Genomic DNA, 278,525 nt, shown 5'->3' with positions numbered 1-278,525 from the left:
AAAATTGTTGTTACAATTCAAAACAACCAAGGTCAAATTTGCCTGTCTTCCATTGAACTTTACTGAAACATTTGTTTCACCAACTATTTTTAAGCTGTTCCCGTTTACTACCACTAATTTCTTCTCTGATTGTTTCAGAGGCATCGAAAAGGTTAAATCGTATTGTTGTTTACTCATAACGGTTAGCGATGAACCACAATCAACCTCCATTTGGAGTGTTTTACCCTCCATAAAAACATTGATCAAACAAGGATTATTAATTTTGTTTACATAAGTTACCAACATACATTGCGTTTCTCCTGCATCTGGTTCATCGTCGCTGTCAGCCTCTGTTGACATTCTGGTGAAAAGTTCGTTCAGTGACTTGTCCTTGCTGCCTCCAGGTTTCCCGTAATTATCAACAAATTTTACTGTATCTCTCTTAAGGTTCTTTAGTCTGAAACACTTCTTTTTTATATGCCCCTTAATTCCGCAAAAATCGCATGTTAATCTAGAATAATCTGCCTTCTGTCGTTCGGACCCACGTGGCCAAACAGCCGGTTTGAATATGGGATTAGACGTATCCGTTCGGTTGTATGGATTGTATCCTAGTCTAGACTTGACTTGGCCTCTCGAGGGACCCGGCGTATTTTCGCTGTTATTAGCTTGGGCATTTTCAAGGGCGTTCAAAAGTTTTTTCAAAGCTACTCCCGGTTGGTTATTAATAGGATTTATTGATGCAACCGGTTCAGATTTACTCCCAATACCCATGGATTGCGCATTTGATTTGGCCATCTGCCACGTTATAATAATTTTTTCAGTAGCCTCACAACTTAAATCCTCGTCTTCATTCAAAATTTTTTGTTGCAATGCGGTATCCGCTATTCCCGAAATTATCCTATCCCTCACAGCTTGGTCCTTGAATGTCCCGAAGGAACAAAACTCCGCTTGGAGCTTGACCGCGAGAACATAATCCTCCAGGGATTCATCAGGATGCTGAGTTCTATTAGAAAATCTTAGACGTTGAACTAAACCAGATGGCTTTTTGTCAAGTCGAGTTTTTAATTTTTTTATCATGTCATACGACACCTCGTTTAAATTCCCAGTAGGGTACTGAAGCTTTAACTCGGAATATACAATCGGGCCGCCCAATGTAATAAAATGGGCCTTCTTTAGATTATCGGCCACTTTATTGGCCACGAAACAATATTCCAATCGATCTATCCAATCACTAAAGGGAGTGCCCTTTCTGTAAGGCTCGATAAGTGAAGCCATACTCATTTGAGACATATTTTCTATTTCAATTCGAAAAAAAATGGAATAGAAAATTAAAACCAATTTTGGGAAAAATAATATTACACAAAGAATGAATTGAAAATAAATTAGAGAACAGATTGACTCACCCTACAAATCCAAATAATCAGTCGAAGCTATTTAGCTGACTTATCACGGTCGACCTTTGCCGGCTTTACCCTAATCCTTGTAAGCGCCTTTGCCTGTTCTTGCGGTGTATCTTTCCACGTCACTTCTGACTGGTATCCTTTCACCGTCCTGTCTACCGGATCCGATTTCGGTCTGTTCACTGGAACCAGTCGGTTTTGTAGCTATACCGAATAAAGAAAAAGAACAATTAATTATTTCGGCATAAGACAATGTATTGTTTGAAACTAAATAATGCAAGTAATTCAAGCTAACAATGCCTAAATTACTATTGTTAGTGAAACAAAACAGATTTTGTTACATAAACAAAACTACAACGCCGCACCACAAAAGGGCATCTAGTCTAACAAAAAGAGAAAAAAAAATCCTTTGTCTCTAAATATTCCACCAGTATAACCTTTTTCTTTTTTTTTTTTTTAAACTTTTGTCGTCTATTTTTCTTATATTGGCCACAATTGGTAACTTTACCCTCTTTTAATACACGCACACGCAGTTAGGAAATGAACTGGAAAAGCAAAATGGCGCCTCCTTACGATGTGTCTAGACCACGCCACTCGCAAACTGCCGGGAATCAATTTTACCGTTCTATATAACACATTCACACGGCAATTAAGGCCGTTGCACTTCCCCCAGAGGAAATAAATTCACCATAAAAAATGCAATGTGAATTCGGGCACACTTACGCTTAATGACCGACAACTAGATGAATATGCGAAAAGAAAAGAAAATGCCGTTTGACGGCGTTATTAATTATATGCACTTCACTTTGTCCTCGTCGCCAGTTTTCATATCCAAAAAGAAAACTCCTTTCGGTCCGTCTCTATACGGAAACTATTAATAATCTCCGCGATATCTGGAACTCACCTAAGAACCACCAACGACTCCACCGTGTTCGCCTGGGAGAAATAAAGGAGGAGTTCGGATGAACGGAGCACATTTGCAAAACAAACTTCACTGTTTAACGTGTAACAATCGAATGCAGCAGTAGCTGCTTTTATTAATATTTCTTGCCGTACCCAGCTACAGGGATGCCAGCTGAGCGTAACGTGCGTTACGATATTGGAAAGATGTTACACTAAGGGCGTACACATCAGATTCATCGTTTTTAAAATCGATTTTTTTTCAATGTAGGAGTCAATAAAGAATTTTTTCAATATTTTCATTAAAAAATTTGACTAATTTTGTGAAAATCACTCCTACAACATTTTTTTGTACGATTATAACCATTTGAAAAAAATTGGTTAAAAAAGTTTGGCCCTTTTCAAAAGACAATCTAGATCATTTTTGGAAAAACAAAGTATGCAGAGTGGCTCTTTGTGACAAAGTGTTTATGTACAGAAAGTTTCATTAAAATTGGAGAGGGTGCTGCCAACTCTGAATACGATTTGGTGCGAAATTCGTCATAATCGTTTTAGGCAGAATTATGCCAAACAACGCCCAGCCACGCAGTAGCAAGAGGCGTCTTCTGGCTAGTGTATCATCATCGATACTGAGGTACGGAGGCCAAATCTGGGTGGCGGCGTTAGAGACGCTGCGAAATCAAGCAAAGCTGAGTAGTACGTTCAGTGGGCCCTGCGGGTCACGAGAGTGTTCGGGACTGTGTTATCGCTGGGATGATCCCTATCGGCATCATCCTAGTAGAAGATAACGAATGCTATAAGCGGAAAGGGTATACGGAAAACATTGAGAGCTGACTCGATGGCCAAATGGCAGCTAGATTGGGGCTCGTCGCCAAAGGAAGTGCGGCTCACAGATTCATACCGGTTCGATCGATGTTGTTTCAAACAGTACCTACATCGGTAAAGACCCGTCGAGGAAACACCGGAGCATATGATCTTCGAATGTTCGAGGTTCGAAGCGACATGCAGGGAGATACTTGAAATGGGAGGACCGGACATCAGCCCGGATAATGCCGTCTACAGAATGAAGAGCCAAGCAACGTGAAAAGCGGTCAACAGAGTGGTGACGCGGATCATGACCGGCTTACAGAAAGCAACGCTTTCCGTAGAGCAATCATCGCCGGGGAACTCTGCCGGAGTAGACTAGATGGTGAATCTAGGATCGGGAACTAGTCGAGTAGACCGCGACAGAGCACCGGGTATGGGTCATCGGGACACCAGCAAACCGGACTCCATGCTCCACCCGCAAACGCGACTGTATAGCTCGCAAACAAATCGAGAGTTCAACGAAGAAGTGGTGCTGAATGGCACAAGGGAGCCGAAGAGCTCAGCAAATTACACAATCTGGAATTTTCTGCCCAGATTGTTCCCGTAGGTGAAGAGCACTAATTCTCTACCCAACAGCTAACTTTCCTACTGCCATTCAGAAATCTCTACGTTGTGTAGATGATCGAAAACTTGTAGTGAGTCATTCGGATAATTTACAACAAACTCGCAAGCTTTTTCACAGTAATATACATAATATTTTATCATTTCCGTTTCAATTTAAATATGTTAATAGCAATAATAAGGATTATGATCGTAAACAAAACTAAGCGTTTCTTCCTACTGTAATATTGATAACCTCTTACTGTCGGTTCAAAACATGTAATGCATTTTCTGTGATCTGTGTTGCAATTACAACAATAAAGGATCAGGGGATGAATTGCTTCGCATATAAATCTCCTTGCGTATGGTTATTTTTCAGTACATTAGTAAACCGATACGGGGAATGAAGCCGATAAAAAATAGTTGCTTTTTCTCCATCGTGTCCCGTATAAAAGATACCTAACCTACCTAGCAATCAAGTCAATGCAGTTCGAATTCGAAATAATATTGTCTCTTTCCGTAAATTTCATCCAACTCGAAATTTCAAAACGAAAAACTTAAATAACTAACAAAGGCAGAGTCAACGTAAACTAGAATGTTTAGTTACACAGATATAAAAATATAGATAGGGTTTTTTGCTTTACAAAAAAAAAATGGAATTCTCTATTCTCACATTTGCCGAAAAAGCCACTGTTGTCGTTATACTTTACACTAAATGGGGCGAGGCGGTCCCTCTACCCACTTTTAGGCGGCTACTTTCGAGTTAATCGTTGACCGAAGCAACGCACCAGGGTCCAGTTTTAAACCGGACCTTCGTCGCACCGATCTGTCAAGAGTGTTTGTGTCTCATATGTTCGATAACAGTTTCCGTTCCATTCGAAACGGACAGAACAATTCTCTTCTTTTTGATGTTTGATTCTAACTTGACGCCTGCTATCGCACCTGCACCTAAGCGGCCTCCTGCAGCGAAAGCAGCGACTGGCGCAGGAATTCGTACTGTGACTTTGCGTGCTTCATCTCCAGCTCAGCCAGTTCGATTAAGCTGTTGGGGGTTGGAATGAAGGATTATAGCCTGAGTGTGGAATAATGCTAGTACTGACCTCTTCTTGAAGGCGGCTACTCGGCGCTTTTTGAAACTGATCAGTTCTTCCTTACCGCGGCCGGACATTGATTCGAATTTTTCGCAAGCCTGCGTTTGCGCCGTTTCCGCCTGTGTGAAATGGAAATACGTTCATTAGCACTTATACGGTGACACTTCAACTGAGTATAAACAACTTTTTCTTACGAGACCTCAGAACTGATCTCAAGCAAGAGTTTTTTTGCTTATTCATTAATCATTCCAAACAGACAAGTTGTGTTACCAAAACCCAGGGATTCAAATTTAAGTATGCCGTAGAAATTTCTCACTCTAATCAGGTAGAATTTAAGGTCTTGTCCAAATGGTTCAGAATGATTTACTGACAAACCTGATTGCAAAAAGCACAAATGAACACCAAACACAAGCAAAGAAAATACTTCCAAAAAAGCATGCAAACTGATCCTTTATGACAGGGGAATTTTAGGGGATCACAACATTTGATCAGTACCTCTTGCACCTCCAATGGCTTCAGACATGGACGAACAGATGAGAAATTGAACGATTTTAACGTGGTTGTTGATGAATTGCGGTGAATAATAAAATAGAGTCAAATTGATTTCCACCGGAATACATAGATACTCACCGCATGAACGTCCTTATTTTTGGAACGCGATTTTTCCAGATTCCTGTTAGCAGCCTCGTATGCCGCCAGACACCGCAATCTTCGGACAAGCAGGGCTTTAGCTGCATTACTGTCCCGTTGATAGTACCGCAGTGTATCACCAAGTTTCAGATCCTGATCGCTTGCCACGCGACCCTCCATGTTCTAAAAAATAAACAAAATCGTACGTTACTTCTACCCCTCAAACCCTGATCGTCCACCCACCCTAATCTTTTCGAAAAAATCCGCCGTCTTGGCCAGAAACTTCTCCATACAACCGTGCTCCGCCGTCGAAAGTGCCATCAGCGCCGAAGAGATCCGGATGTGCGAATCGGCCACCTCCTTGTGTTTATTGGTCATTTTCTCCGTTCTCAGCGCCGCCTCCTTCAAATGCGCATGATATTCTCCCAGAAACTGCAGCTCGTGCTCGAAGAAATCGTTCACATCCTTCACCGTTGCTCCCAGATAAATCTCATCCGTCGTCTTTCCCAGACTTCTCATCAACCCTCCAAACACGTCAATTTTCCGTTTCAGCTTTGCACACAGATCCTGATCGAACTCCAGAAACACCTTCAGATGGGCATCATCCCGGAACACGGGATGGGAAGCCAGCCGCGTCAGAAAGACCTCATGCATTGCCACCGTCTTCTTGAAGGTGGCCAAATATTCCGCCTCCAGTTCCTGTTTCATTTTCTTAAATTCCTCCTTGGTCATGTTGCCCTCGCCTTCGCCCAGCCGTTGTAACTTCTCCCGCGATGCGTCAAAATCTGGCCGCGGAGGGCACGGCGGAATGATAAAACCGGCATACTCTTCATTCTCCTCGAACCGATCGTGCAGCCAAACAAACTCCTCGTGCTGCCGAACTACCAGAAAGTCCGATTTCGCAAATCCAGGCAAATTTGTTCGTGTATGGACGGTAAATTTTACACGCTCCTTCTCGCTCAGTGCGTCCGATATATCAACCTAGAAAAAATAACAAAATTGGAGTATGAAACACTTCACGCCTATTCTAATTGGATGACTCACCAGCAACGAGTTGGGGGAGAGTGTCGCACTATCGGCCTTATTGTTATTGCCCTGTTGCTGAGCTGCCATCTGCTGCTGACCACCGTCCATCGAACCATTACCGGAGGTAATCTTCTGCGTCGGAAGCATGTCCTGAGTTGGCTCCAGTGGGCTCCCCGTCATCGGAGTTACATTTCCATTCTCCTCAATCGTACCGTCCTGATGCATGTCGTGAGCGGATAGCAAGAGAAAAGCAACAACAACAACAAAAATACTTCTTATCAGTGGATTTCTTTGTATTCATCAAATTCAACTTACCATCATTTTGCTGGTATACTGTTCCTGCTGTCTTAGCTTTTTTTTCCTCCCGAAGTCTGGCTGTCACTTTCAGGCACCTTTAAAAACCACCCCCAAATTTACGCTCTCTCGGACTCACGTCTGCTATAGACCAGGAACACAATCTATCAAGTTGCGTTGCAGCTAATAGAACAACGAACAAAAAATCGCCTTCGTCATCAAAATTTGTGTTTGATACCAGAAAATATCACCGTTCTCCTCCACTGTGGTGCACTTTTTGATTAGTTGGTTGCTTCTTCTTTTTCAATGTTGGGATGTCATATTTTGGATGATGAATTTGTTGTGGATCACAATTTGCTGTCAAAGCGTTCGGTTGAAAGTGATCTAAATTATAGATGAAATTTTCAAAATGGCATATACTTGATAATAATTGATTTATATAATAATAATTGTATGAATACACTGATAAAATATATTGAATCTTTTGATTTCACACATTATTTATAGCAACACATAAAAATGATCGGTCACATATAAATATCATGTGAAAACTATTGAAATTCATGTGCTGTACATCAAAATTATTTGTATTTTGTATGTTTATTCGCAACGACAATATGTTAGCATAAGCCTAATATCAGGTTAAGGAGATAAAAGTTTGCCACATAGAAATTTATTGCATAGCGGATTTCACATAAAATATATGTGTGTGATTAATACAATTTATATTTTTAGCACATTTTTGTGCATATGTCCGTCATGTGTGTGGGATTCATAAAATGGTCGGTGTTAAGTCTGACTGGACTAAGTCGCAAAACATCAAAAAGGAGATAATGATAGCACTGGATAAAGAATTTCTTCAGCTACATTCGACTTTAGCCAGATTTGAAATGAGTAACAATAAACAAGAATTATGGCAAAAATAAATTTCCAGTTATAACGTAAAGAATGCTGCGATTCAAACTTTAAACTCGTTTTTCTCGAAATCAATATATTGTCACTTAGTTCGGTCTGACTTAACACCGACCAAATATAAGTTTGAATTTTTAGCAGTGTATACAGCAAAAGCGATTTTTTACTAAATACAACCAGCATTCGCAATCAAGTTGTTCAAACGAGCACCAAAAACGGAAATGAAAGTTACGATTCTTACGGCATTTTCGTTTTTGACATTGCACTATGCCGGTGTAGTCGGTGGGGGACTAAGGGTCGATTTCTTCGGGAGCGGGCCATTTGGCATAAAGTCATTTAGCATAACGGTTATTTGGCATAATGGTCAATTGGCATAATTTGGAGAATTGATCACACTGACGTTCATTTGGCACAATGAACATTTGGCATAACAGTTATTTGGCACAGTGGTCATTTGGCATAATTTTGAGAATTGATTATACTGAAGGTCATAATTTTGAGTATACCCCAAACAACTCAAAAGTACCTTACTGCGCGGAAGACCTCGACTGAGTCGAATCTCTCGTTTTGTTTTTGACAACACTAAGAAGTCTCCTGACTTTTAAATACCTTGGAATTTGGTTCGATTCTAAAGGCACATGGGGAGGCCACATTAGGTATCTAATAACGAAATGCCAACAAAGGATAAATTTTCTGAGAACAATAACTAGATCATGGTGGGGTTCTCATCCAAGTGACATGATAAGGTTGTATCAAACAACAATACTTTCAGTAATGGAATATGGGTGCATCTGTTTCCGGTCAGCTGCGAACACTCACATTATTAAGCTGGAACGGATACAGTATCGTTGTTTACGAATTGCCTTAGGTTGCATGCAGTCGACCCATACGATGAGTCTTGAAGTACTAACGGGAGTTCTTCCTTTAAAAGACCGATTCTGGGATCTCTCCTCTCGTTTACTTATTCGATGTGAGGTTATGAACCCACTGGTAATTGAAAATTTTGAAAGACTTGTCGAGCTTCAACCCCAAACCAGATTCATGACAGTGTATTTCAATCACATGTTACAAGAAATAACGCCTGCTAGGTATGTTCCCACATACGTCAATATACTAGATACTCCTGAATCCACTTTATTCTTCGACACGTCCATGCAAGCAGAGATTCGTGGAATTCCGGATCATCTACGCTCGCGGGAGATCCCTAAAATATTCACAAGTAAATATCAACACATAGACTGCCTTAAAATGTTTTACCCTGATGGGTCACGAATCAGTGAGGCCACTGGTTTCGGTATTTTCAACAATAATTTTTCAATTTCTCTCAAACTTGCAGAACCCGCCTCTGTTTATATAGCGGAACTAGCAGCAGTTCACTATAGTTTGCAAATAATTAATACTTTACCCCCGAACCATTAGTCTCAGCACAGTTGCAGCTCTACGCTCAAAGAGGATTGATAATCACGATCCATTCTTTTTGGGGAAGATACGAGAATCTCTGAGTAACCTAACAAGAAAATGTTATAAATTTACCCTAGTGTGGCTCCCCGCCCATTGCTCTATTGCGGGCAATGAGAAAGCTGATAATTTAGCCAAGATTGGTGCACTAGATGGTGAAATATATGAAAGACCCATCGCTTACAATGAATTTTATAGCGCTTCTCGACAGAGGACACTTGCTAGTTGGCAAACATCTTGGGATAATGGAGATATTGGACGATGGCTACACTCAATTATCCCTAAAGTATCAACGAAGGCATGGTTCAAAGGATTGGATGTAAGTCGGGACTTCATCCGTGTGATGTCTAGGCTCATGTCCAATCATTATACTTTAGATGCGCATCTCCGTTGTATTGGGCTCGCTGAGGGTAATCATTGTGCTTGTGGAGAGGGTTACCATGACATTGAGCATGTTGTTTGGTCCTGCACTGAATATCGTGAAGCCAGATCACAATTAGTAGATTCTTTACAAGTCCGAGGAAGACCAATCCATGTTCCTGTTAGAGACATCCTGGCGTATCGCGATCCTCTATACATGGAACTTATCTATCATTTTCTAAAAACAGCGACTGTCAAAATTTAATTAAATTCATCTCCTGATCATCCAAGGCTAATCATTCACCAATTAAAGTGTCCTAGAATATTCAGTTTTTAAATTTAGACAATAACAGAAAAAAAGTAAATAAATACACCCGAAAATACTAGATCATTATGAAATACAACAATGTAAGGAAAAAAGCAAACAATAAAGTGATTTCAGTGTTAGTTTTAGACAAATTACTAGTATAGTTAAAATTAGTCTTAAAGATTTTTGTAACGTGCTATGTAAAAAAAGAAACGCGTAAAAAGCTTTTGCAAATGCCGTGTCAAATAAACGTATGGAAAAAAAACACTAAGAAGTGCGAAAGCGACGCACAACTCAAAAGTACCTAAATTTAAGTTAAAAGAACTTATTCTGTGGGTTGTTTTTATTTTAGCGTGTATACGTTTGGAATTCTGTATACACACAACTATTAAATAACCTACACAATAAGTTCTTTTAACTTAAATTTAGGTACTTTTGAGTAAAGCCGCTGAATCCCTCTGGATAAAGACTCGCCATCTCTATCTTATTCTTATTATTTATCAGTAAGTGTCATTCCAATCGAGCATGAGACCTGTCAAAAGCCATCAATCCGAAGAAAATCGCTTCGAATCCTTCTGGAACGAGGGCCAATGACAGGCCTCGTGCTCGATTGGAATAACACTGACAGATAAATGGTAAACAAACGATTGAAGTGTCGAGTCTTTATCCAGATTGATTCAGGGTCGTTTCTTTTCAGCTGTGCGTCGCTTTCGCACTTATTAGTGTTGTCAAAAACAAAACGAGAGATTCGACTCAGTCGAGGTCTTCCGTGCAGTAAGGTACTTTTGAGTTGTTTTGGATATACTCATAATCTAGGGCGTGACACTTCCAATAAATTATAAAATATTATACAATTATAATGTTTTTGTAGAATTATAGGGCAGATTATAATTTTATAAACTTTATAAGCAAATATGCATTGCAGAATTTTCGAACTTGCTTTCGAAATTATTCTCAGTTGTTACGTATTGGTTTCGTAACGTTCTTATGGTGGTGGTGGGGCCACACTGTACTCACCAGCTATTAGGGTCGTTTCACGGTTGTCTCCGGGAGAAATTCACACTAGGCGGACTTTTCTTCCCACACTATGGTCACTGAGCGAATCGTAAATAATTTTCGGCGGAAACAAGTACCAAAAAGGATTACACTATAAACAAAATGGACGACACAACTTGTATATATGGACCATACACTAGTTTTATTACTACTAATTGGAAGAAAATTATTCATTTAACACTTTTTTGTACATACGCTTTATTTTCTCCTAAACCTTCTTCTTGGTACAACGTTGCGGCCGTGATGACGGTGGTCGACATGCAGCAGACTGAGCAGACTGGATGTGGGGCGGGCTCCGATGGTTATGTAGACACAAAAACGCAGTTGGCGTCGAGCGATGGTGACGAGGGAATCTGGATGCTGCAGCAACTTGGCCTATTTGTATCGGAGGCCTGCGTTTCACTTTTGGACCCGGAGAGTGGTACTGCGCGCACTTTTCACACACGAGTGTCTCACTATCAATCGAGCGGGATTTTTAACGTTTTCGGTCGAGTGGACCCTACCCTACCGGTACTTGGGTAAAGGCGTCCACAATGGCGTTTTTGGCTTGCCAATCACTGACCGTTTTCTGCACTCGCGTCGGACGTCGTTAATACACAAAAACCGGTAGCCACACTTATCCCGCTCGAGCAACCGAACAGAACCAAGCGATCGTGTGGATGTTCTGAACGGTCAACAAGATCCTACGGATCGACACATAAACTTTTCAACTACGGAAACGCGCGGTCACATTGGGTGTATGACTCGCTGCTGCTGGTCGTCACTTCTCCGGGTCAATTTTCTATTAGAGACCGCATTCCTTTTTCGCGGTAGATTTTATCCTTGCCCTGTCCGTTTTCCAAAATATACCCACCGCGCCTCCTCGCATCCCACCCCGCATTTGATGACGGTGATGATGAGATGACAGGACGATGACGGTTGACATTTACAAAAATTTTATCGTTTTGGTTGGTGTCACGAAATATGCTCAAATTTTAGTACAATGTATTGACATGCTAAACGTGCGGTACTTGTTTCCTTGATTTTTTTTATAATGAACAATTATAACGAATATAATAACAAAATGAATAATAAATACACAAGCAAAATAAATAACAAATATAAATAAATAAATAAATAAATAAATAAATAAATAAATAAATAAATAAATAAATAAATAAATAAATAAATAAATAAATAAGCACATAAATATATAAATAAATAAATAAGTAAATATATCTCTGAACAAATAAATAACGAAACCTACATTTGACACCAACCTGGGCTATTAAGCAGAACTTAAACGCGACTCAAACATGCAAGCACGGAGTAGTAACGGTTTGACGTTTAAATTCTACTTAGACATTTACGAACAATAATTTCAAAGTATAAACAAAGAACAGGCGTCGTCAAATACACGCGATAGACCGTACACTGTTATTTATTTATACGACAAAAAAAATAACAATATTTACAAATATATACAAGCTGGGCTCAGTGACCAAAGCGACGATATTGTGACCTAAGAAATCACAGGTCACACAGTGTGCGGTGAATTTATGAGTTGTCATTTTTTATTATTTACATTGGCAAATCTGACTACGTGATAACTGAGGCTGGTTTTGGATCTGACGAGGAATGGAAAAGTTGCCGTGCGTCGGGTAAGATCCCAAATTCCCGCGACGACGGTTCGTGTATTGAAAATGCATGGTGGTGGTCCGCCGGTTATTGGCAGAGCCCCATTGTGCATATCATGGAAAATGTGGAACTGATCGAGAATGGATTACCGAATTAACTTAAGCGAACGGATTGAAGTACAGAGCTCCGGTTGTTGTAACCATCAATATCATTCTACCGACAGTAGAGCGGAGCACGATCTTTTCAAGAAATTTGCAAACTAGCTGGAACTTTTGCAGCCGTTTGTATCGGATCACAGGCGTGGGAGGAGCTACTGAATTACCGCAGGTAATGATAGATGCTTGCTAGCAGAAATCTAATTTCAAACTATTGTACGAGCTGGATCTGACAGTCGAAGAGAAAATGTTCAAGATTGCCAAGGAAATGGTACATTGCTAGAACGATTGAGCTTTTCCGCAGGGTAAAGATAGCCGTCAGATTGCATACTGACAAGGTAACATTAGCAGATTTGATGGAATTTCTTCGTTTACTCAATTTTCTGCTCCAGGGATTTGAAAATTTACCGATGTATATCACCAAAATTGCCATGTCATTAACCAGGAATGCTAGCGCTAAGAATACGACGAAGGAGTTTAAGTTAGTCATCAACGATATCTACCTGTCGACCGGGGCTAAATTTATTCTACCGATATGCGGAGAGATCACCACGAGACATAGACAGCCTACCAGACCTCCGTCCGGAAATCCAAAAAATCGGGGCATCACCGAAAAACTGAAAACTTCCGCATCCAACGTGGCACTGGAGATGAGCCGTTTCAAGTCCACCCGAAATCTAACGATATCTTTGTCAAGCCCAAAATTACTCAAACACTCCATGTGTAACGCCCGCTCGTGAGCTTGCTTCGTCGATTATCATAATAAACGAACGTGACGAGTTTTCGCAACGGTTGCAGAAAAAGGACCAACCGCAACCTTCAACGCTAGGAAAGTTGTGGAATCAACTAGCAGAAATGCTTGTCAAGAGGCAGCCGTATGACTCGAAACGGATGATCGAGACAAGTTACTAGCCGAGTTGAAAGTTTAATCACACCGACAATATTTGGAGAAACGTAATAATGTAAGATTGCAGAACACGAAGAAGACAATATGGATGATAAGTATCTATTTGAGGCAACGGAGAGCACTGAGCGGGAACTGCAGGATCGGGAGTATACAATAAACTTGCTACAGATTTCTAAGGAACATGGGACCGCAAGATAGTTGGAGCGAGTTTAACGATATCATATGCCGCAAGATATCAAAAAGGTGAAAAATAGGAAATTGTAATGGATGAGTGGGAGAAGATGTCCAACTCGAAACAGAAAAAGTGGGAAGCGGAGCAGAACACTTGGCCTCGGCTTTGTATAAATTCGGTTCAAAAAATGCGAAACAACACGAAGAGTAAGAATTACTATTGTGTGATCAGATTGATTTTGTACAAGCCTTACGTCTTGATGGCACCAAGCCCGAAGAGGGAAAATCATACACGCAAAAAAATTAAGCATATTCAAACCAAAAATATATGGTATTGAATCCAATAATTTATTTATTACTTCAACCAATTGGTCTGAAAACATTTTTTTCTTAGAACAATGAACTTTTGCTTTCAATAAAAACAGTTTTAATTTCAATAATTTCGTTCTAATTTCAATAAAATAAATATTGGAAAAGGGATCAAAAAATCTTTCTATTGAAATAATAAATAAATTTTATTGAATTCAATAAATAAATTTATTGTCTCCCGACCAATAATTTTATTTATTAAATTTAATCCATATTTTTATTGAACATACTAATCTTTTTTCTGTGTGAAAGATTGAGGGACTTTTCTAGGTAAAACACTACTTTGTTGGTTACGTAATGCTGCAAACGTCATCAGTTACAGCAAATTACGACAACGGTAAGGACTATTTATTGTTATCTCATTTTCTTGATGCTTTTTTTACTGAGCCCTTAAATGCATACTGTTGTCATTTGGCAACATACCGAATTCTGTGATATTAAGCCTCAACAAGAGGTAAATATCGCATCCATACCGAAAAATGAATACCTATGAAAATGAGTTTCATGCATTTAAAGGTTAATGTGATGTGCATCGAAAATTCCATAGCACATGGAATAGTTATGCGTATAGCGATAGTACAGATCGTGGGACTGACTTACTATTATGTGCCGTCTATCTTCTAACTACTAGGCTTTTTATGCTATGCTAAATATTAACGGGCTGTCGTTGTTTTACAGGGGCTTTGAGTACCACCTTTCGTGTCGGGGTTGCGTGCTGCTTAGGGGGATATAGTTTGCGATATTTTCAGAGCGTGATCTGCAATTCCACCAACATCAACCATTACGCGTCGTCTCCCCGAAGGACTCATTCCTATACGAAAGAAGAAAATGCCAAATCAGTACAGGTTGATTGATATTGAACTAGTTTGCAACATTACCTGGTTCTCGTTCAACTTAATGGTACTGGATTTCCCCGCTAGGGTGCCAGAGAATCGAAGGAAAGCGCTTTTTTCAAAAAACGAGTCATACACACGCACAAATACAGAAATCCCTTCCGCCGAGCACCTTGCTGTTGTGTTTACGGTTGACCGGGTATGTTCCGTTACTGCTGTTGATCGATTTGTGGCCAATTCAATCTGAAAGTGATATGAAATTTTTGAGCACGAGATTTTTTCTCTTAAATAGTAGGATTATTACATTACAATGATCTTTTTGAAATAAAAAAAAATAATAGTCAAAAATAACTCACCTTGTTGCGGCTGCTGCAGTGGTTCCTCCTGATTGTGATGTTTTTGCTGCTTGGGACTGTATTGTATACTGCTGTTGTACCTGAAGGTGCCGTTGCTGTATCTACTACGGAATCTGGGTGATGATAATTCTAGTTTTTGGTTGTTCCTGCGACGAATGGTCATCTGCGTTTGATCCTGATTGGCTTGCATCGTTTGCACCTGTGAATTTGCACTAGTTGCGGCTGTTGAATTGGAGTCAAACCCTTTGGCAGAAGCATCGCTTGATCGTTATTGCTACCGACCAGTCGGATGATCGAAAATCCTAATTTGTGGTGCTCCTGTGAAATGTTGGTGAAAAACGCTGGAATTGTGGCTGTTTGTTTCCGTTGGGATGGCTTAATCACTATCGGTGTTAAGACAGAGCGGTTTTGAGGTAAAGAGGTAAACGTAAAACAAGACTGGGAATGGACCAAACTGCATTTTGGTGCCTGGCTACTATTTCACTTAACCAGGAGAACCACCGCAGGTGAGTCCCAGTACGTCCAGTGAGAAAATGAGCCAATAATTTTCGCTGGTTCTCGTTAGTACCCAGGTTCTAGTTAGGATCGGTTAAGTGTCTGGGGCCGGATACTAACTCAATTCAGCAAGAATTATGCAAAATATTTGGATACTTACCACTTCTTGTTGATGCAACACCATTTTTCCATTGTTTATAATCACTCGCGGTAACTAAGGCTACTATGGTAACGGGTGTTCGAATTTTATTTTCGAACTTTCAACGATTCGAATACAGTTATAACTTTTATAGACAATTATAAATAAATATAGAGAGATATAAAAAATATAAAACCACGTGAAATATTTTTATAAAAGAGTGTCATGCCCTTGCTCATAATTAGGTAAATTTAACTTAAATTTAAGTAAATTGAACTCAAGGTTGAGATTATTTTTGCCGTAGTTAAATGGAAACTACCTTCAACACGGTTTACCTAATTTTACCTTCCTGCACGATACCACGAGATTGAGTGAAAAGTACTCAATTTTTGGGAGTTTTTCGGTGGCGTGTACAATACAAATAAATCTGTTTAACTGGCAGCTCGGCTATCGAAAGTCATCTAATTTTCAACTGTCAAAAACGCCGACAACGGTTGTTCGCAAACCGAACCGAGCCGACATCAAAACAAAAAAAAATCGCACTTTCTGGCCGTTTAGAGGATATTTTGTAAGTTTTTTACTCGCTCTGAACCCTAGAACGACCAAAAATCGCGCAGAAACTCGTATCCGGTAAAGTGTGTAGTGCGTGTACAGTGCGAACATAAAGGTAATGCCCAAACCGCGCGGGTCGTACGAAAGTGAATTCGAAATGCGTACCGACACAGCAGTTGCCGGAAATCGTAACAACACCGGCGGAGGTTCGGTTACTACGGAACATGCAACCGATCCAGCCAGTTTGGTGGACGTTGATACCTACCGGCGGATTATGAAAAGCTTCATGGATATGGTGAAAAACCGGGTTCAATTTGTTTGTTTTCGTTTCGAACTGATTGTTGAAATTTTCTTACAGAGACGGTACCAAACAGCACTGTTTTGGGCGGAAAAAGTAACCGTTCTCAGCAACAATGAACCGAAGGACGTATACTGGCAGGCCCAGTGCATGTTTCTGCTGCGGGAATATCATCGAGCGGCGTACGTTATTCGAAGCCGCGGGTTGGACAAACAGAATCTGCTTTGTCACTATTTGGCGGCAGAATGTCTAGCCGAGGCAAAGGAGTACCAGGAAGCACTAGACGTTTTGAATTCGGTGGACTGTGAGGTACTTGCGAATAGTATCGCTAATGTGAGCCAAAGAGATGATTCAAGCACACGGGACAGTTTGGTGTTTGAGGAACCGAACAAAAGCGATTTACTCGGATCGATTTATTTCCTGAAAGGAAAGATTCTGGAAGCGATGGATAATCGTGTGTTGGCTATGGATTGTTACGTTCAAGCGCTGCACAAATCGGTGTACTGCGCGGAAGCGTTAGATGCATTGATTCAGCACGAGATGCTGATGGCCTGGGAGGAAAAGGAACTCATGCAACATATTCCGCTGGAACAGCAGTGCTCGGAAGCGGAGAGCAAGATTTTGAAGCGGTTGTATGAAAGTAAGCTGAAAAAGTATTACGAATCGATTGCTCCGCAAACCAACCTCGAGCAGACCCCTGTTGGAACGATGAGTACGAATTTACTGCACGAGCTGACGGAAAAAATGAAAAACAGCAAGAACATCGAAAGCAACAAGTCCGCAGCAACGGCATCCGCTTTACCCAAGTGCTTCACAACGCCCGTTCCGAATAAAATCATGTCTCCGGCTAACAAAATTCTGGACGAGTTGAAGAATTCACCATCCTATCTGATACAGTCGTCTCTGTCGAAGGCATCATCCGTTGTTGGTTCCGGTGGAGCTGGTGGCGGTAATGCCAATTCCAAACCCGCAGATACTCCGTATCGAATAAATCGACCGGTCAGTATGCAGAGCCCCTCGGCAATCAACGTCCAGAGTTGTTTCGATCGATTGGAGAGCTGTGTGGATTTGGTCGTGTCTAAGGCGGAGAAGTTTTTCTACAACTGCGACTACAAAAAGTGTATCAAGGTCATCGATGAGTAAGTAAGATTTGATTTTATTTTGATTGTTAAAAGCTTGGTTATAGCTCACGAATCAGAATCCGTGTTTCCTCCAGGCAGATATCCCCCATGTAGAAATGGCCTTCGTAAGGATGAAGCGGGTGATCGCAAAGAGAGGGAATGTTGCTTTGCTTTGTGTTTGCTCTGAAATCAGAAAAAATGTAGGTTGACTTGCGGGCAGCAAAATTAGTTACCGATACTTACGGTGGATCTTTACAATCGCGAAACCACCAACCGCTACGCAGCTGATCGGCACATTCCTTTCCCGTCCCGTCATTGTCCCTATCCGAGGTGGAAAACTTTGCTCCCCGACTGTACTCCATAGTTTGCCCGGCACTTCCGTACGCATAGCTACCCAAATCTAGACGATAGTCTTCGTCCTCTCCTGCGACCGTGACCCACGCGTACCGTGCACCCTCTAGCTTTCCGTTTCTCCGCTTCATAACCACCAGCAGCTCGTGTCGTTCCCGCTTCAACAATTGATGAATCTTTTCCAATCCTAACCAGAACTCTCCACTTGGATCACCAAATCCGTCTCGATAATCCGACCAGCTGCGGTCAAAGCTCAATCGACCGTTTTCCTGTCGGTTTTGAATTGCGATCCACCCGTGGCTACCGATGAAACTTTCCTGATCGCAGTAAACCGGATAGGGATATGGAACCGACGAATCCGAGACAGGTTGCATCAGATATACGCCGCTTGCATCTGGGGGCGCCCTTTTGCAGGACGTGATTAGAGAGACGTGCGAAGCGGTGTTCATCAATGGCGCTCGGATGGTTCCCTTCGACGGGATCATATAGTTTTGCCTGGAGGGAGTATCGGTGGCGTTTAGAAACTTTGTTGAATATTTGAAACATAGCACCTACCAATTTTCCAATGAGTTACATGTTTTGTTCAGATTAGCTATCAGATCGGTTAGGTACTTGATGGCGTGGGTGTTTCCTGTTATCTGTAAACGAGAGGAGGAATTTTATTGAAGCGGCTCAGGATGCGCGACTGTCAGCCCTAAGATATCTCCGAGATCATCGTAAACGCAGCGGAACAATACATGCCCCATCAAGTACCGACGGAGTGTTTCACGCATCCTTAAAAAAAACCGCTTGACCATCCACTCCGGGATGAGAGAATTTTAGGAAACTCCGGAATGCAACTAGGAAAACTACAAGCAATCAAAGAAATCAGCTGGACCAACTTCGTTGATCGTATCCACCCGGACTTCCCAATCACTGACCTGTGGAGAAGCGTCAACGATCTCAGCGCAAACGTAGGCAAAACGGGTACTCATTTGTAGTCAACGACACCACTATTGCGCTCCCGGGCAAATTACAGATAGGATAGGCTCTCCACCAACGACGCCCACCCAGCCGAACTTCCTGGACAACCGACGATTTCAAACCTGCACGGGTGACACACTTTCAGACAAATTCCGGGAACTTAATAGGGTGCCCCAAGCCTCCGTACTGGTAGTTACACTGTAAGGATGAATTAACTATTCTCCGCACTGCCCAAAAGGTATCTTCGTATTTGTCTAGCCGGACATCATCTGGATAGCCTTGGGTAAAACGATCACCCGCGCAAGGATCTCTACGAACCGCCGTCATCGCCGCCGTCAAATGCGCCATCACGCACTGATGGAGCTCTTTCCACCCTGCAAATACCCTATCAATCAGACTTAACGACATCGTAGTCCCGTTCCGGAAGGATCCGGAGGTACTTTGAATAACTCTCGACCTTAAACCTACCTTCGTACTACCCTTCCGGTGGCTCAAAAAGGACTGAAAACAAAAAGCAGCTAGTTCGCTCCAACTGCTGTCGCCACTCCAAAAACAACCTGGAACCTTATTCGACAGCCGAATCGAAGTTTAGAAATGGCCGAATCGAAGAGAAGAAATGGTCTCAAAAACCCATAGACACCAGAACACGGTTTTTAAATGAGATCTTCCGGACCATGGTGATGGTGTTTTTATGGGTTGAACCTGTACAAACACTATTAATACACCATGCAATGGAGGTGAATTTGGACCATGAGCATGGGGGCATTATGGACTTTTCGTTTGCTAGGGTTGGCATGACCCCGGTCCCATTATTGACGACAGCCTAGCCCGAAAGGTCAAAGTCGGCAACTACCCGAGTAGCATCCTCGCGACATACCACCAACTAGTTCATCGTAAATACGCAAAGCACAACTTTTCACGAACGGCTCCAAAGTAGAGGACGATGTGGGAGCAGGGATAATTGGATTAGAGAGCATCCTCCTCTTCCTCGGGCTTCTCGGCAGAGGTAGCGATCCTAGTCATAGTTATAATCAGAAAATTCACCGACCCACCAATGCACAGTGGTCCGAATTCACAATTTAGGAAGACAAAAATGTTTGTGGCTAAACCTTATGTTTTAGAGCTATGATGTCTTCAGGACAAATAATCAGTATTGATTAGGCCATCTCCAGATGTAGATGGTATTAGGGTGGCTCTTATTGTTAGGGTGCTTCAAAAACTATTTTCTGATTGTGATGAGATAGAATATTGCAGTCTTCAGCAACATTGTAGGGGAACTTACACCAAGCAACTTTGCCGAAGACGTTATAGTTGTATCTCCAAAGGTTTTTATTTTATAGCTATTTTAATTGAGCAACTTAGGGTGTTCCTAACAAAAACAGTTTTTTTGCTCTAACTTTTTTATTTTTTATTTTTCATATGTGGTGTCTTCAGACAACTTGTAAAGCTTATCGAGACAAATTTTTTCATAATAGAAGAATTCAGATATTACTTTCAGAACCGAAGTTATGAGTAATATTGAATAAATAATAGGTCCTTTTAAAATATTTATATCTAAAATTGGGGCAAACAAAAATAATTTCTTCTTCTTGCATTTCAAAGAGCATACTTTCAGGCAAGTTCAGAAAAAAAAATTGCGAAGGTGATATTTCGGAAAAAAATTTAAATGGAGTTTGAAAATTGTGATTTTACTACCGAAAATTCCTCATGTAGAGTCAAAATTTGTCGAATGGGCCACCCAAATTGTCACATTTTCGATGGAAGATCCAATTTTTTGGTAGCATGTGGCATTGCAAAACCAAATCAAGATGGGCACCTAAAAAAAATTGTTTTTACCATAATGTCATAGGTTAACAGACATAACACTTTGAGGAAATTCGTTAAAAAAATATCGATTCGCGAATTTTACTAGAACACTAGCTCCACCTTTTATACGCGGTCCCAACCATTAATTTACAAAAGGGTTATCCCTCAGGCTCAGGCGCAATTTTCCAGTAGTGGTCTATCTCCCGTATACTTGCGCATATCGTCGCTGTTGTCCTATCTTATGACAAGAGCCATTTAGCACATTTCGAGAAAAATGATTTTTAATGTTTGAGATTGAATATATTGAAACTTATAAATGGTAAAAACAATTCAAAGAAGACAATTGATGCATCTATCTACTCTGCATTAACATCTCAAATATTACGAAGACCGGTTGACTATGTTGTTTTTACTATAAATGTACATAAAAGTCGCACTCACACGTGTCATAGGTGTGTATTGATGACAAAATTTGTATGGCGTGTCATAATCGTGCATGGAAAATTTTCCATAGAAATAAATCATTAATTTATTAACTTTTATTCATATCTTTGACTATATTTGGTCTATAAACAATCGATGAGGTACATTTTGAAGGAAATGGGCCAGGGAATCTAGAATAAATACTCATTTTTAGTTACAGTGCTACATTTTCGGTTTAAAACTTCAACTGCATTTTTCTCAGAAATTGTGTATTTTTGTTTTAAAAATGATTATGCCATTGTGTTTCTCAGATAGTTTTACACATAAAAATATCTTATGCATCAAAATAACTAGAGCCAATGCACAGAAACAGTCATTTGAAGCAAAAATTTAAAAATTTCTTAGCACGTTTCTCACTATATCTCAGTAACCAAGCAGAATGTTAACATTCTGAAAACGCGATTTTGTAGAGATTTTTTAGACAAGTTATATGGCATATCTAACTAAGTTTACCCCAAAATGGCGTTTGTTATAAGATAGCACAACATCGACGATATATAAGTGGTGCCATAATCTCAAATGCGACCACAGTCCCAACTAAAAATGACCGTTTTTTTTTTTTTTTTTTTTTTTTTTTTAATTGCCCACCACACTCCCCCACACCAAAGAACTCATACAAGAGCCCCCTGGTAGTGGACGCAACTTGTCTCAGCCCATGAACAATGGCAACAAAAACAAACAAAACAAATAAAACAAACTGAGCTGAGACAGACATTTATTGATGTGCAATTAGTTTAAGATAATTAACTAAGGTGGAATCCCAGTGGAAATAGATTTCCTGTTAAGGGATCCACATTATAAATTAAATTAAAGTTAAATACTGCTGACGGATGTTTACATTAAATTACAAAACAATATCATTAATTAAATATTTCGTTAAGCCTATGTTTAAAGTACTGTTTCAATCTAGCCTTGAAGATGGTACGATTGTCGATTCTCTGCATGTCAAGTGGAAGTGCATTAAATTTGGTAGGGCCAATAAAAAGAATGCGCTTTTGGCCAAGGTTTGTGGCTGCTCGAATGCGTTGCAAGTTACTATTTCGACGTGTTGAACGAGAATGTGTTAAAGTTGTAAAATGTATATTATGCTGCGCGATGGAGTTATGTAGATTGTCGTGTATGAATAATAATGTTTGTACGTCACATAAGTGGGCTATGGGTAAAATATTGTGGGCACTTTCAGAGTATAACAACAAAGTCGAATATAAAAGTGGTTTATTAAATATAATTTTCAGGGATCTGTTTTGTAGTGTTTGTAGCTTTTTAAGGTGAGAGCTCGCTGCTCGCCCCCATACCGATACTAAGTAGTTAAGTTGTGAATGAATGTATGCAAAGTAGTAGTTCAATAGTAGCTGGGGAACAAACGCTTTAACTCTCCACAAAATACCACAGGAGGATGCCACACGCTTTTCGATAAATTTTATATGGTGTGTCCAGGATAACGTAGGATCTAAGTGTATACCCAAATATTTGAAACAGTCCACATTTTCAATTGTACAATCTCTAAGTTTGGGATGATGATGTGTTGGTAAAGTTTTCCGTATGGATCGGAAGATCATGTACTTAGTTTTGGAAAGGTTTAGTGATAATAAATTTGCTTTGAAATATTGGTCGAGAACACTTAGATCGTTATCGATCGAGTTAATAATAGTATTGACATCATTGTTGGGGTAAAACAGAGCTGTGTCATCAGCAAACAGTCTAGGAGTTCCAGTAAGCATCAAGTTACCGTTAAAGCGGGCGAAGAATTGTTTTCCAGTTTTATGTGTGTTAGTCTGTGAAAATATTGACATTTGAAGTTTTTAGCCCGCTTATTTTTAAAATGTTACTACGGGCGACCTAATTAAATTTTAACGAACTAATCCGCAAAAAAATTGTCACAGATTGTTCGTAATTTTTTCCAATCCGAATTTTTTGTAGATTTTTTAAACAATTGTCTATAAAAAATGGAATAAATCTTTTTAACAACATGCCGTCGAGAAAAAAGATGGTCCGCCATTTACATTATTCTAAATTAAATGTGGGGACGAGCATAGCGTATTTGGAAATCCTTGTACGCAGCTTAAAAAAAATTATAAAAAAAAATTTTTTCGCGGAACCCATCTGGATTTGGTTTTGCAATGCCATGAGTAAAGCCATGTCAAGTGATCCTCGAATTTTTCGCAAAATCACCGATCTTCATGAGGTATATTTTATTGTATAGGGATTATGGTGAATAGCTTTTGGTATAAATATTTCGTTAAAATTCCTTTTTTTCTTTAAGATATTAACCCTTAAACTTTATTGCATGATAAAATTGAAAATTTTGTATCTCAAAAACTACTGAAGATAATTCAATGAATTTTTGCACACTTATGGTACGATATTTGCGCTATCTTATAAAAATATTTTTAATTTATAATTGCGTGAATAACAGTACTTTGCATCTATTTAAAATTTTCAATTGTATTTTTTCTTGTGTTCTTCACGCTAAAAATTTTCAAAACGTATGTTAAGTTATGCGGCAATCTTTCACCTTCAATAATCTGTATTGATAATTTTTCATTTTTGTTCCTATCGAGAGTTATGGAGGATTTTGTAACAGTGCGCTGTTTCAACGCACGGCCCACTTTGATGCAGCCTGCGAGAACGTTCATATTGGCAACGTCGCACGTCACTACGTCAGAAAGCGCATCTTGTGGGAAGTGCGCATCACATGACTAAAAGATATCTCTCGATTAGCGCAAAAGGGCAAACTTTCCAATACCATTTATCGAAGGTGATTTTTTTCCGGATATTTTGAGATGCGTTAAATTTTTTTGACTGAAGTGCACAACAAAAATTATAGTTGTTTAATATATTTTTTATAGTTATAATTTAACGCTACTAACAATTAACATCTTTAAAACACTTTTGTTAGTCAAAATACATCTACGTTATATCCAAATTCTTTTTTAGTCTACAACATTACTATATGAAAGTGGAAAATCTTATGCCAACAGCATTTTATTTCATGTTTTTATTTTCACCGAGTGAACAACGATGTGTCTTTTGAAAAAAGTTTACATAAAATCTGTTGTTCAATCGCATCGATGTTGGGTTTTTTTATTATTATTGCTTCTGTTAATTCTGTTGATTGGTGGTTCTCCAAATTCTGGTAAGATATTATTTATTTTTGTCGAATTTCAATTAATCATCAACGATTTTTATTTCAAAATCATCGTTACAGTTTTCCATATGTACCTGTTGAGTCATCGAATATTCCAGTTCCATTACTTTGGCAAACACTATAAGAAGAAAAATTAAACGTGTAAATTTTCCTTTATTTTAAACGCATTATAGAGGAACCCATTACTATAAACACGGGACGTAAAATTGAAAATTTGAGGAAAATTGTGTTTTGTTCATGTCCATATTTATTTTCGTTGTATTTTTTGCGCCCATTACGACATATGCTACACAATATAATTTTTAAATTTATCACTCCACATGGATGCAATAAAAACAAGATACGACGAACATATTTATGAATTTTTTTTTAACGGAATACATCATTCATGTGATCGACCCATATTTATAACATAAATCAATCGAATGTTTTTTGAGCAAATATTGTATATCTTGAGATAATATAGCATTTTGTCGAGTTCTCTCTATATGGTAAACACCCAAGTGCGATCGAAACAAAAACAAACGTCAAAACGTTTTCTCACTCGCACTGATGCATATTAAATGAGCGCGTAATTTAACGCACGACCCGATGACGCATGGCTGAAAAGTCGCTATGTGGATTTAAAAAAAGATTCACAATATACCGTGTTACCTCTTAGACAGAACCAACTGAAAATAAAACGTGGTGAAGTATGTCTATTTGCAAAAAATATGCCAACGCAGATTAAAACATGCCCACTGCTCAACTTTGCTCATCCGCTGGCAACAACCGACCGCACTTGTCCGAGGTATTGAGTGACAGAAAATTAAATAACTCTTGAACAATATAATAACGCTAAAGAGCATGCAAATTACTCAGAAAACATCACTTTCAATTATCCATAAAGAAAAGCTTGTATTTTTGCTTTAATCTCAGAGATGCCAATTTTGAACATGAGATACGCTCCTTCAAAGCGATGCGCATTAGGACGTTGCGACGTGCGGCGTTGCCAATATGTACGTTCTCGCGGGTTGCATCAAAGTGGGCCGTGCGTTGAAACAGCACACAGTTACAAAATCCTCTATAACTCTCGATAGGAACAAAAATGAAAAATTATCAATACAGATTATTGAAGGTGAAAGATTTTCACATAATTTGACATAAGTTTTGAAAATTTTTAGCGTGAAGAACACAAGAAAAAATACAATTGAAAATTTTAAATAGATGCAAAGTACCGTTATTTACACAATTATAAAGCAAAAATATTTTTATAAGATAGTGAAAATATCATTCCATAAGTGTGCAAAAATTCATTGAATTATCTTCAGTAGTTTTTGAGATATAAAATTTTCAATTTTATCATGCAATAAAGTTTAAGGGTTAATATCTTAAATAAAAAAAGGAATTGTAACGAAATATTTATACCAAAAGCTAATCACCATAATCCCTATACAATAAATTATACCTCATGAAGATCGGTGATTTTGCGAAAAATTCGAGGATCACTTGACATGGCTTTACGCCATATACTACCAAAAAATGGATCTTCCATCGAAATTGCGATATCACCTAATTTGGGTGACCCATTCGAGAAATTTTGACTATACATGAGGAATTTTTCAGTAGTAAAATCACAATATTCAAACTTCATTTAAATTTTTATCAGAAATATCACCTTCGCAATTTTTTTTCTAAATATGCCTGAAAGTATGTTCTTTCAAATGCAAGAAGAAGCAATTATTTTTGTTTGCCCCAATTTTAGATATAAATATTTTAAAAGGACTTATTTTTTATTCAATATTACTCATAACTTCGGTTCTGAAAGTGATATCTGAATTCTTCTTTTATGAAAAAATGTGCCTCCATAAGCTTTACAAGTTGTCTGAAGACACCGTTTATGAGAAATAAAAAATAAAAAAGTTAGAGCAAAAAAACTGTTTATGTTAGGAACACCCTAAGTTGCTCAATTAAAATAGCTATAAAATAAAAACCTTTGGAGATACAACTATAACGTCTTCGGCAAAGTTGCTTGGTGTAAGTTCCCCTACAATGTTGCTGAAGACTGCAATATTCTATCTCATCACAATCAGAAAATAGTTTTTGAAGCACCCTAACAATAAGAGCCACCCTAATACCATCTACATCTGGAGATGGCCTAATCAATACTGATTATTTGTCCTGAAGACATCATAGCTCTAAAACATAAGGTTTAGCCACAAACATTTTTGTCTTCCTAAATTGTGAATTCGGACCACTGTGCAATGGTTATATTCACCGACTCTCTCTGTCTTAAGGGGCATCGAAACCGAAACTTCCAAACACCCGTTCGTACAAGCCATTGTGACTCACCGCAACTCACTAACCACCATTTGCAGAGTGCCGGACCATTAAAATACCCCACAGCCTTCGACAAATCGACCATGATATCGCAATAGCCAAGCTAGAATAAACTCGATATTCACGGACAACTTCGCTAGTTTCGTTCATATCTCGATGAAAAGCAACTTAGAACTATCTATCTGCACCACTTCTCGCTACATCTGGCAACCCGCAAGGAAGCCATCTCATCCCAGAAAGATTTCTCCTCTATTTGACGTCAATATCAAACTGCATGAATCCCGTATTTCCTTCACCAACGACATGAAGATTTTTCGACAGATGCGGGATTCAACCGAATTCCTTCAATGTGAACTGAACAGATTCGGTACGCTGCGTGATCTTAACCGAATGGTTCTAAACCCAAGTAATTGCGTAATCGTCATGTTTGCGCGGTAATGTTATCCGATACTGTTCAACTACCGTTTGTTCGACTCGAGCATTTCAAGATACTCTCACTTCAAGGATCTTGGATTCGGTACTAACGTTCAAACCACATACTTCAAACAATGTGGACAGCTTTGATGCATCTTCCGATCAGGGAAAAACTTCAGGGACTGTCTTAAATCGCTTTATTGCGGGTTGACTCGCTCAACACTAGAACACTAGAATGTTGTTTAGAATCCATATTATCCGTAACGGCGTTGACAGAATAGAAGCTGTCCAACGCCGGTTCATACGCTTTGCTCTTTGACAAGTCCCATGGCGAGAAAGATTTCAAATGCCGCGCTACGAAAACCGTTACCAGACAATATGCTTCGATACACTCAGCATTCGGAGGGGCTGTACTCGAGCTCCATTCACCTCGGACTTACTGTCTTTATTTTATTTATTTATTTATTTATTTCCTTATCTTCGGTATACACCGTACAGACGCATTTTAAAACTATATATTTCTTATTAATATCTTATATCTATGCTTGGAAATGTTAAAATCATACACTGAAGAAGCTTCGTTAAATCTGCGGCAACATCTTTCCAGTGGATTATTTTGTCCATATGAAGTACGGTGTCTAGGGATCCATAACAGAGTGGGGTTACGGAGAACACGAGGAGGCGCAAACAAATTAACGCCCGAGAGAAGATCTGGACTATCGATATTACCTGACAGCAAGTCGAAAACAAAAACTCTTTGCAGGAAGATACGGCGAGTCGCCAGAGTCTGCAGACCGAGTAGCATACATCTATCGGCATAAGGAGGCAACACAACTGGATCATTCCATGGAAGTTTCCTGAGGGCGAATCGCACAAAACATCTTTGTATACGCTCTAGTCGGTCAATTTGAACGGCATGGTATGGTGCCCACACTTGCACAGCATACTCCAGAACACTTCTGATCAGGGCACAGTAGAGTGCTTTTAGTGCGTAGAAATCATCGAAGTCCGCCGTGTTCCACTTTAAGAAGCTCAGCATTCCGAAAGCCTTAGCAGTTGTCGCGGTGATATGGTCGGAAAAGCTCAACTTCCTATTGAAGAGCACTCCCAAGTCACGGATCGAGTCGACGCTTTCAATTGTTCTACCTTTTAGGCTGTATTCATAACGTCCTGGAGTAAGCAAGCGTCCGAAACTGATTACTTTGCATTTATTAACGTTGACTTCCATTCCGTTAAGCGTGCACCATTCTTGAATAGTACAGATATCTTCTTGAAGCACTACGGCGTCAAGTGCAAAAGCGATAGTTCGGAAGATTTTGAGATCGTCCGCGTACAGCAATTTCCCAGACTTGATCCGACTACAGATATCGTTAATAAACAGAATAAAAATAAGCGGGCCCAGATGACTTCCTTGCGGGACACCTGTGGGTGTTCTGAATGTGCTTGAACGCGTGTTTTTTATACTCACGAATGCCGAGCGATCGGAAAGATACGACTGCAACCAGTTAGTCAACCAGGTGGGAAATCCCAAACGCTTTAATTTCAAGATTGCGATGTTGTGCGGTACTTTGTCAAAAGCTTTTGAGAAATCGACGTAAATTGCGTCCACCTGATGACGCTTCTCGACGGCGGGAAACAACTTAGAAGTGTAGGCTACCAGGTTAGAAGTTGTTGATCGTTTTGTGACAAACCCGTGTTGATACTCCGAGATAATGTGGGATGCAGCTGCATACGTGACGTTGTAGACCAGCTTTTCGAGAACTTTGGAGAGACAGTTTAATAATGAGATACCTCTGTAATTTTCGACGTTGTGAATATTTCCAGCCTTGTGAATGGGAACGATAGCAGCTTCTTTCCAGGCGATAGGAAAAATGCCTTCAGCGAGAGAGCGATTGAAAATGATACACACCGGAAGAGACAGCACGTGGGCGCAGTTTTTTATAAATTGGGGCGAGAGATGATCGGGGCCAGGCCCTTTCGACGAATCAACAGCAGTCAGAGCCTTCAAGACGTCAGCTCGGCTTACAGTGGGACGGGGGAGATTTATGTTGTACGATGATAATGTTTCCAAATACTCTTCCGAAGGGACGGTATAGTCGCTTCTAAACACTCCGCGAAAGAAATCAGCAAACAAATTTACGGTATCAGCTGGAGATTGCGCGCTTGCGTTTCCAAGGAAAACGTCAGTGGGAGTACTACCAGATCGTTTTCTGCTGCTAACGAATTTCCAAAATGTTGCGGGGTTATCGCGAAGGCTATTTTGCACATGATTCAAATACTCACAAAAAGCGGAATGCCGGGCCGTTTCGTATTGCAGCTCTATCCGTCGAAGAGTAACTTTGTTTTCTTCTGACTTATGGCGGAAATACCACTTGCGTTGTTTTCGCAGTGCATTACGCAAACGGCGAATCTCAGCGTTCCACCATGGAAATTTGAAATCCACCCTCCTTTAGGCGGAGTATGTCATATACTTTGCCATAAAACAGCGCGACTGCTTCGTCAAGCTCATTACAACACATTAAATCGGTCCAGTCGACAGTGGCAATCAGTGCGGAGATTTCGTCAAAGTTGCAACGGTTAAAGTTAAAATCAAGCTCGTCAATCGAATGAAATGAATCATCTCCAGTGTTGGTACGTACATCTAGCCGCAGGACAAACGGTTTGTGGTGAGGATCGACTTTGAGAATAGCAGTCGGAGGTTCAAGCAGCTCTACGATATCCGTGTTGTTTACGAATGCAAGATCGAGGATCCTCCCGTTCACATTCATCAATGAGCAGATCTGGTACAGACCGCCTGCAACCATAGACTCCGTTACAGCTATTTCTTGTTCCGAAGTGGCATTAATAGGTAGGTAACATTTAAATCATTATCGAGCGACCACTGAAGGCGTGGAAGATTGTAGTCTCCAAAGACGAGAACAGTGTCGGTGCTGCCAGCATTGTCTAGAATTGTTTGAACGGCATTAGCGTGCGCGTGATACAAATCCGGATCACTATTTGGCCTGAGATAAACACAGCTAATATATACAGATTGATTCGGGAGCGCGATACGCACGGCGATTTGCTCCAGGCGTTCAATTCCAGATAAGCTTAGCTGCGAGCCTACGAGGTTGTTCTTTACCGCTATTAGGACGCCACCGCCTCGACGCAGATGACTGGTTGTTGAGTTGCGGTCGCAGCGATATATTACGTAGTTTGACGAGAGCTCAGCGTTTAATATGTCTTCGCGCAGCCAGGTTTCCGTAAGGATAATGACGTCGTAGTCACTAGAAGAGAGCGCTAGATGGAATTCTTGTGTTTTCGTTCTCATTCCTCGCACGTTCTGGTAGTAAACGGAAATAAACTGCTCGGAATGTGCGGTAACTTCGGGAAAAGGCGATACAGGATGTGAAACAGGCGATGTAACTAGTTGGGAGGAGGGCGAAGAGCAGTGGAAGTAGTCATTGTTGCTGAGTCGGGCGCATTCGGTTTCCAAAAAACCTTTCTGGAATCCGACTTCTCTTCAAACTCACGATAAGCAATGCCAACTGGCCATGTAGATGCCATCATAGCCTTTTCTTTGAGATCCGTGGGCATGCCAACTTTGTAGGAGACAAAATTCAGCGTTCTAGGATCTCTGCCACGAGGGACCAACTTGACGACAGTGATGTTCGAATTTCCGAGTTTATCCGCAGCTAGCTTGGTGACGCTTTCATCAGGGACATCGGGCGAAATTCCTGACAGGTACAACCAAAACTTTTTATCTTCACGATTCACAGCGATAGATGGTGTCAATGAGTCGGCGGCATCAGTACCACGTAGCAGCTTAGAAGGATTGGAGCCTGTATCATCGTTGTCTCTCTTTCTTTTAGCAGAATTAAAGGAAAATTGTCGCGGTCCAGGAATCGGCGTTTTTGGTACAGCGTCTATCAACGTTTTGAAGTTGGTCCGAATTTCTACCTTTAATTCCTCCAGTATGTCGTTGCGAATGGAATTTTTAAGCTCCTCGATCACCATTTGGTTTGCGGACTCAACGGACACTAATGCGTTACGAAAACGTGCTTTGTCCATGATATTTTTGCAGGTGTTACACATCCAAAATAAGTTAGACTTGTTAATAACAGCGGCAAATAATTCATCGTTTAGTCCGCAGCATTTTGCGCAAAATGACGAAGAGCAAAAACCGCCACATTTTACAGCATTACGACCATCGGAAAATTTATCAGTACAACTCTCACAAAATCCAGGCATTTTACGATATGCGGTAGTGTAAGGGTTACTAGTTGAAATGCTCAGTAACAGATGGCGCCACTTACACTCTTTCTCGTTCTGGCACCTGGAGTTCAGGAAGGCGGAGGACAACCGATGAATGTATATGTTCCTTCGGTTGGCAGAAATAAAACACAGCAGCGGCGATGATGTTTATTTCTGCTGGATGATGAACTAGCAAATTGATGGGCGGTATTTGGTCGTGTGTTATGTTGATAATCTGTTCAGATGGTGACACTTTTGTAAACTGCGAGTGGAAGTGATGGTGGTGGAGTGGCGAGACGGCGGAGTGGCGAGGTGACGGAGTGGCGAGGTGGCGGTGCAGCGGTGGTATGGCGGTTGTGGCAAACCAGCAAACTGCTTCAGCTTGTCCAGAATACCTTGATTCTGCGGTCCCACCTTGCGTGTGAGCAAAACACCGTCATTCGGCAAGTGAACACGGAGGCTGGATATCAAGTTTGAACGGTTTTGCAGGATATCGAGGCAACAAATTACAATGATATAAACAAAAATTGAGGAGCGCGGAAAACAAACTAAACTTTCACAAACAGTGTTGCTTCCAGAGTAGATAGCTCTACAATTCTAGAAAGCCATGTGTAGAGCGCGGCATCATTAAACGCAATTAGCTGGATCCCTAGTAGCCCTATTTGTTGCTGGTACGTTGTCTGGAGGTCCGATGCTATCAGAAATTACCACAACTCCGTTCTAGGACCTCGGTACTAAAAATCTCAGGACAGCCGTTTCGTCGAATACGAAATTATTGCGACACATTCAACAGGGCATAACTTTTTTACCATTGGGTAAAAATCAACCAAATTTTGCACACTTTCTCATTGATGTGTATTGTTTACATGCTGTCAAACTCGAAGTCGTGTTTTTCGATTCAACGAAAATGGAGGTGAACCAACGCGAGTCGAGAGAACAAATTCTTTCCAAACACCTGGAATTTCCTGACCTGTCGCACCGGCAGTTGGGAAAAATGTTGAACATTCACCATTCAACCGTCTCCAGAGCGTTGAAGCGGTTCCAGGAGCGGACGACGTTGGACCACGGCAAAGGAGCTGGAAGAAAACCGGGACCGGAGAACAAAAAGACGGAGGGAAAGGTGAAGCGGATGATTAAAGCAAATCAAGCCGTGATTTGGCTAAAAAGATCGGCATGTCGCAGAGCTACGTCCAGAATGCAAAGAAGAGAGCTGGACTACATACATACAAGGTACAGAACTTCCCAAACCGCGATGAGCGGCAACAATCGACGGCTGAAATTCGGGCACGGAAGCTCTACGAGAAGATGCTGACAAAATATGGCTGCTGTGTGATGCACGACGAAACGTATACAGGGTGTCGACTCATTTCTGAAAATGAAATTCCCTGATTTTCCAGGTTTTTCCAGACCTTTTCATATATTTTCCAGAGTGCTCAAACAAACCAATTAAATTCACATTTTTCAATATTTATTGTTTGATTTTTTTCCTTTTTTATTTCGACTATATGTTAAAAAAATTCTTTTTTTACGTTTTAACGACATTCAATTAGCTAGAGATTACTAGGAAGGGAAAGTTTTGAAATTTTAGAGCCATAGTACTCAAGTGAAAGCAAGGATATGCAGTATACAGATCGGAAAACTAGAAGTGGCATGGTCATCAGAACAGGCTTAATACCGTAACTTTTGTCTTCTGTTGATGGGGGTCGAGCTTAGGTAGGATAACTACCAATCACTCAATCATGTTTTCTGGTAAAGACAGACTTGTGCCATGAGAACCGACAAAAGGAAAGCCACGTAAGATCACCACTGAAAACCTGTCGACGATTAGCATCAATAAAATTGCTGCTGTTCATCTCTGTTTGCCTTTCGAATGCCGGGATAGATTTTATTAGGCTATTGCCATTGCGCTTACAGTCGTAGCGGATTTGCTACTTTGTGTAAGGTGGTGGCTGTGTCAACTGCGACAACCTACCGCTGTTTGCGCTTACAAGATGTAGTGCATTTTTAGTTAGTTTTCTAGTTCGAAAGATAATCGACAAGCAAATGAGTGTACGGGATCGTGTATAAAAGGGGGATCGTGTATAAAAGGAGAAGCTCGTGGAAAATCTGCGGATCGTCTGCTTGGAAATATTGTTGAGTCGGGGATCTTCCATTAAGTAGACACTGTTTTAACATACTCTATCTTATTCCAAATGTCCTTGAAGGTTGTCGTAACCCATTCGTATTTCAATTCGCAATGTAAGGCTTGTTTGCGACGAAATCTGGACACATAGATCTATTGAAATATTCAACCAAGAATGAAATATTTCTCATAGATATGTTTGTTTTATCTAAAAATACATGATTTGTTGACACGTTAAGGGGTAACATACCTTTTTGTGCGAAAAATGTGAAGAAAGTTTTAATTCACGTAAAGGCATAAAGCAATGATTTCATTACATCAAACTTATAGTATTTTGGTAGTACATTTTTCAGTGAAATAAACAGGCATAAGTTTATAAAAATATTGATTAGGGTTCGTAGTGTAGGGTTCTTTTTGGTGAGATCCGGTACTGCGGTACTGAAGTCCTCAGTACCGGTAGTACTGGTACCCGAATATTTTTTTCAAAACATTCGAGAAGCACTTCAAAGATAAATTGAATACTTGATTTGTTCTGATTAAAAAAACGTGTTTATTGTTTTAACATGCTTCGGAATGGAATGTCTCATTTCAGCACAAGTTATTTTATGTATACGGCACTTTATTTTATTTCGAGATCTACGTCACCTTGAAATCAGTAACTGTTAAGCGGTGGGACTTTCGTCGACATCAACAGATAGTAAATGTAAGAAAATTTATTATCAACAGTAAATCAAAGCGAGAATGGCAGTGAATCCAAGCAGGTTGCTCGCATTTTCTTTCGGCATTATCGCTTTGCTGTAAATTTATTTCGACCTTTATGCGGTTTGCCTGATATTCTCTTATGCATAGCCAGGTTGCTTACTTTTCTGTAAACTATGGAGTTTTTCTGACTTTTCCGATCACCAAAAATATCAAATCGCTCCATTCGCAGTTCACCAATTTTAAAATTGTTAGCTACTAAATCAATGTTCGTTATTTTATAGATAAAGATTTAAGGGTAAACTGCCCGCGGCATTGTATGGCAACACGTCCAATGTTAAAAGGATATGCAATGTTCGATTGGATTCGTTTTTTGACAGTTAAACGCGAATCCAATCGACCCAAAAAGGCCAACGTCTTATTATGCACCACCCAGGAAATAATGGAAACAAGTCGCTACTAAAAAAAATCAAAACTAACTTATACGTCTCTTACGCTAGATGTGAATATTTGAGATTTAGTACAATATCGTTAAAATTTTATTTCGACCAAATAGTGCAGGAATTTAAACATTCCGTTCAGTACAATGGGAGTTGGAAATGTTTAACTTCTAGAATAATTATGATGAAGGCCCCACTTCATTTCTTCACAAAGGTGTAAGCTCAACGATTTATCTAGAAGATAATTAATATAATTTAAAGCCACCTTTCAGACCGGTATTTTGAAACGGGACTGTCCACAGATTTGTAAGAGCCAACTTCACCGAACTGTCCAGAGCTACGTCCTTCTAATTAAATAAATATTCTCATTCTGGAAAAATTCATGCAAAGTTATTTTGTTAATACAAAATCATCCAACGATTTTTTTCACAACTCTGAAATAGGGTCATAATTCGAAAAAATGAATAAAAGTCGGATAACCATGAGAAAAAATAGATTAGCCTGCTAACAAATTATAGAAACCGGTTTTTGATAAAATTGCTTATGATTTGAAACAGTTTTTTAGCTTCCCATTTGCCTGCTAATCTCCCACTAATTCGTCTTATCAGAGATTATGTACCCTCTAAAAAGGTCACTGGGAATATAATAAATAGGGGAACCCGGGATTAGTTGGCGGTTGGGGTAAGTTGCGAAATACTCTTTTCTCCGTTTTTATTAGACATATCGCGCAGCCTCTCAGTAATGTGCAACACATTATCCAATGTGTTTTTGTTGTAAAACATTTTGTTTTGTAGAAGTTGTGGGCGATATTGTGTTTTCGAGAATACCAAGTAAATTTTCATAATTTTAAACATTTTGCGTAATTTAAGATGATTTTCAATCGATTCAAGGAATGGATATATTTTACGATAGTGCGTAAAGAGAGATTTCAGAATCCGTACAGAGATTACACATACCCACAAACAATGTTTTGGAATCTTTTTTTATAAAGTATTCGTTTGAGGTAAGTTGGCAGTGACGCACACGGGTCAAGTTGGCGTTACTATTTACAGTGCAAAAATGGTCATAACATATTTTTATTTCTGGAATTCACTCCAAAGTCTTACTTTGGATCTGATTGTGCATCTTGTCGATGTAGGGAACATTTACTTCAGTCAATCGTCGAAGAATTTCGAAAATTTGCTTTTCAATATGGAGTACACGTCAAACCTTCCAGCACATTTCATAAGGACATCTGAAGCAATTTTTATTTGATTGCTTATTTTCTGGCATTCCGCAATTTTACCCCATACATACCGCCAACTTACCCCGGGACTGGGGTAAGTTGACGGCTTTTCCAGGTCACATATTTTTGTCTCTAAAAATAGAGTCAATGCAGAAAAATTTTAATAAAATTCAGGGACGTTGCCCACTGTCTGCCCTTTCATGTAATGTGTTCTATTTTGCAAGAACTACCTAAATCAAATCGGTTAAAATTGAAAACTAAAAACACCACCAACTATCCAAGGCCTTTCCTACAAATAAAGTGAATATAAATGCAATCTGCAAATAGCATTCGACAAATAATAGTCGCCACGATCTGACGTGAGTGTTAATACACTATTGATTTTATTTTTGCGATGATTGTCTGTTTGTTGTGAGATGAGTGAAGCTTCGCTGCAAAAGGGAAGCAAACTTCGATTAAATACACTATCTGTTGATTTTAAGTACTGTCGTATTCGTCCATCTGTAGTGGAAGGTGAATTGAAACTGGAGCTTACGGAAGTCATATTCATACAATTTGAAATCCAATATTGATAACGTTCAATTGTTAAGCGGATTTGAGTGCTTAAATGTTAGGTAACTACATGGTACGCGAGTATCTTTCCAGATTTCAATTAAAAAAATTACAATGTATTTTCGTTAGCTAGAACCTGAAATTTGGTGACATCTCAGAACATCATCAGGCTTAAATTTTAGGGAGATAAAATTGGGTAATGGGCCTAAGGGAAACATCTTGGTTGTTTCTACCCCATAACAGACTGACATTACTATGGTATTTTGTAATTGAGCCAAATATTTGTAGATGTTTTGGAATAAGGAAGTTATCTATTTTTTTAAACCTGCTATAGGGAATCGTATGAGATTGTCTTATTTCCGGAAAACCGCATTCCCGGAGGTGTGTCCCATCAGTAGAATACTATTTGTAAATTTCAAATAATCCTAGCAATATGGATGTCAAAATTCTTGGGATTGCCTCATAGTCGTATTAGACTATCTGATAATTTGACTCCGGAACGGTCTTCGCGGAACAGGTTTGCGTAAGAGATCCACAACTTTATTAGGTTTCTTAATGATTTTGTCTGTTTTATACTTAGCCAGTGAGCAGAGCAGACAAATGACTTCATCTGCAGACGAAGATCAGATGCAGGCAAAGTTTCGAAAATTCGCCGAAGCAAATGCGTGATAAGTAGTATGCGTTACCTAATGTCGCTATGAACGAGCATTGAACACGTGTGGCACTGAGTTGAGCTTAAAGTTAACTCGATAGCTGGTACATGAGAAAATTTGAATAAAACAAGTTTGCCTCGTTGAGAAGTAATTGATTACAAACCCCAAAGTTGGTTATATAAGCTGCCGCGAAGCAAGAGATAAGCTACAATGCAATATACTGTTATACGGTCATAAGGATTTATTTCTAGAATCAACAAATTTTTCAAAACATTTATTGTATTTTTTGGCTTTTAAAGTAATATGCTTCTTATTTTTCAATGCATAGCCCAGGTTTAAGATTTTGGCAATGCAACTAGATTATCAACAATATGTTTGATTGGCTCCACCACTCCGTGTATAACATTATGGACCCATCTTCAACATTTTGTAAATATAAACATGCCCACGGCTCGGCCAAGCTAATACATTGACCCGTGTAAAAGTAAACGGCCTGGTCATACCAAGCGTAATCATATTTGCCTTACAGAGTCAGGTGAACCACTACAAGGCCGCCGATAATTCAATTTGGCATCCATATTATAAAATATAAATTAACATTGTTGTGGGAAGTTGTAATTATCAGATAGATCGAATGTTGTTATTCTCCCTAGTATAAAATATGTTGAGAGGAGCACGCGTGTTCAACTGAAAAGTTGAGTAATTATGTTCCTGTCGCATTTTAAAATAATGGGCCGAATTTTTTCCCTGATTTTAATGCAAATTCCCTGAAAATTCCAGGTTTTTCCAGGTCAAATAGAATTCCCTGAAAATCCCTGATTTTCCAGGTTTTTTCCAGGAATCGACACCCTGGTATATAAAAGCCGATTTTAAGCAAATTCCGGGGTTGGAGTTTTTCACCGGCAAGAGCAAGTTCTATGTGGACGACAAATTTAAGAAGAAGAAAATGTCGAAGTTCGCCTCCAAATATATCATTTGGCAGGCCATCTGCTCTTGCGGACTGAGGAGTGAGCCTTTCGTGACAAAGGGCACAGTAAATGGCGAGATACATAAATCTGAGTGCCTCGAGAACCCCCTTTGGCGGTCTTGCAGCAGCACGACGAAGCTCTGCTATTTTGGCCAGATTTGGCATCATGCCACTATTCTAAAAGTGTCCTGGAGTGGTATGAGGCCAATTCTGTCCATTTTGTTCCAAAGGACATGAATCCGTCAAACTGTCCGGAGCTGCGCCCGGTGGAGCAGTACTGGGCAATGATGAAGCGGGAACTTCGGAAGAGCATGAATACAGTCAAAGACGAGAAGGACATGTTAAGAAAATGGAAAAAAAAACTGAGAAACTGGTACCGGATGACACTGTAAAGACTTTGATGGAGGGCATCAAGCGAAAATGCGTTCAATTTTACACTCAAGGCTCCATCGATTAACTTTTCTTTTGATTTTTGAAGTAAATATGTGTATAAAACGACCCTAAAATTTTGGTTTGATTTTAAACATTATAAGAAAATTGGCATGACATTTTCGGTGTCGCAATAATTTCGTGTTCGCCCTTTAGCGAAATAAGAGAAGTAATATGGGATGTTTTCGACTGGTGATTACAAAATCTTAGGTACCTTTCGTCAGTACAGTCAAATTTCGATTGCGTCGATTATGTTAACCCAATCAAAACTGACAGTTACTCGTATACCAAACTTTTTGTGACTGTCGATTTTTGTCGAGTCCTGAAGAAGGCCCAAACTACGGGTCGAAACGTTGGCGACATAATCGACGCAATACAAATTTAACCGTACTGCCGAAACTCGCCTAAGTGGAGTAATGTTAGTTGTATGGAATAAGTGTAAAAATTAGATTGCGTGTCCCATAACCAATTCGCTCTAGTGGTCAAACTGATACGCCAGTTTGGCCTAGACTGGGAGTGAAACGTCGCCGTGAAAATCAAGGCCAGCCTGTACGTGCTACGGTTAACCATGGAACAAATGTGGTTGACCTCAGTGACCTTTCCGTTACGTCTATTACTCCTGAAGCACCACCGCCAAAGTTCTGGTTATACCTGTCTGGTTTTCACCCTATGATCACCGACAGTGACGTCCAGAAAATCCTTCGTTGTTTGAATGTTGAAGGTACCACTGATATCGTGCGTTTAGTGCCAAAGGGTAAAGACACGACAAATTTGTCCTTCGTGTCGTTTAAGATTCGCCTTGATCCAGTACTGAAACAGATAGCACTTACTCCGTCTACTTGGCCCGAGGGCGTGCTGTTTCGAGAATTCATCGACATGTCAATAAAATCCAATCGTGGACCCGGACTAAACCGACTCCAAACTCCAAGCGGATGTAATCATACTGAAAATTTGGAAAGCCCAATGGTGACTAAGTAGCTGATGGGAAATAGTACATGTTGCATCGCCGACTTCCAAATTTCTTTCCTGCACAACTTGCCACCGTTACGTAGAAGCATTGTTCCGCCGTCATCGCCGAGACTGCACAAACGAATTCACGCTGCGCTGCCATCACCGGGACGCCTGTCATGCCGCATTACGGAAGCCCCCGAGCGCTCCGACGCAGTCGTTCTACCAGCCAGCGGCCAGCTTAGACGTCCCGGCCCTGCGTTCGGAGGTCGTGAGGGGGTCTTCCCAACTCCCTTCTCAGGCGAGTATTTCACTTTAAATGACGATCCGCTTCCTGAAAACCTTCTGGTTTGCAGCTTGCCATCGGGTACATCACGTCCTTGCAATTTGTCGGGACGCTTGGCACGTGACGTCGATGGTTTGCGATTGTATTACCAAAACGTCAGCGGGCTAAGGACGAAAATCGAGGACTTGTACTTGGCTGCTCTTGACGGCGACCACGATATCTTCGTTCTAACGGAAACTTGACTTGATGATCGTATTACATCGATGCAGCTCTTCGGGGATTCTTACGCGAAGCATTGAAGCAGTTTGGACAAAGATTACTACGCAAACGAAGAACTACTTTATTGGAGCTGTTTACATTCCTCCAGAAAAATGACTTGATTGTTCTATTATGCAGTTCCACCTAGACTCCATAGAGCGCGCTTCTTCTCAGGCAGATACAAACGATGTGATGATAGTCCTTGGCGATTTCAACCAACCAGGACTCATGTGGGTTTCTTCTGGACGTGGGTGCGCTTACCCTAACCCGTTATCCTCGACAACAAATCCTGCCAGCCGCTTACTTCTGGACGGGATGGCTTTTCACGGACTACGTCAAGTAAGCACGATTTTCAACCATCAATCTCGTTTTCTTGACCTTGTCTTCGTCAATGAGAGTTCCGTGAGTGAAGCTTCCAGTGTGATCGTTCCTTTCGATAACTATCATCCCGCTTTAGAAATATCCATTTCCACCATTAGTTCACCACTATATGAAGAAGCTTTAGCTGTGAATCGTCGTAATTTACGCCGCTCACTGTTGCTGATTGACTGGAGTGTACTACTTGATCAGGTGGATGTAGATGTTGCAGTTGATCTCTATAATCGGTTACTCCTTGACTGTGTAGAAAAATCTGTTCCAAATTATCAACCTCCCAGGAAGCCTCCCTGGTCGAACGCAATGCTTCGGAATCTGAAACGCATCCGTGCCAAAGCTCTACGTGCGTACACAAATCGACGATGCCCTATTCTCAAGCGCTTTTTCGCAATAGCCAGTAATGAGTACCGCTGTTATCATAAATTGCTGTACAAAGGATATGTGAACCGCATCCAACAAAACTTACGACGAAATCCGAAGGGCTTCTGGACTTTTGTTAATACGAAGAGGAAGGAAACGGGTCTTCCGTCTAGGATGGTCTACAATGGCGAAGTAGCGACGGCGACAAAGTGCTCCCTATTTGCCAGTTACTTCTCGAGTGTCTTCACGACTGATGCGCCAACTGTCATCGAGCTCGACAACGCGTTCCGTGATGTTCCACTATTTCAGAACAATCGGTTCACACTGCAATACAAAAAAAAACGAAATCGTCGTATGCTCCAGGACTAAGTGCCTTCAGCTGTTCTGAAAAAATGTTCGGATATTTTAGCGATTCCACTGACGCACCTTTTCAATGTGTCACTTTAGCAGCAAAAATTTCCCGATGATTGGAAGTGTTCAGTCATGTTTCCGGTACACAAGAAAGGTGACAAAAGCAACATCGAGAACTACCGGGGAATCACTTCGCTGAGAGTCGAGTCAAAAAATTTCGAATCGCTTATCAACGAGGTGCTGTTCTCTGCTAGTAAACATTACCTAAGCACTTGTCAGCACGGATTCTTTCCCGGTCGATCGGTGGAAACGAACCTGGTCTCCTTCACATCCTTTTGTACGGAACAAATGTCCAAACAACTGCAGGTGGACACGATCTACACAGATCTTAAGGCTGCTTTCGACACTGTTAACCATGAGATACTGCTAACGAAGCTTGATAAACTTGGATGCACTGCCCGATTCTGCCGTTGGCTTCGATCATACCTTGTTCGCCGTAAAGTCGTTGTTCAAATTGGTGACAATGAATCTGAGTCCTTTTCCAACCATTCCGGAGTTCCTCGAGGTAGTACGCTTGGTCCGCTACTGTTTTCACTGTTCGTGAATGATGTTGTTTTCGTCTTAATGCGTGGAGGGAAACTGTTCTTCGCCGACGACTTGAAAATATTTCTAATTATAAGGAAAGAAGCCGATTGTCGTGAACTACATTATCTCGTTGATACCTTTTATAGTTGGTGTAAAAGAAACATGATGGTTCTTAGTGTTGCTAAATGCTTTGTTATCAGCTTTCATCGAACGAGGAACATGTTTACTTTCAACTACAACATTGCTGGTACTCAGCTGCAACGCGTTGATCATGTAAATGATTTGGGCGTCATCCTTGATGAAAGGCTAGTGTAGTTTTGTCTAATTGGAGGGTCTCATGCTTCGTGTTCGATTCCTGTAGTTTTTCTGATGTACTCAGGGTAGGACTGCTCAGGAAAACAGTCCCCACTTTCGTATCGGAAGCTGGTTTATTATTTGGTAGTTATTAGCGGCTCTGCCAATGATGATAACCAGGAGTTGGTGTTAGTGTTTGGTAGTTTAGTCGCGATCTTTTAATTATTGCTAGGAGTCATTTCACGAAACGTAGTATCCTTCGGCTTTTACAGGTAAACTCTCAACTTCAGTGAAACTAACCGGCCCTAGAGTGTTCCTGATCGGGCAACCTTGAACGTGATAAAAACCTGGTGTCGTAAGATGTGGCGCCTAAAACCGCTGCCTCGGTGATCCGGAAAACGTTATAGCCGATAGATCCGTTGCTACGTCTCGCAGTCTACACTAGTTGACTATAAAACTCAAAACCCGCGGAACTAATATTTAACAAACTAAGCTATGCGAGTACTGTAATCAGACAACCTTGCGCGGAAGATGCTCAGGAGAATGCAGATCAATCAATTGCTAACTCATCAATGGCTAACCAACCAGAAACAGAGTTTTCAATACCAATACTTGAAGCACAAACAGTGGCCAAATTTGTGACAGCCATTTAATGACAACCTAGCATCCAGCATTCCACAATCAACTGTAAGTAACATTGGTGAGGAATGTCAACGGATTTACACTGGTCACCCGCAACCCAACATCTGGTAACACTGTTGTGAATCAGTTTGTTTATTTTCGTTCTCGTATTTTGGATCGTTTTTTTGTGTATATTAAGTGATTTCTCAATTAGAATAGAGTTTGTGCCCTCGCCTAAGCTGCAGTTATTGATCAATTGACTGATAATTTGTGATTCTTGGTCGTGCGGTGACAATTGATAAATATTTTGTTCTCCCAAAGTGTCGTCGGTAGTGATAGAATCCTTGTGGTGAAACCGTGGATGCATATCGGGAAAGCTTACTCGCGAAGTAGCTACTGTTGCCTACCTGTAGGCGATTCGCAATGGATTCGATCTGCCTGCAGTGCTCCGAGCCGGTAACCACTTTGAATCAGCTGAAATGCCAAGGATTTTGCGACAGAATCATGCATCTATCGTGTTCAACGCTCACTCGTCCAAAATTGGACATGATTAACGACTCAGCGAATATATTCTGGCTTTGCGACAGCTGTGTGGACTTGATGAAATCCTCCGCAGTGAATGCAGCTTTTACAGCATTGAGCGAAGCGTTCCGTTTGCTGACCGACACACATAAAACAGCGCTTGAAGCATTAAAGACTGAAATGGAGAAAACCAGAAAATCAGTGGAATCCGCAACGACATTGCCTGCAACTCCCATATCATGGCCCGTTCCAAATAGAGCTGGAGCCAAACGTGCTCGCGAGACGGAGGATGATAAATTTCCCTCTAAATCCGATGTCCCTAGTCTAACGTGTGGCAAGAAAAAGGGTGATGTAGCAAAGGTACCCACAATCACTGTTCAACCCGCTACTAGTAAATGCTGGATTTACTTGTCACGAATTGCTACCACCGTTTCCGCAGCTGAGGTTGGTGCTATGGTTAAGGAGTGCCTCTCAACGGACGATCCGGTCGAAGTGAAGAAGTTAGTGAAAAAAGACGCAAATTTGAGCGGGCTTAATTTCATTTCTTTCAAAATTGGTGTTGACCCTCAACTTCGTGAAATGGCTCTCAATGCCGATACCTGGCCGGATGGGATGTATTTCCGCGAGTTCATCGACTTTCGGCAAGAACGTAATAATGACGGGAAGCTTGGGTTTCGGAAAACACCTCGACTGGGATAAATCCATCGCAAATAGCAGTTATTTTAGACCACGCACCGACAATTCGCCTGTTGATCAACGGCAACCGGGACGCACCGTAGAAAGCAATATGGAATCCCCCAATCCTCCCAGCACAGTCGTGCCCCTTGCAGTCAGCAGTATCTTCAGTCGTCCCGGCCCTGTGTCTGGGAATGGAGAGGGGGACTTCCAAATTGCCCTCTTTGGCAAGTATTTTCAAAATTATGTTGATGAATCAACCGTTTTTCCTGATGGAACTGTTTGTTCTAGCTCGAATGCTTCCGACTGTCAATTAATTAGTCATCGCTGTCAGCCGTCAGCTGGAAACCTCCTGAGGAGCACTCCAACTTCCATCACGAGTGTTACCAATTCATGCAGTTCACCCGCTCCTTCCGCTGTTAGCAGTCATTCCAATCGCCCCGGTGTACATTCCAGACGAATGAATCGAGGAGTGCCGGTCAGCCTTCCGTGCCTAAAATCGTCGCCCATCCACTTATACTATCAAAATGTGGGAGGCATGAATTCCTGTGCAAATACCTATCGTCTAGCTACCTCGGACTGCTGTTACGACATCATCGCATTGACAGAAACATGGCTAAATGAGCAGACTCTATCCAGCCAGGTGATTTTCTCTGACTACGAGGTTCTCAGATGTGATCGTAGCCCTCTCAACAGCAACAAATCCTCCGGTGGCGGTGTTTTGCTCGCTGTGCGTCGTGGATTAAAAGTTCAACATATAACAAATGACGCTTGGAGCAGCATCGAACAAGTATGGGCAGCGATAAAATTGGGAAATCGAACATTATATATATGTGTGGTTTATTTCCCTCCCGATAAAATTCGCGACTCTGCACTAGTTGATTCTCATTCTGAATCATTGACTTCTGTTTCCGCGATGGCGCAACTCACTGACGAAATCATGATTATCGGCGATTTCAACCTTTCTACAATAAAGTGGCGTTCCGTTCATAACGGATTTCTACAACCCGACCCAGACGAATCTGTTTTTCATCCTGGCAGCATCACTCTTCTGGATGGCTATAGCACGGCTACACTTCAGCAGATCAACAGCACCACGAACGAGAACGACCGGATTTTAGATCTATGCTTCGTCAATGCCAGAGATCAATCGCCGTATATTTCCACCGCCCTCACCCCGCTAGTAAAGTATGTTCGCCACCATCCGCCTCTACATCTTACACTCCAGGACGTACCGCCTATGAAGTTTTCGAGCCACGCGCCCACCGTGTGTTACAATTATAAGCGGGCCGACTATAGCAGCATTTTGAATATTTTACAAAGTATTAACTGGGATTCTGTGCTAAGCAAGGATGATGTGAACTCCGCCGCTGAAACGTTCTGCCATATAATGAGCTACCTTATCGACAGTCATGTTCCAAAGTGTAATCAACGAAGTGATCAATCCCCCTGGCAGACAGCCGAGCTACGTCAGCTAAAAACTGCGAAAAGAGCAGCATTACGAAAGTTTACCAAACGCCGTACCTTGTCACTTAGAGCTTATTATGTAAGGCTCAATAACGATTTTAAAAAACTGAACAGTTTTTGTTTTTCAAACTACCAACGAAAAATGCAACGTAAGCTTAAGTCGGATCCTAAATCGTTTTGGAGATACGTCAATGAGCAGCGGAAAGAAACCGGCTTACCTTCTACAATGTTCTTGAATGGTGAAGTTGGGCATGATTCACAAGCCATATGCAAATTGTTCGCCTCTAAATTTGCGAGTGTGTTCGTCAGTGAGACTCGGATATTGTATCAGCAGCATCCAAGCTTAAAGCATCGTCATCTCCTGGGCCAGATGGTGTCCCTGCTGTGTTTTTGAAAAAGTGTATATCTGGTTTGGTGGAACCTCTCTGTCAACTATTCAAAATGTCACTGACAACCGCGATTTTTCCTCAATTGTGGAAAGCAGCTTTCATCTTTCCTGTCCACAAAAAAGGTGATAAGAGAAACATTGACAATTATCGAGGAATATCTGCGCTCTGTGCCATTTCCAAGCTCTTTGAGTTAGTCGTGGTGGAGTCAGTGTTTTTTCACTGTAAGGAATATATTTCTAAAGACCAACACGAATTCATGCCGAATCGATCTACGTCGACGAATCTACTATCTCTAACCTCTTTTGTGTCCGAAGGGTTTGATGCGAATCAACAAACTGATGTTATATATGCTGACTTATCTGCAGCTTTCGACAAAATCAATCACGATATCGCAGTCACTAAATTGGAAAAACTTGGCTTCAGTGGATCACTCCTGCGATGGTTTCAATCCTATCTCGTTGGCCGTCAACTCAGTGTGAACATAGGTGATGCATACTCCAAACTGTTCTCCGCAACGACTGGTATTCCGCAAGGAAGTCATCTCGGACCATTAATATTCACTCTCTATTTCAACGATGTAAACTATCAGCTGAAAGGACCACGGTTGTCGTATGCAGATGATCTAAAAATTTTCAACAGATTTAGGAGCCGATCGGACGCACAATATTTGCAGCAGCAATTCGACACTTTCAGCAGATGGTGTGAAAACAACCGAATGATTCTGAATCCGGCGAAATGTTCTGTGATATCGTTCACCAGAAAAAAAGATCCCATTGAGTTTGAATATAACTTGTCTGGAGCTCTTGTTTCCCGGGTGAGCTGCGTTAAGGATCTTGGAGTGCTGTTAGATTCGAAACTTACATTTAAGAATCACATTTCGTATGTTGTTGGTAAAGCATCGCGAAGCCTGGGCTTCATTTTCCGTACGGCTAAATCCTTTACAGACATTTACTGTCTCAAAAGCCTATACTGCTCTTTAGTGCGCTCTACGCTGATGGAGTATTGTTCGGCGGTCTGGAACCCGAATTACATGAACAGCAGCGATGGAATTGAAGGCGTTCAACGAAAATTTATACGGTATGCTCTTCGACGCCTGCCTTGGTGCGATCCTGTTCGTCTACCAAGCTACGAGAGTCGGTGTCAACTCATCCAGCTCGATACTCTCCAGCGTCGTAGAGAAACTGCAAGAGCCTTATTCATCTCTGATCTTCTGTCAGGACGCATCGATTCTCCAGATTTACTAGAGCGAGTTAACATCCAAGCAAGGTCCAGAACGTTACGCGGAAACGTTCTTCTGAGAGTGCCGTTTCGACGAACTATTCAAACAGCTAATGCCGCTATCACGGGACTACAACGCCTCTTCAATCGTGTGTCGCACTTGTTCGACTTTCATTTGTCTCGAATATCATTGAGAAATCGATTCCTGCAGTTTTTTAGATGTAATTAGTTTAAGTTTCCATCATTGGGGCCGAGTACGGCCTGTTGATGTGCGTGATAAATAAATAAATAAATGCAAGAAGCAGGGAAGAACATTTGATCGCGAGCACCAAGCCAGCGATGATGACTTTGACGAATTAAATGATCCCCCTATCGCAGTAGGCGAGCAAACAAACTTTTCTCTGCCACGAAAGAAGGTGTCCGCGCGCAATGAAAAGCTGCGTGCAAGAGATCCAGCGGATAATCAATATTGGTTCCCAGTATCGCTTTGATGTCCAAAGCGAGATATGATGTGCATTTTGAAAAATCTTTTCTTGCTGGAGCAACGCGAATGCCTTGTGAAAAGGTTTAATTGTTTTTGTTGAAATAAAATTTAAAATATCTTCAAAACACACATCACTTTTGGAAGGTTTTGTTTCCGCACAATGCAAAATTTCGTTTTCAAATAGGTTTGTTTTAACTTTTAACCATGTGGGAAATCTACGCCAAAATCATCGTCATGGCATCGTGCATTTGATTAATATGATTATATGATATCAAATTAAGCCCTAGTTTAATTCTCGTTTCTCTTTGAAACAGCTCAAAATTCATTATTTTTCTGGACAGTCTAGTGACTATATGTCAGTGATTCACTCAATACAGAATGGATATAGGCTATGACGCAAAACCTTAAGGCCAGGTCCGGATTAAGTCTTCGTTACTCCTAGCATGTTGTTAGTCGCCCCTTACGACATGGGAGCAGGTTCCCTGTGATTCTATTCTTGGCTGAAATAGTGAAATAGTATTTTAGCCCGCCGGACACCACACGGCTTGACGTAATTTTTGGTACAGATACTATAGAAAAAGCCATTGAATGCCAAAGGGAAATACAACAAGTGCTGGTACGAGCTGGATTTCCTCTTCACAAATGGAGTTCTAATGCCGCAGAAGTACTGGAATAAATCGCAGAAACCGACCGTGAGCAGCTAGTGCATCGTGACAACACGTCAACGGATGTAATGAAGACAGTGGGTTTGGTGTAGAATCCTGTAAAGGACAAATTCGAGATCAGCATCAACAGACTCGAGCGCGAAGCCAGCTCACCTACGAAACGATCAGTATTATCCGAGACAGGTAGAATATCCGATCCGCTTGGTCTTATATCACCAGTTATCGTCATTGCTAAAGAGATTATGCAGAGGCTTTAGAAGGCCGCCCTTCCAAGTGACACCCCGTTAGAAGAAGAGCTCCTGAACTCCTGAAAACAATTTAGTAAAGTTTTGCTCCTGGTATGCCGAATCAAGATGTACCATATCTTGTGATGCTATTAGTATCGAAGTTCGTGGATTGTTTGACGCATTTGCGGTTGCATACGAGGCTGTCATTTACACTGTATCCTGCCGCGTGGTACGACTAATATGAATATAGCGTGCAGTAAATCCAAAGTGTGTCCACTAGCAGAAATGACTATTCCAGGAAAGGAGTAACTTGATTTTCGACTGCTGTCCAGTGAACTGATTAAAGCGCTAGATCCCTTCCAACTGGACATATTAAATGTTGTTCTGTGGTGTAATAGTCTGGTGCTGCTGACCTGGTTACGAAATCCGTTGTCGTCACTGGAAGTGCTTGTGCGTAACCGCGTGGCAGAAATTTTGAGGAACACAGCTAACTGTACATGGAATTAAGTCAGATTAAAACAAAATCCAGCCAATTTCCGGAATAATATTCAGAGACCAATTTGCACTCGTCCTGAGCACTAATGAGCTTTGATGGAATGGGCCAGGCTTTGTGAGCACCGTCGAGTCGCCTCAGTCGTTAACGAAGACAGATTGAAAATATTTTCCAGTTTTAGCCCGTTCAGAAAGCTCCAGCGGGTAATCGCGTTGGTACAGTGATTCATATGTGACTGTCGACTAAAATCTTTCAGCGAACGAGTTCTACGACGTCATCTTACACTTAAAGAATTGCGCTCGGCTCTGTAACTAACTAATTGGGAAGGCATAATTCAGCATAAGGCTTTGGGTGACGAAATTCATCGAGTGACTTTTAAAAAACTATGCAAAAGAATCGCTCCGCCTAACCAACGCCACCGTTCCGTCAGGATAAGTTAAATACCTTTCTCTTGCGCCCGTTCACACTTGCCGTACGTCAAAACGTTCCGTGCCGTTGATGTTGTGATGTGTGAATGCCTTCATTTAACTGCATGTAACTTATCCTGACGGAACGGTGACTTTCCGTTGACGTTGACGAAAGCTGATGTATCGTCTGAATCGTCCTTTAATTTTAAATTCAACATGTGTGTATCGAAGATGAATAATAATCCAAATAGCTTTCGTGGTTTTCTGCTACCTTTCTTTTCAAGCCTCCTTCGACCATCGCTCGACTACTTGCTGTTCGATGCTTTTTTCGTTACCCTGACGACGAGATGGTTGTTGATTGAAAAGATGTGTCAACCTCCAGAAACAATCTACTTCCTTAGTGCCGCAGGATGCGCTAATAGATATTGTTCCATCATCTATAACGGCCCCTGTGTCGAATGAAATCGATTATGTTTATTGTGGATCAACCTTAACGCGACGTTTTAGATCTTGGCTTTGAAATTATGGCGGCGTAGCAGATACCTGACCGAACCTGAATAAAAATGTGCGTGACAGCTACTGACAACACGTTGGAGACGCACGAAGTCACTGTTTTGATGTGCTATAATCCTATTAGTTCCACTGTTGGTTATACACTAATATCTTAATAACCTTCATAGCTGAACAACGGAACCTACCGTTAATAACAAAAACCAAAATATCACACTTCTAACTGATTGAAAAATCATGTTGGATGCTCGATAGCTGAAAACAGACTAAGCTGTTTTTGTATCGATGCTTCTTTTATGTACAATTTGATTGTTTATATTTTTGAAGAAGACCACATTATACTCAGTTTTTTCAGAAGAAGGGAAACAGTCCAACCTGTCTAACGGTATTACCATCTTCCTAAGTTTCGATGATAGGTTGAATAAAGATTGTGCTCTGTTGTTTTATATAACTTTTCGCTTATTTTACCAAGTTTGAATGCATCTCTGGCGCTGTAAGCATAACTGTCCCATGTGCTATGGGATTCCATATACACATGGGATAATTATGCGTAGAGCGGCAGATCTGGTCGTATACACAGAATCGGTTCGAACCCTGACCTAATTTTCTGCTTTTACTTGTCCATATTTTTTTTAAACCTATTCGATTACCAAAAGACGAGCTTGCTCCGCTGTTTGATTGTTCGAACCATCCTCCAATTCTGCTTTGTCATGCCATCAAAAACCAGCTCTAAATTTCTCGGTACTCAACAATACCGCACCGTCCCCCACAATTTGTAAGTCAATCTGATTTAACACTATCCATTTCTTTCACCCCCACCAGGATCCTCAAGCGCGACCCGTACCACAAGCGCAGCCTCACCGTCCAGATCGGTTGCCTGATGGAGATGAAAGACTTCAACAAGCTGTTCTACGTGGCCCACAAACTGGTGGACTTTTACCCGGACGATGCCATCTCGTGGTATGCGGTGGGCTGCTACTACGATCTGATAGGGAAGAGTGACCCTGCCCGGCGCTATCTGTCGAAGGCGACCAGTCTGGATAGGCTGTACGGGCCGGCCTGGCTTGCCTATGGGCACTCGTTTGCGAAAGAGAATGAACACGACCAGGCGATGGCGGCTTACTTTAAGGCGACTCAGCTGATGAGGGGCTGTCATCTGCCGCTGCTGTACATCGGGGTGGAATGTGGTCTCACCAAGAATCTGGAAATGGCCGAGAAATTCTTCTATCAAGCGATGTCGATCGCACCGTTGGATGTTTACGTGCTTCACGAGCTTGGGGTAGTGAAATTCGAGTACGAGCTGTTTGAAAGCGCAGAAGAAGTGTTCCGAACCACGCTGGATATGGTGCAAAGTATGGCGAAAGCGAACAAGGAACCAATTTCCGTCCGATGGGAACCGCTACTCAACAATTTGGGTCATTGCTGTCGCAAGAATAGAAAGTATGAGGAAGCGTTGGAATTTCACCGGAGAGCCCTGTTTCTGAAACCGTTGAGTGCGGCCACCTACACGGCGATTGGGTTCGTCCAGGCACTGATGGGCAAATTGGACGAAGCGGTTGAATCATTCCACAAAAGTCTATCTCTGAAGCGAGACGACGTTGTTACCACGACTATTTTAAAATACGTGATTGAGGATTTGGCTGAGGAAGCACCGTTACCGTTTTACACCGGCGACGGAGAAAATATCGATCTGAATGCTAAAGAGGAGGACAGTTCCGAGGCAAGAGATGATGAAATGAGCGGTGGGGGTGGCAAGCCAGGACCTGGTGGTGGAACTGGCGGGACGGGATGTGGTGATGGACCGCCTCCACGATTGAAACTAAAATTTGATGAGTACGATTCCAATGCGTCGCCGGTGAGCGATACCAGCGCGGACGAAATGAGCATGGATCTGTAGGGGGCTTCGGGCGGACGACAGGTGAGTGTTTGAGATTCCTTTTGCTTACCGATTGTTTTCTCATTTTGAAATATAATGTTGAACAATTATTTATGTGATCCAACATTTTGGTTACTTTGAAAGAAAGTTCATAGATATCACTAACGCACTAATCAAAGAAACATTTATTATAGCATATTCCTTAAAATTGTCTAATTCTAAACGGCCAGCCCCGACCCATCGTAGGTCTTGAAAATCTTCTCCACCGACCAGATGTACGCGGCTGTACGCAGATCCAAACAGAGTTTGTGTTGATTTGCAACGGCCATGATACCGCGGCCAGCTGTTTCCAGCACATACTTCAACCCGGAGGCCACGACATCGGCTTCGTTGGCATTGTCCAAATAGTGCTTCAGTACATCCGTTGCAGTCACATCCACACAAACTGAGGCCTCTTTAAGTGATTCCTGAACGGATTTCAGAACCTCGCGCAAGTTTTCCGACTCCTGTCGGAAGGATAGCTTTCCAAACGAAATGTGGTTGATGTTTTTCAAATATTCAAAGTACGAAGCCGTGACGCCACCAGCGTTACAGTACAAATCCGGAATGACCAGAATTTTCCGATTCAAAAGGATCTTATCGGCTGCCGGTGTAGTGGGACCATTTGCACCTTCCGCAATTATTTTAGCCTGAATTTTTCCCGCGTTATCAGAATTGATTGATTTTTCTACTGCTGCCGGCACGAGGATGTCACATGGATAAATCAGCAAATCATCTTCCGTTTCTGTTGCGTTCGGAAACCCTTTAATAGTATTGTTAATTTCTTTGTATTTGATCAACCCCTCGACGTCTATGCCATCCTCATTCAAAAGCGACACGTCAATTTCCTGAATCCCAATTACTTTACAACCGGCTTCATGGAAAAATTTTGCACCATACATTCCGACATTCCCGAAACCTTGAAAGATAACAGTTTTTCCTTCTAGGCCCGGTTCTACTCCAATCGCTTTCATCCATTCTTTCTCCCGAACGAAACAGTTGGTAGCAATGAACACTCCCCTTCCAGTCGCCTCTGTTCGGCCACGGATTCCACCCTGATGTAGAGGCTTCCCGGTAACGATCGCCAGCGCATTAATATCTCTATGTCCGATGGTCTTGCTATACTGATCCGCAATCCAAGACATCTCCCGAGAACTGGTACCCATGTCCGGCGCGGGAACATCAATACCCGGACCGATAAAATTTTTCTTCGCTAGCTCGATTGTGTACCTCCGGGTGATGTTCTGTAACTCTTTGGGACTGTACTTACCGGGGTCGATTCGGATACCACCTTTCGCTCCTCCGAACGGAACATGCACACAAGCGCACTTGAACGTCATCAACGAGGACAGGGCTTGTACCTCATCCCGGGTTACATCACTTGAATACCGGATACCACCCTTGACCGGAAGCCGATGCAGTGAGTGATGCGAGCGGTAACCGGTCATAATCTCGTACTGTCCGCTATCACGCATCACTGGAAAACGAATTTCCAGCGTATTGGCCGTACCGCCGGCAATCTGGATGATGGCGCGAACTCGATTCCGACGCTCTTCCTCGCTCATGCGCGGGTATTTTTTGAGATATTCGACCAAACGAGGTTCCAGCTTGACGCAGGCGTTGTGATAGAAGTACTGTACCATTTTGGAAAACTGGGGGTCCTTTTCCTTGGGGATTTTCTCCAGCTCGTTCGGTATGGTATGTTGAAGGCAATGGGCCGGTGGTCGTCGGGTGATAGGTCGCCCGAGAAGGTTAAATTTACCAAGAGATGACCACATGTTGCTGCTGCGAAGAAGCTTGAAGGTTTTTCGCTGCTTGTCAGGAGGACGCGGGTTGCTGTGATCGAAGTAATAAAAGCGATATCTTTTTTCAATTCGTTTATTTGGCACAGGTTGGTGCGTTGGCATAACCCAATACAAAGTAACTACCCAAGGTCGCATAGAAAAGAATCATCGCGTCTTGACCCACCACAAGGGCGAACTAAACAGCGTTCGAAAATTTAGGATGTAAAGGACGATTGTACTCCATTTGGCATAAAGCCATTTGACATAAAAGTTACTTGGCATAAGGTCACTTGGCGAAAAAGTCATTTCGCATAAAAGCCGTGTGGCATAATGGTTATTTTGCATAATCACTGCACTGAAACTGCATTCAAATCTGAATAAATACGTGCTTAAAACACAGAAAAAAACACTGATTAGAACACTATCAACAATATAATTTACCTTTAACGCCAGAAGCTGTTATTACTTTTTTTCCCATACACACCATTAGCACCCTAATATACAGTCTCCGTCGCTTTCAAACACCTAGCATTAACTGATTTTATGAATGTACAGTATCAGATTTGCGGCTGGAATTTAGATTAAATTCCGACAACAGTAATACACGAACGAACTTTGGTTGAATCTCATGGAAATAGAATCGGCTCGATCGCGGACAGAGAGTTCAGCGTTAAAATGTCGAATTCTGGAATCGACGGCATGATAAATACGTCGCAACTGTACAGGGAAAAGTGGAGGAGAAGGGGAAAACGAGTGACGCTTTAAGCACTTATTTCGGCAATACTAAAGAGAGATACACAATTTTCCACGATAAACCGTTATACTCTCATTACTCAGAAATAGTTCAACTTGCGGTAACATCTGAAACAGCTCCTAAAAACTATAGCCAGATGGGATTCTTTGTACAGGCTAATTTTTTTCTCGTCAGGGGACGCCAAATAAAACAGCTCGGGAAAGTGCTGACACCGAAAGCCGAAGCAAACAGCCTCTGGTGTTAGTCATTTGTGATCAAACGTAGCTCAACATTTCAACCAGAGATTCAACTTAGTGCAGGACTGGTTGGGTCTAGGTTGAACACCGGACTCTGTGTTACTGTGGAACTCCTCCCGGCAACGAGGAAACTTCAATTCCTACACTAAGGCTTGGACTGTCTTCTCGATGATAGTCAATCTTGCCTACTCCACGATCTTTGCTAGAGCTACAAGAAGGTGACCTGTTTGGCTGTTCTGAAACGATTATATGAAACGCAGAAAACAAGTGATAAAGGTTGCAATAGTTTCCGTTATAATTTGAAGTCAAACGAGTTGAATTTTAAGTGACGTGCCACTCAAACAAGTTCGTTATCAATTTTCCATCCATTTAACATCTGAGAACAACACCATTTTGTTGTGAATAAATCTGAATTAGTTGGAATTTAATGTTTCGTGTTCCACTCGTCAGTAACTGACACCAACTTGCTGCCAGTTAGACGATATATCCAAACCAACGCCAAATTGGCGCCAGTTAGACACTAAATCCAAACAGTTCACACAACGTGTGTGAACGCCTAAGGCGACTGGCTGGTACCGAGTGATGTCTCGGTTAGTCAAGCAAAGAAGCTTTGGGTAGCTGACGAGTACATATAGGGGAACGAGCTGTCTTTTGGCATGAGAGCCAAATGCCAGCGAATATGAACCTTTTTTTTCCAAGGAAAAATAATTGGATTAACCAATTTGCGCATAGGACGAATTTCGCGCTAAATCATATTCAGAGTTGGCAGCACCCTCTCAGGTTTTAATGGAACTTTCTGTACATGAGAGCTTTGTCACAAAAAGCCCCTTTGCATACTTTTTTTTTTTCATTTCGTTTATTTGATAGGCACAAATGCGTTAGCTTGGCGGTGCCGAATTCTTTTGTTTTTACATTTTGAATATCTTAAAACTAGGAGGTTACAATGTTGAAATATTTTTTTTTATAAAAGAGAAAAAATTTACAGCTATCTTAAGACTAGAAAAAAAATTCTATATATAAGAGAGGGGTAAAAGATTTTTTTTTATGAAAAATTTTAAAACAAGAAATTCAATAGTAATAGTTTTTTAGGAAATATTTACAGTTATCTTAAAACTAACAATATAGTTTGGTACACAAAAGGGGGAACAAATATTTATGAAAAATTTCACAGATGTTTTAAAACTAGGGATACAATTCTATTTACAAGATGAGGGACAATAGTTTTAACAAAGAGTAGAAATTACAACTATCTTAAAACTAGGAATACGGAATACAAATTTGATTTTTTATCGGATACTTATGCTTGGTCATTTCCAAAATCGGTGTAGAAGTAGTTGTATCAAGGACAGGGGAGAGAAGGCGTAGATGGTGACCGGTAGAGAAGAGCAAAACTTGCAACTTTCGGGCAAACGGGAGATCAGCGAAACAAATTTGCGCCTCAGTCTAGTAGGTCGGATTGGCGGATGGTATTCTTCGGACCCGCGGGGAATCCTTCAAAGGGAATCCTTCGGACCTCGAGTCGCTCTCGCTTCAGATTCCGTAGTGATAAGGGCGACGGCGGTTACATAGTGGCAGTCTGAAGTATATCGGTTCCACACGGCAAGAGGAAACTTCTAAAAACGAGAAATAAAAAGAGAGGGGCTAAATTGGGATATTTATCGTTTTTATGAAAGTATAAATAAGGGACATATAGGGGAAATCACGATTTGCCAGCATATCTCGGACTGGGACATTGGGTGGTCTACCTCGGGCCCGAAGGGAATCCTTTAACTGAGACCTGGCGTCCAAATACCCGGCGCATACCCAGACAACGTGCTCGATGTCATGATAGCCCTCGTCACAAGCGCACAGACTACTCTCCGCAAGCCCAATACGCCGCAAATGTGCATCTAAGGTGTAGTGGTTGGACATAAGTCGGGACATTACACGAATAAAATCCCGACCCACATCCATCCCCCTGAACCAAGGTTTCGTTGATACCTTTGGGATAATCGAATGTAGCCATCGTCCAAGTTCACCATTGCTCCACGAGGTTTGCCAACTGTTGAGTGTCCTCTGACGACAAATACTAAAAAATTCGTTGAAGCAGATTGGTCTTTCGTATATGTCACCATTTAATGCGCCCACCTTTGCTAATGAGTCGGCCTTTTCATTGCCCGGGATAGAACAATGAGAGGGGACCCAAACAAAGGTAATCTGATAAGATTTTTCAGATAACGTACACAAGGACTCCTGTATCTTCCCGTTTGCATACTTTGTTTTTCCAAAAATGATCTAGACTGTATTTTGAAAAGGGTAAAACTTTTTTAACCATTTTTTCACATGGCTGAAATCCTACAAAAAACGTTGTAAGAGTGATTTTCACAAAATTAGCTCATGTTTTGAATAAAATATTGAAAAAAATCTTCATCGACTTTAAAACTTTAGAAACCGATTTTAAAAATTTAAACTCGATTTATAAAAAAACCCATCTTTGATTTGGATGAAATTTCCCATCTTTGATTTTGAATCCAATTTCCCAACTGCTAGTTGCTTGATACATGCAAAAAGTATCAGTAACGAATTTGGTATATATTCATAACAAACTTGAATGAGGGCAAAGATAAGCCATTTAACATCATCGATATATGCGAGATTTAACTAAATACCACTTGACCATGTACGAAGAAGTATCTTGTCTATGTACCCGCCCGGGAAGTAGAGATTGATGGTGTAGTCTCCAACAGGGGACTTAATTACGAAGTATGGGGTTCGCTCCTTCAAGGACCACCCTTTGCTTCGGCCAGTGAAAATTCTGGTTCGCAAGCAATTGCGTGCAGGGAAAATCAAGGGTTATATAAAAACAACTTATTTTCCATCACTTTGATCTTTTGGACGTGGCTAGTCTACCCGTTCGCCTTTTTGTGCCGCGAGGCATGAACTGCCGTTGTTGCAAATAATTGGGCCTATAGCGACATATTGTCGAAACAAGGCACGCTGTGGAAAATCCGGAGAAGCATGAAAAGTTTTCCTACTGTGGAGAGACTCCGCATGATCTCTAGACAAAAATCCGCATATAAATTATGTAGTGACAAAATGATACATTCTTTTGAGGAACGCTCCGATAATGCAAAAGAGCGCTACACCACCGACGACTAATTTCTACCTTTCCTTGTACACTAAAGAGCGAGAGTCTGACCATCCTATTGTGGAAATATCTTCTAATGTGTAACCATTTTTATCTCCTAAGCTTCCTCGTAAAGGCCTGAGAGTGTCCCTTGAAGGGTGCTGTTACAAAACCGAAGTAAGTGGTTCCTGGTCTTGGTAATCTTAGAAACTACCAGGACACATGGGACATCAAAAACCCCAAGTGTCCCTATATTTCAGTCCCAACATTTTCCCCCACAATGCATTTGCATTATGATTAAAGGTTAGACGAAAGGAGTACCCGACGCGAACAACCGTGATATTTCGGAATGGGCAGAGATTGCTTAGAATTATACGCGAAAGAGACTTTTGAACGTCGGATCGCTCGAATTTTTCTCAATATACGCGACGCTACAAATGCAAACGAAAAACTTGATGATAGCTGAAAAACGCGACTATTGGCACCGGTCCGTCGACGGATTAACGGGCAGATCATCAGAGAAACAATGCGTCGTCTGGTGGCTAGGGCCTACGTTGTGTATTCGATTCATCCTGTGATTGGAATACACGCGGAACGTTCGTCATATGATGGCAGCTATGCATCTATTTTATGCTAATTATTATGACAGTAGTGGTGAGTGCAATCATAAAAGAGGCTGTACTGCCAACATTCTCCCCACAAAATTGATGGTTTTATATTTTCTTTACCTATCAACAACCATGCCCACATCGTCACAGTTACAAGAGGCTCTTCGTTTGATGGAGCATGAAAAGCACTCTTTGTATTTCCTGGGGAAAACATGGGAGTTTTTGAGTACTTTATCTGAAAAATCATAGCAGATTACCTGAGTTTGAGTTCTTTCGCAGTGCTCCATTCCGGATAATGAGAAAGCGGACACTTGGATTAGAATGATAATGAGAAGGTGTACATTTAGGCATTAGAAGGTTATATTTATGAAAGATCGCGTAGCTTCAACGAGTTTTTAAAATTTCTTCTCAGAGGACGCTCGAAAATTGGCAAATTTTGTGGAAGTTTAGGAATCCCAAAGGTATCAACAAACCTTGGCCCAAGAGAATGGATGAGGGTCATGACTTCATTCGGGCGATATCTCGGGTCATTTAGAAGTAGAGGGCCCATCTCCGGCATATGGAGGTCGTGGAGAGCGTCCTCTGCGCTTGTGGTGGTGGTTATCGCGATATTAAACATGTTATCTGGTCGTGCGCTAAGTATTCTAGTACCAGATCTCCGTTAAACAAATCCCTTCGGCCTCGTTCCAGTCCAGTCCGAGATGCTATACCAAATTCGTTACTGATACTTTTTGCATGTATCAGGTAACTAGCAGTTGGGAAATTGAATTGTGAGATGATTATGACTTTCATTGGTTCAGTTTTTGATAAAAAATACGCTGAAAAAAAATCAGTTTTAACAAGGAAATTTTTTTAAATAACTTTTTTTCTTTGAAAGTGCCCAACTTGAATTTTTGACAGTAAGTAGGAAAAATAATTACGTATCTTGGAAAAAAATCATTCAAATCAAAGATCGGGTTTTTTGTAAATCGACTAAATTTTCAAAATCGATTTTTTTCAGTGTAGAAGTCGATGAAGAATTTTTTCAATATTTTTATTCAAAGATTTGACTAATTTTGCAAAAATCACTCCTATCTGAAATCTGAAAGCAGTGACTACGATCTGCTCCGGTCAGATAACAGCAGTCTAAAACAATTAGAGCAATTTGAAGTTCCTGCTTTTGTTTACACAGGTAAATGCAATGAATATATATGTTCTTCCGAAGTAGGACATACAGATGCTGCCCCCGCTGAAAATACACCCCTATTACAGGCGGACGCCACCACCATCGCCGCTCGTCTTTCTATCGCTCAACCATCAGGACACTATCGGGAGGAACATCTTAGTATCTACTACCAGAACGTGAGAGGTCTACGCACAAAAATTGACGAGTTGTTCGTCGCTGTTTCAGAGGCCGAATATGATGACATTGTTCTAATCGAAACGTGGCTGAATGATCAAATCCATTCGATCCAGTTATTCGACCCAAGGTACACGGTTTACCGTAAAGATCGCGATCCAGACAGTACAGGGAAAAAGCGGTGGTGGTGTGCTGATTGCAGTGTCCAACCGACTCTCGTCCAAACATAATACTGATAGTAACGATCTCAAACAACTATGGGTAGATATTCGCGGGCGCGATACTAATATTTGTGTGGGCGTAGTATACATTCCCCCGATTCCGCAAGTGGTATAGATATTATTCAGAAGCACTTGACATCGTAACTTCCATTCAACCCAACACGGCTCATCTACTGTTTGGTGACTATAATCAGCCAGGACTTCTTTGGAAGAGTACCCCCTACGGTTATGCCTTTCCAGATCCTTCTGAATCTATCTTTTCGAGAGCGCCTTATTGGACGGAATGTCTATATTGAACATGCTGCAAATGTGTACAGTAAATAACAGACGAAATCGAACCGTGGATCTCCTGTTCGTAAATGAAGAAGCTTCTATCAATTGCGCCGTTCCAGAAACCTTTGAGCCATTAATTGCCTGTGACGCACATCATCCTCCTCTTCCAGTAACGCAGATTTGTCCCCAGTTGGTTATTTATGACGAAATGCTGGATGTCAGGGAGTTCAATTTTTCGAAGACTGATTTCTCTAGGCTTCAAAGATCACTGCAGGCAATTGATTTGTTAAATTCCGCGATCGATGTAGATGTTGCCGTAGAAAAACTTTCACTGGTCTTGAAACAGCTTCCCGCACCACGTCCCCGACGAAAACCGGCATGGTCCAATCGTCAGCTACGTAAGCTGATCGACAACTACTAATCTAGCCCAATTCACTTCGCTCTGTATTGAAAATATTGAAGTTGGATCTCAGGTCAATACTACGTATACACGGATCTCAAGGCTGAATTAGATCATGTAGATCACTCTAGTCTACTGGCAAAGAGAAAGCGGCTGGGCGCTTCGTCAAATTTCACAGGGTGGCTTAAATCATATCTCGTAAATCGTTCTCTATCTGTACAATTAGGAAATAACGAGTCATACAGCTTCATCAACTGGTCGGGAGTGCCTCAAGGGAGCAATCTAGGACCGTTGCTTTTTTCGTTGTTCTTCAATGACGTTTGCTATGTTATACCTCCAGGGTGTAAACTTATATACGCTGATGATCTCAAACTATTTCTCATTGTGCGTTCAATAGAAGATTGCGTGGCACTACAGCGACACTTAGATGCTTTTTGTAATTGGTGTAGTCGCAACTTATTGGCTGTAAACGTGGCCAAATGTTCCATTTTATCTTTTACTCGCAGAAAAAATCCAATACTCTGGAGCTACACCATTTCAGGGGAATCGCTAGGGAGAATGACAGTTATCAGAGACCTCGGAGTACTCCTGGACTCACAACTGACATTCAGAAATCATTACTATCATGTTATAGCACAGTCAAATAGAAATCTCGGTTTCAGTATAAGAATCGCCAAAGAATTCACTGATCCATATTGTTTACGGGCACTCTATTTTTCACTAGTTCGATCTGTCCTGGAAGCTTATACAAGCCTTTGGATCAACCGAATAGAAGCAGTGCAGGCAAGATTCCTCCGTTTTGCTCTTAGAACTCTCCCATGGCGTAACCCAGCAGAGCTACCACCGTACATCGATCGCTGTCGTCTGCTCGATATGGAAACCCCAGCGAAAAGGCACATTTAGAGCAGTATTTGTTGGGAAGATATTAACTGATCAAATAGATGCTCCAGATATCTTCTCACAAATAAAAATCAATGTGCTCCCGAGAAATCTCAGATTGCATAACTTCTTAAGACTGTCGCGCACAGAGTACGGCCAGAATAAACCAATTAGGGCGATGTGTAATGTTTTTAATATTTTTATGACCATTTTGACTTTTCCTGTATCTTGTGATGTTTTCAAGAATAGACTAAGAAGGTTGAAGGTTAGATTTTAAGATTCCATTTTTTTAATTTTTGTTCTTGCAGTACTGTGTACTATGTGATTATGTTTAATTGTAGTGTAAAATCATTGTAATCAGGTGTGAAAAATTTGAAAAGATGATTGGTTTTTACGCCCATTTGAGGATTGCTTCTGAAGTATATCCTGGGGCCCTATTCTCACAGTCACGTCACGTAGTGACTAGAACAAAATTTCCTTCCAGTCACTAGGTGACGTAACTGTGAGGCCCCTGAAATGGGCTTTTTCCATTCTAGAAACACTTCATGTAGACCATCACAGGTCAGATGAAAAATAAAAATAAATAAAATAAATTTTAGATGCCTTTGGCGGGGACCAAACCGGTCAACAGCACGCTACGGGCCTGTAAATAGGATGTCCACTCTGAAAAACAACCATCTTTCACTATACATTAAATCGATAAAAGTAACGTAGTGTGTCCCCTGGACTCAACAGCCAAATGATACATAAATTCCACAGATTTAACAACCATTATTACTAAATCTTGGTGAAAAAATAAAACATTTTCCGAAATCCATCCCATAAATACTAGAAACCTGCAGCGGACGGAAAGAAAGGCGAGAAAAACCTGATACAAGCGTACGATCGTAAAATATGAAGATCGCGCGCGTCAGAAGGCAAAAACAAGCAGATCACACAGCAATCTTCTGAGTAGTTTTTTCTTTCCCCCTCCCCTCATCCGTTCCATTCACTCCACCCAGCACGGGAACAGTAGAGCATCACTAATCCTTCTCAATTACATTCAAAATACACCCGACGCGCCTATCGAAACCCATAAATTCTTCGAAATGATATCTTTATTTGATGACCCGGTTCCTATTTTTGTTCCTTTGGAGTATATTACTAAATCTCTACACACAGCAGGCGTTGAAGGGAATTGCGGTGACGTCACATTTCTTCACTTTTGAAAGTAAACAACCAGCCTATTGAATCTGTGAGTCCGGTTTGAAAAGTAAACACATTTGTGCTCATAATCAGTTATTATAATTTATGGACCTCTAGGGAGGCCATGAAAAGCTCATTTCTCCAACGGGATATTTCCGTAAGCCAAGTCATTTTGTCACACCAGACAAGACTAAACAAGATACCGCCTATAACAGATTGCCCTAATGCTTTCACGTCCAGATAAATCGCCGCCATCTGTCACCGGGCCGATCAATCGAAAGTGATGCGAATTGCGCTGGCAGCACACCTGGTGACGCGCCCCGGGTATCACCGTGTCACATGCTCTGTGAGCCGTCAGCTTGTCTGTCCGTCTGATGTTGGCTGCCATTGCCATGGTAATGGCAGCGGAAATGTTTTAATTTCATGAAAATGTAGTTTTCCTTCCAGACCGACCGGAGCGGCGGAAAACCGATCCCAGCGGAAGCGAAGGCATCAGACGAGAGGAGGCAAAACATGTTCACGCATGGAAATAGACCGTGACAGTTGCTCGTCTTTGTGTCTCCGATTGCATTACCCTTGACTCGGCCCAGATGATCCAGAAAAAGGCAGACGACGACGCGATGGGAAGCGGTTGTTGTTCGCGTTCCTGAACGTGCCAAATCTTTGTTTATGTACGACGGGATTATCCTACACGTTTCGGGGCTGGAGAAAGAATGCACGGCTCATTTGTTGCATAAGGTTAGGGTCGAAGGCTGACGAATAGTTCCGAGTCGAACGAAGGCAGGCGCTCATTTATTGTTTTTGTTTCATTTACACAAATTTGTCACGGCTTCAACTAGGCGTACAGAATGGAATGTACTGATTTGGGTGGAAGATGCAGTTGAGCGACTCCTCGTTCCGGGTCCTTGATTATCACCTCGCAGGAACTGGATTTCCTGCAAGCGGAAAGAATCTTATGTCGTTTGAATGTCTAAAAATATACGAAAAACTATTTACTTGTTGTAAAACACCAAAGTAGTCTTCTGATCCGGACGAGTAAAACCTACAACGATCACTCCCGAATCGCTACTGATAGTTTCGAACCGTGTCGAGCCCTCGGTGATGAAGCGGGAAAAGTGTCCTAATCCATAGAAAATCGGCTGCTTGTAAGCCTCCTTACCAGATGTTGCGTTTACAACAACAGCGCTCTCAACATAATTCTTAGCATAGTTTGGGCCACCAATTTCATTCAGCAGTAGATTCCAGTCGATCCATCCGTGAACGCTGTGCTGTAGATCCTGCAAAATGTACGTTATGTATGATTCAGCACGATCCCACGAGCCAAGGATCGGTCCATGAGTTTGGAACGGTTTATCACCAAGCGAAGCTTCCGTGTTGAATACCAACTTATCCGGATATAGGTGAGCTGCCTGGTCTAGCAGCGCCGGAGGCGTAACACCATCCCAGTACCAATGGACAGCTAATCCGTCCAGGTAGTTCGTCGCATTGGGGTGACCTTGGTTCATCTGGGAAAACCACCAAGGAAACGTGTACCGCTGATCGTCTCCCGAGAATAGTTTAACGTTCCGGAAATATGAATTTTTAAGCGTCGGTCCAAGATGTTCGCCTACCCATTTCCCCTGACTGGGAGCCGTCCAGCCAAGACTCATGAACCGTACAAACAAAAACCCGATCACCGCATTCATCGGTTCGTTTCCAGTGGAGATCGCCCAGTAATTCAATCCAGCGTCTTTCGCCAGTTGTAGATACTTGATATGATAATCGGCCCAGGTTTGGTAGTACTCCGCTTTGAGTCGACTGGAACCACTCCAATCATTGTTGGATTTCATCCACCTCGGTGGACTCCATGCCGCACCCATAAACTTGATATCGTGATTATCTGCGACATCCATCAGTTCTTGTATTTGCGCGATCTTACTCGTGTCTCGCTCATCCAGTACCGTGAAGTTCGTCAACATGGGATCGTCCACCGGCAGCTCATTATACGCCCACGGTTTCAAATCAAAATCACAGCCCCCAATAGGAATCCTCATCAAGTTGTACCCGATTCCAACCGTCTTCGAGTAGTACGATCGGTACAAACTCTTTCGCAGCGCTGGCTTCAATTTCCCGAGATTATAGGAAACCGCTCCGGTAAAAGCCCCTCCAAATCCGACTACAGTCTGAAACATCCGCCGACGATTCAACTGAATCGTAACGGGCCTCGTACTACGTGCAAACCGTTGCTTCGGTACAGGCTTCACCTCCGGAATAAAGTCCGCCTCCGACGCATTACCAAACCACCCGCGAGACTGTCCAAATCGTACACCATCCCGGCTGCTTGACACCAGCAAAAACTCGCCAACGGTGATCGGTTCCTCGAACTCCAACGTATCGCAGTAGGTCACATTGCAGACACACACCGAACCGGTTCGGTACTGACGTAACGCACATGGGACCGACTGCGCCACTGAAAACGAAAACACACAAATGATCGTCGCCGGTTACATCACTGTTGCAGGCTCGAAAACAAAAACAATAATAACCTACCCGAACATTTTGCAGCCACGATCAGGTAAAGCAGGGCTACTACGATCAAGTTCATGGCTGCTCCCGCCACGGCTGGTAACATATTTCGACTTGTTGTCTCTTCCTACTGTCAATGCCACAGCGCAGATAAGAGAAGCTTGTTTATAATAAAGAACTACACACAGCACGATACTTATTCACACAAGCACGGTACGGTTCCAACTGCGCGACTTCGGTGCGGTAGTTATGTGGGCTGACCCCCGTATCAATTTGCTGGCAGCAAGTCTGCGGGGAAGCCAATCAGTTGAAAGAGAGTGAGAGTGTGTATGAAAGCTATCTATTATAATTCACTAATGGTCAACGTTCCAAAGCAACGCAACGTGGAGAATGCGGTGGAAAGAAATGGCCTACTGCGCTGGACGATACATCAGCTTTCCGTCAACGTCACCGTTCCGTCGGGATAAGTTTAATACTTTTCTCTTGTATCCGTTCAAACGTGCCGTACGTCAAAACGTTCCGTGCCGTTGATGTTGTGTGAATGCTTTTATTTAACTGCATGTAACTAATCTTGACGTTCCGTAGCGGTCACGGAATCCTGATGTATCGTGTGAATCGTACTTTATGGAGTATTGATAATAACTGATATAGGTACAGCGGAAAAATGGCGAAACATTTTATAATACGACGCTAATATGTTTTTGTCTTTCTCAATAGAAAGGTATTGCAATTACTCTGAAAACCAACATATACCATTCGATTCAGTTATTTTTTTATCTTAAAATACGTTTATTTAGGCCCAAATGCTGTAGCTTAACGAGGCCGATAATTCATTTTTTTTTATATTACATGTCACATGTTAGTGGGGGAAGGGAAAGCCGTATTTAGGGGCGGCTTGCTCCCCTCTTATGTAAGTAAAGGACAAAGGTAGGAAGTGGGATACATATTGTGTAATTGACATCGTCGTTTGCTGATTGATCATTGTGGCGGATATGCACACTTTGTTGTAGTGTTGTAGTTTCCAGCCTGTAATCGCAGGGGCGAGGGGAGGGTCGATATTTCGGATAATTATTGGCACTCTATATCATCTGCATGTGCGGTATGTCATGATGTTCTGGATAGACGGTTATCAAGAAGAGTGTGCACCGAAGACTCGTGAAGCAATGCCATATTGTAGATACAGGGATAGGTTGGTGAAATTCTACTGTGAATGAGAGAGGGTAAAATGTATTAAACTTGGACATCAATGGTTTTCAAAAAGATATAGATAAGAAAAATATAGGGGTGGTCACGGCTTGCCAGGACGTCCCGGACTGGCACATAGGGTGATCTACCTCGGGCCCGAAGGGAATCTATTAGTTGGGACCTGGCAACACAGTACTCTGCGCACAGCCAAACAACATGCTCGATGTCGTGATAGCCGTTCTCACAAACACAATGATTATTTTCAGCAAGCCCTATACGACGGAGATGCGCGTCAAACGAGTAATGGTTGGACATGATCCTTGACATCGTACGAATAAAGTCCCGGTTCACATCCAACCCCTTAAACCAAGCATTCGTTGATACCTTCGGGATAATGGAATGTAGCCACCGTCCCAGATGCCCATTGCTCCATGAGGTTTGCCAACTATCGAGCGTCCTCTGACGAGAGATACTGAAAAATTCGTTGAAGCAAATTGGTCTTTCGTAAGTGTCGCCTTCTAATGCGCCCACCTTGGCTAAAGAGTCCGCCTTCTCATTGCCCGCAATAGAACAATGTGACGGGACCCAAACCAAGGTAATCTGGTAAGATTTTTCAGATAAAGCACTCAGATATTCCCGTATTTTCCCCAGGAAATACGGTGAGTGCTTTCCAGGCTTCGCCGCACGGATGGCCTCAATGGAGCTGAGACTATCCGAAACGATGAAGTAATGGTCTGAGGGCAGGGTGTCAATGATCCCGAGAGTATACTGAATGGCAGCTAATTCTGCGACGTAAATTGAAGCAGGATCATTGAGTTTGAATGAGGCAGCAAGATTTTCGTTGAAGATACCGAAGCCTGTGGACCCGTCGAGAATTGATCCGTCAGTGTAGAACATTTTGGCGCAGTCGACTTGATGGTATTTGTTATAGAAAATATTTGGGACCACTTGTGGGCGAATATGATCCGGAATTCCACAAATCTCTTCCTTCATGGATGTATCGAAAAATACAGTTGGATCAGAAGTATCTAAGAGATGAGCACGGTTGACGTTATATGTAGATGAATTGATGTTCTGTGCCATGTAATCGAAGTACAAGGACATGAATCGGGTCTGAGAATTAAGCTCGACAAGCCTTTCGCAATTTGCAATCACCAATGGGTTCAGAATATCGCATCGAATGAGCAATCGATATGAGAGGTCCCAGAATCGATTTTTCAGCGGAAGAACGCCCGCCAGCACTTCGAGACTCATCGTATGGGTCGAGTGCATGCAACCCAAGGCAATACGCAAGCAACGATACTGGATTCGCTCCAGTTTGATGAAGTGTATGTTCGCAGCGGAGCGAAAGCAGAAACATCCGTACTCCAACACTGATAATATCGTTGTTTGGTACAACCTGATTAGGTCTCCTGGATGGGCACCCCACCATGTTCCAGTTATTGTACGGAAAAAGTTGATCCTTTGTTGGCACTTCTGTTTCAGATACCTAATGTGACATCCCCAGGTACCTTTAGAGTCGAACCATACCCCGAGATATTTGAATGTTGAAGCCTGAGCAATAGTTTGACCCATTAATTGAAGCTGTAGTTGCGCTGGTTCACGCTTTCTAGAAAATACGACTAGCTCAGTTTTCTCCGTGGAGAACTCGATACCCAGCTGGAGAGCCCAAGCAGACAAATTGTCCAAGGTATCTTGCAGTGGTCCTTGCAAGTCGACGGCTTTAGGACCTGTAATAGAGACCACACCGTCATCTGCAAGCTGCCTTAGCGTGCAGGAATTGACAAGACATTCGTCAATGTCATTCACGTAAAAATTGTAGAGGAGAGGGCTTAGACATGAGCCCTGGGGAAGGCCCATGTAGCTAAATCGTGATGTCGATAAATCGCCATGCGAGAAATGCATTTGTTTTTCAGACAACAGGTTTAGCAAAAAGTTATTTAAAATTGGCGAAAGACCATGCTGGTGCAACTTCTCATAAAGAATGTTGATCGAAACTGAATCGAAAGCCCCCTTAATATCCAAGAATACTGATGCCATCTGCTCTTTGTTAGCATATGCCATTTGAATTTCTGTTGAGAGCAACGCAAGGCAATCGTTCGTCCCTTTGCCTTTGCGGAAGCCAAATTGTGTATCTGACAGTAAGCCATTTGTTTCGACCCAATTGTCGAGCCGAAACAGGATCATTTTCTCGAACAACTTCCGGATACAGGACAGCATTGCGATCGGACGATACGAATTGTGGTCGGAGGCTGGTTTTCCTGGTTTTTGGATGGCGATGACCCTCACCTGTCTCCAGTCATGTGGGACAATGTTACCCTCAAGAAACCTATTAAATAAATTCAACAAGCGTCTTTTGGCAGAGTCTGGCAGATTCTTCAATAAGTTGAATTTAATTCTATCTGGCCCCGGGGCTTTATTGTTACATGATAAGAGAGCAAGTGAGAACTCCACCATCGTAAACGGTGTTTCGTTCGCGGTATTGTAAGGCGACGCGGCGCGGTAGATTTTCTGTGCCGGGGCGGAATCCGGACAAACCTTCTTGGCGAAATCGAATATCCAACGGTTTGAATATTCCACGCTCTCGTTAGTACTGTTTCGGTTTCGCATACGTCGGGCCGTGCCCCAAAGAGTGCTCATCGATGTTTCTCTTGTTAACCCGTCGACAAACCGGCGCCAGTAACTGCGTTTCTTAGCTTTCATTAAATTTTTCATTCGCTTTTCTAATATCGCGTACACTCGATAACTAGCAACTAACCCGTCGTTCCGGAAAGTTTTATACGCGGCAGCTTTCTCCGCGTACACGTCTGAGCACTCTTTGTCCCACCACGGGTTGGGAGAACGTTTTTGGGTGTTCACGTCGGGTACTCGTTTCGTCTGAGTTTGAATCGCGCTATCGAGAATCGAGTTGGACAAAAACTTATATTCTTCCTCCGGGGGAAGTATCTGTGTTGAATCGATAGTTTTGGATATCTCAGCAGCGTAGCTCTTCCAATCAATGTTTCGTGTGAGGTCATAGGGAACATTGATTGGTGTCGATGGTCTTGAACCAGTGGTGATTGCAATTACAATTGGTAAGTGGTCACTACCGTGGGGATCAGATATTACCTTCCACTTGCAATCTAACCGTAGTGATGTCGAGCATAAAGATATGTCCAGTGCACTTGCTTGCGCAGGTGGTCTAGGAATTCGTGTCATTTCCCCTGTGTTCAGAATTGTCATATTGAAGTTGTCACAAAGGTCTTGAATTGTCGAAGATCGATTATCGTCGTATAGACAGCCCCACCCCGTACCGTGAGAGTTAAAGTCTCCAAGAAGCAGGCGGGGCGAGGGAAGGTGTTCAATCACGTTGGAGAATCTTCGATATCCCATCATGGCCCTAGGAGGAATGTAAATAGAAGCAATGCAAAGATCTTTGCCTTTGATTGTTGTTTGACAAGCGACAACTTCAATGCCTGGCGTCGAAGGGAGGTTGATTCGATTGAAGGAGTAGCACTTTTTGATCCCTAAAAGTACCCCCCCATATGAGTCTTCTCGATCCAAGCGGATAATGTTAAAATCGTGGAAGTTGAGGTTTATATTAGAAGTTAGCCATGTTTCACATAGGGAAAATGCATCACAATGATTGTAATTTAGCAAGTGTTTTAATGAATCAATTTTGGGGATAATACTTCTGCAGTTCCACTGTAAAACAGTGATCAGATCCCTGATTCCGTCTAATAAGTTAGCCATCGAAGGATACGATCGCTGTAAGGAGGGGCCATTGTTCAGTCAACTGTTTTAAAAATGTTCTTACTGTTGGTAGAATAGCAACCAGCAAGCTTTTCATAGGATCGGTAATGTTGAAAGCTGTGAATATCCAGTCCACAATGTCAGAAAATTTAAGGAATCCCGTTTTAGGTTGAGTTTCTGACTGTAAAATTGGAGCACTTGGGATTTTTGGTGCCCCGGGGAGTGCTGGGAACTCCTGGTTGTATCTCAATTTCCCAAAACCAGGAGGTATTATCTTCGGATTTGTACCAGCCCTTCCAGTTGATGAATTATTTTTATTTTGTACCCTTGTTTGGGACAACCTAGGACCCTTACGAGGAAGTTCAGGTGAGTTTTGATTAGGTCTTTTCCTAGAGTTTCCAAGCGGAGCCAAAGAATGCCCCTCGCAAGGGTCGTTAGAGGCGTTATCGTCAGTTGGCAAGAGAGCGAATGGGTTTTCGGAGATAAGTGGAACAGCTCTTTTAAGCATTTCTGCGTAAGAGCGTCTGGAGCGATCTTTGGCGGATCGCTTCAGTTTATCCGCGCGAAGTTTGTACGTTGGGCATGTCAAAAGTGCATGCGGATTCTCCCCACAGTAAACACACTTCTCAGCAGGGCTACTGCAAGTATCATCCGCATGGCGTTCCCCACATTTACCGCACCGTTGCTTGTTGCTACAGTAGGTGGCCGTGTGACCTAGCTGCTTGCAATTGGAACAATTCATGACCCGCGGTACAAACAGGCGTACAGGTAGACGAGCTCCTCCCACTTCAACGTAGCTCGGAAGTGCAGATCCGGCGAAGGTTACGCGAAACGAGTCTGATGGATAGTAATTACCATCTTCGATGGACTTTGAGTGCAATTGCTTGCACTCCAAAATCTTAACTGATTGAAGGTTAGGGTCCTTAAAGCGGCCAGCCCCATCATTCATCAGATCATCGACAGTTAGTCCCGCATCACTTACCACACCGTCGATCTCCACATCACGAGAAGGGATGTAGACGCGATACTCCAGCGTAAAGAGGCTATTTCTAACGATATCATTGGCCTGTTTCAAGTCAGTAACGACTACGCGCAGTTTGTCTGACTGAACCTTTTTAATCTCGGTTACGGCCGAGTAACGTTTTGTCAGCTCCCGTGCAACAGTTATGCTGTTTAACGGTTTATTTTTGGGCCGAAAGTATACCACCCAAGGACCAGCGGATCCATCCTGGTAAACCTTGACTCGGGGGGGCTGTGAGACATTGGGGGAAAGTGGGGGAAGTGGATCGACCATAACATTATCTGTCTCAGTATCAGATATACGTTCTTCTTCTTCATAATATTCCTCTTCGGAGGGTGATCCTTCTGTTTGTTCCATTTTGTTGCGGGAGCAACACGCTCGACCGCACTGTTTAACTTAAATCAAAATAAAAAATCAAAAGCAATAAAAAGAAAAAAATCGATAAGAAAAGTAAAAAACGAAACACTTCACCAGTTGGTTCCTGACGAGCTGGTAGGTGAATTGATCCTTCGTTTGTTTTATTCGTCACCCGCGTGACCTTCACACATTAGAGCTGATATAGCTCGTCTAAACAAAGCCGTCTTTCAGGCAAGAAAAATGTTTAGTAACGCACTTCACTGCACTACTTTAACTGATATCGCAGGTAACAATTATCACTCGCGGGACTGTTTATTAGTAATGCTTTACTGCAGCCTCTGCCACAGCAAGCACCTTCGTACCACCGAAAAAACTAAACCACACCGGAGAGAACAAAAAGCACTTGTTTCCCGGTACAAAGTTGGGTTACGAATGATTCGATTCAGTTCGTCGAGTGCGGCAAATGCCTGTGTGTTTATGTATCTGTGTGCGTGTGCGTCTGTGTGTATGTATGTAACAAAAAATCTGCGTCTGTGTGTATGTATGTAACAACTCATTTTCTCAGAGATGGCAAAACCAATTTTGACAAACTTAGTCCCAAATGAAAGGTTTATCATCTCCATAGACGTCTGTAAAATTTCGTACGGATCGTTTATATGGTTCCGGAAATATAGACTCAATCGTCCGGTAACATATGAAATCCCCATATAAGCCGGAACTCAAAATTATTCAAATTTAGTATCAGATTCACGGCTCGCGTGATCGTTCAGGATCACAAGCAAATATGTGAACGGTACCACGATGTATACACGCGAAGTCACATACACGCTAGCACACGCGAAAAACACGTTAACATATAAACGCTTGAGCTCCTCGCGACCACTCACGCACACCTACGCCCGCGATCTCGCAAACATTATTGCATCTCGGTGATAGTGAACGTCTTAACACTCATACATTCTCAAACGTGGTCTCAAGCGGGAACCTACAAAAACGGCCTCGCGCACGCGATCACGAATCGGTCACGTCCAGAAAAGCCTAGGTCCATGCCTTCAGCTGGACCAATTAAGAAAATACGCTCAAGCCTAATAGACAGCACGTCTCATGGCAACATCACCGGGAACCCTAGCGATATAGGGAAACCCACTCTCTGTCAGAATCTGAACCGCACACCGAAAATTTAATATCAGACTCATGGCTCGCGTGACCATTCAAGAACAAACGCAAATATGTTACAAAATCACGGCAGCATACAAATGTTTGAGCCCCTCGCGATTATCCAAGCAACCTACGATCTCGCAAACATGATAACACCCCGGTGATAAGGTGAACGTCTCAGCACTCATAAACTTACAAATGCGATCTCAAGCGTCAACGTCGGGCACGTCCGGAAGTAACTCCCATATCCACTAGACAACACGCTCAACGGCGACATGACCGGGTACTCTAGTGATATGGGGTAACGCACTCCCTGTCAGAATGTGATCCCTACACCTATCAACTAACTATCAGAATGACGGTCCGCGTGGCCAAATATGTGAAGGGCCACGGGGTGAATATGTGAATGGCCACGGGGCTATAAAATGGAATTTATACACGCGACAAGCACGTCAACATACTAACGCTTAAGCCCTTCGCGATCATCTACGTACACCTACCGCGATCGCGCAAACTTAATAACACTTCGGTAACAATGTGTATGTTTTTTTAGTTACAAACGTGGTCTCAAACGCGAACCCGCAAACGCGCGCGATCATGAATCGGTCACGTCCGGGAATCCACTAGACAACACATTCCATGGATACATGACTGGGAACTCTAGTGATATGGAAGCACCCACTTTCTTCTAGAATCTGACCCGATTATAAAATAGAATTTATACACGCGAAGTAACATACACGTTAGCACACGCGACATACAAACACACACGCGATCGAACACGTTAACGTACAAATGCACGAGACCTTCGCGATGCTACACGCGATCGCGAAATCTTCGTCCGCACATATCTAAACCGTACAATGAATATCACATTCAGAATCCCGGCCCGCTGCAATTGGCCTTAAGCAGTGTTTTAGTGGACGTCATCGCCTGTCTGGTCTGCATTTGTTGTGTGTGATTCTGACGGGGAGCCCTTCCGAGAACCTAGCTCTACAGCTCCGTTAGGAAAAGTCTCGAAAAAAAGGGTTTAAAATGCATTAAATGTCGAGAATTAATGTCATCTTGGAAAAAAATAGAACTAGAATATTGATTTTGATTCTTGTATATTGTTGTAATGTATCATGTATATGGTTTTTTTTTGTTCATTTGAATTTACCAGAGATATATAGTGAAAACTTCCAAAAAGGCTCCGACTTTTGCTGTTTTGAAGAGTAATCACACAATAATCATCTATTTTGTGTACCTATAGACGAACTTTGCGCTAAATCGTATTCAAAGTTGGCAGCACCCTCTCAGATTTTAATAAAACTTTCTGTACATGAAAACTTTGTCACAAAAAGCCACTTTGCACATTTTGTTTTTCTAAAAATGATCTAGACTATCCTTTGAAATGGGTCAAACTTATTTTACCATTTTTTTTGCAAATGGCTTTAGTCTAAAAATGACAAATCCTACAAAAAAAATGTTGTGGGAGTGATTTTCACAAAATTAGTGAAATTTTTTAATAAAAATATCGAAATAAAAATTCTTCCCGGACTCTACATTTGTTCCAGAGATCAGAATCCAGAGTCGCAAGTCCTTAACCCAAAATACTGAGGCGAGTCTAGAGTCCAGCATCCAGAGTTTTGTGTCGAGAATGCATAGCGCAGCGATCAGAACCTAGATTTCCAAAGATAGACCTCAGAATCCAGAGCTCGGAGTGCAGAGTTCAGAACCCAGAGTTCAGAATACAGATGCCAGAGCCCAGAGTCCAAAACCTAGAGTCCAGAGCCCAGAAATCAGAGTCTAGAGTTCTTATCCCATAATACTGAGCCAAGAGTCCTCAGCACATAATCCCGAGCCCAGAGCCCCCAACTCAAAATAGTGAGACCGGAGTTTGGAGTCCAGATTCCAGAGCTCAAAGCTCAGAATCCAGAGCTCAGATTCGATAATCCAGAGTTTAGATTTCAAAGCCCAGCGACCAGAACCCAACGTCCCGAGGAGAGAGACCAGAGTCCCGAGTGCAGCGTTCATAGTCCAGAGTCCACAGTTCAGGGTTCACAGTCCAGGATCAATACCCAGAGCCCATAGCTCAGAGACCACAGTCTACAGTCCAGAGTCCACAACACAGAATCTCGAGGCGAGAGCTCAGAATCCAGAGTCAAAAGCACAGACAACAGATTCGGGAGTCCTGGGTCCAGAGCCCAGAGTCCTTAACCCAAATTACTGTGACCAGAGTCCAGAGCTCTGAGAACAAGATTCCAGAGCCCGAAGTACTTAACCCAAAATACTGAGGCAAGGGTTCAGACTCCAGAGCCCAGAACCCAGAATCCAGAGTCCGTGACACGGAATGTTGAGGCGAGAATCCAGAGTCCATCACCCAGTGTGAAGAGTGCAGCATCCAGAGTTCAAAGTCCAGAATCTAGAGCTCAGAGTCCAGAGTTCAGAATCCAGAGTCCTCAATCCAACGTAGTAAGTCCAGTGTCCCGAGTTCAGAGCCCAGAGTCCAAAGCACAGAGCCCAGAGATCAGAATCCAGAGTCCCGAGGAGAGAAATTCGAGGCCAGTATCAAGAGTCCATCATTCAGCGATGAGGGTGAAGAGTCCAGAATCTAGAGTTCAGTGTCCGTAGCCCAGAGACCAGAACCCAGTATCCAGAGTCCCGAGGTGAGAGTCAAGAGTCCAGAATCCAGACCCTGAGTGTAGATTTTAGAGTTCAGAGTCCAGACGTAAGTTTTTATAGTCTAGAGTTCGGATTCCAGAGTCCAGAATAAAGACCTCAGAGACCATAGTTCAAAGTCCAGAGTCCATAGCACAGAATATTGAGGCCAGAACCCGGTGGCCAGAATCAAGCGTGAAGAGTGCAGAGTCCAGAGTTCACAGTGTAGAATCTGGACTGACTGGGTATTTTCGGAATGGTCATGACGAGTAGGTGCCAGAAAGTTATGTCTGACGCCATGTTGAAATCCAAGATGGCGACTTCCGGACGTAATTTATTACGATTACACTTCGGATTGTTTATCGTTGCACAGCACTGTTTAACTTTGATTTATACAATTGATCCATAATGATAATTTTACTAACACTGCGTTTCACAGCTGTTGTTACTAGACTGCATTAAGGCCTTAGTTTAAAATGAATATTGATGCAGGTAATGTACAAATAACAAATAACATTTTTGCATGTATCAGGCAAGTAGCAGTTGGAAAATTGGATTCTGAGATGATTATGACTTTCATTGGTTAGTTTTCGGCAAAAATACACTGGAGAAAAAAACCGGTTGGACAAGAAAAAGTTTTTTTTTCACATAGCTTTTTTCCTTGAATTTTTGACGGTAGATAGGGAACATAATGACCTATCTTGGAACAAAATTTCATCCAAATCAAAGATGGTTTTTTTTGTAAATCACCTCTAAATTTTTAAAATCAATTTTTTTCAGTGTAGGAGTCGATGAAGATTTTTTTCAATATTCAAAATTTTGACTAATTTTGAGAAAATCACTCCTACAACATTTTTTTTGTAGGATTTATCATTTTTAGACTTCAGATTTGAAAAAATGGTAAAATAAGTTTGACCCTTTTCAAAAGATAGTCTAGATCATTTTTGGAAAAAAAACAATGTATGCAAAGTGGCTTTTTGTGACAAAGTCTTCATGTACAGAAAGTTTCATTAAAATCTGAGAGGGCGCTGCCAACATTTGTTCGTGTTGGTGCGAAATTCGTCTATAAGAAGTGATTTTCTTCTTATCTGCACATACAATATTTTTTCCACACTGAGGATCGTCAAATTTATCTCGGCCTGAACGGCTGAGCGTCATATACCATTCGACTAAGCCCGATGAGATCGGAAAATGTCTGTGTGTGGCAAAAAAGTCAACTCGGTTTCTCAGAAATGGCTGGACGAAATTGCACATTTAGTCTCAAATGAAAGGTACAACCTTGCCATCGGCTGCTGTTGAATTTTGTTTCGATTAGCATTCCGGTTCCGAAGTTACGGATTAAAGAGTGCGATCATACAGATATTTTTAATATGAACTGGTATGACCAGAAAATTTTATTTAAAAAAGTAAAATAATGTTGGTGCGAAATGCTCTTAAATGCATGAAACTAGGCGAATTAAAACATCATTTGCAGATACTCTACCACAATCAAACCAATATTTCTGCATCCAGCACACGGGAAAGAATCAACAGTGCGGCCAAACTAAAACAATAACTTGAAAATATTTTGTAATGCAATTTCAGGTATAAGTAATCAATTATTTCAAGTTATCCGACTGATTACCTATTGCAATCTTATTTCCATCTTCGCGTAAAATTCGGCTCGTGACAATGCAATGTTGGATGTAAAACTAGTCGTTACCAGTTGTTAGCCTTCGCATGGCTGTTTCCTGCGAGCAAATTTCTGGAAGCTCTTCTTCTAACAGCTGACGAGGTTCATTAATGTGTATGATGTTTATGCTTGTTTTGATCGTGTAAAAAAGCACAATGATTCATTTTGAAAATAATGCAGCGACGTTGCGATTTTTTTCGGTGCAATTGAACATAAGGCATTGCGTTTCAATCGGATTTTAGATGGGGTGAAATTTGACATGCTCAGTGGCAATAATTGGATTGTTGCGATGAGATTACATCCACAAAATAGATAGTTTATTTTTATTTATGCTGAATATAGAGACATTTCTTTTCTGACAAAGGTAATTATCTATAATATTTTTCATTTTTTCAACTTCATTTAAAAGGTGTTCAAAAATAGTGCGGCCCTCTCCATAAAAAACCCAAAATGGACTAATACCTACCTGTAAGGACTGAAATATTATCACGGTTTCCACGGAGAACAGACATCTGTGTTCGAACAAAAGCATATTATACTAAAAATGTAAAAAATTGAATAAAATATATCCGATAAGAAACAAGCGCCGCTCAACTAGAGGTATAACTAAGTTGACCTACTCTTTCGGAAAAATCCGTACCCTATGCAAAGTGTGTATCTGAGTGTGATTAACGAACACGTTTCTTTGCTGAATGGTGTACGGATGGTTTCGTCGGAGTTGGTCAGCTTTACGCCATTTTCAAATCCCTATCCTGTCAAGTCAGTCGAATATCATTAGCGCACCTGGTAGAGATATTCCAATTACCTTTGAACAGACCGTTAATTTTTACACAACTTTAACACTCGAGATGGACGTCTGTTCTCTGTGGTCTTTCTTACAAAAAAGCCATTGCAAATTATGATTTTTCATGCATTTTGAATATTTTCAAGGTCAAAACGCAGGTACTACATAATACTCAGCATTAGTTGGAGAAAAAAAAACTCATCAAGAGCTTTGAATATATTTTCCGGATTTATCAATAAATCTATACTTACATAAACAAATTTATTAGAAGTTTTAGTTCATTTTTCCAATTAAATGTACAAAAGGCTTAATTACATTCCTATACTACAGCTAGCGAATGATTCGCTATCTACACTAAATATCTAACAGTAATCTACTTACTTTCTAGGTCCTAATTTCCCATAAACCACTTTTTGGCATTTTAATGACTTGAAAGAAACTGCTTTCACAATTGTTTCCTAGCGCCCCGGCCTCGACCCAGCCTACTATAACCACCACCGAATCAGGAATCCGGTATCCCTCTCACCTTGCCAACGGACCAACAGAAAAAAAAGCATTGTTTATTTCCTACGTAGCGAATATTTACAATTAATTAGGGAAAACCTTAAAACGCTGATGCCGCTCAGAACTAGGCACTATATTTGAACTATGGCATTTCGTGGCAAGATTTACTAGTGGTTTTGTTGTTGTTGTTGTTTTGTTTTAGTTCACGGTAGCGAAAGTGTCGTTGCCGTCGTCGTCGTTGTCGCCATTCCCGACGTTGGAGATGCTGATGCCGACGACAAAGAGGACGACGACGAGGGAGCTGCTGGTGGTGGCGGTGGCGAGGACAACGAGAAGGAGATTTGATGCAATGCTCCACCACCACCACCACCACCACTCGGAGGAGCTGATACCGCTGCTGCCGCAGCCGCCGCCGTTGTCACGTTGGTTATGCTTTGAACGATCAGATTTAGGCAATCCAAGCTAGAGCCGTTGGCCGCTGCGCTCGCTGGTGTGTGGCCTATGGGAAAGAACGACAAGGAATAACGAACGGAAGGCAAGAAATAAGAATGGATTGGTTGTTGACTACTGATCGCGGATTCCCGCGGGTTGCAGACGTTTCGCGCACCGGTACCTCACTGACTGGCGGATTCGGTTGGCAGTAGTGCAGTTCCGACGGTTGTGTGTTATTGTTCTATATTCCGACCGGCCGAGCATGTTGGAAGGTTAGTGGTTTATTTTTGTCATGCGTAGCAAACCATGCGGTATGACTTTGATGGGGCTCGTAAAGGATGATGAGGATGGACGGATTTATTAATAGGAAACATTAGGGATGAAGGGAAGGGTTTTTATTTTTATTTTGTAGTGGCTTACAGGGCAATTAGAAACATGTTTCTAATGCTAATTTTATTGAAAGGGATCTCCACAAGATCCATCATAAGTTATTCGTAGCATAATAATCAGAACGAGATGGGTTTCTAGAATGTTCAATCTGTAAGTCATAGATTTGCATTTCAACTTCGTCTCATCAGTAACTAGCAGAACGGGCTTGGCCACCACACTAGCCAAGCCAATGAGTTGCACTTTGCTTTAATACTCCTCAATACTACACTTCTTCATCTATAGAGATGCTATCCAGCTTTTTACTTTCCATAATGGTGTCTTACATTGTTCGTAATACGCAAATATGCCTTATTTTGACAATAGTTCTTTATGTCAGCTTGACAGTAATGGTTTTAATTTAATTTAATTTATTTATTGTCGTCAAACAAGAGTAGACCGTTTTGTTACAACGATAAAATATAGTATACACTTAAAACATAAAATACTAATAACTAAACTAAACACTATCTGGTTTACATAGCACTACTTTAGGATGTTCTTTATAAGCGAATAGAATTGAAATATTTTTTTAATTTGCTTTTTGTCATTGTTAAGTCAATAGCTTCGCAGTGCTTGTTGTAAGTTGCCATCATCTGATTTAATGGTCCAAACTTGGCATAATTTGTACGATAATTGTTTGTTATAAATGTATTTCGGATTCGTAACTGCCGGGAAGGTACATAAAAATTAAGTTTAGATAGAAGTTCGACTGAATCAATACGACACGAAATTATATCGTTTAGAAATGAAACCATTGCATATTCTCGGCGCTCTTTTAGTGTTTGGATGTTAATGAGCATACAGCGAGCTTTATAAGATGGGAGAGGAAATCGTGTCCAACCTATTTTGCGAAGTGCAAACAATAAAAATTGCCTTTGTACTGATTCTATTCTTTCTTCATGTGTGATTGAGAAAGGTGACCAAACTATGCTACAATATTCCAGTATTGACCTTACATACGAGATGTATAATGTTTTAATTGTATATGGATCATTAAAATTGTAACTAAAACGCTTTATAAATCCAAGCATGTTATTTGCTCTATTGATGATTGTGTTGTAATGGTCAATGAATGTTAATTTTGAATCTAGAATGACTCCCAAATCTTTAACTCTTTCGCACTTTTGTACCACTTGATTTCCTAGAGTGATTGAAATGTCAGGTGTATTTCGTTTCCTACTAAAAGTTATTGCATTACATTTTTTTACGTTTAGTTGCAGAAGGCTTTTGTTACACCAGAGGTAAAACATATGTATTTCTTTCTGTAATATCTTTATGTCTTGTTCGTTCCTAATTTCTAAAAAGAGCTTCATGTCGTCGGCATAGATAAGAACTTTTATGTTTTTGAGAATGTATGATATGTCGTTTACGAATAAAATGAACAAAAGAGGGCCTAGATGGGAGCCTTGAGGAACTCCTGATGTGACTTGAATGGGATTCGATTTCTTCCCTTTAAATCTAACTATTTGTTGACGGTTAGTTAAATATGATTCGAGCCATTTGAGAAGACCTGATTCAATTCCTAATTTTTTCAGTTTGAATAATAGCAAGGGTATGTCGATACGATCAAATGCCTTGTTAAAGTCCGTGTAAAGAGCTTCAGTGTAGTTTCCATTCTCCATTGCAATCAATGAGTAGTTAACGAATTCTAGTAAATTTGTATTAGTTGAACGTCCTTTGAAGAACCCATGCTGCATGTTAGTAATTCTGTTTTTGATTTGATTGAATAGTTTTTCGTTAACGATTGCTTCAAAGAGTTTAGGCATACATGACATAATGGCAATTCCACGGTAGTTACATATGTCAGATTTTTTGCCACTTTTAAAAATGGGTACCAGGTACGAGCTTTTCCATAAATTGGGGAAAATGCCAGATTCAAGCGACATGTTAAAAAGCCAAAACAGAGGAGCTGTGAGTTCCAACGCTAAGTTCTTCATAAATACGGGTGGGATCCCGTCAGGTCCAGAACCTTTGGAGGCATCTAGTTTGTTTAGAGCCTCCGTAATATCTTGCACACTGATATGATTGACGCCAATGTCTGTGGTGAATTCTGGGAAGAAACCGAAATATTCGCGATCACGATCTTCTTCAGAAAATGTGGTATAGATGTCTTGAAAGAAGGTTGCGAAAAGATTGCAGATTTGTTCCGCGTTGACACCGACATTTTCTTTAAGTTTCATTTTTGAAAGGAAGTTTTCCGATTTTAAATTATTTTTAACATGATTAAAGAAATTTTTTGGGCAAGATTTTATTTGAAGTTCGGTTTTTGAGTTATACTCTTCAAATGCTATTTTAATGGATAGGTTTAGTTGATCGCAAATGTCCAAATAGTTAAATAAGTTCCTTTCATTTCTGATTTTTTTATACTTTTTGTGGGCCTTTTGTTTACGATTTTTTAAATTTTTAATTTGCTCGTTATACCAAACTGGATATTTTGTGTTGCCTTGTCGCCTAATTTTTTTCAGTGGTACTTGTTCAACTATTATATCAAACAATTTTGTGTAAAAGACGTCTACTGAATTTTCGATACTTGTTTCATTTCTAAACAACGTTTGCCAATCTATACTGCTTAGTCTTTGTTTTATGTTGTCAAAATTTGCCAATTGAAATTGAAAGGCCTCTTCGTACTCGCAGTCATCGGGTCTTTTGTTATCATGTACAAATACAGAAAACTCTATTGCTGTATGAAACGCTTCATTTTTCCATAGTGGAGTTAATGATTCGGTGACACAGAAGTCTTCAAGAATGTTTGTGAATAATAAATCTAAATAACAGTTTTGCTGATTTCTAACATGATTAATTTGGTTAAGTCCTAAACTTGCAGTTTTGTCAAATATGGCCTGCAGAGTTTCGTTATCCCCAACGACTGGAAGTAGAATGCTTTCATTTTCAGTGTCTGGAAAGAAGTCAATGCTTCGTTGATTGAAGTCACCATAAATATGAACTTTTACCTCTGGGGGGAGCTTGGTTATAATGTCTTCGGCAATAAGAAAAAACTTTTCAAATGTATCTTTGCGGGCATTATTTGGGGGGAAGTACACAGAGGCAAATATATGTGTTTCACCTGCCAGATGGGTTTTAACCCACACATGCTCAAATTCTTTAAATTTCCTTGTAGTAATGATTTCTGCATTAAATTTTGATGTAATTGCTATTAGAACTCCCCCTCCTGACTTCTTTTCAGACATATGAATGTCTCGGTCAGCTCTAAACACATTGTAGCTGTTCCCGAAAACTTCTTCACTTCTAACACTTTCGTCCCAACTAGTTTCTGTAGCCAAAATAATTGTATAGGAGCTACTTAAAATATTCTTGTGAATTTCATTCATTTTCGATGCACTTTTCATTCTATTAAAATTTTGACAGTAAATTAAAATTTCTACTGACGACTCTACTTGAGGAATCGAGATTACCTCTTTTTGTTGTCGTTCAAATGGCGTCGAATCTTGGCAAACTGCTGTGTCCTCGTCATTTCCTTCTTCTAGGGAATGCGTCAATGTCGTCGAAAACACGAATGTTGAGAATGGCACGCCTTACACAAAACTGTTGACAAGCGCTCCGATGTTGGGTGCATTTGCATCGTCGACCGTGGTAAATCATCCACTGGATAGGGATTCAATGTCGGTCCTCTTTGAAACTGAATTGTTGGCCTATAGTTCGTGGGGGGTCCTGAGAAATGATCTTTTGCAGCCGCAAGAAGCACTCTATCCGGTGGCAGGAAACTATTGTTGTAGTGACTACTCGTATGGTTTTTGTTATAGTGGGTGTTGCCGGCCCTAAATGTGATTCTGCCATTAGTATTATTCGTATGGTTACTATTAACTGGCTGTCGTGAGTGGCGCGCTGCTTGCTCTTGATCAGGTCGAGGAAAATTTGTGGTGCTTTTGTTTTTTTCATTAACGTTATTATTATTATTTCGCCTCGATCTTTTTTTACGTCTTCTAGCCTTTTCGGCCTGTTTTTGCTGGTTCAGGTTTCTTAATTTGCGTGCATCGTAATCGCTCCAGTCTGCTTTCCATACTTTCCTTGTACCCAAAAAGCGCCAACCTGAGTTATCGATATTTTTGTCGTTATTTAATTCGGCTTCCAAACTGGGGCTTGAATCAAGCGATGATGTAGCGTTTTGACTTGCCGTTATGTTTGATGAAAGCGCCTTAAGTTCGTCGAGGATATCAATAGTTAGCGCAGAATTTGTGAAGTTTTGACTGGTGGATATGTTCGCTGACAGAGACTTAAGCTCGTCTAGAATATCAATCCCCAGCGTCGGGTTTGACGTCATAGTAATACTAGCCGCTGTGTCCAGAGACAGTTGATTAAGCTGGTTTATTTCATCATTCATGGTGCGCAGTTCAGCTGATAGCTCTGACGTTACCGTTTTCAGCGTGCTATAGACATTATTTTTCGTTGTCGTCATTGCTGTATCGAATAGCGAGGTAATGTGATTTTTAATGGCAACAACACTTCCAGTCAAACTGCTGTTTTTGTTTATTGCTATCAATTCCTGTTTTATTGTTGTAAGCAAAATTTCTAGGCCATCGATCGCTTCGTGAACTATGTTAGGCTTCTCCAGTTGAAACGCGAGCCGGTGCATTACTTCCGTATTGGCTTGCAGTTGTGATTCCAGAAGTTGTTGTTGTTCAATAAGCCCTTTGAACTCAATCTTGGCCTGCATCAGTTCTTGACATGATTCACAGCACGGTAATAGATACGAGTTGATGTCCACCCTCTTGTCCTTCTTCCGCAGTGATCCCCTCGGAACAGTCACTCCAATGCAAGCGGCGTGGAATTTTCTTGGGCAACCTATACACGTCCACATAACTGTATCGGCGGAAGTGTCGAAAGTGCAAATTTCGCAACTCATTATGATTGATGTACACACACGAAAAGCTGAATTAATAAAAAACTAAATGAAATATCGCGCACGGCACCTGGATCGAACGATAAAAGCGTGCGAACTTGACGACGACTTGTTGTGTGTCGGGCATTAATTGCACAAACGTCCAACACATAATGTAGGTTGGATTTCTCTCACTGAGAGAATGGCGTAAACAACGATTGTCAAAGCGAGAAATATCGACATATTACGAACAGGACGATTTTCGCCACCATTATAGCATGCAGACAGTTGTATAAGTTTTCGAAAACCATCACAAGAAACTTCGCAAAAGTCAATAATCTTTACTCTTTCATATGCTATCGAATTCTCGAGAACTTCATAATCATACCACACTGTCCTGTAATGATCTAAAGTGCAACAAAGTGTACAAACCCATATCGTAAGGAGTACACACTACCCGCGGGGCCTAGCACCAACCAGAGATATAAATCAAAGCACGGATGAATTCATAATTTTCTAATTTGGAACAAAATCAACTCGTCTGACGTTTTTGTTTCTCCTTCGCACTGTCGACAAGGAGGCCACACACCGCCGCCCAGGTTGCTTAGATCGGATCATTTGATTTCACCTATATGGGAGCTAGCTATGTATGTATGTATGTACGTATGTATGTGCCGGGTGGGCAGTCCGAGACGGGTTTTCGTCAGCGCGAAAAGTACGCACTCACCGTCGTCTGTTGGCACATCATTAACCAACGATCCAAAACGATAGGATCAGGAAATGAGCGTTTTTCGCGATTTACCGACAGTTAGTCAGTCGGTAAGACAGGAGGGCATTTAAATGATGCGAAATGTCAAGAATCAGCACGCGTGGCCTACTATAAACTACACACATGCACACACCTATTTATTATATTCTGAAGGTCTAGGGAGAAGATGTTAATGGGTTTGTTAACTGCCGGCAAACACTTATGTAGAACTACCACCTACCTGTGATTGGGGAGTAGCGATCGCTGTCCTTGCTGAGTTGGTGTAACCGTTCGCGCAGGTAACTGTTGGAGCAGCAATTCTGTCAGGAAGCGAAGTAAAATGGGAAATATTTCAGTGATCATTCAACCGTGATTGGTTATGGTTGGAAATGTTACACACACTTGTATTCCTAGCCCTTCTTCATATACACGCATTGTTAACGACTCTGTACGGAAAATAATCGTAACCCCTTTGCAACAAAATACCTATTTTAAAACGCCTTCTCGGGTGAAACCCTTGTGTTCTCGAGCTTGGAAAAGTTTCGGACGGGGGGAAAACCTCTTTTCGAGAATGAGATGCGCGCACCGTCGTTTTTACGGCACTTCTATATATCGTCAATTAAAAAGATGACATTCGGTAATAAAATGAGATGAAGTCGTAACTTTTGAGAATTTTGTTTTTTCTTGGTTTTTTCGCTAGCCAAGATGAAGCGGTGAAGGGAAGGGAACAGGGAGAACAACACACCAGCTATAGGTGCAATGGGTCTATTTTTAGTGAGACGACAAAATGTAATCGTGTATCTATATCTAGACGGACTCTGGCGGGTTGTTGGTGGTACGGCGAGAGGATTAATTTTCCGTGAATGCGACTCGTTTTGGTTTGTTTTAAAATATAGGTTTACTGAGAAGGGATCTACTCACAGATAAATACACGAGAAATGAAAACGAAGAAATTTCGCAGGGGCTACGTCGTATTGATCGGACCCTGATAAAGCCTACTGAGGTTTCTCGTCAAGATGTACATTTAGTCGAAACGCGTATTATTAAGAAAAACAACAAAAATATGCTTTCAAATGATTTTTTTACACAGTTTTTTGCGTGTCTTTTACACGTTTTTCCCAATTAGTACAGTTTTTTGCGCGACTTTAGCAATTAACGCGGTTTTTCTGCACAGATTTCGGAAATATTGGAAAGACAGTCTTGAAGATTCCTTTTACCCCGTATTTCAACCAGGTGGGCCTTTTCGAAACAGGACTAACGAGTAGACACCAAATGTTGATGTCTGACGCCATTTTGAACACCAAGATGACAACTTTCGGTTTAATACTATTCTCTATAACCACATCAAGGTTTGAATTTATGAAGTAGCAATGATGAACATATGCCGGATATTGCAAATTGGACTCAAGCATTGATCTCTATCATGAACTTATCAAACCCACTCTGAAAATATCCACATTGATTGGGTTTTACAGTATTACGCCAAACAGGAAGTCGCCATCTTGAATATGAAAATGGTCTCAGATATCAATATTTCACGTCCACTCGTCAAGCCTGTTCTAAAAACACCCAAATAGAGTGGGTTTTAGAGAATTCCTCCAAACCGGAAGTCGCCATCTTGGTTTTCAAAACGACGTCAGACATCGATGTTTGGCGTCTACTCGTCAAGCCCATTCCAAAGATACCCATACCGATTTGGTTAGATTTCCGCTAAGCCGGAAGTCGTAGACTTGGTTTTCAAAACGGCTTCAGACATCAACATTTGGCGTCTACTCGTTAGGCTTGTTCCGAAAACACCCATATTGGTGAATCACGGGTCAAAAGAAATCTTCACATCTTTCCCACTTTTCCAAAAATCTTCCAAGGACTGGGAATATTTTTCGAAAAATCATGTTAACTGTAACATCTGAAATCATCACTTTTCCTAAGTCTTTTGCTTTAAACGTTATGCGTTTTTTGCACGGTTTTTGGAATTAACACAGATTCTGATATCAACGCGTTTTTTTTGCACGGTGGATATCCCCCTTTTAAAAAAAAACTTTAGTGTATTATGATGTTCATAACATTGATGCATTGATACGTCACTCGTACGAGTTGGTGGATTGGGTATTGTCTCTACTGCCCATTTAGTCTGAGAACACAGAGATTGATTTTCTCACTATCACACCTTTAGCTTCCTAGAAGTCGACAAACTCAGTACGTTGGAAAGGTGGCCCATTATTGCTAAATAAAATCAATGGGAGTCCCTAGTTTAAATAAGCTAAATCGCGCTAAAAATACACATGGCGTTACATTCCAATGTTTGGTTGGGTCACTGTGATTGTTCTCTTGGACATTTTTAGTTTGTTTTTGTCAATAATTTGTTTTGTATTATATCAACTAAAAGACCGGACAGTTAAACGCTGTTCATGCTTTTAGGATCTTAGTCACAATTTTCGTATTTTTGTATTCACGTTGTCGTGATATTTTATTTATGAGTGTGAGTAGTGTGTTTATGATTTCAAGATCTTAGTTACGTTTTCGTAATCCTATTCATGTATGAATAGTGGTCAATGTTCATGATTCCGGGATCTTATTGTCGATTTTCGTAAATTGTATGCACGTTACCGTGATATTCTATCCATGACCTCACTTTCGAATTTGACACGTGGAGAAATGTGACTCATGTTCATGATATCTGCAGTTTTATCATCATACCCGTGATTTGTCTTCGCCTTATCGTGGTATGTAATTTTTTGGTTACTATCGGATTTTTTACTAGGAATAACTTGACAAAATGAACTGGATCATAAAAGTGTAACTGATTCGTGGTAGCTTGTTTTGTGATCTATATCACGAACACCTTTTGTGATATAGATAATGTGTTTTTGGCACTCGGCGTAATTTTTGTTTTCTGTCCGGACATCACACTGTACCTCATCAAATGATTAACGCACACTTAAAAATATTTACATCTCTCAAGATGCACATAAAAGGAGCGTTCAAAATTCACTTGAATTCACGTTCAAGAACATGTAAAAAAGCACTTTGTTCACAATTCTCCATCTCCATTCAACCGAGTTCTACATCAAAAGATACACAATATTTTATTTCACATGTTAAAACATGTAAAATTCCATTATTAGACAGCAAAATACGTCGCAATGTTGTTTACGTCAAATGTAATTTTCATTTTTTCTAAGTGTGGTTAGAGATCCTAATGGATCTGCTGCTCGCACCTATTATTTGTCTATAGCAACTGAACATAACTACAGTGAAGATCCGATTTTATCAGGTTTTTGACCCGATTTTGTCAGCCTCATATGAATATATGTTTGATGGGCAATAATTTGCAACATTTGAAAAAACAATTATTTTTTAAATTTTGCAATGGAAGAACCCCGTAAGGAAAAGTTATATTAAATAATCAGAAAGGGTTATGAGAATAGCTCAAGGGACTAAAGAAATATATTCTAGCAGCTTCAATTTAATGAAAAGATAGAAAAAATATGTCCTGATTTTGTCAAATTTTCCATTTTGTCACCCAAAACCACGATGAGGTGCTCATGAAAACGAGTCTCCACTTGAAAAAAAGTTCCTAACTTTTAAAAAAGTTTACGTGAAACTTTCATGCAGAGTGGCATGAAACTCAAAATGATTAGAGATATGTTCTAAACATCACAAGCACTCAAGATAGATCGCCAATCATGTACCCAGAATCACGAGTCAGTTCACGAATGCATGAATAATATTTTATGATTTTTATAAACTACTTCACGGCACGCATGCCGTAACTATTATTGTAGGAATCATGTGCCAGTTCAGGTTTCCATGAGTAATGAGACTGGTGAGTTGTGACTTATATACTTCTGTATCGATTTTGTTGGCTATTTTTCGGCAAATTTGAGACTAAGAGAAACGAAAGCAATGAAATTGAAAGACGGATAGGTATTCTAGAGCGAATCAGTTATAAACTTAGAACGGAAAACTAGAACTAGGCAGGCTCATATGGGCATGATCGAAAGGAAATGTGAAGAATTCTTTGCCTTATGCAGAGTAGGAGTTGGGCGTTGCACCCCCCGTTGCACTTATATACTTGTAATCATGGATCAGTTCACATGAATAATGCTTTATGATTTTGTGAACTATTACACGAGCACAGCTCAACATATTAGTCACGAATCGTGACTAATATTAGGAATCATGAACTAGTTCACGACGATTGAAAGTATGCATGAGTAATATTCCGAGTTCCGTGAAATAATTGACGAGAAAATATGGTAAGACTTTATGAACTAATTTAAAACCACGAAAAGCAAGATCATGTTTAAGATGTAATGAATCATGAATCAGTTTTTTGCTAAGCAAAAATTCTTCAATATAATCTTTATTGGGTTTGAAATATTAAATGCTCCACTGTGCGGTAGTGCAAATTGTTTGGAAGAAACAATTAAAGGCATTTGACCATACAGAAAGGTGGAATAGCATTGTATAAGGTCTGCAAAATTCTCAGAATTCCTATGTCCACAATTCGATACCGAATGAGCGGTAACTAGCAGTAGTACCCCTGTTCTCTCGTTGCAAACCCCATACTTCAACAAGTCCTCGCGCGTCAGATCCGATTTGACGACTTCATCTATTTCCACTGTCTTTGCAGGTACGTAGACGCCAAATTGCTGCGTGTAACGCTCGCTACAAGCAAGCCTGCTGGATGCCATTCAAGTATTCACGACAACTTTCACTTTGTATGCTCGCCTCTTTCTTACTTGAATCACAGCCGAATAAAGCTTAGTCAAGTTCCGTGCGACGATGAGTATATTCATATTGGATCCGAAAGTAAATCGCCCAAGGCCCGGCAGTGGACTGTAGCGGGTATTGCTTAATGCGAATAATCTTTGGCTTATTCGCATCAGGCTGTTTCATCGCACATCATGCCTGCATGCAAATAACCAATTATGTAAAGCGACTATAATGTTGCTACTGGTTGCCACATTAGGCTCAACGCGACAGTTGTTTATAACGAACAATGGAAATAAATATTGATACATGTTTATGCAGTTGGTTCACCTATTTGTGAACGATATCCGACCGAAATAGAGATCAAAATAACTAGCTGTATCTGAATACTTTGTCCTAAAGGATGTTACGATCAAAAATTGGTCGAACAAGAATGTACTTAAAGCGGCCAAACTTTTTACCAAAAATTCAAATCATATTTCTTTTGCAAGTTCAATTCATACAGAATAAAGAAAAAAATATTCACTATAGCTGCCTTTTTAACGAATACGAATTTCCAGGCCTTTCTTTTGAGTCCTTCCACCAAGTTCTGCACAACCTCCTTGATCACTTTCCTCGTCTCAGAACGCCAATTTGCCTTGAACTGCATCTTGCTGTCAACTGTCTTTCGCGTCTTCTTGAGGTTCCGCTTAAAGATTGTCCAATATTTTTCTAATGAGTGCAGCTCCGGCGTGTTGGAAGGATTCATGTCCTTTGGCACCACCTGGACGTTGTTCGCGCCGTTCCAATCCATGACTCTTTTCCGTAATTGTCAAGATGCCAAATCGGACCAAAACAGAACGGAACAATTGTATTGCTTGGGGAAAAGCTACAGACGGAAACTCCTGCGCATAAATTGCGCGGTTGGTGGTCCCGGTTGCAATATAAATTACGCTCTTCAAGCCACAGGAACAGATGTCCTGCCACACGAGGTATTTTTTGCGAACTTCGACAGCTTAATATGTTTTAAAATCTCTGCCGCCTTTCCTCTTCCAGTGGACGCATAATATTCCGGACTAGACTGCTGCTTAAGGTCTGCCTTGTCATAGGTTTCTTCGCCTTCGTCAACATCTTCATATACAGCTCGCGATCGTCATATGGTCCACTTTTTTGCTTATCGTCACGATTTGAAGCCAACATCTTCCTGTAAGTCGATGCACGGTTGTAGACAACACTCCCTGCTTGCTTGAGACATCTTGGACGGAGAGGTTGGAGTTCCGCTTGAAACAGCTTGCCACTCTTCTCGTCGGTTTTGAAGCGTCCGGCTTTCGATTTTTCCCCAATCCAGTCTTCTTGGCTGCCGACAAACGAACTCCAAATACTTTTTATTTACGTTAGGCAGGATACTATACACATACAACTTTAAAGTGAGGGGTGCGCAGGTTTTTTAATGCGCTATGAAAAAAATGCGTTAAACCAACTTCAAGGACACTTTGATCGTAACAACCTTTAATGGGTCCATACCGAAAATGAAGGCGTAGTCCTACGTCAAAAAAAACAACAGAGACAAAGTTTTGTATAACATTCGAAATGTTGCCACAAAATTCCACGGCATACGCTATCTAAAGGCGGTTCGTAAACCGTATACATTCAGATATCTGACGTTTAAAATACGCACACTGAGATCTCGCATTTTTATACTACCGCCCTGCCCATCAGGCCCAGAAGCGGCCTTTTTGCCTCCCAATTCGCCGTGTAAAAGTTTTGTTTGCCTCCCAATTTAAACGACAAAGCGGCACAATATCAACTCAGTTGGATAATTTCAGATCAGTAATTTCTACCTAATACTACTAGATCAAACGGTCCAAAAGTACACTGCGATATATCGTAGCAGGGAGTGCTGCCAGTGCCACTATCACCGGCTGCACCAGTAATGAAGAGTGACATCTATTCCGTTTTTATTAGCTTGTCTCGTACAGCATTAGTACCGTCTCACATATGGGAAGTCGGCGGTCGTAGTGATTTGTTGCGTTTATTTTTGGAATCCCAAAAGAAAATCATGATTCTACAGAAGTGATCGCTGCAACACTGAATACCACCGAAATTCAGGTTAACACGTTTAACCTCTTGCTTCCGGAAAATATTTGGGAGCCGAAAAAAAATCAGATAATTATGTGTATGGGTCCCGCGAGATGTGTACATCGAAACATCATTTAAAAACATTTTGCATAAATATTTTTGAAAAGGGGCAATAAACATTCTGTCAAAACCCACTTTCCTAATAAACCATTACTCGTCGATTATAGATTACAGCTTGACAAAGGAAAAAACTTGTCTCTTTCATAAAACGTTAATATCCGTTCCCAGTGAGTTACGATTTATCTGGAATTTTCTCTCGAAGTGAATTTTGATAGCATACTTATTGACACTTTTCAAAAAACACGCGGGAATTCATCCCTGAATCCTGATGATAGACAAAATGATTCCTTCATAATCGCAGTAAGCGGTGCAAACAACCGTCGCTAGAAGTGACAAACCAACGCTAGACGCGTTACTTCAAAATAGCATCAGTTCGATAATACGCAGATTCAGTTAAGAAATTATTATGAAGCAGCATTAATTGGCTTATTGACCCTTTTCAAAAAACACGCGTGAAATGTTGCTTCATAATAAGTTCTTAATTGAATCTGCGTATTATCGAACTGATGCTAGTTTACCTGGCCATTTCTGAAGTAAAGTAGTTCCGATTATACTGAAATAGTTCGGCTTTCCCTTGTTTTTTCCTCTTGCTTAATAAAATGTTACAATACTCGGTACAGTTTATTGAGTAATTGTTCAAACACCGCAGGATGAAAATCGCTTGACAATCTCGCATGTTCGGAATGTGCATCCTGTCGCATCGAATTTCCCGTTCGCAGGTTAGTACAAAACACACACACACGAAAGTTCAAAGCATTTAACTGTCCTGTCTGTGGTACGAGTTGATCGGCTAGTGGTGGAATCTCAGAACAGCTCTGTGGTGTCCAATTAGGTGCTCCGAGGCCATGCTCCCGATGCGCACGCAGCTCGGAACGCAGAACTAATAAGTAAGTGCTAATTGCATTAAACACCACGGGACTTGATGTCACAGTGCAGTGGCAAGAGTGGGAGGAGCGGTGTCAGAGTGTAGTACTCATTGCACAATTTCTTCGCAAGTTTTATGATCCTTTCAACACGTCGGTCTCTCCCGAAGGCAGAGTTCATCAACAGAAAGGCAGCACCAGAGAGAGAAAAAGAGGGATTGCGTGGAAGTTCAAAGCAAAAATCTCTGTGAATGGAGGCCGGCGAGTGCACCCGCAGTATAGCGCTACACTGCGTTTGATTAATTAGGAAATTAGAACTACACTGAATGCAATTAATTAGAGGGAAGTTTTTGGTACTCTGCAACTAGTGTGTCGGCGGCGCGGCGTTTTCATGTCTTTGAACTGGGGCGCAACCGTAAACCACCGCGTGGTCGGTCTGTCACTCTCCATCGTCTCCTCATCCGTGACGCCATTGCTGTCGTTGGAAAGCAGAAGGCGTCCAAGTACAGATCTGTTCTGTCCTGTCCTGTCCTGTCCGGAGAAGTTGCTATGCTGTCGAAAATTCGCCGTCTTCATTAGGTGAGTTTCTTTTCGTGAACAGAGTGTAAGCCCTCTTAATCGGTTTTTAATTAAAACGCTTTAGCTTGAAACGAGGAAGCGATGTGCGCGCCTACTGCGTTATGTATGTCCTGTCGTAAATGTTTTGACAGTTATGTATTACACGGAACCGTGCTACAACGCTTATCGCCCAATTTCTCACCCGGGATTGATTGATCCCCTGGGAGGTGAACAACTGCTACAAACAAGCCACTCGTTACTCGAAATCAAACGAGGAGAGATTACAATTTCAGAGCTCGTCTTTTTCAACACGCACATGCAGAACATGTGTGCAATTAGCCAAGTTCTTATGCAATCAAGAATTGAAACGGAGTTTAGATCCGATCTCGCAGTGAATGCCGTAAAACTTCCGTCACCGGATAAACGTTCATTTTCAAATTTTCGGCACACTGTCCCTAAATCCAGTCCCCCAGATGCAGCCGCAGCCGCCGCCAACTGCGGAGAGTAGCTCTTGCAAAATTTATTGAGACATGCAATTAAAATTCATTAAACAGCGTGTACTTGCAAATGTTGTACGACTTTCGGTGCGCGGTCGTCTGTCTCGCCGCCGCCGCTGCCGCTGCTGTCCCCCATGGTGGTAGCTTGATTCCAAAATTAAACCTTTGCCGTTCTGGCCGCTGCCTATCTTCGCAATCACACCGGTGTAATGATGGCATGCGAGAAACGGAGGAATCGGAGCGCGTTTAATTTCGTTGTAATTTTGAGCACATTTTGACATTTTTCTGGACGGCAGTCAATTTTCGGCTCGCCCCCACTCGACTTCGGATTGCGGTTGCGCCACTTTGAAATGGTCAGCTCAATTTTGTAGCGCTTCCGACAGGGTGGTGGTTCGTTCTAGCTATCTTTTACCGGAAGGAAGCCGACGACGAGCGACGGATATCGTCCACACTTTCGTATTGTGATCGGTTGGTTTTCTTATCGCCTAGACTGCCAGAAAGAGGGTTGAGTAGCATTGAGATTCATGATTCTGAAATGCTTATTGGTACTAAGAGCCAACAGCCAAGCACCGTGGCGGCATTAGAGACGCCGTTTGGGCCTAGATAGTATCAGGAATCGAATAGTGGATGCGTGTACGATTTCAAAAACGCTAACTAAGCGACGACAAGTTGGTAGGTTCACTGAAGAATTACAAATACAACCAAGATCGAAACAAGCATTTTTCTAGGAAAATTTCTGATTGATGCAGACGCAGATCTAATTTGGACTGTGAATCATTTGACGATTTTTTTAACTTTTGGCTAAAGTCTGACACTTCGAAAGTTATTTTCAAGATAACCCTGCTCTGGAGCTCGATTGTTCAAATGTTTGCCCATGATGCAGAAATAGGGTTTCACCCGCAGACTCCGGTTTTCGGAGACGATCTCCGAGCCTCCGGGATTTACATCAATTTCTCAGGGTGAGACGACGACACTTTTATGGTACTGAATTTCTTACGAAAACTTCCGGTGTTCTCGCTAGCTGCTCTTGCAGCGTCTGTTTTCCACAGAAGAGAGCTGTCCTTTGTTGGAACTTCCCTAGCGACAGTGGTGACGAATAACTGGATTCTTTGCGCTACGCTAAGAATTCCGGAAGATACCACAGTGTGCTTTCCACAGCGAGAGATGCTGGTGCTTTCGGAATCGTAGCGATTATTCGGGGCAGTTAAATTTTACGCCTATCTGAACCGACAAAATTGATCACAAACAGAGCACTAGTAATAGTAAATATGGTAATTTCTCAACCAGTGCTAAATTGATAACCTGAAGAGTTACAAAGGGATTCAAAGAACTAAATTTGTTTCTGTTCAACTCAGTAGTTAATAAAATCAATTAAAATGCTGTGAAATGTCGAGCTACCGCTTTGATTCAAATTTCTGTCTGGTTTCAGCGCTTACTCATGTTTCTCTTGAAGCGTATCCCATGTCAGTAAAAATCTCCACTCCAGCCTCACCTCAGAATCAACGGATGGGGCCTGGGAGTAGCTATCCATCCTCAATGTGCACGTTTCGAGGGTTCTATACTTTGATATACTATGCTATATTTCACCCCAAAGGAGGAAAATTGGGTAAACACCAAAATTTCTCACTAGGGCGAAATTTGTTTTTGGTAAAACCAGTCTTTGCACTTGAAGGACACAAATCCTTACTTATTACATGGGTGCGTTTCGGCTTCGCCTCATCAGAAACCGACACTAACTTTTTGTCGGAATAGATTAGCGCCGGCTTGACGCAAATTGCTAAAAACTAAAACACACTTTGTGTTTCAATCGAACGACTGATCAAACGTGATGGCCCGTTCGAGCAGAAGTTCTGTTTATGCCGATGAGACACAGTGAAGCCGAAACTTGTCTTGGCTTAGCAGGCCTATGCGAAAGCACTATGCTATATTTCATCCTAAGGAGGAAAATTTGGTAAAAACCAAAATTTTCACTAGGGTGAAAATTTGTTGGTAAAAACCAGTCTTTGTACAGGAGGGCACAAATCCTTATTTCATACTCTGTTGCGTTTCGGCTTCGCCTCATCAGAAACCGACACTAACTTATTGTCGGAATAGACTGTGTCTCATCGGCATAAACAGAACTTCTGCTCGAACGTTTGATCAGTCGTCCGATTGAAACACAAAGTGTTTTAATTTTAAGGGATTTGCGTCAAGCCGGCGCTAATCTATTCCGACAATATGAGTTTCTGATGAGGCGAAGCCGAAACGCAACAGAGTATGAAATAAGGATTTGTGCCCTCCTGTACAAAGCCTGGTTTTTACCAACAAATTTTCACCCTAGTGAGAAATTTTGGTTTTTACCAAATTTTCCTCCTTAGGGTGAAATATAGCATAGTAATATAATTGATTGATGATTTAATGGTCTAAAAGTATACCAATGAATATGACAATAAAACATTTATTATTCGTGTTGATATGACTGCCGAAAATTGGTAACTGGTTTTGGATTCTTGTCGCGAGCTGTCAATTCTTAACCCTCATACATAATTTGAAAGTGATCATTCACTTAGACAAGACCATGCGTATTTCCTAAGTTCATTAAATGTTCAGTGGATTACTTTCCTAATTGGTCAAATAAACACTAAACAAACAAAGAAATTAGCTTGCTCAGTCCAAAAAAATTGGCTCGATTGGCATCAACCGGCGGATACGTGATCCCTTCCAATGCCCTCAAAAACAGAAAACAGTGAAAATTTCATACGACAAAATATGTGCCATTCTGAATATTATCAAGTTTTATTACTTTGAAATAAAATAAGATCTGAAAAAATTAGTTGCATAACCAAGGTGGTTCATTCATAAAAATAGGTGATAAGGGACGCAGGTGAAAATAGGTGATCATCGTACCTTCTACGATTCCTGCCGATTGTAGACAAAGGAGCCTTCTTGAATTCGGCAAGCGCTTTAACTTTGACACTTCCAAAATTCTTCAAATATTTCTTCTGCCTGATATTTTTCCTGAACCCCGTTAATGATATTTTCTGAATATATTAAAAATTCCTCTTAAAAAAATTAAGCATAAGCGTGATTAAAAAATCCCTTGAAAAAATTCTCTCTAAATTCTGCAGACTTTAATTACGAGTTCAAGGATTCTTCCTTGGTCTTTCGAGATCATTCCATTAGATACTTCTTGAATACTACAAGGAAGATGCTTCAAGAAAACTGAACTATGTCAAGAAATCTTTGGAGGAGTCTTTCTGAATAGCTAAAGTAGTTTTATAATTCCTCTATCGTCCGAGGATTTTTTCTGACTCAGATGTGGAATCATCCTAAAATCATCAAAGATTATGTTCCTGATTTCTTCAAGGAAACATTGTGGTTAGTTTTCCTCTCCCTTTCCCCATATTTTGAAGATTTTACCTTAACCGTTGAATAGGATTTTCTGGATAGTTTCTAAATACTTCAAAAATTATACCGGATTCCCTGGAATATATCTGAAACCAGCTTGAAGTCACTTCTGAATTTTCGAAAGACTTGCGAGGAAACGTCGAAGAATTTTGGCAAGTAAGAATCGTTGAAAGATTCAAGAAGATTCTTCAAAGAAGTCATGAGAAACCTTTGAACAGTCAGAAAGAGACTGGAAGGATTTCGACAAAGCCTTTGAAAGATGCAGAACGATTTACCGAATGACTCCGAAAGTATCCTCAAAGGATTCAAAAAAAATTACCGCAGGACTTCGGAAGAATCCTCTAAGACCTTAAGATGCAAGAGCGATTATAGACGAATTCATGAATCATGCTCGAACGACTCAGAAAGAGGCTTCGAATGAGTCAAAAAATACTCTAAGGATTCTGTCAGATAAAGTCCATGGAACATTCAGGAAAAAATTCAAAAGGATTTAAGAATAGGACCATCCGAAAATATTTTACAGCGCATTCAAGAAGATTATCGACTGATTCCGGAGGTGTCTTTGAAAAATTCAATCAGAATCCCCCAAAAATTCCGGTAAAGAATAATTCTTAAAGGATTTAGTAAGAATCTGCAAAAAAATTGGAAGGTGAGGATTCAATCAGAACGAAGCTCCTTCAAAGATTCAGACAGAATCCTCCAAAGATTTAGATAGATGTTTACACAAAAGACTCGTTAGGTAACTTCGAAGGCATGCGATGAGAGAATTCTTGAAGTATTCGTTGGAAGAGTATTCAAAAGACATCCTTGGAAGGTTTTGGTCAGATGGAATCATTGAAGGATTTCGGAAAACTATTCCAAGTACACAGGAAAATCATGCGATTCAGAAAGATTTAGCAATTTATTTCGCGTGCATGATGAATCTTCGAACAACTCTTAGAAGTAATCTTGAAGGATAAAGGTAGGGTTAATAAGAAATTTCTTGAAGATTCTTTAACTTGCGAAAAATGCGGAAATAATTATCGAATAATATAAAGATGAACAAAATTAGGCGTCGAAATTGCAGAATTAAGCTGGGCGAAAATGGTTTCAATGAATTTTATTGAAAACTATTTTAGTTGTGACTACGACCTACCCTTCAATATAGGGATCATTTTCAAACGTTCGGTAGAAACAGAAGGTAGAGATTTTGAACGTTAGAAGCTTTCATTGTACTAAACGAAATAACACAATGTTTTCTTTAATTAATAGGAAAAATGTGCCGACTTCTACGGACAATGCAAAAACTGATATCCAGAAACTTTTTCGAAAGCGAACGGAAATTTTTCAGTATTTTTCAGACAGCGCCGTCAATATGGAGCACCTAAGAGATCTAATCGAATATTGGTAATTTTTGTGCTTCATTCATCCCTCGATAGTCGAATGAGAAGCATGTCGCTGCGCGTTCGGACGGTGCGGTAAGAAGGCAATCTAAATTTTCGTCGCCAATATAAAGTTGCGCGTGGTATATTTGCCTCATTCGACTAGCAAAACGATTAGGAAGCATTTTGCTTCGCGGTCAGATGGTGCGAGATTCAGACACTTTATCGAGTACTTCCTGTTCGGCGTAAAATGGAAGCAAACCGTCGAAGTTATCGAATGGGTTAAACGGCAAACGGTTAGATTTACATTGAGTCAGATGGTGGAGTGCTCATAATTATACCCCAGGCTGCACAAAGTCGTATAAAATTACATTCTCATGAATTAAAGCTTCATATTCTACGAAAATTCAACCATCTATGTGCAAAAATTAAGTGTGAATATATTGTATTGGGGGCGGTCAAAGCGTAGTTGGTAAATCGATTGCCTTGTACGCAGCTCACCTGGGTTCGATTCCCAACCATGCACATAGGGTTAGAGATGTATAGATTCAGAATCTGTGGATTCAGAATGTACGTATAAAAAGAGGAATTCTTGAAATGGGTCATTGGATGCAAAGTAGAGCTATTACCTTCCATCTCTAGAACTAAAGATCATTTTGTACCTGTAATGCTGGTTAGTTGTTATTACTGCATTACCACTCACCAAAATATCGGTGACTAAAACTCTCAAAAGCTTTAACAAAAACAAATAATCTGTTTCCATTAAGCCATCTTGTGTGATAGAGGATGACAATATGGTGATCCCAACTATTAGAGTGGTCTGAAAACCACATTCGAAATAAGAAGAACACTGTTCGACAAAAACACAACTTACGTTTTCTGTTCTCTAGCTGGAAAATTTGTTGTATTATCATGCATTAACAAAGCCCATCCGCAAACTAGGATCGTTCATTGGTAGGTTCAAATCGAATCAAGATTTCTAACAATCAAAGACTAAACAATGTTTTCATTGTGCTACACCCGTTAGTCTGTGGTGCAAAAATCAAGTTTGGAAATCATTCCATGAACCGAAACGCGCCTCTCATACTTCAGCCAACCGTTCCTGTGAGCTATCCCTTCTCAAGTACACTCTGCCGCCAGCTATTAAAGATCACTTAGCTCTAATAGTGGCATTACGTTACACCCCCGGTGTTGATCGGAACCCTCGTACCTACTTGAGGTGCAACCCTCGTTGCCGCATGTGACAACAACACCCTCGGTACTTATATACACCACTTTCATATTTATAAGACATTTGTCCTCACCTCAACGGCAAAGGAAATGAGCGGATAGTGAAGGAGGAGAATCGAGAAAAAAACAGTAGCAGTAACCCAGGGGGAAAAACTCGTAAAATTTGGAAAAGACAAAAGTGGCGAGAATGATCGCAGAAGGCGAAAACAGAAATCCCAAAACACGCACCGGGCCCAGGCAGCCCAGCCTGCTTCGCGCTGGTGTGTCGCCCATAATACGGACCACTTAACGTAAGATTTAAGATGGCATTTAAGATCGCATATTACAGAATCATGTATCCGTTAGACAGGCAGCTATTTGTATCTTCGGAATCTGTTTGGCACTCGAAGGAGCTAGACTTGAAATTTGAGGTGACAACTATATATGCGGCGACTACCGGTGCCGGTTCAAGTGACGAGAGAAAAAAATACCTTTTTGACAGTTACCCATCAAAAAATGATGGTCGGTTGTTACGATGCTACTTGAAATGAATAAAAAAAAGCGCCCGGAATTCATAAACATTCAATGGGGGACGCGACCGGGATGAAATGTCTGAAGCGAAGGAATGGAAATAATTAATCCCGGGGAAATATTAAAACATTAATTTATCGGGAAAACTTACGGTTATGACGATAGGATGTCACGATGGGTGCGCTTTTTCGTTCTTCGCATAAAAATAAGCATCCTCTAAATCTGTCAGTTCCGCTGACAATCAGGGTGGGTAGTAGGCTTTGACTGTGCCGAGCAAAAAACAACAAACTTTCCTCGAGCAACGTGACACCTAAGCCGTTTTATTTGTTTACAAATGTCATCCCCGTCTGTGCGACTCTGTCTGTGACACGATTATGCTATTTTATCGTCGAAAAATTAATTTACGGTATCTGAAGACAGCTCTTGATCCGTGCAGGAATCGTAAAGTAGAGTTCTTTCGCATTGAGTATAGAGCAGCTGCACTGCATGCCGTCGTTCCGTGTCGGAATGAGGTTCTGGATTAATTTTTTCAAACGTGCAAATATGGCCACGGCCTCTCGGCCCTACTGCGAGCTTATAGCTTGTCAAATCTCGAAATTGCTTGGAATCTCATAGCAGGCACTGAATAGGATTTACGTTTGAGCAGTTCTTAATACAGCGCTGTCTGCGGGCGGATCGAGACAGATCGTAAAATGCGTATTGGACGAGTAGGGAGAATTTTTGGTAGATCAACCCCATGACGGCGCTACGCAGGTTGGCTCCGCGACTGAGAAATCAGCTCTATCTTGGAATCGGTTTAGCGAAGGAAAATTAAAAAATCGTGGTAGAAAAAAAAACGTTTTTCTCTGAAATTCGACGGAGCGGTGCAAACATTAGAATTTTCCTTTGTTGATTTGATGAAAATGTATGTATTCTGTTTTGTATTTAATTAGTATCCGTTAGATATGGGGTGACCAAACGATCACAGTATAAAAAATTATAATGGGTTGCTTCCAGGAAAAATGATCTGTTTGAAAGTCCTCAATAAATGCTGCGTCATTTTGCTAGAAAAGGGCTTCCTAACCACATACCAACCAAAAAGACAAGTTTGAAAACAACCTTCAACTTAATAGAACATGTTACTAGAACGATTTAGCATTCCGTACGAGAGAATCAGTATCCTACCTACCACACAGACAGAGATCCCACCGGGAAAAAGTGATTCCATCGCAACCCATTAGCGTGGAATTTTTCACTGCCAGCATGTCGGAAAAAAGATTGAGAAGAAAAAAACTCCGCAATGAATTATATCTCAACATCCAAAGTCTCGCCTCGACGCATTTTTCGCGCTCGAGCTTGTCACGAAGTAGGTTAATATTTTTCCCCCCACGACCCACGGTGGTAATCGGCGGCTATATTCCGCGAGAAGCGATGCGTGCGATGCCAAGAATGTGAGTAATCGCAGTGATGATTTCGCTTGTCCAAACTCACGGGCGAACGATCCCCGGGTGAAAACTGCCAACCTCCCAAGCAGTTGAGTCGTCCGCGACGACAAATGTCGGTCGACCTGAGGTTGCACAACGATTCGTTGTTTGTATTTGGTTATTTTTCTGTTCGGATCCGAAAGAATCACCTCAATTTTAATTCTGTTGATCTTTGGGAGATACACGCAGTCTCGGACACGATATGGATAGTCGAATGTTTTAGCAACACTAATCTCGAAAAATTGACTCGGACATCGAATTAAAAAGTTTCACCACCCAGAACCGGCACACCGTCTAAACAAATTTCCTGCATCATTCGGGTCAGCAGCGTCATTGAACTCGAACGAAAGCCAATTTCTAATTTTCATCTCATGAGCTGCTTTGAACCTCTCCAATCCCTCGTCGGTCTTCCCAGCCGACACACTGTCATCAGCCCTTGGAGATCATGTTGTCCAAGTCCCTCGCCTGGCGGAACCCAAACAACACACGAACAGGCATAATAATATCTTCAACTAGTCAATTGTAACTGTCTCCCTTCTTTCCCGCTCTCGACCCAAACCTTCATTCCACACCTCCTCCACCTATTCGACTACGCTACAGTAGTCACATTACCCAGCCGGAATGACAGCGTGACATATTATGACTAGCGGTGAAATAAATGGTTGGAGATTTTTAACAAGCTCCCTGGACCCTGCACCCGTACCGCCCCGGCCTAGACCACAGCTCGTCGTGATCTTCAACGCGAAAGATTTCGGAAAGGCTCTCACAATCACGGCGGAAAATGACGTCGACAAGATCGCTGCACTGGCACTTCACCCAAACTAATTATGTCCTCAAACAGAGGTGGGTGAGGCTGACAGTGTCACGAACTACATAACGACGACGACGACGAAACCGACCCCGGCCTGTCAACGGATATTCACTTTCACTAATTGAGACTTTCGCCGGAGCAAGTATTCGATTCAAACTTCGCTCGATCGCCATTAATCTTTTCGACGCATTTTTTTCCACCCGACTTGAACAAGGCAGAAGCGTCAAGCTGGAACGGAATTTCTGCGGCACAAAGTATTTAGATTAGCGTTGAGTGTCCGCTCACACCCGCCAAGCGATCATTCCTGAGATCATCATCATCCGCAAACGATTAATGAACACTTGGAGCGCTCCATTCGTCAACACCATCAATCTTGCGCGGATGTGCGAATCGGTTCCGTACTGGATGCGGATCGCAGCAGGCGCGATTTTGATCCTCTTTTGTATTCATTTAAGTGCGGTTTAAACGATACGTCAACTCGACGTGTTCATTCACACGTTGTATGCGTTTTTTTTTTTTTTCAAAAGATTAAAACTAACATTGACGGCCCATGTGAATCATACTTTACGAACGCGGCAGCCATATAGGCGAAGGATAAAGAAAACTGACTATAAAACCTGCGCCCACCACCAAACAGCTGCGCAATTTTCGTTTATGTTCATGACCATAGGCAAAATATCCCGCACCCGACCGACCGTGCGAACTGTCCCCATATGTTTATCAACAAATAATTAAACGACAATATCTCAAACATCCCACCCGTTGCAACGTTACTATGGTATCGGTAGCATATGTGATACCGAAGCGACACAGCCAGAGAGACCGGGGAAAACAAGGTGCGATCGGAATAGGCGCTGAGATTTCTTGACAGCCCAACTCGCGTCCTAATAGATCAAGGTGTGAACTGATATGTACTGAGTGCTGGTTGGTACAGGCGAACTCGGGTGGGACGCTAATTGGTGATGGCGTTAATGTGTACGTGTGAGCGTTTTATGATATGCGTAATTGTTCATCTCACTTACCATGTAGTCCTGGGGTGATGAAAAGCTGGATGCCGAACTACTGTCGGTTAGTATGTCCGGACTCTGTCGAATCGGGGGTGTTTCCTGGTAGGAAAACATAGATTATTAATGACCGGTAGGTTTAGTTGATAAAAAACGATGTACTAACCTCTAGCAGTGCCTGTAGGCTGTCGATGTACTCGATTGCGTTCCGGAGAATTTCCACCTTCGGTAATCGCTGGTTGGGGTTCGTACTGGTGCGCCGTTTCAGGACCTCGAATGCTTCGTTGACCTGTGGACAGGAAAATGTGTTATTTTTATTTTAAACAGTTTCATTATCACGGCTGGATTCGAAAGTCTAACGGAACCACGGTGTATGTTTATATTTAAAATAAATATATAATGAGTAGTAGTTTAAAGCTAGCAGCACGGACTAACAGACATTACACTATGACGAAAATCCTTCTAAAAATATCGATTTTCCCAGAGCACTTGCTCCACCTTCTATATTCGGTCCCAAACACTCATTTACTAGAGTGTTACCTCTCAGGCTTGGGAACAATTTTTTACTAGTCGTCCATCCCCTGTATGCTTGTTCATATATCAGTGGCGCCATCATCGCAAATGCGGCCACAGTCCCTACTACAAATATATTTAAAATGACCGGTAAAGCGGACAAAATCTGTGCTATTAGGTAGTATCCAACCAACCATAAGCATGAAACACTGGCACTAATGCGAATGAAAAGAAAATTAAAACATTTTTTAAGAGAACTCTTTATTTGAGCGTTTTAACAATACAATATTTTTAAAAACTTAACAAAAAATCCAAAAAAAATTCGGAATTTTTGATTTCTGAAAAAGTTTATGAGACAACATTCCATTTTTAGGAAAAACCGATTGAAATGGTGAGTTAAATGGAAAAAAATTTCCCCCCGAGGCAGAATTCGAACTTGCAACCCTTGGGACTCCGGGTCAATGCACAAACCTTTACGCTATTCCTGAGCTATGATGACGTCCCAGGAAGAACACATGATTATCGCATTGGCGACAGTGATCGTACCACTGCCTATAGATCACACACAACCGCCACTGCCACTCAACACATTTGATCTATTTAATTTCCCCGTTAGATAGCAAGGCCGAGTTTTGCCTTTCTCCTATAGAAAGGTTATGTAATCACTCTGAACATCGTCAACTTAATCCCGGCCAATTTTTTTTTGTGACTAATATAGGTTTTCTGTATTTTGACAGGGGCGTAGCCAAGGATATGCGGTGAGAGGTTAAAACATCCCCCCCCCCACATCACATACCACCCTTCCCTAAACCCCCCTTTCCCCATCAAGTCCCCTCCCAGCAAGCCTCACCCATTAAAATTTCCTAGTGCCTCTAGAATAAACTTGAATTTTGAAATGAACACATTACGTTATAGGCAATAACCGCATTTAATTAAAACCAGTGAAAAATTTTATTTGAAATGATTTTGAGTTTAAAACTATTTCAAAATTGAAACTAATTTAAAATTTCTTAGGAAGATGAATATTTTTGGCGGGGTCCGGACCCCTCGAACTCTCCTCCTGGATCCACCACTGGTTTCAAGTGTTTCAGCGTCAACACATAGCATCTCAAGTTCGTGGCTGTCGATCCATTGTATGTATGTGCAAATCGTACTGAATATGTAATATACATTTCCACCATTATGTTGAATATAACCAGCCATGGAATCGTGGTTTGGACAAATGAGAAAGGCACAATTGCACCACTAGGTGGATTAAAACAGTTTTTGTTATTATCGTCTGATGTCTGATTTTAGTTCATTACACATTTAGGTACTTCGGTGGGTGACAGAGCTTGTAGAGACAACCGATTTCTGGTCTCTTACCCAATGATCTCTCTCTAGAGGCTGTGGAACGATCACTGTCGCCAATGCGATAATCATGTGTTCTTCCTGGGACGTCATCATAGCTCAGGAATAGCATAAGGGTTTGTGCATTACGCTGGAGTCTCAAGGGTTGCAGGTTCTAATCCTGCCTCTGGGGGGAATTTTTTCTTCAAATAACGGCTTTCATTTAACTCACCATTACGATTATTTTTTCCTGTTGTGATACCAACAAAAGTGTTCTATTGTTAGTAGTTGTTGTTGATAAAAGTGATTTAAATATAATGATGATACAGAATGCTGAAGTTTTAAGAGAAAATAATATCTATATGTACATATCTTGTATTGTATATACATTTATATGTTTTTACAATACAAGATTTGCTTTGTGGTTTTCATTGGTATAGATTCGAAATGCGTTTAAACATATTGCTTAGCTACTACACTTTCATTCGCAAACATTTTCCGACAAATTCAATCTTACACAGCAACCATTTAATGAACGTCCAGCTAGCGGCTCAGACAGATGCCGCTACTACGACTACTGACGAGCATAATTCGAAACACTAAAAACCTTACTTAATTTTAATGACTTACCTTTATAAATTTATTTATCAAATTTAGCAGATATTCAATTTTATTTGTTTTATTAAATTAATCTATTTTATCAATTTATTCATTTCATTTCATTAAATTCTATAGTTTATTTTATTTACATTTAATTCGTTCAGATTATTCATTTCATTCGTGTTATTATTTTTAAATTTATTTTATGCGGTTGAAAGCCCATTTTGGCAAACGAAAAGAAACAAAGGCAATAACATATTTTTCATCATAACAGTTTTTGCAACCGGCCGAGACGGTTGTGCCTCCAGGTGGAAGGTTTTGTTCTCGAGAGAGTGACGGAGTGCGAGACGCTGTATGCGTTTTTGTGGGAGAGAGAGAGAGAGAGAGAGAGAGACCAGTTTGTTAAGTGTGAGTCGACAGTTGATACGTCGGAGGCGTGGTCAACGGCATCCTCGGTGTTTTGACAGCAAACCGCGGGTAGACGAATTTGCCTACCGCGGTGGCAGAAATCGACAGTGATCGTGCCTGTACACACAGAAAAAATATATTGTATTGGTGTCGTCGGGCAATTCTAATCGACGAGAGGGGAAGCGTCACAGGTAGACCCATTTGCTCTATTCGTCTACCGCAGAAGTGGTACGACGAATAAGGAAAACAAGTGGCACCGAAAAGTGCCGCATCGACAGTGGGATTTTCGCAGCAAGCCACAGGTAGCCACATTTGTTTACCGCGGCGGTGGAAACGGAGAGAGCGCGCTTGTGGTGGTGATACTGACGAGCAGCTTAACCGGAGAGAGTTTTGAAGTGTTGCAGGTAGGCCTATTTCTCTACTGAAGAAGCAACGCGACGAAGAAGGACAGCAAGTGTCACATTGTCAAACAACGGGCACCGAGTTTACAACGTAACACATGAGGTTTGTTCTACAGGTATAACAGGTATATTTTTCATTCCTTTTTGTGATAGTTTTTCTTGCTAGGTAAAATGGATGAAGAGATGGGAGAACGAGTAACAGACCCTCCCCCTAAGCCTTATGCTGAAAATGTAAATCCGACTAGAATTAAAATTTACCCAGAGTCGTCAACGGGACCATGGATTGTATTTATTAGGCGTAAAGTAAAGGCGCTAAATATTATTCAAATTTCTAAAGATTTGACTTCGCGATTCTCGGATGTAAAAGAGATCGTCAAAGTCAATAAAGATAAAATACGCATTGTCGTTGGTAGTCTCAAACAAGCCAATGCAATTGCTTCTTGCGAGCTTTTTACGCGTGAGTATAGAGCGTATATTCCTTCAAAGGAAATTGAAATTGATGGGGTCATCACAGAATCGAGTTTGACTGTTGATGACATAATTAAGCATGCGGTTGGTCGTTTCAAAGACACCATACTTAAAGACGTAAAGATACTTGAATGCAAGCAATTGCATTCAGTATCACACGAAGGAGATAAAAAAGTTTATCGACTGTCTGACTCATTTCGAGTGACTTTCGCTGGGTCTGCGCTGCCCAACTATGTCATTATCGATAAGATTCGTCTCCCTGTTCGCCTTTTTATTCCTCGTGTAATGAATTGCCTTAATTGCAAACAGCTTGGCCACACAGCCACTTACTGTTCCAATAAGGCACGGTGTGGCAAATGTGGGGGTTCTCATCAAGAAGATACATGCAATGAAAATTCAGAAAAATGTTTAATGTGCGGAGAAAACTCACATGAGCTCCCTGCATGCCCCATTTATAAATTGCGTGAGGATAAAATTAAACGATCCTTGAAGGAGAGGTCTAAGCGCTCCTATGCAGAAATGTTGAAAAATGCTACCCCTAAACCCATCTTCTTAGAAAACACTTACACATCTCTATTTTCGGAACAGTCTGACTCTGACGGAGCGTGCGAAGGTACATCATTTGTTTTGCCCGGAAATTCCAGAAAAAGAAAACAGTCTTCTTTTCCCAAGCTGCCAAGAAAGGGCCTTAAAATTTCTCCACCAATAGATAAACTGCGCCCACAACCGAAAAATTCCGATTCAAAACCGAAATCAATTCCGCCCGGTTTTGGGAACGTACAATCCAAACAGAACACCATTACTGGAAATAATAAAATTTCGACTTCCTCTGAGCCTCAGCCGGGGGTAGGATTATTGAAATTTTCTGAAATTGTTGATTGGATTTTTAAAGCATTCAATATTTCTGAACCACTAAAGAGTATACTTTCAGCTTTCCTCCCAACAATTAGAACATTTTTAGAGCAGCTGATTGCTCAATGGCCCATCCTTGCAGCGCTTGTATCTTTCAATGGGTAATTCACCTCCTCCAATGAAAGATTCCATCACTGTTTTACAGTGGAATTGCAGAAGTATCATACCTAAAATTGATTCCTTAAAAATTTTACTGCATAATTTAAAATGCGATGCTTTTGCTCTATGTGAAACATGGCTTACCTCAAACATTAATTTCAACTTAAATGATTTCAACATTATTCGCCTAGACCGAGACACCCCGTATGGAGGAGTGCTTCTAGGAATTAAAAAGTGCTATTCTTTCTATAGAATTAACATCCCCTTGTTTGCGGGCATTGAGGCTGTAGCTGTCCAAACGAATATTAAAGGCAAAGACATGTCTATCGCTTCTATATATATACCTCCCAAAGTTCAAATTGGACAACGTCAAATTTTTGAGGTAGTGGAATCCATGGCTGCTCCGCGTCTGATACTGGGAGACTTCAACTCGCACGGAGTATTGTGGGGTTCCCTCTACAATGATAATCGATCCTCTTTGATATACAATGTTTGTGACGAATTTAATATGACAGTTTTAAATACTGGCGAAACAACACGCATCCCCAGACCTCCTGCACGTCCAAGTGCATTAGATCTATCTCTGTGCCCGACATCACTTCGGTTAGATTGCACGTGGAAGGTTGTACCTGATCCTCACGGTAGCGATCATTTGCCAATCGTTGTTTCAATTAACAGTGAATTAGGCCTTACGAATTCAATCAATGTTCCTTATGACTTAACACGAAATATTGATTGGAAAACATACGAAACATTAATTTCCACTTCTCTTGCTTCGACAGAAGAGCTACCCCCTACCGAAGAATATGAATTCTTAGCGGGTTTAATTATTGAAGCAGCAGAACAAGCCCAAACGAAATGCAATCCTGGAATGACAATAAATAGACGGCCCCCTAATCCTTGGTGGGACAAAGAGTGCTCTGATTCATATGAAGCTAAACAAGTTGCCTACAAAGAAATTATGAAACAGAAAGGGGGTATACGTGAGAACTTTGAAAATTATTTCATTTTGCAAAACAAATTTGACAGTATACGTCGTGCCAAAAAATCTAGTTATTGGAGACACTTCGTTAATGGCTTGTCAAGAGAAACATCAATGAGTACTCTTTGGAACACAGCCAGAAGAATGAGGAATCGAAACGTGACTAATGAAAGCGAAGATTTTTCGAATCGTTGGATATTTAATTTTGCCAAGAAAATTTGTCCCGATTCTGCTCCTGCGCAGAAAATCACTCGCGATGCTCCCACAAGTAACGATTTCATAGATTCGCCTTTGACAATGATGGAATTCTCAATTGCACTCCTCTCATGCAACAATAATGCTCCGGGACTAGACAGAATTAAATTCAACTTGGTGAAGAATCTGCCTGACCTAGCAAAAAGACGCTTGTTGAATTTATTCAATAAGCTTCTTGAGCAGAACATTGTCCCGCACGACTGGAGACAAGTGAGAGTTATCGCTATTCCAAAACCGGGAAAGCCAGCCTCCGATCATAACTCGTATCGACCGATTGCAATGCTATCCTGCATCAGGAAATTGTTGGAAAAAATTATCCTACGACGTCTCGACAATTGGGTCGAGGCGAACGGCTTGCTATCAGATACCCAGTTTGGTTTTCGGAGGGGAAAGGGAACGAATGATTGTCTGGCGCTACTTTCGTCAGAAATCCAACTCGCTTACGCAAAAAAAGAACAAATGGCGTCTGTGTTCTTAGACATAAAAGGAGCATTCGACTCAGTCTCCATTGATGTTCTCTCGGAGAAGCTACATCAATGTGGTCTTTCACCGATATTAAATAATTATTTATACAATTTATTGTCAGAAAAGCACATGCATTTTTCATATGGCGATTTGGCGACACTCAGAATAAGTTACATGGGCCTCCCACAAGGTTCTTGTTTAAGCCCCCTTCTCTATAATTTTTACGTGAATGACATTGATAATTGTATTGTCAGCCCATGCACCTTAAGACAACTTGCAGATGATGGGGTGGTTTCTGCCACAGGACCAAAAGCTATAAATTTACAACAACCATTGCAAGATAGCTTGGATAATTTATCAATTTGGGCTTTAAAGCTGGGCATCGATTTCTCTACGGAGAAAACAGAGTTGGTCGTTTTCTCAAGGAAGCGTGATCCAGCTCAGCTTCGGCTTCAGTTGGTTGGTAGAACGATAGCCCAAGTCCTGACTTTTAAATACCTTGGAATTTGGTTCGATTCTAAAGGCACATGGGGAGGCCACATTAGGTATCTAATAACGAAATGCCAACAAAGGATAAATTTTCTGCGAACAATAACTGGATCATGGTGGGGTTCTCATCCAAGTGACATGATAAGATTGTATCAAACAACAATACTTTCAGTAATGGAATATGGGTGCATCTGTTTCCGTTCAGCTGCGAACACTCACATTATTAAACTGGAACGGATACAGTATCGCTGTTTACGAATTGCCTTAGGTTGCATGCAGTCGACCCATACAATGAGTCTTGAAGTACTAGCGGGAGTTCTTCCTTTAAAAGACCGATTCTGGGATCTCTCTTCTCGTTTACTTATTCGATGTGAGGTTATGAACCCACTGGTAATTGAAAATTTTGAAAGACTTGTCGAGCTTCAACCCCAAACCAGATTCATGACAGTGTATTTCAATCACATGTCACAAGAAATAACGCCTGCTAGGTATGCTCCCACATACGTCAATATACTAGATATTCCAGAATCCACTTTATTCTTCGACACGTCCATGCAAGCAGAGATTCGTGGAATTCCGGATCATCTACGCTCGCGGGAGATCCCTAAAATATTCACAAGTAAATATCAACACATAGACTGCCTTAAAATGTTTTACACTGATGGGTCACGAATCAGTGAGGCCACTGGTTTCGGTATTTTCAACAATAATTTTTCAATTTCTCTCAAACTTGCAGAACCCGCCTCTGTTTATATAGCGGAACTAGCAGCAGTTCACTATAGTTTGCAAATAATTAATACTTTACCCCCGAACCATTAGTCTCAGCACAGTTGCAGCTCTACGCTCAAAGAGGATTGATAATCACGATCCATTCTTTTTGGGGAAGATACGAGAATCTCTGAGTAACCTAACAAGAAAATGTTATAAATTTACCCTAGTGTGGCTCCCCGCCCATTGCTCTATTGCGGGCAATGAGAAAGCTGATAATTTAGCCAAGATTGGTGCACTAGATGGTGAAATATATGAAAGACCCATCGCTTACAATGAATTTTATAGCGCTTCTCGACAGAGGACACTTGCTAGTTGGCAAACATCTTGGGACAATGGAGATATTGGACGATGGCTACACTCAATTATCCCTAAAGTATCAACGAAGGCATGGTTCAAAGGATTGGATGTAAGTCGGGACTTCATCCGTGTGATGTCTAGGCTCATGTCCAATCATTATACTTTAGATGCGCATCTCCGTCGTATTCGGCTCGCTGAGGGTTATCATTGTGCTTGTGGAGAGGGTTACCATGACATTGAGCATGTTGTTTGGTCCTGCACTGAATATCGTGAAGCCAGATCACAATTAGTAGATTCTTTACAAGTCCGAGGAAGACCAATCCATGTTCCTGTTAGAGACATCCTGGCGTATCGCGATTCTCTATACATGGAACTTATCTATCATTTTCTAAAAACAGCGTCTGTCAAAATTTAATTAAATTCATCTCCTCATACTCTCATCCAAGGCTAATCATTCACCAATTAAGGTGTCCTAGAATATTTAGTTTTTAAATTTAGACAATAACAGAAAAAAAGTAAATAAATACACCCGAAAATACTAGATCATTATGAAATACAACAATGTAAGGAAAAAAGCAAACAATAAAGTGATTTCAGTGTTAGTTTTAGACAAAGTACTAGTATAGTTAAAATTAGTCTTAAGGATTTTTGTAACGTGCTATGTAAAAAAAGAAACTGGCGTAAAAAGCTTTTGCAAATGCCGAGTCAAATAAACGTATGGAAAAAAAAACATATTTTTCATAGATCTAATAGAAGCAATTTATTCGTCGTTGCTTCGAAGAAATTTTTGCTCTTTTGCCTAGTATAAGCCGGCACACACCCTAGAGTGTTTTGGCTAGCTGATTAACACTAATTCTTAATCCGACCAACGTGACGCTGGCGACTGCAACCTTAATCTTCATTGTCGCCCATTGATTGGCCATTAGACGAAACTGGGAATAATTTGGTGGATACCGCTCTTTTAGGATGAGCTGTTTTCCATTGTCGTTAAATCATTGTTGCACGTCCCTGCTGCAACTGGCAACTGGCCAGATCTAGCCAAAACGTAACTAGATCATCATGGGACTTAATTAACGGTGTAATCTGTATGGTACCCCAAACGCTGATTTTCTTGCCACAGAAACAGATCCCCTGCCAAACAATATTTTTTGTTCGTGAATACAAAGCAGGAATCCAGTATAGTTTGAGCTCCAGGATTTTGTTTCAGGATGAGCTTTCGTATCTAATTCATCATAGATCACGACAAATCAATTGAATTGCATCAACACCTGGTCGTAGAGCTTGTGGGGTTGGATTTTGACTGCTGTTTGTTGTTTGGGGCTTCTGTTGGATTGTTTTGTTGTGATAACATTTGTAGTATTTTCAGACACGAATAATTCAACAGTACAGCAGCTAGTATTCAGTTTTTTTTATCGAAGATTTTATTTTCCGAATAACCTTGGGTTGTTCGGAAAGTGCAGCGTATAATAAACGATTCCACTGCGACACTTCAATTGCACTTTGCGGGCAGTTCTGGAAGTTTTCTTCTATTTGATGAGATTGAAGAAACGGTGAAGATTCACCTTTTTATTGGAAATACTGTGGAAAAATATGTTCTCAAGCAGGAATCGAACCTGGGATCTCCCAGTCTCTAGTTGGGTGCGTTAACCACTCCGCCATCGAGGAACTGTGAACAAGGAAAAAACAAAAAAACTCACATCAAAACAAGGAATGTATTTATTCCATCAACGACTGGATTTGCCGTTAGCATCTGCCGATAGGCTTTGGGGACAGACTTAAACATGCCCGTCCATAGCTCTACCCACTGCCAAAGTCTGGCGGCGACTGTGTTAGCTAAGGGGGCAAACAGTGCAGTGATAATAAATATCTCAATCCTGAGCGCAGTCCACTGGACCTAAAAATAGATAACGAGAGAGATTTGGCCCGATCGATGAGAGGGAGATGTGACGATCTGCTTATAGGGAGACTTTGGGGGTCGATAGGTTAATTGGTATTGGAGGCTGTGGTGGTGATCACGATACTAGAGACTGGAAGATCGCAGGTTCGATTCCTGCTTTGAGGACATATCTTTCTTCAGTGTTTTCAACAAAAATGTGAATAATTCCACTGGAAAACAGACAGAGAAAGAAATGACCGGAACGGTGAGAATGAAAAAACGGTGAAAATTACGTGCTTGATATAGTAGTCTTGTCCAAAAATTCTCCTTAAAAATTAAACTGTTTTCCTATTTTCGAGATATTTTCATCGTAATATTTTTTAATTGCATTTGTAATCCTCGAAAAATTCTCTAATTGTCCCTTAGCCTTAATAGAATATTGAATTAATTTTCCTTGCATATCGAATATAGTCAGAGGTTTAAAACAATCACAAAATTGTTCACCTTAGTTTTTACAGATGTCTGTTAATCTAATTTTAATTCAGTTGGAAAAAATTAAATGTAAGAAACTGGCAACTTCAAGATTAACTCTTTATTGTTTTTTTGCTCGGACTAGTTATGTGGTCATAATGAAATTATAACTGCATGTTCATCGATTATCAATAACGCGCCACTACACTAATCAATATTAAACCCATGAAGGTTCGAATGTTGTAATGTTATATTTAATAATTTCATAATATTGTAATATTTTGGTGCTCGCATCAGTATGAATATTAGCCACATGCTAAAGCAATGATTTTCCAGCTTCTTATTCAATATCTCGTTAGGATATCTAGTTTCGAATTCCATACGATCTAGAATGTTATTTATAAAACGTTGTAGATCAGTCTACCTTCTCATCTCACCCAGAGCAGAAGCTAAAATTCGTCGCCCTTTACAAATACCACACCCAAAATCCGACGGGTATGTTTCTATTACTTTTGGGTAAGATTCTATTGTCTTTTCGGTAACAGACCACTCAATTGCGCATTGCGGTATTAAACTCATATTACCGCAAAGGTAGTAAATGGTGGAATGACGAATTTCGGTAGCTGTTCATGTATGTGCATCACATAACCAAAACTTTTTCAGTATGTGACATGTTCGTATGTACGATAATTCGGTCGATTCCTATGATAGTATTAGTACCGAGTCAAACCAAACGTAACTCTGGCGGATTTCTGCCAGAATTCAGACCAGAACCTGCCCGAATATTGGCAGAAACCAGCCGAAATTACGGATTTTTACTGGGTTTGGTAGGATAGTGAAATGAAAATTTTAGGCAGTTTCTGGATCCGGCACAGTTCCCAAATCCGGACCTCCCGGATCCGGATCAGTTCCCGGATCCGGACCAGCACCCAGATCTGGACCAGTGCTTTAAAGCTAGCCGAATTTGAGCCGATCTTCAAATACTGAATGTATCGTGTAGAGAAAATTGAAATTCGTTTATCCACATTGTGTTCGCTTCGCTTGATGCGCAATACAAATGACAAGCAAAGTGCTACACACTTCCAGAATACCAGACGCGTTAATATTTATCGTTTAAGAATTGATAAAAAATGAGTGCGATGCAGAGAGGATTTGAATGTGTTGGTATTGCCGTTTGGGGAATTTTTGTTGGGACCGTTTTAGTATTAAACGTTTTGCTATTGGAGCACTTTTTTCTTATTACCGTAAAGGTATTACGGTCGAGTTTTGGCTGTAGTAAAGCAGTTAATTCCACCTGCTGTTGCCCTACCTACTGTGTGAATAGTAATGACTGACGATACACAGCAAAAACCACCCCACTGTGAGCGAATTGTGTTGCTATTGATTTTTCGAAACGCCCCGTAAGACCAGTTATACGGGAACAATAACTCAAAATGCAGATGAAGGTCAATCTGGTAGAAGTCAAAATTCTACAGTTTCAACACATCACACATGGACTGTTGATTATGTTCAAGAGCATTAACGAGTCATTTGTTACGTGTAAAACAATAATGTGCCCAGAAAATGCAGTAGATGCAACAAATAAAGAAGACTCCTGGTTTTGTTATCTTCTAGTCATGCTCAGAAAAAAATATGGTTAACATATAGAGTGCATGTACTACTCCAAAGTTTATGAAAGTGCTTAACACAATTAGAGCAATTAACATTATTGATAGATGATAGCAAACCAGTGAATATGATTGCCGCAAACTGCTTTTCGAATCGTCAATTCCCAACCCTGATACATGGTTCAATAGTCACCATTCCACTCAAACAAGACCGTGCGTATTCTCCACGTACGTTAAATTCACAATGGATTAGTTCCCTAGTTGATCAAATGTAACATTAAACAAACAAGGAGATTAGTTGGCTCAGTCCAAAGAAATGGCAACTCGATTGGCATCGCCAGGTGGATACGTGTTCCTTTACAATGCCAACAAATCATAGAGCACCTAAAATAACATATGACAAAATTTGTGCAATTTTGAATATAATAAAATCACGATTTCATACTTAGTTATTTGAAATAAAATAAGATCGGAAAACATTAGTAACCAAGGTGGTTCATTTTCAAGAATAGTACTGTTGGTGAATCATCTTATAAAAATAGATGGTAAGGGACGCGGACGAAAGTAGCTGACCAACACCTGATTTTTTTTATATAAATAACTTATTTGTCTTAAAATGCCTCTAGCTCAAAAAATATGCTTCATATTTTTAATCTATCAGTTTCAATGGAAATGTGGGAAAAGTCCCTATTGAATGGTGTCCTCATATCTTTCAGTTTATTAGTTATTAGCATCCTTTCAGAGGTGAAGTGGTCAAAGGTTTGTGTTTTTGATGAGTTAAATTAACTAAAAGTTAATTTTCTCAAGATAATGAATCAAGACCGTAACAATAACTATTATCCAAAAGTTGAATTTCAAGACGATCCATAATTTGTTTTCCATGTCCTATTACTATTTCTTCTCGTTTCTTTGTAATTTCATTATTAAACATTTTCTGTAGTCGACTTGTAAGCGCTTAAAAGGCTCTAGTCTAAAATATATCATTTGTATCCATATTCCCAAAATTTTATTGGGAAGCCGAGAAAATTTCCTGCCGAATTATGTACAAATATCATTCAGTTGAGTGAACTAATTGAGTTTTTAGCATAAAATAGTTCAAAATTCGATGTTCGATGAGCTTTGTAAATTATCTTAATTATTAACAAAAATGGTTTGTGGATGTGGCTGCGTTCACCTTTCATCACGTCCGGTACTTTCAACTGACATATCCAGAAGACAGATAATCCGCATCCAATCGCGACTACTGCATTTGTTAAATTCTTATCGAGGACCGAAATAGTTTTGACCTGATTTGCATTGTCACTCGGCCTAAGAAGTCCACCGTTAGTCGTAAATATACGAATAAACTCATAAAATTGTGGGCAAACAAGGAAAAATGAGCTATTTTTCTACTAAGGAGCGAATTGGGTAAAATCCTATTTGCGCTTAACGGGCACAAAACCTCTAACTAGATTATAAAATCTGCATTTCGGCTACGTCCCATAAGAACTCCTATCAACTTAGTCCTGTCACTTTGTTAATGTCGGATTCTAATGAAACGAATTCGAAACGCAAATTCTAATTTAGGCGCAACCCAAATATTTTCAAAAAGACAAAAAAATTGCTCTGATCATCAGAAAGTGACAAACAACGTGTGAAAGTAAAAGCTGGTCAGAAAAACTTAAATTTACCTAATGCAGTTACATTTCAATTGTGAAAACCAATAATTGTAGTCACATCAACGGTGATACACTTCGCAGTAAATTAAAGTCACCGATACCTCCCACGCTAATGAAATCGCTTGGTACCAATAGATTTACCGACCAGATATCCACATACCAAGGACCTTCCAAACTCGCATCACCAAAACTAACCTTCCGCAAACGCCGCCTCTCCCTTAGCGTTGCCGCTTTCCGTCTATCCACCGTTACGGTCTTCTTCTTGCAAGCCTTGCAGGCCCACGTCAAACAGGGCCTATTGGGACTGGCCATACAGCCGGCAACCGGTGCCAGCACGTGCTCCTCCGAACTTTCACTATTATCATCGTAGTCGTCGTTCAACTGCAGCTGCTTCTGCCGGATCTGCAACTGTTGGATGTTCAACTGCAGCTTCTGTTCAGCGGTCAAACCGTTCGGGCCAAAACTACGCAAAAAATCACTCTCACTTCCACTGACGACGGCACCTCTGTGCATCGCCCCAAAACCCATTCCCCCCAGCATACCGATTCCGATTCCGTTATCACCTCGATGTTCCGTTTCGTAACCGTGCTTCAGTTCCTGTTGGCACGAACCCGTAGCTAGTGCAGTCGTCTTCCGACAAAGATTTTTGTTAAACTTGGTCATGGTTTTCTAAACGCCACACTTCACACACCACACGCGATCCGATTCGATCCGATCCACCTTTTCTTACGTCCGGGTCAGACCGTTCACCATCGATGAAATCCACGGGCAGACTGTTTGGTCCGCAATTTTCCCCGGCTCTCCGTTTTGTCACCACAGTCGATGCTTTCCAAATTCTGACAGCCGCAGCAACAGCAGCAGCCGCACCAACCAACACTAAGCACCGCGGTGATCGTGCGTGCGTGATGGGCCAGATGTTGTGACACTACTTTGAACGTGACAAATTTTACTATGTCTTCTGTTTTCATTCCCAAAACATATCATCGTTCTTTGCAATTGCGCTTTTCCTCGTGCGCTTCTCCGATCCTCCGATATCCCGCAGACGAATTTCGCTATGATCGAGGGGGCGGGACTAACGGAAGATCCACCCTCCCGTTCTGATCTGCCACGCGCACCAGTTAGAGAGGATTAGCTGCTGCCGGTTGGAAAATCTAGTTGGAATCTAACGGGACCTAAGGCATGCCCCGGATGCCTACCGACAGGGGGAAAAGTGTAACTTATTCTTGTAGATTTTCCGTGACTTTTCTCAGCTCGGCATTTTATTGTTGCTGAGCTTTGTTGGAAAAAGTGTCAAGCGCGTGATTGTTTTTCAACAGATTCTGCAAACGTCAGACTTTGAGGCTCCGTTAGTAGTGCAGGATTAGATTTGGTTAAGAATGCAATCCACTCAGCACAACTCTATAACAGATGCTGATTTCGGTTTTTGGATTCGCATTGTTCTTTGCTCGCTAAGAGCTGCCCTTTCTTTATAGATTTTGCATCCATAAGTGCGAATCTAGAGCGACTCTAAGCTAAACGCAGAATCAGCAAGAGTCATTCCCATCAGCCAATCAATTTTGTCTGCTCTGCCTCATTTTTATAAAACATCGTCATAAACTTACCGAATTTGCTTGATCGAATCACCTGTGAGATTATACAAAGCCGTTGAGAAGTACGAAACACAGTTAATCCATACATTTAAAGCTATCCACTCTTCAAATGCCAATTTTGATTAGGATCGGTAAAAAACAACCGTCAGTTTTAGCACGTGTCGTCTCACAGCCTTTTCGCATCGTACGCCGCATGCTACGCTCGATGCTGTCAGTTTGAACGAATTCTCATTCTCTCGCAAATTTGCTGTATTCATGCAAGGAATGAGCGAAAAATTGCATGTCGATGCCGAAAGCGTGGTTCATTGTTGCATCAGATTTTCCCGTTCGATACTGGCGGCGAGCGCGTACTTTTGCATGAATGGCTGGCTGCCATGGCTACCGATGAAGACAATGGATTCTCATCTACGGAAGGAAGTAAAGAAAGAGTTTGTTGTGCACGCCGAAAGGAGCGAAGCACGTTTCAATTATAATTACTGTTTGACTCATCGTTATTTGAATGTTCTGTTTCAGGTTAGGATTTTATCCACTTCCGTAAGTTAGACCATCCGCCTTTGTTAATTCTGAAATAAACCGTCGGAAATATAATCGAAAAAATCTTTACGGCTCTTCTCGGTTTTGTGAAATTTGTAAAAGATTTTTCTTGAAAATCTGAACCTTCGCCTGAAAGGAAATCATTATATTGTACCAAATTACTTTAAATTGTCGACCCTCTTTGACAGTAGTTTGGACATCAATTTTTCAATATTTCCAATCTTTCTTACAAATGTGATGAAGCATCACGCTGCTATTTCATATCGTGAGCCTCTGATGGATGCTTTGATCCTGATTGATATTTTATGAGTTTTGTATCAACTATAACTTGAGTTGTTAAGTGAGTTAAGGAAGAACAGTGAGTCTAGTTATGAACGGTATGCAAACTAGGCTCGATGGCGGATCCAAGACATGTTGTCTTGAATTTTATACATTTGGAGCAACATCACATGTTGCTTCAAGCGGTTTTCAACTCCTGTTCAAGAGTTTTCACGACGCCACCCGCGTTGCAGCTGGGAAAGGTCAAACTGGTGTCGAAGGGAGTCAATTGTGATTGTGACTGATTTCTGATGGTCACATCTTTAACATTCCGACTAAAAATTGGCCGACAGCCTCAATTATTAGAATAGAAAATTCATGTGCAATGAAAGTATTAATTTCTTTTAGAATTAGGACATCATTGGGGCCTCGAATTGCCTGCTGGTGAATATAAGACAAATACAAATACCAGTTCAAATTAGTGTTCCAACTATGTGTGTTGCCGACACATATCATCGCGAAACCAGGCACGATCATCGGTATGCAGAACTTGCATTTGCTTGCGTCTAAAGATTCGAGAGTGTAGACAGACTGATCCAGTGGCAACGAAGATTCGATTCGGTTGGTGTACGGAAGTAATTTTGGGAGCGACGAACCGTACGTCTGATTCGATGACGAACTTTTTTGCCGTCGAAAAAGCTGTGATAACTGCTGAACCAATCCGGTCAGGAAAGTATCAGCGAGATCACAATATTTTGGAAGCTACAACAGTACGCCGGAAATCTCGAATTGAGTCAATTCCCGGAGAGTTATACAATGGCGCTGAGCAGGCTCCGAGATTTAGAAAAGCGGCTTTCCAAAGATCCAGAGCTACGATGAATGAGCTCAAACAGCACGTCGGTAAAGTCCGACTAAGATCCTCAGCGGGTATGGTACCTACCTTTGGGAGTAGTGGTTAACACCAAGAAACCCAGCAAAATTATGATGGTCTGGAATGCTAGTCTAGTGAAGTTTGCTTCAACGATTTACTGCTGAAAGGATCAGATCCGCATGTGTCGCTGGTAGAGGTTTTACTGCGGTTCAGCCAAGGCGAGGTCGCAGGTGTGTTCCGGTATACTGGAAACGTTTTTACAAATTCTCAGTCGAGATGAAAATAGATAGGGCACAATGTTTTTTTTGAGTTTACGTGATCAACGTGACGATGTTCGGTGCTACGAGTTCTCTATATACAGCAGTTTGTTAAAAAATGGGGTGCTCTCGATTACACAGGTCGCTATCCACTATCGACTCGGTAAACGAGGCCGTAGAACTTGTTAAGGAAGTGCAAGGTATTAACGCAGCAGCTGAATTTCAGTTCGGCAAAATATTGTTCAACGAGCAAAGGTTACTCGACCAACTCGGAGAATGTGATGTGGATTACGGCGAAAGACCATTTTACATTCGATCGGGCTAGGCTGGAGGAAGTTATCGATCTTGACCAATAAACTCAAACAAAGCGACAAGTGTTGCGTGCTGTAATGCGACCCCTTAAGATTCGTCACGGATTTCGTTGTACATGGAAAAATACTTGCCAAGGAAATTTGGCGTATTGGTACGGAATGGGGCAAGCTGATCGCTGAACAGTTACACAGCCTTTCGATTAGGTGGATTGGACTGTGCGGGAAGATTAGTGAAGTGAAAGTTCTTCGTTGTTTCTTCCGGAATTTCTCGCCGCAGCAAATCAGTGATTCATGTATTCATGGGAGCTAGCGTAGTAGCCTGTGCATGCTTGGGCTACTCAATGATAACAGTTAAGGGGGAAAGCTGGTGTTCATTGATAGTGGCAAAAACTAGACTTCGAATGCAATCAATTCCGCGTTTGGAGCTACAAGCGGCCATGATGGAATCACGGTTATCACATAATATCTGTTTTCTCTTACTATGAACATTCAAAGGCGCTTCCTGTGGACAGATTCGCCAGTAATTGCCTGGCTTCGCTTCGATAGTCCCGTTGCCATCAGTTCGTATCCTTTGGGGCTTACGAGATTCTACACTCGCCAGTGTAGATGAGTGGCGATACGAACTTTCTCGAGAAAACATTGCAGATGATGCCACAAGATGGAGCTCAGGACAATCATTCACCCCAACCTGTTGTTGGTATCATTTCTGCTAGATCTGGAGTCAATAGTCTATTGCAGCGGTAAATGCAGAGAACGAAGAAATTCGAGTGATCGCCGTACATCGAACAGTAACAGAAGTGGTGGCCTAATGGGGGCCCGTACACGAGGCGTTATCAGTACCTCCACAGGTTCGGGCACGCGGAGGTCCCAGTCTGCCCGGACTGCCCAGGTGTAGATGAAACTGCCGAACACATACTGTTCGTATGTCATCGGTTCGACGTCGAAAGAAGAGCAATGCTTGACGTCTGTGGCTGGGACACAACCTCTGATACCCTTATTCAGCGGATGTGTCAATCGGTGGAGAAGTGGAACGCAGTCTCGGCTGCTACCATCCAGATTGCCAGTAGGCTACAGGTAATCTGGCGAACCGAGCAACAGACGACGGGCACGGCTAACTAGTGATTGGTTAGCTGGAGCGAAAAAGGCCAAGCGCAAAATAAGAGAGTGAATGGTCTGTTCATGCCGAGGTAGGTTGGCGCAGCGAATGGCAACCGCGTAAGGGGTAAACCCAGCCACCCCGAAGCAAGACAGAAGAGTGAGTGTATAGGCGTATAAGTGGACTGCCTCATGCCAAGACGGGAGGGTCGTAGCGTAGTATGTTGGAACTCTGCCTCATGGCGTGACAGAGGAGTGAAAGGGTGAGCATCCAAGTCAGTCTCACACTGCATGTTAAGGGTGAGCATAAAAGTCAGCCTCACAGGTTGGTAGAGGCTAGCACAAAAGTCAGCCTAGCAAGGAATGAAAAAGGTGAGCACAAAAGTCAGCCTCGCATGGTATGTCAGAAGTGGGGCCTAAGAAAAATGTCCCACATGGGATGCCAGAGGGAGTGACAAAGGTACAATAGAGTGGCACGATTGAGAGTGAATCAGGTGATAGGGTGAGCACCCAAGTCAGCCTCACATGGTATGGGTAGGGCGAGCACAAAAGTAAGCCTAGCAAGGAATGAGTAAGGTGAGCACACAAGTCAGCCTCGCATGGAACGTAAAAGGTGAGCACAAAAGTCAGCCTCATGTGGGAGTGTTTGAGAGTGAATCAAAGTGCGATTGAGAGAGCACCCAAGTAAGCCTCATACAGGATGTATGAACACGTGAGTGAGAGTGAATGAGTACATTTAGTACAGCCATCCCCCCAGAAGTAATACCGAGAGGTAGTTCCTGGGAGGAATGATGGCGGAGCCCAATGGAGTTTAGTCGGTATTAATGGCTGGTCACCATTCGAGTCCGACACGCCCCCAGTGCACCCCGTGCGGTAGATTGGACCCTACCAATAGCACGTGTACTGGGCTAGGACATAAAGGTCTTCTCCATTGTAAAAAAAAACAAAAAACACGATGCGTTAGTAATGTCACTACTGAGCAGTAATGTCACTTTCAATGAACGTGTAAGGCGAGTAATGATGGAATTCCCATACAATTCCAGTAATTTCAGTAATTACTTAGTAATGACACTTTTATTGCGCGTGTAAGGGCCCCTAATGGAAACACCGACCACCGCGGAAACGCCCCTTATACTTTTGAACGAGTACACAGAGGCAGAATGGATGTTGTGGCCTCATGCACAGGCACATGCATACACGAAGGAACTATCTCTGTGGGCTGATGGACGTAACGTTTCCAAAGGACGTTTACTTCGTATGCTGTCCTCATTCGTGGACGAAAAAAGAGTTTTACGAGTTGGTGGATGTGTTGGAAACGCGCCAGATATTCCCTACGATTCCACGCACCCTGTCGTGTTGCCAAGAAACCATAGAATTACTTACCTCGTCGTGTTTAGTTTCCACCAGCGGTTCATTCATACCAAGAGTGAAACAGCATGCAACGAGTTAAGGCAGCAGTTCTACATTGCGAGGATGCGAACGGTAGTACGGAGTGTATGCAGAAGCTGTCAGTATTACAAGAATAAAAGGGCAACGGCAGTACCACCCTTGATGGGACCACTTCCGAGGGTCCGATTGACGCCATTCATTCGGCGATTTGTTTACATCGGCGCGGTTTATAAGGGTCCATACGAAGTGGAAGTTGGTCGCAGTATCGTGAAGCGGTGGATATGCTTATTCATCTGCCTTACGATACGAGCAGTTCATTTGGAACTGACACACAGTTTGTCTACGAAGTCTTGTGTGATTGCTCTCCGAAGATTTATCAGCTGACATGGGGGTCCGCTTAAAGGGTTCACAGACAACGGTACCAACTTTGTGGTAGCAAGTCGTCAGTTATAAGAGGAGATGAGGAAGATTACAGAGATAAACGAAGCATGTGCATCCACGTTTGCTGACACTCGAACTCAGTGGCATTTAACGTTTCCGCAGCTCCTCACATAGGTGGGCGAATGGTGAGGTCCGTCAATAAAAAAAAACAATGCAAGTGTTCTCCGTAATCTACATCAGCCAAGTGACGAAGTTTTGGAGACGATAATGTTGGAAGCGAAAGGGATCGTCAATTGCCGTCCATTAACCTACGTTCAATTGAGAGCTCCAGATCAAGAATAAAACAGTCAATAGTGGATCAGCCAGATGTCCGATGTGCGCTCCGAGCAAACCAGTGTGATCGCTTGTGTAAGTTGTTTTCATCCGAATGCTTACAGAAAATATATCCACTATAACAGAGCAAAATTAAATCAGGAACACTTTGCTTCTTGTACCAGGCCGCTTCGAGAATCACCAATAGTTTCAGTTGTATTTAACTCGTAAATTCTGAATCCAGAATTGACTCACTGGTGATGATGCCCTTAGCATCCAACATTAATTCAAGAGTGCTGATTCAAATGGTCGTTAGTGACAAATGTAAACAAACTGAGTTATTTGCAGCGCAGCATGTGATTACAACATAGCTAACGAATACCGAAAACCAGGATTCATTATACCCAGTATTTATCAAAATAACAAGCATTATATAAAAAGTCGCAAAGTTTTCATGATCATATTTTGAAATTTTGCACTTGAGACCTTTTAAATTGAAAGGACCTATGCGTGAAACTTTTCAAAACCTCTGCAACTGCTCATAGGCGCCATGGAAAAACGACGCAAGATTCATTTCATTCTATGTTTTTCCCACTTCACATAGGTACCTTGTAAAAACGTCCTAAGCATAAAAATAAAAGAAATTATTTTCTTCTGTTCATGCGACTTATTTTCGAAGTTGAATTTAAAAGGTATAATAAATTAAATGATAATTGGAAAGCTTGGTTATTCTAAAGTAACATGCCATTCGTTGGTTTTAACCACTTCCAGCCAATGGTTTGCTATTATAAACTAAAGTTTCCCGCAATTTTTTTCGGCAAGACTTCTGTTAAATCCACTGCAACTATTTACCATAGTAATGAAGAACATTCGTAATCTGGTGCTCATTTTGTCTAAAACTTTGAAGAAATTCAATATTCGTCGTAAGAGCTACCTTTGCTGAAAAAAGCCTTATGTGCAGCGTCGTATGATTCATAGGGCCGAAAAAAGACCTATGTGAAAGGTCCTATAATTTCAAAAGGACGCATCATTCTAAATCGCTTAAAAACTACATTAGCACTAAACATTTCATATTTTTAGTATTATTTACCCAAAGAGTATAGTCCTTAGACTATATTGGCATAATTGTTCCATCAAAACACATATTTGTTCTCTAATAGGGATTTGTTTTAGGTCCATGAATCTTCAGCCTCGTTTTTCTCAGTTCGAGCTCAATGTCACTTAGGACCTTTTGAATAAGTACTCTTGAATTGTTCAAATTTTTGGAACAAGGTCCATAGGTCTTAGTAGTATTCTACTTCAAAACTGTTTATTCCTTCTATTTAGAGGTTATTAGCTGTAATAATCCAGCAAATCTAAATTTTCAAGATTTATTGCATTATTGTCTTAAAAACATAGCAATCTCACACCTTCGCGCCTTTTTTCCTCGATGCTGTCAGTTTACTTGATTCCCAAATCACGCTCGCGAGAGAATAACCGACCGGTACAAGCGGGCCGCGATGAACAGGACAAACAAAGAGCGTAGTGATGCGAAAAAACACGTGCAACTGACTGACTGTATACCCGTGCGATTCATTCATACTTTTTTTTCCTCCACCGCCGTACGTCGGGTGAAGCTTTTGCATTCGACGTTGATGTGGCAGTGTTCAGTTTTTCTTCGCTCGTTCATTGACCACGTCGTCGTCACCGTCGCCACCATCCTCGCTGGCACTTCTGCGCACTTGCAATCGCCGTGTCGGAAAAAGTCGTAATCATTTTAGTTAAAGTGAAATTTTCGTTACGGAAATTGTAACAAAAGCTGCCAAATTGTGATAGTTTTTTGAACACGGTCTCTGTACGAGTGTGCTGGAAAAGACTGAGGTTTGAGTGAGTGAACGACAGACAGTATAGTGAGCGAAGATAAATCTCGATTGACCTTGAACAGAGGTTCCCCCCGTTCGGAGCGCTAGTGCTCTCCCCCGTTTGCAAGTAAAGTGAAAAATAAACAAATTTTAATCGTGTGTTTTGTTCTGCTAATCGACATGGCTTGCTGTGGTGGTTGCTGTTGATGAGAAGGCGGCAGAGAATACTATTTTGGCAGGCAACAGAACGAAGGATAGGCGGCGTAAGTGTAACCAATGATGGGTGTGAAATGGCCTTGAACGGGTGGGTGGTGTGGTGGTATCAGGGGTGCGATTAACCTAGTTTTGTGCGATTTTTGGGAAACGCACAGGGGCGTTGACATCTATCGATGTTTACGTTGAACGGTCGAATGAGACGCGTGGAAAAACTAGGTCAGTCTGTTCGATTACGGTCTTATCTTTGGAACAAGACACGCGTTCTGATTGCAAGTCTCGAGAGTAAACGATCGCGATGTTTACTAATGTGTCGAGAGCATCCAATTTATTGAGTACAGTCAGCTGCATTTATTTCGATTGGAAATAAACTGATGTGTTTTTCTGCATTACCAGACATCGAATAAGAAAGAGTTGATTGTAATAAATTCCACCCTCGGGAAAAGGCAATTTGTCACTCGATAGGACAAGCACTTGCTGACTACTCAATCATTTTTATTGTACACAAGCTTGCCAAAGATGGAAAGCTCGCAAATTTTCCGACGTGGCAAGTCCAATTATAAACTTTTCAGCCAGTTCTCATTGAACTAGCATGCCAGTCGATGGTGGACTGGTATAGGAGCACGTAGTAAGCCGTGAAAAAATTCGCATCCATCCGATTTGAGTTAGGCCTGGTTTCTTTTTTTTCCTACCAATCAACACAGGTCAATAAACAAGCGCGCGTTTAACGCGCACAAGCGCACAGACACGCGCACGGCTTTGTTCGTGAATCACGACGTACCCGCATGATGAGATAAGACACACAGACGAGCGCACGGGCACAACCTAACACACACCAACATCCCAACGCTGTCGTATTAATTTAGCTATTTTTTTGCAGAATATGAGGCCAGCATCTAGTACCCGACGAGATTCGCAACGTGTAGCAGTACTGAAGACCGCAGCAGGCACTGCTCAACTTCCGGAACAGCACCGTTTCTACGCCCGCACTGCGTCAAAGGTTCCCTCGATCGTCATCGTAGCGAGCAAGACTCACTTTAATCATCAAAGCCGTCATTTTCCGTTTCGTTTGGTACCGCACAAATTCCGAACTACCCTTACGTAGGGATGCCGCTTGGCTCTAGCGTGACAACCCGGACCGGAAGCTGTTGAACAAAGGACCTTCTAGTGTGGTGTCGTGTCAGTAATTTACTATTTATTAGCTTGAAGAAACCATTCCTGTATAAATGTGCTTGAAAAAAGTGTTCAAAATTTGCGCGTTGACCCCATTCTGATGAGTTTGTTATTGTTTTGGGGTTCTGTTTGTATCAAAACAAAATACACTCATACCCAAACACGTGCCCGTGAATAAGAATTGTAGTGTAGTGTTCGGTTGCAAATAGAAACAATAAATCTCGGCGATCAGTTTAACGTTGACATTGCAAGTGGTAAACAATTTTATAAAGGTGTCGCGACTTTTCCGTTTCCAAAGCACTTGTACAAGTGCGGTGCTCGTGTGCTTCAAATCAAAACATCCCAAACAGAATGGCTGCAGCAGCTGATAACGGTGACAGCAACCCGATCACCGGAGAACCTTCGGTGTGGATCTTCGGCTACGGGAGCCTCTGCTGGTATCCGGGTTTTGAGTACGACAAATGCATCACGGGCTACATTCGAGGCTACGTGAGACGCTTCTGGCAGGGTAATACGACCCACCGGGGAACGAAGGAAAAGGTAAGAAGGCTTGAGCGGTCTGGTCTGTCTGGCGGTTAGCCAAAACCAAAGCCGCCAGTAACGGCTTCCCACAAGCTCTCGGATTACATACAAAGTTGCATGCATAATACACAAGCAAACAATCTCTCTCGCTTTTCTATCGTCATCGTCACGACTGGTTGGCAGTTTGCGAATGGATGGATGGCGGGCGGGAAGGAATTACACGATGCTTTGAATGGTCCCGGTCGGTTTTGCGCTGTACACGTGTATGATTTACGAGTGTTTACGGTGAAGAAAAAATTTTGTTTGTAGAACATGTGACATTTGATTAGGTCCCGCATTGGGAATCGATGTCTTGTGTGCTGACGCGGACTATTTTCTGACATTTGCAAATGCGTCAGATCATATTGCAGTAGGCTGTGTTCAAGGATAGAGCTTCTTTTATTTCCGAGGCCGCATTGAGAAGATGAATGTGGCATTCGATATTATAGTGTTATAAGTGACAAATCTTGCATAACAGTAGGTATTGCACATTTCACACCAAATTGGACTATCGCATAAGTGTGTACAATTCTTCGATGTCAAATCGTTCAATTCATCGATGCGGTTAAGTTTTATAAATAAAGAGACGAATGCGCTCAGGCCTCCGAAACGAATCGACTGAAATTAACACCATTATCACACTTTAAAGGAGTGTGCCCACTTGTGTGATAGTCCAATTTGTCCAATGTAATGTGCGATACTAATAGTTAGCAGCAAGCCGTAAGTGTGCCGTCTGTTATAGGACACGTGTGAATATCTATCAAAACACGATTCAGTAGGCAGACGTATAGAAAAAAAAACGAAACCAGTCTTCTATATTACATTCAACTGGTTTGGTCGTTGGAGAATGTCAAACAAATCTATGCAATTTGCATAATTTATTCGCTGCTAAGCGGCTAAATCCAGACAAAGTAGGCAGCATGAAATTATATCTATAGGCAAACTTTATCACTCTTATTTTGGACTATATCTTACTTGTGATATGATATAAAGTCACCCATGTGTTCAACCAAAATTCTTTGGAAGATTTAGTCGTATACTGGCTTACATCTCTCTTAGGTTAAATAACACCTACAAAAAAAATATTTTGGAATAGCCAAAAAATACCAAATGCTTCGGGGTTAAAGTCTTTGATCGAAACCAGTAAAAAAATCTCGAATATTTTTGCAGCATTCTAGACCATCCAAACTGTTCCGGAGTTAAGATCTTGGGATATACAGAAATAACGAAGTCTGGTGTTTCTTTGAACTCAGTCTTCCTGAAAGGCCCAGATCAGCTAACATCGCTGTTGTCAGTGCTGATCCGTTACATCAGCTAGTTGTTTCACCAAGTGCGAATGAGAAACGAAGACCAGCATTGCCAGCGCTTATTCTGGAAAAAACACCAACGAGTCGGAGCCCAGTATCTACGTCGTTCAGGTTGTTTGTTGTTTGCCGAGCACAGCGCAACACGCAAAGAACATCAACGCAAAATGGTTCGAGCAGAACCAACAAGCGGCGGTCGATGCAATAATCTAGCAACACTGCGTTGATAATATGCTCGTGAGCACCGAGACGGAGAAAAATCCAGTGAATCTTCCACAACAAGTCAAAAAGATTCACTAGCAAGCTGGGTTTCAAATTCGAAACTGGATATCAAACTCCGCTACGGTCGTGGCTAAACTGCAACAGGTAACGAAGGAAGAGAAGAACCTAAACATCAGTGACGAAACTGGCACAGAAAAAGTGCACGAAATGTGACGGAATACGACGACAGACCGATTCACTTTCAGAATATCCTCCCGTTACGATGAAAATCTGCTCTCCAACACTCAGCGGCCGACCAAACGCGAAGTGAAAGGCTAGAGGCGAGTATTCTATAGTCGATGGTGGTCAACGAGCATCACAGAATTCACTATTGTTTCAGCATTCCGCCATTCATCCGTCCATAACAACATCTACGTTCAACAAAAATCGGAAAATTGTAGACGGCATATGCACATATGTTACTAAAATGTGAGAGGGCTGCGTACCAAAATATACGAATTATTTCTTGCTGTGAACGAAAGCATACCCTCGGTGAAACTTTTTGGTGAAGAGCACAATATGTACAGAAGTGATCACGATAAGCGAAATAGTCGTATTGTGTCTGGCGGAGGAGTACTTATAGCTGTTCACGGAAATTTGGCATCTGCAGTGGTACGCGTTGATTCAGCTGCAGACTTCGAACTCGTGTTTGCCCGGTTTCAATTGAAAGACTGTTTTATCCCACATATGTGCCGGCTATAACCCTCCAGAGGTTCGACGAACTTGATCGCTTACTAAATGTTTTGCTGAATCTATTAGCAACGGACTCGATAATGTAGGCATCGACGATTTGACCCTTGTCTGTGGCGATTTCAACCAGGCAGACCTCCAGTAGACCGTGAATAAAAACTACGTTATTACAGCTCAACCCGACAGTGTAGGACCAGCAAGTGCCGCTTTGCTAGACGTTATGTCATTTTTTAACTTACAGCGGTTCAGCAATATTCGGAATCATTGGGGACATACACTTGATTTGGTGTTTATGAACAACAGATAATGAGTTGTAACTGAAGCTGCCATATAGCTGGTGAAAGGCTAGTAGGGTACTGTTAAACTGGCTAACTCGTACCGTCGCTAAGCAGCGCAAACCAATCCAATCGCTTTAGAGTAATCGCATACTGAGATTACTGAAAAGTGAAAAGAATTCTTCCCAACGTCACTACCGCATGCTTCGAACGCCAATTACAAAAATCTGCTTTGCAAAAGCAAGTGCTTCGTACAAAAGCTTGAATGCAATGCTCTACAAACAATATATTGCCAGAATGCAAACCCGGCTTCGCAGAAATCCCAAGTTTTTGGAAATTTATCAATTCTAAAAGAAAAGCTTACGAAGGCGTACCTTCTACAGTGTCTTTGAATGGTGTTTCAACAACTTCTGCTATTGAAAAATTGAGATTCCTGTCGATGTCGAAGTTCGAGCTGCAAGTAGCCCTACTCGGTGTTCGATTGGCGGATACGTTCGTCCATCACGGTTAGCAAACGGTACTTCTGGACAGATTTCAAGGACGTGTTATGCTGGCTTAGTTCCGGCAACCAGCTATATGACCAATTCGTTGCGTTTCGCATCAGTAAAATTTTAGAGCGCAGCTTTCGTTTTTCGGTACGGCAAAAACTTGTAGCACTCTACGAAACAAAAACATCGTGTCTTTGAACCGCTGATGCAACAGGAGCTGTCTAAAGTGGAGAACTATCTGTTCCGCCAAGCGCAGTCTAAAGTGTATATCGATGTGATCGCTTTGTTACCCTGCGAGAAATGAGTGGACGAAGATGATGAGCAACAAACCAATGTTCCGTTTCGGCTGCCTAGACGAAAATGGAGTTGCTTGTGTCCGCGGTCGAACAAAAGATGCAATGCTGTTGAACCCGTCATTTTACCTCGTAACCATCGCATCACACAGTTGATCATTGCCGACATTCAAGAACTTTTCAACCACCAAAACCATTCCACAATCATCAACGAAGTTCTACAACGTTTCCTTATTCCTCGTTTGACCATGCGATCCGGAGAGAGTGCCAGCGGTGCAAAAACGATCGAGCAAAACCGCAACCTCCAGCGATGGCTGCTCTTCCACATTCTCGTCTGGCCGCTTTCAGCCGTCTGTTCACCTACATGGGGGTTCTAGTTCTAGTTGGACGACACTCGCGCCATCCTCCTGCACATCACTCACACACTGACTAACAACACTTGCATGATGGAAATTCGAAACGCCATGACTAGGAGGGGATTACCGGTTATCATCTACAGCGATCGCGGAACTAACTTCCAAACAACAAGCCAGACGCTCAAGCCGGCGATCGAGCCGATTTCGGAAAACTGGCTAGCGGATTTACCTTAGGTCGCACCTAGTGGAGCTTAAACCGTCGGGCTCGCCCCACATGGGAGGAGTACAAAGCTGAATTTAGCCAAGCTACACACATGGTCAACTAGCGACCACAGACCGACATTCCCTTGGATAACGACGATTCATCTGTGCTAACGCATTCTAATAATTTCCTCTTACTAAACTGTTCTATTCAGTTGGTTCCCTTCGATGACAGCCTGGTACATAGAAGGAACTGTTGGACTGCAGTCACAGATCATGGCGGACTTGTTCTGGAAACTGGATTCGTAACTATCCACGATCACACAGAACCAAGTGGTTTACTCCAGCAAGACCAATTACCGTCGGCGACGATGTGCTGATCGCCGAACTCAAAGTTTAACCGGAACTGCTGGCCTAAGGGTTGAGTTATTGCTACGCAACAGGCTCCCGACGGGCAGGTACGGTGCGCAACTGTACAGACAGCAACCAGTGGAATCTACGAGCGGTCTGTAGTATCTTTAGCTGTGCTTGACGTAGGCGCTGTAGAAAATACGCTGACGGTTAATCCTTTGCACATTCTGTGTTAAAGTTGAATGAAAAAATAACCCAGCTATAATGAAAGCTATCCGTTGTAGACACGTTATAGCTCGGTTGTACAGTTTCGTCCAACAGCAAGCAATACAGAACGGCTGTAGAAGGAAATTGCTAGCTTGTGTTGTCAAATAACATTTTGAGCAAATTTACATTGAGTTGGTTGAGACTTGAAGAAATATCTGCTTTCTCGCCCTCTATATCTTAGGATTATTCACTAAACGCAAAGTCTTTGTTCTTAGTTTCTTCACAAATGGCGCTGGCTATCGATTTGGAGGTATCGGGCGAAGCTTTTGCCGCTGCCATTATTTCCCCAAAGTTGTCAACCGATTTTGGTTTAGATGATGGTAATACTGCCAACTGGTTCCGTGTTGTATTGGATGGCCGTAGATAAGCTGTTCTTAATGGTTCATTAAGGTTCTCTTGGTTTCTCTTAATGTGCAGGCTGATCACAGAATGGCAGGTATTAACCCATTACTGGGCAGTGTCAAGCAATCAATATCGACTAGGAACAACTTGGGAAATGTTCGAAAAATGAACCGCTTACGTATGATATGAGCTTTTTCTAATCCTGCATTTTTACAAAAATTGCAGCTTCTTTTCTAATCAAAAACACGGGACAATTTAAAACTCAACCATTTTGCTAAATTTTCAAATTTTGGAAAAACCGTGACAGACAGTTGCCAAGAGTATACAAAAATGAATACTTTTCTAATTTTCTATAACAGACTAAATGGCATGACCGGAATCCTACCAACCGTTTGACCTTGCATTCTTGAGATCTTGAAATCTTGTTAAAAGTTTCATAATAAACGATTCTAATCCAAAAAGTCTCATCCCATTCGCATTACCGGTTCTCTTGCAATCCCCCTAACGTTTGGTGCAGCGAGATAACGATTCCGAATATCGTACACTGTGTATCGCTTTCGACTGATGAAGAGGGAGCGGGCTACAAGAAGTTATAGTGCTCCAATTCAGATGAAATTTTGAAGGTATTTTCTAAAATGCACATACACTAAGGTTTTTTTTACACGGTTTTTTTTACACGGCTTTTTTTACACGGCTTTTTTTACACGGTTTTCGCAATTAGCACGGTTTTTTTTTGCACGGTTTTCGCAATTAACACGGTTTTTCGCAAAAAGTCCTTTTAAAGGCAAAAGACTTAGACGATTTCTCAACAATTTTTTTTGCACGGGTTTCGCAAAAATGTTCCAAAAGTCCTTTTGGAGGCAAAAAACTTAGACGATTTTTGATCAATTTTTTTTTTGCGCCGATTTCGCAATTAACACGGTTTTTCGCAAAAATATTCTAAGTCCTTTTAAAGGCAAAAGACTTAGACGATTTCTCAACAATTTTTTTTGCACGGGTTTCGCAAAAATGTTCTAAGTCCTTTTGGAGGCAAAAAACTTAGACGATTTTTGATCAATTTTTTTGCGCGGATTTCGCAATTAACACGGTTTTAGCAAAAATCCTTATGAAGGCAAAAGACTTAGACGGTTTTTGACCAAGTTTTTTTTGCACGGATTTTGAAATTTACACGGTTTCTGCTTTTCCATTTTGAATGCAAAGAATTTCGAAGATTTTTGGAAAAGTGGAAGTGATTGCTTTTGGAACAGCATTAACGAGTAGATGCCAAATGTTCATGTCTGAGGCCATTTAGAAAACCAAGATGGCGACTTCCGGTTCAGTGGAATTCTCTGAAACCCCATCAATATGGCTATTTTTGGAACGGGATTGATGAGTGGACGTCAGATATCGATGTTTAAGGCTATTTGGAAAACCAAGATGGCGATCTCCGGTTCAGTGGAATTCTCTGAAACCCCATCAATATGGGTATTTTTGGAACGGGATTGATGAGTGGCCGTCAGATATCGATGTTTAAGGCCATTTTAAAAACCAAGAAGGCGACTTCCGGTTCAGTGGAATTCTCTATAACCCAATCAGCATGCATATTTTCAGAGCGGGCCTAATATAGCGCATGATAGAGATCAGTGTCAGAGGCCATTTGGAAAACCAAGATGGCGACTTCAGGTTCATTGGAATTCTCTAAAATCGAATCAATATGGGTATTTTTGGAATGGAATTGACGAATAGACGCTAGATATCGATGTCTGGTGCCATATTGAAATTCAAGATGGCGACTTCCGGTTCTGTGGAATTCTCCAAAGCCCAATCAATATGAGTATTTTTGGAACGGGATTGACGAGTAGGTGCCAAATATCAATGTCTGAGACCATTTCGAAAATCAAGATGGCTACTTCGGTTTAGTAAAATTTTCAATTACCACAACAATGTGAGAATTTTTGTAATAGCGTTAATGAATAGATACCGGATGTCAATTTCGGAAGTCATGTTTTCATCTAAGATGGTGACTTCTATTTTAGTGCCAAGACGATGTTTTAAATATAAAGACACGCGGCGAGAAAAACAGTAAATTTGGCTGCACGGTTTTACAAATTATTTGTCTGCTAGTTTTGGCAACCAGGAATATTGTGTAAACAGCGAGTGATTTGTAGTTTTAATGAATGCTTGGCGAATTCCTTTTTTGAAATATTTCCCACAATACTCAATCATGTAACTTGGAAACGCATTGATTTACGTTACTGAGCCTGTCTACATGTTTTTCGTTGCACTAGAAAAAATGTATCGATGATGCAGGATGCAGACATGCATTTCTTTTCATTTCAATCTCGATACTCCCCACGCATTACTTCCTAAATCCGCCATATTTGTTTACATTGCTAGTTTGGAACCGTTGTTTTGGGTTCGATTGGAACTTTTGGCTTCAGTCTTCGCGCATCTCTATAAGCATCATCTCTGCTTTAGTGTACATCTCATTCATCTTTAGGGGGCTTCTGGTGTAGTGGGCAAAAAGTCGACTTCTTTTTTATCCGCTTAATTGTTAGTATTGAGCCTCTAGAATCGTCTCCCGCAATCTCGGTGACCACGCTGAACTTCTTTTGTTTTAAACAGCCATGCATTCCTCGCGCGTATTTGCTGTGACACACGCAGATTTCAATCTATCGGCAACAATTTTCTTAAGACTGACAGCGATAAAAATACAGTGTGAACAATACACTTTAAACTACTTCCACCCAAATTTTTAAGAGAAAATACCAAATGGATTGTTTTCCACGTCATTTTTTCCGTGATGCAATTTGATATGGAGTATCATTTAATACCGTTTTTTCGAAACCGCGTTTTCCAAATTGGTGAACACGATAACTCAAAAACTAATCAAAGAATTGACTTGATTTTTTTTATGAAAATGCACAATATGTGTAGCCTGTCGGTGAACCACAGAAAACGGAATGAAAAAATCGTTCTCTCTATTATTTTGAAGAAAAGTGCACGAATTTTACAGAAAAATATGAGATTTTTCGGTTTACATGAAGCCATTTTCCTAAACTCGAACTTTTTTTTGGGTTCATCGAGTAACTACAAGTCTAAGCTTTACAAATTTTACTTAATTTCCTGTGTCAAACAATTTTATCAAGAGTCATCGTGTTAGCCGCGGCGCTCCTCGACGTGGAAATGGTTGGACGTCTACTCTTGGAACGCTCGTATGTGTGGCTCTGCGTGGCTGCCGACCCTATTCTGCGCGGCGTGTAACGTGAGACGACTAATCTCACCTCACTCTACGTGACTTCACCCAATTCTGAAGAGTCACTTCGGGTGACGTGAGACTCCCATTTAACCGCAATGAGGAATCTCACCTCACCCGAGTCGACTCTCAGAATCGGGTGAGAAAAGTCACGTAAAGTGAGGTGAGTTTCGTCGTCTCACGTCACATGCCGCGCAGAATAAGGCCGTGCAAATATTTTTTTCGTACAGAATAAACGTACAAATTTAAAGCTTAACATTACATAAAAGATGCATTGTTCCCTTGCCTTCAAAATCGTAAAACAAAATAACTTTCGGTTTGAGCACTTTACACCAGACGCCCCCCTTAATAATACAGCGAAGACCTGATTTTATTATTTCCCCCTGATTATGTCAGCTTTTTGATTCGACTTTGACTCTCGCATGAAGATTCGCTCGATGAGCTCTAGCAGACGAACCAACTCAAATTCGTGTAAATCCATTCATGAGCACATTTTTCTTATCTTATAAATGCAAAATATACAAAAATAAATGTATCTTTTTGTTTTACGCTGGATATTTATACTAAATAATCAGAACCATCTTGGGTGTTACAATGACGCCAGACCTCTGGCAACTGCATATTTGTCAATCCAGTTCCAAAACACTCCATGTTGTGAGTTATACAGAATATCGCTAAGCCGATAGTCTCAATGTTGTATTTCAAAATGGCCTCAGACATTGATCTCTATCATGCGCTCATTAGGCCCGCTCGGAAAATATGCATACTGATTGGGTTATTGAAAATTCTGTTAGACCGGAAGTCGTCATCTTGGTATTCCAAATGGCCTCAGGCATCGATATTTGGTGCCTACTCGTTAACACTGTACCGAAAACAACCATATTGTTAAAGTGCGGGACAAAAGGAAACCTCAAGATCCGACGTTTCCACTTTTCCAAAAACCTAAGGAATTGGAAAAAGCAAAAACCGTGCTACTTGCATAATCCGTGCAAAAAAACCTGTTCAAAAATCGTCTAAGTCTTTTGCCTTCAAAAGGACTTACAACATTTTTAATAAAACTCCGAAATCATCCCTTTTCCTAAAATCGTCTAAGTCTTTTGCATTGAATGTAACGCGGTTTTTTTTGCACGGTTTTCTGAATTAACACGGTTTTTTTTACACGGATTTCGCAATTAACGCGGTTTTTTTTACACGGATTTCGCAATTAACGCGGTTTTTTTTGCACGGTTTTTTTACACGGTACGTATCCCCCGTGTAAAAAAAAACCTTAGTGTACTATTAAAATATCTAATAATAATATGTTCGATTTCGTTAAACCCGACAAAAGTTTGTAACCATTTATGGTAAAACTGAATCAAAACAAAACATTGGGGCCGACTTAACAACTTCAGTTGGTGCAGATGTCCAAAATGAGTATATGTATAATATTTAATCAATGATTATTCCTGATTTGCGATATTATTAGAAAAATATTATATATTGTCATTACTTGCTGTATATAAAGGACGTTGAACAGCAACGTGTAAAACGACTAAAATGTTGCTGCTAATTGCAACATTAGGTTCTACGCGACAGTATTGTTTGAGAGCGAACAATGGAATAATATTGATACAAATTTATGTGATTTATTGGCCTATAATGAGCTACCGAAAATAAAAGTCGCAAGGATTGAACATGCTCCTCCGCAAAACCCGCCTCACATATATTAGAATATAAAAATCGGCAATAAACTTCAAGCGTTAAAATCGGTTTGAGATCCTGCAGTGTAAGAATCATTTGAAAAGTTCTCACACGTAAAACTCGGCAAGGTTGAACCTCCAGTATAAAAACCCGTTAAAAATAAATAAATCGTACGCAGGAGCATCCGTATATCGTGATGTTCAAGATTAAAAACCTATTTTAATCCACCTAGCGGTGCAATTGTGCCTTTCTCAATCATGAATCACGAGAATGTGTGCGTTGTTTATATTCATTAAAAACTTTTAAATGCATATATTACATTTTATTATTATACATCACATGACAACTATATACAGGAAAAAAAATCATTATTCGAGTTCTAAAGTTTTGAAAAAGAAAAAACAGCCACGGTAATATTGAACTGAAAAAAGGTGCGAAATCGGCAAAGTCCCAAAAAGTCGATTTTTATAAAAAAAAATTTCGAGATAACATAAAATCTCGACGTTTCATGCATTTTAAAGATGTTTGGCATCAAAAATACGAATTCGATTTCTGAAATTTCATGGGGTCCCCCCTTTGAAAAAAAAAAATTAGAGTTCCGACTTATATGGGAATTTCCGGACGATTTAGTCTATATTTCCGGACCCATATAAGCGATCCGTACGAAATTTTATAGACATCTGTGGGGATATTATAGCTATCATTTGGGACTAAGTTTGTGAAAATCGGCCCAACCATTTCCGGGAAACTGATGTGAGTTCGTAAATTTTGAAAGATGGCCGCTTTTCCCGGGCACTTCCGGAACCGTCTATGGTGGTCAATGTAGTCAACAAAAGTTTGGTTGGCCGTCGGTGACCTAGAACAGCGAATTTAAGTTGTTTGAGAGACATTTTAGCGAAATTTTTATCTTTTTTGCTTTCATCGGAGTATCGGTTTGAATCACAATTTGCTATGTGATCGCACGCCACAACCTGTAACTCCGGAACCGGAAGTCGGATTGAGATGAAATTCAATAGCCATTTACGGGGACGCAATACCTTTCATTTGAGGCCAAGTTTAGTCGAATCGGACTAGCCATATCCGAGAAACCGATGTGACTGTTATTCTGAATTTAGATACTTCCGCCGGGGCTTCCGGAACCGATGATGGTGGCCAATGTGGCCAAATAGACTTTGAATGGATGTTAGTGACCTAACAAATCGAAGCAGTTGTGGTCATATTTTGGAAAAAAATTCACCTTTATACATTCATTGCAGAATTTATTAAAATCGACATTTTCTGCGTGTTCGTACTCATCACCCTGTAATTCCGGAACCGGAAGTCGGATCCATTAGAAATTCAATAGCAGCCTATGGGAACGTTGCACTTTTCATTTGAGACTAAATTTGACAAAATCGGTTCAGCCATCTCTGAGAAAAATGAGTGACATTTTTGGTCACATACACACACATACGCACATACACACACATACATATACACACACAGACATTTGCCGAACTCGACGAACTGAATCGAATGGTATATGTCACTCGGCCCTCCGTTAGAAAGTCGGTTTTCAGAGCAATTGCAATACCTTTCTATTGAGAAAGGCAAAAAGCTACATTGTAAGAATCGTAGGGGAATTATGGTTAAAACCGACACCTTAAGCTTAACGCTTTATCTAAGTTACCACAAAACCAATAAAATTATAATTTTTATGCAGAATTCTTCTTCAGAAAATTCTTAACAAGACTTAATTTTTTCAGCGCTTCAAAAAATTAATTTCATTAAAAATTATTGGTTGTAAAACTTGGAAAACAAAGTGGCTTTTTGTAGGCACTGCGGGTAAAACCGACACCCCATAGAGGTAAGATCGACACCCCCTTTAATTTATTTTTACTCCACTTTATTAAAATCTTTATCTTTATTAAAAATGAGATATATGCGTGATTAATAAAGTGTGAGTATGTATGATGCAAATATGTGCTTTTTATTGCTTCATCATGTAGTGAGGGGAAGAAAGTTCGAAAGCGTAGTACTATAAATAAGAGTATTTTATGCTATAGGATTATTTCTTGATATGAGTATTTCCAAATAATCCTTGCGCACATCATTGCAACCTCCAGTGTCATTTTATTTCGTAAGAGAATATTTGCAAGCGTTCTACGTTCTGCTAATTGGATCCATTCACTTGTAAGTGACACACACACTTCTTAGTAAAACTATCTTTTTTTCAGATTTGATTTTTCGGATTCTGATCATCAACGATCTATTGGGGTATACATAAGATCATTGCCTCATTGTGATAAAGTTCGTCTATGACAAACCAAGAGAACACTAGAAATTCGGTATGATGAGCTTTTTGCAGAAATAGCAAAAGCTTCGATACAATCAGATAAGCAAAAATTCCATTTTTTGATTTTTAAAGAGACTTACAAGAAATAAACACAATAAAAGTATTTCTGTGTATTTCTGCTAATACTATAGTGTTCTAATAGGCTAATTGAAGTGTCACAAAGATCCCCAGTATTTTGAAATGGATCGCAAGTATAAACAACCATCTTAACAGCGTGTCGGTTTTACCCCAACAGCGCGCATTTTTTTATAAAAGCAATTAAAAATATTGAGTTTCTCAAACTCGTCTTCAATGCACCTAGTTGATCATAAGAAAGGCCGATAATAATAGGTGCTGAAAAATGTGGTGATATGAAAAGCTTTTGTTCGGATAAAACCTTAAAATCTACCAACGAAATTTAACATCCAGACGAGTATGAACGCTGCTGTCGTATGTTTTGTTTATTTTTATGACATTCGGCGCACTAACGTAAATCAAATTTTTCTTCAAATGCTCTAAATAAACGTACTAATAATAATGTATCATTATGAAATGAATAAAAATTTGATTTCTAGGAAAAGTTGTGGGGTGTCGGTTTTACCCACAGTGTCGGTTTTTCCCACAATTCCCCTATATGTTTTTCCCGGTTTTTGTAATGAAGATTTTTTTATCCGACTCTTGCAAAGGAGAGTCCCAGTTCGATTTTTATTGAATTATATATTTGAACTTTATATCCGGTTTTTATACTCTAATATATTTGAAGCGGGTTTTTCGAAGCAAGTTCTGTCCTTGCAACTTTTATTTTCCGTCGCTCATTTGTGAATAACATCCGACCGAAAGAGAGGGAAAATATATGCGTACTGCGTACTCTATTCTTGCCAAGTTGAAAGCATCATACGCTCTCGTTTTTAGAAAGTGTTAAATAACCAGTACCAAATATAAACTCAAGATTACTAGGTGCCATACAAACCGTTGGAAAATTATGGATTATGGAACTCAATAATAGTGTGCCTTTGCTATCCCCTCGTCAATAGGTGTCGATTGCGCCGGCAAAATGCCATGGATACACATCAAACAACGTTGCAAAAAACGTTAATGTAAACATTTTGCCAAAATCATCACGTATTTCGTTCGATTTTAATTAAAACTTGTTATACATTTATAGGCAATTCTTAATTCTGGAACAAGAGAAAACTAAAACAAAAGCAGATTGATTGCAATCGGAGAGAGGATTTTCCTCAAAATTTATTTTGCCCCCGTCGTGAAACATAGCAGTAAATACAGTAATTGTTAACACGTGGAATGGAATCTGTTCCTTTTCCTTCTAGCACAAAAATTTCAACGAAGCAAGCTTCGCTTTTTCATCTTTCTTTTCCCAGTTTCTCGCTCACCATTCACGCACACACACAGTCACACAATTCCGTTCGTATTCATACACTAAGGCAAAATGCATAGCGAAATTCATAAGATTCATCTTATGATGACTAGAAAAGTAACAAAACTATGTTTTCATAAGATTAATATGAAAAACATACGACTTGTATGATTATCTTAACATTTTACAAGTTATTGCATATGCCAGTCGTTCGAGTTCCATACGAGCATCTTATGATTCTTATAAGCATAAGAGAAATGTATAATATTTTCTTATGATAATTCAAAGTTGCATTATGTAAAATGAAATCATAGCAAACCGATTTGACCAAATAAATACCGTTTCATAAGATAATCTTATGATTTACATACGTGCTACGTGTGGCTAAAAATTATACGATATTCCTATGAAATTCGCTGTATTTTTTGCCTGAGTGTATCAGCACAACATCATCAACCAATTTCTCGACCTATCTTTATCTCATCTCCCTTTCCTTCCAAATGGCTAGCGTGCGGTCGGTGCCGGTACCGGCAATCGCTAGCACAACCGAGCGCCGGCTGGTCGAGTGCTTCGGCCGACCGACGAGAAAGCATACTTACCTGGCATAGGGGTTACCGTGATCAAAAAGGCGGTTCCCCCAGGGTGAGGCCCTTCCATTGCACTACGGCTGGGTTGACCCCTGCGATTATCCCTCATGTGGATAACTCGTATGCGCAATTTTTGGTAGCCGGGACGTGCGTACGCGCACATCCCGATTCTTTAATTTGAAAAAAAAAAAAAAATGTAGAATGAGCCTATGTTTGCCTTGTTTCTATTATCATCCTGCCTATTAAAAGCCGTTGCTTAGGGCAGCGTCTGCTATCTTTGTTTAACGCATTGGCTCAAACAGTAGAGCGAAAATTTGGGCATACGATATGAGATTTCGTTGCACTCAAACACAAGCATTTAATCCTTTTCTGGTCATTTGTTGTATTTTATTAGTTCTGAAGATCGAAGCAAAGTTACTGATGCCTGTACGTGTGACATATATTATGACGCCAGATCTCAGTTAATACGTTCCCTTCGATCCCAAGGCAAATCCCTGACAGTTGTACTGGCAAACCGTCATTCATCTGTAGCCTAATTATCCACCACTTCTTAAAAACGATCCATTCAAATATCTAAGTTAAGGCTATCTCGCTGCTTGTCTCTGTGTAATCGATGGTTTCAATCTATTTCCAACCACGAAAGAGAACGGTTACGATACGAAGTGTGCTACCTATTTGTGGCCGAGGGAGCGCGAAGCGAACGACAAAAACAGTTGCTTTTGTCTACATAGTCCGAAGAACAAAGGATTCCATGACTTTTGGAGTATTTTCCTTTCGGACATCGCCTTTACTCAGTTCCATCATGTCAGGCATGCAGTGCTAATTCAGTTCAACACATTATTTAAGATTCATTTTGCATAACAACTTAAAACACGCGTAAACCTGCACAATGATCGACATTTTTCGGAACACCGCTCAATCGAATGGTAATTGGCTCCATAAGTTCTAAACAAAATGTAAACATTTTCGGTCGCTTCTGCTTTACTCGCAACAATTTTTAAGCTTGTATGTATTGATGTATGCATGAAATTTCGGTAATGGATACAATACATTAAATAAAAGTTGCCCGTGTCATCTTGATATTCTAACCTGCTTGCCAAAGTGAACTTGACATAAGATTTAGATTTGTTGTCAGCGTTTTTGCTCGGGGGAATCCGAGTCGCTACTTAACAAATGTATGATGGTTCAATGAGAAATTGGCTTGACTGCATTCAAATAGGATTAATCATATTGGATTGAATTCCAATTGTAACGGTGATGAATGAATCGCGATCATTAGCTAGAAGGCTATGAAGAGAACGGAGAAATTTATTAACTGACCGGTGGGATTGCTCTCACACACATACACACTCGGGGTATGTTTCTACTTGTTACCACCTACGGCTGGAAACGGGTGAAAATTGTCATCGATAGCGCACAACGTAGCCCGTTGGCCGGTATAGGCGGTACAGCGCAGAAAGGCACATATTCATGGTATTTACTGCATATGTAAATACACAGTTTTTGGATAGTTCGGTCATATTCGATATTCGTTTGTTGGATTTTGCTCCGGGCTACGCTATTTGATCGTTATCGCTGAAAGAATATTTATTGCAGTTTGTGAGAAATGAGAAACAGCCATTGAGGGGCAGTCTCACCATATTCACAGATTTTTCTGTAACGTCACAAATTTTTTTTACAATTTTTGATCACAGATTCTTTTTCACAGAAGACAGATTTTTAGCATTAAAATTACGCAGATTTGCACAGATTTTTGGAAATATTGTGATTTTTCAGATTTTTTGAAATTTTAGCACCGATTTTTGTTTGGTTGCTTTCTAGCGCACAAAATAAAGTTGAAGACCCTTACAACTCAGAGTTACCAAAGACCAGCGTCATCGTAATATCGTTGCATAAACAAAAAATGACTGACGCAGTTAAGCAAACATTGTACTTGTTGAACGGAACGCTGTAAAACAAGGATTACTTGGATCGGGTTTGCCAGAACAAAGGTTGTGTGTCCTTTTCCAACCAATTTGTGAGAATGCGACACACTTTTTCATTTGACTTTTCGGCTCACAACTTGTGCATTTTTTTTCTAAGCAACATAATAAAAAAATTGTTTGCCAAATGTAGTATTTCGTCGTTGTTGTGCTATCTTATGACAAACGCCATTTTGGGGTAAACTGAGTTAGATATGCGACATTACTTGTCTGAAACATCTCTACAAAGTGGCGTTTTCAAAATTTTGAAATTCTACATGGCTACGTAGATATAGCGAGAAACACGATGAGAAATTATGAGTTTTTTGCCTCAAATCACTGTATCTAGGGATTTTCTCAAGTTATATTGAAGTTTTAGATGTTTTTTTTGTGTAAAAATGTCAGAGGAACACAATGGCATAAAAATTTTCAAAAGAAAAATACACGAGTTGTGAGAAAAACACAATTTAAGTTTTAAACTGGAAATATAGCATATTTGGCAACACTGTAACCAAAAATAACTATTTTTCTAGATTCCCTGACTCATTTCCTTTAAAATGCATCTCCCCAATTGTTTATAGACCAAATGAAACCAAATATATGAATAAAAATTAAAAATTGATGATTTTTTTCTATGGAAAATTTTCCATGCACGATCATGACACGTCATACAAATTTTGTTATCATTACACGTCTATGACACGTGTGAGTGCGACTTTTGTTTACATTCATAATAAAAACTCGCAACATAGTCAACCGATCTTCGTAATATTTGAGAGGTTGATAGAGAATAGATAGAAGCATCAATTGTCTTCTTTGGATTGTGTATACCATTCATAAGTTTTAAGATATTCAATCTCAAACTTTAAAAACTGTTTTTCTCGAAATGTGCAAAATGACGCTTGTCATAAGATAGCACAACAGCGACGATTTGTGATTGAGGAAGGTAAAAATTCGAATCAAGAGGACAACCATTGAATTCATGAACGCTCAAAATTATAACATAATATTTCAGAAACCTCTCAAAAATATCGTAGTAAATCATTGAGGCGAATTTCGATAGATTTAGAAAAATCGATTATGAGCGTTTAAAAGCTAGTCCAGCGCGTTGAACAAATCTAGCAGTTGGAGCTCTAACCAATCTTTATATGAGTACAATGAAGAAGTGGCTAATATTAAGCTAGTCAACTAATTAACCCATGATTTTACACCGTATAGGGCTGCAGCTTATAGCTTAGAGGATCTCGGTCCGTCCCGCGAGACAAAATTTGCAAAATCGGACGAATTAGCAACAGTCTGCCAAGTAAATACCGAATCGAAAACTAAACTAATGAAAGTCATAATCATCTCAGAATCCAATTTCCCAACTGCTAGTTTCCGGATACATGCAAAAAGTATCAGTAACGAATTTGGTATACATATACAGTGAAGACCCATTTTTATCAGCCCCTTGGTGAATTTTAGGCTGATACCCTCATAGCCTTTCCTGATTGTTTAGCTTAAATTTCTCTTATATGGGTCTCACAATGCAAAATAAAAAAATTGCATATTTCGGATCTCCAGGATAAGAAAAATATGCTCAAGAAAGGATTTATTCGAATTCAACTTGATTCGTCTGCTAGAGCCCATCAAACTACCAACTATCAATTTTCATATGAGGCTGATAAAATAGGGGGCTGATAGAATCGGGTCTTCGCAACAAACTTAAACGAGGGTAAAGATAGGCCATTTAATATCATTGATATATGCGAGATTTAACTAAATACCACTTGGCCGTGTACGAAGAAGTATCTTGTCTTGTCCCGTCCGAGAAATTCGTCAATTATAGTGATCACTTGGATATCAATTCAAACTTACGCACTAAACGGAATGACGACAGAACCACCTTTGGTGGTAACAACTCAATTACCTTTGGATGTGTCTTTTACTCAACTTTAACGCTTGAGATGGAAGTTTGTTTTCTGTGCCGAAATTGATGTTGCTTCTCAGTTTTGCACGACCCAGGGAGAACTTGGCCTCAATCCCACTGCTCTGTCATCGATGTTACGTGATATTCGTTATGGAATATTGTTTGTATGGGATCCGTTCATAAACAATGTCTCGCAGAAAAAAAAGGTTTTATTAATTCCGCTTCACTATTAGTATTAATTTTTTAGTTTTTCTCTCGGTAAATAATGGTTTTTCCTGTTAATACTGTTAATACGCAGCATCATTTATGAACGGCCCTTGGTATTATCTTTAAAGCAAACAATCATCAATAGGATTGACAGGATTTTTGTGCGTTTTTAGCACCTTGTGTCACATCTTTAAGTTTGTTATACATACTAAGAATACCAAATCATGTGATGTGATGGGCGGAAGATTAGAGGAGCAACCCACCAATTAGAGATGAACTGATGATATTGAAACTCAATAGATATCCCAAGGAATGTAGATGTTGCATCAAACCAACCAAAAGCAGAGAAACCTGGCAGCGCAGGAGACAAATACATTAACAGGGTCCAACATATGTAGGGGTTAAAATTAGGTTGGTTACCCTCTAAGGGGATGTTAGTAGTTTTAATGCGTCTGATCACATCTCTAACTTTTGTCAGTTTGCTTGTCGAAGTGAATTTGACATGAGACATTCAAATGCTTTTTAATGGGACAATTGACCTGCGTTAAGCCAAAGCGAACTGAGCGCCATAATTTTTTCCTGGCATTTTTATTGAAAAAAAAAAAATTCGATTATTTACCATTATTATAGAAAGTTAAAGGGTACTTATTTGTTATCGATTACTATTTGAGTGCTCAGAAATAAATTGATGTAGGTGTTTATGATTCTACATTAGCTGCGATAGCGATTTTTAGGAAGGTACCTCCAAATGGCGCTTGGTCCTCTTTGGCTTAACACAGGCCAATTATCCAGCAAGCGGAGGTCCCACTAGACAGAGGTCCGGTTAACAAGTGTCCAACCGACGAATCACGACTGCATTTGCAAATTTTCATGGTGCCCTTACACCATCAATATATTTATCAATGTTTAGTTTGTTGTCAAGATTTTTGCTCGTGGGGAGTTCGAGTCAATACTTAACAAATATATGATGGTTCAATGAGAAATTTGATTGACCGTATGCATTAGGATTGATCATATTGGATTGAATTCCAATTGCAACGGTCATGAATGAATCGCGATCATCAGCAGAAGGCTGCGAAGAGAACGGAGAAATTTAGTAACTGACCGGTGGGATCGCTCACACACATACACACTCGGAGTATGTTGCTACTTGTTACCGCCTACAGCTGGAAACGGGTGAAAATTTTCATCGATAGCGCACAACGTAGCCCGTTGGCCGGTATTGGCTTAGGCAGCGCAGAAAGGCACTTTTCATGGTATTTACAATACAAGTAAATACACAGTTTTTGGATAGTTCGGTCATATTCGATATTCGTTTGTTCGATTTTGCTCCGGGCTACGCTATTCGGTCGTTACCGCTGTAAGAATATTCATTACAATTTGTGTAGTTATTCAAGACAATTCTTTATTGGATAAAATGAGAAACGTGCCAGCAGTCAAAAATCAAAATATTTTAACACTTATTTACACTGTTTCATCACCAACGGTAACTTTCGAGTACACAAAATAAAGTTGAAGGCCCTTTCAACTCACGGTTATTAAAGACTAGCGTCATCGCAATATCGTTGCATAAACCAAAAAATTGCTCCCCACATTTAGTTTTATTCATTTGAGGAAACATTCTACTTGTTAAACGGAACTTTGAAAAACAAGGATTACTTGGATCGGGTTTGCCATAGAACGAAGATTGTGTGTCCTTTTCAAACCAATTTCTGAGAATTTCCTCTTTGACTTTTCAGCCCACATTTTGTTTCTAAGCAACATAATAAAGAAATTGTGTAAACAATCGAATCGAGAGGACTTCTTTTTATACAACCATTAAATTAACGTATACAATTTTCACATAATATTCCTCAAGAATATCGTAGTAAAGCAGTGAGACAAATTTCGGTAAATGAAAAAAAATCGATCCTGCGCGTTTAAAGGTTAGGCCGGATTGTTAGAGCTCATATTAAAATGAGTAGAATGAAAAGGCGGCTAGTATTAGCCCATTCAACTAATTAATTCAAGACTACATACTAGTTTGCTCAAAATGGACCTTCATAATACAGAATTACCTGTTTCGATCTTTGCCTCGATACCCTCATTTACTAGTACTACAAAATGCTAGAATTAACACAACTTTTTCTGCTTGTTCCTTTACAGCCTGGCCGAGTAGCAACATTAATTGAAGACAATAATGTGAGTAATAATACAAACATATTTAACTTACAATTCAATAATGACATAGCTTTTAGTTTTCAACCGAACGCCGGCCGGTCTAATAATATACATCTATGTGTGGATTCTGCACGTAAATTCTTAAAATAACATCTCACTAAAATTAACCACCACCTTGAATCGGAGTTCACATGCTTCAAATTTTTCCCGTCTGTCGGTACCCATCCATCCATCCCATTACAATTAGTCATCGCTAGAACTAAAACACCACCATGCTGCGTATATTAGCAGCACAGCACCGATCACCCCGCCGGGGTCTAGCGGTTCTTTCTAGCTCAATTCTCGTGGTCACATACGAGTTTCTCTGATAACTCTCTTACGCACTTTCTCTCTCTCTCATTGAGGAGAAAACAGCACACCATGGGTAAAGTCCCCAGGCCGAGGACAGAAAGTGTCAGAATCTAAACTTTAAGGGGGCAACTCCTTTGGATTCCTATTGCGTGGGCACTGTCGGGATCGTCTTCTCGCGGACGATGTACGAAGGTTCACTGCAAAAATGCCAGATTGGTATAGTAATATGTGAGGTTATGGGACGTTAGGGAGGGGGGAGGTTAACACCATCCCCTCTTCTCTCGCGTCTCACAAGCACAATGGGGCTTACTGAGAGAGAACTGCGTTCGGACCCTTTTTTTGCTGAAAAGACACTGGTAGCAAAATGCAATTTCTATTTTTTTTATTTTTGTGTTAGTTTTTAAAATGCTGAGTGAGTGATGATATCTAAAACTCAGTTCTTGAGCTAATACTCGTAACTGTTAGTGCTCAAATGAAAGGTAATAATCTAGGGTGACCATACGTCCTGGTTTCTCAGGACATGTCCTGGTTTTGCATTGTCTGTCCTGGTGTCCTAGGAAGTCGAGGAAAATGCTTGATTTGTCCTGGTTTTTCTCCTGTAAGCCTAATATATTTCTATCTATTCAGTCTTCGATTTTCACTATGCTCTAGATCGCAGTAACGACTGACCGCAACCATAACTGCAACGTATACTCATCCTCAAAAAAGAAAAATAGCACCTAATCAGTCGCTCTGCTTGTCAACAGTGCAGTGAATCAAACGAATGTTTCTACCTAAAGTCCGCTGTCTATATGTACCGTGCCAGTACTATAAACAAGCAAAGCAATCGAATAATAAATTTCGTCCAAAGCCAGTGTGAACAATAAAGCACCGTTACTTTCATCGATACGATATCGATCATTCATTTCAAGATGTTTGAAACTCAACAGCAAAATTCAACAGCAAATTTGCAAATGCAGTTTAGACTAACGGAAGTCGTCGTTATACAAGCTCACTACACTCATTACTGACAACATTTAAAATTTTGGCTATAACGGAAAGCTACGCAATGGAAGACAACATGCAATACGCCGTTGAGCACGATAATGTTAGGACCAAGATACCCATTTATATTGACAATGATAAGATTGATATGCGTCTGCACGATGAACACCTGGCTACTATTAATAAATTTATTACAACCATCATGTCGGAATACGTAACGGTGGAATCCTTTAAGTTTGAAACCCGGAGAAAATTTAGGTATTTCCAACGGTTTTTGTTTCGTGAGAATGCGAGTGACCTATTCCTTCATATCTGAACTTTCAATTCAAAGCAAAACGCGTGACCAAATCTCAAATCCCGCTGTGCAAGTAGGAAGGACAGACTCCTGCGTGTCCTACGTTGTTATACAAGAAGACACACTACGAGAAACCATGTACACAAACCTCTAACGAAGCAATATAAACTGCAAGCATACCCATCACACAGCCCCTCATCAACATCAACTAAATCACAAACCACCGGAGTTGCAGCTCAGGCACCAACGAATACTGGAACAACAGAACGTACGCACAGCATGGACGATCATTGTGATGTGCCTACTACTTCCCAAACAACTGCCAGCACCACCGATATTAAAGTAAATAACAAAGAACACAGATACGCGATCGTGACCCGTAGGCCCCACAAGCAACTCAAACCAGGTAATCGTGAAAGCCCATACAACATTAACAGCGAGAATAGCGTGAACGAAAAAGAGGGAAACGAACCAAACATTTCTTTCATCGCGACGTGCATGAATTGAATTTTGTTTTCTTTCAAATTCACGCAGGGATGTCAATTTTTTCAAGCTCGGGCTCAAACTGATATTATTTACACCAAGCTATCCGCCAGTTTTCATATAATCGATTAAACGGAGATATTTGTGGTAACAACGGTAGGTTTTGCAGCTCTCAAGTCGAGAGATAATGGCTGTCAATGGAGATTGCCAGGCATAGCGCAGGGACTTGGGATCACTGATGTTTCTGATTTACGTCCATGTCGTGTTTTTAGTACTGGAAACTCCTCGCCGGTACTGCATAGACTATCTCAGCATTAAACGTTTGTTTATGGTGGTGTAGCAAGAACTGCCACTGTGGAATTCCGATGAAAGATTTTCTGGCAGAGCTCTTCCTCCCAGACTCCCATAACTTTTTTACTGTGCAAGCTCTGCCTGCCAGACCCCATAACTTTTTAACTGCCACATGCGGAAAAGGTAATGTCGATTGAGAGGTAACGGGGGGAATCAGTACCCTTTCGACTGTCCTGGTTTTTTACTCGTCTGATATGGTCACCCTAAATAATCACATTTATTAGCCTTGTTTTTTTGTAGGCCAATATTGCCTAAACCAAAAGTTACAGCTGTCTGAAAACGTCGCTGTTTGCATGGGCATACAGCGGTCCATCTTTCAAATCTTCAATTTTTCTTAATTTCAAGATTCTTAAAATTTTAAATTCTTCGATTATAAAATTTAAGGGCCCAGATTCTTGATTTTTAATGTTTCAAATTCTTATATTCTGGAATTTTGAATTCCTAAATTTTATAATACTGGGATTCTTGAGTTTGTTTTCTTTTTTAATTTCATAAATATTTTTAGTTATAGATTAGCTTTATTTTTTTAATTTTTCAATTTTTTGTTTCTTGACACAGTAATGGCCCGTTTTTATCAGCCCCTTGGCGAATTTTAGCTGATAAAACAGATATAAACATTGATAAAATCTGGACATATATTTTTCTGTCTTTTTAAAAAACCGAAGCTCTTAAAATATTCTTCTTTGTTCCTTAGATATAGCCTCGCAACCTTGTCTCATTATTCACTTCAAGTTCCCCTTAAGGGGATCTGACAGAGCAAAATTAAAAAAAAATATTTTTATTTTTGCATTTTTCGAATCTCTAAGATAAGAAATATATGCCCAGAAGAGGATTTATACGAATTCAACTTCGTTCGTCTGCTAGAGCCCATCAAACTACCAACCATCAATTTTCATATAAAGCTGACAAAATCAGGGGTAGATAAGATCGGGGGCTGATAAAATCGGGTCTCCATTGTATTTTTATTTTTATATTAAACTTTCAAATTTTTAAAATTTCTTGTTTTTGCATTTTAAAATTTTTAAGTTTAGCTCGATTTCTCAACGTTTAAATTTTGTTAAGTCTCAGTTTTTGTTGTTTCAATGGTCTTTTTTCCTAATCTTTTAAATTTTTTACTTTATTAATTTCGTAAATTTTAAAATTTTTTGTCTCAATTTTTTTTAATTTTCAGGTTTAAATTTTTTTTATTTCTTAAATATTTATTTTCCTATTTTTTACTTTTAAAATCTCTAGATTATTTTTTTAATCGTTTATTTTTCTAGTTCCTCGAATTTTCAATTTCTTTTGATTTTTTTATTTCTTCGATTTTGAAATTTTTTCGTTCTTAGATTTTTAAATTTTCAGTTCTAAATTTGTAGATCCTTGAATTTTTAAATCCTTAGTTTTTTAAATTCTTAAATCTTAAAATTCTTAAATTTCTGAACATTAAATTTTTAAAATGTTAAGATCTTGATTTTTTTTAATTTTTAGGTTTTTAAATACCTAAATTTTAAAATTCCGAAATTGTTAATCCGTTTGAATTTTTTAATTTTGCTATTAATAACTTTATTTTTTTAAATTTTTGAATCCGTTACTTTTAAAATTTTCAATATTTTTTCTGTATTAAATTTTAAATTTTTTTGAGATTTTAATTTTTTAATTTCAAGTTTCCATTTTTTGGATTTTTTAATTTTAATCTTTTAATTCTATAATTTTTTAGTTTTTTAATTTAATTTTTACATTGCTGAATTTTTTAATCTTCTAATATTTTAATGTTTTAAATTCTACTTTGTGGTTATTTTAATTTATAATTTTTCAAATTCATTAATTTTAAATATAGAAAACACAAAAAATCAACAATTAAGGTATTTTTTTTATCCCTTTATGGGCAGCTAGGGCCGAGGGTGGTGGCTAGCGGGTTTCATACATCCTTGACCTGACGGACAAAGCTATGGTGCCTTGAACACAGGCAACGCAGATCCAAGGCCATCATTGAAATGATAAGTTCTGCGTTTGAGATGTACTTCCCCCGGTTGCCAGACGAATACCTGTAATTATTACTTGTTGCTTTGTATGTATGAATCTAATGTTCAGTCCTGGGTGGTGTATGCGTGGAAGGTGTGGTTTTTAGCGTTCGAGTCCAGGAGTGTATATCTGTCTGAGTTAGCGTGGGCGTTTACTAATTGTGTAATAGTGTGATCGCTAAAGGCTCGAGCATATGAATGCCAGCGTGTCTCCAACTTTGCGTGCATAAATCCGGTTTTAGATCCGTGTTGCCATTCGCACATTCACGTATATTCTCGAACGAACGCGCGCGGACCGTGAATCTAACAATTAATTTTCAGTGTTTGGTAGAGAAACGTGTTGTCTAGTGAATATGAGCATCTTTCCCGATCGGTCCAACTGAAGGCATGAATCTAGGCTGATCGAGAGTAGAGAATTCCGAACGTAGCCGGTCTATGATCGCGCGAGTGGTGGGTGCTTGAGACCGCGGTTGTAAAGTTATAGGTGCTGAAAAGTTCACTTAAGTAAAGGGGTGTTGGCGAAATTGCGAGCGTAGGTGTATGTGGATGATTGAAATTGTAATGTAAGTTCGCGTTTTTGACCAGGTTTGTGTTATCGCGAAAGTAAGGGGCGTTTGCACGTTTTGGATGTGAATGTATATGGGAGAATATGCAATTGACTGTGCTAGTGAATATCAGTATGAACCCAACTCAAGATACAGTAATAAAAGGAAAAATAACATGCCGAATGTTTCTTTTTTTAGATCAATAACCGTGCATTGAAGAATGCTCAAAAACTCTGAACTAGGCCCCGTCGAGTCCAGTCTGTCCGTCTCGTCCTGTCGTGTCTGGGGTTTCCAGGTTACATGCATTCACCAGATGAGACTAGCTTATGTCAGCTTACTTGTGCACTGGTTTCGTAGAATCGAGGCGATCATCGAAATGATAGATCCTACGAGTGAATGCACTTTGCCCAGTCACCTGTCAAGCATTTGTGTATTTGTGTGTGTTGAGATATGTGTAGAGCCTGTAAATAATATTTTAATACGAATATTTTATACTTCAAAACAAGAAATGTGTAATATACTACTTGCAGTTTGTTGATCGTTCCTACTTATCTGATACCATCGAGTATGAGAATACATATCCATTGTTCTAAAACCTGGCGACGTCCGATGGCAGAGAAGAATCATTGTTGGCAGCAATGTTGCTCTTCTTGGATGTATGAGCTCAAAAAGGTCATCACAAGAAAATAACGCATGAGACCGAAAATAAATAAAAAAAAAAAAATAAAGAGAAGAGTTAGTATTGTTATTGAGTATTAATAATATGCCGATTTTTTCGAGAGTTGTCCTACTGGAACTGTAGAGCTAATTGATTTAATTAAGGCATGGACCTAGACTTCTGGAATCGGGGATAGAGACTTCCGGACGCGAACGATTCATGAATGCGCGAGTGCGGGGGACTGTAGGTTCACGCTTGAGACTGCGTTTGAGTGATTACAAGTGCCGAGACGTTCATATTATCGCCGGGATGTTATAATGTCTGGAAGAGCGCGAGTATGGGTTGCGTCGATGGTCGCGAAGGGCTCAAGCATTTTGATATTTTTTTGTCGCGTGTATGTGACTTTGCATTCGATTTTTATGTAGTTTCGCGGGAACACGGGCATTTGGAGGTTCACTCTCGAGACCGGGATTGTTAATTTATTAGTGCTAAACCATTCACTTAGTCACGAGGGTGTTACACTTTTTACGAGATCGTGGGTGTAGTCGTGCGTGGATGATCGAGAAGGACTCGAGCGTTTGTATGTGGACGTATTTGTCGCGTGTGCTAGTATGTAACTTCGCGTGGACACATTATTTTTATAAGCGTGTGGCGCACATGGACGTCTTGTCTAGTTTTTATTTCTATTGGTCCAACTAAAGGCATGAATTTGGGCTGCTATGATCAAGGGCGGAGACTTCCGGACGTGACCGATTCATGATTGCGCGAGCTTAGGTTCTTAGGTTCCAACGTTCACCTAATCAATCGGGGTGTTTGAATATTGGCGAGATCGCGGGCATTCGTATTTGTGACCAGGTTTGTGTTATCGCGTAGACCACGTTTGTACGTTTGGAATGAGGTGCCTGCAGAGAGAATTGGGCCCTAAACCCACATTGTATATTATTTGACCATAGCAGTGGATAATAAAGGTCGCCAAGTTAAGTACTAAAATTGATCACAATGTAGCTTAACTAAAAAGAAAATAATCGTATCCCAAGTTTATGTGATATAATCACTGTAATACTGCTTTGGTGGAAAAGCCCCCGGACCACATCAAGGTACAGTATCATGCCGAGGGACAAAAAATCAACAATTAAGGTATTAAACCTTAATTGTTGAACATTTTTTGTTTTCCTCACGAAATATTTCGGCACCGTTTCTTTTTTAACGGGAGTAGAAAGGTCAATTGGTCGGTGTTCATTCAGACCGGATTAAGTCGCAAAACATCAAAAAAATGAGATAATATTAGCACTGGATAAAGAATATCGTCAGTTACATTCGACCATTGACAGATTTGAAATAAGTAACAATAAACAAGAATTATGGCAAAAATTAATTTCCAATCATAATGTAAAGGATGCTACGATTCGAACTTTAAACTCGTTTTTCTCGAAATCAATATTTTGTCGCTTAGTCCGGTCTGACTTAACACCGACCAATTCTCGACAAACATATGATTACGGCCTAAAAGCCAACTGTCAAAATCCACTTTGAATGGAAATTCCAGACAAACCGTTACTAGTCGAACACAGTTCACAACAGTTTATGATAGAGAAAATTTTTCTCTTTCGTTTACTACCAACATCTGTGATTAGCGTGTAACGGTTTGTCCGGAATTTCCATTCAAAATGGATTTTGACAGTTGGCTTTTAGGCCGCAATCATATGTTTGTCGAGAATTGACCTTTCTACTCCCGTTAAAAAAGAAACGGTGCCGAATTATTTCGTGAGGAAAACAAAAAAGATGGGTGGGTAATGTCTGCGACATAACCGGAGAGACGTAGAATACATAAGGAACACGTTCTTCAAATATGTTGATACTCATTAGGATTTTCGGACAAAAGGTGATTTGGGCGAGGAATATTTCAAATTATTCTTTACAAAAATGATGGTGGTCCTGAAAAGGACCGGTTTTGTTGGCGTTGTTGGCCTTGGTGAGGGAGATGGCTAACGATGAAATTAATTGTTAGCATGAGGAAGTCGCGTAGTACTGGCCAATGGAAGAACAGATAATAATTGATTCCTGAAAATCAATTTTTCTTTATTCATGTAAATTATACATACATATAAATATACATACAAATCTAACAGAAGATTCCTGATCATATTTCTGATTCATTAGTGCGAACATTGTGTAATTTGGTTAAGTACAATGAAAGTTACAAACTTTCCAAACTCGACCTTCTGTTCCTTCAGAAATATTGAAATGGGGTGTCTATATTAAACCGTTAGTCGTGGTCACAATAAAAAAAGATGGGTGGGTAATGTCTGTCACATAACCGGAGCGTCGTGATTTCAATTCGAGACGTTAATTTAAATCTAATAATATTCAACAGAATCACGTTTGAATGGGAAATTTTCAAATAATTCTCTATGGTAATAATGGTGGTTCTGAAAAGAACCTTTGGTATCGGCGTTGGTGTTGATGGTGATGCGCTGGATCGTTGGATATTTTTGGCATGATAGTTACGTGCCTGGCGAACTGTTTTGTAGCCTCGAACAAAACGACAAGACTGGCTTCTTCGGGTACCATTACGGCTGAACTTTATAAGCTTAGCTCGACTTTGAAATCCTGCACAATCTCACGAATCAGACACTGGTAGGGCCATTTTGTTTGCTACTAGCACGGAGCTGCACAAAAAAATCATTTAATGCAGTTAGTTCACGGGGGCTGCCAAAAAGCTTAAATAGAAGCATGCGACTTCAACGTTTCTCTTAAACACATGCAACAACACATTCGTTTTGGTAATACTGATAATAACAGTAGAAAGGAATGGAAAAGCAGTGGAAACGAGCGAGAGGATAATTTAAATTTTTGTTCCGTGTGCAAGCTACTTCTTTCCACCCAACGTATTATCAAATACAAATTTGTATTTGGTATTATGTTGCTTGTTGAAAATTTGCTACACACCTTAAAATGAAAGTTTCAGTTTAACTCTCACTAGAACACAATTGATTGGTCCTGAAAAGAACCGTTGCTTTTATTGTAATTTACGCCCACTCCCACAAACCGACCAAGTAGGCATCACTGGCTTCATTACGGCTGAGTTTTGTAAGCGTAACTCGACTTTGAAGTAATACACAACCTTACGAACCAGACGCTGGAATGTTAGCCAGCGGATTAGTTGCTCCGTTGCCCTTTAGTTGGGGCGAAATACTAGCATGGCGACAGTTCCTGATCGGTAGTTGGTTGCGATGGGCCACCAGTAGCTGGGCACTTTTGCGGACCGTCATCATCGCCAACTGCTTTCCTCCGGTGGACTGGCTGCTTACTAGTGCTTGAACGAATACGAATGATGAGAAAAACCGACCGACCAATATTCATATATGAAAACACGAGAAAGCACTACTATCGCTCTCCCGCTCGTTTTCGTGCCATTCCTGTGCCTTTCCTTTCCGTTCGGCTACCAATACTAGCATAACCAAAACGAATATTCTGTCTTTCCATCGCCTTCAATCTAGTGGCCAGTGCTAGCAAACTTGCATGTTCAGTTTTTCAATAACAACATTCCAACAATATTTTCAAAGAATGTTGCAGATTTGAAAAGAAGGAAGAAGATTTTCACAAATTTAAATTCTTTTGTTTTATTTGTTAGCGCTGATAAAGGCTATTTAGTTTGCTACTAGCAAGGAGCTGCACAAACAAATCGATTTATGCAGTTAATCAACGGAGGCTGCCAAAAAGTTCGAATAAAAGCATGCGACTAGTGTACTTTGTATGTTCTATATTTTATCAATACTAGAGAGGATCAATAAAATAATTCAAATTGTTATAGCGACATGCAATTGTGGCAACACTGGCCATGAGATGGTGGGGGAAAACGCACATTCGTTTTAGTTATGATGGTAGTAGCAGCAGAAAGGAATGGAAAAGCAGTGCACGAAAACGAGCGAGAGAGGATAATTTAAATTCTCTTTCTTTCTTTCCACACATCGTATTTCTTATATTGCTTTCTGAAAATTATTTGTTATACACCATAAAATGTAAATTTCAGTTTAACTCTTATTAGAACACAATTAATTGGTCCTGTAAAGAACCGTTTATTGTTTTATTGCGGGAGCATAATTCAGACGCACTTCCCGCGGACACGGTGAGCTAGAAAGCACTATTTTGCATTCTCGAACAAACCGACCAAGTAGGCATCGTTGGCTTCTCGGGGCATCATTGCGACTGAGCTTTGTAAGCGTAGCTCGACTTTGCAGTCCTGCACAATCTCACGACCCAGACGCTGGAACGATAGCCTACTCTGTTGCCCTTTAGTTGGGGCGAAATTCTTGCAGGGCGACAGTTCCTGATCGGGTTGCGATGAGTCACCAGTAGCTGGGGCACTTTTTCCGCCGTCGTCATCGCCAACTGCTTTTCTTCGGTGGACTGGCTGCTTGCTAGTGCTTGAACGAATACGAATGATGAGAAAAACCGACCGACAGATATTTATATAATCGCGCTAATATGCACTACTATCGCTTTCTCGCTCGTTCTCGTGCCGTGCATGAGCCTTTCCTTTCCGTCCGGCTTCTAATGGCCTAACCAAAGGAATATGCCGTCTTTCCCCCACCAAGTGCTCTCGTCAAGCAACCCAATGCGAATAACCATACGAACAAACATGTAGTGGACCTATATATAAACTTTTCATTATTTTATTGTTCGGTTGGTCTACCATAACGACGGCTCTGTGCGGGATGGGCTGAAAATTTTCACTTTTCCGAGTCGTTTTCGAAAGATTTTTCAAAACACATTTTTTTGTTATTAGTGCATGTTATACATACTTCAAATTTTAATACAGCATAGAGGAACATATTTGCAACAAATTGGCCTAAAAATCAAATCATTCTGTTAAGTATGATAAAAGTTATTAACGTTCAAAATCTGACGCGGCGCCGCAGCCGATATTTTGAAACGGGACCCCTATATTGAAACCTTAAATGTATTCTACATTAAAAATGCACTGCAAAAACCGGTTGAGGTTAGGCAAACAAACCAAACTCCTTGGGGTTGACTTTGCATCTGTGGTTGTAAATGAACTGTCAGAAATCTCAATAGTGGCGGGGTCGCCTGTTTTATTCAGACATTATTTTGTTTACACATTTGTAACTTTTGAAGCTAACATTTACAGAATCGGATGAATCATAGAAATTATATTCAACTCACTTGTTCGAGAGTACACTTTCTGAACTCCTGGTTTCCGTTGTATTTAGTTTACAAATTGAAACAATCACTGCAACAGTGAATTTGAACACTGAGCGAACATATTTCCAATAATGCAGACGTCAATAAATTTGGTTGGCTCCATCGAAAGCACAATGGGAAACGTATTCTCTGCGTTGACGTTGGCTACGAAAACCACAGCTTAGAGAAATGCTACCACGAACCCACACCGAATTCCACTTCCTTGGCCTAAAATGCAATTTTCTAACACTCAAAAGCAGACACAAATAAATATAACACAATTTTTCACATTCCGAAACTAGCGAAAAAAAAATTTCGTGTGCATAGAAAGCAAAGCACAAACTGAGAATGAATTTGACTGACGAGCGAGCAGCTTATTGATCGCACACCGGCACACCGACTGAATGGGAAGGGAAGACACAATCCGTCGTTTGTTGTGTGCGTGCGTGGCGGTTCCGGCGAAAAGAGAATGGAGAGGAGAGTGAGTTGAATGAATTTCGGAAAGCATTTGTTCGAATGAACACAGCACTGTTAGGCCTGTAAGCATCTAGCGTGATAATATACACAGTGATGGTGATTGATGAAAATATTGTTGATCTAAAATGATGCATATCAACGTTGAATGTTGTATACTGAACCAATTGTCCTTGCCTATCAGGCCATCCTATTTATAGTAGGCGATCAAATCCAAATACATAACGCACCAAATAGAACTTTTCATTCATCAATAAATGCTGTACTACGTGTTGTCAGAGGCAACTCAGCATTGAGTGAAGATCGGGCCAATATGAATACTTTCTCATCGCAATCGATAACTTTCGATACTTGATGAATGAATCAAATAGCATTCGTTGCAATTTTTTTGGGCATGAAAATGAGGATGTTTTGGCATCAATAGTACTATCCGAGGCTCTAGTACCATAAAGGCCCGTAACTATAGGTTTCAAATGCCCTTCTTATGCATTAGAGCACCAAAACTGTCTCAATCACTTCGATTGAATTCGAAGAATATTATGCATCTCGTGCCTCACTTCTGAATGAATAAGAATCGAACATATTGAAGCATACTCAGATTAAAAAATGATCACGCGGAATGAATGAATGGAGGGAATGCAAACAAGCGAACTTGGTTACGCATTTCATCGATACTGATTTGTTTACAATTTGAAAATAGGTTACCATGGAAGGTTTCCGTCCGTATACATATTCGTGCATCGAAACCATGGATTACTATCAGTTTTGATTTGGTGATGAGTGTTAATTTTGATGAAAATTGGCTTCACTGAATATACAAAATATCACGATTGACAATTCTTTTATTGTTAAAACAAATTTGTCACATTTCGGACCTTTCCACAATAATTTAGATAAAACGTTACAAAGAAACCTTTTCAAACACGTAACATGCATAATCCCAAATCAGACAAACTAAAAAACATAAAAAATATTACAATTGTATATTTAACAGCAATTTTGTCACATTGGTCCACCGTTTCCTCTTGGCTATCGTTCAAATATGAAACGTTTTCGGTGATGTTTTTTTTTAACAGTGGATTCTGTTTAATTGCAAACAATTAGAGATAGACTAATGATGTTGAAACTTAATGGACAACCCAAGGAATGTACTTGTTGCATCAAACGAAACAAATGCAGAGAAACCTGGCAGTACAGGAGGCAAATACATTAGCAGAGTCCAAAATATGTAGAAGTCCAAATCAGGTAGGTTACGTTTCAGACGAGACTTCTTTTTCGTTCTCGTGAATTTCCCCAAAAGTGTTGAATCAAGGATAATGCTTTTTTTTTAAACACAGAGATTTCAAAGTCGCTAGTACCTACAGGGCAACTGGTGGACCGAAAAGGGAGAAAATGGTGAGAGGCGGGCAGGTAGGTGACCTGCTGATTAAGATGCTTTATGTGTTTCGCAATGGAAAATCACAAGTTATAACTAGTAGGAAAAATTGACTAATTCTTCAACGAAAGAAAAAAAATCAGCCAGCAATTTTAGACAATTACAGGGACATTACTGATAGTTTAACGGTTGGAGGAGGCCCCGGTGATATTTTTCTATTACTCATTATGTAATTTGTCATTCGATAATCGGGCTAAGCGTTCTAGTACAGGGTAGACGAGCCTTTATTCATCTCATTAGTCATGATGTCACACTACCCTAGTAACAATTGAGGTTTTATGGTAGTTTTTAGCCATTGCACAGTGGTCCAGGAAGCGAAATTAGCGGGAAACAATTGTTAACGCATTCATCTTTAGGTTTAGAGATTTGGTGTCTTAGAAACATTTATTGTGCGTGACAAACAGCATCTTTTGGCTGAAACGGTTTTAGGGTGGCCCTTAAAATGTCAAAGTTATAGACATTATTTCAAATTGTAGTTCAAAGAGAATGATACTTTCTTCTGCAATATTCTAGAACAATTAATTCTGAGCAACTTTGTTGAAGATACTAACTTTGTATCTCAAACCGTTTTCATTTTATAGTGCGTTCCATATCATAACTTAGGGTGTCTCTCAAAAAAGCAGTTTTCTCCGTACAGTTTTTTAATATGATTTTTCTCACAAAAGTACCTTTCAGTGTACTTTTAGAGGATGATTAGAGGCAACTTTTGCTGAAGAAAGAAAAATTTTATCTTGTTTGGTTCAAAAGTTATACTTAATTTTCACTTAAAAATACGCCCTTTTCAAATGTCGATATCTCAAAAGGGGGCAAACGAAAATTGATAATTTTGATTGCATTTGAAAGGCTGTACTTTTGCCTACAATATATTGAAAAATTGGAGAACGCTTTTTTGTCTTTCTCAAATAAATCAAATTTAAGTAAAAGCATTTTGCGTATAATCCTACAGGGCTCATATTAAAAAAAATATTTGTCTTACGCGGATTCTGTGAATTCTTGTCAAGACTTTTCAAGGATCACATACATTTGCAGGCTTTTCATATTGAAAATAGGGTGATGACCCTATTTTGGGCTCATTCGTTAGGGTGGCACACTCTATCATTAATTTCTAGACCTATGTACAATCGTTGAAATGCATATAAATTATGATCAATGCGTTAGGGTCAATATATTTGCTTCATTCCTGAAAACCAGTATATTAAATAACTTGTATACGAGTGCAATAGAAACTATAATCGCTTTCCCCTTACTTCCACCCTACCATACCACCAACAAACATAATGGAGCTATCGAAAATGCAAATATACACTGAAGTCTTTTAGGCGGTTTTTTATGCGCGCATCCCCTACATAAAGAAGCCTAAGTGTACAGTATGTAAAATAATTAAAGACACCCTCGTTATTTTCTATTTAATCCCATTACCACTACTGGACTGTCACACTTTATTACGACGAGTAACTTATTTAGTTTTTTATTTGTTGGCTGTGAAACGGTATATCAAAATTTTTAAAAGAATGCTCATCGTACAATACAACAAACCTTTCCTATGACCAAAACTACTGAAACGATAAAGGGGTGTCTTTAATTTTTTTACATACTGTATATAGGAATTGTTTCATTCGCGCAATTCTCTGTTTTCATCTTCGTCGATGAAGCTTTGATCATACCCATTAATTTTTGTAGTAGAAGATTAGTTTGATGATTTAAAAACCACAATAAGCGCGTCTTTTAAAGATTACTGCTAGTGTGTGTAATACTGGAAATCGTTACATCTTAGCTGCAACGAGTCGAACTCTCATCAGTTCCCCATTTGATAATCGAAATCATGCTTAGTTTCTGGGTTTCAGTATTGCACTTGATGCACTCAATTAAGCTCTTTGCAGAGTGGTCTACCATACCTACGACAGTCGTTTTAAAGTACTTGAATGATTCTCTTATTTCATTTAAAAATATTAAAAACTATGTTGAATAATTTGATGCATTTACATAACAGAAGGATATCAGATTTTTTTTACTTCAACAATACTGTTATATGAAGGTCAATTTTGTTTTTTGGTTTGAGGTTAGTAGATTGCAGATCTTGATACTGCTACCTGCTGAAACCGTTCCCGCAAATGAACCAAATCGCTTGTAAATTTGTGTAGATTTTGGGAAATCTTGGCAATAATTGAAAGTAAATTATAGGTCAAGTCATTGGTGATTGGTGGTCTTTACCCTATCTGCATTATGAAAAACCTCCAAATGTATGTGATCCTTGAAAAGTCTTTATAAGAATTCACAAAATCAGCGTAAAACAAATATTTTTTAATATGAGCGCTGTAGGATTATACGCAAAAATGCTTTTACTTAAATTTGATTTATTTGAGAAAGACAAAAAAGCGTTCTCCAATTTTTCAATATATTGTAGGCAAAAGTACAGCCTTTCAAATGCGATCAAAATTATCAATTTTCGTTTGCCCCCTTTTGAGATATCGACATTTGAAAAGGGCGTATTTTTAAGTGAAAATTAAGTATAACTTTTGAACCCAACAAGATAAAATTTTTCTTTCTTCAGCAAAAGTTGCCTCTAATCATCCTCTAAAAGTACACTGAAAGGTACTTTTGTGAGAAAAATCATATTAAAAAACTGTACGGAGAAAACTACTTTTTTGAGAGACACCCTAAGTTATGATATGGAACTCACTATAAAATGAAAACGGTTTGAGATACAAAGTTAGTATATTCAACAAAGTTGCTCAGAATTAATTGTTCTAGAATATTGCAGAAAAAAGTATCATTCTCTTTGAACTACAATTTGAAATAATGTCTACAACTTTGACATTTTAAGGGCCACCCTAAAACCGTTTCAGCCAAAAGATGCTGTTTGTCACGCACAATAAATGTTTCTAAGACACCAAATCTCTAAACCTAAAGATGAATGCGTCAACAATTGTTTCCCGCTAATTTCGCTTCCTGGACCACTGTGCATTGATAAAGCATAGATTGCGCTTGTAACGTACTATAAAACTTCGTTAAAAACTCGGCCAAGAAGCATCAGTATGTACCGCTGGGAAAAATTCCATCTTCCCGGGTTTTTATTTTTGGGTTTTAACCGGGTTTTTCCCAAATCATTTTAACCCGGACGAAATATGGGTTTTTTTCGTTTTATCGAATGTATTATGTTCATTTAATGTTTTTTAAAGAATCTGCATTTGAAAGACCGCAAATAAAATTCGCAAAGATAAAACATACTTTGTAGAACGTACTCCAGATATCTTAGTATGTAAAAATCGAATATAAACATCAAGCGTAAAAATCGGACAGAGATTCTTGAGCATGATAATCGTTTAGAATATTTTCACCCGAAAAAGTCGGCAAGGATGAACCTCCAGTATAATTCGCTCACAGGAAATTCCGTACAACGTTACAATCAAGATTAAAAGTCAGATAAAGAAAAGTCCTTTGTAACAACCGAATATAATTTTTTACGGTTTTTATGCTGTAGCACTTAATCGAAAAGCTCCTATCCGATTTTGAAACATGAAGTTTAAATGCAATTTTCACATTTTATAACGGATTTTACAAAGTATTTTCTGTTCCTGTGACTTTAATTTCGGTCCATTCCATATTCCAACTTGTTTCGTATAATACTGGGAACAATAGTAATTGTTACTCTGACTAGTGAAAATTAGAATAATAGTGTGATGCCCAAACTACTTTTATTCTGCTTGTTACTCATTTTAGGGGTTGCTATACTTTTAGCGAAATGAGGTAGGTATTCACACAAAATTTAGAAAATACTTATTTAGTTCGGTGAAAAGTAAAAGTGAGTAATGTGCAGAAAGCGAGTGGCCTTGACATTCGTCATTAGTATGAACCTTAATCAGAACTCTCACAAATCACAATCCGAATTCTTTTGGCATCAACTACATCAGCAACAGTAGAAAAAAATGTTTAGTACGTTTAGGTGGATTCACAGTAAGAAACGCAATCGACTTTGATCAAAACGTGTTGAAAGGTTTTATCACTTATTTAACCACAATATTTGTAAAGAAATGTTGGATCACCGCCATAACAATGCTTAAAACGAGGAAAACCATTCAGAATGTTCACATACATGCACAACTTTATGACAATAATGCTCATAAATAAAATAAAAATATTTGGATAACAATACATTAATGTTCAATTACTAAAATATCAAACAATTGCGAAAAACCCAATCTTCCCGCGAAAAAGCCGTTTTAACCGGGAAAAAACCTTGGGTTTTTCCTCAAAATTATAAAAACCCGATTTGGTACATCACTGGAAGCAATACAATGAAAAATCTGGTCTGGAAAATGCAACACCCTCATAAAAGTGAGATATCTGTTTAGAACTAATTCTCGACAAACATATGATTACGGCCTAAAAGCCAAATGTCAAAATCCACTTTGAATGGAAATTCCGGACAAACCGTTGCTAGTCAAACACAGTTCACAAGAGTTTATGAAAGAGAAAACTTTTCTCTTTCGTTTACTACCAACATCTGTGATTGGCGTGTAACTGTTTGTCCAGAATTTCCATTCAAAGTGGATTTTGACAGTTGGCTTTTAGGCCGTAATCATATGTTTGTCGAGAATTGTAAAACTAGCTAAAGAATGATCATTAAAATATAAAAAAAAATGCTCTAGACCCCCCGAGAGAACATTTCAAAGTTATGCTCAGCTGAAAAAGGAGGTTAGATGCTCCGATTAGCGAGTACTTTAGCGATACTGATTTTTTGGTGATTATATTTTCTACCAGACGCACGGGGTTGTTTTTTTTTTATACCACCGATAAGGGACAATTTATTTGCCGAAGGAAATGTGGCGAGATTTTTGTTCCAATTGGCCCCGGTAACAAGCACGGAGCTGCGCGAACTAATTATTGCAGTCAGTCTACGAAGGCGGCCGAATCCTAATAATCGCCTTCCCTGTAGGTGTTGATAGGTAGTCTCCGGACCTTCGACAAGGTTGACTAGCGGTAACCGATTTAAATCACATTTTTTTCTGTTCAAGATTTGCGGCTCGGTGCATGATATTAGCGGAAACCAAACACGAACGAGCTTCGGATGGGTGTTTTATAATCCGGTTTTTCGTTACAAATGAAAATAATGGCCCCTACAAGTAGCACGTTACTATACACAATCTGCTTCGTCCGCCAGCCTTTTACAGCTCACGAATATTTCCTTCTCGGTATTGTACAGCGCTTTAAAGAGATTCGCCGTTCGCTCTAAACAGTTCAATTCGAATGACAATAGAAACAAATCTTTAGTGGACCAATATTTAAAACCTTTTAGCATTGACATCGACGGCTCGAACTGAGATGAGCTGAAAATTTTCACCCTTTCCGAGTAATTTTCGAAAGATTTTTGAAAAACAGTATTCTTTTGGTAATGCATGTCATACACATTCCACAATTTAATACAATATTGTTATAGGGGAAACTGCACCAATTCGGACCTAGTAAGGGTTTATGAACTATAGAACTGGAAGGTGTCAACCGATTCACAAAAAAAAAATTTTTTTTCATGAAAGTCTGATCAATTGCGCACATCTTTTTCTAAGGCGACTTTTTCCTATCTTTTACCGTATTGTGTATAAACGGTTTTGCGCAAAAATACATGAAACGTCCGAATTACCCCAATCCTGCTCCAATTTGGACAACCCATTTCTTATGAATTTTTTGCAATAGAAATCACTTCCTATTTCGGCCTAAGTTATTCCTATTTGATTTTTACTAAATTTCGAATTGTGACATGAAAAGTTCTGCTTGATATATAAAACTCTGTAGTAAATTTACAATAAAAAGTAAGATCTGGGCCAAATAATAGGTTTATAAGCTATAACGTCGAAATCATTCAACCGATTTGCGAAAACTTATGTTTTCCTGAAAGCTCGACCGACTGCGCACACTTTCTTCTCAAACGGTTTTTTTTTGCGATCACGTATCAGATCGTATATACGGCAAAAAGTCCGAATTGAACAGTTGATAGTCTCGCCCAAAACACGATGTTAAATAAAATATTTTATCCATCAGATCCAAAACCCACGATAATGCACTTGATTTAAATAATTGTTGTTGCCATCAAAAATCTTCTTTTTCGGTTCACACATTTTTCAAAAAAGCGCTCTGAAAAAAACATTCGCCCTTAGCTCAATTTGTGAGATAGAACAGAGCTACACGACAGCCATGAAAATGATATATACGCTTTTCATAATATTACCATAGCTGAGAAACAACTGGGGGTCCGAATCAGACCACTTCCCCCTACTGTAAGCTTCAGAGACACATGGCTTGGAAAAAAACGTCTATTTCATTATTTATTGACAGCGGAAGATATTGATCATATACAGTAATATCAGAATAATTGATTTTGATGGTTCACTTTCGCAAATAGCAAATATATCTCGATACACTGAATATATGGAGTGTTCATGTCTTCAGCCACGTTATTTGTAATGAAATTCTCGAAAACTTTACTGAAGGCACCAGGTTATTCGAGACTAAATTAGTTTGAAGAATTAATGTATCCATCTGGGGGCATTAAGCATAAGCATAAGAGATCGCCCGTAGTTGCTACTCCGTTATTGACCAGAACCAAATTAGGTTGCAAAATGTTCATTAGAACAACATGCTTGGGAATAACATGATGAGCCACATTGTACAATCTATTCTGATCCCTGCATGCTGATCAATACCGACGCCGGCCACGTCCGAATGCAGATCTTCTGGGAAAGGAAGGAATGTTAGTCCGATACATGTTGCTACTAGAGACCGAGGAATCCTCTGCATCTCCACATCTATCACGGGATGGGGAGAGTTGTTAGTAAGTGTGCCAATAGCGTTATCATGTAACAATTGTTCTGGGCAGCCGGCTGCCGAGAATTTGGGAAATTTATCATTTGTTGTATTAATACGATTAGCAAAATAAGCACCTTGAACTCCGGATAGCCGGCTATAAGGAGCACTGCTTATAATTTTTAATATTATTCAATCACACAACGAATTTATTCGTGGTTTCTATCGTGTCGGTGCTGATTTTACCCAGCGATCGTTTGAATAAAATGAGGAATCTTATACAGAAGGTTCATCAGAATCTTCCACAGGTATAGCGGAGTTGGCGGTTTGTAAGGGAATAGGGTCCAGGATTCGCTCCAAGCAAGCGATGCGACCTGTATAGCATAGTTTATCAGGTAGTAGTTCAGTTAGTCTTCGAGAACACGATCGCTCGAAAAATAAGATCTGCCGAGAGTATCCTATGTTTTCTAAAAAAAAGCAATTTCACATCCACACAGCCGATCGTGGGAGTATTGCCCAGAAAAGCCAATCCCATCTGTGCAATGGGCCGGATCACTATTTATGCGACATTATTTAGACTAACTTCGCTATTCCTTCTCTACGATATATTTTTTGGGTTGCAAACTACCGAGTGATAAAACGTTATACAGACAGAGAGTTATGATAGCTCTAGATGTTATAAATCAACGAAAGTATTTCCTATTTCTAATATCGGATTGTTTGTGAAATACACGTATACGAACGATTATATCGAACATTGAAGGGAAATACAGAGGATCGTTAACCTGATGCACGAGCTTGTTACCAATAACGGAACTTGAAATTAGATTCATTAAAACAGACGCGGCGAATTTTCAGTACGTATTGACCCACGATCATCGATACTAGTCAAATTAAAGTCTTATTGGCGCTGATTTCCGAACAACTTTTACGGTATTGTTTTCTCGGCTATATCGCATACTCTCATTCTGCTACTACCGGCAGAAGGCTGATAGCTCCCAGTCGTCGCCGGTCTAAGAACCAAATGTCATCAATAGACTCGCGTGGAGGCATGCGGTAGAATAGAAAACTAAGCAATGAAAATGGCAGCAAAACACTTATTCTTCGCGCTGACAGTACTGAAGGTAATTGCCAACCGGTCCCCGATCCCTCTCGCGAATTGTCAATGCTCAAACCTTATACATGATTGAAGTCATCAATCCACTCAAATAAGGCCATGCGTTCTCCCAAAGCACATTGAATGCTCTGTGAATCAGTTCCCCCGTTGGTAAAACAAACCCTAAAGAAACATAAAAATTAGTTTGCTCAGTCCAAAGTAAAGTTTGCCGACCGGCAGATACGTGTTCCCTTACAGCGCCATCCAGCCCCCTGCTAGGCAGCCATTTTGTCCTAGCCAACATGCCTTTGTTAAAATCAAAACAACCCAATGCTATTGCACGGGCGACGTGGGCCTAGATGCAGCTAGGCCCATCATATGTTGACTACTGTCAAAGTCCGTATATCTCCATAGCGAATGACAGGAGTGACACCCTCCTGGCGCCATCACATCAACGAACACCCAAAATTTACATGCGACAAAATATCTGCAATCCCGAATATAAAAGACTCAAAACCTCTAATCATTTGCAATAAAATAATACAGTAAAAAAACAATGAATATGCAAGGCGGCTCATTTTTAAAGATAGCACCGCCGATGAAACACTCAATAAAAATAGGTGACAAGGGACGCGGACGAAATTAGCTGAGCACTGACCGGCTGGTTTGCCACCTATTTTTCGGGCGAATTTTGGGCGACACCTAGTAGTCGCTAGTCGCTGGTGAAACGCCAATTAATTGAATGTCAATTTTTCTTATTGCCATATTTTTTCACTTTTCGGATCGAATTTTTTTCTCTGAAAAACCTTTTTTCACTATTTTTACAATGTACACTGTGTTTCTAGATGTTTTCTGTACACTTTTATTGTCCTTGCATCGGGAATCGACGGCCCGTAATACGAGGAAAAGATATTTTTTCATTTGCGGAATTCAATTTTCACAAACTGTCACCACTCGCGTCTGTCGAAAATATGCCGAAAAATGCTTTTATAAACCACTTCACTTCGTATAATTGTTAAATTGCACCGTTATTAACACTTTTGATAACCGGGAGACAGTAAACAGTGCCAAAAATGATGAAAATTAACCGACTCGAAGGGAGCTCTACGAGAGTCAACCGCTCGCGACGAAGATACACACTCGAATCCTTAATGTATCCATCTGGGGGCATTACTCTCCAAAATTATTTTACCAGATGTTTTACGTTGCAAAATTCTTCGAAAATAAAGCTGACTGTTTCGAAGCTATATGACATTGACCGTAAAAACTGTTTTCGAGCATTTATTTTACTTTTTTTCGCTATTACAGTTCATAACATAAGAACGAGTTATACGAAAATTTTATTACGCCATTTAATTCAGTACTCAAATGTACATCATAAAGTCACTAACTTAATTTTTTTTTAATTTCCTTCGTTTCCAATCCTACTTAGTGGCTAATCAAATAATTGATACCTAGTACAAAAGAAAATCAAATACTCATAAAATCCTGGCCTACTAGAGCTCAACGGAAAATCCCTTTTTGCACCAGTTTCTATGTGGATGTTTTTATGCAGATATTTTATTTGATATAGACATGATTTGTCAATTATAAGATACTCACTAAGAAATCAGTTAAAAATCCCATTCCCACAATTTATAAAAAGTCTCAATAGTGTTTAAAACATCATGTTCTTAATGTAATGATCAGATAAAAAACTATTATTATTTTAACATTCAATATTAATTTTTTTTAATTAAACTGATATATAAATATTTTTTTTCAATTCGATTAGTGGCTACGCCACTGTTCCAAATAGAAGTTTCCCCCATGAATGTACCCTTCTTGAATTAATGCTACGGAAGCTTTACCTTACTGCATAAGCCAGCAAAAAATCATTGCTGTTACTCTAGTCATTATTGGTTAGAGAACTACACACAGGCTTGCTGGAGCATCACTCATGATGCCAAAATGAGGTGAGGTATCAACATTCTGAGGAGGACTTCACACACCTCTTCAATAGCAGAAAAAAACTCTTCTCCCACTCAACAAGCAAACTCATCATCAGAGGTGATGACTTTGTTCAATGATTAGAGGATGTTATGTGCACCACACAGGGAAGGCGAGAGCGCAAAACTGATTGAAGATGGGTTGGAATCCCTCTGCCAAAATGCTCAGAGTGTGGAGCGCGAGAGTGATTGTTTCCCTCTTTTGTTTTAATGGAATTTTGTCTGCTGCGTAGGATGGGGATATAAGTATAATTTTCATGGTGTAGATCAGTGCTTCGTGGAATACGGATATCATCATGTGGTGGGAATGCAAGAGGCTGGAGAACCCAGACTTGACTCTACTGTGGCAAACGGCGTTGAGCACTTCTTGTACACAGGTTTCAATTGAACGAGGATTCAGTGGCCTTGGGAAAATATTAACTAACAATCAGACAAAACTAAGCTCGGAAAATTTAAAATCAATCCTATTCGTCAAACTCAATAACACCATAATAGAAGATATAGATTTTGATTTTGAAATCTAATACAACATGAAATCGCTTCCAAGTGAAATGGTAAAATGGGTGAATAATATTCTATTCTATTCTAGCGTTCTTTCTCAATAAAATTAAAAAAAAGTTTTTATTAAATAGTATCGTTTTTATCTCTATTATAGATTGTTTTGGATGGTTAGTTTACAAGATATGGATAATGAAGTTTTTAAAAAAATAGTTGTTTGTGTTTACTTGTTACTAAATGTCAAAGTAGAAGGTTTATGCGGATAAATTTCCAATTGGCAATACATTTTTAAAATGAGATAAATAATCGACAGCAATATTTAAAATTAAAATTATACATAGTCGAAAATTTTATACTATCCTGATTATCTACTTTCAACGCTAGGGTAATGAGCCTATTTTCGTTCCGTTTTCTATTATCACCCTACTAATTTGTAGCCGCTGGTAAGAGAAGCTTTTCCCATCTTTGTTCAACGCATTGGTTTCAAAGGTAAGGCAATAATTGGAACACTCGATTCGAGTTTTCGTTGCGCTTAAATACGAACATTTTACAGCTTTCATACCAATTCAATCAGATGCACAAATTTTGTTTTCGAACTCGAAACGCATCTCCATAAATAGTTTAGTTATAGGTTTTGTGCCCTTTACGCACAAAGGTGGTTTCAAACCACCTTCTCTCGTTAGTGGAGTAAAATAGTTTTTAATTAAAATTTTTCTCCACTACGGATAAATATAGCATAATGCCAATTGTGTTATTATATTGGTTCTTAAGAGTAAAGTAAAGCTACTGATGCCAATTTATACGCATTGCCTCAATTGTAGGCCTAGAAATTAGTGATACACCCACCATAATAGGGTTTATTTTATGTAAGAGGTTTACCTCTTTACCCTATATTCGGAGCAGAAGACGAAGCTTCTTATTTTGATACTGATTTCACTAAATAATCCCCTACAAGTGAAATAATGTTTTAAACAGATTGTTTAGCAAATATAATGAAATGATGAGTTCATGAAATATGTAGGATATACGTTATCCTTCGCCTATTCAACCAATTCCATTACAAGAATCCAACATTTGTACAATATTTTCTTAAATTTTTATTGCAAAGTATTAAAAAAAATCGAAAAAATGCGGTGTACACACTAACTTAAAACCTCCTATATTAATCGTTTAGAAATTTCGCAGAGTTCTTTCTCACATCATTGCCCAGGTACCTACGGGAGTGCTTTACAACATCATTATTATTTTTAAAATAACATGTTTACCGATTTTTTAACGAATGTATTGCCTTCAAAGTGCTATGAAAAATTCGAAAAAATAAAGGCTGCTCTCATTACTCCTTATCATCTTCACTTACAGAAAAAAACATTTTCTGGGACCTTTGGCACCAAAACCTTAATTACGTTGTCCAGTCTTAGCCGATTTCTAGAAAGTTCTAGAGAGAACAACTACACCTTTTCAAAGGTATGCTGTATTATTCTGTTATGAAAGAAATATTGTGCTAAATTACGACAAACAGTTCAACATTCTTCCAAAGGCACGTCATGGTTCTAATAATAATTCAGAAGAGTATTTAATTCTGTTATAAATTAATTTGGGGGCATGCAACATTCTTCAAAACTTTTTGTGTTGCACTATAACCTATGCTAGTTCACTTGAAAAGTTAAAAAATCACTATAGCACCGTGAAATGATGAAGTTCTGGTAACAAATTCTTAATCCATCTGGACAGTGCGTAACGAACAAACGGTTTGCTTCAATAGAAACATGTGTGTCACGTTTTAGCTTAGCTATGGGTGCCATGCGTCAAAAAACGTAGCAATTTTTGATTCCTAACTACTTCTTCCTAAATGAGTATTATATTTTAATAATAGATCGCTTGGCAAATTTTGGCCCCTTAAGGAGGGTACTGTACTATTTTATCACTTACGAGGCCTACAATCGATGAAATTTCTATAAATTGGCACCAACACGTTTGCTTCGTTCCTAAGAACCACTAGTAAAATAATAAATGGCTCGAGAATGGTGGAATACTTCTGTTTGAGTGCAACGAAAACTCTAATCGGGTGCCCGAAATATCGCACTACCATTTAAGTCAAAAGATAGTACAAATATATGGCAGGCACTACTATAACTAATGGTTTCAAATGGGTTAAGAGCTAATTGTAATAGGGCGAAAAGAGGCTCACGACCCTATACATATTTGAGAACTATGTATATATTTAAACAGTTGAATTGCTTCATACAACGCTTAACTTTACATTAATTTCAAAAACATATGCATCAGAAATAAGCTTTGCACACGCATCAAACCCATATAACAAAACCTCATAGCAACTAATCATTGCCTCCTCACAAAGCGTGTGAGGACATCACAAACTCCTCTTGAATCATCATGAGGTGTAGCCCACTCTCCTCCACGGAGCAAATATCCAATGCGTAATAAAATATTTTTCCCCATCATTTCGTTGAGCAAGAGAGGAACTCTCTCATTTTTCGGGTCCTCACACACAACGGTAGAGATGCTCCCGTTGCATCATTCTTTTCTACCTCATCCTGAGGGAGGGATATTAGCCCTCATTGTGTGTTGAAGTGTTTATAACAAGTCTGACTACACATTACAAATTACATTACAAAACAACTAGAACACACAAATAATTGAAGCTAATATCACTTTCGAGTTGTATTGAACCGAACAAAAAATCAAGAATTACAGTTTTTGCTCAACCCATCTCTATCTTCAAAAAAAAAAAAAAAAACAGTCAAACATTTTCCTAATTGAATTTATTTTCCCCTTTCCACAGGGCATCACCTGGGGCTGCGCCTTCCGAGTGACTGGCAGCCTGGCCCTGGACTACCTGAGACAGCGCGAGTGCACCCTCGGAGGCTACGCAACCGACTACATCAAGTTCTACCCGCGCGTAGCCAGCGAACATTCCGGTCTCAGTGGGGAAGCTTTCCTAGCACTGGTCTACGTTGCGACACCGGAAAACGACCACTGGATCGGCGAAGAGCCGATGGTAGAAACAGCTCGTCAAATCGCCGAATGCACCGGACCGAGCGGACACAACGTAGAGTATCTGATCCGGTTGGCACTGTTCATGCGAGAGGAGCTCCCGGGTGCACCCGATGAATACCTCTTCGAACTGGAAGGTCTGGTACGGAGATTTGTAGCCGAGACGAATACGGCCATCTGTAGTCTGCTGGGAAGTGCACCGCGTCGAATTCGAAGGGATTCCCACGAGGAAATACGGCGGCATGTTTCGTTCGAGTACACATCCCGGGTACCGGAGAAGAAGCTACGCTGTTTGAACATTTGAATATATACGATCGATTGATCGAGGGACGCACAAACTCATTCTATGGTGATTTTCGTCGACGGCACTGTATTGCGCATTTCACGCGGAATTGGAGTGTCTCGCTGGTGTTTGCAGTCTTGGGAAGTGTGATGTAAGCTCTGATTCCCGCCGTAGTATTATCTATTGACCATAAAAACAGACCAATTTGAACGTTTACGCAGATTTTGAAATAAATTTTGTTCTAGATCAATTTGTATTATAACTCAAGAAACAAATGCACTGAAGGGCACAAAGTATTTCGACGCGATCGTGAACTTTTATCACAAATTTTACACTCGTGAGACAGTTTATTTTGCGTGAAATGCGCTACCATAAGTCTTGTATGTATATGTGAAGCTTTTATCTGCGTTTTCAAGCTTTTAGATTTTTAAGTTACGACTATCTCTTTAGAGCGCATTATATAATTGTATCAAGCTAGCAGTAAGTAAACGACATAAACTATACAGGAACCAACCAAAAACAACAATCGACAGCTAAAGTATAGACTATCAGCTTTTCATTCAATAAAACTTCCAATTTTTAACCTAAAACGTACGTTTTATTTTATTGAGACAAAGAAAAATGAAAATCAGTTCGTCAAAATCTCACTCGCCCGGCTTTCGATCAGCTGTTCCATGGTGGTAATCGACGCCATCCAGTTGTCCAGCGTGCCGGCCATAGCCGCAACCTGCTTCCGATCGAGTACTCTCGGCTGAACCCAGGTCATGTTGACCACTCCAGCTACCTCATCGATCGCTCCCTTCACCAGTCCCTGAGCCAGTGCCTTCATGATTAGGATTTCCACCTCCTTGATCGGCAGTTTCGCCTCCTTGGCAATCTCGTCGAAGCTGATGGTGCGCTTATTGGCCGGCCGCTTGAATGTCATCTCCATCAGACACAGCAGCGAGATTTTCTGGCGCAGTTTCACTTCCTGGGCGGCCAAATCGGCAATGGTACTCCACTTGGGTTTCATCTGTTCGAACTTGACGATATCGCCGAAGTTGAAGGCACGCAGCAGCTCTACGAGCCACTGGTTTTCGGTTCCGTTTAGCGATTCCAGGATTGGGTGTGCGAGCTGGTTGAAACAAGAAGGGTATGATTTATAGGGTTAGGATGGCAATTTATAAAAGATAATTTACCAGTTCGCCAATGTTGTAAATACCCTCGCCCAGCAAAGCAGCCAGGCCGAGGAAGAACGCTTGCTGCGGCCATTGATCCTTCGGATAGGTGTCCATCGAGCAGCCCAGGAACTGCAAACCACAGCGGTAGTAGTCGCTGTGCTGACCGACCAGACTGCAAATTGGAATTTGAAAAATTGTATTAATTATAGATTTAAAAAATGTACATTGCATATGTCCCTCAAAGCTCACCATCATTGATGAACGCAGCGTGAACACCATCAATGAGAGTGAGAGCGCAGACGAACGGCGTCGCGAATTTGCGATCGCGTCACAAAATGGTCGTCTCGAAGCGAAAGATCAGTCGATCGGCGCGCGCGCGGTACGACAGTGTTCAGAGCGTGGAGTTTCCAGAAGAAAAGTTAATTTTCTTTGCGAAACTGTTCACATTACGATCGAAGGTGGCTGCGGTTGATTTTCGGTTATTCCATTCATAATTTCGTCGCGTTTACGAATACGTGTGTGCTTCAATATTGCGAGTAATGAAAAGTTGAATCGCGCCGCGTTAGCATTATGAAATGGCATTTTCAAAAAGCGAAATGTTGACGAAAATGTAGAGAATAGTAGCGTGCAACGGTGTTCGGACCTATTATAATTGCTTAAAAAAGGTGCCCAAAGCGCGGAAGTGTAAAATAAGTTAAATTTTTTTTCTTTCAAAAATGTCCGTCTTACCATCGAAGATGGCTGCGGCAAGCTTTTCGATCGATACATGATGCTTACGCTGCTTCTGCAAGCGGATGTATGAGTGAAGGAAGCTTTTGGATCTAGTCTGAAAAAACTTCACCACCATTGATGAATGCAGCGTGAACACCGTCAATGAGAGTGAGAAAGCAGAAATGAGCGGCGTCGCAAATTTGCGATCGCATCACAAAATGGCCGTCTCTAAAATGAAAATATTCGTGTAAGCTCTATCGATCGGTGAGCACGCGGTGCAAGTGTTTAGAGCGTGCAGATTCAAAGGAAAAATTAATTTTTCTATTTTCAAAAAAGTGCATATTATGATCGAAGGTGGCCGTGGTCGTTTTTTAGTCATTCGATTCATAACTTTGTCGCGTTATGTGTGCTTGGAAGATTGCGAGCAATGGAAAGTGGAATCAGGTTGCGACCGCATAGCGAAATGGCCATCTCGGAAGCAATATATTCACGTCATTTTCGTGAAAAGTCGCGCGAAAGTGTTCAGAGTATACGGCTCATTATTATTAATTCATTATTAAAAAGTGTGGTGTGAAAAGTTTAAATTTTCCCTTCGAAAATGTCCGCCTTACCATCGAAAGTGGCTACGGCAAGCTTTTCAATTCATGGTTACGGCACTTTTACAAGAAGGGATGGGTGTGTGTAAAGGAGCATTTGGTTCTAGTTCTAGAAAATTTGATCGTCATTGATCAAAAATAAGTCATTTATTGCTAAAAAAGGAAGTGAAATTATGAATAGTGAATCGTAAATAGAGAGAAGCTGAGTCAATGGAAAAGTGGTCGTTGATTTCCAAAAAGAAAAAAAAAGCGGAAAAGGAAGTGTGAATAATGGAAAGTTGAATCAATTGTTTTTTGGGTATCTTCCCTACGTGTATTGTTCTAATTGCGGCAGCTAGCTGTGCTATAATCGTCGTTATTTGTTGGAAAAAGTAATGTTTCGAATAAATTGAAGATTTCTGCGGAATCGACAAAGCAGTAATTCTACAAATATCCTGTGATCATCGATAAAGGTAATTTCTGAAAATTATCAATCTAGTTTAGAAACTTTTCATATTGAAAACCAGATTCAGGAGAAAGTGGCCCAAAATATTTCAATATCGTGGTACTTTCAAGATTATTCTGGTAAATTAATTTGTGTTTTGTTCAAATAAACCAACTGTGTATAAGACAAAAAACCACCAACCTCGATCAATTGGTGCAGTCTAAAAATAAATCAAAAATCATTGGCTTTCGCCACATTTGTAATGCTCCCGTTGATAATTATCACGATGGTATACAAGGGAACTACTTTATCGACTTACTGGTAATGTTTACTGCTACAAAACAAATCTCACGATAAAAAAGGTCCCAGAACACCTCAACGAAATTGCTCAAATGCTATCCGAGCCTAATGCCAAATTTACACCTTTTCGATCCGATTCAGTACCCTGCACGGTCACCAATACTCTTTCATACACTCAAATGCGAGTATTCACACTTGTCCGGGACGGTGCCGTGCCGGACAAGTGTGAATGTTCGCATTTGATTTGTATGAAAGAATATTGGCGTCCGTGCACGGTGCTGCATCGGATCGGAAAGGTGTAAATTTGGCTTGAACCTTAACGCTTACCGGTAATAGTTGGCCGCCAGCATATAGTACTTGCCGTGCACCGGCGTCACATTACCCGCCTCCTCCAGGATATCCTTCAAATCTTCGATTATCTTCTTCGTCTCGTCCAGCTCATTCAAGTGCTCCAGAAAGATCTGCCCCTGGAGCACCTTGCACATCCACAGTGCCTCGTCGCAAACTTTAACCTTTTCCTTGAGCTTCTCCAGAAACGCAATCGCTTCCTTTTTGTCCTCGATAAACGAAATCACCACCGTTAGGATCTGCACCAAACCGTACGGATTCATCCTAAAACGAATCGATTTTTTTTAACCTATTCGTGAAACGCAACTTACCACCGGCACTCACTTCGTTTCGAAGGAAGTGATAAAATTGTGGTACAGTCCCAGCAGAGCTTCCTCGGTTTGCATCGCCGGATTCTTGACGAAGCTGTTCAACTTGATGGTTAGTTCGTTCCACAACCTGAAACGGTACGATTATAATTCACGGCTTATAGACGATTGAAATCGAAAAAAAAAAAACTCACTTCTCATTGTACAGCTCCTCGATTTGGGTCCACTCGGCGGCCAGTTCCTTGTCGGCGGATTTCTTCTGTTCCGCCAGGTAGCTGGCAACGTTTGCAGCTGACATGGTTCTTTTCGGTGAGACAATACACACTTTTACTTGGTTCTAGGAACGATGACGATTGGTTCTAGCGAAGATTTTAGCTGAATTCGAAGGACTTTTAACCAGATTGCTTTGCTGGTTCTGATTTGTTTGACAAGAACAAACTGCTGTGCGAGGTGTGCAGACAGAAGAATGAGTTTGCAACAAAAGTGACGTTTATCGGGTGTGTTCGCTGGGGCTCACCAGAAGTTGGCGCGCCAGTCGCTGTGAGGTTGCTATGAATTGCAGCGTTGCTGGACTTTGGGGGAAAATTATGCGGATAAACTTGAAAGCCATCGTTTTCTTACATATTGTGTAATTATTTTTTGTTGAAAAAATTATTTAATGCTACACTGAACGGAAAAAGTCTGAAGTTATACTTACTAAAATTTGTGAAAAAAAATGTTTCTCTTCATATTGGAGCTTTTTTGTTTCAGGTAAGTCGTATTAAATGCTATTTAATAGTCGCTTTTGGCAAAATATACGGCTACGTTACAGCTGTGCCATAAAAATGCTACTTAACTGCTGTTGTGCATTCAGAATGCTGCTTACTGGCAAGAAGTTTTTAAGCAGTTTTTGGAATACTGATTAACAATAGTTATGCATAAATAATGCTAATATACTGCAAGTAGCATCTGAAGTGCAAATTGTATGCTATTTTACTGCATACTAATAATGCTTGTTGGTTACCTGGGTAGGATCACGAGCTATTCTGGAGAGAAGCAATAAAACTGTGTTGCACAAAATATAATAATACTGGGTTTAGAACCGTAATTGACTTCCTTCTAATGCATTGTAAGGAATAAATCCTTATCGGAATTTTTCATAAATGATATGAATAAAGTTTAATGAAGTACGCATTATATCGCTTTATATATGTATACAGAGCAAGCAATATTTGCTATATTTGTATGTATGTAAGATGCTAATATAGAGCTTAATAGCATTGTTAATGCTACAATGGAGTTTCAAGGCAATATTAGTGCAAATGTGTAGCCAATATTGCGCAATGGCTTAATGCTTATGGTTACTTGGGTAATCCATTGTTTTAAATTGACTAATTCAGATCATTTAGTTTTTAGTCAATACCAAACTCTTGTGATTTATTGTCTAAAAATGAATTCCGGATCGACTAACCCTTCTTCGACAGTTAGCCCAGCTAAATGATATGGATAGTTGAATGATATTTAGAAGGCCCTGTGACTTGCAATTAAAAAAATATTTTATACTAGAAAACCTTTGAAGTTTTTTGTAGAGGTACCTTTTTCAAAATTGGCTAGAATAGACCTCCAATTTTTGAACACGAATAACCGTTGTACTGAACGTAATTAATAGATTTTTGCACCGTCTGATCGGAATTTGTATATTCTCTTGAATTGTACGATTACTGTAGATAACAAAAAATGGCTGTTGTGAAGTAATTGCTAGCACTAATTGCTTTGTTAATAGCGTTCCATTAGAAGACAAGGAACGATAGCTTGCATAAAACGAATTACCTACTTCAAAATTATTTATTTAATATTTCATTGACCTGCGTAATCAGCGATTGCCAGAGCGTAAAAAAACAGTCGGATCAAACCAAAATAGCTTCTGCTGTCTTTTGGCCCACCAACATATATGGACTCTTCAGGGTCACCAAAACAGTACAATTAAAGAAGTTCTTATTCGTTCTTTTCTGTGTCGTGCATAATATATGAATAGTCGTTTATTTATTAAGGTTCATTCGCCTGTTTTGGAAATAATATACAATACCACTGCCATCTATTCTGGGCGCTCTGCTTTCCACTTCGTGTATTAATTTTCTTTCTTGGTGGTGAGCAATGGTCATGTTTACCCTCTGCCGCTTGCTGATCATTCCGTCTGCCTTCTCGTTTGCTCGTGTTTGCACCCATGTCGTCGTCGCTAGAGTAGCTCTGATTTTCGCTGTTAGATGTTTCCTGTTATTACAGAACTGGTACATGGGCATCAGTCTGTAGTGTAGTGTAGACACGTTGGTACCAAACAACTAAAACACTCCTTACTTTACTTTTGAGCCATATAACTCTCAGCACTTTTGCTTTCCGTCTTCATCTATTACGTCGCCATTTAGCTCTCGTCTCAGTGAGCGATTTAGCTCCTGATTTGCGTGAGTCATTCAGCTCCAAAGCTTATCACGATCTACTCGGATAGTCCCGGCAATGAACTCAACGTACTCCGACTGAGAGCTCGTCAACGGAGGAATTTATCTCGATACCGATACACGCTTTTTTGAACCATTTGAGACTGAAAGTTCCCCGTTGGTAGAATTTCTCGGTAACTGTTTCGTGACCTAATTATGCCCCAGGAAATTAAGGTCTACCCTGCTGTGAATTCCTCGGCGCTAGATTTATCCCGATATAGATGCCCGTTTTCGTGAGCTATTTTGACTGCCCACTTCGTCCTGACCTGCTCGATCTAGTCCCCGGCGGTGGATCTAGCCTACTCACAAGTTTATCGGTAGGGTATCGAGGTCAGTCCGGCGGTTCCGGTGGAGCCTAACGTTTGGTTGCAGACCCGAACCCGGTGCTGCGTCGTATTCTTTTCTACTTCTGCAGAGTGTTCTTTATTTAGAGGCTCTTTAGGGATCAACCGTAACGAGCGCACCGACCATCCGACATTGATCTTACCGGTCGACATAAGCTGATTGGCTGCGGCTGGCGATAAGCGTATCGCTGCTGTCTGTGTGCCACTATGCGCCTTCCTCAACCTAATTGACATCTGCTCATTCGTCAGTTCGCTCTCACGTTCGCTTCTCCCACCGCTTCTGTCACGAGTTCCCGATAGGTCGAGCTCTCGATGAATGGATGCTTCTTCAGCTCGAACAGCATCTAATTTTTCGGAGTGCGCCTGGCTCTTACTACGTTCTCCTTCAGCTTGGGATCCTCTCTCACCCTTTTTTCCAGGATGTGTGCATAGGTTTCTTTGTATGTAGTTAACACCTTGGAATGATCTGTCCTCGATAGTCAAGTAAGACGGTATAGGTTGGTTCAGCCGCATTGGTACCACCCGAACATCGTTGAGAACGCCAGGAAATGTCTGCGACATAACCGGTGTTTCGTGACTACACTTCGGAACGCTAATTCAAATCACGTTTGAATGGGAAATTTTGGAATGATTCTTTATGATAATTATGATTACAAAAATAAAATTCCTTCGACAACTATTTTCCTTCTTTTCAAATCTGCAACTTTTTTTGAAAACACCGGAATGTTATTAATGAAACGCTGAAAATGCCTGCGGCAACCTTGCCACTAAATGGATCGCAGGGGGTTGTTTGACGACACGGATGCGCAACTTACCCTTCAATTTGCCAACATTTGGGCGATTCACCGCCGTCATTTTTTTGCCACTCTACCCGCTCTTAAATCGCTCACGAAAAACGCCATTTAATCGCCCTTAATAGCCTAGTATGAAAATTTTAAATAATGCTTATTTTCGGATTCATTATCTACTCACCTAAACTTATTAGCATACTAAGTAATCACCACCACATTATTGGAAGAATCAATGGTGAAATTGGTATTGCACACCAAAACTTACCACAATCTGACGTTCGTTAAGACTAGGTCAGGGATCTTGTTCTACTATACTTAGGATCATTGCTGTCAGGTGGACGAGTGCTTCGGCACCGACACGCTCGGCGTAGTGACCCTTTCTCAGCGAACGATGGACAGGAAACTGGAGACCGGCACGAACCAAGCGGAATTTTTGCTTTTCCTTCACCTTTCCTTCTATTCGGTGTTTGCCGTTAAAAACACCGATTATGAAGAATTTCGACCGATTTTTTGTAAGTTTTTGTACTTGTAAGTCCTTTGAAGGAATTAATTTGCTCGCCATTGCACTGAAAAGGCAAATAGGCTGCAGCAATAAAAATGATACCAAGATCAGTTTCAATTTCGATACCCAAACTCTCGATCACCTTGGTATCGAGAGACGGCGTAACGGAATGTTTGATCCCGCGATTAACCGCTATTGTGATTCCTCTGCCAAATCCAACAATTCGATCAAATCGATGAATAACAAAATTAGAGTTACTCTTCAATTTAATATTTGCTTTTAAAAAAGTTTCGGTCACAACGGCTATATGCACATTATGTATCCTCACGAACTTGAAAAATTCGTCTTCGCACGTTTTTAATGAACGAGCATTACAATTTAATAAATTTAAATGATTATTTAAAGTCATTGTTAAACTTTAATTTCATTACAATTTTGTTAGCAAATCCCCACCCCGCTTGAAAAGCTTCAAACATGGAGGTAGAATTTAACATAGCAATCATCATAGGTAACATAGAGTCGTGCAAGTATTTTAATTTTTCTTCCATTACGCTACCTAGATTCATTGGACTAAAAGAAGCGTTGGGTGCAAACGATTTTATAGGCGTGGTAACTGTAGCCGTTATTTTGGCCTTGTTACCTGGCACTGAAGCATAAGATGACACACCATTGTAGGATGGTGCGACGGAGGTAGAAGTTGTTAATCTATTTTGAATCGTGTTGTTTTTGTTGTCTAGAACGAGAATTTATAATTTTTTCTCGAACAGGACAACCCCAGAAATTCGATTTATGATTTTCGCTACAATTAGCGCATTTGAAACGTTTTGTGTTTTTTTTCGCCGAACAAGTATCTTTCGTGTGCGATTTATCACCACAGATCATACATTTGGAATCCAAATGACAATTTTTTGTGGCGTGCCCAAAGCCTTGGCATCTACGACACTGGGTCAGATTCTAAATTCTGCCCCCATGTCGTCTATTATGTTCCCACTTTACTCGCACGTGGAACATAAAACGTGCTTTTTCAAATACTTTCAAATTATTAATCTCATTACGGTTAAAATGAATAATTTCAGAGCGTACTGGCGTGTTCTCGCCGCTAGCCTTTCTCTTCATAAGAATAGCTTGTGAAGGAGAAAAGCCAAGTAAATTTTTCAATTCGTTGGATATTTCATCCAAACGTTGATCTTGTGGTAGCCCTTTCAAAACAGCCTTGAATGGTCTAACTGTCTTGAAATCATATGAATAAAATTTATATAACTTCTCCGTAAGATACTGGAGTAGTCGTTTGTGGCCAATCAATTCTTCCACTGTAACTCGACATTCTCCTCTTCGGCCAATCTGAAAAGCGACTTTCACGTCCGGAAGGAACGTCGAAAGCTCAGTTCGAAAGGCTTTGAAGTCGGAGATCATCATTGTTACAGGCGGAGGTGATTGCGTTTTCTTCTCATTGGCATTATGCGCAATGCGAGGAAATTTTGAAATTTCATCAGCTTCACATTCGGATAAAACATCGAATGAGTTGCTGCAGTCAATTGAATTTTCGGGTGGAGAACCCTTTTTCGTTTAGCTTTAATTTTTGGCACACGGCCTTTCTGGGAGGACCCAGGCATGTTGGAAGAATTAAATATTTCTTTAGGCTGAATTGTTCTTGAAAAATGGTTTAGTCTTGAAAAAGACTGATTGAGTAGAAAAAGTAGATAGTCTTGAGAAGGACTAATTGTAGAAAAAAAATTAGGTAGTCTTGAGAAGGACTGATCGAGCGAAAATATAGGTAGCCTTAAGAAAGATTGTTGCTGTTGAAAAACTAGGTAATCTAGGAGCTATCAAGATTTGTGACCGGTTCGAACGAAGGTTCAAGTCGGTATGAAATCTTTAAAAACAAGGTGATAAATCGTGCAGGCGAAGTTCCGTCAGATCAAAGTCCATATACTCGAGAATCTTGGTTGTGACATTTTTATATTCGACGTCGTGTTGCATGATTTTCATCACTAAGCTTTCTCATTATTAGTATAGCTTGTCTCGTATGATGTATTTGTATGTGGGACACTTCTGTAAACTCAGGTTCCATTTTTAACGTGATCAACAGTTCCACCTCGCGCACTGTACGTCTAAGACGGGTGGGTCTGTAAAAATTAATCGCGATTATGTTCTCCCGTAATGGGCGAATTTTTTTTTGTGGTTCACTCATTTCACTCGCAGCTGGCGGCTATTCTATAGTTTACTTGTTTGTTTGCGTGCTAGTCACAGGCGGTGCGATTTCGGACCTCTGATCTGTACGAGATGAGGAAGCAGAATATTGGTAAATTTGTACAACTCCAGCTTAAATTCGTACTTTTGGCAACGCTAACAGCTTCAATATGCATGCAACCGGCTGACGGGTTGTGCTACGAAGAAAGATTATACACGAACCGCGGAAAAAAGACGGCGTATCATTGATTTACTGCCGAGTATAGCGTGAGACTATGTGACCTCCCTTGGTTACTACTCCTGGTTGGTGATGATGGTTCCAGCTCAACCCCCACAAAGTTGTGGCGACACCTGCCGGGCCCGAATATAGATCGCAGTAGGAAAGGGAAGGAATGTTAGTCCGATACTTGTTTTTGAAAGAAACCGTATATACTACTGTGCAGCCCATAAGTGTCACGGGAGGAGGGAGATTGTTAAAAGTAAGGGGTTCGATTCCAAATTGTGCTAGAGTTCGCGCGCGATTCTAGGTTTTAGGAGCCAATATGCTTTGAGAATATCGCAACGGTACATAGCGGGGAATATCTGGAAGCGCTGAATTATTTTTACAGAAGACAAACAATTTCGAAAAAATAACGGCAACAAATAAAATCTATCGATCGGCTTTACGCAACTCCAATCACAACTACAGTGCGCGCGGTGAAACAGTTTATAAAGGTCAAAATGGAGCGTAATCGTACGGAAGTGCCCCACATCCAACTACATCATACTCGTAACGTAGTGCTGATAGCGTGTAATAGGTTGTTCGAAGAACTTTATAGCGACGAACAACATGCAACACGACGCCGAATACGACAAGAGTAAAACCAAGTTCTTGGTTTTTATAAATTCAATAAATAACGAAAAAATTGAAACGGCGGGAAAATTTATTTTCAAATATTATTTGCACATAAATGGGAATTTCCAATGTAAATTAATATATTTTCAATAGTTTACAGTTCGGGTTTATTATATGGCCTTCGACTGGCATTGCCCAGGGTCACTAGTTTAAATATATTCATAGTTTTCCACTTACAAAAGAATCAGTATTTTTAGTTTGGGTGGGTCCTGCTAAAAGCGCAAGATGTTAGCTTGCTTTAGATGCTGCGATTGACAAATCATCTTAGCTATTCGAAATCGTGAGTTAATTCAGCAGATCGATGTTATTTGTTCGATGAAAATATCTAGGTATAGATATGCATTTGGTTCGAACAGATTGAGTGCATTTGGGAGATTCCTTTATGGACGGAAATTATTGTGGATTTAACAATACTTTCATCAACTCAGTAAATATGTATGAAAACAATTTTGAAGAATTGCCCAATCCATATCCTATCTATAGACTATCAATAAATTGCTAAGGATACGGATTATTGAGTTCTGTTATAACAAGTAAATGCAGCAGTTATGGCAATAGTATGATTTAGACAAACGACGATATTCTACGCTTTAGGGTCTAATTCTGTTATTTTTAAATCTAAGATCACAAATGATTCAAACAAGAGACATTTAAGTTAGTTTATTCAGTTTTAAATAACATCAACTTAGAGCAATGACTTTCGAATAGTTTTAGCTAAACAAATCTGATGGCTTTTAATTCTTCCTATTCGTTTATTTTCCCTACAGATTAGAATATAACAATAATAAAGCGCTTATCGTTTTGTTTCAATAGAAATAAAATGCTCAATCAAAGAAAAAATCCTGCGCAAAGCATTACAGTGACGACACGCTCACCCGAACCGCGCCGATCACTTATACCTCTGCATCAGCATAACCAGCTGCTTGTAGACCACCTCCGGTGCGTCGTTACCCCACAGAAAGTCAACGTGGTTAAAGTTATCATTCGGTACCCGAAACATCCCGATCGAGGTGCGTGTCAACCGACTGAACAGATTGGCCACATCCATCGGACCGGCCAGCCAGTCATTGTTGGCGTAGAACAGTGCGATCGGTGTCGTGATACTATCCAGATCGTAACTCGGAGGCTTCGACTGTCCGTAGCGTCGTTGGTTCTCCGCCTCGCCGTAGTCGAACTGTTGAAAATTGCCGTGTTCGTGAATTTCCTGGGCATAGTGAACCACCGTCTTGGTTGACGTCCCGGCCGGCGTGTGACCGAAGATGACCGGCATCAGGGTGGCGTTGTATTGCTCCTTGTCGAAGCCGCACAGCACGAAGACGGTGTTCTCACAGATGTACTTTTCCGCCTCCGTCAACTCGCAACCGTACTTGGCCAGGTAGCGGATGATTTTGTTCTGCGGCATGAACTCGTTGCTACCGAAGAATTTCAGGATCATCTGGGACGGGGGGAATAAAGAGATATGATTTAAACTGTAAGAGCAGGAAGTGGATTGATCGTAGCATGGCAGGAGTAAATAATTTGTTTTAGTTTGATCCCTCTACAAAACACCCTAGCGGACGTTAGGTTCTCTTCCGTTAGCAGCAGTGGCATCTAAGTTACAGGATTGTGATCCAAGTGAGCGGTTACTTTTTATTTTTGGTTTTGTTTACAGAAGGGGAGGGTAAGGCTGTCAACCGAGTCACCAGCGTGGAGGTGGGAGAAAGTGTGGGAGAGCGAAGGTTTTTTTTGTTCTATTATTGCAGAAACGAACTCACCAACAGACGCAACGATAGCCGCTTGAGGATATCGTTGGCGAACCCGTCTACCCAATTGGGAATATGAAGACTGGGAAACTGATCTAGTGGTATCTTCAGGGATGAGCGACGATGATGATAGATCGAGAGGGTGAGTGGAAAGATGGATGCGGTTATCATGTGTTTTAGCAGTGGCATTTGAAAGAGATTCGGGTTTCTAATTACCTCGATGTCGTTGGAGAACGGAGCTAGCAACCGAATTGGACTTTTGACGTGTCCCATGAAGGCAACGGGGGCCATTGCGAACACGGCCTCAATACGATCGTTGTACTCCGGTCGACTGGCAAGCAGCACGAAGGCCATAGTAGTTCCCATCGAGTGACCCACGTAGAGCAGATTCCGATCGGTGGCATTATGTTCCAACTCTGAAATAATTCGTAACAATTTATTTTTTATGTGTTTTTCATCAGATACTCTCTTACCTCGCATAGCGTAAACAAAGTCAATCTCAGCTGGAATGTCAAAAAGTGCCATCTCATGCCAGCTAAAATCCCAGAATGCCGTCTCGTCGCTACTCATGGATACGTGCTTCCGGGAGTAGGTATTCCCGCGGGCATTCCCCAGCCACACATCGTACCCAGCATCGGCTAGGATGAAGGCCAGTGCCTTCTCCGGTCCACTCAGCAGCCAATCGGCCGAACTGGACAGCAGACCATGCTGCAGAAAGACGGGCTGACCGGTACCTTTGCCACTGCTCGCACAGCCAGTCCGACCGCATGGGATTCGATGCAGCGTCAGCAGGTATCCATCGACCGTTTTGAGTGTGTGGGATTCCGCGTTGTACCCGTGACGGACTGCTATTTCCGGCTGTGGGAAGGGGAAGTGAAAAGGGTACATTAGTTGTAGCCAGTTGTAGTTTGAAATGGTCGTGGCCTTGACGTGAGCTATATTATTAGGTGACAGGAAAAATGTGCTTGCGTGCTTTCGAATTATTAAGTTAGCTGTTTTGATTACTGGAGGGTGGGTCTTTCAAGAATTGTTTTAGAAATAATTGAAAACATATGCAGGCTATATTCATAATTCGCTGGTTGGATCATTTCTTCGAAGTCGGCTAACAAATCTTAAAATTGTCAATTTGACATTCAAATGCTTTTTAATTGGGCCATAACCGAACCAAGAGGTATGTGGTCCTGTTTTTCACTTCTTAGCACTAATTAACGGTTATAATTTGTGCAAGATCAAGTACACCTAGTAACGTGTCTGGTTATGTTTCCAGAACACGAAACCGTTGCCGGCGTATGAGCAGTAGCTGTATGGTGTGAAAAGTAGCATGTACCATGCCTCAAAACACGTACAGAGTAACATTATTCTTATTGCTTTGTTCTGAAAGGTAGCATAAACAGCCCTTCACACAAGAAGGAAAGGCTGTAAAATAACTAAATCGATAACATACATTTAAAATGCATGGCTTGCTGTCCTGAGTGCAGTGTTTGGATTGGTTCAGCTTGAGAAACAGTTCATTGTTTACAATCTTGCTATTGTTAGTACCATATATCCACAACCCAGCTCCAGTTCGTAGAAAAGAAAAGAACTAACAAATCAAAGAAGGCCGGAAAAGCGTTATGAAAATTTATCGCCACAATTTCCTGCATCCTTCACAACCGTTTGCTGTGCATATCTATATACAACCGTTCGTCCAGCAAGTGAGCTTATTACGATGGTTATTTCGTTATTGGCTTGTGGGTGGGTCAGCCACCCATAACTACCATGGATGACGCCCACAGTAAAAGAGCCACCGAGTTTCCAGAACGAGTGGCCTTGTCCCGGAGCCCTTTCACACAGCCTTCTCCTGGCGTCTTCTGTTTACTTAGTGCGATTTCCCGTACTCCCAACCCACTCCAATATAGTTTATTTTCGTACATTGTGATTGTGCCTTGTCAGACAAAGATTATTTTGCGACTATGATTTTGTTTTGTTAGCTTTCGCCAACTTTCTTTGTTCGGAATAAAAACTTTGACCGAATATGGAATCTTATCGGACGAAAGAATGTGAGTTTTTGCACTGACCATTTACAATGAATCATACGTTTATGTTAGTTTGAACCAGATGACCTGTCATGCAGAAGATTACGAATAATTAAAAACATCCAGCAGCTGCAGCTGGGCATTAGTCAGTTTTCTGACTAATTGACAAGTGTTTATAACATCTTTTCAACTGATCGTTAGCAATTTATTTTTCTTTTCTTTTTGCAGGTAAGCTACTTATGAAACATTCTTCACTAAAGTTGGTCGGTTATGATCCAATTAGGTTTGCGACATGGTAGGCTGCTCGCCGGTTCACAGGGGCAAATAACTAAAACTGTCTAGTTTTGAAGAAATATTAGTTTAGCATTTAAGCACGTCGCCGAAATTCTGGAATGTCTGGTGAGTGAAATTTTATTCTTAATGCCTTATTACAAAAGATAGTGTATGGTTGCGTTTCAGTTCAGAATCGTTCGAAATTGATTAATTAAAAGAAAATTGCTAGCACGAATCTGTGTCCACTAAATAATGCAGACAGCCCACAGAGGCGGCCACATCCTAATACACTCGGTTTTTACGCGGTTTTTTGCGAGGTTTTTTACACGGATTTCGCGTAGCAAACATCGACCTTTGTCTCCTACTCGTCAAGACTTCCGAAAACACCCGTATTGATTGGGTTAGGGACCATTCATAAATTACGTAACGCAAAAATTGCACAAAATTGCCCCCCTCCCCCTCTCCCCATGTAACGAATTGTCACAAATATCTATCGTCCTATCCCCTATTACGCAACAAATGTCTAAAAAAAGTTATGAATGATCCCTTATAGCGAATTTCGCTAAACTAGAAGCCGCTACCTTGGATTTCAAAATGGCGTCAAAAATCAATTTCTGGCACCTGCTGGTCAAGACCATTCCGAAAATATCCATAATGATAGGGTTATAGAGAATTTCGCTTGACCGAAAGTGGTCATCTTGGATTTCAAAATGGCGTCAAACATAGGTTTCTGGCAGTTACTCGTCAAGGCCATTCCGAAAATACCCATATTGTTGAGGTGCAGGCCATAAGCGGTCTTCTAGACCCTTCTCTTCCATCTTTCCGAAAATCTTCTAAGTCTTTTGCATTTAAAAGGACCTAGATTTTTTTCAGGAACAAGTTTAAATCTTTTGCATTCAAAAGGAATATTTTTGCGAAATCCGTGCAAAAAAAATTCAAAAAATATTCTAACAGGGTTTTTTACGCTATAATTAACGCGATTTTTTCGCGGTACGTATCCCCCGCGTAAAAAAAACTGGGTGTAATCGTCTCTTCTCCCGATGTCCATAAGCAATCTCCTGAAAAGAGGGTCAAGGTTGAATAGTAGCATTCGACAAAAATCACAATCATGAACGAACTTCGGTCAGTTTTACTACATTCTACCTATCGGAAATAAAATTAAGGGGGGGGGGGGGGGTAAATTAAAGATTTTCAAATTTAATTCTTTCGCTCTGATAAGGGTTAATTTGTTTACCAAAGAAAATATTCTCTAGGTGGAAGATATTTGTTCCAGTTAGCCGCGGTTACCAGCACGGAACTGCACAAATCAAACAATGCAGTCAGTCCTCGAAGGCGGTCGCATCCTAAAAATCGTCTTCTCTCCCTGTATTGATAAGTAGTGCCCCAAAGTGAGGACATCTGACAAAGTTTTATAGCAGCTACTTCTGTTTGAAATTTTCAGCCGATGCATGAAACTAACGGGAACCATTCAGGAACGAGCTTCGGCCGGATGTTTGAAAATTGTTTATTTTTTCGTGTGTATGCTAATTTCCAATCATCAGAAATGAAGATAATGGCCTCTACTAGTAGTGCGTAACTACACAAACTAATTCAATCGCAATGCTCCACCCGTATACCACTCACAAATATTTCTTCGGTATTGTATAACCCTTCTATGAGGGCTCCGTTCACTTCAAACAGCTCAATACGAATGATGATACAAACAAATCTGTATAGCGGGCCTATATTTAAAATTTTTCATCATTTAATTGTTCGGTTGGTACACCTCGTTGACGGCTCTGACCGAGATGGGCTGGAAATTTTGACCTCTTCCGTAGTTTTCCAAAGATTTTCAAAAACCTTTTTTATGTTATCAGTGCATGCCATTCATACTCCATGCTCCAAAATATAATACAATATTGCTTAGCATATTTTCGACAAAATGACGAAGAAGTTGCATTCTATGCAACAAACAAATCTAAACGTTCTAAACACTTACACTTTTTTATGGAATTTTTTTTAAAGGGGCCCCCGTGTTGAAACGTAAGTCGTTTATCACGACAAAACACTTGATGGCAAACAAGTGCAACACTAAAACACCTCGGTAATTAAACGAACGTTTTAACATTTACAAATGCGGTTTCACTCACCGCGTTGCGCGTTCATGAATCTGTCACGTCCCGCGTCCGGAGGTGTCTACCTTCGGCCCTAGCAGCCTAGACTCATGCCTTCAGTTGGACGACTAATCAGAAAAATGACGCTCATATTCACTAGACAACATTCCACGGTTACATGACCAGGAACTGTAGTGATACGGAGCAACTTTCTTCTAGTATCTGAACCCTACACTGAAAATTAAGCATCAGAGTCACGATTCGCGCGATCAGTCAAGAACACACGCGAATATGCGAATGGCGCCACAAGGTTATAAAATCAAATTTACCCACGCGAGTTACATACACGCTAGCACACGCGACATACAAACGCACACGCGATTGAGAACGTTAACTTACAAACGTTCGAGCCCTTCATGATGATACACGCCATTGTGAAGTACGCCTGCACATATCTGAACCATAATAAATATCAAATTCAGAATCATGGCACGCTGCAGTTTACCGAAGGTAGTGTTCTAGTGGGGCCATTGCCTGTCGCATCTGCAATTGTAGCGAGTGAAACTGACGGGGAGCTCTTTCGAGACACTAGCTCTACAGTTCCAGTAGGATGACATTCGAAAAAAAGAAAACACTCAAACTTCTATCGGTCCATCCAATATATTTTGATTCTGGCAGCCCTACTACTTAGCGTGATGTTTTTCTACTATTTTCTCTTTACGACAGCTCGCATGACAACATGTAAATGTCAAGACTGGGACATTTAAAACTTTTCTCCGAAGTAAAGTCACAGACATAACACAATAAGAAAATTCCTCCAAAAATATCGATCCGCCAATTATCCCAAAACACTAGCGCTCCACCTTTTATGTACGGTCCCAAATATTGGGTTATCCCTCAGGCTTGGGAGTAATTGCTCTAATGGTATATCCCCCGCATCCTTGTACATGTCAGTGGTGCTATCACCGCATATGCGACCCCAGTCCCAATGAAAATATATTAAATATAACGGGCCAAGCATTGTTTTTGAGTGTTATATCTGTTAGTCTATGGTAAAATGTTGATCATTCTTCGAATTACTCGATACAAAGAGTTCACAAATTACTTCTCTGAAAGGTTAAACCAAATGCTGCGTCAAGCCTAATTTAAAATTGTCTCGACAACATTATCACCTCTATTAGAGCAATCCACGACTGCAAACTTCACACCGGGTAGTTAATGTTCTGTTCGACCCTGTACCAGAACAACTCACGGTTAAATAAAACAACCTGCAGCATAAGTTCTTTTAACTTACTTTTGAGTTGTGCGTCGCTTTCGCACTTATTAGTGTTGTCTAAAACAAAACGAGAGATTCGACTCAGTCGAGGTCTTCCGTGGAGGAAGGTACTTTTGAGTTGTTTGGGGTATACTCAAAATTAGGTAAATTCAACTTAAATTTAAGTATTAAAAACCTATCAATGAGTTGTAATTTTTGCCGTGGTTAAATGGAAACACCTTCAACACGGTTTACCTAATTTTAAGTTCCCCCACGATACCACGAGATTGAGTCAAAGGAACTCAATTTTAGGTAGTTTTTTGTTTCCGTATAGTTTATATTTTTTTTACGATAAGAGTCCCCTCGCGGGGCTGCCAAAAATTGCCATAGCGGACGGTATTTCACGTCCTCAAGGCGGGGTATTGGTATTAGTTTTCAACTAGCAATAATCGCACCTCGGTTGTACCTCATTGGTTACGATATCGCCACTGCGCAAAGCTAACGAGTCAAAGGTCGCCGAACCCTGTACTGTTCGGTGCGACGTTCTACGCTAGCGATCCGTAACGAGACGAATTTTGCCCCCTATCATCACGCCGCGGGTAAAAAACTTTCGTCGTCCCTTTTTACATTAGCAGAACGGCGACAACAGCAGCCTTCGGCAGTGCTGCCGTTTCAACATTCTATAGAGCGATCTAATAAAAAAAATGGAATTTACTAAAGAAAACTAAATGCTTCCTATTGGCGTTCTCGGTTTAAACGTAGCACAACACCGATCATTCAAGCTTAAGTGTAATCAATCTTTTTTATGTCGTTTTTGCTTGAGGGAGAAACTTAGTTTTAGATCTAAATGGTGTTAAACCGTTTATTTAAAGCCAGTTTCGAGCCTAGGGTATGCGCAACTGAACTGAAAACCAGGTTGAGTTCTAACCTGAAACATATTTCGGGTTCGCTCAACCACCGCTGTTTTGCGAGAACCAAACTCAGTTTCATTAGAAACGTTTGTTTAAAACAACTAACCTGGGTTAGTTTCTAGGTTCTCAATCGAAAATGACATTATACTACACCGGTGTAACGACATATAAAAACGAAAACGATATATGAGTCTTGACAAATAATCTACCGAGCAAACGGTAAAAAAACTTAATTTTATAGAAAAATCTGATTGTGGCAACACTGGCTTTCAAAAAGGTTCCACGCAGCACCAAAATTCTGATAAATAAAGGGAGAACTTCTTTTTCCAGCCATTATTTTTCGCAACCTTACTGTTCTGATTTCGACGCATGGCGTGTTCGGTTTCCCGCCAGTATGTACACAGCACTGTCTGCAGACATCAGGCAGCAGACGCAGACTTGCCGGGTTTCCCCGCATATTTGCACCTCCCCTATCGCTTACTCTTTTTCACTCTCTCTCTCTCTCTCTCTCTCTCTCTCTCTCTCTCTCTCTCTCTCTCTCTCTCTCTCTCTCTCTCTCTCTCTCTCTTCTTCACCATCTGCTACGCACCAGTCATCAGATGGTTAGATCTCGTTCGCGAACCGTTGTTTTTCACAGCCTGCTCGGTTTGTGAAAAACGTACAAAGAAAGCAGCTTCACTTTCAAACATGCTGCCATCGATCATAGAAGAATGGCTGAATTCAGCCGGGTCGAGAGGGTCAAACAGAATGCTTCGTCACGCTGCGTCGCGTTAGGCCCTATTTGAAAAATTTCAATGCTGTCATGACATCATCGCCTCGCCTGCTTTGGGAAGCTTTATATGGTTTGACAGCCTTCTCAAACCGGGATTCCGACGCTCCGCCGTGGCGAAGCATTCTGTTTTACCCTTTAGTATTGAGCCGTCTTGACGTTTAATTTGGAGCGAAATAAATGGTTTTCACGGGAAATTTGGGTGCAAATGAACGACTTTTCGACTTGAGGGAAGGGCGGTACGCATTTTAAACATCAAATATTTCAATGTACTGTAAAGACACGAAACGGAACCTAGATTGCCGAGCAAAATAAACTCACCGTGCTTAGATCCGTGTCCGGGTTGTACGGAATCGAAACGGCCCGCGGTTTCAGCCAGTTGAACGGATTCCAGAAGGGCGTCTGTCCATCGATTGTCATCGAGGAGGAGGCTACTGTCGAGCTGACGGTGTTACCACCGGCCGTCGAAGTAGTGTGTCCGAAAAACGAACCGGTTGTCACTTCCGCTTCCATCGATGCCGGTGGTCCTGCCTGCTGGTCTCTCACTTCACGGTCACCGCTAAAGCCACCGATGTCCAGGTAGCTTTTGGCAGTTTCTGCCGTTGACATCAGTCCGGATATGAGGTTATCTAGGATACTTTCGCCACTTCCGCCGGTTGCTGAGTTTGCTACTGCTGCTCTTGCGTGGTTCGGTTGATTAGCGACTAGCAGCAGTAGTATAAGTAGGCCAATACTGGTGGACACCGGCGAACAGCCGGTTGCTTTGACCAAGGTCATGGTTTGTGCAGTTTTGTTTTCGGGCTTCGTCGAACCGGTTTCTTTCACTCAATGTGTCGGTAGCACGCGTTGCTGTTTGTTTTTTTTTTTTTTTGCTGCCCGGTTCGGTCTTTCAACCCTTTGTGAGCTCTGCGCTGTTTTTTATTATCTGCTGAAAGAGGGAAAGCCGTTGACAAGTGTTGTTTTGGAAATAACGGGAAACGCCAGGTACATTTTAAAACGAATTCTTGCTTTTATAGGCTAGCGGGTCGGTCTTTATGGAAAGTTTAAATATTAAGTAGGTACTGGAAATGGAGCTTTTCTTCGTAGGTTGTAAACTTCACGTTGCATCTAGGTCGAAATCGAGGAGGCCGTGTGAAGAGGCACGATTCTCGTCTCGCACGCACAGCACTGTTGTCTCAGTTACTTACTGATCTTTTTGTACTGGTGAAAACAACCGATCGCAACTTTATCAACAGGCGGGCAAAAGAAAACAAATGCGATGTAATGAATCATCAATCAATCTTGTCTCACATTCCGCACTTCGTTGAAAATCGAATCGTCCGTCCCTATCAAGCGTGCCAATTCAATTCACTTGCGGCTTCTGCCAGACCACAGATGAGAGTGATTATCACTATGCTACTTTATTCGCAAGTCTGTATGGTTATATAGTCCGACTGATTAGCAAGCAGCTTAGGCCAAAGATCAACTTTTGTTGTAAGCTTCCGCATTCGTATGTGTTAAAAACAAGCTATATAAATGAGACATTGTTTCACGAACAATAGTCGCGACTATATGAAATCTGAACTGGTAAGAGTGACAACTTTCATTTTTGCTGTCCTCTAATCGAATGGATCTTATAACCTGTAACTGTGTCTCTCTAAAGCTGATTGCATTATGAAGGAGTATGACAAATAGCACTTGCACTTCTCTCACTATTCGCTTATGACGCGCGTTTTTGTTGAAATCGAAATTGTAATCGAGGTTTCAAATTAGTAAACCACTCTTTTGCATAAAAAATGCATCTCTGCTGGACAATGTTTACATTCTTCCACGCTACATTGAAGCTCGAAGATCGTTTTCACTCACAGGCCTTTTAGGGCCCTCACCAATTTATGACCTCAAAGAAAAACAGTAGGCATTGAAACAACACAGATCCCGCAATTCCCCAACCGCCACAATTTATCAATCAAAGGATGCGTTTCCGTAGAACTACTTGCGTAAATACCTTCCAGCAAATGCAATTGTTCACACTTTCAAAAAACTTGCAAACAATCACGCGCAGTTTCGCAGCACAGACAATTTTACCGGCAGCGTCTCAACGCGTCTGTAGCTCGGAACCGACTCCGATTCACTGACTGACTGAGTGAACTACTGACTGAGGCGGCACTTAACCACAGCACGAACGAGTCGGTTTCGCTTATCCTGTGCCTTGCACATCCCATTCTTTTCACTCATTTGCGGCGAACAGTTTTCATTCATGAATTGAGTCTCCGCACGACGTTGAGAGGCATCACAGCGATACCAGAGAGAAAGTAGCGAGCATACAAGTGAGAGGCTTTCTCTTGTTATGTTATGGAAGCTGGTCTTTGCGAAAGGGCGTATCATGGGTTTTGATTAAAGGACGATTCAGACGATACATCCGCTTCCGTCAACGGAACGTCACCGCTCCGTCAGGATAAGTTTAATACTTTTCCCTTGTGCCCGTTCAAACGTGCCGTACGTCAAAACGTTCCGTGTCATTGATGTTGTGTGTGAATGCTTCCATTTAATTGCATGTAACTAATCTTGACGTTCCGTACCGGTGACGGAAGCCTGATGTATCGTGTGAATCGTACTTAATTATGGAATTTGCGTTTCGATTTTGTCTCATCAGAATCCGACACTAACTTAGTGACAGGGCGAAGCTAGCGCCGGATACCTGTCACTCACTAAGTTAGTGTCGGATTCTGATGACACAAAGTCGAAACGTAAATTCCTTAACTATTTTACTTATAGGTTATCCGCTCTTTGCGCGCAAAGATGGCTTTCAACAAATTTCTTCTTAATGGAGAAAAAATAGTTTTTACCAAAATTGCTCTCCACTAAGGAGAAATAATAATTTTGAATTTTATTTATGGCATCAATTAATTTTTTTTTGAATATGGTATCCCTGTTCCGCTTTACTACCAAGGATGCGCCATTGAAATCTGTGTTTCAGTCAAAAAATTCTTTTAACCATCGGTGATGCTTGAAGTAGAAAAAAAGATCGGAAAATAAGCGTTAAGCTTTCAAAAAATTTGCTAAAAATCGAAATATTTCCAGTTTCATAAAATTTTCATAAAAATGCCAAAAATCTGTCATCCATGAAAAAAATTGTGAAATGAATATGGCATCAGGGATGCCACATTGAAATGTTTTTCGGCCAAAAAAATCTTTTTGCCATCTGTGATGACTCAAACCGAAAATCTGTGTTAAATTTTCAAAAAATCTGTGAAAACAACATTTCCAAAAATCGGTAAAGTTTTTATCAAAATCTGACATCTGTGAAAAAGAATCTGGGATCAAAAATTGTAAAAAAAAGCTGTGCTGTGAAATTACAGAAAAATATGTGAATATTGTAATGGTAAGACCTGATTACTACTTTCAATTCGATTTCTTTTTATCAAAGATAATGGATCGGGATGTGCGCGTACGCACGTCCCGACTACCAAAAATTGCGCATACGAGTTATCCACATGAGGGATAATCGCAGGGGTCAACCCAACCGTAGTGCAATGGAAGGGCCTCACCCTGGGGGAACCGCCTTTTTGATCACGGTAACCCCTATGCCAGGTAAGTATGCTTTCTCGTCGGTCGGTCGAAGTACTCGACCAGCCGGCGCTCGGTTGTGCTAGCGATTGCCGGCACTGGTATAGTACTGCGACTGCGTGCTTCCATGCTGCACAGCGCGAGAGATAAAGATGATGGTAGTGAAGTGGAAGGAAAAGCATGCTAACATTCGGTTGCCAGGCGGATTGCAAATCGTATACGAATGAGCCTGGAAAGCTGGAATGCCAATTTGAAATGTGTGTTTCAGTTCAAGAAATACTTTTACCATTTGCGATATCTAGATCAGAAAAAATGAGAAATATTCGACAAACCTGTAAAATATCGGAATATTTACAACAAAATATGTAAAACTTCCATAAAATAGCCGAAAATGTGCCATCGGTTAAAAAAAACTGATGATACAGAAAAATCCAGGGTGGCGATTCCTGGAAAAAACTTGGAAAATCAGGGAATTTCAGGGAATTCTATTTGACCTGGAAAAACCTGGAATTTTCAGGGAATTTGTAATCAAATCAGGGAAAAATTTCGACCTGGTGTTAATATTTTTTTATAAATGCGACTGGAAAGTATTGGCTCAAATATTTAGTTGAACGCACTTACTCCCCTCAACACATTTTATACTAGGGAGAATAACAATATTTGATCTATCTCATAATTACAACTTCTCACATCAATGGTTGTATGGGTCATTCCCCGTCAGATTTACAACCAAAATTTGAATTCCTTCGATTTTTTTTGCCTTTCTCATATAAAGAAAGGCTATGCAATCACTGTCAAAATCGACTTTTTAACCGAGGCCCGGAGGGCCGAGTGTCATACACCATTCGATTCAGTTCGTCAAGATCGGCAAATGTCTGTGTGTGTATGTATGTGTGTGTGTATGTGTGTGTGTGTCATTTAAACTCACACAATTTTCTCAGAGATGGCTGAACCGATTTTTGCAAACTTAGTTTCATCTGAAAGGTATAACGCTCCCATAAGCTGCTGTTGAATTTTTTGTTGATCCGACTTCCGGTTCCGGAGTTACGGGTTGAAGAGTGCGGTCACACAGCAAATTCCCATATAAACTGGTACCACCATGATGTTCAAATGATGTAAAACATATTAAAATTGATGTAACATTACTCTAGTTTGCGGGTCTTGATCACTAATGATCAATCAAAGCAGCTTTGACCGCATTGGCCACCTATGACGGTTCATGACGCCCCCGGGGAACCCGCCAAGTTCCAAAGCTAATATCACACCCATTCCCCAACGATTTCTCTACCGATTTTTACAAGCTTGATTTCAAATGAAAGACACAGTAATGCCATTGACTGCTGCTGAATTTCACTCGGTTCTGACTCTTGCTCCCGGAGTTACAGGGGTGTTAGTAAGGATACACTGGAATTTCCCATATAAATCGGTACAATCGTAATGCCTCAGAGGCTAAAAGCTATTGAAATGGTCACCAAATTACTTCTAATCGCAGATGTAGATGATTGACTGATTGCCAATCAAACATTCTTTGAATATATTGTCCACTATCGACGATTCCGGAAGTCCGGGCATATTCCACAATTAAAGCCACATCGGTTCTTCGGTGATGACTGAACCGATTTTCTCAAACCAAGTCTCAAATGGAAGGCAAAATATGCAGTTGAGTATTGCGTCGCCGCCCCTCCCCCCCTCCTTGCCCTTACACCTCCCTCCTTCATCACTCCCCTCCCCTTGGACCACCCTCACGCCCGCATTTCCTTCATCCACCCCGTATACCGAAATAAGATGAAGGATTTCTGACGCATCCTCCACTCCCACTCTACTAACCCCCCATTCCCTCCACTTTCAAACCCATTCCACCAACATTTCATAATATAATCACATGAAGATAACATTGAACTCATGCTAATTAAGCTAATTAAATATTATTCGTTTGCCTTTCTCATATAGAAAGGTTATGCAATTGCTCCAAAAACCCACTTTCCAACCGAGGCCCGGAGGGCCGAGTCTCATATAACATTCGACTCAGTTCGCCGAGATCGCAAAATATCTGTGTGTATTTATGTGTGTATGTATGTATGTATGTATGTATGTATGTATATATGTATGTATGTATGTATGTGTGTGTATGTGCGGATTTGTTAACAAAATGTCCACATCGGTTTCTCGGAGATGGCTGAACCGATTTTTACAAACTAAGATTCAAATGAAAGGTATAATATTCCCATAGGTTGCTATTGAATTTCATTTTCAACCGACATCTTGTTCTGGATTACGAGTTGAAGAGTATGGTTACAAAACAAAATTTGTTGATTTGTCCACATCGGCTTCTCGGAATTTTCTGAACCAATTTTGACAAACTTGATTTTAAATGAAAGGTCCATCAGCTGCTGTTGAATTTTGTGTGGATCCGAGTTCTGGTTCCTGAATTACAGGGTGATACGTACGATCACGCAGAAAATCCCGAATCTAACGAATTCTGCGATGAATGTAAAAAGGTGATTTTTTTCCAAAATGTAAACACAACTGTTCAATTTGTAGATCTAGGTCACCAACAGTCATTCAAAGTCCCTTTGGCCACACTGGCCAACATCGACGGATCCGGAAGCATCCAAATTCAGAATAACGGTTATATTGGTTTCTCGAAAATGGCTAGACCGATTTGATCAACTTAGTCTCAAATGAAAGGTGTTGCGTCCCCGGAAACTGATATTAAATTACATCTCCATCCGACTTCCAGCTCCGGAGTTACGGGTTGTGGAGTGCGATCACATAGAAAACTCCGATTCAAACCGATACCGCGATGAATGCAAAAAGGTGCTCTTATATATATACTTACCAAGTGTAATAAAAATGAAAGACATTTCCATAATGTTATATTGTACGAACCAGCTATTAAATCATAGTTTGGAGAAATGAGAAAGGCACAATTGCACCTCTAGGTGGATTAAAACAGGTTTTTTTCTTGCATTCTTTAGCTAAAAATAGTTGACACGTATTTTTTTGTTTTGGCTGAATATGATACTTTTTTCAACTTATTAGATTTTTAACTTTTGAAGTTTATAAAATGGAACATTTTTCAATCACTGATAACTCGGAAAGTATTTGATGCATGGAAAAAAAATTATTTACAAAAAGTTGTTTTTGCATGAGCTTACCGAAAAAAAACATAAAAAATATTTTTTGTTATATAACCTATGAAATCTGCAATTATTATAAACAAATTGATTTTTTTAAAGTTGGGCCGATTTTAAATATTAAGAATTCTTTTTTGTGAAAAAATCTGGAGTGGATATCAGAATACTATGCGAGATATTACAGTATAAACTGAAAACAAGCCAATTTTACACTAAACGACCGGTGACAGACCTGTTATAATTGTATTATCTCGTGAAGTACTTGGAGATCCATTCCGAAATTTCTACCGAATCTTCGCAATATAATTATAAATGATTTAAAAAAAATAATACCAAAATGTTTTTGACTCAACTTAAAAAAAATTTGCTTCTAGTATTTGCAGAATACATAAATTACATAGCAAAAACAAATATGCATTGCGAAAACAATTTCGGTGAGCTCATGCGAAAAGGCAACTTTTGTTATTTAATATTTTTTATACAAATTGAATATTTTTTGAGTAGAAGATTCTTTGATTCCAGCGGATACTGAGTAGGTGTAATTGCCTACGGGTCCGCTACCCCTCTTTTGGCCTTTCATACAGTGGTATGCTGAATGCAGAATTGTAACGAAATTTGAGCGTACTGTTAAGTGGAGCCGCATGCAGAGCAAGACTCGAGCTAGGATGGTGGCTACCAACATACATACATACAAATTGAATAGTTTCTGAGTTATCAGTGATTGAAAAATATTCAATTCAATAAAATTCGAAATTTTACAAACTCATAAATTGCAAAAAAATTTGGTTGTAAATCTGACGTGGACTGACTCATATATAATATTTAATACGGATGCCAAATTGATTTATCGACGGCCTTGTTGTGATTCTTCTGACTCTGTAAGGTAAATACATATAAGTACGCTTGGTGTGCACAGGCCGTTTACTTTGACACGGCTCAATGCATTAGCTTGGCCGAACCGTGGGTATTTTTTATGTTTACAAATTGTAGACGAAAAAGATGGGTCAATAATGTTAGAGATACAGAGTGGTAGAGTAATTATGCCTATTAAATCGAACATATTGTTGATAATCTAGTTGCATTTCCAAAATAATAAAGCAATAAATTCTTTAAAAAAGTTCCCGATTCTTGAAATAAGTCTTCATGACCGTATAACAGTATATCGCATTGTAGCTGATCTCTTGTTTTGCGGCAGCTTAATTTTTTGCTTATATGACTAATTTTGGGGTTTGTAATCAACTAATTCTCAACGGTGTAAACTTGTTTTATTCAAGTTCACTCAAGTACTAGCCATCGAGTAAATTCTAAGCGCAACCCAAGTAACCATAAGCATTAAGCCATTGCACTATATTGGCTATACATTTGCACTAATGTTGCATTGAAACTCCATTACAGCATTAACAACGCAATAAAGCTCTTTATTAGCATCAATAATGCATAACTGCACAGCCGACATATAGCATTATAGCTTGCTCTATATGCGTATATAAAGCTGATATAACGCGTACATGCTTCAAGGATCTTTAAAGCATGTAATCTTTACAAGTGCATTTAATGCCATTATAGAGCATATAAAAAGCTGATACAATGCTATTGTAATGCTGTGGGATTATTTGTTATGCAACTCTTCTTGAAGATTATATTCGGCATATTTCATTTCAATCAAACATATGCAATATAGTCCAGGAAGCAAACGCAGCGCACTTACCGTGAAGGACGAAGCAAGGTACCTCAGTTCGAGACTTACTAAAGGTAATTTTCGTAAACATTCATATTATGTGAGAACGAAAACCCATTAAGGATATTCATTACAATGCATTAAAACAGAGTCAAATACGGTTTTAAATAGAATATTTTATTTTAATTTTTTTCCTTTTTGCTCATCATACCGAAAGGAAACATAAGAAATGGTTTTAAAACCATGGCGGACAATGACAACCAACTGAAGCTTTTTAATAGCATTAGTAGTGCCAATATAAGGCTTTCAAATTTGACATTTGTACGCTATTGCTATACAATAGCATTAGTACTGCAGAAACGAGCTGTCAATCTCCGCACAGTAATAGCACTATATTTCGCCTTTTCTGGCATAATATCGGCATTAAATAAGTATTTAGGGCTTCACGGCTTTTTAGGACAGCTTTCTATGTGGATCTAAAGCAGATATTAGGCTACGTTATAATGCTTATTGGTTACTTGGGAACTCAATTCCACTCGCGTTAAGTGCTAGTCCATAGCGGCATTAGGTAACGCACAGCTTTCATACTGTTTTTTTTGTCTGCAGCTGAAGTCATTTGTCTGCTGCGCTCACTGACAGACAGAATTATTAAGCAACTAAATAAAGTTGTGAAGACCGCTCCGGGGTCAAATTATCAGATAGTCCCATGACGATTGTTAACAATCTCTGTGGCAAACCCAAGAATTTTGACATCCATATTGCTAGGATTCTTTGAAATTTACAAATAGTATTTCAAAGCTGGGACACACCTCCAGGACCGGTTGTCCGGAAACAAAATCTCATACGATTCCTTATAGCAGGTTTAAAAAAGTAGATGACTTCCTTATTCCAAACCATCTACAAATATTTGAATAAGTTTAAAATTATAATTGTAATAACCATTACCCTGTCAGTCTGCTATGCGGTAGAAACGAGCAAAACGTTCCCCTCAGGCCCATTTACTACATCTTCAATTTTATCTCACTAAAATTTATGCCTAGTGATGTACTATGATGTCACCAAGTTTCAGGTTCTAGTTATGGAAAGCAAATTGTAATTTTAAATGAAATCTGGAAAGGTACTCGCGTACTATGTCATTACCTAACGGTTAAACACTCAACTCCGCTTAAAAATTCAACGTTTTCGATATGGGTTTCCGTATATAACAGAACTGTATGAAGATGACTTTCGCAAGCTCCAGTTTCAATATCACCTTCCTCTAACAGACGGGCGGATACGACAATATTTAAAATCAACAAATAGTGTATTTAACCGAAGTTCGCCTCCCTTTTGCTGCGAAGCTTCACTCATCTCACAACGTGCTGCTATTGCCAGATTGCATTAAAAATCGCTTTATTTATTTATTGTTTGTATTTAATTTATTCCAAGATAGAATTTCCAACTGACCTTTTCACTGCCGTTCAACGCATAATTGTCTTATGTATAGAGGGAATCTCATAGAACATGGGACGAATACGATCTCAACGGCAGTTTAGAAGGTACTTAATTTCTGAAATGACGAACTGGTGGGAAATGGCAGGCAAATGAGAGACTAAAATACTGTTTGTCTCAAATCACAAGTAAACTTATCAAAAACCGGTTTCTATAATTTGTTTTTGTGATTATTCGACATTTTCTTGAATTATGTCCCTATTTTAAAGTTGTGAAAAAGTGCTGGATGATTTTGTATCAACAACGCAATCATTATTAACCCTCCAGAAGTCGCGCAAATGGCCCACTGAACGAGCAGCCGCTGGTGCGCTCAGACGATTTCGCTAGATTTTCAGAGCAGCGTGCACTCAGTGCACTAGCATGACTTCCGGAAGGTAAAAAGAAGAATCCAAATCTAACCAGAACATAAAAAGCGGATTATTACTGCACAGAAGTGATTAAACCGTTTCTGTAAACAATCTTCTTAGTACATATTCTGCGATACCTTCCTGTTGGTATGAAGTTTTTACTGGTTCACCCACTGTTGCAGAAGACCTGCTTACCCAATTATTTCTTGAGAAACTTAGACTTCTCTATCGTTCAGAATTACTTTAATACTTCATTTCGTTACATGCCATGAAGCTTGGTTGAAGTCTTCTACGTCCAAGTTTTGTAATCCATTGCCACACAGAAAACATTGGTAGAATATCCACGTTACAATTTTCGAAGAAGTGTTTAGCCCTCATATTCTGCCTATCACTATAATTCGAAATAATCAATACCTTCAATGACTTCGTTCCTTGATGATGCTTCGAATTATGCACAAACACATTTGACGTTTTTATTTTATTATTATTTTATTAGTGTACGAACAGAATGTTTGTCTCACTATCGAATCCATTTGGTCGTTTCTTAAGATTGTATTTTGCATTTCTTTTATATGTAGCTGATGGCAATCGAGTATCAGACGTTTTGGAAACAATGTGAACAGAGCTTGCCGATTAGCCAAGCTTTTTAGAACTATTCCAATGAGATATCTTTTGATTTCCGTTTGGACCGCACATATTATTTCTAATACGCATTTCTTTCTACCCATTTTTGAAAGCGCATTTAACATGTCAACGAATTATGTATTTTTAGATAAAAAAGACATACGTCCATATTTGTGAAAAATATTTCATTTTTGGTTGAATACATCAAGAGATCTATGTGTTTTTAGGTTTCCATATTTTGTCGCGTACAAACTTTACATTGAAAATTGACGTAAGAATGGGTTACGACCACCTTCAAGGGTATTTGGAATATGATAGAGTTTGTTAAAACGGTGCCGCGCATATGGCCCACTGAATGAGCAGCCGCAGTTGCCCAAAGACAATTTGCTAGCTTTTCAAAGCAGCGTGCACTCAGTGCACCAGCGCGACTGCCAGAAGGTTAACGGAAGATCCCAGACTCATCATCATTTCCACACAGACTAAAATACATAACATTATGAGGAAATTCATCCCTAAAATGTCAATCCGCTAATTTTTCCAGAACACTAGCTCCTCCTTTTTACACGGTCCCATACACTCATTTGCTTGTCGGTCATCCCTCGGGCCTGGTAACAATTTTTCACTAGTGGTCTATCCTCAGCTTACTTGTGCATATGCCAGAGGCGGCCTTATCGCAAGTACGACCACAGCCCCAACCAAAACTATATTTAAAATAACCGTTATATTAGGCGAAGCATTGTTTTCGAGTGTTATGTCTGTTGGTCTGTGATTCCCATAAGCACCACGATGAGTATGCAATGCATTGATCCAAGATTCGTCACAATCAGGCCTCTAGAAAACATATTTTTATTCAAAATTTTAGAGGATGAAACTTGTTTAGATTTGGAAATATTTAAATTACATGGCAGTTAAAAGACCAAAAGTGGTTTAATTGAAATGGAAGATACAAAAGGCTTAAAACTAATTAAAAATGCAAAAATGGTGTAAGCTCAGACGATAAACATTGAAAAATGTGAATTTAATTTGATTTGTTTGAGCACTCTGGAAATTTTTTAAAAAGGTCTGGAAAAACCTGGAAAATCAGGGAATTTCATTTTCAGAAATGAGTCGACACCCTGAAAATCTGTGAATGTGGCAACCCGTTAGTGCTGATTGCGCTTTCAGTCTGAACACTTTCTTGGTATCTACTGCGGAAAAGCTCCGGAACCAAAATGAGAATTAAATAAAAATGTTATGAAACTTATGGCGTTTTTGCTTGACTGAGTCAGGTTCTCAGCTAGGGTAGGGTTACCATATTCACAGATCTTTTTCCGTAATTTTTCATCACAGATTATTTTTTTTACAGATTTTTGGCTTTTTTATAAAAATTTCACCGATTTTTGAAAATATTGATTTTTTTTACAGATTTTTAGGTAATTTATCACAGATTTTCACTTTTGTCTAATACCAACATCTGTGATTGGAGAGTAACCGTTTGTTTGGAATTTTCAACCCAAAGTGAATATTGGCTTATACGCCCAAATCATATGTTTGTCGAGAAATATTTGCAACTAGAATATTTTCTAGGCATTAAAATTTTAAAATATTGAAATTCAAAAATCACAATTTACATCCGCAACTATGATAACACTGCATGCGAGCAACAAATGATTCAAATATACACGCGGCACCTCTATTTGTAACCTTTCGTACCGTATTTGATTGAGCCATTTTGGGGTTTTCTATTGACGGTTCTGCCTGAAAAAAACCACTTTATGAACAGTAATTTCGTGAACTTTTGAACTTGAACTTTTGAAATTTTGAACTTTTTCAATAGATAACTTTTATTGCTTTAAATTATTATTAATATTAAAATTAGATGTTTCTAAATCGGCTGGTGCAGCGGTTGTCCTTATTCGTACCACGGACCGCTCAGAAATCACCCTGTGTTGCTGCGGGCCCCTACGGATAAACATCGATTTTGTATGCTATCAAAATGTTATTTTCAGTTTGTTAGGAAATAAGACTTGAAATTTCAATATGCACTCGGAAAATATATTTTTCTTCGCGGACCCCAGGTTGAGACTCACTGGGCTGGTGTATAAATGATTAACATACATCTAGCGGAGTTATAAGCGAGCAAAACCTTACATAGTTTCGTTACATAGGAGATATTTTGGATTTTAGAATGAAACCTAGCTCCAGATAGTTTTCAATGTCAACATTTCATTTATTTCTAAATCGGCACATTCCACCGGGCAATCAGTTCAATGACTCGCTCGTACAGCAAACTCTTCGCATTGATGGCGTACGTAAAGTCCAGGTGATTCCAGCGATCGTCGGGAACTCGAAACAATCCAACCGAATTCCCGAGCTGTCGTTCAAGCTGCTGAACGTCTCCGACGGCCGCTAGCCAATCGTTATCACCATAGTGCAAAAACACTGGTGCGGTTATAAGTTCCAAGGGGTAATTCGGTGGAGTTATCGATCCGTATCGACGCAAGTTGAGCAGAACGCCGTAGTCTAACTGTCGGAAGCGACCCGAGTTGACACCTTGAGCATAATGCACGAACTGCGTAACGGAAGCTCCAGCTGGTGTGTGACGTAGAATAGTTGACAGAACTGTTCGATTCATTTGATCCGAGTTGAAACCAGCAATCAGAAACAGTACGCTAGCACAAACTTCCTGGAAAAGGGACTCATCGTTGCAAGCCTTCTGTCCACCGAGCGCCATCATCTCACTGTTCGGTAGGAACTCATTCACTCCTAACATTCGCATCATCCACTACAACCATTGAAATCGGTGTTAGAAAGCTGGTCTATACGTAAAAGTCAACTCACCTCGATCTGGTTCACGAACGGAGCCATCGCACGAACAAACGGAGACTTCAAGTTGCCCATGAATGCCACCGGAGCGAAAGCTTGCATCGAACGAATCTTCCTGTTATACTCCGGCCGCATTGACGCCATGACAAAGAAAGACGTTGTTCCCTGCGAATGTCCAACGTAGTGAAGTGAAACCTCTCCAGTTTTATCCAACACGTAATCGATCATCGCCGGTAAGTCGTACATTCCCATCTCGTGCCAGCTGAAATCCCAGAACTTCACTTTGGACGGATCATCCAGAAGGTGTTGCCGCGAGTAGGTGTTTCCTCGAGCATTTCCCAACCAAACATCATAGCCGGCATCTACCAGCAAGTATGCCAGCGAGCTGCTCGGACCCATGATGACCCAATCGGTCGACGAACAGAGTACTCCATGCTGAAGAAAAACCACGGACTTACCCTTCTGTGGTGGGTTACGCGGACTTCCAGGGATTCGAAACAATGTTAGCAGGTACCCGTCGCCAGTGACTACCGGATGTTGCTCGGAAAGGTAACCATCGGCGACAATCAGATCGGCCGTTGTAGTGACGGTGGTGCTCGAAACAGTTTCCGCCAGGATCCGGCTTTGAACAACGTAGGAAAGTAGAAGAAGAGCGGTTGTACGTACGTTCATTCTGTGGACCGGTCCGTTCGAAACTGAAACGGATAAGTTGTCGATCATCGGCTTATCGGTTAGCGATGGTAGCCGTTTCTTAGATAACGTATCGATTCAGAAGTGGCGATGGAATTGTTGGCGGTCACCGGTAGTTTCGAAACGTATTTACTTGCAACGATGTAAATAACCGCTCACGGTTGCTGTCATTATTTATGGTCACGGTTGTCGGTGTTTTATATTTGGCGAAACAAGATAGGCTTCCGGTGGTCATCTGTTGTTCTAGTACCTCAGAATACCGAAAGGGGTATGCTTTGCTCTGCGGATTACCTGTACTATGTCAGGGTTTGAATGAGCTGGGACGGAGAAAAAATCGTGTAATTTCTCTCAATTTTGTTCAACAATGGATGTTGGTACCCTTTCTCCGGTGACATGTGGAGCTTAAATTTTTCCGAAAATGCTATCTAGCTACACTCTACAGTTTTTCGCAGAGCAAATTAGCTTGTGGAATAACATGTCGAGGTCTGGTTCGGCATGGTAAAACGTCTCGGAAAGTGTTCCGCATTTACCAAAAAGATTATTACCCATACATTCGTTGTCTGCAATTGTAGTGAACGATTCTGATGGAGAGCCAAATAGGACGACTCTCGAAAAAAGGGGCGGGTATAGCGTAGTTGGTGAATCAATTGCCTTGTACGCAGCTCACCTGGGTTCGATTCCCAACCCAGCACATAAGGTTCGAGATTTTTCTAACCCGAAAAAAGGCGAATGACCAGAGGCAAACCTCTGTAATCAAAATGAAAAAAAAAAACTCAAAAAAAAAAATAATAAAATACCCATATTGAATATTCGTCATTTTTCGTAATCGTAATCTTTAAACATTTATGATGTCACAAATTGAAAATAAAAGCTTTTTATATAAGGCACGGTTCCAGTTTTGGCAACTGAAAAAAATATTATTGCCAAAAACGGAATCCTATTGTACTTAGACCTCAGATTTTCCAATTTTAAGATCTATAGTTTTTAAAATCTATAGATTTTAAGATTTTAAAAATTTTATGTACTTGTATCGTTGGATCTTCAAATTTTAAAACTTTAAAATCTCTGAATTTAAAAATTCTCATTTTTTTATTTTTAAAGTTTCAACTTGTAGAATCCTAAAATTTCAAAAATTTTAATTTTCGAATATTGAAATCTTTAATTTTTAAATATTTAGATGTTTACGTATTTAAATCTTTTAATTTTTAAATCCTTAAATTTCTAGATCCTCATATTTTAAAATTCTCAATTTTTGAAATTTCAAATTTCTGAATTTTTAAATATTCAAATACTCGAACATATAATTTTTAAAAATTTTATATCTTTAAATCCTTAAACTGTTAAATTATTAAATTTTCAAAATTTTAGCTTCCGTAAATTTTAAATTCTTGAATTTTACATTTTGTTTTTTTTTATTAAATTTTTTGAATTCTTAAATTTTACATTTGTAAATTTTATTTTGAAAGTTTTACTTTCTTAAATTTTAAAATTTTTTGCGCTCATATTTTTAAATTTTCAATTTTTAGCTCTTTGAATTCATAAATTTTGAAATTTTTAATTTGCTCATTTTAAAATTTTTTTTCTACAACTTATGAATTTTAAAATATTTAAATCATTAAATTTTTAAATTTTTTATTTTTGCATTTTGAAGCATGTAAGTTTTTATATTCTTAAACTTTCAATTTTTTAGTTTTTAATAGTCGAAACTTCTAAATACTTATATTTTAAAATGTCTAGTTCCTAAAATTTCTAAATTTTTAAAAAAAATTTTTTTTTAATGCCCGCCTCTTACCCCCACACCAAAAAGCTCACAAACGGAGCCCCCTGGTAGTGGACACATCAGTTCTCAGCGTACAAAAAAAGGTCAGCACAACAAAACAAAGTTACGAATCGCGGAAACGCTGAGAACAAAAAAAAACAATACGAGACCGACAAAACACAAAATTTGACAAGAAGCTACGGCGAGTACCCAGCGGAAAAGAATCCTTTTAAGGGTCCCATGTAGCTTTGCAGGAAGCTCATAATAATTTAAATTTATTTATTACTTATTGCTATAAAAAATGCATTTATCAATTGTTTTTATTTAAAAAAATGTTAACCAATTATAGCTAAAGGAATAAGCTCGAATGGTGGTGAACGAAGTTTATATTAAAAATTCTCCTATTTTATTTTTTAAAATTAGTTTCAATTTTGCTTGGAAACGAGTGCGACATGTTATTTGCTTTAAATCAGTAGGAAGCTGGTTGAATAACTTAGGTCCGATGAAAGAAATGCGTCTTTGACCAAGGTTCGTGGATACTCTGGAGTATAATAAATGATTGGCTTGTCTGGTGCTATGAGCTCGAATTCCTGTCGTAAATTCTAGATTATTATGAGCAATAGTATTATGCAAAGCATTGTGGATGTACATTATTGTTTGGTAATTAGTCAACCCAAGCAAAGGTAAAATGTTATGGGCATTATTATTGTATAACAAAATAGTAGGGTACATAAATGGTTTTTTATAAATAATTTTAAGACATCTGTTTTGAAGCGTTTGTAGCTTTTTCAGATTCGAAATACTGGCACGACCCCACACAGATACAAGGTAGTTCAGCAATGAGTAGATGTGCGCATAATAAAATTTTAGAAGTACATGCTGGGGAACAAAAGAGCATACTTTACGCATAGCCCCACATAACGATGCAACTTTTCTCTCTATAGATGTTATATGCTCAATCCAGGAGAAAGTGGGGTCTAAGTGAAGTCCTAAATATTTGAAGCAGTTAGTTTCCTGAATTACAGACTGTCCCATTCTTGGGTCTGGATGCACGCCTATAGCTCTTCTAGATCAACGAAACAGCATATATTTAGTTTTTGATAACTTCAAGGAAAGAAGGTTTTCGTTGAAATACGTCGTTAGTGTTTTTAAATCCGATTCAATGTCGCGTACAATATCCAGGCAGTTGTTGTTCGGGTAGAACAACGCGGTGTCATCCGCGAAAAGACGAGGAGTCCCTTTTAACCCGAGTCTACCTAGGTCATTGATATACAATAAAAATAACAGTGGCCCAATATTACTGCCTTGGGGCACTCCTATTTCTATTGGTCTATAAGAGCTACACGAGTCTCCAATAGATACGAATTGGTTCCTATGCGACAGATAGCTACGAATAATATGATTTGCTAATCCCCTGATACCATAGCATTCTAACTTCTTAAGCAGGATTGAGTGATCCAGAGTATCGAATGCTTTTTTTAGGTCCAGAAAAAGGGCACCAACAATTCTTTTGCTATCAATTTCACTAATGATGGAGTCAATTAGTTCGGTCATTGCAATTAAAGTGCTGCAGCCCGGTCTGAACCCATACTGGTAGTTGTAAATTATGTTGTGTTTGTTCAAAAACTCGAGTAGTCGAGTGATGAGCAATTTCTCAAGAATTTTATTGAAAACGCACAATGTTGAAATTGGTCTATAGTTGGAAGGTTGGTTTGGATCACCAGCTTTGAAAATTGGAATTACTCGGGCTATTTTTAAACAGTCTGGGTACCTGCCGGTTTGAATTATTAAATTAAAAGCTTTGGTTAGGATATTTGCAAAAGTGGTACAGTTACTCTTAAGAACACTAGCGGGGATCTTATCAGGACCACAACTGTTATTTTTTTCGAGGTCTTTAATCAAAAGGATCACTTCGTTTATGGTTGCAGGACGCAAGAAGATTTTTTCTTGGACGTGTTGTATATTTGTAATAGGATTTGAGTTGGGGCTCGTGGGAATATTGTCAGACAAATTTTTGCCAATACTAGAGAAATATTCGTTGAAAACATTACATACTTCTTTAGTCTCAGTGACTCTGATATCATTGGAAATTAGGCTGATGGGAACATCCGACTTTGAACGACCAAAAATGGTATTAATATTTTTCCAAAGTTTTGAATGAGTTGTGTTGGATAGAAGGTTTTCAAAGTAGGCCTTTTTGCACCGCTTTTTCATTACATTAACTTTTTTAGTTATGTGTTGCAGAAGAGCTTTGAGGTTTTCATCATTGGGGTTATTTTTTACTCGTTTCAGATAATTACTTTTGATTTTAATCAGTGTCCACAAATCGAAATTGATCCCGGGGCAAAAAACGCCTTTGCATTTAAAAGTTTTGGAGACCGTTCTAGTGTTTTCCGCAAGTAAAGAATTGTAGGTTGTGATGATATTTGTAAGACATACATCTACATCATCAATCAACTCGATGTTTTCTATGTAATTTTGGATGTCGTTATTGAGTTTTTCATGATTGATTATTGATTTAGTCAAATTAACGGGTTCTCTTTTTACTGCAAGTTTATATGAAGATATAATTTGAACGTGATCACTAACTATGGTGTAAACCGTGTCGTGGTATTTTTAAAGTCCTAAATCAAATTCACAAAATTTTTAAACTAATGAATATATAATTTTTTAAATTTTTGATACTTTGTTTTTTTAAATTTTTGATCCTTTGAATTTTTAATATTTTGATTTTCTAGGTAATCAAATTCTAAAAATTTTTGATAACTGAATAATTAAAATTTTAAGTTTTTTAATTTTAAAATAGTAAAATTTTTAGCTTTTTGCGTATTGAATTTTTAAATTTGCTCATTTTAAAAAAAATTTCTTCAACTTTTGAATTTTAAAATATTGAAATCATTAAATTTTTAGATTTTTTATTCTTACATTTTGAAGCATGTAAGTTTTTATATTCTTAAATTTTAATTTTTTTAGTTTTTAATTGTCGAAACATCTAAATACTTATATTTTATAATGTTTAGTTCCTAAAATTTCTAAATTTTCAAAATTTGGTATTTTTAAAGTCCTAAATCAAATTTTAAAATTTTCATATGGCAAAATTTAAATTTTTTTGTATTTTTAAATCTTGGGGTTTGTAACGTTTTAAATAAACAAAATTTTCAAATGCAAAATTTCCAGATTTTGAAAGTATTTAATTTTTAATATTTTAAATCTATTTGTAGCTATTTTAGCATTTTAATTTATTTGCGTAACTTTTTGTTTTTGTAGCTTTTTCCCTCTCGCAGGTTGATGGGATTGACGGTATTGTAAACATCATCAAGCCACAATATATTCAATAGAGTTATCTAAATATAAGGACCTTCGCTCTTTTTAGTTTTTATTTGCACCAAGTTCTACTACTAGAGGTTAATTAGTTCTCATGTTAATATTCCACCAAACATTATGACTACTGAGGATTTGATTTATATAAGAAGCCCGCTTCAAGATGTTGATTACAATACGCCTCGATAGTGGTGTGTCGGGGAGGCCGGGAGGGCTGATATGAGCCTTTTGTCTGTTCTATACCTTTCCTCTATTCACCAGCTCATAACCAACAATCAATCAGTAACAAATAGATAATTGAGAAAGGATGTGCTATGTGTGGTGATTGGCTATTCAAGTATTAGTAGTGTTTGAAGTACTAATGTATGTCTCATGCGATGATCATAACTTCAGCTGTATCTTGTACCTATCTAATCTATTACGTCTCTCATATATTGTCTTTTATTTCTTCTTTTCGAGTCCTATACTGCCATTCTACACCCGCCTTCAGCTGAATCAACAACGATGGTGATAGTGAACGTCTTAACACTCACACATTCTCAAACGCGGTCTCAGTGGGAACCTACAAAAATGCCATCGTGCACGCGATTACGAATCGGTCACGTCCGAAAGTCTATCCTTGATCCTAGAAGCCTAGGTCCACGCCTTCAGCTGGACCAATTAAGAAAATACGCCCATACCTATTAGACAACACGTCTCATGGCGACATGACCGGGAACCCTATCGATATAAACGATCCCACTCTCTGCCAGAATTCTAACCGCGCACCGAAAATTTAATATCAGACTCACGGTTCGCGCGACCATTCAAGAACACACGTTACAAAATCACGTCAGCGCACAAACGTTAGAGCCCCTCGCGATTTTCCAAGCAACATACGAACTCGCAAACATGATTACACCCCGGTGATAAGGTGAAAATCTCAGCACTCATAAACTTACCAACACGATCTCAAGTGTCAACCTACAAACTCCCGCGCTCGCGCCATCATGAATCGGGATCGTCCGGAAGTATCTATCCTCGGTACAAACAATCTAGGTCCTTGTTAATTATTAAAAAAATAATAAAATTGAAAAATAACTACCATATCCACTAGACAAAACGTTCCATGGCGACATGACCGGAAACTCTAGTGATATGGGGTAACTCTCTCCCTGTCAGAATGTGATCCGTACACCGAAAACTAAAGATCAGAATGACGGTCCGCGGATATATGAATCGCCGCAGGGTTTCAAAATCGAATTTATACATGCGAAGTTACATACACGCGACAAACACGTCAACATACGAACGCTTAAGCCCTTCGCGATCATCTACGCACACCTATGCCCGCCATCGCGTAAACTTGATAACACTGCGGCAATTGTGTGAACGTTTTAGTACTTACGAAGTTACAAACGCGATCTCAAACGCCAACCCGCAAATGCGCGATCATGAATCGGTCACGTCCGGAAATCTTTAACCTTTATTCTAGCAATTTAGGTCCATACATTCAGTTGGACCAATCAAAAAAAAAATAAAGCTCATATCCACTAGACCACGCGTTCTACGACGACATGATTGGGAACTCTAATGATATGGAAGAACCCACTTCCTTCTGGAATCTGAACCGTACACAAAAAATTAAGTATCAGATTCACGGTCCGCGCGCGATTATTCTAGAACACACGCGAATATGCGAAAGGCACACGGTTATGAAATAGAATTTATGCACGCGAAGTTACACGTTAGCACACGCGACATACAAACGCACACGCGATAGAGCACATTAACGTACAAATATTCGAGCCCTTCGCGATGATACACGCGATTCCGAGTCCCTACGCCCGCACATGCCTGAACCGTACAAAGAATATCACATTCAGAATCACGGCCCGCTACAATTGGCCTATTGCAGTGTTTTATTGGGCGACATTGCCTGTCTCGTCTGCAAATTGTAGTATGTGATTCTGACGGGGAGCCCTTCCGAGAACCTAGCTCTACAGCTCCAGTAGGACAACTCTCGAAAAAAAAAAAAAAAAAGTTTTGAATTTTAAAATATTGAAATCATTAAATTTTTAGATTTTTTATTCTTACATTTTGAAGCATGTAAGTTTTTATATTCTTAAATTTTAAATTTTTTAGCTTTTAATTGTCGAAACTTCTAAATACTTATATTTTATAATGTTTAGTTCCTAAAATTTCAAAATTTTCAAGATTTGGTATTTTTAAAGTCCTAAATCAAATTTTAAAATTTTCATATGGCACAATTTTAATTTTTTTGTATTTTTAAATCTTGGGGTTTGTAACGTTTTGAATAAACAAAATTTTCAAATGCAAAATTTCCAGATTTTGAAAGTATTTAAAAATATTTTAAATCTATTTGTAGCTATTTTAGCATTTTAATTTATTTGCATAACTTTTTGTTTTTGTAGCTCTTTATTATTTCTTTACTTTTAATTGTACAAATTTTTAATTTTTTATTTTTTAATGCTTGATTTTTTTAATACCTGAATTTATTTTTTTTGTTTTCAATTTTTTAATTCTTAAAATTTTTAATTTCATTTTTGTTAATTCGTTAATTCTCTATCTTTTTGATTTTTAGTTTTTTAATTTAGCTTTGATATTTTTTTAGTTCTTAATTTTTTAATTTCTTTATTTGTTCTTATTTCTTAATTTTTAATCCTTTGAGTTTTCAATTTTTATATGTTAAAATTTATCATTTTTTTTTTATTTTTTGGTATTTAAAAAAAATATGCTTAATTTTTCAGTTCTCGGTTTGCACAGTTCATTTTTTTTTAATTTCTTAATTTTTTAATCATTGCATTTTTCATTTTCATGATTTTTCAATCATCAAATTTGTAACTTTCTCAGTTTTTTCAATTTTTTATCTTTAAATTTTTTAATCTTTAATTTCATTTATTTTAAAATTTTGTATTTTTCGATTGAATTTATTTTTTTCTTTTTCAATTTTAAAGTTTAAATTTTTTAGCTTTTTAATTTCCTGATTATTTAGTTTCTTAATTTTTTAAATTAATTTTATTTTCAATTTTTTGATTTTTTAATCTTTGTCCATTAAAAACTTATTGACAACTCAAGACTTAGAACGTCTACGCTCTATTAGAAAATCTGCGTGAATCATCGTGCTTGCTAGAGGGTTGTAAAAGGTGACAGCATTTCAGAAAGTTTGGCATAGGCGAACGAGAATTCCGCGCCATGAGGCTAATTAATCACTATTCAAGTGATAAGGGCAAACATGAGCTACCCCGCGATACCGCATCCCAGAAGGAGTCTCTGATCTAATTTCGAGTTAAATCAACTAAGATTCAACTGAAAAAGCCAGGTGCTTTTTGCTGTTTGATTGAATTTAGTGTTTGATGTATGTTCCATTAAGGGACACACACCAAAAATCTTGGCATACACATACAATCCACATAAACAGACCCCATCAAATACCATGGTACACTGCTTTAATTATCATCTTCCTTCTTCTCTCGATATCTAAGAAAAACAACTAGCTCATATTGTGGAGGGCGTCCAACTAGGTCGTTTGATTAAGCGAAAAAAGGGGAAACACGGAAAAAGGCAGCACCGTGCTGTGGGGGTGGGCATGTGGAATGAGTAGACTTTGTTTCGGAACAAAGTTCCTGTCGTGTCGCTGGCGGCTGCGGGGGTTATTTACTTCTGATACCGTACAGGGGGACGGGAAGGTTTTTCTTATCTTACTCGCCGCCTGCTTCGTAGGTCTTCCTCCTAGATTGCCTCGACTCCTGGAACGCTGTCATCCTAATGAGTAAAATCGGTCCGAATTTGGGCCACCCACACCCTAATCCAACTCTCGCTCGCATTTTAATTAATTTCGATTGGGCTAAAATTTATTTCTTTGAGTGGCACTTCGAGAATGGTGTATCAGCAGGAATGATGAAACCGCTCAATCTGTTGCTTCGGTCATGAAAGCTATCGCGTCCGAACGAGTCCGGTAATTAAAAAACCTGCAATAATTATCATTCTCTTATCATTAATTAGTACGATTGGGGCAGATCAACGGCAAGAAATTTTCCTCCAGCCGACTCATTTCGCCCTGGTACCAGCCGACACTAATGAGTTAAATGCAATAAATCATCAACTGCTCACCCCTCCTTTTGCCGAGACGTCAAGAGGGGCAATTAACGCCACATCGTTAATTATATACAACAGCCATTGGTCAGTAATTAAGACAAAAGCACCTCGCCCGAAAGGGTGCCGAAGTGATGTGTACCACGTATTTTCACAAAACTTTTACTCATTTAGCACCGGCCTGAACAGGGAACCATACTGGAGGGCGGTCAGTCTTATCAGTCGGTATTGTCTGTTATCAGCCACACACTATAGTAATTAAAAGCGAAGCTCTCTTCTCCAGCTATACATACAATCGTCAATCATTCCTCGGCTGACAGAACAGCGCTTTCAGTTCGCTTTGGGATGTCAGTCGAAGTAGGCGGATTTGTCGGTGTGGGTCACCACGAGAGTCCACAATTTAATTGCCGAAAATGTGATCGTCATTCCAGGGGGGAGGGGAAATGTGATTGTATTTTTTTGTGGTGGGGTAATGTACCTATTTTTGTCATATTTGAATTTCAACCATCAAATAGAGTCGATATGTTGAACAGATATACTGTCCATAATCGCAAGTCAGTCTCATGTTCTATGGGATTCCCTAATCTACACGAGACTGACCTGCGATTATGGGCAGTATAGACTATCTAACTTTAATGATCAAGTTCAAATTCGTTGAGTGATAATAGAAGCATGGTTTAAACAGGTTTAGCGCCCTGTATGTCGAAAATCAGAAGTTATCAAAACTTATTTCAGGGCAGTCGTCATCACTCACCAGATCGGTAGATGCGACACTCAAAACTGACAGGAGGTATAGCATGCTGGGTGACAAAACGGCTTCGAAATTAGAGTAATTAAAAATTCTATATATTTTGCCTACGCTGCCCCATCCCACAGACCAATTGTTTATTCCTGTGGTCCCCCGAAAGTCACATTACTGTCGCAGTATCAGGGCCAAGTCAGTCGAAATGAGGTAGCGGTGATTGGTTATGGTTATAGCTTCGAGGTTAGTGATAGGCATTTCGAAAAAAAAGCGATTTGGCAACATAGATTTTGTTTAATTACAAAATCGATGTTGTCGAACATGGAACCGGAGAGTTCGAATGAAAATATCGGTTAAAAACCACTTCGACATCGCCCATTCCTTCTCTGAACTCTAAACCAGTTGCCGTTGATGGAAAACAGTCAATAACCACAAAACCGTTACCAACTAAATCAATCGTCTTGTATCATAGCGATGATAGAACAAAAACCTGCTTTTCTTTTCGCCCTTTGCTTCATGTTACTCTGCGGTAATTAATTTATGGTGAGCTGCCTCGTCTTGCACTCGCAGTCTGCGATTGCCTCATTGCTCTTGAGAGAGTGAAAATTAGGTGGTCGTCCAAGGCTGACGGCACGCGGACATTTCGGGCAAACGAAACGCTACGCAGATCATTTTATTATTTTTTTTATAAAATAGTACTTTTTATATCAATGATCTTATGAATTAAAAATATCACTGACAACTTTTTCTAGTTCGCAAGCGTTTTTCTCGATCCCTGGAACGGAGTATTAAAAAATGTTTGTCCTAACAATACACAAAACAAATATAAGAACATTCGCTCTGTTGGTATACAATCCAGCAAAACGGTTTGGAGAACAAAGGTATTTGTAGAAATAAGCGAGTCGCACAAGCAAGAAGTGATAGTTCGATCTAACACTGTTGCTATTAACTTGCAGTGTTTTCGCGTAGGACCAAGAAATCGTGATGCAGAAAATTTCCTGTAAAAGAAAAGGAAGCTTATAGTTTCGGAAGTCACGTTTATCCAGTTCGACCATGTTAGTCACAAAACATTCAACAAATCGGAATCTAAATATTGGTGTTCTTGCGGTCGTGAGAATGCGGGTGGAGCGACCCATTCACTTCTACACTGAGAGAACATATTCTTAAATCTGCTACGAATAGGTTTAGTACAGAAAGCTTTCGTATAATGTACGAATTTTTCATACATATGATGAATCATTTTTAGTTCTATGGAGACGCCTTTATTTTTACTACGAGTTCTTCGTTAAAATCACGAAACGACTTCCGTAGGCTAATTACGAATCGGTTTTATTAGTCAAACGAATTTTTCGATGAAATATACGAAAGTCTTTCTAATTTCTCCATCCCCCCTTCTCTATTACGTAACAAATTCCATGAAAACAATTTTTCTTCGGTGAAAACATGTTACGTAACGATCTAGCTTACTACCTGGATTGCAGAAATCGGATGGGATACTTTTGAAAAGTTTCAAACGTTAACGCAACAAAGTCGTACGCATTGCGAAGACCTAAAATGTTTTCGAAGCCGTCGATTCCCCGTTGATTCTTCTTTCTCCCCTATCTTCTAGAATTGAGACTCTTTCTCTCTTTTGCCTTTCTCATATAGAAAGGTTATGCAATCACTCTAAAAATCGTCAACCTGATCCCGTCCCGGAGGGCCGAGTGTCATATGCCATGTATGTGTGTATGTGGAAAAAAATGTCACCGCTGTTTCTCAGAGATGGCTGGACCGATTTGCACAAACTTTTTTTAATTATTTCGTTTATTTGATAGGCACAAATGCGTTAGCTTGGCGGTGCCAAATTTTTTTGTTTTTGCATTTTGGATATCTTAAAACTAGGAGGTTACAATGTTGAAATATTTTTTTATTAAAGAGCTTATTTACAGCTATCTTACGACTAGAAAAAAGATTCTATATACAAGAGAGGGGTCAAAAGATTTTTTTTATGAAAAATTTTAAAGCAAGGAATTCAAGTAATAGTTTTTTACAAAATATTTTGCAGTTATCTTAAAACTAACAATATAGTTTGGTACACAAAAGGGGGAACAGATATTTATGAAAAATTTCACATATGTTTAAAAACTAAGGATACAATTCTTTTTACAAGATGGGGGACAATAGATTTGCACAAACTTAGTCTCAAATGAAAGGTGCAACCTTCCCATCCGCTGCTATTGAATTTTTATTGATTGGACTTCTGGTTCCGGAGTTGCGGGTGTGCGACCACAGCAAATTCCCATATAAACTGAAACGAAAAATTCTTAAAGGGCTGAGTAAGGGAAAATTTGAAAATCGAATTTGCATTTTTGATGCCATATGACTTTAAAATGCACGTTGAGATTTGATGAAATCCCGAAAAAAATTTTTTTGAGGGAAATTGACTTTTTTGGACTTTGGCACATTTTTGCCTTTTGCGGGTCCTGATCATAGCAATCATCGAAGGCGGAGGTGCATTTTTTCACTGCTGTGTATTTTTGTTCAGAAGATATTTCTACTCTCGATAATAGAAAATACAAATGGATTTCCGGAAGGTGGATGCCGATAGTGCTGTAGATTGTAATAGGCAACTTAAGTGTATTTGGCCTCGAATAGATCCAGGCACTGTGTCCAGTGCTCGGAAAGCAGTTGAGCCGGTTGATTCTTGTTTACGTGTTTGGATGTCTAGACATGCGATGGAGCGTTGAATGACCAGAGTGTGTTATTGCGGAGATGGAGCATGGTGGGAGCTGAGTTTTCGAGCATCCGGAAGTGGCTCTTCATGCACAGTCGCGAGGAGGTCGAGATCATCACGGAACTCATCGGGTGAGAGAATTCCAATTATTTAAGAAGACAATGTGATTTTTGTTATGCCGGTTTGGTCCGTATGAGAATTCTTTGTTTTTGTTATTTTTTGCTAAATTTTCTAAAAGGCGTATTTTGGCACGTTGGTTCGAGCTGCGTTTAGGTATTTTATTTTACATGTGTCGGTAGAAGAGGTACTTCAGTTATTTGTGTTTTCCGTCAACGCTCAACCAACGCGGAAGGTTTCTGTTTTCATGATCCTGTACTGCCTATTAGGACACAGAAGTCCTGTGTGGATTTTTGTCAAAGGTGAGTTGTCTGTTGGTTTGTATTCTTATGTGTTTTTTGTTTATATTACTACTAATTAACCGATTTCGCCAATTTTCTCTATTGTTTCAGAGAGCGAGTAAGGGCGCTATAACCCTGGCTCATTAGCCAGGGCAGGGCTAAATACTTCTGTTCCATTCCAGGAACCTAGGACCAAAGGAGTGACATTAACCCTTTTAGCAAAGTCACTCCCAATGATTTATCAAACCCCCATCAAATTAAAACGGTTGTGTACGGTTGTCCACGTTTCTTCTTTATTCAAGGTTCAAAATAATCCGTTGATTAAATTATTCATGGAATGAATAATTTGATTGCCGTATAATTTTGAATCATCTTTATTTTGTACGCTGCACAGTTGGCCTGGCCGCTTTAATGCTTGTGTCATATTCAATATGTGCCACAAACATTAATAATGACAAGAAAAATTGTGGACGAACGTCTGCAATTTTCCAGGATCCCTACATGTATTGGCTGTGTATGTGTAGACTAGACTAGACTTTGGCACATTTTTCCCTTTCTCATATAGAAAAGTTTTGCAATCACTCTAAAAATCATCAACCTATTTTTTACCTATAAAGGCTTAGGTAGGAGTATGCAATGAGGGGTTGGTATTTTAAAATTAAAACAAGTTTTAAATTGCTTAACAAGTTGAAAATTTTCCGGACCCTTCCGGATCTTCCTCCTTGATCCGCCGCTGGTTTCAAGCGATGTTACAGTATCGACACAAAGGATCTCACGATCTTGGCTGTCGATCCATTGTATGTATGTGCAAATCGTACTGAATATGTAATGTACATTTCCATCATTGTATTGAACATAACCAGTTATGGAATCGTAGCTTGGACAAATGAGAAAGGCACAATTGCACCACTAGGTGGAATAAAACAGGTTTTATTCCAAAACTACCACAAAAGAAGGCGAGACTATGCTTTGATACGTTTTCATTAATCGAAACGAATCGTTGCTTTCGAAAACCATGTTCTCACGTGTTAGCTGAAGATATGTGTGAACAAGTCGGCTACCACATGCTGAAGAGATATAAAGGAAACGTTGATCCCAACATACTAACATAAAATTGCAACCAGTCGCAACATCTTAGTCGCACTCATGAATTGCCCAATCATGTCTCTTTGCTGTTTCTTTGCATCATTTGGACACTTCCATGGACATTAGTTGGGAATCATGTAGAGCGGCTAGAACGCTGTTGTTGGTTGCAGCATTCCTCGTGTGAGCATGGATTAAGGTCAAAACTGGAAGCAAATATTGATAGATACCTATGTGATTGCTTAATAATCTGTGAAGTTGGAAATAAAATAACAATCGGATTTTTTTATAAATAGGTATGATTCTTATTAAGTTCTACATAAGATTATGTATATGGATTTAAAAAAAATATGTTGAATGTAAATTTTTCTTTGAATATTTTAATCATTCTGAAAAGTAACGTGCAATGGTTTGGTGTCTTTAGAGAGGATATTAAAAAAAGGATATACTGCAATAAATTTGGGAAGGGACCCTACTGTCGCTCCAACATCGGTGGCTATGAGAATCAGCTTTAAATTAATGATTAATCACTTTCATTTATTTAGCGCGGTCGAAAAAAAGTTTTGTTCGATAATGCTCCACCCAGATTTTAAAAATATAAGTAAAAAAGGAAATTTAAGCTGTTTCTTTCATTGAAATTCCAACCGGAACCACTGGCAGAAGTCACCCGAAAAAATTGCAATTTTCACAGTTTCGTTGAATTAATGTTTTTTTCCTTTTTTATTTCGGTTAACATTTTCTTTTTTACTTTTTCAACAACATTCAATTATCTAGAATTTATTGGGTAGGGAAAGTTATGAAAATTTAGAGCCATAATAGTCAAGTGAGAGCAAGGATGTGAAGTATACATATCGGAAAAACTAGCACTTCTAGTCATTAGAAACAGGCTTAATATCCCATAGGCTAGTCTTTTGTCTTTTCTTGGTAGGAGTTGAGCTTAGGCGGTATAACTACGAATCACTCAAGTTCACCAACATGCCTCCTGGCAAAGACAGACTTGTCCCTCTTTACCGTGAGAACCGACAAAAGAAAAACCACGTAAGAATGCTAATCGTCGACAGATTTTCAGTGGTGATCTTATTATTTATTTAATTTTTTATGCTAACTTAGTTTGTCTATTTTTGATTTATCGTCAAAAAAATTGTTTCATCAAAAAACCAAAACATGGAAAAGGGGCTAATAACTTGACCTACATTTGATAAGTCTTACTTTTACATTTCTATTTCGTCCCGTCAGTAACTGGAAGGCCATCAAATTTACTGTCTAGATAGTAGCCACGACGCTACTGATGAGACGAAGTCGAAAGACAAAAGTTCGACTAATCAAAGTTAGACCATGAGAATAATGATATGAGTTGAAAATATGCCAATACTATATGTAAGAAAAATACCACATTCACCGGCTGGTTTTCATGCATTTATTCAATTCGATCTGCTGTTTTGTTCCCGTTCGCCATACAATCTAACGTTACAACGAAATGAGCACATTTCCCTCCCTTCGGACGTGATTCAATTACATCTGCAACGTACGTATCAGCAGGCGAAAGCCCTTTTTTATTCTGTCCATGGTTACTTTGATTGTGATCTCGTCACTAACCTCACTCAGTAAGCGAACATATATTTGAAAATTCTTTAAATATCGTCCCAAAGTAGGCCGCTGTAAATTCTCACTTGTAAATCTTCCACATTGGCCCCCTAGCAAAAAAAAACCATTCGGTACCCCCTGAGAGTCGGTCAACCCTTATCAGCCCCCCCACTAACGATTCCCACCGACCGGCATGGTTTGGGTACTTTCTCTTTCTATACAACGTCAATGTATCGCTTCTATGTGGTTCTATCATTCTATCACACCGTGTCTCGCATGTACTTCTCACTGCCGCCGGCAGTAGCGTTCGGCAATGGGAGAGTAATTAAAAGAGTTACACCACCTTTCTCCGTCCCCCTCCTTGCCTAGCTCGCCACAGTTACCGTGGTTACCGTCCCCTAGCTGCCACGGAACACGTGGTTCTTGACTGCTGTGTACATATCGGTGCGGTTCGGCTTGGCTGCCCGCTGATGGTTGCTCGGTTATCTCTCGCTTTGGTCGTTCTCGGTATAGTCGTCGTCGTCGTCGGTACACGGTTGGGGTATTTTTGGTTCTGTTTGATGATGGCAATGCAGTAAATGGACCGAACGTCCATTGCCTCGGCATCGTTTTTGGACCGGGAAGTTCTCCCCGACTCCCATGTAGCGGGGCGGGATGGTGGGATCCCGGCTCTGGCTATAGCCTCCTAGCCGGGTCTGGTCGCCTGGTATCGCAGTAGCTTAATGAGTGAAAACTACGAAGAGCGGCTGTTTAACTCCCCCATCTATGGGATGGATGATTGGTGTGTACAGTTTTGCTTGTTTCTTGTTTCTGTTGTTGTTGTGCAGAAACTGGAGTCTGTTATATTGGAGCAGGGTAGGCCATGAATGATGGATGATACGGCGTTGTAAAACTTATGTGGATTTACAACATGATTTGTTCGATTGGTTTGTTTAATATTTTCTGTTTACAATTTCGGTTCTAGAGATACAGGTGGACGAGTGTTGTCTATATGAACACGGTTAAAACAGGCCAAAAATAGTTTCCATGGTCGATTTTTTCACGACTTTTCACAAGTCTTGAGGTAAAGTGGTCAAAGCTCAGAATAAACCAAAATACAAATAAAATTGTATTGTAATCAATTACCTTTTTTAGCTAATTACTAGCTTGGATGAAAACAGAACGCTTCCGAATTATAGCTTTTATTATTATTTCAATGTTTCGGAAAAACACAAATTAGTGATTTATGTATGTAATGAAGCATACCAACCATGCGGAATTTAGGAGATATATGAACATTAGAGTGACAAGACAAAAGAAATGGCCCTCTCCAGGCCACCCTTGAGTCGATTATTAGTCCCATCAGTGTCTGCTCCAAATTTGATCCATATCGGACACGTCTAGCTACCTAGTTTACAACGATAAAAATGGAGAAAGACCACTAACTTGCATTTTTAACGCTAGGTGGCATCAATTTATCACTGAAATTAAAATAAGAAAAATAATCTTATTCTCTACAACTTTGTCGAAGACTGTAAATCTATCAAACTTCCTTAAGAGAACTTATTAAATATTCAATAAAGTCTGAGTCAGTTTTGCACGGGGCCTAACAGCACATAGTAGTACATCAGTAGTCGATTCCCACGAATCTTATTTTTTGCGAAACAATGGTTAGGTTTAGAGGCATTTTGATGTTTGCATCTTCTGATCGTGAAATTCTTCGTCTTTGTATTTTCCGTCTTATTCGGGTGTTGCACAGCATTGAATTTTTGGATCATTCAATCCTTCAATCGTGCGGTGGTGGGAGCTCGACCTCAGGTGTGCTGCGTATAGTGTAATGGACTTACCAACTGCACTGTACCCTCCCCACACGGTGCAATCTGCCCTTCATAGCTGTGAGATGTTGTTTGAGAATGAAGAGTGCATACGTCAAAAAAAGGAATGGTGGAGTAGAGCGGGTTAGAGGTCCATTACTTGAACGCTGTCCAAACTAGTACTATTTTTTCGTAAATGGGTAATATTAATCGACACGTAGCTGTCAAAATATCATTTTTAGGAACATTCACGACAGAATGATTCATTTGACCATAGCTGTCTTGACATTACACTATGGCAATCTACGGAAAATGACTTAACTCAACTTATAAATATATAAGTCCCTTAGTCAAAGTTCTGAAATACTTTCGTTCCGTGGCATTATCTTTTTCAGATCGTAAACAAAACACGATCTGAAAAGAATAATGCCATGAAACGAAAGTATTTCAGAACTTTGACTAAGGGACTTAGAATAGTTACATTGTTTCGTTAAGTGATGTGCTCAGCTTCTTCATGTTCCTGATATGATGCAACTGAACTTTGGAAAACCAAATCGTTTCTTTCAATCAATATTCCGCTTCGTTTACCGATGGCCGCATATTGCAGTACATTTTTTTTTAAATAGAGCGATGTGTAGTACAAAACTAACATCAAAAGTTTCGAGCCTTCTTGAGACCTCAAGAAGTGCATTAGTCACTCTTGAAGGCTTCAATTTAGGTCTGTCCGGTGACGTGATGAAGATCTGAATATTTGCCACATCTGCAGTTTGCTTGCCTAACAAGGATTTTCAGCGAATTTCGGCATCTTCTTCATCCACTTTTCGTACAGCTTTCTTTTGTAAGTTTTGCCACTGTGCTCTGGCACGATCGATCCTGTTCGGTGCCTTTCGAACTTTGTATACGCGCTGTACTAAACATTTCATTGTTTTACTTAAAATAAATTAAAACTCGAGTCGAAATGGGTGATTATTGACGGGTGAATTGATTCAATACCATCCTGGTCATGCATTGCCTTGTTTCTCAGTGTGCTCATGCGTAATTGGATTCAACTTTTAATTTGTGGATCTTTGGGTATTTGCATCAAAGGTTTCTCTTTTTTCTCGTTCTTAGGATCTAAGGATCTTTAGATCTTTGGATGTTTCGAATCATTGAATTGGATTTTTGGGTATTTGGATTGGTGTGTTATCAAATCAACAGTCGGCAAAGGACGCGGCAATACTTAACGGAAACTGGTTGAAAATTCTATACTCGAACCATCAGAACATTGTTGAAACTTACGAAAGCCGTCCTACTGGTTCGGGAACTTCAAAAGGTGAAGTTTGATGGTGCGGAACAGAAGAACGAGAATTCCGCGCAGTAATCCTACTTGCTGGTAGCGCGCTCAAGAACCTTAACTACTACTGTGGCTATATAATAGCAACAGTAACAGCGACGGGTCATACGATGGAGGCCCATATCTATATGTTGAGGCTAAAGATCGGCCAACAATAGATAACCTGGTTCATGAGGCGGTCAGTACAATAGCCACCAACCAGCGTCTTTGGTTGTTCAGTTCTGATTGCCAAAGAGCGACACATATTGCTTCAACAAATCCTTCAGTATCTGTCGTCAGAGGATACTGGACAACTATTAAAACCTCATGAAGCAATGGAGAACTGGACGACTGGCTACATTCTATTATCCCAGAAGTATCGAAGTCATATATGGATATCGGTCAGCTTACGTTTAACCACTACACGTTGGTTGTGCCCTTGCGACGTCTGGGCTTGCAGAAAGTAGTCTGTGCGCTTGTCACGACATCGAGCACGTTGTCTGGGTATGCGTCGGGCGTTTTGGAGCCAGGACCCGAGCCCTAGGTAGTCCACCCAATGTTCCCCTTCTGGATATCCTGGCATCTTCCCTATGTGTACATCATCAATCTTTATAAAAATGATAGATATCCTAATCCAGCCCCTCTTCTATTACTCGTTCTTAGTAGTCCACTGCACTGAATTTTGGAGCCGACCTGCGCCAGAGTGACCATGTGACATGTGACCGTTTTCCCTCAGCTCTACGCCGGCATGAACTGAACTGGTCTGACTGGACGACTGCCTGTGGGCCCGAAGAATTCCACCCGGTTTATGATATCTTGGCAGCTCGAGGCTGTAATTGATGTCGCTGATATTCCGTTCGCTTCAAAGTTTGTCTTCTCTCCCTTGTCCGATTGCTGCTACTTGGATGTTGGAGTTAAGCCACCTTCTGAATATCTTGCCCAAGTATAAGCCCCCGTTTTAAAAAACAAATTTGATTATATTTTCCTAGTTTTAGTAGCTCGATTCAATAATATCACCTGAATCACTAGTCGTAAAAAGTATATCTTTTGAGGACTTCTGTCCCCTACTTTCTTTTAATAAATAACTATTGTTCCCTCCTCTTGTAAATCGAACTGTACTCCTAGCTATAAGATAGCCATACAACTTTTCCTCGTATATCTATATCTTATAACGAACTGATTTAAACAACGGAAGCGACGCGACAAAAACCAGGCCAGAAGACGAATGCTTGCAGTGGCTGCACGTTAGGACAGGATACGGTGATCTAATGATAGACGAGAAAAACTACATCGGCTTATGAAACGTGGGTACTCTCTGAGGCTTCTGCTGCAGCTTTAACAACGCGTGAAAAATTTGCAAACGATCAAGGTGGAGCACCATCCCGGAACTCGTCATGATTAACAGCCGAGAAGGAAGTATGGTAACAGATTGTACAGGAGCTAGAAGCATTTTGAGTTGCTGAGTGATGATGAACAAGATCTGGATTCACCCACTCTAATGCTGTTTTCGGTTTTAGAATCGAGTCGCCCTAGGTTCGCTCTAATGTTTACAGTTTCCATACAAAAGTGACAGCTCCAAGCGAACCTACACGCTCATTGAAAATAACTCAAAAGTGAGTGACCAGCCACTCAATTCCATAAAAAGTGCACATGGTCAAAAATTGAGTTTTCCTCCTCCTTACTCAGTTTTGAGTTCGGGTACAAAATGTCAATTTTGAGTACTTTTTACGCAAAGACAAAATTTGAAATTTAACCGATCTGTATTTTTAATAATACTAACAAATGCATTAATTTGTATATAAAATTCCACTTACCTGTATCTCTAGTTTTTAAGACGATGCTTATAAATTTATTCCGAGGTCCTTTCTCCTTTTTCCTGTAAATAGGATCTCGTGCACTGGATATGCAAAATAATAAAGTATGTTATTTTAAAAAAGAAACCACACTTGCGAAAACTTACCTTTTAGTTTTCCGAATGTCTCCTCGTTTATTCTTTTGCTGTTGAATCAACATTTGAAACTATTTTCATTTTTTTGTGCGCGGGCTGTTCCACTTCGTGCATCAGTAAGTTTTTTTTCACTCAAATAGTTGATAATTTCATGGTTACTCCAGAGTTCAGTCAATTCTACTCAAATCGATACTCATTTTTTGACAGTTTGCCCCGGTTTTTGAAATTGAGTAGTGGAAACTAAAATTTTGAGTAGTTTTGAACGAGCGTGTAGAGCAACTCTGCGAAAGGCTATTCAAGAGTTGAAAAATGACAAGGAGTTGAATGGAGAATGGACAGGGTCTTCTAAAAATCCAGGGTGACCAGTAGAGCTTCCATCCCGGGAATTTATTTCCCGGGAATCCCGGGATTTTTGGATTTTCCGGGATTCCCGATTCCCGGGAAATTGTGTTTTCTCATTCCCGGGATTCGGGAATCCCGGGAAAAAAGATTTTTAATTTATTCCTTAAGACTTTGATTCTCCAAATGAAATTCTGTAGGAAAAATCTTTACCGGCAAACATTTGGAGTGAGTAGTGAATCAAGAAAAATTAGTGGTATTTTTTCTTGGATTTGAAATTCTTTTCAATATAAAAATTCAGATAACAATTTTTCTTTTGCGATTAGAGCTATGTTCACTTGTTAAAACCTGTTAAGATATGTCTAAGGAACAACATTTGATGATATGTGGGCATGTAGGGCCTAATAAATCAGAGTGTAAGTGATCTTACTATAGAAACATAGCAAAAACACGATTTTTGATTGGAGACACCTCTAAATCATGTCCAAATTGAGTCATTTTTGGCGAAACTTCTTAAATTCACACGTAGAACAAAAATCTGATCTGACCCATGTATATTTCAAAACTTTTTCAAAATGTGAAGAGGTCTAATACATATAGCCAAGTAAAAGTTTTGCGTAAACTTATTGACGAGTTATCAAATGATTGAATGATGTGTAGGCCACCAAATCGCCATCTTCTGACAACTGCTTTAGGGCCTTAATGCTTTATTTTTCTTCTGTATTCCCGTGATCCCGGGATTTCCCGGGAAATTTATTATTTATTTCCCGAATCCCGGGAAGCTGAAAACCGTCGGGAAATGGAAGCTCTAGTGACCAGCTGCACAAAGCTAGCCACTGCGTGATTCGATCTGGGTAACAGCAAAAATTCCTGCGGAGTGGTTGAAAAGTTTCATTAAACTCTTTCACGAATGTAATAACCATTGAGACAATGATCCTTCATACCTCCTATAAGGTACTCTCCCGCGTTCTGTTTAGCAGACTGCACGCGTTGTATGAACCGTTTGTCGGCAAATACCATAGCGGGCTTCGACGTGGATGATCAACGACGGACTAAATTTGTACCCTGCGACAAATCCTGACTAGACATTCGTGAAAAGAACTTGCGGGCCTGCCCTCCCGTTCGTGGATTTCAAGACAGCGTACAATTCAGTCGAACGAAACGAGCTGTAGCAGATAATGCTTCAACATCGCTTTCCGTACAGACTAATCAAGTCGATTCGCGTGACATAAATAAATAGTCACCATTTTTGATATTGCCTAGTTATCAATCCCACTAGAAAACTAAAAAAAAAATTACAAAAATGCTTTAAATTTTTTTAAAAATGCTCATCCAAAAATAAATTCAAATGCCCATAAAAACCGGTCCTGATCTAGCGAGAAACGCCATTTTTCATCATTTTCTTTCTACTTTGCGAAAAACACACTCATTTTTTTGTCGAACAGTCTTAATCATCATCAGCTAAATAGGTTCGTCCTACTGTCATCCTCCTGGTTAGGTTATTGATAATTGCCATTACTCGAAACAGGATAGCGCAATCATTTTTGTGACTGAAAAACTGTGAGACTCGAAAAAATCGGTTTGATGCTAGATGATTAAAATCTACAGCCGAAAGACTATCAGTAAGCCATACCAAGCTGCTACTGATGCCAAACAGAAAATGCGTCCCTCGTGACATATAGTGACGTATAGCCAACTACGATCTACATACGTTGCTCTGTTTCGTTTCTGACGTCCGATGGATGCTGAGAAATAATGTGAGTGAGAAAAAGTAATTAAACTATAGTAAAGCGATTCCGACATTAAATACACGAGCAATGTAAAGATGTGGGTTAGGATCCAGCAATCTCATCTGATTTTGCCGGCCGTGACCTTCGGGAAAGTTTCGGAATTTATTGGTCGGAGCTACTGCACGGAAACTACCTCCAGTGAAATTCTGGCAACCGATGAGACTCGGAACCAGAGATGCCAGGTACCTTTTTCAAATGTCTGCAATAATAATTTTAAAAGTCTGGGAAGTACAAAAAATGAGCGGCAAGCTAGTGTAACCAAAAGCCTTTATATTCAAAAATCTGCAAATATCTGCAACCAAACTAAAAAATCTGCAAATATCTGCAACCAAACGGAAAAATCTGCAAATATCTGCGTCATCGAAAAAATCTGCAGCTTAAATTAAAAGTCTGCGAATTTGCAGACTTGTCTGCAAATCTGGCATCTCTGCTCGGAACGCTGTGAGTGAAACTGATTCCGACCACAAACGAACAAGTGCTCACAACCTCACTCCCAAAGGCGTAAAAATTTTCCCCTCTGTCACGATTCAACAATCAGTGTGTATTTTTAATTAATTACTCACTCGTCCGTGGCATCGAGCACACATCAAGCTTAAGCAGCCGAACTCCTCCTTGGATGTCTTGATCCCCGATAGTAATAGCCGTGAGTGGTGCTACTGCACTGGAAATCTACGCCAGTCTACTTACACACGGACGCAATTTCTCGGAACTAACGTCATTAATCCAAGTTTTCTCGAACTCTAGGAATTGCTTAAACCCCCAAAAAAACGGATTCGATTGCGATTGGTGGTTATTTAGCGACCGACGTACAGGCGTATTTGTTCGTTCTCTACCAGGAACTCATATTCAGATTCATCGCGGAAGCTCGAGAAAGTGTTTCTTTCGCCTTCAATATTCAGGCATGGTTGAAACTTACTCACGATTCTCACTTTTACACCCAGGAAACCATGATCGGGCGTCAACTTAGCTCACAACCCAAGCTACTACTACTCAGCCGCTGTGGTAGGGTACCACGAACGCAGGCGCTAGCTGATCGGCTAAAGCGAAACGAATAATTATAGCCTACTAATGTTAGTGCGATAAGTGGAAAAGTATTTTACACTACGAAATTTCAATTCCCCAAATGGGAACGGGAGCGCAGGCAACGGCTGAGGTATTTAGACACTCGCCACCCAACGGTTGATCTCGGTCTGATTGCACTTCATTAATGGTTCCCACGACAGTATTTACACACAATATGTGGTGCCACAGTATGAAGAAACGGGGGATCTCAGTGTGCGTTTGGTAGGCGTCTTTAGTCTATTTTCGGCCTAGTTTCCCTTTGTTTTTATTTTATTCAATTATCTTATGCTATCTAGCAGGCGGCGGGTACAAACGGCCAATAAGCATGCTGTCAAAATTCACTTTGAGACAAAATTCCGATTGGACCTTGACCTTCGACCTCAACAATGCTAGAAAAGTTGTTAGGGTAAACAGGTCTAATACGCCCCCTTAAGCAAAAACAGCTATATTTCGCCGTGCGACACTATGATCTCCGCACCAACTACTCTAATTGTTATATTAGTTAGAAATTAGTACCCGTTTAATTCTACACGCACACATAATTTCAAGGCAAGATAAAAACTAAGATAGTAACTATAATATTCTAGTCTTTTTTTCTACTTGAAATAGTTTTATCAAATCCGACTGTTTCTAATTGGTTGTAATGTTATTGGAAAAAGTGGAAGCTTACATCAAAGTAGCTTTTTTGAAACTTTTGTGTATTTTGTTGTTTTGCAACATATTAAAAATACCAAACTAACTTAGTACGTTGATTTTATAAAACGATACTGTTATTAGTCACATTTACTTTTTAGATAATTCAGGAATCCTGGGAATTGAAGAGGGGCAGTTTGCCCCGGTGGGGCGTATTATACCCTTTTACCCTATCGTGATTTTGGCGTCACCTTCAGTCATATTATTGTGGCTTAGCCCCCTTCAGTTTTGCTTACCTTCTTCGATCTATTACTGCGCTCCTAGTAGTTTGTTCTGAAATTTATTGACAGTATTTTGCTGTCATATTGTGTATTTCACTGCACCCTTTTTTCACGCGATGAATGCGTGCGTGTGTAAAGCAAGTTGCCAGAAAAGTCGGTGCAGAAAAGAGAATTCATTTACAAGATTGACCCGAATAATTGAAACAAAAAACAAGGACCAGATTTTATGGATTCCTTTTGTATTCTCACTTTAAATAGTTTTAAATTCACCTTTTACTTTGCTTATAAAGGAAATGGTATTAAAAACGCTCAAACCTGGATGAAGTTCTCAAATTTAAAATATATATTCACTGCAGATTTGTTTGTAATATCCTCACTACAATGTTTGAAGACAACGGAAGGAGTATCAGTTGATGCTAGGTGTTTGAAGGCGACGGACGAAACATTTTTAAAATACAGTGAAAACTCGTTTTTATCAGCCCCTTATTTTGTCAGCTTTTCGACCCGATTTCTTCAACTAGCCAGGGTTATGAGGCTATGTATACAGACTAATGTTGAATATTATAACAGCTTCGGTTTATAAAAGAAAATAAATAAATATGTTTTGTCATTGCCACCATTTTGTCAACCAAAGATACACCAAAGGAGCTGATAAAAACGGGTCTTCGGTGAAATTTGTTAGTTCAAAAATAGTATATTAATCATAATTTCGGGCAAAAGTTAGTTAAATAGAAATTAACGCAAAAATGGTTCAACAAAATATTCAGGGTAAGGAGTAGAATATTAACCCATTTTTACACCAAGAAAATCATGTACAAGTTTAAAATAGGCGTTTGGAATATAGTCAAGTTTTATTCGAATTTCGGGTTTGTAAGTATTAAAATTTCAGCAATTTAACATAACACGAACGACGCCTTAGACAGCGTGAATCATAGGATCAGCATAGTTCAGTAGAAAACGGAAATTGATTATTGATGTCAGTTTAAAAACCAAGATGGTGGCTTCCGGTTACCACAAAACAGTTAAAACCATCATCCATTTGCCATTTGAAAGGTGGTCAGTAGATGACAGAAATTGATGATTGACTCCGTTTTGAAAACTACAAAAGTCAATAATAGCAATTGACGATTGGCGCCATTTTGGGATCGGATATGGCGGTTTTCAGTTACCATAAAACAGAAAACTATTCTCTATCGGAGGATTTCAAGTATACGACGGAGATGGCGTCAAACATCAATTGCCGTCTTCTATTGCCTGCCCTCTTTGAAATAACACCCATATTGATGATGGTTTGCACTATTTTGTGGTAACCGGTAGTCGCTATCTTGGTTTTCAAAATGGCTGCAATCTTCAATATCCATCTTCTTCTGGCCACCTCTTTTCAAATGAGTTTTATGGTAAATAATTTCCGAAGCCTAGTATAAAAATGAAATATTTCTCCTCACAGGTTAAAAGTGGTATCTTAATAACCCATCAGAGAAATTGAGCGCTTGCTGAAACACAAAATGTGTCTCAAGTAAACTTTTTTTCAGTTTCACTATGATTACGTCAGGAATCAGGAATCAGGAATCATTCCGGATTTCTGATGATCACGTACAATGATAGGATTCAAAAGTAACCGCTTAGCCGAACAATTTGTTTCCCTCAACAACATGCCCCACTATGTTGAGTGTGGCAATATTAGGGTTAAGATCCCCGTGTAATATGAAGATAACACAATAGAGTTACGACTCTATGATCTAACACTGTACGTGACTTCATGAAGAAGTAGCTTCCATTAGATATGCTTAATGTAGCAACTTGTTTCCTTGTATTAACAACGGTTTTCGAGCACCCTATTTGTTATTTCGGGACCCTGCTCAGACCACGTTGTGTACTTATGGAAATCAGTCCCCCACTTGTCAGTATTGCAAACAATCTACACGCTACCAACACCTACGTTTGGTCCTCGAATCAAAAGACAAGTTCGGATTCCGCTTTCAGTTGCTGATGAGGAGAATCCGAAACATGAAATCTTGAGCGTTTTTTCCAAACGTCATATCTGCAATGAGTTACTCTCTTTGTTTACTTTCTCTTTCGATTTTTACGGCGTCACTATAACACTTTTCACCTTTTTTACAGTACAGATCGAAAGACGGTGGTTTTACCTAGGATAAATGTTAATTAAATTTATTAAATTAAATTATTTAAATTTAATTAAATTAAATTAAATTTATTCACCTACCAGAAGCTTCCACTTCCATCGAAGAGGGTGTAAGTGGACACAGAGGGTTGCATTGGCTATTAGTCATCCAAATCTGCAAATCTAGGCAATTTAGGACCCATTTCAGTGAGTTCTGTATTATTAATGCTCCTTAGAAATTCTGGTTTATTTTCATTCGTAACCGTACTCTTCAATGCGTATCTCCCGAACCAGTTCTTGGATCCGAACAAGATTCAATATGACGATATTGCACCTCTCATTTGATGACTATATTTTCAAAATCTTCTCAGCTATCCACGAGAAAAAAAGAGTGACAATATTAACACACCTATACACACTCACATATTGGCCGAACTCGAAGAACTAAGTCGAATGGTAGGGTTACTGTGCCCTAATTCATCTTAGCACCTCTATTCATCTCACGCATTTGAACACATTAGTTAGAGCAGTATCTGCTATCTCTATTCAACGCATTAGCTCATATGGTAGGATGAATAAGGGTGCGTCGTACTCAACTTTTCACTTCGCTCAAACGCGAATATTTTACATTTTCCAAGCTAGATCTTTTATGGAACTGTTTTTTAGGAACGAAGCAAAGATGTTAATACATATATAAGCGTAATCCAATCACTGTAAGCCGAGTTATCAGCGAAATAGTGTGACAACCTGACTAATGAGATGAATAAGGGCTCGTATACCCTATATGAGACACAGCCCGTTGGACCCCAGTTTGAACTTTCTATATGAAAGATACAAAAGGTCTTATTATACTGACTTTTTTTGTTTTTGCAAGGCTTTGTAGAGGTCTTCTCGGAAATAGACCGGCATGGTTTTAAAAATCCTTATTTTGTCCTATGAAGATGAGATTCAAATTAACCACAATATTCTTATAAATATAATTTCAAAAAAAAGTTTGGGGGATATATACCCATAAAAACACTTTTCCGCCTCCTGGCTGCCTATGACCACTTACCAATCATATCTCTCACATCACATAACATATTATTTAAAACGAATAAAATATAACTGGCTGTTTTTCACGTGACGTGATAAACTGCAGTCAGCGTCCGATGAGATATCCTACCAATCCAACCATGTTCTCCTGATACTGCATCGATTGCATCCGAGCCGTTATTGGTTGTTGATTTGACTGCACTGATACATCAGTAATGACATTGATTGAATCACACTGTCACATACTGTCATCACTATAGTCCAAGAAAAGATTCGAACTCACAGCAAACGCTCACCATGACCTCCTGTGATAACGAAAGTCTATCGCACCGAAGTTGGGGAACAGTAGAGCTCGAAATTGAAAAAAACGTGCCACCTATTTCCCCTCACTGTTGTTTGTAATTATAAATCGGCAATCGATGTATCAATTTTAAACATGAGTAAATGAGCACACAGCAGCAGCAAAAAAAAAATCGTGTTATCGACAAGCCTAATTAGCTTCGTATCTCCTACCGTAGCTTGGCTCCTGTTCACCGACGAAATATCCACGAATTGTGAATGCTTCTTACCTGTAAAGCGGCCGTACTTTTTCGTGTTCCACGTGAAGCCACCTTATCAGAAACCGCAAGTTTCTCGATCTTCTCGAGCTGGCAAGGGAAAATGCATTTTCCCGGGCCAAGATGCACCCCAAGCAGCTGCAATCAGACACTCATGAATCGGAGATACCATTCGAGCATATTAACGCTCGTGTGTCCCGCGAATCATGGACAATGTGACCGAAATAACAACCACTCCCCCCTCCGATCATTCCTGTATCGATTCCGCGCGCCCGATGGAAAGCGCGGTAGCAGCCAAACATTAAAATGATATAAAATTAAAATGATCCCACTGGGGGGGTGCACGGTAGTGCGAGGAACAATCGTTCCAATTAATTCGCAAATATATACATCAATTAAATGCTAATTGTGTGTGCATGGTGCTGCAACCGCGCCTACGAGGTAGACTGTGTGCAGTACATGGGGGACGCTCCGGTGCGGGTAAAGGAATGGGTGCGCCTGTTCGTTGATTAGTTTTTTGTTTAAATTCTTTGAGATAGTAGTTAAGTTCAGTACTTCTAAACTATATTCGGATGGATATCTAACTGAAAAAATCATGATTTAGTTGAGATCGACCAATAATTCAATACCTTTTCACGAAAAACCACCAATATTTTGTTTCCCATCCTTTCACCATCACCCTATCTTAAAAATCGAACAGAGCCGATCGCGAACGCCTAAATGCACTCTACACGAAAACAGCTACCAACGGGTGCAAGCACTCACCTACGCATGTGTCACACAAATTGCATAATTTCGGGACCCATTACAGGCGGCTTCTGCACCCCCCCCCCCTCCCACTCAACCAGCTGCTTTACATATGCATATATTATTGATCCGCTCGTGTTGCGTTGGATGCACTCATCAACAGGATGCACCAATTATTACCGCAAATGATCCGAACCAATGCCGGGCCATCAGGACGACGACGACGAGGACGACCTCCTGGTCCAGCATTGGCGCCCGTTAGCCGACGAAACTAATGAGGCGTTCGGGTGCGTCGCCGTATTGTCTTATTAAAATAATTTGTTGATTGTCATTATCTTAATTTCCGATTGCGTGTATCCGGGACGTTTTTTTCCACGTACCTATTTTCGAATAAAAGGACAAACCCTATGTGTCCGGTCGGGAGGAAAGTAATTAAGTAGCAACTTTAATCGGATGCAGATTGCTCGTCACCCGCAAATCAGGACCCCCCCCTCATCTCTCTATAATGAGTTAAATTGTCTTCGCGCCAAGATAACTTAGCAGGATCGCATCGCCAAAATGCAATAGCGCGCTTGCATACATGCAGGTGCCACGATTGGCACCACCCGAATATAGGCAACGCATGTTTGCGTGGTGTTCGCTCGCGAGCCTATTTCGCGTTCGCGGGCTGCACCTCCTCGCAGTTCTGACCGTCCGGGAGTGGTTCTGATTGTGTTAAAATTTATTTTTCGCATCTCATAAATAATTGTTACAATCATTATTTGTCGTTAAATTTTTACAAAAATAAACTTTCAAAAATAACACAACCCGCAATCCGGTTCGGGACCGCCGAAGGACGTTTAGTTGGTTGGTACCGGGATCGCAGGACGGGTCGGCTTGTCGCCATTTCTCCGGAAACAACCGGGTATAGCCAAGCGCATCCCTATGGCGGGCGGGACCGAATGCTCGTCAGGAGGCAGTTTCATCTGTATTACGCTCTCTCACGGAAAGGGAAAATGGTTGTGGAGATGCATTATTATCGATGGTGATGATGATGATGATTACGACGAATGCATTTTGTCTGTGTTTGCTAGCCGTCCGAAGCGACCACGTGAATGCACTTGTACGCGCGAAAATGCAATTTTAGCGGCAGTATGTGAAGTGAGTCGTGGCTTAGCGGTAAGGTGAATGGTTCAATAACTTATCATGTCGAATGCAATCTAACCTAGAGTCGTTCGATATGTCAAACGATTATCTTCCAAGCATATTAAAAGCTCTAGTAAATCATGTATCTGTGCTATTGTAAAGGAAAGGCAGGATACTTTCTTTATTTAAGCGAACTGTTTTTGTTCAAACATATTTCAAGCCTACATTATTGTATTGCACGGCGAATTGTATTACCGACACCATTTGCAACCAATTTTTCAAGATAAATGACCGAGTACTACTTTGTGGAACCTATGTAAACCTGCAGTCTGGGGCAGAAAAAGTATTATGCTACGAATGTAACATACGCAACAGTACCTTGTTGGTTGTATGTAGAAAAATTTAGCGTTGTTTTAACGTTGAAGAAGTCAAGAATACAAAAATTGTACTGAATAGTATGGGAGGAAATCATTCTAGAAGCTGCAGTACTTGTATATTTGTTCTAAGAAAATTATAAAATTTACCCTTTCTTATTTCATGAGCTGTTCGTCCATTATGCCTGACGTATTTATGCCTAACTCTTTATGACTAATGGGGTATAGCCGCCAGTACAGTAATATCTGCACGATCGATGAATTAGTAAACCAATTCTAGCAGTTTGAAATAGTCCATAATGCAAAGGACGGAGTCATTGTCGTCGGAGCGATATTGCGAGGAAGATTTGACGAAGAACACCGCAACTCCGGTAGCCATTACACTACGGCGTCAAGCATTTCAAAGGCAACAGATTCAACGTCACCCTTAGCTTCTTTTCTCGCTCATTCGGTTTGTGTCCCGACAAGATGGCGATATACCGACAGTTCATCCACGAGTATGCGTGAAAATAGAAGTTGAAGCAGTTCGATGTATCGCGGAACTATCACATATAAGTACCCGCGCGGGCAGTAGAGATTGATGGGGTAGTTACTGAACAGGGTTTAAGGTGCGAATGTCTATTGAAGTATCGTGTTAGCTGTTTCCCTTTCTTCAATAGGTGAAGATTTTGTATTCAGCAAAAGTTGCGAATAATAAGGCTACAACATATTCGCTGTCAGGTATGTTTCGGGTAAATAACGCTGGATCTCCTCTTCTTAACTAGGCAACAGATTCAACGTCACCTGTAGCTTCTTCTCTCTAGAACGCTGACTCGGTTCGAGTCCCGACAAGTCGGCGATATACTGACAGTTCATTCACGTGTATGTTAGATTGGCACACATGCGTAAGAATAGCCCCGATGAAGCAAACGTACAATCGCAATATTTACTTTTATACCATGCTGTGATGAAACTAGAGAGCATCGCTACATAGTTTTGTATGGTATTTCACGCATCGTGCCGTTCGGTGTATTGCTGAACCATATTCTGCTTCCTGGTCCCGCAATCCAGAACAATTTCGTCACGATCATCTTCCGATCCCATCAGTTCAAGAAACGTTATCGATCCGTATTCTAATCTCCGTCAACTACTAGTTATCGGTAGAACAAGCTTAGCCCGTTGGTGGTCCTTAACTTTGCTTAATCATGTCCGGCGCTCACAATTCACTGTGCCTATTTGATACTACATATAATTGTGCAGATTTCCGCTTAGCGTACTTCGCAGTATCTACCAAGCGAATGTGATCGGTCAAATCTCATTCGACGACGGTAGATACCAGTCACTCTGAACAACTACATTTGCTCATCCAATGTAACCATTTGGGGTCACAATCGTGAGTGACTAGTTGTATGAACTTTGGCCACCTGGGTCCATCGCAGGTCAAAAAATGAGTGAAGGTACCAACAAAAAAAATTGGATGAAATTTGAACAAAATTGGACCATATTAACAGGTGTCCCAAATTGATTGAATTTGAACAAAATTGGACCATATTAACAGGTGTCCCAAATTGAAGTTTTATATGGGATTTTTTTCATATGTTTTATATGAAAATATGATTATGATTCTATGATTCATCGCAAAAATAACCGCCACCCTAGTATTCACGGACTGATTGAAGGGTCTGCAACAGACTGACTAAGTGTCGGTAATGCGCTAACTCGATGAAAGAAATGATTGTTTGAACAGTATGAATAATTAAAATCAACGAGGAAATAAAATTGTTTTTGAGATCGTGTGTGTGTAAAATGACGGTCAACATTTGTGGGGTTTGTTGTTTGACGATAAACCCCCTGATATGAATAAAAAAATCATCTTCACTCAACTAGGTCTTTGGTGGTGTACTTCCTGAACGGGAAAAAGCAGTGTATATATAAGAAATTTCACGAGAACTGATAGAGCAGTATTAGGCCGTTTCTTAGATAACACGTAGCTATAGTAAATGATCTCGTGAACAGGAAAACAAGATTGCTTACTATGACCATCTTACGTGAAACTATCACGTCTACGTACCAGCACGGGCAGTAGGGATTGATGGGGTAGTCAATGCATATTAAACTATCGTTTTAGCTGTTTCCCTCACTTCAATAGGTATAGATTTTGTATTGAGCAAAAGTTGTGAACAATAAGGCTACAATATATTCGCTATCCAGCGCTCTTCGGATGACTGCCGCTGAGTCCTTTTTCTAACGATGTCCTCGTGGACAAGGTACGTCTATTTGTTCGGATGGTAGCAACGCTGTGCGCAAACAGTCAGGCCACACAGCCACCTATTGTGGTTGCAAAGTCAATTCTAACTCGGGAGAGGAATATTGCGACGGCGCCGATGGTTGAGTGGTAAGCGTTACCGCCACTCATTCCAGTTGTCCTGAGTTTAATTCCGACTGAGGTCGTTGAGATTTTTCTGAGGTGAAAAAATCTGTGGTCACGTCTTCCATCGGAAGGGAAGTAAAGCCGTTGGTTCCTGGTCCATGAGTTGATGGATCGATATCTAGTCCATATAGTGGAGTCACCTCTCTGGCGTCGGTAAAGAAGAACTAGAATACAACTTCTATACTTACTAACAAATATCCTCCTCCCGTGATACTTGTGGAATGCGCAGAAGTATATACAGCCTATAGCAAAAGCAAGCATCGGTCTAACTGTTCATTCCCTTTCCTTCCACGATCTACGTTCGGGCCTGGCCGGCGCCGGTATTGATCAATAAACACTTTAGGATTACCAGGAGTTGCACATTGAAAGATATTTTCGCTACTCCCAAGCATAATTATCTACTGATTCCCTGTGCAACTTCAGCTAGTCCAGATCAATAATGGAGTAGCAGTCAAGGGTGGTCGCACAAGCACAAGCTCAAGCTCTAACTTGGGAGAGGAATATTGCGTTGCCAAGTTCTAGTTTGCCGTTCTAAAGTCTGTTCGAGAAAACATCAAAATTTTCCTAAAAAAATCAAATTTGGTAGACAATATGCCGATATGGTCAAATAAGCCCTCCCTGTATCACTTCTGAAACAATGATTGAAAGCAAGAGTGTCTTCTGGAACGACACCTACCATTTATAAGAAAACGTAACAGTTCAACTGTTTTGATGGGTTCTAGCATCCTTTCAATACATTGGAATGGCATGAGGCTAACAACCTTGAATTTTGCGCCAACAGAAATTACCGAATTCATATATTTACTTAAAGTGTGAAACAGTAATGATATGCATTTTTGATAAATTCTTAGGCATCTAGACATTCCAAAACTATTTTAACGGTCTAATTATAGCTCTATATAAAACAATCTGCAAATTTCGTTGTCCAAGTCACCTTTCTGTTGAACGTTCACGCCAAACATTTCAGTCTTTTATTTATTTAACGAACCATTCAAACAGCGAGCATCCTCATTTGTAAATAAAACAAAAACAAATTAAGTTTACAGCTTCTTCGCCCGACCCAACCTTTCCAGTCTCTACCGGTTTGCAGAGATACAGACTGCCACCGGTTGCTGCGTCACTGTTACTTTACTGTGAAGAAATTCTGTCCCACAGTAGGCTGTGAAATACGTTCCATAAGTCAGCTGCGTTCTTGTCGGGAGGCAACTGATCAGGCGAATAAAATGTTATCTATACAGTTGCTCAACAACTTTGCTACCGAGTCCTGAAGCCTCCAATAAAAATGGACTTTCCACTGAATTCAATTCAAGATGTTGGCCAGTTTTAGCACATACCGCAATGACCAATTGGCCGATTGACGTTTTTTGTAGTGTGCCTTGATTAGATTAGAACGGTAGCATATGCAGGTCATAAACTTAAAAGGAAAAAGCAACCTCAGCAGGTTTTGTTTTGATACACATTTTCAAACATATTTGAATCGGTTAAAAGTGCGTAAATCGAACCTAGATGGACGAGCTTATTAGATGAAAAGTGAAATTTAGCATTTTTGAGGTTAACGCCTGACTCAGTTTCGTATCTAGCAAAACCGACATAAATAAGTAACGGTAAAAGGTATTGATGTAGATAAAATATATTTGACCAGTCATCGTTGAGTCATGGGTCGGTATATACATGTGTACGTATAAATATCGCCCTGCCCCTTTCAGGCGTAGGCTCTAAGATCAGCGAGCAGCTCATCGTACAGCAGTGACCGCACGTTGATGGCCCAGATGAAGTCCATATGGTTAAACTCTCGCATCCGAACCAGATACTGCTTGTGGATGTTCGGTAACTCACGGCGGAGTAGTTCTACGTCTTCCGGCGCCGCTAACCAATCGTTGGTGCTGTGGTAGAGCAAGGTCGGTGCCTGGACATTGTCAAAGTTGTACCGCGGAGGAACTGCTTGTCCATAGCGAACCATGTTCATCGTGACACCATGATCGTACTGTCGGAAGATGCGAGAGCGAACCGTTTGGGCGTGGTGGATCATCTGCATGGCGGAAGCCCCGGCTGGTGAGTGAGCGTGGATAACCGGGAGCATCGTCTATTCGATGCAAATGGATAGGTTAAGCAAGGAATCGTTTACCGGAAACAACCTGTTACTTACGTAATTAACCTCCTGCGAGTTGAACCCGGCAATCAGGAAGGTATTAATCGTGCACATTTGCTGAAACGGAGCACCGTCGTGACAGTTTTGCAGCCCTCCTTGGATGTCCATTTCATTGGTAGGAGCAAAGTACCAAGTGCCCATCATCTGCAGCATCAGTTCGGTCGTATGCAGGAAGGTTGCCAGGAAGATTACGTAGGGACTTCGGGTGTGATGCATGTAGGCTGCAGGTGCGAGCAGATGTGCACTCTTGATCCGACGGTTGTAGTACGGATGTTGGGACAACATAACCCAGAACGCTGTCGTTCCCTGTGAGTGGCCGACGTACTGCAAATCCTGCTGGCCAGTCCGTGCCAGGATGTAGTCGATCATGTTGGGTATATCGATAGATCCTACTTCGTGCCAGGAAAAATCCCAGAACTGTTGCGTCTCGTTGTTCCGCGAACGGTGCCGGTTGGAGTAACGATTTCCCCGGGCATTTCCAAGCCACACATCGTACCCGGCATCGGCCAGCATGTAGACCAGGCTAGTCTGCGGTCCCATCAGGATGTAGTCGGCTGACGAACTCAGCATTCCGTGTTGCAGCAGAACTACCGGTTTGCCGAGCGCCGGTGGAGATACGGGGCTGCCTGGGCAGCGGTGAACCCCCAACAGGTAACCATCGTCCGTTTCGATGATGTGCTCTTCAGCTGGATAGCCGTACTTGCGCAGTAGTCCCAACTAATGAACACGTACGAAATTAGTTTAAACGTGGATAGATACTACGCTGATCGACGTAAACTCACCGAATCGAGATGAGCGTCCTCTATGATATCCGGATGGATCTGCGCGTTTACTGCAAACACTAGGCTGATTATAACGAGAATCCACTGTTTCATTCTATGTTTCTATCTAGCGAAAAATTCCACGAACTGAATCGTATGTGGTCGTGGCACGCGTATTTATAAACCGACACTTATCGCACTTCCAGTGGGGCCACCCAGGATCGGTGCACGAATTCGTGCGATAAGATTGTGAAAACCGGTCTCCCCCACCGTAGTACACTTTATTGGGGTCCGGCTTATCGCGGTGAGCTGTGGTCGAGTTAACAATCGAAACGTGTGATCCCCTCTATAATCGCTTGCATGTGACATACAGCTGATCCCAGCTGGTGGAGAGTCGGATTCCGGGAAGAAGAACGGGTTCAGTTGATGCGGCAGGATACGGGTTAGGATATGTAGATTTAAATTGAAATTTCGGCTTGATAAAAAAAACCAACTCATCAACTTTCTGGGAGGGTATTTTCATTCTGGAAGGAAGGTTGACTACGTGTTAAGAATACGCATACCTGGTCAATATGTAATCCCTGGTGGAGCTTTTAAGAAACTAACTTATTACCAGATCAAGGATACGAAGTTGTTGTAGTTCTGCGATCGGCTTCTACGAAGTCCGGAATCACGTACATTATTAGAATACTGGATTCATTTATATGGAGTTCTAGAGCATTTAGGGATTTTTCAAAAGTATAGATCTTGAGATCTACAAGCGTAACAAATGATTCTTACTTACGGTGACTCGTAGAAGTAGGATGAGCAAAATAAATTTTACTGATGTTCTTGTTAATCTAAGATCTCTTTGGAAAACTGGTTTTGAGACCTACTTTCGTAAAAAGTGATCTTTTGCTAGTGTATGGATGCGGTACGAACTCATCGAGGGTCGTTGAATGAATATGAGATAGGTATTGTATTCCATAAATGTTCGCTATGATCCAAGAACTTTCTTGAGTATAGACCGTAAGTTCTATAAGCGTAATCGTTTATAACTGTTTATGTTGCTGGTCATCCAAGAACTTCCAGAAGTACTATGGGTCCTTGAATGATGAAGAACTTATATTATAATCAATACCTCACTCATCCAACCTGTTCAAGTCTTGGTAAATATGTACCGCATCTATGAACTACGACTAAATCACTAATTGATTTTATAGACCATTAGACTTGGATTCAAAGAATTCTTCGGGTGACGACCATGCACACCAGCAATATTTAATACTCTATTCATCTTAATATTATGAGCTTCCCCGAGTATGTATCCTATTCTGGGTATAAGAGTCAGGGGATGGAGCGTGGATAAAGATGGCAGGGGGAAAAATTATTAAATTTCCGTATCAGGCCTCGGGAGATCAACGGCTTCGATTACAGACTCGGGTGGCCTTCATCATGGAGAATCATGTACTGGGACACCGGGTGGTCCTTCTCAAGACGGCAGAGGTTTCTCTAGACGATTTCGTAGTACGACTCAGATGTGGATCGGCAACACTTCGAGTGATGTTCGTGCTGTAGGCCTCGTGTTTGTAGGCTCATTCGACAGAGATGTTTTGTGTCGCCTTGGAGTCGCATCGAATCCTCGTGATGTATGGTACAGGCGGAAGAGGGCTCTTCTGAGAATGATAAGAAAAATAAAAGGGGCAGTTAAATTTGTATATTGATGGTTTTTGGGAAGGTGTATACGAGGGACATATAGAGTAGATCGCGGCTTGCCAGTACATCTCTAACTGGGACGTTGGTTGGTCTTCCTCGGGCCCTCAGGGTATCCATTGTCCGAGACCTGGCAGAATTGTACTCGGTGTACGCCCAGACAATGTGCTCGATGTCATGATAGCCGTAGCCACAAGCACAGATGCCACTATCCACGAACCCAATACGCTGGAGATGTGCATCCAGCGTGTAATGGTTTGCCATGAGTCGGGCCGTCACACAAATGAAATCACGACCCACATCCATCTCCTTGAACCAAGGTTTCGTCGATACTTTAGGGACTATCGAATGTAGCCTCGTGGGTTCTCTGATGAGTATTACTGCAAAATTCGCTGAAGCAAATTGGTCTTTCATAAACGTCACCTTCTAGGGCACCCATCTTAGCTAAGGAGTCCGCCTTCTCATTGCCCGCAATGGGGCAATGAAAAGGGACCCACACCAAGGTAATCTGGAAAGATTTGTCAGATAAAGCACTCAGTAGCTCCCGTATTTTCCCCAAAAAATACGATGAGTGATTTCCATGTTTCATTGTGCGAATAGTGTCAATGGAACTGAGGCTGTCCGAAACGATGAAGTAATGGTCTGCGGGTAATGTTTCAATGACTCCAAGGGTATACTGAATGGCAGCTAGTTCTGCGGCGTAAATTGAAGCCGAGTCACTGAGTTTGTAGGAGGCGGTGAACTTTTGATTGTAAATACCGAAGCCAGTGGACCCTTCGAGGTTTGATCCGTCAGTGTAAAACATCTTAGAACTTAGATTTTAGACTTCTCGGAATTTATTATAAAAAATGTTTGGAACCACCTGCGGGCGTATGTGGTTCGGAGTTCCACAAATCTCGTCTTTTATGGATGTGTCGAAGAAAATTGTAGATTAAGGAGTATTTATGAAATGCACACGGTTGGGATTATAAGAAGAAGGATTAATATTCCGAGTAGTCAAAGTACAGGGACATGAAACGAGTTTGAGAATCGAGCTTAACATGCCTTTCGAAATTTTCAATCACCTCCGGGTTCAAGATATTGCATCGAATAAGCAATCGATATGAGAGTTCTCAAAATTGATTTTTCAGCGGAAGAACGCCCGACAGGACTTCGAGACTCATCGTATGGGTCGACTGCATGCACCCTAGGGCGATACGCAAACAACGATACGGAATTCTTTCGAGTTTGATGAAATATATGTTCGTAGCGGAGCCAAAGCGGAGCGAATCATCCGTATTCCATTACCGACAGCATCGTTGTTTGTAAGAAGAAAGTTGATCCTGTGTTGGCACTTCTGTTTCAGATACCTAATATGACACCCCCAAGTACCTTTCGAATCGAACCAGACCCCTAAATATTTTACTGTGAAGACCTGAGCGATGGTTTGACCCATTAATTGAAGCTTTAGTTGGGCTGGTTCACGCATCCTAGAAATCACAACTAGCTCAGTTTTCTCCGTGAAGTATTCAATACCCAGCTTAGTAGCCCAAGCAGACAAATTGTCCAAGGTAGTCTGTAATGGTCCTTGCAGATTGACAGCTTTGGGTCCCGTAACAGAAACCACGCCGTCGTCTGCAAGTTGCCTCAACGTGCAGGAATTGTCAAGACATTCATCAATGTCGTTGACATAGAAATTGTATAACAGGGGACTTAGACATGAGCCCTGGGGAAGGCCCATGTAGCTGAATCGTGATGTCGATAAGTCAACATGCGAAAAATGCATGTGCTTTTTCGACAATAAGTTTAGCAAAAAGTCGCTAAAGGACCCCGCTGGTGCAGCTTCTCTGAAAGAATGTTGATAGAAACTGAATCAAAAGCTCCCTTTATATCTAGGAACATTGATGCCATCTGCTCTTTGCTAGCATAGACCATTTGAATTTCGGTTGAGAGCAACGCAAGACAATCGTTCGTCCCTTTGCCTCTGCGCAAGCCAAATTGTGTATCTGACAGTAAGCGATTTGCTTCGACCCAATTGTCGAGGTGGAATAGGATCGTTTTCTCGAACAACTTCCGGATACAGGACAGCATTACGATCGGACGATACGAATTGTGGTCGGAGGCTGGTTTTCCTGTTTTTTTTTGGATGGCAATGATCTTCACTTGTCTCCAATCGTGTGGGACAATGTTAGCCTTAAGAAACTTATTAAAAAAGTTTCACCAAGAGTATCTTGGCAAAGACTGGAAGATTCTTCAAAAAGTTGAATTTGATTCTGTCTGGCCCTGGAGCTTTATTTCTATCCAAGAGAATTGCTCTCTGGACCCATAGAAATGGGTGGCATGTTTCTTTTCGCTCAGGTGCTGTCAATTCAATCGAAGATGGCATCGAAACAGCAAGCACTCCGCGAGCGTGTTGTACGGTTTTACGAAACGAATGGTCATCGTGGAAAAAAGTTTACGATAGACCACTTTCGAGACGAAAACGTGCCCGTGAGTGTAGTTTACCGGATAGTTTGGCATCCCTGAACGTGGAACGGAAGGCCGATAGCGGCCTTGTGTTATGTCAGACACATAACCGAAGTGAAGTAGAATACACGAATGCTGCAATTTTTGCTATCTTTTGCATTCAGCTATTTCGATATTTGTTATGATGCATTGTACCCCGTTGTTGTGGTGCATTTTACCCCCGCACAGGTGCTGCCTGCCCATTTTCAAAGAGCAATTTATAACGATTTTGAAATTTTTTATGTTTTTCATGTTCCTGAATGTTTTGCAAAGCGATTGTGATTTCAGAGTAAAATGTTGGCTAAATGATATCATTAATTAAATTCTCCCAATGGCCTATTGCTATGTTATGATTATGTTTTCTTAGGGGTGTATTTTACCCCATTTACGCTTGCATTACATTCACATAAATCACCTGCGATGCGTGTGTGCAAATAGAATCTTGGTCATACCTCGAAAATTTCAAACGAGCACCCGAAACACATGCGTGGCAAAATTCAAATGTTTGGTTTGTTCCAAAGTTTCAAGTGTATAATTACTCGATTATTTTCAGGTGGATAGTACTACTGAAGAGTTTGAGCGGACACAAAACATGGCAGCTACTACGAGATCAGAGAGCAAACTGACGATTTTTTACTTATGTGCCGTTTTTATACGTGGCGCAGTTCATTGGATAACAAAGGGGCAGTCCTAGCAACGCTCGCTGCTTGGTTGAATTGTACGAACCAATCTGCGCAGATAATTACAACTTGCACAAAATACATTATTTTCGTTATCTATAGTAGACGTACATTTTACGGATTCAAATGCAATATAAGTGCACATATTTCCGATCAGATAGTGCAAAAATATAGCAATTTAGATCAGTACAGCAAATTTTTGATTGTCGAAAACCCCTAAAAAACTTTTTTCCTCTATAAATCAAGATTTTGAGGGTTTACAATATTTTCCAAACATTGTTTTGTGTTGCATTTAATGAGATCTACAACCTATACTAGGTCACATGAAAAATACAAAATCACTGTAGCACCGTGTTATATAACTATAATGATACAAAACCCTCATCATTTGGAAACGATCGATTTGGCCAGATTTTTTGGCCGCTATCGATCCGCCGATTTCAGAATAATAATACGATTGGTGGACTTTGAAAAACCTGAAGCCTATCCGCTAGCCTAATTTTTGGTATTAGGCCTATAGTTTGGCAAACGGATGTCCTGTATAAAAATGAACTCAAAATTTCCTGTTTGCCTACGAAGTTGATGCATGCAAATCATAATAATATGCGGAATAATCATGGTCAATTTTTCCGATCATCAACGACAGTTTCCACAAACACAAATCATTTTGAACAGTCACTGTTGGGTGTAGTATCATGCACACTTTATCATCAACAATTATGGCAATTGTTAATACGCAACAGTATTGTGATCTATATTTACTGTTAAGCTTATATTACTTTCTTAAAAAACTTTAGTGAGCCACGATGAAATGCGTTGAAAAATTTTGTGATTTTTTCTCCGTGCACGTAAAGCGCAAATAAAAATGGCATGCTTCGATTACACGCCCGTTTACCCCCATCGCTGCTTGCATAAGGGGCAACCAATTACATCGTAATAATACCTACAGGAATGACGCCAAACGAATCAAATCGCCGCCTATACCGGGACCCGCGGTTCCCTTCCCAATCATCAACTCGCGCGGCGCGATAAGGTTCGCGCTAGAACAAAACAAATCCCACGCTCGAACAACACACGGCCTGTGATCAATCGGTAATGTGATTATTATTGTTGTATCGTTCCAGCACCGGCATTAGCTTATCGTAAACCTGCGTGCGGACATTTTTCGCCAGCAGGAAATCAATGTGATTGAATTTTCTATCCGCAACGGCACTGGATGCTACAAGGCGCGGGAGCATCGCGGCAAACTGCTGGACGTCGCGAGGGTGCACCATCCAGTCGTTTAGTCCGTAGTAGATCTGCACCGGAGCGGACGAAAGCTTCAAATTGTAGTTTGGAGGTTTCCAGTTGCTGTACGTCTGCAGGTTACCCTTCTTGCCGTAGTCATACTGCCGGAAAAGCCAGCTGCGGGTTAGTTGATTGTAGTGGTACAGCTGCTTGGTAGCGGCGCCGGATGGGGCGTGACCCATGTAGATGTTGGCCAGTCGCTGTTAAGCGGGAAGAAGGGGTTAGGATTATATTCTTCATATGCACTCTGAGAGATCGACTTACCTGATCCCACATTTCTGGGTGAGGTCCCGTTATCTGTCCAATCAGTTGCGTACAAAGATTGTTCTTTTCTTCAGGTGGACACACTGCATCAATGATGTGATGTCTGTTCCCGACATACGGTATTTCGTAAATATTCAAAGAATCCAGAACCTCTTTCAACTGGTCCTGTATCTCCAACATAACACGAAGAATTGGGCTTCGGACACGTGTAATGATAACAGCAGGGGCCAGTGCTGTCATAAGAACAATCTTTTTGTTATACTTCGGTCGAGTACTGCTCATCACGAAATAGGTTGTGCAACCTTGGGAATGCCCAATGTATTGTAGCTTTGACGCACTGCTTTTATTCAAGACATGATCGATCATCGCTGGTAGATCGTAGTAGCCAATTTCGTGCCATGAAAAGTCCCAATACTCGAATGTTTCAACCAGCATAGTCGTATGATTCCTCGAATAGCGCGTCCCACGCACGTTTGCTAGCCATACGTCGTACCCGTTTTCGGCGAGAAGGTAAGCTAAGCTATTGTTCGGACCACTGACCACGAAGTCGGCCGAACTACCGAGAAAACCATGAACCATTAAGACAGGGAACTTCTTCGTTTCCGATGGTTGTCGTGGAAATATACGGAACATTGTTAACATGTAGCCATCTTCCGTAGTCACTGCGTGGCTTTCCATCTGGTAGCCATACTTGGTGATCAACTCCGGCTGCAAACCAAGAACTATTTGTACTCGCACTCACACTTGCTGCGAACCCGGTCATACTTACAACCGTCAAATCGCCATCCTCGTCATCAACCTTAAACCACGTATCCTTTTTAATCGGCCCGATATCGTTCTCTCCGTCAAGATCTTCATCCGTAGCCGGTGCACTCGTAGTCCAGAGAGTGCAAGCAAAGAAAACCCACCAACTGACGGTAACCATTTCCCCGAGACTGAATCGCGGAACCTTAGTGTGTGCCTGTGACGACGTTCTGATCAGAACTAAGCCAAGATCAACTGTGATCAAGTTCATCAGGCTGTAAGTTCTATAGAAATGCATTTGACGCTCGCGCTACGAACCTGGCGACCTACGACTGCACCCGGGGAGGATAGTAGCATGTCGCGATGATGACCCTGCATCGGCACAGCCCATCATTGCCGGCTGGGGCCTGCTCAGAGCAAGTTGTTCTACTAGGAAGTAAATCTCATCGAGTGAGTGAGGAGGAGGAGGAGGAGGAGGGTCACACCGCGAGGGTAATGGCACGCGATCGTTTGCCGCACCGCGGACCTGCAGCGGGAAAAGCAGTTTGAGATTCCAGCTGTCGGTACTTTGTAGGTACAGACAGGTACGCGCGTGGAAGGGAGGTACACGAAACGAGATTGCCCTGAACGAGAGCGTTGTACACTTGGGATTGACCTGCGGCGGTCGGTAGGCTCGTAACTGGTAGGTGGGTATGGCTTATGCATATATGATACCAGCTCGTATCAGGGCCTGCTGCGATGTGGCGGTGCGGTGTTTGTTTACAACCGGAGAAAGATGCTCTATACAGCAGCTTCTTGGGAGTGTCGGTAGCGGGGCGCGTCTGATTACGTCCGATCGATACGTTAGGGATGGTCGTTTTGGGTGATGATCGTTTAAATTGCAAATCTAAAGATCGATTGCTTTTTGTGTATTACTAAACGTTTCATTAGGGCAATATTAATAAAACTCGTATTACGCAGCATTTGAAAAATTTTCGGAAGGGGTAAACAATTAACCTAATCGAGTAATTCCACCAAAATTCGTCTAAAAGTTTTGAAAACCGTTACCGACATGGAAAACTAAACGTTTTCCACAATCAATAAATATCATTTTGATTCGAGAGCAATTTTTTGAAAGGTCGTAGTATCCGTGAAAAAATACATGGAATGATTACTTCCACGTAAAAACATCTGAAAAATGTTATACTAAAAATGTATGTAAAAATTATGACAAGAAAAGCCATATTTAAATTTCTAACAATAACAGTAAATATTTTTTTTTAAATTTCTTTTTAATTGATAATTTTAGTGTAAAATGTGATTCTAAATGTGAAATGACAAAATACTTTTAATCAAAATTTTACGAAATGTTTTCAAAAATATTTCGCCTTTTTCTTTCACCAAAATCAATTATTTCGTGAAATTGAGCCCTAGTTATAAGTTATTCACGTTTCTTTCTTATGAACTATCAAATATTATGAACATAATTTTTTTTACGTGTTAACGACGTTAAATTAGCTAGAAATTAATGAGTAGAGAAAGTTATGAAATTTTAAAGCCATAGTACCCAAGGGAGAGCAAGGATGTGAAATATACAGATCGGAAGACTAGAAGTGGCGGGGTCATTGGAAACAGACATAAAATCTTACAGACTAATCTTTCGTCTTCTACTGCTTTTTGTGTTTGCGAGTGACTTTGGCATGTTTATTTCTTCCCTCGGTATGTTGACTATTGGCTTGAGGATACCGTGGAATATGGTTTTGGATTTATTTTTGGTCGCCTGTGATTTGTGATGAGTCTGCAGATATTGAAGTCTGTTTGGTGGTGTTGGTTGTAGTAGATGAGTTTTCTTTAGTTGTTTTGGCGCTTGGCTTACCGTAGTATGCCGTCTGGTTACAGAACTAATATATACCGTCAAGTAAGACGGTATAGGTTGGTTCAGTCGCATTCTCTCTACCCGAACACCGACGAGAATGTCAGGGAAAAAGTTTCTCCAAGTGTCGTTTATAACAGATTCCATATATACGGGAATCTTGGTTTAGACGTTTTCATATTCGACATCGTGTTTCATGTTGTTCTTCGCTACTAGCTTTCTGCCTCGGCTAAGGAGTTGAACGTATTGTCTCGTATGATGTAGCTGTATGTGTGAAACTTCTGTTAGAACATGATCCATTCTCTACTTGATCAAATGTTCCACCTCGCGCACTGTAGGTCTAAGACGGGTCTGCGAAAGGTCAATCGCGATTGTATTCTCCCGTAATGGGCGAAATTTTTGTGTTTCACTCATTTCACTAGCAGTTGGGGGCAACGGTACTTTGTAGTGTATATATGGTACACGTACATATTTAAGCGACGCGATACAGGGGTATTTTTTTTTTGTTTATGCTATTTGCAAGCGGTGCACTTTTGATTTCTGATCTAGAGATGAGAAAGCAGACTGGTCAAAAAAATATTAATTAGTTTAATTTCGCCCTCACATAGGCTGAAGGGATTGCTAGTATTTCAATCACCTTTAAGCAATATTACATGTATCAGTTTGAGCGTAGGACATCAATTAACAACAATTAATATTAGTTTAATCGTAAATCTCCATGGAATTTGTCACCCTGGTAATATATTCGATGGTTTGGACTCTAGTGAATTAAGTTCGCGTTTTTGACGTTTTCGACCACTGTGTGAAACATTAAAAGCCCAAGGTAACATGCAAGCGATTACTCGGTTATACAAACGAATTTATAGACGCGACCAAACCCGTTAACATATAAATGCTCAAGCCCCACGCGATAATGCAATCGTGTTTAACTAGAACATGCAATTGCGATCATTCACGCAAGCATAAAAACGTGCGATTATACAAACGTGCATTCCCGCGTGATCTTGGACCGATCACGTTCGGAAGCCCTTACCCTCGCTCCAAGCAGCCTAAGTTCATGCCTTCAGTAGGACCAATCTAAAAAACAAATTGAATGACGCTCATATGTACTAGAAAACTAGCTTCAGAACGATATTGCCGGGAACTCTAATGAGTCTCTTCTAGCACCTGAACCCCACACTCAAAATTAAACATTAGATTCGCCGTCCGCGCAAACTTTCAGAAACCCAGGCGAATATGTAAATGTTCACATGGGATGAACACAGTTTCGAGTTCTGCACGAATAATGCCTCGAATAAACTGAATAAATTAAAGAAATTCAATAAAATAAATGAAATTTAAAAATTATTAGAGCACAAAAATAAAAAAAAAGTTATCAAATTCATAAAAAGAGTACCATGATTACTATAAATCAAATTATTTGAATAAATGAATCAAATTAGTTGATTGGTCAGATTAGTGAAATGAAAAAAACTGAAAATGCATGAACTTGAAAAATTCAATAAAATGCATAAAAACAGTAAAACAGTAAGTAAAATAAGTTAAAAGAATGATATGAAAAAAATCAACGAAATGAATGAACTGATCAGAATTACTCCAAAGAATGAAGCGAATAAAATAGAAAAAATAACTCAAATGAATATAATGAATAAAACGAATGCTGAATGAAACAAATAATTATAATGAAATGGTCATATGTTCTCAGCATAGAGCGAATATAGAATTTTTCATAAAATCCCATACCAATACAATGAATATGCCCTGCCCATAATATCATCACAAACGAGGTAATCTTAGTTTTTAATTTGAACATATGTTTTATTCAAAATACAATAGAGAAAGGAAAAATTTCAAAAAACGCACGTGGAATTTCTATTTTCAGAGTTTTTATCTTCAAACTTCCATATTACCCAATTAGGTAGAATATTTTTCTGAGATACCCAAGGATTTCCTTAATGCTAGTATATATAAACACTTAGTATAGAATTGAATTAAATTGAAGTTGATGTAGCTTTTGATTTCTTTTTTTGGTCACATGCCTTCCCATAGTGCAACGTTTCGAAGGGATGTTCCTTTATCTTCAGGGGCAAGCAGGCTTTGATAATTTTCCATAGTTTGAGCGAATCCTATACATTTCTGTTGTAAGAGCTGTAGAAATATAAGCTTTCCAAATGCCATCATCTTCGATTGGGGCACTTAACACTAAATACCGCATCATGTGAAATACCATACTTTCTAGCACACATCTTCAAAAAGATGGCAATTGTGATATTTTTTATATCTTGCATTATTTACCCAAAAATAGCATCAAAATTCCAGCTTCTATTATTAAAAGATACAAGCAGAGTAGGGGGGGGGGGGTCAATAGGTCAATTTGATTTGTGATTATGTTTTTGCACTGATTTTGACAAATAAGTATTCGTTATACATCTGATAACATTTGGACAGCAATGGTTTTATGTTCGGCTAAATATTTTTCAAGCTTAATCCAATAAGGAGAGAGTACTTTTTTCCATGTTGCGATAGGCCACTATATTCAAGGTTAAAGAAAACCATGTACACGCCTAGAACATCAGCGGTTCAACTTTTATTTGAAGAGCATGAATACTGCAGTTTATTTAGAAATTATTAACACAAATAATAAATGGAAACCATTGCCGTCGTTCAGGTAATACAACGAGGAAGTGGCAAATGATGTAAAAATCATGAAACCGCGGAAGGAGATGTTGGAATAACGTGTTTTTAGCAGCTGCGTTTGGTATTGTACTTGTGAATGACTTCTTCGGTGTCCTCGTCGTCGCCAGAGTGTGGAATGGAAGATGTGCATTCTGGCTCACGTGGTAGCTTAGTTTTTTTATTCCTTTTGCTTCTCTTTTTAGATCATGTTTATTCAATTATCCACTTTAACAACACCTTAAATTATTATATTGCTAACTCACGCGAAATATCCGACGCGCTTTCATTGATGACGAGCACTTTCCTTTCACACGAGCACGTTATGTTCCGAACGGAACTTCGAATTGTTTAGAGCTTGATCGAATTCTTGCGCCATCTTGATCAGATGCAATTGCTTTCTTTATGTCCTCTTCACTTCATTTTGGCGTTTTTCGCACGAAAATGCGCACAATTTTACTGTCAAAATAATTCAAATTTACATTATAGTAATGACCTGTAGTGCCCCCATCGTTCCCCCAAGCGTATGTTTTATGTTGATGTGCATATTTAAAAAAAAATAAAAATATCGAAAAACCGAGGCAAAACTCGTGCTTTTTACGTAAGAAAAAACTCATTTGACATTTTTTACATTGATTAAATGTACTATACTGAGGACGAACGACAATGCGTTTTCGCAGAATAACACGCGGAAAAATAATCGATGCCATAACTGATACAGCTGATTCACAGTAACAGTCGAAATGGCAGTCGTCAACGATGTTCTATACCATGTATCTAATTTACGCAAAACGAGCGACCTCTGCGATAACATGGCGAAGATAATGGCATATACCTATTGTACCCCTATACATATTTGATCCCATTCTACTCTACTTATAATATCCAAAAATCATGTTTTGAAATTTTGATAGCTCTTTACCTGCTAATTTACAACAGTTTTGCCTTCAAAATGCTAATATACGGCATGAAGCATCTGAAATGCAAACAATGTGCTGCTTTACTGCATGTTTTGATGCTTGGTGGTTACCTGGGATGCCTCACACACGGACCCAATTCGCCCAGTTAAAAAAGGGAAAAAATGTTCAAAGATTCACCTGTTTCCATACCTTTCTTGTATAAGAATAGTAAAAGGGCTTCGTAAACGGAAGTGTGCTGCTGTCGATCCGAGACGTAGCTATCATCATTCAAACTCCTCCCAAAACAAATACAGCATGATTATGTTGTTTTTCCATTCGCTTGAATATCAACCTACCGATTATCGGCTACTTTCGTGACGCGCTCAGAGAATCATTTGTAGGTGATTCAGAGAGGATCGGAGAGAGTTAGAGAAATAAAGAGTTTCATATGACGACCGGCGTGGACTGCGATGAATATGTTTCTTTGCACGCGCGCGATAATTTCTCTCACTAGCCCATTACTCGCGAGATTCGCAATGTACGTCAGACGGAGCGAATGAAACGCTTTGTAACGGAATATTGCTAGGGTGCTGAATGAGGCTGCTGTTAGTAGGCACAGAGCAGAGATCCAAGTAGGTGGGTTCTGTTCAAAGCACAGTTTGAAATCACTAGGTTCGAAGGCGCGAAATTATCGTGCTACCATGCTGCATTGTCAGCAACTATTCACACTTTTCTTGGGTGGTTAAATTGAGGTCTCTGGCCTACTAAGAGAGAAAAAAATGTGCGACAAACTGCTTGTCGTTGGAATGATTGCGAATTTCAACTTCTAGATCAAAGACATAGCTGCCAAAAACAGCTGAATTTCAAGGAATTTTTGTTTTCGACATTCCACTACACTGGCGATGTCGGTGCTACATTCATTTAAACATGGGTGTAATAAGACTTTTTTTGTAGTACGCCGGTGTAGCATCGTGTAAAAATGAAAAAGCTATTAATTGGTTATAGATTACGTTGTTTCTTTTAGATATTGTAGGTCAAAATCTTACACCAATAAGCATATGTCAAACGCAACGTCAATAAATCTAAGTTCAGTTGGTTAAATTTTCTACTAATGCCACTTGCTATTAACATAATTCTGTCCAAAATATCTCCATACATTAAAGCAAGCTTCACCGCCTACCGTCTCCTCTCTTCTTCCAGTCAAGGTGTTGACTTTGAAACTAGTTTATCACTAAAAAGGTTCGAACAGACGGAGCGTCCGAACTCGATTTTAAAAATCTACCCAACCTTAGATTGGTTTTTGTAGCGAGAGAGAGAGAGAAGTGATGTTGTTCGGGTAGTTTCAAAACTTTGCAAATCGATCTCTACACGGAAAACCGATTCATCACAATTTCAACTAAAAAATTAGTTGAGTTTTTGGTTTCGTCTAGTTAATATTTGGGCGAACTAAATTTTTGTTGAAAACAATAATCCAACGTTGTTGGTTTGAAGCTGTCAGTTTCAGTCTGGACATGAACGTTTCAGCCTAGCACAAAACTTAAAAAGCCTACCTGAGCTAAAGCTTGAAAAGCTTGTCTCAGCTTGTAACGCTTGTTTTAGTTCAAATACAATTGCATATGCCGTTACACTATCTTTTCAGCCAAGACACAAACGATTGGAATTCAACTAATCTCATTGTTGAATTAAACTGCTTCATCGTAAAATACAACATACGATATTTCAAACGTTTTGTTTCACCGACCGACGGATGAAGGTATGGAATTAAATTGTTGAAATACTCCGTATGCCAGTAATCCACACGTAAATATAATATAGAGTTATGTTTCTCATAATGTTATCTTTTTATAAACTGCACTCTTAAATGCGACGAAATAACCAAAGCTATTTAAGGATTGTTGGTAATTGATTGATGATTTCAATTTTAGATGAAAGGAATAATTTTTATTTCTTTTCTATTTAGTCAGCCAGCACTACAAAAAAACTTCATACTTATTCCAGATCTAGTTTGGAATCTCAAAAGATGAAAAATAATTATCGTATTGCATATTACATATTACATTTGTTAATAATTGAAATTTTACTATATAATCGACTAAATCCGAAATAGAATGATTTTGACAATCTTCGACAATACTTTCAACTTTCAGTATACATGTATTGAAAAAATGTCAATCAAAATCATTCCTGTATTGAAATATTTTTAAAGAAAAACTAGGCAAAACCAAAATGAGGTCAGTTGAATTTCTGATTTTTGTGTACTGGTTCAGGTAGTTGCGTCCGGGCTAAAACAAGCTTTCCAAGCTGAGACAAGTACCTACCTGCATAACCGTTATGCCCAGCGTGTATGAATAGACTCTCGCTACCTTGATGTATTCCAGTAAGGTGTGCATCTTGGCTACTTTGCTGTCATTTCGTATGATGTGCGTCTTGAATCAAAATCAATAATAATTTTCAATAACTATTATTTGAGAATCTCGCAAAATTAAGAGAACATTTAGTTACGTTTTTCATTTTTCTGTTAAAATCAACTAATTAGGAAAACAAGAATTTGTTTTGTTATTTTCTTCATCGAATGGTTTTCAGTGATAATACTGCGTTCAGCGACATAGCTTTCTGTTCGAGCCTTACCTCGACACCAGTCAAGGATTAGGTCACGTTAGCTATTAATATTTTATTATCATTGATTAGTGACGTTTTACGTTTTACGCATTTCGCCGCTAGTGTTATCTCGCATTTAGACGAAGTCATTACATCAAAGAGATATGCGACATCCTATCTTGCATATTAATGTAGAGATATATAGGAACTAGTTGACGACTTAGACTAAGGTCAGCAGCGCTTTCGGGAGCATCGCTCAAAATAAACCGCGTCGCTTTCAATATGATTGTTTTTTTCTGATCAACTGTGGGAATGTTTTTCACGTTTCCGATACATCTCCTTCGTTTAAACGGTTGATTTGGAGCAGCCTTACGCCATACATTGTTTTGAAGCAGCATATAAGTACATTTTAGTGCAGACATAAATAAACAGCAGTGCTGCAATTGACCGTTGGACTTCGTAACATAAACTTGGAACTTGACGTAACGGACTTTGTGGTAGATTTATGATCGTTTTTCGCTGCGCTATCAGCGACGTTTGTTGAATTGTAATAGGTGATCTCCTACTGGTAGTTTAAAGCTTGAACAATGTAGAATCGTGTGTTATTAATTTCGATGGCACTTTTCCTCTGCTAAAACGAAAGAAAAATCGAAACATGTATTGAAACTTTGCAACAATATTCGCTTTATAACTATTAGCTATGGAATTTTCGTTTCGAGTTCGTCTCATCAGAATCCGGCACTAACTTAGTGACAGAACTAAGCTAGCGTCGAATAGACGTTAGCTCCAAAAAACGAAAACACTTTGTGTTTCTGTGTAAACCCCTAGTCCTGCGTGATGTCCCACAAGTCCTATCACTAGTGTGGGATTCTGATGAGACGAAGTCGAAACGCAAATTCCATAACGAATAGAAAATACACGGCAACTGTCAGACCTGCGTATGCTCCTGTTCTGACATTCTTTACATCAGTTATAAACCCAGAGAGCGGGAACGCTTCAAACTTCCCAAAGCAGTACCCCGCAGAATTCCTATTCCATTCACAAGACGCGATCCTGATTAAGGCTAACGATTGGCGAACGTTTGATAAATATCTCACCCCCCAACCGTCATCCGGCAAATTACTATAGACGGTAAGCGAGAGTTCATTAAGGTCTCTCTCTCCTCCGTCTCATCTATTACTTCTTGGAAAAAAGAAAGAAATACACACCAGCACCACGTCGCACAGTGGGACCAATCCAAAAAAGGTGGGACAAAACCTATTTGAGACCTTAGATGTCATTTTAGAGCCAACATTTCTTCGTAGGATATGTTCACAATATTATTCTGCAACTTTTTAAATAGAATATTTTGTTGTTGGACTAAAGTAGAGTACCCGAGCAAAACAATTTTTTTCAAAAAATTGTTTTAGAGGGTCGATGTCTTCGACAAAGTTGTAGAATATGATGTTTTGAATTACTTCTTCTAAGATACCACAGACATCAGACCTCAAATTTGAGGCAAAATTGTTGTTTATTGAAAATATGATCAAAAAATCAGTTTTTCAATATTTCCATGCCAAAAACCTTAATTGATTAATTTAATATGTTCTACAAACATGCAGGTAACACTAAAATACAACTTTTTGTTGAAGGAACTAATAACCTAAAATCAATATTTTGGCTTCTAAAACTATTTTTCATATAAATTTACTCTATTTTCATCAAAGATTTCTGTTTTTAGGTGCACTTTTGTGCAGCCAAACTTTAGCTATTCCGATACTCTATTATTCGTAGAATAAAATTAATACTACATAGAAACAGGATATAGTTGGACGCGTTGTTTGGGTGACCATTCATGTACGACGGTTTATAACATAAAATGTGCTTATATTATTTTTAATTTATATACATTATTAGTTATTACCAAAATCTTATATTTTGCACGCACTTACAAGCATGTAGAACATATTGAGTTGATCAATTACGGTTACAAAATGAAAAAATAATATAAATTTTGAATTTAAACTGCCAAAGAACAACGATTTCAGATTAAAAAATAAATCTACCGTATGTATAAGGTATTTTTAACAAAAATGTTCGAAATTGAATATTATACAACTTTACTGAAGTCCTCAACCATCTAAAAAAAGAAATGATTCAATTATGTTGTGAATATTTTTCCACACACTTAGGTTCTATAATATCTAAGGTCTCAAATAGGTATTGTTCTACTTTTATGAATTTGTAGAACTAATCTTATTGGTTAAACTAAAGTAGAAATCCCGAACTAAAAAAATAAAATTTTCTTTAAATGGTTGAGGTCTTCAGCAAAGTTGTCAAATATTGTATTTGGAACAATTTTGTTGAAAATACCATTTATTTATTTTTTGAGCCGAATTCATTGTTCTTTGGCAGTTTAAATTCAAAATTTATATTATTTTTTTCACTTTTTCATATTGTAATCGTAATTGATCAACTCAATATATTCTATATGCTTGCAAGTGCGTACAAAATATAAGATTTTGTTAATAGCTAATAATGTATATAATTTAAAAATAATATAAACACATTTTGTGTTATAAACCGTCGTACATGAATGGTCACCCAAACAACGCGTCCAACTATATCCTGTTTCTATGTTGTATTAATTTTATTCTACGAATAATAGAGTATCGGAATAGCCGAAGTTTGGCTGCACAAAAGTGCATCTAAAAACAGAAATCTTTGATGAAAATAGAGTAAATTTATATGAAATATAGTTTTAGAAGCCAAAATATTGATTTTAGGTTATTAGTTCCTTCAACAAAAAGTTGTACTTTAATATTACCTGCAAGTTTGTAGAACATATTAAATTAATCAATTAAGGTATATAGCATGGAAAAGTCGAAAAAAAGATGGGTGGGTAATGTCAGAGACATAACCGGAGTGAAGTAGAATACACTTTAGACCGGTAAATTCTGCTCTGGAATAAGCAATTTCTATGCGATTTTGTCGACTTTAGCACATTCATAGTTTATTTGGAGTATTTTTGGAATTATCAAGTTGACAATTTGCAACATTCTTTGAAAATATTGTTGAACTTTTATGAATGAAGGCACGCAAACGAGCGTTTGACCGTCGTCCTACTACCAGCATCAGAGAAGTAGCAGATCAGCATTTTTCGCTACATGGCCTGTACCAAACAAACCGCTCGTAAGTCCACCGGAAGAAAGGCTCCCCGCAAGCAGTTGGCAACAACCCCCTGGCAACCCTATACCATCATATGGAGTTTGACAGCGACCGACATATATGGGGCGTTATAGCTATAAAGCCCCAAACAAAGAATTATGTTCGGCACTATGCTCGATATTCAAGCATTTCACACGACGTTTTGCATCTTGTGGGATGATTTAATAATTTAATTTAATCGACATTTTGTAACTAAATACAGCTTCTAATCATTCGGTTCAAAATCAATGTTTTGCCTTTCATGGCAGTGATGCTGGCTGTACAGAGACGTCGTTCTTGACAGGGGGCTGGTTGGCAACGAAGGTCGTGTAAAAGTGCCCCAGTCACGGTTGGCGTTAAGAGCCTCATCGCTACCGAACAGAAACAGTCGCCCTGCGAAAAATTCACAGCTATCAGAAATCGAGCGGGCCTAAATTGTGACCCAAAATAAACCACAAACCAACAAGTTGTTTTCAGAACCAGCCAATTATAAAGTATTATTATTATAAATGAAATTTTCCATTGCCTTACAACCTCCCTCTCCCTTTCCTCCCGGCTTGAATAACTATCAATCTTGATGATGCTGTGCGGCGGGGGCACTAGTTTTTATTATGGTGGAAAATTTAGGTTTGCGCGTTTTTCCCAAAAGTTTTTAGCTGTGTTGTTTTCAAAGAAGTTGTAGTTGAATTCAAAATAAAATAGTTTATTTTTATTGTCAGAGATGCACCTTCCAACGAAAACTAGTCTGGCTCGCTTGGAATCGAATTGTATGGACCAACCACTGCTTTCACAAAAACTGTTATTTTCAGTAATTGAACATTCTACATTTTTGTAAATTGAATCATTACACTAACCTGTCTACAAATCACACAAATAACTTTTTTATTTTGTGCCATTCGACTTGAAAGCGACGATATTGTTCACAAGTGGCTCACTTACCATCCAACGCTCTTGGCAAGCCACTTTCTGATGCTTGTAATAAAATTTCAATTCGATTCTTTGTCGATAAATTGATGGCCCTGAAAAGGGCCTTTTCTTTGGGCAGTGTTCAAAATTTACTTGGTGCCATCGAAGACGGCGTGCTTGGCCAACTCTTCTGACAGCAGCAAACGGACTGCGGTTTGAATTTTGCGGGAGATGCTGCAAACAAACTGCTGCATGCTGATGCTGCAAACGAACTGATCGTGAACAGCAGCATGCTGAGTTTTTATACCTGACTACAGCACAATGTAAGCTCGTCCTTTTTTGTGTTGTCCTCAATATGTGTTCTTCGTAGCTCCACCCCTTTGTTGGTCGACCACATATTTTTGATAAAGAACAAAATTGAAATTGTGTTTCCAATACGGAGGTTATCGAACACTCAGGGTAAAAAGAGTAATGTAATACGGCACTTTGGTAAAATGTTTGAGAATTGAAACCGTTTTTGAATGCGCCTAGTAAACACGAAACTGTAAACAAACACACAAATGATAACTTTTTATTTTGTGTCATTCTACGTGAAATCTACTATATTGTTCACAAGTAGCTCACTTGCCATCGAACGCTCTTGGCAAGCTACTTTCGGATGCTTGTAATAACAAAATGTCAATTCGATTCTTTGTTGATAAATGGCCCGTACCAAACATACCGCTCGTAAGTCCACCGGAGGAAAGCCTCCCCGCAAGCAGTAAGCAACGAAGGCCGTGAAAAAGTGCCCCAGTCACGGTTGGCGTTAGGAAGCCTCATCACTACTGAACAGAAACTGTCGCCCTGCGAGAAATTCACAGCTATCAGCAATCGAGCAGGCCTAAATTGTGACCCAATATAAACCACAAACCAACAAGTTCTTTTCAGGACCAGCCAATTATATTCCAGTAAGATATAAATGAAATTTTCGTTTTCCATTGCCTTACAACCTCTTTCCTCCCGGCTTGAATTACTATCAATCTTGATGATGCAGTGCGGCTGGGCACAGGCAGTTTCCATTATAGTGGAAAATTTAGGTTTGCGCGTTTTTCCCAAAAGTTTTTTAGCTGTGCTGTTTTCAAGGAAGTTGTAGTTGAATTCAAAATAAAATAGTTTACTTCTATTGTCAGAGGTGGACCTTCCAACGAAAACTAGTCTGGCTCGCTTGGAATCGAATTGTACGGACCAACCACTGCTTTCACAAAATCCGTTATTTCAGTAATTGTACATTCTACAGAATTAGTCACAACTATTTCCAATCAGCGCAAAAATCGAAGGTTTTCATTCAATACAACAGCAGATTTTCACGTTTGAAAAAACAGGCAGCATTCTGGCCGAAAATTTTGAAACGGAGCACCTATATCGAAACGTTAGAAAACGTTCGATTTTTGTAAATTGAATCATTACACTAAAATGTCTATAAATCACAAATAACTTTTGATTTTGTGCCATTCTCGTGAAAGCGACGGTATTGTTCACAAGTGGCTCACTTACCATCCAACGCTCTTGACAAGCTGATGCTTGTAATAACAAAACTTCAATTTCATTCTTTGTCGATAAATTGATGGCCCTGAAAAGGGCCTTTTCTTTGGGCAGTGTTCGAAATTTACTTGGTGCTGGTGTATATGGTAACAGTTTTGGTGCCATCGAAGACGGCGTACTTGGCCAACTCTTCTGACAGCAGCAAACGGACGGCGGTTTGAATTTTGCGGGAGATGCTGCAAACGAACTGCTGCATGCTGATGCTGGAAACGAACTGAGCGTGAGCAACAGCATGCTGAGTTTTTATACCTGACTACAGCACAATGTAAGCTCGTCCTTTTTTGTGTTGTCCTCAATATGTGTTCTTCGAAGCTCCACCCCTTCGTTGGTCGACCACATATTTTTGATAAAGAACAAAATTGAAATTGTGTTTCCACTACGGAGATTATCGAACACTCAGGGTAAAGAGAGTAATGTAATACGGCACCTTGGTAAAATGTTTGAGAATTGGAACCTTTTTTGAATGCGCCTAGTAAAAATGTTTTCCACTTCACTCCAGTTTGTTTCTGACCATATTTGCAATTTACGTACTGAAATAAATCATAATTTAGAGTTTAACCCAAATTGCTCTCCAGGGAGAAACAGTCCATGAAACAGAAAATGCAAACTTATTCTTTGAAATGGTTTTGGTGGCCCTGAAAAGGGCCTTTTTTATAATGATACAAGTGAGTTCTACCTTTTCAACTTCCAAATCCATACAAAGTGCGTCCCTGCCGCTTCAGAGTATAGACGACATTCATTGCGGTTTTGCGCTTGGCGTGTTCAGTGTAGGTCACGGCATCTCGGATGACATTTTTCTGCACACCATCAGCATTCGTAGATTAAATTGGAGATGCATTTTACACCACCACGACAAGCCAGACGCCGAATTTGGTGATTCCCTGGATTTTATCACGAAGAACCTTGCGATGACGCTTGGTACGGGAACGCAAACATGATACCGCTCATTGTACCGTCCGGACGAGCATGTTGCTCGTGTGGTAAGCGAGCACCCACTGATACAAAACAAGCTCGTGTGACCTGTATATATAACATTCCCGTATGTAATGAAACGCTTACATGCTCCTTTTTGACGGCTCTGCGTGGGATATGCTGGCAAATTGCGCATTTTCCTCGCTGTTTCCGAAGGATTTTCTGAAAATCCTTGTTTTGGTTTATTTATAGTAGTCGCAGTAATTCCGAAATTTAATACGAAACACGTGCACAAATTTCCGATCAGATAGTGCAAAAATATTGCGATTTCGTCCAGTAGAACGGAAGATACTCGCATTTCAAACCTGGGAAAATTTCTCAACTGAAATTTTTGAAATGGGACCCCATATTGAAACGTTAGAAGTATTCTACTTCAAAACTGATTTTTTGGTCATATTTCCAAAAAACAACAATTTTGCCTCAAATATGAGGTCTGATGTCTGTGGTATCTTAGAAGAAGTTATTCAAAACATAATATTCTACAACTTTGTCGAAGACATCGACCCTCTAAAACAATTTTTTGAAAAAAAATTTTTTGCTCGGGTACTCTACTTTAGTCCAACAACAAAATATTCTATTTAAAAAGTTGCACAATAATATTGTGATCATATCCTACGAAGAAATGCTGGCTCTAAAATGACATCTAAGGCCTCAAATAGGTTTTGTCCCACCTTTTTTGGATTGGTCCCACTGTGCGTCGTGCCCGGTGGGGATTGACTGCGCTTCGCTGTTTGGCACTGCCGATACGCGGGCTTAATTCAAACCACAAAAATCGAGCTGGCTATAATGACCGCTAATAGATGTGAACAGTCGGTGAAATAAAGCGCTTGCTTACGGTTCATAGTCTAGGCCTGGGTAGTGTTTTTGTTGTTGTTGTTGTTGTTGTTCCAAGATCCAATATGTTTTGTAACTAACACCAATTAGTGCCCGATGAAATTGCCATAAGAAAAACAATCGTGCCAAATGCGGTTTAGTGAACCATGTGATCACCTTCGTAGCAATAGTTCAGAATTCATCTCGAAATGTTTGCGACTATCGTGTGATCATTTGTTCCAACCATTATCTACCATGTTCCCTGCCGTTTCCATACTGCTGCTGTTCCTAGCTTTTCCGCTTGTTCTAGGCGGTTCAAGCAACAGCTCGACTCCGTTTCTGTTCAGCGAAGAGGATGCCCTGTTGACGGTGGTGAGTTAACGATACAAACGCTAGTGACTCAACCGCTCGTACTGATGTTAGAAACCATTCTTAATTAGCCTCAGCTGATCACCAAGTATGGCTACGAAGTGGAAGAACACCTGGTCCGAACGGAGGACGGGTATCTGCTGACGATGTTCAGGATTCCGGCCCGAAGGAGAAGACGAAGAAAGCATCCGGTTTTCATGATGCACTCACTGTTTAGTAGTAGTTCCGAATGGGTGTTGATCGGTCGGAAGCATGGTCTAGCCTATCTGCTAGCGAACCGTGGTTATGATGTGTGGATGGGAAATGCTCGCGGTACACGCTACTCGCGAAGTCATGAACGATATAGTATCAGTTCGTCAGAGTTCTGGGACTTTAGCTTCCACGAAATTGGGTTCTATGATATCCCGGCACTTGTCGATTATGTCCTAGAACGTACGGGAACTCGCCGGCTTCACTATGTTGGCTTTTCGCAGGGTGCCATGGCATGTTTTATAGCGCTAAGTGATCGCCATGGGTTAAACGAGAAGATAATCGAAATGCAGGCCCTATCCCCGGCTGTCTACATGCACCGTAGTTTAAGTGTTTTCGTGAAATTCGTAGTTTCGGCAGTACAGAAGCTATCAGATATATTATACTCTGCCAGTCGGTCCGAGTTTCTGCCGAACCGTGAGAAGCAGTATTTTTTCTACCAACGGCTGTGTCCTTCGCCGGAGCAAACCATCTGTCGGACGGTGATCTACGATATGGTCGGAAAGAATCCGGAAAAGCTTGGTGTAGTGAGTTAAACGAATCAGCAATTACAAGATTGTGTACTAGTGTTAGTTTTTTTTTTTTGTTTCTTCGACAGAAAACACTGAGGATCTTCTCCGGACACTATCCGGCGGGTGCTTCTATGAAGCAGGCACTGCACTACGCGCAGATCATTCGGGACGGTATTTTCCGGCAGTTTGATTACCGTGATCCGGGTACTAACTTTCAACGGTACGGAAGTCCGCATGTTCCCCGGTACAACCTGTCTCGAGCGACGCTTCCGGTTAGGACCTATTTCGGGTACAACGATCACGTGGTCAACTATCTGAATGTACTGCAGCTGGAGCAGGAATTGCCGAATGTCGTGGGAAGCTATCCGGTGTCGGATAAGCTGTTCACCCATTTTGATTTCGTTATAGGTAGCGAAGTGAAAGAGGTGCTCTATGACGAAGTTGTGAGGAACGTGGAAAAGGCGGAGAGGGGGGTCTTTTGAAGTAGGTTAATAAACAGAAGTATGAATATCGACTCGGTATAGTGTACTCGTTCCGGCGACGTGTGTGTGTATGTGTATATAATTTATCTCCTACTGATCGGCAGTGTTTTTATGCAAAAAACTTGTCGGTTTTCATGTATTGTGTATATTTGTGCCATGTATATATGCAAATAATTTTAGACCTGGAGACGAAAGGTGATAGCTTTACTGTTGGTACAATAACCCGCTTCAAGGATACCTGTTCATTAAACTGTCCAGAAAAAGCGAATTTCTGATAATTCAATCGACAATAGATTCCTAGTATCTCCAGGTGTTTCTGCTCCAAATTTGAACCAAATCAAAGTCTAGCTACTGGACCAACGTGTTCAAATTTGAATGAGATTTTTCGACAATTTGCATGGAGGAAGCGCTCTAATTTGTATATTCACCGCTAGGTGGCACTGTATGTATCAGTTTATCACTGGAAGTGAAAATAAGACAGACAATTTAATAGCCAACAACTTTGTCGAAGACTGCAAAGCAATCCAAGTTCCTTAGGCGAAGTTATGAAACCTTAAATTGAGCGATGTCGGAGTTAGTTTTGCATGGAGCCTAACAGCACATGGTGATGAATCAGTAATCGATTTCCACGAACATTTTTTTTTGCGAAATAATGGTTGGGTTTAACTACATAGTATGTTTTGAAGCATTTTAGTACATGGTATGAATAATCTCTTGACCGAAAAATTTTAGTGTCATATTTCACTGGATAGATGGCGCCAATGCTAACTTTTAAAAAAGAGAGAAAGAATATGAACATGCGCACTCAAATTGCTGTGAAGGCTAGTTCTACAACTTTGTAGAAGACACCTAATATCTATCTCTCTCCGTTGAAAAGTTAGTGTTTACGCCCTCTATGGGGTGAAATGTGGAACTTAAATTTGCTAGTTAAAAGATGACTAATATCATGTACAAAAATTCTTTCAATGTTTCCATTCAGCTAAACCCAGTCATAATTTTGCAAAAAATAAAATTCGTGGAGTCCGACATCGATTTCTATCATCTACTCGTGAATCGTATTCTGAAATAATAATAGGCACTATGCTACATTTCTCCACAAGGAGAAAATTTTTTGGGTGAAAATCAAATTTTCCCCACTAAGAAAAAAAATGGTTCACAACCACATTTGCGCGTAGAATGCACAAAACCAAGCTATAACTAAATTAGTCAAAGTCGAAACTAATTCAAGATAGTAGAGTCTGAAAACACAGTGAATGTCCGATTTTATCAGCCCCAGATTTTGTCATTCTAAGTTATATATGTTCGATAGGCTCTGTAACACATTAAAAAATTTCATCAAACTACGTAGTAGTACTGAAAACTTATTTGTTTAGCAGATAGCTTCGAATTTAAGAGGAAGATCTATATATTTTTACAAACCAATCGATTGAAAATTATGCCGGCTACAATTTGCAGAAGAACGATATTTTATATTTCCTCAAAATATTTTAAAAAATACGTAGAGGTACAGAAATTAGATTCATACAGAAGATAGAGTTGCAATTTATTCCAGAATTTTATTTTCTTTCAATAAATTTAAATAAAATCGTTGAACGACAACACTAGACTGCCCAGAAAAATAATGAATTTTTGGAAACTCAATCGGCCCACCCCTTATTCGATTACTAGTCCCACCAGGAGTACTTGTTCCAAATTTGAAGCAAATCGGACAAGTCTAGCTACCGGACCAACGTGCCTGAAGTTTGTATGGGATTCTTCGACAATTTACATGGATAAAACCCACTAACTCGCATTTTTGCCGCTAGATGCCCCTGTATGCATCGTACTATCACTGTAAGTAAAAATAAAAAAGATAATTTAATTATCTGCAACTTTGTCGAAGACTGCTTGTCAATCCGGCTTTGTTAAAAGAAGTTATTAAACTTTTAACAAAGTGATGTCTGAGTCAGTTTTCTATGGGGCCTAGTTGTGCATGGTTGTGTATCAGTACTCGATTCTCACGAACTATACATTTTGTGAAATAACCGTTAGATTAAGCTCAATAGTATGTTCAGAAGAATTGTAGTAAATAATACGAGTCATGTTTTGGTTGAAAAATTTTAGTTCCAACTGTGACCGGATAGAGGGCGCCAGCACTAACTTTTCATAGAAGAGAGATAGAATATCAAAATGTTCCGAAGAATTATTGAAAAATGCTTGCTCTACAACTTTGTAGAAGACACCTAATATCTATATCTTTTCGTTGAAAAGTTAGTGTTTGCGCCCTCTATGCGGTACAATGTGGAACTAAAATTTTCTAACCAAATCATGACTCGTATTATTTACAACAACTCTTCTGTACATAGTATTGAGCTAAATCTAACGGTTATTTTACAAAAATGTTTAGTTCGTGGGAATCGAGTACTGATACACAACTATGCACTACTAGGCCCCATGGAAAACTGACCCAGACATCACTTTGTTAAAAGTTTAATAACTTCTTTTAACAAAGTCGGATTTACTAGCAGTCTTCGACAAAGTTGTAGACAATTAAATTATATTTCTTATTTTCACTTACAGTGATAATACGATGCATGCAGTGCCACCTAGCGGCAAAAAGGCGAGTTAGTGGGTGTTCTCCATGTAAATTGTCGAAAAATCTCATGCAAACTTCAGGCAAGTTGGTCCGGTACCTAGACTTGTCCGATTCGCTTCAAATTTGGAACAAGTACTCCTGGTGGGACTAGGAATTGACTCAGGTGTAGGCCGATAGGGGTCATTTTTTTCCTGTCACTCTAGACAACACTTTAATTGTTTAGTAGTTTGAGTTCAAAGCGATGACCTACAAACGGATACAATTGCATTTGTTTGGTGTATTTAAAAATTGTAGGCCAGTTATCTGCTAAATAAATGAAATTTCTGTTCTTCTAGGTACAATTGTAAAAAAAATTGAAGATAGTTTAACGAAAGACGACACGGGCCATTCATATACCACGTGAACAATAAACCCTCGATTTTACCCCATCCACTCCCACCGTGGACAATTCCTGTACCCCTACTGCCTTCCCTACGATGACCACGAGGATTTTCTATTTTTCAGTAATTTAATAATAATGGGGTTTCAGGAATTTTTTGTATATGTTAGACTACTATGACGAAGAAGGACTTAATGAAAATCGTCCAAACTTTATTAATAGAATACTATACAATTGACTCATAATTTGAACTACAAGCTTTCAAATCCAAAATTATTGGTATTTGACTAAGTCACAGAACGTTGAATCAAATGATTTAATTTTTTTTTGGATTTTGTTTCGCGCGATTTCCTCTGCTTTTTTGATGATAGTTGCCGCTCATTTAAAAATCTTGAAAAAATGAAGGTAACTCTCACACCAATGACGATACAAATTAATTTCATTTTCTTATAAAAGATGAAAGTATAAAATGAAAAGTCCACGTGGACATTTCCAATGCACCCAACCCACAACCCATGGGAAAGGCGTGAACTTTCTTGTGACCCCTACCCTTCCCCAACTTGTCCAAGTGGTATATGGATGACCCCTGTCACGGCGCTACAAAATAAAAAAACTTCATATACTTTTCAAGTGATCTGTTAAAGGTTGTAAGTCTACAACACAAAACCACGTTTGATCAATTTAATATACCATCAAAATCTTGATTTTGATTTATAGCAAAAAAAAACAATTTTTCGGGAAAAAAATGTTTCTACGCAGTAATTTTTCGACCGATTCTCAATTTTTCGAGTTTTCTGGAGAAAAGAAGAAATGACCTTTCTAACGGTATCTTGTTAAAAAATATTAGGTTGTTTTAGGACAACAATGTTAAAATAACACATTTTTTTACGATTTTTTCATCAAAGTAGGAAAAGTGCTCAACATTTTCATCAAGCGTCTTTGTATCAATAAAAGTTTAAAGAGAAAATTCAGCTTCGCATCCAACGACTTATTTATCATCAAAATCAAATGGCAGAGTTTTTAGATTTTTACTAAATTGGAAACTTGCCGATAAAATAATTACTGCGCAAACCACACCCATACTCGATTCGTTGTTAACAAGGCGTCTGTAGTTCAATTTTTTTTTTCGGAATTCTTGCAGAATTAAAACATGAGTGAATCAAACGTGCTTATAACTTGAAATGCCGTAACTCTGATCAATGCCGTAGTTAAATATGGCAGTGACTTGGGCGACATAAAGTGCTCTAAGCCGTCGGTAATGTTTGGAAATTTGTACCAAAAATTCGTTGGTTGAAACAAAAAACCCAACGACTGATAACGATGCCATCGTAGTATTGCATCTTGCCTGTTACGTTTTCGATTGCTTAAATGTTGCACCAGAGCGTTGTTTTTGTTAGTTTTGCGTTTTAAATCGTGTTTATAGCTATATATGCAAGTTTATCAAACGCGGAAACACATATTATTTCGCATGAAAAAAAATTGAATATATTTTTCAGAATTCCATATTTTAATTATAGAGGGGGCTTTTGATGTCAGAAACGGAAATAGAACAAAGTGTATTCTTTTGGCTCTGCTATAGGCAGAAAATTGTGGATCACACTATACAATACTAGCGGTTCTCTATTCAGTTTCTCATATAAGGTCTTGAACAAGTTGTACCGCTTATATTGATAGATTCGAGAGAATTTCATATTTCACTGCGAACGAAATTTGAAACAAATTTCAGCAATGAAATAGAAAAATTTCGTTCAAAGTGAAACATCAAAATTACTCGAATCTATAAATATGAGCGGTACAATTTGTTCAAGACCTAACTTGTATGAGAAACGTAATAATAGTATTGCATATTATTATCCATAATTATTTGTTGAATAACTCAGTTCCCTTTCTACATATATCTGAACTAGTTAGATTAAACGTCGGTCGATACGATACGTTGTTGTTTGAAGGAAAAATACTAAATGGTGGGATTGCCATTATCTCATGCATTTTGAAATTATTCGAAAAAATAGAAAATGACAAAATATTTCAGCAAATCAAAAATGAAACAGCAAGCAATCAGCATGGCTCTGATTTAGGCCGCTCAACAACATCAAACACTTTAGAATTTATAACATTTACTGTTAATGCAATGTAAGTACAATGACAACCATGGGGAAACCCTCTACACAGTCTTTAATAAGCCATGGCGAATCCAGGGGGAGGGTCCGAGGGTTCCGGACCCCCTCCGAGAATTTTATCCTTGCTGAATTTTTTTTAAATACTTCCCAAACACAAAATCACACCAAACCAAATTCGGCCACCATAACTGATTTTCATTAAATGAGGTTATTACGTATTACGTATTGTACAATGAACATTTCAAACTTAAAATTTCAGACACCCTCCGAAATTTTTTCTAGGTCCGCCCCTGTTAGTAAGGCATTCTACCGTATTGAAAAATATGGCATAGAAAATAAACTCTGGAAATAGCTCGAATCATATTCAACTAAAAGCGAACAAACAGTTCACCTTCAGAATATGCTCTATGAACAAATTCGTGTCACCTCTGGTGTGTCAGAGCTCCCACTTATGCCCTCTTTTTATTTTGTACGTAAATGACATTACCTTGATACTCAAACATCTGAAAGGGCTTATGTATGCAGATGACATGAAACTTTTCATGGAAATAGGACTTGTCAAAAACGCTGAAGCATTCCAAAACGAAATCAATCTATTCCACACATGGTGTAGCAAACGTCTACTCCAACTTAACGTAAAGCAGAGGGCGAAAACAGCTTCAATCACATAATGAATTACAGTCTTAATAACTGAGTTCGAATGGTGAATAAATAGGTCAAACTGGCCAAATTTCTCCATTTTTTTTATTTTGGACAAGGCACTATTCCTTCTCAAACAACGCCCTTTAGCTATAAAAATCAGATTACCACGTGTTCATCCTGCGGATTAGTTTAAGAGAAATGCACGCAAAAGGGTTTGCGGCAGTCAAATACTTGGTTCCAGATCAATTGGCCGAAAGTCATTTGACTGAATGGGTCATTTTGCTGCACGCCATTTGGTCAAAAGGTGTTAGGCCGAAAGGGTCGTTTGGCCGAGTGCCAGTTGGCCGAATGCTAGTTGACCGAATACCTGACACCAAAACGAGTCGACCCAATGGCCTTCTACCAATCGTCTTTCGTTTTCGGTCGAACGGAATTGGGTCAAACGAAATTTGGCCTAACAACAATCGGCCAAACGGCTTTAGACTAATTGGCACTTTCGACCCAGTGGCAGTTGGCCACACAACATTCGGTCAAACAGCAATCGGGCCATATATTTTGTTATCTATTCAATTGCTCATTGTAGAAATATTGGGTTAAAACATGATGTGTTGGAATTCATAATTTCTTATAAATTATCATTTTCATCGAATGTAATTTTATATCTGTTTTACACCTGTTAAAAATTAGGGGGGTGGGCTCCATTCATTAGCACCCAGGGGTCCCGAGTGGTCTTAAGACGGTTTTGCGACACTTTAAATTTACAATCACTCCTTTACTATTTCCAATTTCACTTCAAATTCTCCTTTTGTTCGTTAGTTATTCGTCCTCTGACAGTTCGGTTTACTTCCTTACATAAACTAAATTCCTTCGACCTGACTTTACATTTGTGGGGTAGCAGCTAAATGTCAGAAATCCTAACGTCAGATCCCATATAGTAAGCTTTCACTTATTTCTATACACTTTTTCAACGTGCCCCAATGACACTGATGGTTGAATAGTTCGTGTAGACAATACATCGGACAAACGCAAAACATGTTACAAACTATTGCAAAAAAAGGTTGTTAAATTGTTGCGATTGCTATTATGTCACCAATGCATACGATGGTGAAAGATTGCCAATTGCAAATAAAAAATCGTCAGTGACAGCGAATCGAAAGATTAATAACTCTACCACCCATTGTGTCACGTAAGATCAGGCTGAAGTTACGATCTTCAATTACAGCACCTGTTTTTTTGTATCACTAATAAAATACATTGTATACACTAACCGATCGTTGAACAGCTATAAATCATGTGAAGAGTAACTATTTTTGCCACCGCGGAATTTACTACCATCGTTAAATTGAAGTCCGAAACGATATGTTTAGGGCGATGCACCGATAACTCACCGACTGTGCCTTTGCCGTTGTTTACGTCCAATATGTGTAAGATGCTGTATCTATTTTAGGTAACATCTCAGTCCTAATTTTGGATATTTTAACTGTTCGGTTGACCTTGTCTGCCGCTTGAACGCATTGGCTGCCGAATAAACAGAGTGCGAAAAATGTCACAAATCAAAGGCAATAAAATGTAAATGGATACCCTGACCTTATTCTTGTCATAGAGGTTGTCCTCCGAACTCCAAAAACCGCCTCTCTTTCGGTTCGAAAGAATTGTGTTCCGGAGACGGAAAATGGTTTTGTTTTTCGAGATTTCAATGGAATGATATTGAGTTTGAAAAAAAAAACAACCCTGCTACCATAGCCTACTATGTTTGGGTGGTTACTTTGTTGCTTTTGCTTCTATGCTCACTTTAAAATCAGAGCACGGGAACGCTGCAAACTTTCAAAGGGGGGGCTGCAGAATTTTCATTCGACAAGGGGCACAGTTTGTAAAAAATCCCATACCGAGCCGCAAATTACCTATCATTAGAGGTAAGCGGTAGCTCATTGGGGTCTCTCCGTCTGTCTCCTCCACACACTGGACGCTGACAGTGGGTGCAACAATATGAAAGAAATACTCAACGCTAAAATTCCCCCCGTTGAGTAATATGCCGCTGGACTTGCCACGCGGTAAGTACTCACTGTCCTTAATTCAAACCACAAAAATCAAGTTTGCCATAATGACACCAATCTAGATTGCACAACACTCCGTCAAACAAAGCCGTACGGGGCTTGCAGTTCAAAGTCCAGCTCTAGTGGGTTTTTATTTCCAGTGCCAGTAGGTTTTGCAGTTAGCATCAATTAGTAACCGATAAAATTACATCTTACAGTACGGTGGGAAATCTGGTCGTGCTACGGTGAGGTTTAGTGAACCATCGAAAGGAAGGGGGTCTAGAATGGCAGTAGCTACTAACTTATCTTCGGATATTTGTTACTATCAGGCAGTCGCGGATGTTAGTGTCGTTCGGTCTTCAGATCTGTCATGATACCTATAATTTATCTGACGTTGTTCTGTTCAGTTGTGACGTTCGTTCTAGGCGGTTCAAGCAACAGTTCGACTCCGTTTCTGCTCGGCGAAGAGGATGGCCTGTTGACGGTAGTGAGTTAACGATACACTAACGAGTTATCCTAGAATTCGCTCGTGCTGATGTTAGTTTCCATTTTTTGTTAGCCCCAGCTGATTAGGAAGTATGGCTACGAAGTGGAAGAACACCTGGTCCGAACGGAAGATGGATATCTACTGACGATGTTTAGGATTCCGGCCCGAAGACGAAAACGTAGAAAGCATCCGGTTTTCATGATGCATTCACTGTTTAGTAGTAGCGCCGATTACGTAGCGATCGGTCGAAAGCATGGTCTAGCCTATCTGCTAGCCGATCGTGGTTATGATGTGTGGTTGGGAAATGCTCGCGGTACTCGCTACTCGCGAAGTCATGAACGATACAGCGTCAGTTCGTTGCAGTTCTGGGACTTTAGCTTCCACGAGATTGGCTTCTATGATATTCCGGCGTTTGTGGATTACGTCTTGGAACATACGGGAACTCGCCGGCTTCACTATGTCGGATTTTCGCAGGGAGCAATGACAATTTTTATAGCTTTAAGTGATCGACCGGGATTCAGTGATAAGATTGTCGAACTGCAGGCTCTGTCCCCCGCTGTCTACATGTATCGTAGTTTAAGTGTTTTCGTTAAATTTTTGGTGTCGGTAATACAACATCTAGCGGATGCGTTGAACTCTGTACAAATGTACGAGTTCTTGCCCTACTTTGAGAAGCAGTACTTTTTCTACCAGTGGCTATGTCCGGCACCGGCACAAACTTTCTGCCGGGCGTTGATCTACGATGTAGTCGGGGCCAATCCGAGTCAGTTGGATGTGGTGAGTTAAGCTAAGGTGTTGTTAATAAAGTGATTGTTTTCGTTTTTCGTTTGGTTCATCGACAGAAAACGGTGAGGATCTTTCTGGGACACTTTCCAGCGGGTGCTTCTGTGAAGCAGGTACAACACTATGCGCAGATCATTCGGGACGGTATCTTCCGGCAGTTCGATTACGGTGTTGCGGGTACTAATTTGCAACGGTATGGAAGTGTGCAGGTTCCCAGGTATAACTTGTCCCGGGCCACGGTTCCTGTGAGGACCTACTTCGGGTACAATGATCACGTGGTCAACTATCTCAATGTACTGCAGCTGGAGCAGGAACTGCCGAATGTCGTGGGAAGCTTTCCGGTGTCGGATAAACGGTTCAGCCATGTTGATTTCATTCTAGCTAATAGTGTAAAGGAAGTGCTTTATGACGAAGTTATTAAGAATGTGGAAAAGGCGGAAGCTGTTTGAGGAAGATTAATAAACGGATTGGAGTTGTGTACGAAGTTTATGTTTTCTTGGAAGTTTTCGGAAATTGATCACGAGAACTTTAATGGGTTCGAGACTCTTCATCTATT

At 40.0% G+C, this 278,525-nt stretch overlaps 13 protein-coding genes and 3 non-coding genes across 24 annotated transcripts; 5 read left to right on the top strand and 11 right to left on the bottom strand.

Moving 5' to 3' along the window:
- Positions 1-3,802: 3,802 nt before the first annotated feature.
- Positions 3,803-7,033, bottom strand: LOC131695441 (sorting nexin-32-like). Of its 2 annotated transcripts, XM_058983939.1 has the most exons (7): positions 6,749-7,033; positions 6,452-6,649; positions 5,651-6,388; positions 5,408-5,590; positions 5,273-5,290; positions 4,787-4,896; positions 3,803-4,728 (listed from the first exon to the last, which is right to left on the bottom strand). In XM_058983939.1, the coding sequence occupies exons 1-7, from the start codon at positions 6,752-6,754 to the stop codon at positions 4,635-4,637; spliced, it is 1,347 nt and encodes a 448-aa protein (XP_058839922.1). In that variant the 5' UTR covers positions 6,755-7,033; the 3' UTR covers positions 3,803-4,634. The 2 variants fall into 2 exon arrangements, with proteins under 2 accessions (XP_058839922.1, XP_058839925.1); XM_058983942.1 differs by lacking the exon at positions 5,273-5,290 and having other exon boundaries at positions 3,804-4,728.
- Positions 7,034-16,356: 9,323 nt separating this feature from the next.
- LOC131695501 (cell division cycle protein 16 homolog) lies at positions 16,357-51,767 on the top strand. The gene is made up of 3 exons (XM_058984043.1): positions 16,357-16,709; positions 16,773-17,851; positions 50,595-51,767. Exons 1-3 carry the CDS (start codon positions 16,533-16,535, stop codon positions 51,667-51,669), a joined length of 2,331 nt encoding a protein of 776 aa, XP_058840026.1. The 5' UTR covers positions 16,357-16,532; the 3' UTR covers positions 51,670-51,767.
- On the bottom strand, positions 18,615-117,578 carry LOC131695504 (myogenic-determination protein-like). 3 transcript variants are annotated; one of them, XM_058984047.1, is made up of 6 exons: positions 116,851-117,578; positions 103,221-103,343; positions 103,073-103,156; positions 84,718-84,796; positions 18,740-18,822; positions 18,615-18,679 (listed from the first exon to the last, which is right to left on the bottom strand). In XM_058984047.1, exons 1-5 carry the CDS (start codon positions 117,316-117,318, stop codon positions 18,773-18,775), a joined length of 804 nt encoding a protein of 267 aa, XP_058840030.1. In that variant the 5' UTR covers positions 117,319-117,578; the 3' UTR covers positions 18,615-18,679; positions 18,740-18,772. The 3 variants fall into 3 exon arrangements, 2 of the variants coding, with proteins under 2 accessions (XP_058840030.1, XP_058840029.1); XM_058984046.1 differs by lacking the exons at positions 18,615-18,679; positions 18,740-18,822 and adding an exon at positions 77,755-78,529; XR_009306646.1 differs by lacking the exons at positions 18,615-18,679; positions 18,740-18,822; positions 84,718-84,796; ... (1 more) ...; positions 103,221-103,343; positions 116,851-117,578 and adding exons at positions 78,448-78,529; positions 82,305-83,911.
- Positions 51,854-53,480, bottom strand: LOC131695503 (glutamate dehydrogenase, mitochondrial-like). Its single transcript, XM_058984045.1, has one exon. The coding sequence runs from the start codon at positions 53,463-53,465 to the stop codon at positions 51,867-51,869; it is 1,599 nt and encodes a 532-aa protein (XP_058840028.1). The 5' UTR covers positions 53,466-53,480; the 3' UTR covers positions 51,854-51,866.
- LOC131695502 (lysosomal acid glucosylceramidase-like) lies at positions 63,243-65,208 on the bottom strand. The gene is made up of 3 exons (XM_058984044.1): positions 65,002-65,208; positions 63,469-64,921; positions 63,243-63,407 (listed from the first exon to the last, which is right to left on the bottom strand). The coding sequence occupies exons 1-3, from the start codon at positions 65,081-65,083 to the stop codon at positions 63,308-63,310; spliced, it is 1,635 nt and encodes a 544-aa protein (XP_058840027.1). The 5' UTR covers positions 65,084-65,208; the 3' UTR covers positions 63,243-63,307.
- Positions 117,579-125,295: 7,717 nt separating the features above from the next.
- LOC131695389 (glutathione-specific gamma-glutamylcyclotransferase 1-like) lies at positions 125,296-174,748 on the top strand. 2 transcript variants are annotated; one of them, XM_058983864.1, is made up of 4 exons: positions 125,296-125,756; positions 126,587-127,419; positions 147,682-147,717; positions 173,664-174,748. In XM_058983864.1, the coding sequence occupies exons 2-4, from the start codon at positions 127,231-127,233 to the stop codon at positions 174,177-174,179; spliced, it is 741 nt and encodes a 246-aa protein (XP_058839847.1). In that variant the 5' UTR covers positions 125,296-125,756; positions 126,587-127,230; the 3' UTR covers positions 174,180-174,748. The 2 variants fall into 2 exon arrangements, with proteins under 2 accessions (XP_058839847.1, XP_058839848.1); XM_058983865.1 differs by lacking the exon at positions 125,296-125,756 and adding an exon at positions 126,291-126,410.
- Positions 141,464-141,627, top strand: LOC131695509 (U1 spliceosomal RNA). Its single transcript, XR_009306651.1, has one exon. It is a non-coding gene; the product is annotated as a U1 spliceosomal RNA (small nuclear RNA).
- On the bottom strand, positions 174,735-178,465 carry LOC131695388 (26S proteasome non-ATPase regulatory subunit 13-like). The gene is made up of 5 exons (XM_058983863.1): positions 178,200-178,465; positions 178,022-178,135; positions 177,677-177,961; positions 175,337-175,490; positions 174,735-175,272 (listed from the first exon to the last, which is right to left on the bottom strand). Exons 1-5 carry the CDS (start codon positions 178,301-178,303, stop codon positions 174,787-174,789), a joined length of 1,143 nt encoding a protein of 380 aa, XP_058839846.1. The 5' UTR covers positions 178,304-178,465; the 3' UTR covers positions 174,735-174,786.
- Positions 178,466-185,930: 7,465 nt separating this feature from the next.
- On the bottom strand, positions 185,931-196,368 carry LOC131695379 (lipase 3-like). Of its 3 annotated transcripts, none has more exons than XM_058983850.1 (6): positions 196,241-196,368; positions 194,578-195,184; positions 187,414-187,798; positions 187,157-187,356; positions 186,953-187,045; positions 185,931-186,633 (listed from the first exon to the last, which is right to left on the bottom strand). In XM_058983850.1, exons 2-6 carry the CDS (start codon positions 195,031-195,033, stop codon positions 186,088-186,090), a joined length of 1,680 nt encoding a protein of 559 aa, XP_058839833.1. In that variant the 5' UTR covers positions 195,034-195,184; positions 196,241-196,368; the 3' UTR covers positions 185,931-186,087. The 3 variants fall into 3 exon arrangements, with proteins under 3 accessions (XP_058839833.1, XP_058839834.1, XP_058839835.1); XM_058983851.1 differs by having other exon boundaries at positions 194,578-195,181; positions 196,241-196,363; XM_058983852.1 differs by lacking the exons at positions 186,953-187,045; positions 196,241-196,368 and having other exon boundaries at positions 194,578-195,181.
- Positions 192,936-193,076, bottom strand: LOC131695506 (U4 spliceosomal RNA). Its single transcript, XR_009306648.1, has one exon. It is a non-coding gene; the product is annotated as a U4 spliceosomal RNA (small nuclear RNA).
- A 1,302-nt stretch (positions 196,369-197,670) lies between the features above and the next one.
- LOC131695505 (U1 spliceosomal RNA) lies at positions 197,671-197,834 on the bottom strand. The gene has a single exon (XR_009306647.1). It is a non-coding gene; the product is annotated as a U1 spliceosomal RNA (small nuclear RNA).
- Positions 197,835-207,264: 9,430 nt separating this feature from the next.
- Positions 207,265-208,598, bottom strand: LOC131695383 (lipase 3-like). Its single transcript, XM_058983855.1, has 2 exons — positions 207,900-208,598; positions 207,265-207,843 (listed from the first exon to the last, which is right to left on the bottom strand). The coding sequence occupies exons 1-2, from the start codon at positions 208,554-208,556 to the stop codon at positions 207,295-207,297; spliced, it is 1,206 nt and encodes a 401-aa protein (XP_058839838.1). The 5' UTR covers positions 208,557-208,598; the 3' UTR covers positions 207,265-207,294.
- A 34,813-nt stretch (positions 208,599-243,411) lies between these two features.
- On the bottom strand, positions 243,412-244,844 carry LOC131695387 (lipase 3-like). Its single transcript, XM_058983862.1, has 3 exons — positions 244,729-244,844; positions 243,944-244,663; positions 243,412-243,880 (listed from the first exon to the last, which is right to left on the bottom strand). Exons 1-3 carry the CDS (start codon positions 244,819-244,821, stop codon positions 243,500-243,502), a joined length of 1,194 nt encoding a protein of 397 aa, XP_058839845.1. The 5' UTR covers positions 244,822-244,844; the 3' UTR covers positions 243,412-243,499.
- A 5,801-nt stretch (positions 244,845-250,645) lies between these two features.
- LOC131695382 (lipase 1-like) lies at positions 250,646-252,154 on the bottom strand. Its single transcript, XM_058983854.1, has 3 exons — positions 251,884-252,154; positions 251,115-251,822; positions 250,646-251,050 (listed from the first exon to the last, which is right to left on the bottom strand). Exons 1-3 carry the CDS (start codon positions 252,127-252,129, stop codon positions 250,649-250,651), a joined length of 1,356 nt encoding a protein of 451 aa, XP_058839837.1. The 5' UTR covers positions 252,130-252,154; the 3' UTR covers positions 250,646-250,648.
- Positions 252,155-267,348: 15,194 nt separating this feature from the next.
- On the top strand, positions 267,349-268,950 carry LOC131695408 (lipase 1-like). Its single transcript, XM_058983892.1, has 3 exons — positions 267,349-267,710; positions 267,779-268,483; positions 268,555-268,950. Exons 1-3 carry the CDS (start codon positions 267,489-267,491, stop codon positions 268,948-268,950), a joined length of 1,323 nt encoding a protein of 440 aa, XP_058839875.1. The 5' UTR covers positions 267,349-267,488.
- Positions 268,951-277,006: 8,056 nt separating this feature from the next.
- Positions 277,007-278,430, top strand: LOC131695385 (lipase 1-like). 3 transcript variants are annotated; one of them, XM_058983861.1, is made up of 4 exons: positions 277,007-277,186; positions 277,259-277,963; positions 278,029-278,186; positions 278,272-278,430. In XM_058983861.1, the coding sequence occupies exons 1-4, from the start codon at positions 277,070-277,072 to the stop codon at positions 278,348-278,350; spliced, it is 1,059 nt and encodes a 352-aa protein (XP_058839844.1). In that variant the 5' UTR covers positions 277,007-277,069; the 3' UTR covers positions 278,351-278,430. The 3 variants fall into 3 exon arrangements, with proteins under 3 accessions (XP_058839844.1, XP_058839843.1, XP_058839842.1); XM_058983860.1 differs by having other exon boundaries at positions 277,007-277,183; positions 278,029-278,430; XM_058983859.1 differs by having other exon boundaries at positions 278,029-278,430.
- The last annotated feature ends 95 nt before the right edge of the window (positions 278,431-278,525 follow it).

Source organism: Topomyia yanbarensis, unplaced genomic scaffold (genome assembly GCF_030247195.1).
Source record: "Topomyia yanbarensis strain Yona2022 unplaced genomic scaffold, ASM3024719v1 HiC_scaffold_4, whole genome shotgun sequence".
Lineage (NCBI taxonomy): Eukaryota > Metazoa > Arthropoda > Insecta > Diptera > Culicidae > Topomyia > Topomyia yanbarensis.
The sequence above is the reverse complement of the archived record's forward strand: the minus strand, read 5'-3'. Positions and strand labels throughout refer to the sequence as shown.

Coding starts and splice junctions, on each gene's coding strand:
- LOC131695504 (XM_058984046.1), bottom strand. CDS start 117,318: ATGACCAAGTTTAACAAAAATCTTTGTCGGAAGACGACTGCACTAGCT. Junction 103,344..116,850: donor AGAGGCGGCGTTTGCGGAAG/GTTAGTTTTGGT, acceptor TCCTGTCCACAG/GTCAACGAAGCATTCGAGGT. Junction 84,797..103,072: donor CATCACCCCAGGACTACATG/GTAAGTGAGATG, acceptor GCTTCCTGACAG/AATTGCTGCTCCAACAGTTA.
- LOC131695503 (XM_058984045.1), bottom strand. CDS start 53,465: ATGTGGTCATCTCTTGGTAAATTTAACCTTCTCGGGCGACCTATCACC.
- LOC131695387 (XM_058983862.1), bottom strand. CDS start 244,821: ATGAAACAGTGGATTCTCGTTATAATCAGCCTAGTGTTTGCAGTAAAC. Junction 244,664..244,728: donor AGGACGCTCATCTCGATTCG/GTGAGTTTACGT, acceptor CGTGTTCATTAG/TTGGGACTACTGCGCAAGTA. Junction 243,881..243,943: donor ACTCGCAGGAGGTTAATTAC/GTAAGTAACAGG, acceptor TGCATCGAATAG/ACGATGCTCCCGGTTATCCA.
- LOC131695379 (XM_058983850.1), bottom strand. CDS start 195,033: ATGACCTTGGTCAAAGCAACCGGCTGTTCGCCGGTGTCCACCAGTATT. Junction 187,799..194,577: donor CGGACACGGATCTAAGCACG/GTGAGTTTATTT, acceptor CCCTTCCCACAG/CCGGAAATAGCAGTCCGTCA. Junction 187,357..187,413: donor CTTTGTTTACGCTATGCGAG/GTAAGAGAGTAT, acceptor GAATTATTTCAG/AGTTGGAACATAATGCCACC.
- LOC131695408 (XM_058983892.1), top strand. CDS start 267,489: ATGCGGTTTAGTGAACCATGTGATCACCTTCGTAGCAATAGTTCAGAA. Junction 267,711..267,778: donor AGGATGCCCTGTTGACGGTG/GTGAGTTAACGA, acceptor ATTCTTAATTAG/CCTCAGCTGATCACCAAGTA. Junction 268,484..268,554: donor ATCCGGAAAAGCTTGGTGTA/GTGAGTTAAACG, acceptor TTTCTTCGACAG/AAAACACTGAGGATCTTCTC.
- LOC131695388 (XM_058983863.1), bottom strand. CDS start 178,303: ATGTCAGCTGCAAACGTTGCCAGCTACCTGGCGGAACAGAAGAAATCC. Junction 178,136..178,199: donor GAGGAGCTGTACAATGAGAA/GTGAGTTTTTTT, acceptor GTACCGTTTCAG/GTTGTGGAACGAACTAACCA. Junction 175,491..177,676: donor CTGGCGGCCAACTATTACCG/GTAAGCGTTAAG, acceptor TCCAATTTGCAG/TCTGGTCGGTCAGCACAGCG.
- LOC131695441 (XM_058983939.1), bottom strand. Junction 6,389..6,451: donor TCTCCCCCAACTCGTTGCTG/GTGAGTCATCCA, acceptor TATTTTTTCTAG/GTTGATATATCGGACGCACT. Junction 4,729..4,786: donor GTAGCCGCCTTCAAGAAGAG/GTCAGTACTAGC, acceptor AACCCCCAACAG/CTTAATCGAACTGGCTGAGC.
- LOC131695502 (XM_058984044.1), bottom strand. CDS start 65,083: ATGTTACCAGCCGTGGCGGGAGCAGCCATGAACTTGATCGTAGTAGCC. Junction 64,922..65,001: donor CGTGGCTGCAAAATGTTCGG/GTAGGTTATTAT, acceptor TTTCGTTTTCAG/TGGCGCAGTCGGTCCCATGT. Junction 63,408..63,468: donor ACTTTGGTGTTTTACAACAA/GTAAATAGTTTT, acceptor TTCCGCTTGCAG/GAAATCCAGTTCCTGCGAGG.
- LOC131695385 (XM_058983859.1), top strand. CDS start 277,070: ATGATACCTATAATTTATCTGACGTTGTTCTGTTCAGTTGTGACGTTC. Junction 277,187..277,258: donor AGGATGGCCTGTTGACGGTA/GTGAGTTAACGA, acceptor ATTTTTTGTTAG/CCCCAGCTGATTAGGAAGTA. Junction 277,964..278,028: donor ATCCGAGTCAGTTGGATGTG/GTGAGTTAAGCT, acceptor GTTCATCGACAG/AAAACGGTGAGGATCTTTCT.
- LOC131695501 (XM_058984043.1), top strand. CDS start 16,533: ATGCCCAAACCGCGCGGGTCGTACGAAAGTGAATTCGAAATGCGTACC. Junction 16,710..16,772: donor TGAAAAGCTTCATGGATATG/GTGAAAAACCGG, acceptor ATTTTCTTACAG/AGACGGTACCAAACAGCACT. Junction 17,852..50,594: donor TGTATCAAGGTCATCGATGA/GTAAGTAAGATT, acceptor CACCCCCACCAG/GATCCTCAAGCGCGACCCGT.
- LOC131695383 (XM_058983855.1), bottom strand. CDS start 208,556: ATGAACGTACGTACAACCGCTCTTCTTCTACTTTCCTACGTTGTTCAA. Junction 207,844..207,899: donor CGTTCGTGAACCAGATCGAG/GTGAGTTGACTT, acceptor CAATGGTTGTAG/TGGATGATGCGAATGTTAGG.
- LOC131695389 (XM_058983864.1), top strand. CDS start 127,231: ATGGCTGCAGCAGCTGATAACGGTGACAGCAACCCGATCACCGGAGAA. Junction 127,420..147,681: donor ACCGGGGAACGAAGGAAAAG/GTAAGAAGGCTT, acceptor GTTCCTTTACAG/CCTGGCCGAGTAGCAACATT. Junction 147,718..173,663: donor CATTAATTGAAGACAATAAT/GTGAGTAATAAT, acceptor CCCTTTCCACAG/GGCATCACCTGGGGCTGCGC.
- LOC131695382 (XM_058983854.1), bottom strand. CDS start 252,129: ATGAACTTGATCACAGTTGATCTTGGCTTAGTTCTGATCAGAACGTCG. Junction 251,823..251,883: donor AGGATGGCGATTTGACGGTT/GTAAGTATGACC, acceptor CTTGGTTTGCAG/CCGGAGTTGATCACCAAGTA. Junction 251,051..251,114: donor ACCCAGAAATGTGGGATCAG/GTAAGTCGATCT, acceptor CCCGCTTAACAG/CGACTGGCCAACATCTACAT.